Below are 283,918 nucleotides of genomic sequence, written 5' to 3' on the forward strand. Positions count from 1 at the left end.
AAAGATTTTATGGTGGATAACTCTTTCTTGAGGCATAGTTCCTTTGCACCCCGAGTTACATTGTATTTGCTCTGCCTGGGATCGCGTCGTGCGGGCGCGCCTACTGTCAGGTCCAGCAGATCCCAACTCCTTGCCTGCGCCCCGGGGCCAGGGGAACGGAGCTTTAAGGCCGGGCTTCCTCACCCACCGTCACCACCCTCTCTCTTTCCAGAAGCATCGCTGCGTAAACCCGAGACGGGCCGTTTGCACACCCTGACCCGACCCCCCCCCCGGCCCCCCCAGTGCTGAGGAAGTAGCCCGAGTTACCCAGGTCCACAATTTTGTGCACAGGTGGAAATGGCCGCTCTAATTCCAGCAGGGAACCCAGTAAATATTTGCCTCAGTAATGCCTTTTTTTGAAAGGGTGCTTTAAAGCGTCACGTATAGAAACTATGAAAAAGAAAGGGTGAGTAATAACACATTTTAAATACACCACCTCGTGCATTTATCATTAGTCACAGGTACGTTGTATTTCTATGTATAGCAGGCACTTTTAATTTTTAGTTTGCATGGACCAAGCCAGCTTCTCCCCAAGCTCAAAATTCCCGTGGCTGTCAATTCAGTCAACTTGAGAAAGCCAGTCGGGATTAAACCTTGAAGGAATTCCAATGCCTAGCTCCTTAGAGTTCTCATTTCAGCCATTTCACCAAAAAAAAAAAAAAAAAAAAAAAAAAAAAAAAGGGGCTTTTAATTCAGAAGAGACTCTGGAAATCCAACTGTACGCTTTGCCCAAATAGGAAACGCCATTTAAAGTTTACGGTCGGCCGCTGGGAGGAAGGGCAGGCGAGCGCCGGCGCCGGGAGCCGGCCGCCGCCTCACCCCGCACCCGGGAGAGCCGCGCCGGGAGGAAGGCGAGGCGGCGCCGAGAGCGCCCCGAGGGCCCGGCCCGAGCGCCCGCTCGCTCCGGGAATGACAGCCCGGCCCGGTGCGCGCGCAACTGGTCGGCTGGCAGGTCGGCGTGGCCCCCGCCCACTCGCGGCGGCAGGCTGCCCACGGCCGCGCGTGTCCGGGGCGGCCGCGGGCGGGAAGCACATCGTCCGGCGGCTGCCCGGCACAGATGGACGCTCGGGGTCCCGCCGTCGCCGCTGTCCTTCCGAGGAAGTGCCTAGATCAGAGGGCTGGCTCCAGCCCCGTTCTGCCTCCGCCGAGTCCACGGCTGACGGGAGGCGGCTCCGCAGGGCTCGGTGTTTTGTCCGCCCACCACCACCCCACACTGGGCGTGAAAATCAAGTTGCCGGGTCTGCACGGGCTCAGTCCCTCCTCCCACCCGCCGTCCCCCGGCCTTTTGGTGCCCAGCTGTGGAAGCCCTTCCTGGATCCTTTCTTAAATGACGCCGTAATAACGGCACTATCTGTGGAAAGGGATTCTCGCGAAGTTGCGGCGCGCTCCCCCTCCACAGCCGCGCGTTACAGCCGGAGAAGCCCGGCCGGGGCCGGCGGAGCCGGTCTGGCTCGGGGCGCGCGCCCGAGCGGCCGCCTCCTCCCCCCGCGGCCGCCGCGCACACCCGACCCCGATCCCGGACTTTCCCTCCGCAGCTTGGCGCTCGCCGGAGCCGGAGCCGGAGCCGGAGCCCCGGCGTCAGAGGAGGAGGGAGCGGGGGCGGGGGAGGGGCGGTGAGGTCAGCGGCGGCGGCGCGTCCGCGAGCGGCGCATGCGCGGAGCCAGCGCTGTGAGTGGCAGCGGCGACGCGCGGGGGGCGGCGGGGCCGGCGGGTGGGGGAGGGGGAGGGCGAGGGGGCGGGGGCGTCGCGGCGGCCGTGTGTGGGCGAGCCGGCGGCGAGTTTGAGAGGTCTGTGGTGCTGGGCGCCCGGGGGAAGCCCGGCGCGGCCCTCGCGCGGCGACCACGGTCGCGAGTGTGTGTCGGTGTGTGGTACACGCACCACCTCAAAACTTCCTCCTCCCCTGCCCGGGAGGGCGGGCGCCGAAGGGCCGGCGCTCGCGCAGCCCGGAACCCACAACAACAACTGGAGCAGCTGTCAAAACTTCGCCGCCGCCGCCGCCGCCCGGCCTGACGCGGCCCGCGCGGGGGAGGGGCAGCCGGCGGGCGCGACCCCCACCCGTCGCCCCGCGCCCGCCCCGCACGCGCGCCAACCCCCGCCCGGCCCCCGCTCCTCCCCGCGGCGGGCGGCCTGGGGGAGGGGCGCGGGCGGAGACCCCGGGCCGGCGCCCCTCACCCCTCCGCCTCCCCGCCGCGCCCGCACGCGGCCCCCGCCCGCGCCCCGCCCGCCGCCCGCATCTCCCCGCCCGCCCGCCCGCCGGCCCCTCCCTCGCGCCCGCCCGCCCGCCCCGCCCGCCGCCCCCCGCCCGGCCCCTGCGCGCCGAGGTGCGCGCGCCCGCGCCGATGTGTGTGAGTGCGTGTCCTGCTTGCTCCATGTTGCCGCCTCTCCCGGTACCTGCTGCTGCTGCTCCCGGGGTTGCGGGCGATGCTAGAGGCTGAGCCGGGGAGGAGGAACCCGAGCAGCAGCAGCGGCGGCGGCGGCCGCGGCGGCGGCGGCGGCGGGAGGAGCCCCCCAGGAGGAGGACCGGGATCCATGTGTCTTTCCTGGTGACTAGGATGTCGTCGGAGGAGGACAAGAGCGCGGAGCAGCCGCAGCCGCCGCCACCACCCCCCGAGGAGCCCGGAGCCCCGGCCCCGAGCCCCGCAGCCGCAGACAAAAGACCTCGGGGCCGGCCTCGCAAAGATGGCGCTTCCCCTTTCCAGAGAGCCAGAAAGAAGTAAGTTGAGTGTGAGGGAGCCAGGCCGGGAGCCAGCCGCGGCGCCGGGCCGGAGCTGTCACCGCGCGCCCGGCCCGCCGCCCCCGCGCCCGCCGCCCCCGCGGGGTGGGGGTGGGGCCGCCCGCCGCGCGTCCCCGGCCGGCGCCCGCCCGCCGCCCTGCCCCGCGCCCCTCTCCGCGCCCTGGCCTCCCGCGGGCGCCCCGCACCTCCCGCCCCGCCGGGCTCCGCCGTCTCGCGCCGCCGCCGCCGCCACACTTTACTTTTTAGTTGGGCCCTTGCGCCGTGCTTTCTGGGTGCCTCTCCTCGGGGCGACCTGTCTCGCAGCCGGCTCCCGGCCTCGCTGGGTCTTTTAAAAAACAAACACCGCGGCACACCTGGCGGTGCCCGGGCGAGTTTATTGTCAACTACAAAGCGGCGCGCCCCGGGACGCCGGCCGAGCTGTCAAACGCCGCGGCCAGGTGGTCTCCCGGCCGGCCGGGGGGCGGGGGTGGGGCGGCGGGGACGGGCGCGACGGGGGCCGCTTTCCTTTGTCACCCTTTAACTTTTCCGGCTCCCAGCCCGGCGCTTTCCTCCTTCCACGATCTATTAGGAAGTCGTTGGACTTCTCGCTCCCCTCCCCCACCCAGAGCCACACTGCCCGGCACCCAAACGCACGGCTCCGGTGCGGGCGCGCGGCTGGAGGCTGAGCGCGCAGGAAGTTTGGGAAACGCAGGCCGGCTGTGCTGAGCACGTTCGCTCCCGGGACGCGGACGAAGCGCCGCTGAACTTCCCTGGAAGTTACTGGGTCGGGGACAGCCCTCGTCGGCCCCGGAGCACGCACGGGGCCTGGGCGCGGCGGCTGACTCCGGCGCCGGCGCTGGCTTGTCACCGAGCGGCTGGCTCCGCGGCAGCTTTGCCTGGAAATTCAGACGCCCGTGTCGGTGCCAGTGAGGCGCGCGGCCCCCGTGGCTCCGGGGGGTGCCACGGAAGGTCTGTGCCTGTCTTGTGGAGTTGGAGCATGGCGTGTGTCGCTTACTCATCGCATTGTACGGTCGTCTGCCCAGCGGCTGCCGGGAGTGGAAGGCTGCACGGGACGGGGGGAAGCCGCACACTTCTGGATACTCTGTTACTGTTGTTGTTGTTGTTCGGGCGAATTCGTTTAGAAACGTTGTCGCGTTTGCTGATACCCAGTTAAAAGAGTGGTGTTGGTTGAGGCGGAGCACAGCCGGGTTGCCCGAGCCCCAGGAAGCCCTCGCCTGGAGTGCTTTTTCCTCTCTGCTATCCTTGATTATGAAAACGATTCAGGGCCTTCAGCTTGCCTCCATGTTTTATTGCCCGCTCTCACCGAGCTGTGACAAACCGTCGGGGAAGCTGGTACAGGATGCCTGTGTTGCTGCATTAGCTTCTTTGTCATACAAAGTTAGGGTTTGGGATGCCACTTGCATTATAATGTAATGCCTCCTGTGAATTGCCATTATTCGTCCTGTATTAAGTGAAATGGGGAGAAGGGAGGTGGAGTTTTAAGTAACTTTCAACTCCTTTGCCACTTTTTGTAGCCTTTAAAACAAGCATCAAGCTATGTTAGGGTTTTCATTCCATTGCTTCCCATTTTCTCTATTTGGAAAGCACTTTTTTGGTTTCTTTCTGAACACTAATTTAGGGATTCTTATGTTTTAGATCTGATTTTAAGTTCTTGCTCTAGAAAGAGCCCACTTACCTGCCCCCAAGCCCTCACCCACGCGTTTGGCGAGTGTGTGCACGCGCCTCCCGGGACTGAAATGGGCTCGTTTGTATCGGCACAGCCTCTGTGGCACCAGGAAGAAGATTGATTTGGGGTGTTATCACTTTCTTATTTCCATTTCTGCAGAGCACACCAATCTAACACTATAAAAACGGCAGCACTTTGGAAAGTGTCTAGAACAATTCCAGGTCTTACAAGGTTTTTTTTCTCTTTTAGATTTGAGAACTAGTACAGCATTCCTTGTAGGAAATAAAAGTCTAGTGCTAACTTTGACGGTTCCAAACTTTTTAGTGAATTCTTTAAAACTAGGTGTGCTTTTTGAAGGGGGTGGAATCTCCACATGTTTCAGGAACATTTAAATGGAAACCAATGAGTGAAATGGAAGCAAAAGGCAGCGTTTTCGTGGCCAGTTCTACACAGCATTAGGGTGCAAGCAGAACAGGCCCTGTATGCAGTTGGTGGAGGCCCTGGAAGTGGGACTGATAGGTGGCAAATGTGAATTGGGTTTGTAAACACTGAAAGTATTTGCAAGTTAATTATGTAGGAAATGAAAATTAATATTCTCTGAAATGCGGCAGAGATACAGGTTTTTAAATTGTCCATCTTATTTAGATGGTCCCGGAGTGGGTGGTTTTGTTACAGAACATGGATACACCTTGACGCTTTTTCAAAAATGGGATTGTGTATTTGTCTTTAGATTGATAAAAGGTACTCATGTATTGCTAATTACACTGTCTTTGGGTTTGACTTTTTGATAATTAGGTAAAGAAATGTAATATTTTCTTATTTTATAACTGTAGATAACTTTTTGAGAGATCTTTTCTCGGGTTTATAGAATAGTAGATAATTTTTATGTTTTATCAAATTAAAAAAGTACAGGCTATATAGTTACTGGTTTTACATGAACTATTATTACTTTAAAATTATATTTAGTACCCAAAAGAATTTTGATCTGAAGCTATTAATCTTAGAGGCAAAATTTGAAAGGAATATAAAGAAGAATTTTTTATTATTTAGCTCCTCACCTGAGGATTTTTTTTTAAAAAGATGTTATTTATTTACTTTTAGCGAGAGGGGAAGGGAGGGAGAAAGAGAGGGAGAGAAGCAGCCATGTGTGGCTGCCTCTCACACGCCCTCAACTGGGGACCTGGCCCGCAACCCAGGCCGGTGCCCTGACTGGGAATCAAACCAGCAACCTTTCAATTCACAGGCTGGCGCTCAGTCCACTGAGCCACACCAGCCAGGGCAAGGATATTTTTTTAAATATTGATTTGAGAGAGAGAGAGAGATAGAGAGAGAGAGAGGGGAGGAGGTTTCGAGAGAGACAGAAACAGACAGACATTGATGAGCAAGAGAAACACCGATTGGTTGCCTCTCAGGATTGAACCTGAAACGTAGGTATGGGCCCTGACCAGGGGTCAAACCTGACCTTTTGGTGCACAGGATGACACTCCAACCAGTTGAGCCACCTGGCCAGGGCAATTCTTTCTTTCTCTCTCTCTCTCTCTCTCTTTTTTTTTTGTTTGGTAATACAAAAGTCAGGTGGAACAGTGAAATTTACAAAAGTTCTTCTCAACAGTAAGGACTATCGAATTATTTGGTTATTTGGAGTACATCACAGTCTTTATCTGTACAGTCTTTATCAGATGTACAGGTTGTCCTGTTGCTAAAGAAGCTCCTGACACGGAAGGCGGCACATGTAGGGGACTTGATTACTTTTCTGTTAATGTTAGGGAAACTTCCTGAAGCTTTGGGTGTTTTTTTTCTTCCTTAGAGTATATAAGGGGAGCCAAGAAAACATCCTAATGTATTTTTTACCAAGTCAACAAAGTTGGTATTAGGGATGGGGAGGGTCTTGGGGTGGTGCAGAAGCAGCAGGGGGGGGGGGCTGAGGTTTCTGAGGTGCTGTCCTTGGCCCTTTCTGAAAAAACTTCTGCTACCCTGTACCACTTGCTGTTTAGAGGTCAGTTACTGTTGTGAGAAGGCTGCCCTGAGCGTTATAGGTGTAGAAGAATTAGCGACCAGTGATGTCATACAAGGAGCCGGCCAAATAGGGCTGTGCGGCAGCTCGGGTAAAGCCCCTCCCCCAACAGAACTTATCATTTCCATTGCTATGAACTTGAAATAAGTGATTAAAAAGGCCTGTTGCATTGTAATATATGCAGTTTCATAAAACAACGTTTTATAGTTGAAAGGTATCATTAAAGTTATTTATGCTCTTGGAGAGAATGCAAATTTGTAATTTTTATGATAGTAATTCTTTTATTTTAAAAGAAATTAGATAAATGGAAGTTTTCGGTAATTACTGATCTCTGGCAATTAACGGTCACCGAACTGTTTTAATTTATTCAAAAAGCTGGCCCAGGAATGGCGGCCTGCCTTCTCTGTCCAGGGCCACTCTCTAGCTCTCTAGCCTGACCACACGGCCGTCCCGCTGTGCCTGTTTGCCTTGTTTGTGGAGTCTCTCTTCTTTGAGACCATGATATTTTCAGTCGAATATATAACTTTTAATCAGTATATTGGTGGTTGCTAACATTATGTCAAGTTAAGAAACATGGATTCCCCCGTATGTTTAAGTCTCCCAAGTTAATTTTCCCAGTCTGAAAATAGCAATTTAACACATTTTCCCATTATCTCAGTTAATCCTGCCGTGCCAGATGGGCAGTCGGTTGCGGAGAGGCAGAGCATGCCGGCCCGCTGCCTTTGCCCTGCCGTTTGCGGGCCTGCGCGCAGTGCCTGGCCGCAGTCGGGTTCCCCTGGGCAGGCGGTGTGTCCAGCTTTGTGCCCGAAAGGCACCGTCGGCTGTGCCTGGCGGGGCTTCCATGGAACCTCGTCCTTCCAGACCGAAATGGTCAGCTTTCCCCTGCAGGAACCTTGGATGCGCGGTCTGTGCGCTGGCTTGGCAGGGTCACGTGAGGTCCCTCAATAGGCTTTGACAGAGTTTGCAGTCTTGGAGAGAGATGTTTGGACCGAGCGTAAACTGCGCAGAGCTGATAGAGAAGAAACTTGCTGGTCACTGTGTGTGTGTTTTTCTCTTTTTTCCTTTGTTTTGGCCCCTTTCTTCATTTCAGCAAACGCATTAATCCCTTTCTTCTCTCTTTAAAATTTTTCTTTATCGTGTTTGTGCTAAAGTGGCTATTTCCAGAATTTCTTGGCAGTGTAAATTGCAGAAGTTATCGAGTGAAATAGGGATGTCTTTCTTTCTTTTTTTTTCCTGTGGTGGCCTGCACATAAATGTATGCTTGTGGTTAGTGTAGGCCAATCCTGAGTTTGTCATTGGAGGTGTCAGTCTCTCTGTTTGCAGCATTTGAAGGACTTGAGAACACAAGTTAGGGAGAAACAGGAATGACACAGCTCTTTTTGTACTTTCTCAAGAAAGCACCTCCTGTAAAAGATAGCAAAACTGATTCCACTTCTGCTGTTAATTTTGTGACAGCAGGAACTGGGTATGATGCAGAAACGCTGAGGTTGTTTGAGAAGTTTTCTCCTGTGGCTTTTTAGATTTTTCGTCTGGCATATCACTCAGCATGGAAGCTGGGATGGGCAGTCAGCACGCAAGGGGCTCGCTGTGACCAAGAGGGGCCTGCGAAGACCTGGGGGAAGCGGTACTTGAACTGGACCTTGAAGGATCAGTAGGATTTAGCCAAGCAGAGTGAGAAGACAGTGAGAGGGTTGGGGAGTGGGGGGAGGTAGCAATGTGAATAAAAGTATTGAGGACGGGCGGGGCGGGGGAGGGGAGTGTTAGAGGCGATTTCTTGGAGTGTGACTAGAACAAGAGGCTTAATATGGGGGTTGGGGCCAAGTTGCGATGGTCCTTGAATGCCACGTGAATGAGTGTGGGCTTTATAGTCCTGGGGTCATAAACTGTTTACAAGGACCAGGTAGGTAATTTAAATGAGTTGCATGCAGCTTGTAAGATTGTGAATGACAGCTGACACTTAGGTCCTGGGAGGCCAGGGACCTTGCTTAGGTGCAGCTGACAGACAGACCTGCTCATGGTTGCCAAGTGAGACCATGAGGTGTTATATCTAGACACTCGGGTTTTTCAACAAGAGCTGGAAGCTTAGATTTTTCTATGATGTCTTTTGATCTTTAAGTGTTCTCAATTAATTAAGGTCCACAACACTATTTGGGACTATGCCTTGTGGGCTAAATTTAATCTGTGGACGATGAGTGGGCTGCAGATCTTCAACCAGTGCTTTATGCCCAGGTTATTTTATTTTGTAAATAAAAGTTTCAAAAACGGGAGGAATGCTGTGAAACTACTTTGTGTACTCTGTGTAGCATCTCACATGGTTGAATGTAGGCGCTCTAATGCTTGGTGATTTGACCATAGCCTCTTCAGGAGAACCGCCCCAACGCTGCGAGCAGAGGCCTCCCTGGGGGCAGAGAGGGGCACTGCGGCTGAGGCCGGGCTGCGGTGCGAGGTGGGTGGGCAGGCCGAGGGCAGGCCGTTGGTGCCTGGTTGTAGAGAAGGAGGGATTTTGGGCAGTGCCCGGAGGAATTTGGAAGTTCCTGACCTAGATGCCTAGAGGATAGAAATGCCTTGGAGTATTGGGACACACTCTTGGAGTTTAGGAACTAGATTGGGGTAGGTGATTAAAGATATGACTTACCAGAAATCACTGATAATATGGAGAGTGTGTGGAAAATAGTAGAAGGATTAAATCACCCTTAGGAGATGGGGAGAAGAGGCCCAGAAAGTGTAAAAATGAGACAGGGGTTCAGAATATATTCCTGTATAAATGGGCAGGTACGCACATGTGTACAGAGATGCCCATGGCAGCAGAGAAAAGTAGAAACCAATGGAGAAGAGTTGGAGACAACAAAGTACCCATCGGTGGACGACCACCCGGCTTTGTTAGGACAGAGGGGTAAACCCATGGGCACCCAAGTGGGAGGATGTGTATGATACATTTGTTGACTTGAGGAAAAAATTTCCAAGAGTTGCAAAGCAATAGGTTTAGTACTGTTTTTTGTAAAAAGCACACAGACCCAAACTATGTATGTACTTCATGCATAGAAAATGATTTGGAAGGGTAATTAATAGACATGGATACTTATTAGGAGCATATATTTTCATATGTACAACTATGCAATTTACTTTTGTATTTCTTATATTATCATCCTCACCCGAGGGCATGTCCATCGATTTTTAGAGATGGGGAAGGGAATGGAGCGAGAGAGGCAGGGAAACATAGATGTGAGAGAGGAACACTGACCTGCCGCTCCATACCCACAACCCAGGCATGTGCCTTGACCAGGAATCTAACCAGTGAGCTTTTGGTTTGCAGGCTGGCGGTCAGTCCACCAAGTCACACTAGCCAGGGCTGTGTATAACTTTTGACTCCCCCAAAATTTAACTACTAATAGTGTGCTGTTGACTCGAAGCCTTACCGATAATACATATTTTGTATATTACATATATTATACACTGTATTCTCACAATAAAGTAAGCTAGAGAAAATATTACCAAGAAAATCAAGCCCTGGCTGGCGTGGCTGAGTGGATTGAGTGCTGGCCTAAGAACCAAAGTGTCGCCGGTTTGGTTCCTAGTAATGACACATACCAGGGTTGCAGGCCAGGTCCCCAATAGGGGGCACGTGAGTGGAAACCACACGTTAATGTTCCTGGCTGGTGTGGGCCAGTGGATTGGGCACCAGACTGTGAACCAAAGGGTCACTGGTTTGATTCCCAGTGCAGGGCACATGCCTGGGTTGCAGGCCAGGTTCCCAGTGCAGGGAGAGCGGGGGTGTGCATGAGAGACAACCGCACATTGATGTTTCTTTCCTTCTCTTTCTCCCTCCCTTCCCCTCTCTCTAAAAAGAAATAAATAAAATCTTGAAAAAAATCATAAGGAAGAGAAAATACATTTACAGTATTTATTGAAAAAAAATCCACTATTAGTGGACCTGTGCAGTTCAAACCCATGTTGTTCAAGGGTCAACTGTAATTTAAAACCATAGTCTTGTTTTACAAATGAGAGAACCAAGTTCTGGGGGCATCACAGATTCTAGGGCCAAGATTGTGTGACTTCAAATCCCAGTTCTACTTATTAACTGTTTGACCTTGGGAGATTGCTTAACTTTTTTGCACCTTACTTGCCTAATCTACAAATTGGGCATACCAGCATATCTGGATGGTTGTGAATTTGTATGTGTATAATTCAGAACTGTGTCTGGCACAAACTAAGTGCTGTTAAGAGGTGCTGTTCCCCTGTTCGGGTGGCTCTGTTGGTTGGAGTGTCATCCTGTACACCAAAGGCTACGGGTTTGATCCCTGGTCAGGGACGTATGTATGTTTCAGGTTCGATCCCTGGTTGGGGTGCGTATGGGATCCATATTTCTCTTTCTCTTCCCCCACTTTTCTCTCTCCTTTCATCTCTCTAGAATCAATAAAAATATCCTCAGGTGAGGATTAAAAAATAAAAGAGGTGCTGTTAGAAGAATTTGCTTTTATTGTTTTTGCCACGATCATCATTTATCAATCAAATGTTTGCCTCATGTCATAGAACTCGTTAGTGACCGACATGTGATGAAATACCTAACTCTCTAAACATGCCCTGGCATTAAATAACGTAGTTACTGGGGCTGGGAGAGAGACAATAAAGATTTTCTTTCTTAAATACTGTCCTTAATAAAGAGAAGAAGGAGATAGAACAGCAAGGTCAGCAGAAATCTCTATAGAATGTTTCTTCCTATGAGTAACGCATGAAAAACAACCAAAGCAAGTCTAGAAGCTATAGATGTAGTAACGCTATCACAAAATCATTTCAAACATTTTCATTACCTACACTAGTTAATGCAACCATAGTGATATTTGATTAGGTCTCTCTAATGAGACTTATTATTTAGGTGGATTTAGATGATTTTTTATGTCTTTTATGCTTGGGTCACTTTTACTCTTTACACCTCAATGTAATCTATTTACATCAGAAACGCATTGTACTGCACCGTGCGTGATGTGCTCCTGTGCATAATGCGCTCCCCTGTTTAATGTGCACCCAAATTTTCGGCCCAAACTTTCAGGAAAACTGTCTTTTGTTTTAACTTTAAAATTCAGTTATTTATTTATATTTAGTGACCTGTTTTTTGTATTATAAAGGAATTTTAGCATTTACTTTTGAACATATTATGGTGCAAGAAATTTTATGTAACAAATAATTACAAAACACGAGAACAGATACAAGGTATTTCAGGTGCTACCCATGTATCATGTGCACCCTTATTTTCCCTTAAAAATTTGGGCAGAAAGTGAGCTCCATACATGGCAGAATATGGCAGTTGATGGTCATGGTGAAGTCTGTGTGTTTTGTTCTTAATTCCATCTTTTGGTGGAGCCTAGCAAAAAAAGCAAAAAAAAAAAAAAAGTTTCCCAATTTCCTGGCGATCGGGATCCTAATGACATGTACCGTGTGTTTGGAGTAGGTACCCAGTTGTGTGTAAAGTAACACTGTACTTACAGAGTTACAGAATTTTAAAACCAGATGAGGATTCTGAAGACACTTAGCCTCCCCTGTCATTTTACAGATAGCCGAGCCCTAGGGAGGTCATAGCGTGCTAGGAGTTGCGCACTAAGGTGCGAACCTGTCTGTGAATGAAGGGAGGGGAGGTAGACGGCTGCACCGGCGACTCGCGGTGAGCTGTACCAACTGGGTTCATGCTGTCGTGCAGCCATCTCCCCGTGTCTTGGCTGTCGCTGTGACGCACGGCAACCAGCAGAATGCAGCAGGGACCCTGTGCGGGTCTGGCTGGGGCCTGCGTTTTACGAAGGCCTGGAACTTCCATTTCTGCGTGCCTGGAGCCCTGAGTCCTCACCCAGGGAGCAGGGCCTGCCCTGCTGGAGACACGCTGTGGGGGGGGGGGGCGTGCTGAGGCCGCCTGCAGACAGGGGCCAGCGGCGCCAGCCTCCCAGCGGGGCCCCACCTGAGCCGGCCCGTGCCTGGGAGACCCGCTGAGGAACCGGCCAGCGGAGCCCAGCCCCGATTGCAAAATTACGAATAAATAAACTCATCTTGGTTTTGTCTGTTAGTTTTTGTGGTGGCTTGTTACATAGCGATAGAGAATGGAAGCAGGTGTTTTTTGTGAATTACGGAACTTTAAGAACAAAAACATATTTGTTTGAGTGTGAATGATAAAAATCATTGTTTTCCAACTTTTTAAAAGTATGTTGTATTGATTATGCTGTTGTCCCATTTTTTTCTCCCCTTTTTCCCCCTGTACCCTGCACCCACCCTCCCCCCACATCCCTCCCCCCTCCTTCGTTCATGTCCATGGGTTGTACATATAAATTCTTTGGCTTCTTCCATTTCCTATACTATTCTTAATCTCCCCCTGTCTATTTTGTACCTACCATTTATGCTTCTTATTCCCTGTACCTTTTCAACCCCATTCTCCCCCTTCCCCTTTCCTGCTGATAACCCTCCATGTGATCTCCATTTCTGTGATTCTGTTCCTGTAGTAGTTGTTTCCTTAGTTTGTTTTTGTTTTTGTTTCTTAGGTTCAGTTTTGATAATTGTGAGTTGTCACTTTACTGTTCATAGTTTTGATCTTTTTCTTAGATAAGTCTCTTTAACATTTCATGTAAAGACAGCTTGGTGATGATGAACTCCTTTAACTTTTCCGTATCTGGGAAGCACTTTATCTGCCCTTCCATTCTACATGATAGCTTTGCTGGGTAGAGTGATCTTGGATATAGGTCCTTGCCTTTCATGACTTTGAAAACTTCTTACCAGCCCCTTCTTGCCTGCAAGGTTTCTTTTGAGAAATCAGCTGACATCTTATGGGAACTCCTTTGTAGGGAACTGTCTCCTTTTCTCTTGCTGCTTTTAAGATTCTCTCCTTATCTTTAATCTTGGGTAATGTAATTATAATGTGCTTTGGTGTGTTCCTCCTTGGGTCCAATTTCTGTGGGACTCTGAGCTTCCTGGACTTCCTGGAAGTCTATTTCCTTTGCTAGGTTGGGGAAGTTCTCCTTCATTATTTTTTTCAAATACGTTTTCAATTCCTTACTCCTCTTCTCCTTCTGGCATCCCTTTGACTCAAATGTTGGAATGTTTAACATTTAAACCCAGAGGTTCCTAAGCCTCTCCTCATTTTTTTTGAATTCTTGTTTTTTCATTCTGTTCCAGTTGAATGTTTATTTCTTCATTCTGTTCCAAATCGTTGATTTGGGTCCCAGTTTCCTTCCCTTCACTGTTGGTTCTCTGTATATTTTGCTTTAATTTGCTTTGTATAGCCTTCACTTTTTCCTCTATTTTGTGACCACATGCAACTAATTCAGTGAGCATCCAGATCACCAGTGTTTTGAACTGTGCATCTGATAGGTTGGCTATCTCCTCATCACTTAGTTCTTTTCCTGGAGTTTTGATCTGTTCTTCCATTCAGGCCATATTTCTTTCTCTTGGCATCACCTGTTACGATGTCAGGGAAGGAGCCTTAGGTAGTTGCCCGGGCAGGGCAACTGCATGTGGGGGAGGGGCCTGAGAGGGAGCAGTGCTGCTTGCTCAGCTCTCTGCCGGCGCTCGGTCACTTCCCCCACTCCCCACAAGCAAAGTGGGCCCCTCTGGTGCTGATTCAGGGGTGGGTGGGTTTGTGTGCGTTCTGGGACCCTGTGTGTCTCTCCAGTGGACTCGCCTGTGAGGCTGGGAGTCCCTCCCACGGCCGCAGCCCCCACAGGTGTTTACGGCCAGAGGCCGTGAGGCGTGCTTTCCCTGCGCTGGAGCCCCGGGTTGCGCGGTCCGTCTCGCTCCCCAGCTGTTCCTCCGTTTTATCTGCACGCAAATGGGGGACCGCCCGGTCCACCCGCCGCTGCCTGGTTGGCGTCCTTTCCGCCCCTCCTACCCATCTGGGTGACTGTTTCTTTAAGTCCTTGGTTGTCGGACTTCCAGACAGTTCAATTTTCTGGCAGTTCTGGTTGTTTTTGTTTTTGTTGTTTTGTTTTGATTTGTTGTTGCCCTTCTTTTGGCTGTGCAAGGAAGCAAAGCGTATCTACCTATGCTTCCCTCTTGACTGGAAGTCATGTTTTCCAGCTTCTGTGCCTGGGATGTTCAAACACCCTGCTCCCCCGCCCCCGACCACCGTGCCCCTCCTCTCAGTAAGGTAGTTTGAAATAGAGATGGATTTTTATTGGGGAATTTAAATGACATTTTAAAATGTAGTGTAGATTAGACTATGATGAATAAAGGTGTAATGGAAAGACAGAAGAACCATGCATTGTAACCTTCAAAAAAGCATGCTTTTACTTTTGTGACTGACACAGTGAGGTCATACACTATACTTATAGTGTCACAGACTCTGTGTCAATACCTGGGTTCTGTTTCTGGGCCTGGGTGAGATTAGTTTTTATGTGATAGGAAAACCCCAAAATATTGGTGCCCTGAATAGGCGTGTTTCCGTCTCTCGCGTCGGAGTCTGGGGGGCGGGCGCTCCGCTCGCAGGGGCCTGGGTGCTGTGAGGTCGCCAGGGGCTGGGTGCGCTTTACCTCGCTGCCCAGGCGGTCTTGGTGCCTGGGGTGCGGCCTCTGCTGCGTGACCCCGTGCTGTCCCCTAGAGCCAGGTCAGCAGGTCCGCAGCCCCTGCGGACAGAGGCGGGGGCAGGGGCACGCCCCGCTCATCCCTTTAAAGCACCCGTGTGGGAAGCGCCACCTGCTTCAGCTTGTGTGTGATTGGCTGGGACACGGTCCTAGGACTGCATGTAGCTGCGGAGCAGGTCGGGGCCACAGGACCACCCTAGCTGCCTAGAATAGATGGGGAGTGTTGCCGCTGAGGGTGGGAGTGGACATTGAGGAAGTGGCCCGCCGGCCTCGCCGTTTTAAGCAGCCGCTTGTCTGCAGGCCTGGCGATATGGGACCCTTGGCGACAGCAGGTAGATTCCACGTGAGCGCCAGCCCCCGTGCTGTGGTAGGGACCGCCGGCCGTGCTCGTGGAACCCAAGGTCCCTAGGTTGTCTTACCCAGGGTACGAAGTAGTAGAGGTGAATTTCTGGGTAAATATAGGAGCGATAGCATGCTGTCATTTATATACTACTCCATGTACACCTTTGCCTTTTTCTATGTACAGGTAATTCAGTTTTTAAAATCTTTTAACTCAAAATGTTTATTTTGCTAACATCTAGACTCTCTTCTTTTCCTTTTAAAAATATCCTGAAACTCATCCCATATTTGAAAAGTTTGTTCTTAATCCCAGCTTTGTGCAGAACATTCTCAAAACTGGAGGTGATGACGACGTCAGGAGATGCCGAGCCCATTCTTGTGAGTGTCAGGCATCTAGGACGTGCTGGGGCGCCAGCCAGCCTCCGCTCTTGGTGGCTTCAGTCGGCAAGGGCGTCATGCTTCTTGCTCGTGCCCCACGCCTCTCGTGGGCTGGCTTGTGAGCTTCACACATCTGCACCTGGGTGGGGATGGGGGGAGTCTCTCTGTCCTTCCACAGTGGCCCAGGGAGGAAGCGGAGCCTGTGGCCGGCCATGCTCTGGCTGTTAGACCTTCCAGGTGCGGCACATGCCCCTCCTGTTTGCAGTGCATTGGCCTGAGACAGCCTGTGGTGGTGCCTAACTTGAAGGGGGCAGGGGAGTGAAACCTATCATGTTTCTGGAGGGAGAACTGGAAATATTGGTATTTGGTGATGAGCACTAATAAACATCACATAGGGTAACATTTACTTTAGTCCAAATATTTGTGTTTGACTTTGGAATACATTTCGTTACCTGTGATTGAGTGTGACCATCTGGTGGTCTGTTGTACCACCACATATTAATTACAGGGCGTGTTTAATAGTACTATTAAACATTAAAAAAAAACCCACGTTTTCCAGAGATAGAATTAATATAGGAGGTATGGGACTTGGGTCCTTGATTCTTCCTCTACTGTAGTCATGCTTTCTTCCTTTCTCCCACTCACATGAAAGGAGGGAAAGAATCAAATATCAAAATGGTTATGAAATGTTAGTGAGGTTATAGGTGACCTGAGAACTGTGTTTTTTGAAAGTAAGTTCTTAAAGCGTATGTTTTATTTTTCAGTCAGGGCTGCTTTGCCTGTTTTCTGCTGGTCACCCAAGAAGACATTACTGACCATCTATGCATGATATACTGGAGAAATCAAAATTAGACAGAATTCTTATCCTCATCTTTTACTAATGTGCAAACTATAATGCAGAACAACAGATCCTGCAATGGAAGATACTGGCAAAGTACTGAGGAAACTTAGAGAAGGAGGATCTTAAGGCAGGGGGATTGGGGAAAGCCGTCTGAGCTGAGTGTTGAAGAATGGAGTGACCTCGGCTGAGAGGATGGGGAGAGCGAGGCACGCGCACAGGGCCGTCCAGAGTTCACTTCCTGGGCTGCGTGACAGTCCCATGCGGTACAGTCATTAGGCCCCGCTTCGCAGGCGTAGTGACCAGGTCTCAGGAGGGCACTTAGTCGGTAAGTGACTGAGTGAGGGTTGGAGTCCAGGTGTGCTTGACCCTGGCCTTTGCTCTCTAAGGAACTCTGTCCCGTGTCCTGCTGTGGGATGACCGAGGGCTGAGACCTAACGTGCCACGTGGCGATCGCAGTTGGTGACACGGTGGCAAGTGATTGAAATTTGCTAAGACACTGGGGCTCCAATCTTCTCGCCGAAAAAGGAAGACAAATATGTGATATGATGGGCGCATTAGTTAACTAGAAGGGAGGACAGTGTCGCCGTGTGGACATACATCAAATCATCGTGATGCACACCTTATTTTTTTTATAATTTTATTTATTTTTTAAATTGAATTTGTTTCACTTGCATGTGGACTCTAATGAACAAAATAAAGTAACAAAGTGGAGACTGGCTCATGGGTCCAGAGGACAGGCCGACAGCCGTCAGAGGGGAGGGGCTGGGTGCGAAGGGCGGGGCGGGCGGCGGTTAAGTAGAGAGATGGAAAGAAAGACGCGGGACACACGCGGAGAGCAGTGTGGTGACGGCCCGAGGAAGGAGGAGGGCAGGAGAGGGGAAAGGGGGACAAATGGTGACGGAAGGAGACCGGGCTCGGGGTGGGGAACGCAACACAGTATATAGAGGACGGGTCACAGAACTGTGCCCCTGACACCTATATAATTTTATTAACCAGTGTCAACCCCATGAATTCAGTGATGTGCACTTTAAATCTCTTATCATTTTATTTGTCAGTTATACATCAGTAAAGCTGAAAAAATGCACATGCACACACAAGAGAAATGGCAGTCCAGTATATGAGAAAAGGAGGGAGGGGAAGTAAATTGGGAGTTTTGAATTTTTACTGTAGGCAATAGGGAGCTATTGAAAATTTTAAATAGGAGGCCAGCATTGTATCTTGGTTAGAAAAATAACCTTGGCAACAAGTGGGAAGTTGGTATTTAGGAAGTATGTACCCCATTTGTCATGTTACAGGGACCAGAATGAGAACTCAGATTGATTTACCATATTCTTTTTCATCAAGAAATACTTCTCGCTCTGGCTGGTGCGGCCCAGTGGGTTGAGTGCTGGCCTGAGAACCAAAGGATCGCTGGTTCGATTCCCAGTCAGGACACCTGCCTGGGTTGCAGGCCAGGTCCCCAGTAGGAGGCATGTGAGAGGCAGCAACACACGGATGTTTCTCTCCCTCTCTTTGTCCCTCCCTTCCCATTTCTCTAAAAATAAATAAAATCTTCAAAAAAAAAGAAAGAAAGAAAGAAACAATACTTGCATAGCTTTCATTTTCAAGTTATTCAGTCCCAGAACCAGAAAGAACCTCAGAGTCATCTATTCCAATGTCTTTCACGAATGGATTAGGAAGTGAAGCACCAGCAGGCAAGCTCGACATCCGAGATTCCACTTTAAGATCAGGAGATGAAGACTTTTGTTTGTTTGTTTGTTTCTTTGCCAATAGCTGGTACTTTTCCTAGCTTCCATTAACTAATAGCCCAGTGTTAGGCCTATTGGAAAAATGTCTTTGTGGTCCATTCATGTTGTTGCATGTGTCAGTAGTGTGTTTCTTTAGGTTGGTGAGTTCTATTGTATTGTATGGATGTAACATGATAAACCACATTTTGTTTCTCATTTCACCAGTTGATGGACATTGGGATTGTTTCTGGTGTTTTGTCTGCTATGAATAATGCTACTATTTGCTTACAGGTCCTTGGACAAGTGTTTTTATTTCTCTGGGTAGATACTTAGGGATAGAAATTGTTGGTCATGTGGTTAGTGCATGTTTAACTTTTTGAGGACTTCCAAACTTTTCAAAGTGCCTGTATCATTAGCATTGTATGAAGGTTCATGTCCTTGCTGAAGCTTGGAATTGTAAAGTCTTACTAAATTTTTTTTAATTTATTGATTTTTGAGAGAGAGGAAAGTGTCGGGTGGGGGGTGGCGATCTATAGTTCCACTTATTGATGCAGTCATTGGTTGATTCTTGTGTGTGCCCTACCCAGGATTGATTCCACAACCTTGGCAAATCAGGGATGACGCTCTAACAAACTGAGCCACTTGGGCAGGGCCTGGAATTGTAAAGTCTGTTTGATTTTATTTATTTTTACACTTTTTCAAAAGATTTTATTTATTTTTAGAGAGATGGGAATGGAGGAAGAAAGAGAGGAAAAGAAACATTGACTGGTTGCTTCTTACAGGTGCCCCAACCAGGGACTAGGTCCCAACCCAGGCCTGTGCCTGACGGGGAATTGAACTGGGGACCTTCTGCTTTGTGGGATGACACCCAACCAGCTGAGTCACGGTGGTCAGGGCACCTTTTTGATTTTAGTTATTCTCGTGGGGATGTAGTGATATCTCACTGTGGTTTTTATTTGCTGTTCCCTAATGATTTATGTTGGTGAGTATTTTTAAAAATGCTTATTTATCATTTCTGTATTTCACTTGGTTTAAATACTAATTTAAATTTTTCCCATTTTGGAGGGGGGTGTTGTGTCTTATTTTTGAGCCCCAAGAGTTCTCTATAGGTATATATTAGACTTTGTTTTTGTAGAGCAATTTTAGGTTTACAGCAAAACTAGAAAGAAGGTGCCGAGATTCCCCGTGTACTCTCTGTCCCCCCCACGCGCAGCCTGCCCGCTGTCCGCACCCCCACCAGAGCAGTGCCTTTGTTACAACGGATGGACCTACTCGGCACATCTCACTCACCCCAAGTCCATAGTTCAGTGTTAGATTTCACTCTTGGCGGGGTGCGTTCTATGGAGTTTGACAGATGTACAGTGACATGTATCCACCTTTATTGTAGCATATGGAGTAGTTTCACTGCCCTTGAAGCCCTCCGGGCTCCAGCTGTTCGTCCCTCCTTTCTCCCTGATCCCTGGTGACAACTAACTTCCCTCCTTCCCCTCTTCCCCCCTTCCCTTCTCCCTTCCTTTTCTCCTTCCTTCCTTCTCCTCCCCTCCTTCCTTCCCCCCTTCCTTCTTTTCTTCCTTTCTTCCTTTAGTATCTTCATAGTTTGCCTTTATATATTTTTGATACAAGTCTTCTATAAATGACAGGATTTGCAGTTATTTTCTTCCAGTCTGTGGCTTAGTCTTTTCATTTTTAAATGGTGTGTTTGAAATGCTGTTGTTTCTAATTTTGATAAAGTTCACTTTATCCTTCTTAGGCATTGTGCTTTTCCTTCTTAGGCATTGTGCTTTTGGTTTTATATCTAAGCTCTTGGCCTAACCCAAGATCAAAAAGACTTCTCTAAGCTTTTGGAAGTTAGGTTTTACGCAGGGTCAGTGCTGCATACTTGCTGAGCTGACTGGAGTGTGTGGTGTGAGGAAAGGCCTGGGTGTATCCTGCACGCGGGCATGCAGCCGTTGCGGCGCCGTTCATCCTTTCCTCGCCGAGGCGTTGCGGCGCCTTGTTCAAAGTCACTTGCTCATAAACATGTGGGTTCATTTCTGGACTCTTCTGTTCCACTCATCCGGGTGTCTCCTTACGCCGACACTGTGCTCTCAGTGCTGTAGTGTAATGTCAGTTTTTAAATCAGGTAGCATAATTGCCCCAACTTTGTGTTTTTCCCAAAATTGTTTTACCTCTTGCATTTCCTTATATTTTTTAGGGTTAGCTTGTCAATTTCTACCAAAATCTATTGAAACTTTGATAGGGATTACATCTGTAGATCAATTTTTAGGGAATTGCTACCTTACTCTTCCAATACGTGAAATCTGTCTGTTCATTTTGCTCTTTAATTTCTTTAAGCAATATTTTATAATTTTCAGGGTACATGTCATGCTTTTTTTGTTAAATTTATTCCTAAGTATTTAATTCTTTTTGATGCCGTTGTAAATGGAATTTGTTTTAAAAATTCCTTGGTAAATTGCTGCTAGCATGTAGAAACGCGGCTGATTTCCCCTGCAGGGTGTGGCGTGCCTGACAAGGCCACAGCGGGGCCTTGCGGTGCGAGACCCAGCCGGCTCCCGCGGGGTGACTCAGTTTTATGCATTGGTCTTGTATTCTGTTCTTACTGCACCGCCGTATTAGTTTTAGCATTTTTGTAGGTTCTTCAGGATTTTCTACATCCAAACAGATAATTTTTAACTGATCAGGTGCTGATTTTAGGGATCTCAAACCAAGCTTTCCCTTGGGACAGTGTCCCCGACGGCCCCCTTTGAACACTCGGGGCACTTCAGGCCTTTCCTGGGTTGAGGGGTCATCGCTGCGGGTCGGCAGTGCAGCAGAGGCGAGTCTCCAGCAACCAAATCACTTCATTTTCTCTCTGACTCAGGCGAAGGTTAAACAGAAAGACAATTATTGTAGCTAAGAGAAGTAGGAAAAGTGTGCACAATCAAACGGCCATATTTCATTTTGAGAAGTTTTATAATTTTCCAGCAGAATAGCTCTGTGGTTTTGAGCAAATGCCCTCTTGGTGCTTCCATAGCTTTGTCGGCTAAGTGCGCTAATAGCAGCACCTACCCCACAGGGTCGCTGCGAGAATTAAATCCATGTATGTGGCGCGCTCAGAGCGGTGTCTGATACTCAGTAAGCCCTCAGTCCCACTGGGGTCAAACATGCAAGAATGCCGCAGGAGGACGAGGAGAGGGAAACTGTCCAACAGGTTGGAGCCGGCTGATCGGTCATGATTACATACTGGGGGTTCTCAGTCTTTTTTTACAGACCCCTTTGGATATAGCCCCACTTCCCACAGGAGAATGCATACGGGAACGTAGCTACACCAGTTTTATAGAGTTTGTATAGCTACAAATTAAAGAAGAGGGTTCAGTGACCCACTGAAGCTTCTCCCAAAGCTTTGTGTGTGGCAGGGGCGTGGCCTCCAGAGTAAGACTGTTTCTTCTAAAATAAAGCGGTCTCCGGAGGAGCCTGTCCTGGATGCCGAAGAGGACGGAGGCCCCCCCGCCCCCCCCCCAAAAAAGCTGAATCTGCGAGGGGAAAAGTCTAGGAGTAACCAGGGCCTCAGTGCAGGGACTCACTTGACAGGTAATGGGGGGGCGCGGGGCGCGACTCTCTCGGCCTGATCAGACGTCGGTAGCCTGTGGGCAGCGAGCGTTTCAGAGCCTGTGTTCTGACTGCGCCCAAGAAAGCCTGTTGAAGTGCACATGAGGGGGCGGGACATTATTAGAGGGGGAACCTTAAACTGCCCTAATTCACATTAAGTAAATCTGCACCAGCTTTAATGCTTCAGGTGATAGGAAGGCACTGGGACAGACCCGACGTTGCAGTATTGAGGCCGAGAACTGAGGTCCAAGGCTTCTGCAGCTCAGCCAGGACAGAGGGGAGGGACTGCAGACCAGGCAACCAGTGTCTTGAACTAGTGCTGTGGTTTTTCAACTTTGTATCCCCAGTAAGCACAGTGCAAAGTCTTTGATATCCTTATGCTGATGTTGCTGTCGCTGTTGGTTTGTGTGGTTTTTTTTAAAGGGCGATGAGTCGAAGTGTGGGTTTTCTCCGTCGAGGTCATGCATCAGGGATTGTTCTCCCCCCGCGGCTGGCTTCCCTTCTTCCCTGCTTTCATCCCCCTCTCCCAGACAGCCCTCTGATCGGCCTCCTCAGGGGCCCTTTGCTCCTCCAATGAACCCTTCTCTCCGACCCCTTTCTCCTTTGGTCCCTTCTTGGGGGCCTGGCCTGCTCCACCAGCGGCAGTGGGGCTCTGCAGGCCCTGGCGGAGCGTCGGTGGCAAGGGCCCCAAGGTTCTTGACACTTGCCAGTGCTGCCATTGGAAGATGATGCTGGGTAAGGAGCTTAATGATCATTTCACATGTGAAAACCCACTTTAGGCTTTCCTCATTGCCAGAGTTCCATACCTGGTGTTTGTTTATGATATCACCTGATACTTCCCAGTCTGGTATTTTGGAATCCTAATCCAGTTCATGGGAACCATTACCTTCCTGTGTTATACGAGGCTACTGCCAAATGTGGGGACTTTTCTTTCTTGGTTTTTGGATAATAGTGATAGGTTGGCATTCATTTGAGCTTTGGTTAAAGTAGAATTTGTTTAGCTTAAACTTAACATGACTAGGATTATACTGTGAAGTAATTCTTTTCTAAAATTTTTGAAATATAACCAGATTACCCTTCTGCTTATTAAAACATGTCGGAGCATTGTCTTTGTCAGTTGGAGTTTGGATTTCTTCTGTCATAATCATATAACCTGTGGATTTCCAATTGTAGGAATGTTATTTCAAATCACTTAAATGTTATTTTAAAGATTTTATTTATTTGCAGAGAGAGGGGAAGGGAGGGAGAAAGAAAGGAGAGAAACATTGATGTGTGAGAGATACATCAATCAGTTACCTCTTGCACATCCCCAAGTGGGGACCTGGCCTGCAACCCAGTCATGTGCCCTGACCCGGCATCAAATTGACGACCCTTCAGTTCGCAGGCCACACTCAGTCCACTGAGCCATACCAGCCAAGGCTCAAATCACTTAAATTTTATTTAAAATTATATTCTTAGTACAGAAAATGTGGAACATGGAGGAAAAAATAAAAATTCACCCCTTTTCACACCACTTTAACATAGTTACTTTGATCTGCTTTCTTTCCAACCTTTCCATATGCACATTTTTTTCCTTGAATTAACTATAGACTATAGATTTCGTATCAAATTTCCCCTCTTAACATGTAAAAGAAAACCTACTTGTTATTAATCTTCATAGCATTTTGAAGGGTTAGTTTTCCATTGAGTGAACTAATGGAAATGTCTCCTATCTCCTCTGTCTTTCCACTTCCGCTAATAATACGATTTTTTTCCTTAGTATATCATGTACAGTGCTCTGCAGATATTTTTGTAGGTAGTCATATTGATATTTTGGATTACACTTATATGACAGATTTCCACAGGCAGGACAACTAGGTTAAAAGAAAGAAGAGTTTTATGACCTTTGAAACATATTTAGAGGTGAGCAGGCTCTGATGTCTAATGGCCAGGTCTCAGATTTTGGCTCTATCACTTTCTAGTTGTTGGACTTCATATAAACTATGTGATTTCTCTGTTTGCTGACCTATAAAATGAGGTTAATAATAAAATCCCCGCCTTAGGGTCACTGAGAGAATCAAAAAGGGTACATGTTCAGAAAGCTCTTAAAACAGTGCCTACTAAATATGAACTCATTTTTATTAAAATTTAAAAAATGCCTCCCAAAAGGGCTGTGTCAGATTATAATGTCAGTGGGAATGTGTGTTGGGACTAGTTTCACTGAATCTTTGTCATGTATGGTATATTAAAACGCAGACTTTATTTTTTTTAAAGACTTTATTTATTTATTTTTAGAGAGAGAGGGAGGGAAAAAGAGGGAGAAAAATACCGATGTGAGAGAGAAACGATGGCCTGCAGCCCCGGCTGTGCTCCTACCGGGGGTCAGGAATCGAACCTGTGCCCTTTCGGTTTGCTGGCCTGAAGCATCACCCACTGAGCCACACCATTCAGGGACAACATTTATATTCTTAGTGTAATCATCAGAAAACAGTTCTTCATTTTTAAATTTTTACTTACTTGATTAGTAGGATTATTGAAAATTCTTGAATTTTAGTGTATATGTGAATTTCTCATTCATGTTTTGTTAATAGTTTATTGGAAAAAGGATGTTCTTAATTTTTTTGTATTATTTAAGCTCTTATTTAACATAGTAAGACATTTGCTTTAAGTATTTTGTCATCTTTGCCTATATAAAAAGCTACATTTTGTGTAGTTCGGTTCCCTTATTTCTTTCAAGGTTTTATTCAGTTGTAATTTTTTAAAATTTACTGATTTCAGAGAGAGAGGACGGCAGAGAGAGAAACATCGATCTGTTGCTCCACTTACTGATGCATCATTGGGTGATTCTTGTATGTGCTCTGAGCAGGGTCCCACCCGCAACCTTGGCATTTCGGAGACAATGCTTTAAGCAACTGAGCCACCTGGCCAGGGCCTTCAGTTTGTATTAGAAGGAGACAATTAAGAAAAATATTTGTAGATTAGGATAACACATTAGGATTCACTTCTTAGAACCTCAAAAACATTTGATGTTTAATGCCCTTTTTTGTTCAATCCCATTCTCATTAGTAGGGCACAGTACAGGAAGGAGCAATGTATTTAGGTTTTAATCCTGGTATTGTTCCTGTTTTGTTTTTGTTTGTTTTAAATAACTTTAGACTAGTAGTGGATCTTCTCTTTTATCAGTGAAAATATTGAGAAGTTAACTTGTTTCATAGGCTTAATGAAACTGAGAAAACATGCTGAGAGGCTCCGATAAACCTGTGAGACAAACGCAGAGCGGTCCTCGATCTCCCCTTCTGGGCACATCTCCTTGTCTCTTGCCCTCAGTGCCTCTCCTCCCTCCACGTCTGTGCTGGTGGCCGCTGAGGGGCCGCTGTGGGCCCTGTGCTTCCAGGGGTCTGACAGTGCCGTGCCCTGGTGTCTGTCGGTGGCACGTAGGATCTTAGGGGAAGTGGTGGGGGCAGCGAGGGGAGCCCTGGAGTGGGTGAGGGGAAGTGATAAGTGAGCGAAAGCCAATCGTGCTGGATTCGTCTTCCTGCTGCTGACCAGACCCTGCCACGCAGAGCAAGCCGTTGTGCCACGGCGTGGTTTGTCCTTGGGTGCAAGGGCACAGCACCAAACGTGACTGCGTGAAGGCGGTCTGTTAGTTGATACTAGAAATGATTTATCCGAATACAATATTTTTTATTAAATTTTGTTGAGTACTTTTCACCATGGGCAAATCTTCATGCTGCACATACACTTTCCAAAAGACTTTTCTAAGTTTAATTTAATTAGAATAAAAATTTTGGGATTGAAACTTGTGTAGAGTTTCGTTCATATTTGAAACTAATTACATTACAGCGGAAATGAAAACTAGAGACTGTTTTGCATTATGTCTTCTAAAACCATTTAAAGTATTCTTTGGAATGATATTAACTTTGTTAAAATAACAGAATAGACTTATATTTTTCAGTTGTTTTCTTTTAAAAAAAGATTTTATTTATTTATTTTTAGAGAAAGAGGGAAACATAATGCGTGGTTGCCTCACGCGCGCCCCTGGCCCGCAACCCAGGCCTGCGCCCTGACTGGGAATCGAATCTGCGGCCCTTTGGTTCCCAGGCTGGTGCTCAGTCCACTGAGCCCCACCACCAGCCAGGGCTTCATTTGTTTTCTTCTGCCCCTGGAGCCTGGGCTTATTCCTTGTTTGACCATCTGCATAAAGCATCAGTCCTGTGGTCGGCATCTTTGGAGAAGGGCAGCTTTCTTGGTTATGTCTGAAATTCTAACTCCTTTAATTTTATTCTGAATTTTAGGGGTATTACTATAACAGTGTAGGTTTGGAGAATGTTGCCTAGAAGATGATGATCTATAATCAGGATTCTGAGTTGTTAGGATTTTGCAGGACACTAGATCTGAAAAAGGAAATTTCTTGGGCTGGCCTCTGTGGAAACAAAGTCTGAACTTGACCTCCATTTAGGCTGCTCGAAACTTGTGGCCCCTCCCCCCACACTGACCTTCTTTACAATATTTGTTTATTTAAAAATAGGGATTCTTTGGTAACCAAGACCACTGTTAAATAATCATTTAAGCTAGTTTATTAGAACAACAGAAGTAGACTACAGTTACATAATGTTTCTTTTTATTTGTTCAGTGCCAGGAGTAGAAAACACTTGGCCAGCTTCATAGAGTATTAGGAAGTTTGAGGAGGAAAAGTAGAATTGTTTGTTCATTGAGCAGGAGCGTAATTCTCCATAATTACAGATGCTTGTTGTGAGGTTTGGAAAAGGTGGTTAAAAAAACCGGTAATATAAAAAAAAAACAAAACATGATAAGCATCTATAAATAAACAGAGAAAAATTGGAAAAAGTGGTTGCAGCATCATCTTAAATAGACTTTTTCATGGAAAAAACCCCCTGTTAACTGGTAAAAAGGGCTCTGGTTTGGGAAAGGAGAGGACATTTCTGGTAGACACTGAAGACCCTTCTAGGTGGCGGTGTGTGTCGTTTTGAGTTTGAGAGAGAGAAGAAAGGGTAAGCTTTCATTTAAGGTTTTAATGTTGTGATGCAAAATGATGGAAAACGTGTTTGTTTCCTTTTGTTTTGTATTATTCCCTGCTCCCGACAAACTTTCTCTCAGGGCAGCGAACACACGAAGTGGGAGTGCGGGGGACTGCCAGCGAGGCCGTGGGGGGGACGCTCCTGCGCGCGGTCAGCAAGGGGTTAACGCGGGGGCTCTCGGCTGGCGGTGTGCAGCGAGTTCCGGTCTGGGCCTCGGAGAATCCATCCCACCTTTTTGAGGCGCCTGCTACTCGGGGATCTGCTTTCTCCGGCCGAGCCCTTTCCTCCACCTCCTTCCCCCTCCTCGTCGGGGCTCCGGGAGTGTGTGTCGGCGAGTGTTTCTGGCGTCGGCTGTGCGGCGGGCCGTCCTCAGAGCCGGAGGCGGGCTTGCCAGAAGGGCCCTCGGCGCCCGCGGGTCCTGTCCCGCGGAGGGGCTGCTGCGGGGTCGGGCCGGCAGGCCTGCGCGGGCGTGGGGGCTGCCGGAGGCCGCGTGGGGAGGCCGGCGTCCTGGCCCTGGGCGCGGGGCCTGGCCGGGGAGTGGGGCTGGTCCCGCGGTGGTGCAGTTTCTGGGCGGCGCGCTGGGCGCAGGGGCGTAAGATGGCAACGAAGAGCCAGAGCCCGTAGTACCCAAAGGGGAAAGGCTGTTTCTTTTCAGAGGATCGTAGTTTTGCATCTGGTTCCGGAGGGTGACTTGGCTTGGATTGTTACTGTTAAAAATAAACAGACAAAACAGAAGCATTGTATTCCTCTATGTTCTTAACTGTAAGAAAGCTTTAAATATGATGGCACTAGACATTGAGATGTGTACTTCTATTGTGGAATCAATTCTAGGTTTGGAAATATGGAAATAACAAATAATTATAGAAGTTTCACATTGTGGATTTGGGAGTTGATTGTTGAGCGAGGACCTGCGAGTAACTTAGCATCATCCTCCGCCATAATCCCTTGAGTTCTCAAGATTTTTCAGTCTCTTATTAGCTGTTCTAAAATAAGTCAGCTTTTTGATTCTAATTCTGTGTAAATTGAGTATATATAAGAATACATATACTTCTGTAAAATATTTAAATGGTAATATGAATTTAACACACTTTGAAATATTTATGTAATTTGAAAGTTCTGAAAAAACACTTTGGCTCAAGTATTCCATTAGAGGTTTGAGGATTTTCAAAATAGTTCTTCATGTGTGTTTAATTCCCAGTTATAATTAGAAAAGGAAAAAAACCCGAGAAGTACAGCTTTTGGTTTCTTCACTAGTATTTGAGATATCTCTTCTGGCAATCTAGAATTTAATCAGAAGAAATTAAAAAGAGAAACTATTATGTAGCTAAAGTGTTTTAGGGAACTTGTTTCAGCAGAGAGATAAACAGTTTGATGGATTAAATATATTCTCTTTCTGTTAAGTAAAACTGTGATAGTATAGGGTTAACTTCATTATATTCACAGATTCAAGTTTAGACTTTACATAGACACTTGCCCTATTTAATATTTAGATATATTTCTATATTACATATAAAATTTACATATTTAACATCAGGTGGCATGTTAGACTTTTTTCTTAAAAACCTTCTATTATATGTTAAGTATGGTAAACTATTTTTTCTAGAATATTTTTTATTATGTATCAAAGCAGCAGTGTCTAATTTATAAGTAGATTATTTTTTTAACCCAGGGCATAAAATCCTTCTTGATCACTTTTCCAAAAGTATGGTTAAATAATACTGAAATATATGTTTTATTTTCTTTTAGGATTATTGATTGGGAAACAATCTATTCTAACAGGATAAACTTGAATTTTAACTATTTAATAGTATATATTTCAGAATAAATAGTTGCTGCTTCCAATGTAAAATCATATTTGCTACATAATCGTTATTCTAGTTGTACACTTTGTGTGTGCACACATGTCTTTAATGTCTAGACCCACACAAAATGTAACGTGAACTAACATGATCTAGTTATGTCCTGTCTGAACTACCTAATTAATGCCTTATTAATCGCCGGACACTGAGCGGTGTCTTTCCCTTTGCTTCATGTTAACGACAAAAATGCAACTTTCTGAAGTGTCAAATTACACAATAGCTTCTTATATTTTAATTTGAGAGGAGTTTGGTGGATTATTTTTAATGTTTCTCAGCCTTTGTTCTATTTCACAGTCGCGGCGAAGCGGGTGGCGGCTTGTCCGAAAGTGAGGCGCGATGCCCTCCTCCCGTGGCTGCCGGGGGCGCCCCCCGGCTCCCCCAGTGCCCAGCTGCATGGGGGCGAGCTGTTTAACTGGCATGGGTGTCACTGCGCTGTCAAAGAAGAAGGTTGTCATCATATGGAAGCGTCCTCACAATGTAACTTGTATTTTGAAGAAAGAAATCCTGGTTTGTTTTTAGATGTTTTATTTTTAAAAAGGCTTCTGTTTCTTAAGTGCAATATTGTTAAACAAAATGACAAACATCACAAAACATAATGCTGCAGTGCCCCTCAGCTGACTTCAAACAGCAGAAACAAACAAAACCAGCACAAAACCCTTTTTTCCTGGGAAAGCCAATGGCTTATTTAAGATTTCCTATAGCTTTTTTTGCATCTCATTTGACTCTTCCATCATAGTTTAAAGTTGCCCTTATTTTTATATAATTTGGTCTTATGTTTATGTTTGGTCTTGCTACCAACTCTGTATTTTGGCATGAACATATTTTAACTAAAGAGTTTGTTTTGAATAGCAACAAATAGCTTGTTCCTTTTTATATTTTGTGTAAAAATATCTTTCCCTTTTCAGGTTCTGACAGATTAAAAAATGAATGCTAAGCTTTGTATTACTTAAGTATCAGTAAAAAGTTTCTTGTAAAAAGCACAAAGGAGAGAAGGAATAAAAACGGAAGTAAATTTAGGTGTGTTGAATTCGAAATGTTATTGTTCATACCACTAGCACCAGTCTAGGAAAAAAGTGTTACAGATACATTTCCATACTTACAGTAGAACAAGTATATTAAAATTGAGAAGCCATGGGGAAATATGGAAGTTTTGGCTTCATTGTGGTACTGTGAATTAAACTCGTAGTTACGTTTTCTTTGACAGGGAGTGATGGTCCAAAAATTTGGATGAGAGTAATATATACACCCTGTAATTTGATGTATTCCATTATCTCTAAATATCTCTAAAGATGGCTGTAAAGCCTCAGAAAGTATTTAACCTGGCACTTAGGACTATGAGCGAGAAAAAGAGGTTTTGTCCATTATGTTACGGGGAAAATTTAGGTGGGATATGTTTTGCATTGTGTTTTTCATGAGTTCAGTATTCCTTGAGGTTCTCTTGTTAAGTCCATTTTAAACTTTTACAAAGTAAAATATGTGTGTTGTTGAAAGAAGTCAAATAGCCCCAAAATGCTTATAATAAAGGCCAACAACCTTTCCTCACTCCTTATTGCCATTCTCCAAAGCAAACTTTTAAATAGTTGCTTTGTGTGGTATTGTTGTGATGAAATAACAAACTTAGGCTTTATCAATTTTAGATCAATTTCTGTTCTGATAAGTGAGGATTTGGCAACCTTATATCCACTTCTCTAATAAATACATCACATTTATTTATTTATTTATTTATTAGAGAGGGGAAGGGAGGGAGAAAGAGAGGGAAAGAAATGTCAATGTGTGGTTGCCTCTCGTGCACCACCTACTGGGGCCTGCCTGCAACCCAGGCACGTGCTCTGACTGAGACTCGAACCAGGGACCCCTTAGTTCTCAGCCTGGCACGCAATCCATTGAGCCACACCAGCCAGGGCTGAAATCTCTTCCCTTTCAAAGGTGCTTTTAGTTTTGGGAAAAGCTAGGAGTCGCAGGGTGCCAAATCTGGGCTGTAGAGGGGCTGAGTCACCTGGGTGATTGGATATTTCGCCACAAAACTCTGCATGATATGTGGTGCACGAGTGGGCAGGGCACCTTGTCGTGATGAAGCTGTCAATCACCAGCTGCCCATAGCTGCAGCTTCTGAATCATCCAAATAGTTTCCATGGAGGAATGTTCAAGCTTAATGCAAAATTTGCTAATGCAGATTTGTTACTCTACTCACTCAGTTGTTTTGAATGTGACGGCCACACAGCGCACATGCTCAGTCAGTGGTGTCTACCATCCCCACTGACTAGTACAGCGAAGTCGTCATTGTTCACACCTGCGCTTTCCAGTCCCCTCTCCTTGGCTGCCATGTTCCATGGATGTCACACAAACAGTTCTCTTTATATTAACAGTGGCTGGGATTATTCTGGACAGAGCTTGTAATTTGCCTATAACTTGGTTTTAATTGTTGAAAATCAGTGAATAGTTTCTACGTTATTGTGATAATATAAATCAGCAATATTCAACCTTTTTCATCTCATGGCACACACAAACTGTTACCAAAATTCTGCAGTTCATCAGAAAATAGTTTTTTAACTGATCTGACAAAAATAGGTGTAATTTTGATTTACAAAATAATGACAATAATAATAGTAATTACATACCTTTTTTGCTCCAAAGTGACTTTTTAAAAAATCAGGAGTCTATACTTGTGTATAAGGATTTCTGGTACCAAGAATTAACCAGTCAGACACAGACTTAGGCAACGTGACCAATAAGACCTGTATATCTATGGTTCAAGACAGGACGGTCACACGAGACGGCTACTGTTGTGTTGGCTGCTGTCATTTTTAAATTTGACAATTTAAGGGAAAAGAGGTCAGTGCCCCTGACTAAATACTCATGTGTTGCATGATTTAAAAATTCTGTCGCATACCAGTGGAAAATTGCTGATATAAATAATTGTTCACCGCAAAGGCGAGTAGAATACGATGACCTGTCCTGCACTGGTTCCTTGCTTTTGAGTCAGTTAATCAGCTTCCATGCACTGTTTTTAACACCCACATAGGACATGCGTGCGTATTTTCCCGGAGGAAAGGATTCTCCTAGTTCTTCCGCGGTTCGGACCGGTGGTGTCGGGACCTGCTGTGCGCCATGCTCAGCTCAGCTCTGCTCTGCTCTGCTCTGCCTGGCCTTCAGTCTTCCCTGAGTGACTTGTCTTAGTGCAGTGCATCCCTCACTCGCTTTTTCAGCAAAGAACATGTGGGAGATAAAATTTTGAACCCTGACATATCTGGAAGTCTATTGGCCCTTAGCGTTGATGGGCGTAATTTCACTGAAGCCAAACAGAACTGGGCGCTACCTCCCCCGAGCTCTGCAGGGGCTGCTCCAGGGCCTCCTGCACCATCGGGGCGGGGTGGGGAGGGGGGTCCCAAGGCAGAGCAGTCCTCGCTCCTGAGTGGGCGATGTGTTCTGTCTGCTTTAAAATGGGGGCTTCTCCAAGAGGTCTAGATGTGTCCTTTTCCATTATTGAACTAAAGACTGAAAAGTTCTCTTACAATGCTGTAATTAATCTCTTCTATTACTCATTTTAGTTGGTTATTGGACTTCCTGAAGAAATCCCTTCCCCCTCTTGTCTTTTTGTGTTATTCTCCTGGCACTTCCTCTACTTTATTCTCAGGCTCTTTGATTTTACTTTAGTCATGTTTTAAATTTTCAAGAAGTCTTCCCTCTCTTCACCCCGCCCTGTGCCCCCCCATGCGCCTCTTTTCAAGGTTACGGCGTCATGAGGTCCTGGCGTCCCTTTGGAGGGGCTGAGTTTCCTTCACAGCCATCGCACTCTCCTGCGTCTGTGCTCAGCGTTAGCGCCTGGCTTTCCTGGGGTCTCGTCCATGCCGTAGGCTTTTTACCAAACTGCTGCTGCCCTGGGTTGTCATTCGGATTAGAGAGGTAGCAGAGGGCTCCCCAGGGTCCCTCGGTGGGAACCCATGACTGGCGGACTTTAGGGTGGCACCGGTGGCGCCTCTTCTGAATCCTGGCATTTGGGAGCCCCTCGTGTTGCCCCAAAGGGCCAGCCCTGACGCCGGGTTCACTAGCTCCGTCTCCCCAGCCCACGATTTCGTTTCCTTAGAAGGGTTGCTCCATTTTATTTTATACTTTAAGTAGTTTTTCTTTTTCATAAACTTTTTTTCCACTACCATTTAAGCAATCTTTTGTTGAAGGGAGATACACACGTATGTGTGATTGGCTGTTTGAACCAGAGATTCTCCACCAGCTCTTACCCTGGACTAGAGCGAAAGTAGTAACGTTCAGATGCTCATTTCTCCAGGGTCGCGGGCGGGTCAGGTGGCAGAGCTGTGTCGGGAGCCCCCACTGTGTCCGGGTGTTTCGGGTGTTCACAAAACCGAGGACCCACCGTACGTGTTGTCGGGCCTTTCACAACAGGTGGAGGTGAGGGAAAGCCTCACGGAAAAGTTACGGCCGCAACGTGTGCTGGGAAAAGCCCTCAGCGAGCTCAGGGGGCCGAACAGAGCAGGCGGAGGGCCGCCCCCTCCCTCAGCCCCGCAGTGCGGGGGCGTTACTGCTGGGGCGATTTTAAGGTCGTCCGGACTTCCACCGTGTCACACGTCTTCTGTTGTACATGACGTGTTTATAGTCACTGTTACAAAGCTGGGCCATTTTGTATTAGACCCTTGAACAACGCAGAGGTGAAGGGCACTGACCTTCCAGTCAGTCAGAAATCCGAGTATGACCGCGGTCTGTCCACGCCCGCGGATTCCCAACCTCGGGACGACAGTACTGCTGCCCTTGAACAGCATGGGTCGGGGAAGCCCTCGCCTCGGTGGAGCGGCGCAGCCCACGCCCGCACCGCTTCGGGGCCTACTGCCCGGCTTTGCACTTTGCTTTTGCGCAGCCGGCGTCTATACACGCCGACCTCCTCCTCCTCAGTAACCGCGCACTGTCTGTGCGGCCGATGGGAAGCATGTGCTCCGCCAGCGTCCAGGTCCCCGGGCACGACTCGTGAATGGAGGGACCGGGCCCTTGCCGTCACCGGGCCAGCGCGCCCGCGGAGCGGGCTACGCACCCAGCGCGGTCCTCGGAGTCAGCCTCGGCCCGGCAGGTGCCGTCGGGCGGGCAGCGGCCGAGTCTGTCGCGGTTCTGAGGGACAGTGATGCCTGTGCGGGGGCAGCAGGGAGTCCCTCCGAGGCGAAGACAGTGAGGCAGGCCTGAGTGATGAGGCAGTGACGAGGTGGTTCCGGAAGAGCACGGTCCACTCTGAAGGCTCCCAGACTGGAATGAGCATGTCGTACTGAAGGGACCCTTCTGCCTCCTCAAATCCCAGGCTGTGTCACTGGACCCCGAGGCCGTCCGAGGGGCGAGCAGGGCCTGCGTGCCGCGGTGGGGGCGCCGGGGCCAGCGCGGGCCTTAACCCGGGCCCATCAGGCCGGGGGGCCTCTTGGCAGGCGTGGCGGAGCGGGGCTTGTCCCCGGGGTGAGGGGAAGGCTGCAGGTGTCCTGTGGGTTTTGAAAGTCACTGGTAATACCCGCTGAAGGACTCGAGGAGCTGGGCCGGAGGAAAAGGAGAGCCGAAGTTGTTTTCTAGCTCTTTGGCCGCGGCAGCTTGGGGGGACAGCAGCGCCATCCACTCAGGTCGAGGGCCTGGCAGAGAGCTGGGTTCCACACTGGGCGAGGCGCCCTGGCCCGGTAGTCGTCCCCGTCCCGTGTACTGGGAGCTGCAGCCACGCCACAGGAGCTGCCGCCCCGCGCGCCCGGTCCTCTTCTCAAGAGGAGTGCGCGCCTCTGGCGCTCGGAGGGAGCGGCGCAGCTCTGCCTGGCCGCCGCCAGCTGCGGCTGCTGGGGGGCGGGCGGGGATGGAGGGCGCAGGTCTAGGGTGGTTCTAGCAGGATTTTCCCTCTCGCCACTTCGGCCCTCTTCCCAGAACGAGCGTTGGTACTTGTCCCCTGTCTTTTAAGTGTTCATGAGGTCATATCACCTATGTGGTTTCCTTTGGCTCCCGGCCATGCAGTTGTTGGTCAGTTTTGGCCCTGGTGACATTTATGAAGTGCTTCATCATAATTATGAGAATCATGATGAAAATAAAAACTGCTGACCGTTGAGTGCATGGCAGGCCCTGGCCCGAGCGCTTCCCGCGCTGTGTCCACACGTCCAGCCCTCGCGGCCGCCTCGGAGCTACGCTGCCCACCTCGGCCCGGCTGCTGCTCACGCTGTGAACAGCCATCACCTGCGGACCTTTGACTGTCTCTTCGTTCCTATCTTCCTTTTCTGTCAGAGTGTGTCTCTCTGGTAAGTTTGACTCTGTCGCTTGAACGCCTCTTGTCAGTTGTTGGGTTAAAACCGAAACGACCCATGCACGGTAGGAAGACAGGTGCCGGCGGTGTGGGTGAGCGGTCTGGAGACGCTCTGCTTGTTGGCCAGTTGTATTGGTCAGATGTTGGGTCTGGTCCTTAAAACTGCCGAGGTTCACATTTCAGCCTTGTCACTTAGTAGCTCCTGGATTTGGGGCTGATCATTGGTCTTTTTATAGCTCAGTTTTATCACCTTTAAAATGGGTGACTTAAAAACAGCACCTCTGTTGCAGGTTTGCAGTTGGCAGTAAATGAGGCATGTGAATGTGGACGGATAGCACGCGGCTGGCTCACAGTACGACCACGTCAGAGTTAACAGTGGTTTTACATGTTGGGCCACGAGTGGGCGGCTGTCACGGCAAGCACGGTGGGGGGCGGGGAGCCAGGCAGCAGAAGAGCACGCCTAGGAATTATATGTGCTTGTGTGTGAAATTCTAAAAATGCTGAATACCACCGGTGATTTAATGAATGGATATACATGTATTAAGCTTTTATGTTTCTCTTCGTGACCTATTATTTCACGGTTATTTTAATTTGCAAGCTTCGTGATGAGTTAAATTGAGTATACTTGCCACTAGCCTTTCTTTTTCCTCTTTTCTTTTTTGCCAAACCATTTCCCTGTGTTCTGTGTCAGGTACCATTTGGCTTCAAATAACACAGACCTTAATTTACAGTATCTGAAGCGATGGGTAAAACTTTATTTCCCATGGCCAGAAGTCCAGATATGATTCACTATAGCTCAGTGAACTCACCAAGGACCTAGGCGCTCCTCCTTGCCTGTCTTAGTCTTCGCCTCGGTGGTGGCGGCGGTGGCGGCGGTGGCGGCGGCAGTGGCTCAGTGGAGTCACTGAACGGATTGCTCAGCGCCCACGGCACGCCGGGCGGCCGGCTCTGAGTGCGGGGATACCAGCCCTGCGCAGAACAGACGAGGCCAAGTTGCATTATTTGCAGTGGGGGTGATCAGGGAAGGAGGTGACATTTGAGTAGAGAGAGTCTTACAGGGGGTGAGCGGCCGAGAGGGGGTGTGGGGGAGGAGCGCCTCGGGCAGAGGGAAGAGTACAGTGCAGGCCCTGAGGCAGGGCTGCCAGGGGCGAGGGGCGGTGTCTTTGGGGCCTTTGAGCAGAGGACTGGCCTTATCTGATGACGGTGCTCCCACTGGCTGCAGCAAGGAGACTTGAATGAAGGGGGTAAAGGCTGAGGCAGGCAGGGAGGGGGTGTTGCAGGCAGCCAGGATAGGGGGGTGCAGGAAGGAGGAGGCAGGGAAGCAGCTCTGCTGTGTTCTGAAGGTGGAGCGGAAAGGCTCCGTCCGGAGTAAGAGAGGGGACGCCCGGGGTAAGAGAGGGGACAGGAGGGACGGAGCACCCAGAGGGGCGGCAGTGTTTGTGCTTGGTCCTGTCTTTTATTTGGAACCACAGCCTCTCCTGGAAGCCAGAGCAGATTTGCCCTCGGAGCCTATTGGCTATGACTGGTCACGTGGTCATGTCAGGTCATAGGTGCACAGGAGGCCAGGAAGGCAGACACCTGTTTCCTCCAGGCCGCAGAGGGGGAGGTGGCCCCTGACAGCCAGGAGTTGTGAGGGGGTGGCTGTTGATTGGGTGATGTCTGTCATTGCTCACTTTCTGTCGGGTTAGTCATCTTTTTTTTTTTTTTAAATACGTGATTTATAAATACTTTTTTTTATATCATAAGAAAATAAGCTCTAGTTAGAACAGATTCTAAATATTCCCAAGCCATATGTTTTAATTAGGTTTTTAAACTCTGAAATAAATGAATGCTTTCAAACTTACAGGTAGGGGCAGGTGAGTGCAGAGTCTCATGCATAATGTATAGTTTTTCCTACTCTGGGTGCAAGTGTCGCTCCAGCCTGAATGCTGGCTCGTCATCCATTCTTCCTGAAACTGCGTGCGTGCTGTCTTCAAGCGCAGCAGCGGAGCGACCCCCGCGCCCACGCCTCGGGGCCGGGTCTCTGGGCGGTCGCTCACCTCCCGAGTCCTGAGGACGTGCCCTGTCACTCAGCCTCTCCTCACTGCGCTCTCCATAGTCCTCACCTGTTGACCTCGCTTCCTTTCTTCCCTCTGTTTTTTCCTTCATCCATAAACCTGATAACGGGGTTATTGTATAGCAAGAGATCTTTGTTTTATTGTGGGGTTAATTGTGCTTCAATTTCAGGACGGTGGGGTGGGGATGCAGTAGCCTAGCTTTAAGATTACGTGTTCTTCCCCAACAGACATAGCAGTTTCTGAGCTTCAGTTTCATGACTTACCAGCGACGGGACCAGACCAGGTCACTGCACGGCCCCATTCGCGTTGCGCCGGGGACCGCCTTCACGGGGAGTGCACCGCGGGTGCTGCTTCCTGCAGCTGTGGACTGGGTGGTTCTGCTGCAACTTTAGGCAAATTCGTTGAGCTCTGAGCTTTCAAGGAGGCGATGCAGGCTGACCGCTAAGCTCGGGGCCTTTGAGCCCCTCCGGCGGGGAAAGGCGACAGTGCCACGGCTGCAATTGCTGGTGACTGGCTGGGCGAGTCAGAGTGGGCGCAGGGTTGTTGTGAAGCAGCTGGGATGCTATGGAAGGTGTCTTTCAAAAAGCTGCGCCGTGCCCCGCCCCCACCCCCAACACCGCACTTCACTGCGGAAGGAACTGCAAGTGCATCAGCTTGGGGCACAGCCAGGTCCCGCGGGCTCTGAGGCCTCTCCTGTCTCCGTTGTGTTGGAGGTGCAGGCAGGGCAGGAACGCACGTGGACACCTCCTGCCTGGTGGCGTGTCCAGGCTTAGCCGAGCGAGAACTGAGCGGAGGCCAGGAAATACCTATTTAGTTCTCTCCCTTCAAAGCGTTCACTTTAATCTACTTTTGGTAGCATATTAGAATAATTTCTGTGTTCTTCCCAGTACTGTATTTAAAAACAGGAGTTTCTCCGAGCAAGTCACTGGTTTAGTTTCTGTGCCATAAATCGGGTATGGGGCTCCCAAAGACACCCACATTCACTGTGTCCTTTTTGTGAAGAACACTTGTAGGGGGAAGTTTAAGTGTGTATGTGCAAGGCAAATCAGTTCAGTGTGTATCATATACAGGTGTTCCTCCGATCAAAATTCGGCTACATGAGTGTTTTTCCAAGAGGTGCAGAAGGGAGTATAATGATAAATAATATTCTTTTATTCTTTAAGAAGTTGTCTCAGAGCAAGTGAAAGGCACGTACATTTTTTCTTCGATTAGCCCAGGCTGTAATTTGACTGACAGACGCAGGGCTTTAGGTTTATGGAGAGGGCCCTGACCGCTTGCGACGGGGCAGCTCTGCCAAGACTTCGTGTGAGATGAACGGGCGTTTGCTGAGATGGGAAGCAGTGCACGGTAGTGGGTGTCCGGGCAGAAGGGGCAGCGTGCGGGGAGGTGGCACAGCGGGGGAGATCGCCAGGCCTGTTTGTGTAGCGTCCATCGTTAGCAAAAATGCAGCGCGCTGTATGTCACAGTTCCCACATGGAATTGGACTAAAATTAATGATGTGATTGATGCAAAATTAATGATGTAAATGTAATGATGTAATAAGCACTTGTCTTCGAACTTATATTTAAATCATGCCTCCATGAGTAGGAATTTGGATCCATGGCCTCAGCATTTGTGTCCTTTTTATTTTTCTTTTTTGAATAAATTGTATACAAGGGTGGTCAAAAGTAGGTTTATAGTTGTGAGTATGTAAAAGTTTATTCTTGTGTTTTTATTTATTAATTAATTGTTTTCCACATGAACAGCTATAAACCTGCTTTTGTACCACCCTGTATATCAATCCTTACGTTAAGTGTGGATTGCTAAGTTTTAAGAGAGCTAAATTTGGTTCTTTCTTATTATTAATCGTAGGCTGTAGTATCGTCAGGCCTCCGCTGAGGAGAGGCGCCTCCTGCTCAGCCCCTGGAGCCGCCCTCCGAACGGTCAGCTGTGCAGGAGCCTCGGGGTGCGCCGTGTGGGGGGGCGGGGCAGGGAGTGGGGTCGCCGGTCCTGGAGTGACCGTCGGAGAAGTCAGAGCACTGACAAGTTACACACTCCTGGGTCTCGGTGGCAGCTCTCCCTTTCCGGTCTGGCTCGTGGGGCTCTCGCAGTAGTCAGTCTGCAAGCATGTGGGGCGTTGTTCTGTCCAGCTTCGGTGTTTTGTAAATAAAGTGAGTATTGTAAACTGAAAGGTCGCTGGTTCAATTCCCAGTCAGGGCACGAGCCTTGGGTTGCGGGCCAGGTCCCCAGTTGGTGGCGTGCGAGGGGCAGCTGATCAATGTATCTCTCCCTCTCTTTCTTTCTCTCATACCCTCTCTCTAAAATCAATAAAAAGTAAAAAATATACAGACTGCCATAAGGAAGAAAATGAAAATATCCATAATCCAGTGTTCACGTGACCCCTGCTAGCTTGAGAAAACTCCAGGCACACAGTCGTGAGAAGTTTAAATATTAGACTAGAAACCCTTTCATAGACCGCTTGGGAGCCGTGACAGAGCACTGCAGACTGGGCGGCCTAAGCCGCGGAGACCTGTCCCCCGCGGTCCTGGGCCGGGGGTCTGAGACCGAGGCGCCGGCGGGGTTGGCTCCCTCCTCGGCCGCAGACGGCGGCCCTCTCCATGTGGCTGCAGCCAGCTCCCCTCCGTGAGGTCTGTGCTCTACGCTCCTCTGGCGTAGACAGTGGTCACAGTGGGTCAGGTCCACTGTGACCTCCTGGTTTTAACTTAAATTCCCTCTTTGAAGGGCCTTTTTTCACATACAGTCACGTTTTGAGGATCCTGGGGATGGGCGGAGGCTTCCTCATGCATTTTGTGGGGGACACACACACACACAATTCAGCCTGTAACACTGCCCTGACCTTACAACCATTAATAGCTTTTATTTCCAGAGAAATTTCCCATCCTTATTTCTGTGGGCATATATATGAGTTTATGTGGTCGGGGTAATTAAATTAGCTTCTTTGGACTCTACGTCGCAGAACAGAGTGACGGGGGGCTTGGGCTCAGTTGGGGAAATGAACTTGGCCTGTGGAATCAGACACGATGACACAGCAGTGGGTATGTGTGTACAGTATATGTGTGCACGCGCATGTGTATATAAATACCAATCTATCGAAGCCTCTGCAGCATAAAGTTGACCAGCTTCACGTTACCTTAAGTCCTTAACGCGCTAAAGCTTCTTTGGCTTGTGACTTTGAGTTTGACTTACCGACCGGGTACTTCCTGAGCACCCCTCCTCTGTCAGGCACTGGCTAGGCGTCGGGCGGTGCGGGACGGCGCGGCGCGGCGCCTGCCCGTAAACCCACCCGCCGGGGAACGCGCAGGGGTCGGGGGGCGTGTGCGGTCCGAGTGCTGCTGCAGGGGGCCCCGCCCGGGGTCCCTTGGGAAGGGGCCACGTGTGGATGCTTGCGAAGAGTGTGCAGAGGTGTCTGAGGCAGAGGGACCAGCACACGTAAAGGCAAAGAGTCGTGAAGGGCGTGATGAGAGGGTGAATGTGGCAAGCGTGACGTGTGGAGGGGATGGCAGGGGCCGCGGGTGGGGTGCATTGCCCGGGTCCCTGTGCCCTAGAGCAAAGCCTCCGCTTCTGGGCCTGGGGCCTCAGGGTCGGTGGCCGCTGAAGGATGGACCGAGGGGCCTGGCGTCAGATGTGCCTTTTCAAAGTCCCTGCCGGTGATGAGTGGGGGGGAGGCTGGTGGCCCCCGGGGGGGTCAGTAGGCGAGAGGAGTGGGGGCCTGAACTGAGGCAGTTTGGGGGGCGATGAAGAGGCAACAGATTGCAGAGGTTTCAGGGGCAGGACAGTGACAGGGAACACTGAGAAAGAGGAGAAAATGGAAATGATTGAAGTTTTTAGGCAGATGAGCAAACTTGGGCCGAAGCCAGATGGTGACAAATGCAGCGTGGGCTCTGCCGAGCTGCGGGTGCCTGCAGGGTGTGTGGGGGAAGGGTGCCGCCGCGCATTTGGGTGCGTGGGCTGTGGGTGTGAACTCCAGAGTGGAGAGCCCGCGTAAAGGAAGAAGCCGAGGGAAGAGGAACCCGTCTAGTGGAGAGAGGATTTCCACAGGTGGTTCAAGAAACACTGTCAGGCAGGGTGAGCAGGAACAGCCAGAGAAGCCAGGAGATGGAGATTTTTAGTGGGGGCATGTAGCAAGTACAGTGCGGGTTGTCCTAGAGACTGCCGTGGGGGAGGGGGAGACAGCTTCCAGAGCGTCTGACGCCTCACAGCTCCGACAGGCCATCGAGGGCCAGTGCCACGGTGCGTTTGTTAACCAGAGTGCCGAAGGTTCGTCAGTGCCGTGGAGGTAAGACAGGCAGGAACGACTGGAGACTTCTCTCCAAAGGCCTGGCTCTGGAGGTAAAGGCTGTGGTGTCAGAGGGGAAGCAGGGCTCAGGAACTGCGCACGTGTAGGGGTAGGCAAGGGAGGGGGCAGGGGCAGGCACGCCTGGAGGTAAAGATGAGCAAAGGAGGGGGTGCATTTGGAGTGAGGGGTCAACTTGGGACCCAGCGCACAAGTGTGTGAGCACACGTAAGGATGGGCACCCCCATGTCGCAGCCCTTGAGTTTGAAAGTGATGCTACTCTGAGTATTATGGCGAGCTTTTATTCTTTATCTTTTCCTCCCCTGCTAAGTGATTTTTTTGGATAATCTCTTGAGTGTGAGTTGGTGTATCCTCAGCTTGTCCCAGGGAGAAAGCCCTATCCAGGCACCAGGGCCTAGGTTTTCTTCCGTCTCCAGGTGCAGCTGCACAGGAACGGCTGAATCAGTGACTGGTTACCGAGTGACGTGACGCATGTGCGGGTCGGCCCGTCACGCTGGGCTGAATCAGTGACTGGTTACCGAGCGCCGCGACGCATCTCCGGGTCGGCCCGTCACACTGGGGAAGAAGGGCGTTGTACTGGTTTCCTAGAGCGTTGCAGCCGGGCACTAGGAACTGGGTGGCTTCAGACAACAGAAAGGCATTGTCCCCCAGTTCTGGAGGCTGAACCCAGGGACCCAGGCATCAACGGGGCTGGTTTCTCCCGAGGCCCCTGAGGGGACAGTGTCCCGAGCCTGGCCTCTGGTTCCGCTGGTTGCTGGCACCCTTGGTCTTTCTTGACTTACAACCACATCACTCCAACCTCTGTCTCTGTTGTCCCGCGTCCTTGTCCCAGTGTGTCTGTGTCTCTTGTGTCCACATTTCCCTCTTCGCGTAACTACCCAGCCATACTGGACTCGGGGCTCATCCTACTCCAAGCCAAGGGCTTATCTTAGCTTGGTCACATCTGCAAAGACCCTGTTTTCAAAGGTCACAGTTCTCAGATGGACATGAATTTTGGGGACGTGATTCAATTCAGTATGGTCGTTTTTAGAAATGGATTTCTGAAGTGAAATTTCATGCATCCATTAAAATGTGCAAAAGTGTATAAGTTTTTAATAATGTAGTTGTCAAAGCAGCCCATTCAAAATTGTTTTAACCTATTCAGGGCTAGAGTCTCTATGAATACAAATTTTTAGTAATTAAAAAAAATTTTTTTATCCTCACCCTAGGACATTTTTTCATTGCTTTTTACGGGGGGAGAGAAAGAAAGAAACATTGATCAGTTGCCTCTTGCATGCTCTTTACCGGTGATCGAACCTGAAACCCAGGCATGTGCCCTGACTGGGAATCAAACCCGCAACCTTTTGCTTACAGGATGACACTCCAACCAACAGCCACACCGCCCAGGCAGGCTTCAGTAAATTTTAAAATTGTAAACCAATCCAGATGAAATTCTGTCTAGAGTCATACATCTAAATTATGAATTAAAACTTCCCCATGCTATTATTTTTTAAGCCCAAGAACATCATTGTTATCAAGGAGAGATCATTGAGGATAATCTTTTCTGATGAGAAAGGTCGTTGCATGTTTCTCAGATGGTTATAAAATGCTGACTCTCAGGTTCCCCTCAGCACCCCAAACCCTAGATAGGTTTAAATAGTAAACCTTTTTTTTCCTGAATGTAGTAGTAAAAAGAAACTCCCCCTAGTCCAGATAGACATCACCTGAAGATGTAGTGCTTCTTGAGTGTCTTTGCATGTAATTTCTGATTCTGTTGTATTTTGAGTTTCCAAGGGCGGGGAGAGGGTAGGTTTTCTTCACTGTCCTGTCTTCTTCTAAACTTGTTGCCGGGCCCCCGGCCTCCGTGCGGAGTGTCAGGCAGAGCTGCCTGGGCCGGCGAGGCAGGCACAGCAGGTGCCTGGTCCGACGGGTCCGGCGCTTGGGTGGGGGGCCGCCCAGCGGGGGCTGGCGGGACTCAGGGACTGGAGTTTTAATCGTGCTGAATTGTAATGGAATTTATAGAGCCCCGCATAGCTAGACTGCTCCCCCTTTTCTCTCTCCAGTCTTGCTTTCCTCTCTCTCAGGGTGTCATGTTAGTAGTTTGGGGTCTGCCCTACGAGTTTTTTGCCCGCATGTAAGGAATAACACGTGTTTGAACGCACACTGCTTCTAAAACGGAGACTGTGCTCTCACTTGGCACGTGGGAGTTTCCCCCTTGGACGTGTCCCGACCATCTCCGCAGGTGCCCTCGGGTCCCAGGACCCCCATGTCCTTTCTCCTCGGTGCTCCTGCTCTGGTCTGGACCATCAGCCCTTCCAGTCACAACCTAATAGGAGAGTAGAAGTCAGTCATTTTAAGGTGGGAACCTCTTTATCAGGTTTATTTCAGTAGATCAGAGCCCTTCCTGTGTCCTGTGTTTGGGCTTAGTCTTGCCCTCTCATCGTTGCTACTTTCATGAGTTCCCTCCCCTGCCAGATTCCGCTTGCGCTGAGCGCACTGCACTTCTCTTTGGTGAGGCTGCCTGAGTGGCAGTGCCCAGTTCTCACCAGCAGGGCGGCGCGTCCCCCTGCGGCCTTGAAACAGAACCTTCAGGTGCCAAGCTGTCCATCCGAGACTAAGCATGTTTTTGCCGGGGAGAGGACCAGGATGGAGGTAGAAAGGAGACATGTGAAATTTTCTTTCTTTTTCTCTAATAGTTACCACAATCAGAGAGGCTGGGTTAGGTTGAACCATTTGAAATTGCTTTACCAAAAAAAGAAGATAAAATGGTCAAATATTGGCGATTTCATGAGGTTCAAACTGACTGACTGACTTTTTTCAGTTCACACAGGAAGTCCTGATTCGAGAAAGGCCGGGCCAGTGGACTGATTTCCTGCCGGGCGGCGCCCGCCCCCAGGCTGCGGCAGCTCAGCTGCCGGAGCAGGGGCAGGGGAGGGCTGGGGGGCGGGGGTGGGGGGGGGTGGGCGGCTGCCACTTTATACCTGTTGCCGAATCATCCTTATTTTTTTTTTTCATCCTGTGGCTTTATTTTTACACATATTTTGATTTTGAATTTTCAAACTACCAGAAAGTTTCTCATGCTGAATTAAGCAGGTTAAAAAGCATTTCAGCCCTGACCAGTGCGGCTCAGTGGATTGGGCGTCCTCGACGACCTCTCCGGCACACGCCTGGGTTGGGGGTTCCTCACGCTCCGGCGTGTGCCAGAGGCAGCCAGGCGATGCTTCTCTCTCACAGGAATGTTTCTCTCCCTCTCTTCCCCGCCCCTTCCCCTTTCTCTAAAAAGAAATAAATAAAGTCTTTTTAAAAAGCCAAATATTTATTTTGAGTGCTTGCTATTTGGATTATCTTTACCACAGGCTCCCCCTCCCCCCAATTCTATTAATGTGGGCAATAAAACTTTGTTTTCTATTTCACTATCCTATAGTTGTATACAACTCTAGGTTAAGGAGCATTTATATTCATATAGTTTATTTACAATAATAACTACCTCTGGGCACTTGACAAATGCTATTTAGATGAATGTGAGATAATTTTATGTTAATGAATCTAAAATAGTGCTTGGGGCACAGTGAAGTCTTTGACAAATGGCATTTGATTTTGAATTGCTCTTTTCTCCTGAAGGGTCTGAAACTTTTGAAGGAAGCCTAAAGACCAAAACAGTCCCCAAAACATTGTAAAGTTTGAAACCTAAATGAGAACTGTTTTAACATTCTAACACAATGGTTTTTTCTGCTGTAACCCCAGGTGCCCTTCAGGTTAGCTCTCAGTTTCACAAAAAGGGGTGTGCTCGATTAACTGTTACCAAAACCCCCTGATTGGGATACACTTATTTTCGTATGTTTTAAAATAGACTTACAGATACAAAAAACCCATACATGTATGTATGTGAAACTGATCAGGTGATACATGTCTTACAGAGGCTACGATTTGTTTTCCAACCTAAATGCTTCATTGTGTATCATGTTAATGTGGGATTTGGGGAGTGTGATCACTTTACATTCCTGTAAATTACAGATATATCTTTAGAATCAGAAATACTTTACAATAAAGGTGCACATGCTCATCATAAATTCTTACAAAAGATATGAATCTCAGCTGAGCTCTGTTCCCCAGAGGTAGCCACTGGGAGACTCCATGTTTCCTTCCAGATGTTTTCCATTTGTAGATAAGAGATGTGTATGCACAGAAAAACATGTAGACTAGGTAAATATGTGTTTTGAAAACAAATGGGGTTATGCTATAAACAGTGTGCTCTGTAACTTTCTTTTGCTTAACAATATATTTTGTACTTTTTTTCACACACGCATCTTGATTAATAACGTAGGTATAGTTCAGCAATGATCGAAATAGTGATTTTCCCACTAACTGAATTTTATTTTTTAAAATTACTGTATTTTAAAATCGTGCTATATAACTGTCAATAGATAGGGATTGTTCAAGTAAAATCAAACAGGGAAAGTTGGAATAAAACAATTAAAACTTGTTGCCCTAGCTGGGTGGCTCGGATGGAGCGCCATCCCGTATCTGAAAGGCTGTGGATTCGATTCCCAGTCAAGGCACATACCTAGGTTGCAGGTTTGATCCCTGGTCCCGGTGTGTACGGGAGGCAACTAATTGATGCTTCTTTCTCAAATTGATGTTTCTTTCTTTCCCTTTCTCTGTAAAAGCAATAAAAAAAAGTCCTTGGGTGAAGACTGAAAAAAAAATTAAAATTTGCACTCCATGGTTAATTGCAAGGGTGAGGAAGTGTGGTCTTTGTAATGTACATGGTATTTAAAAAGGATATCCTGAAGTGCCTCTCTCTATTGCAAAGCCCCACTTAAACTGTTGGGGACCTGTTTATATCTTTTTGCTTTAAGGTAACATTGTTTTGTAGTTACTCTTTGAGAGATTAAAGTGTTGTTGGTTTAGGAGTACAAAACAATAGTCTGTGTTAAATGTGTCATTAAATGTGTCTGCTGTAGATTAGAAACCGTGGCTCCCCTTGCTGGTCGCAGATCTTAGAAGACACTTGTGAGCCCGAGCTCCATGTTAAGCCTGTCCTGGCTCAAAACCTGGAAGTACCACTTAATAACTGTGTGACCTTGACTCTCCACACATCAGTTTTTCCATCTGCAAAATGAGGAGGAATGATTGTGGCGGAGGGTCCTGCAAAGTACCGTGTTTGTTGAACTCACATCAGCTGCCGTAACAGATAACGCTGAGACTTCAGGGACTTAGGACAAAACCAGTTTCTCCTACTGGGACTCAGCCGATGTCCTCTCTGCTGTCTTTGCATGTGATGTCCAAGGCTGCCTGGGTGCAATGCCCACCTGGCAGGTGGAGAGGAGGGGTGCCCGGCTGCGTGGGCAGTTTGGGGCAGGGCCTGGGAGCTGTGAAGGGGGCATTCGTCGCCTTTGCCCGCGTTTCATTGTGGCGGTCCGCCATGTGAAAGGGAAGCTGGGAAATATGGCCTAGCCACACGTCCAGTGGGTGTGTTCAGTGAAGACCCAGCCGGCCAGTCTTTGCCTGAGCACTCACCCTAGACGATGGTTGTAAAGTTGTTCCACCCCTTGGGGTTTTTCTGGTTCTATCTGTGCAGTGGGGGAGGGTGGGTGGATACAGTTAACATTTATTGAGAACTTCTAGGCAGTGCTGTTTTAGGAGAACTGTCTATTATGCCCACATTAGCTCATTTAGTTTGTACAGAAGTCCTCTGAAGTACGGCTGTTATTATCATTTGTTTCTTTTGTAACATCCGAGGCGACTAAGGCACAGAGCATGTCATGGAACAGGATTCGAACCCAGGCCCTGTGCACTTCTCCCCGCCCCCCGCAGGGCCCGCACTGGTGTGGCTCTGCTGCGAGTCCTGTGCGCAGGGCTCCGGTCCCTGCCGCCGCTGCGCCTGGGCTCTGGCCGCTCGCTGGTAGCAGAGGCCTCCTTCACATCACAGTAATTGTTTTCAGGTTGCCGGCCGCCTCCGTTTGTCATCTTTTCTCCTTCCCTAATCTGTCCTGATAGTCAGTAGACTTACAGTCACTCCTTTTCCCTTCCCACCTGGTTTTCTAACTGTGACATGAAAGGTGCCCAGGGACAAAAGTGCAGAGGAGTCGGGAAACCCCAGCACCCAACCCACCCCGAGCTGAAATAATTCTCCAGCGGCCAGCCGGATGTCATTGATACTGTTGCCCACGTCTGTTCTCATGAGTTATTTTGAAACAAATTTCAGGCCTCGTATAACTTCATTTATAGATATTTGAGAATGCATCTCTAATACTACCATCGTTACCTAAAAATATTTAACATCCACAATATCAAATACTCAGTGTTCAGATTAAGCAGGTAGATCTCAATTTAAAAAAAAAAAAAACAACGGTTTGTTTGAATCCGGTTCTGAGTAGGGCTCACACAGTGTGATTAAGTTTCTCTTAATCTATAGGTTACCACCCTCCTTTTTGACTTGCAATTTGTTGAAGGAACAAGTTTCCCACAGTCTGGATTTTGCTGGTTGGATCCCTGAGGTGTAATGTGTTTCTCTGTTCTCTGCATTTCCAAATAAATAGTGGAATTGGAGTCTTGATAGAATTCAAGTTCAATTTTATTTTTCATGCCTGCTCCGTACACTGTGGTGCATTCTTTCTTTCGGAGGCAAACAGAGTCTGGGTGTCCTTTTTTGTGAAGCTAGGGGCTGTTGGTGACCAGGGCCTAGACCCACGGATCATTATGGGTGGTAAAACACTGTTGTTCTTTCATTTTATTAGCTGGAATACCTCTTTATAAAGAAAACGCGCACCCCCACCCCCCATTCCTTGGTCGCATCAGTTTACATAGGAAGGCCAGGACACACGTTTTGTTCTCTTTTTCCCAGTTTGCAGTGTAATCGACTGGCTCACGAGCCATCTCCAGGTGTGAGGAACCCATTTTCCTTATCCTTCTTTTCTTCTATACCCGTCCCTGTAAGGACAGTATTAGGAAGCGCCCAGATGAAGGCTGGGGCCCCGCTCGGGCAGTGGGGCGGCGGCCTGGTGTGCACGCGGTGGCGAGCGCCCCAGACAAGGTGCTGGGCGGGCGGGGAGCCGAGGGGAGCTGAGCCCTGAGGGCTGCCTGGCAGTTGGCGTCTCCTGGGGGAGGCAGCTGTGCCAAGACTGAGGAGCGAGGAGTTTGTGATGAGGACGTTAGGTGCGGCCGGCGCCCAGGGTGCGAGGCGTGAGGGCTGGTGTGGACTTCAGCTCAGGTGAACTCAGAAGGCAGTAGAGACAGAGGTGTTGTTCACTGGATGACACGGAGCCTGTTTTATGAAGGTCCCTCTGGCGGCACTGTGCACGGTGACGCATGGGGCCCTCATCCTGAGCTGCTTTGACAGAGCTGGTGGTCTCTCGGGGGGTTTCTCCACACTCCAGCGCCTGCCTGCGCCCCGACACTCAGGCCACACTCGCTGCCTCAGGCCCCTTCTAGAGTCCTGGCTCTTGTCCTTTTCAGGCCCTGAGCACCAGGTGAGGATAGAAAGCAGGCTCTCTGAAAAAAAGGGTGGCAGTTGAGAAGGCCCACAGGCCCAGTGCTTCCAGCCAGAGTGGTGGCAGTAATGACCAGACCGGCTGTGGACGAGGACGGACCCTCAGCCACACGCTCTCGCCCCTCTCTTGCCGGTGAGCACAGTGGGAGGTTGACGGCCTGCTCAGGCGACCCCCTGAGGAGAGGCGGAGGTGAGGTGGAGCCCAAGCCCCGCCTCCGGAGCGCGCCCCACGTGTCCCCCGCATCTCTCTGTGCAGGGACCCTTCTTGGCACCGCCCTCGCAGCCCAGCCCCAAGGGAAGCTGCCCGGCGCCCCTGTCCCCAGACTTTGCGGGCCTCCTCTTGGACCCGTAGCCTTATGTCGCGGAGTCTTTGCTGGGGTCTCTCTCGCCTGTCGCCAGCCCGTGCCAGAGGGATAGTGCCTGGTGTAGCCGATGATTCAGTTTGATCCTTGAACTGCGTGTGCGTTGAGGGGGGGTGGGGGTCATATTGTAGCGTTTCTGCTGAAAACATTTCTCCCACAGGTTCATACAAGGTTACTTAGGTTTTCTAAGATTGCCATTCAATTATTAGTAGGCCTTAAAAGTGTTTATATCACAAAAATGAATGCTAAATCATAAACATTCATCTACAAAAGAAAATAAAAATATTTTGTCCCTACATCTCATGGTTTGCAAACACCTAGTGTTATTTTTGTTTACATGTGTACATTGTATATGTGTATTGTACATGTGTGCAAAACATTTAGAAAATAGGGAATATATAATATAAAAACATAAAATAAAGTGGTGTTTCAATGGTTTATATGTCGCACAGAGGGAGGGGCGTTCTGTAAAGACGTCCCCGCTGGCGGCCACGGCCCTGCAGGGCTGGAGGGGCGCGGGCGCTGCGTTGCTCAGATGAGCGGCTCGTCATTGCCGCCTTTTCTTGTTGGACAAGGAGGATTTGTTTTCTAATCTTTCAGGGTTAGACACAGTGTACAGATAAACACCCCGATAGCTAAACCATCGTACACTTCATTATTCACTCACCATAAATTCCTAAGTGGAATTCCTGGGCCAAAGAGTATATTGATGTTAAAGACTTTTAACATTCACAAACATCACTACGGCATAATTCTATCAATTTATGCTCCTACCAATCATATATGAATATGCCTGTTTAGTCTCTTGCCAGTCCTGGGAATTGTGATTAAAAAAAAAAAATCTTTAAAAGAGCGTTGAAGATTGGTTTGGGAATGTAATACCTTCTTGCCTCCATTCAATTTACAGATGAATCACTCATAATTTTAGCTGTTGAGTATAATAGAAAACCAGTAAAAATGAAACAACATGTTCATTGACAAATAAAATGGCCTGAAAGCCACAGATAGGGGGCGGGGTGGGGCAGTGTTGGTAGAAATGACTATGTTATGTGGTCGGTGCCGTGAGAACTGTGTGGAAAGACGGCACAGGGGGAGGATGGGAGGAGCTGGGCGGGCGAGTCGAGGATGCTCCGAACAAGGGCAGCGAGCTGAGGGCTGGGTCAGGACTCGCTGCAAGGGGACCCTGCACGGCCTCTCTGAGCCGAAGCAAAACTTTCATCTGAATGGAGCCTGAGTGGCTTTTGATTTCTCTGCTCTGGAAAGGTGGTCCATGTGCCCCAGAATAAATTGTTTTGCTGAAAAGAGACATTCCTGAGGGGAGCACTGGGAGAAGGAATCAAAGAGGGCGCCTTGGCCGGGGGCAGAGAAGAGACCTGGAGGGCCGGGTCTCAGGCCTGGGCTCCGCCTCCTGTCTTCCATCATCCTCTGCGGCACTCGCTTCCCTTCCCGCGGGATGGAATTGCGAGATGGAATTGCGCGGGTAAAAGCGCGTGTCAGCAGGGTCCTTGCGAGGTAGGTGGCAGCTCCTGGGAGAATAGGCGAAGTCTCTCTGTTGTCGGTGGCCCTGAGAGGGGAGGGGCTACACCGAGGAAGATGGGAGGTGCTCCCTGGAAAGAAGGGGCAGAATGTGGTCACTGGCTGCTACGGGACACACAGAGAAAAGGAACAGTCAGATGTTCTGAACACCTTGAGCCTGATGTTTGGAGAACAGATGTTATGAGAGGCAGACAGTTTTCTTTCTAAAAGTTACTGTAAAATGTAGCTTATAAAAATTTTAAACCAAATCTTAAGATTCATGGCATCATTGAAATGGTGTACATTTCTTAAGGTACTTGAAGGCCTCAGTTGCAGAACAGAAATAAGAGAAAATGGAAGTAACACACATTAAAGGTGGGAAGAGGGATGCTCCTCCTTTGCACTGTTGGCATTTGGGGGCTGGCTGCCCGCGGCATGGGGTCTCGAGGGCTGCTGGGTGGCGTCGCTGCGCTCCGCCCACCAGAGGTCGTCACAGGTTGCCCATTGTGGGGGGCGGAGGGGATGCCCCCCTTCCCCCGTTGAGAACCCTGGCTCTTGTGTACAGAGCCAGGGCTACTAAACCAGGATGGTTGGAATCCCCAGCACACGGCCAGTGCGCCAGTGTTCGCTGCATAAATGAACAGTCACGTGCTGACTTTGAATTAAAAACAGAGCAAAACTTGGGCTGACTGTTCAAGCGGCTTCTGTCACAGAATGAGATGTCCGTGGAGCGTGTCTTTCAGTCCCGTTTTCTGTGGATTCTTACACTGATGGGGATATTTCCTTCAGGGTGTGACTGGTTCTGTTACTTTTATGCTATAAAATGTTCAGGATCTCTCTGCTGCATTTTATTCAGATGTTCTAGGCTGGCCTTCCAGTCCTTCCCATGCCCCCGGCCCATTTTACTTGTCTGCGCTGCTGCGCTCTCTGCTGAATGAGGCTGAATTGTACCCTCGCCCCTGCCCACGCAAGGCATTCTCACTACCTGAGTTACTTTTCTCCCCTCCTTCTCCCCACTTGCACTCTGAAATCCTACCCACTCTTCTTTGTGGCGTCCTCAGCAATCGTAGAGGGATCTGTCTCTCAGCTAATCCGTGGGTTTGTGTTCGGTGTACTTGAGACACTCTGCTGTTTACTTCCCGTGTACACATTTCTTCAGTTTGGCAAGCGTCCCTTATTTAGACTTGTATCTTCACCTGGACGTTCAGGGCTCTTTTGAAACAAGTTCTACATAGCAAATGATGAATACGTATTTCAGTATTTAACTTTTTTTTTTAACATGACTTCTGCTCAATGTTTTGGGAAATCTGGTTCAACTAAGACAATGTGAAGGCGGTGTTTAGAGACCACTCCAGTGGTGGCCTCTCAGGGGGCTCTGCTTGGGCTGTGAGCGGGAGGGGGCAGGCCGGGCGGGGCCACCTTCTCTCCAGCAGCTGGGCTGTGGGAGCGGGAGCTCACGGAGGGCGCTTTGAAGAGGGAGAAACTGGCAGGTTTCCTTTTTAAAAGGAAACTGGCAGGACGATTTTTAAAAAGGTAAGAGTGAGACTTCTGGTCAAGGTGGAGGTGTAGGTAGACATGCTTTGCGCTCTTGCGCAATGGTGTTTAAAAGCCATTTCATTCCCTTTTTCATTGCTGGCTGTGTTCTTTGTTTTTCTATTGAGATTTTTTTCCCTTGTAAAAATACTATTGTATTAGTAATATTTTCATAACAAATGATTTAATGTCACCCAGTAAGTGACATATTTTAGGTGGCTTAAGGGGCAAATTGTACTCTGGCCATAGAACAGTAATACAGTGTCTTGATTTTTATTGAGCATGTATGTAAGTTCATGTGTTCATATACATAGATATACGAGGTCTGTCCAGAAAAAGTCCATACACTGTTCATATAATGAGAACAGTTTGCATGATGTTGATGTAACCTGGCAGCCAAGGACAGTGGACTGGAATGTGCACGTGTGAACAATGGTGACTTCACTGTACTAGTCGGTGGTGGCAGTAGATGCTGCTGAGTGAGCATGTGTACTGTGTGGCCGTCACATTCAAAATGAACAAGTACAGCAATGAATCTGCATGCAGTTTTGCATTAGGCTTGCACCTTCCTCCGCGGAAACCATTGGGACAATTTAGAGGACGGGCAGCTGGTGACTGGCAGCTTCATCACGACAGCACACCTGCTCACACGTCACGTCTGATGCAGAATTTTTTGTTGAGACATCACATCACTCAGGTGACTCAGCTCCACTACAGCTCAGATGTGGCGCCCTGCAACTCCTGGCTTTTCCCTAAACGAAAATCCCCTTTGAAAGGGAGGAGATTTCAGAATTCAGGAAAATACAACAGGGCAGCTGGCGATGATGGGGAGAGCTGTGTGAGGCCCAGGATGCCTGTTTTGGACTGAGATGTTCTTGTCCTGTGCACAGTGTCTTTGTATCTTCTTTAATGAATGCCTCTTTCTCCTATTACATGCCTGGATACCTTGTGGACAGACCTTGTATGTTAAATTTCTGAAAAAAAAATGGTCACAAGGATATTTTTTGTATCTTATCATCTGAATAATTGGCACCGGTTTTCGTTTTCCAGGTGGTTTTGACATTATACAGACTCAGTGACTGTGACTCAGAGGGTGGACGCAAGGCCACAGGCCTCAGTGGCAGGGGCGTGTCTCACCGCCCTTACACACAAACTCCAAGCCCCGCAAGTTAGTCTGTTATTTCTGCACGTGACCCCGAAGATGGTCATTAGCTGCATTAGCTGTCTGATTTTGGGAGGTTTGCCGAATGCAGTGGGATAAGCAGTAACTCCTGAACTGCTAGAGCATAAAGAGATAAAACACTCTCCCAGTGGTTCCCAAGGCAAACCATCTTTTAACCCTTCCCCCATCTATTAATTATAGATGAATATATGCTCTTTATAAAAAACTCATGAGGAGTTGAAAGGCCCTCCCTGGGCCCTCAGCTTTCCTTTATGCCTCCAGAGGAGACCACTGTTATGGCTTGGTGCGCGGTGTTCTAGATATTTGCTGTGTGTGCGTGCATGTGTGTGTGTGTGCGCGCGCGCACACGCACACACACACACACATACACAAATGCACATCCTTATAAAATGTAAGTGCATATTTATACATTTGTGTTCACTTACAGCACATCCATGGAATCGTATATAGTCTGGTGTAATTTTTCTCATTAAATTATGTCTTAGAGATCCTTCTAGATTAGCCCAAGTAGAGCTTCCTTACTGTTTGCATTGAGTAGAGACTGAAGCAGCGAATGGCTGGAGCACACTTTACTTAAATATCCCCTTCGAGCAGCTCTCAGGTCGTTTGTGCTGCAGTGGCCGTCCCCCTATGGATACGCCAACTACACATCTGTGCGCGTGGGGCTGGGCTGCGTCCTTGGTGCGAAACGGATCAAACGATGCACGTATTTTATGTTTTGGGAGATGTCGCTGAACTGCTGTCCCACCCGCGCTGTGTCGCCCACGCCCTTGTGGCCACTGTCTGTGGGTCTTCGTCTCTTCTCTGTCCCGCTGCCACTGGGCGTGACCAGTGGTTTTCATTTTCCATCTCACTGTTTGCTCTCCCTGATGACGTGGTGAGGTCGAACACTCTTGTCAGTTTATATTTTGTCAGTGAATTGCTGCTTTGTATTATTTGTCCCTTTTCTATTAGGTTTGTCTTTCGGTTTACTTTTTTTAATGTTCATAAGTTTTATTATATTTTTCATTGAAGTGATTCGTAGTAATTTGTTTCATTATGTTTGAGTTGATTGTTGCTGCTATTTGTTCAGCATGATGTGTAGGGAAGTTGTGGATGTTTATGTTACTATGTTGATCTGACAGCCTTACAGAACTCTTCTAGCTTTGCAGTAGGTTAACTGGTATTTTCTAAGTAGATGTTGGTGATGTTATCTGCTAATGGTGACAATATTGTCTATTACCTTCTGGTGTTAAAACTTCTTATTTAAATTTAACTTTTATTTTATTAACTTTATTAATTTAATTAATAAATTAAACTTTTTTAAATTTACCTTAGTGACATAATATTCAATATTTTGTTACATGGCTTTCTTTTAAAATTGGACCCCCCGTGAAATTTTATTTTTGTGCTCAGTGGGAAGCATAACTATGATGAGCATCTTTAGAATGGTGAGGCATTCTCTCCATGCTCACGATTGAATCTATACTTTCCCTCTTTGTTCATTGCGCTCCAAGCGCCTGTGTGACATCGGGACTGGGAGGTGTAGGGGTGCGGTAGTGAGATTTCATGCCAGCTTGACAAAGCAGCAGGTGGCTGTGCAAAGGCCCAGAAGTGGAACGTCTGAGGCGTGTTCACGAACGCGCAGCGCAGCAGGGCGGGGGTGTGGAGGCAGGCGTGTGTCCGCACGTGCCGTTAGCGGTAACCAGGATGGCCCCGCCGCGAAGGCCGCGTGCGTGGGGTTCCCTTCCGGGGGTGGAGAGCAGCCGTGGGAGGATTGAGAGGTAGAAAGCGGCCTGATTCGATGTAAGGGTTTAGAAGGCCACTCTGATCGTTTGGAGAGCCGTCCATCGGTGACAGCGGAAACAGGGGCCACACGTGCAGTGCGGCCAGTGGTTAAGAATAGCGGCTGTGGAGCTAGACCTGCTAAATTTGGGCATGTTCGTCGTCTTCTCTAAGCTCCATTTTATTCATCTGTAAATAGAGACAGTAACAAGTAAGAGTGCATCTCGCACACTACATACGCAGTGAAGGTGAGTTGTATAGTTCCCAGTTGTAACAGTAACAAACAAACGATGGTGGCATCAGGCTGTTCACAGTGTGACCGGAGAGAGGCTTTCGTATTGAAAGTACCTCTTGACAGTGGGGTTTGCTGATAGGCCCTGTGGGGCGGGCTGTGAGGGGGGGTCTCGCCCTGTGAGCCGAGCGGCTTGGGCGGTTGGTTGGCGCCACGCCTCCCCAAGGTGCGAAACCCTGGAGGAGGGCAAATTTCAGGGGCTCGGTGCGGAGTCAGACTTGGTTTTTGACCTGTGAACTTTGACAAGCTTGTTTGACTCCAAGTAGAGATGTTGAGTCGACAGCTAGAGGTGAGTTGTATGTGATTCAGTGGGCAGGGGAGGGGAGGGGAGGGGGAATTTGGGCATTAACAGCACGCGCGTCAGGAGACGGGTTGCGGGCGTGAGCCTCCGTGTGTGGAGAAGAGCCTGTCCTTCCACGCAGGCGTCAGTGAAAAGGAAGGAAGGATGTGGAAGGAGTGTCAGGGGAGTGCTATGTCCAAGAAGCCAAGGAGAAAATGGCCACTTGTCCCCTGGGCCTGTGACAGGTGTCTCTGCAGTGCCTCTCTGTGCACAGCACCCAGTGGCCAGCCGGGGACCAGCCAGAGGTCAGTCAGCCTAGGCCTGAAGGTCTCTGTGGTACCAATTTGGGGCGGGCCCACCCGGGCCCACCCACAGGCGAGTTGCAGGCCAGCTGGGCGTGCGCTCTCTTTCTGCACCTTGGCATCCTCACCAGGGTTCCAGGCTGCATTGAGTCCCCTCAGTACTGGGGATGCTAGAGAGGGACAGTAGTCAAGTCAGTGACCTTTTGTCAGTACTTGGCATTTTTGTGTTTGTTTTGGATCATCCTGGTGCTACGTATTTTTAAGGAAACCCAAGCAGTTGTTCCATTCATTATTGCCACGTTTTATAGTTCATTCAGTAGGAGAAAACCTTGAGCGTGTACTTCTCCATCATATCTCAAGCCGGAGCCCCTTGCTTGTGGACTGTGTGTGTGTTTCAAAGTGAGAAACAGGTTGTAATTTGTTTTCTTGCATTTTCCTTGTTTTGATTTGGTATGACAAACTGTAATATCTGGAGAAAGCGGGTGGCAGAGTGTTCCTTTTTTTAATTCTGTGCAACAGGTCTGTGGTTTGTGATAAGATGTTGTTTATGTTTTTTTGATTTTGCTGTCAGTGTAATGCCAGCTTCATAGAAGGAGTTGGGAAGTGTTCCTTCCTCCAGTACATCCAGAGTATAGTGTATAATTAGTATTATCTCCTAAATGTTTGCTAGAATTCAGCAATACAGCCACCTATAGCTGTTTGTCCTTTTTCACTTTGTATTTTAATTTCGGGTACATTTTATTTTTTTGCTATGTCATTAAGGTCAGATATCTTTTCTTTTGCCACTTCTAATTAGATGTTAATCTCTCAAAGTGAAATTTGATGTTAATTCTATGAGCTCCATTTTGTTTATATTTAATATCTTCCATTTCTCTTTGCATATTCATTTTCTGCTACATTCCTGAGTATATGATGCACATTGATAACAGTTAGTTTAATGTCCAGCTGTGTTCTTGCTATCATCCTTGTCATTTTCTGTTTCTATTCCTTGATTTTTCTACTCATTATGACTCACATTTTCCTGCTTCTTTTTATACCTTGTAAATTTTTATTGGATGCCACATATTGTGATTTTTTTGTTGTTGCTGAGAGCTAGGTTTTGTTATAATGCTTTAGTAAGTGTTCAACTTTTTTCCTTGCCTGGCAGCGACGTTGGTTGTGGGTCATTTTGCCTCTGTTGAGACTTATCTGTTAGCTGTTCTAGGTCTAGAATAGCATTTGTCAGCCCTGCTCCTGATGGAGCGGCCCACCGAGGTCCTGCTGAGCGCGTTGTATGTGCTCAGTGAGGCCTCCCAATGCCGGCTCTGCGAGGGCCCTGGGACTTGGTTGTGTGCAGCCCTTCCCTATTGTTCTTTCCTGGACGCCATTCCTGTTCCGCCTTGTAGGGCTTTACACCACGAATTACACAGACTGTTATCCAGGTAAAAACTCTTGGGTGCCCGTATGCAGGCTTCTGCAGCACTTTTCGCTGCACAGCACAGAGATTCTGTCTCAATTTGTAGCCTCCTGGACTGATGGTCTCTGTCTCCCCATTTTGAGCACTGAGCCCATTGCCGGCAGCAGCTTCTGGGAGCCCCACAGGGGCGGCCTCGGCGCTGCAGCGCCCGCCTGCTTCGCCCGCCTGCTTCGCCTGCTTCGCCTGCTCTGGGTGGCGGCCAGGGCTGCCTTGCCTGTGCTCCACGGCCTGGTAATGCCGTTTCTTTTATTTTGTCTGGTTTTCTAGTCTATGTCTGGAGGGCGATTTTCAGTCTTCTTACCCCCATGGGGCTTTACTACTAGTCTTCTATATTATTTTAGGAACTTAGTTTTAGTTTATAAGGTTGACATTAAGTTTTTGTAGTCTCTTACTTAGTTCTGCCTCTCTTCCCCTCCTCACATGAAATTTCAAATGATGTTTCATCTGGCATGTTTTATTGCTGAATTTCTAATATTAAACCTGTATTCTGATTTTATTTAGCTATTTTATTCATATTTTTTGGCTATATTTGTTAGGGTTTTGGTTCAGGTGTTTTTTGTTTTGTTTTTGCGGGTAGAGATGACTTTTTGACAATTTGCAATAATTCATTTATAAACCATTTGGACTTGGATCTTTTTGAAAAAGTCTTATATCTGCTTTATTGGTTTTAAGTGTTGAGAGCCCCTTTTAAAGCAAGATTAAATGGATTCCCTATTTAAAACAAACCTTTTTATTTTTTCATATTAAGCCATTATTTCTTGTTTTCTGTTTCTTCAATGTTTTTCGACTAAATACTGTGTTCGTATGTATCTTTTTAAGTAATGAATAATTTAATGTGCTGAAATCTGAATACTGCTCTGTCAGCCTCTAAGTTTTTTATATGTAATGTCATGATTATTCTTATTTTATGTGTTTTAATTTTTTGACTCATCTCTATTCCTTATTTTCAAGACATGAAAAAGTTTAAAGGCATTAGTTTTTATTTTTAAATGCATTGGGTCCAAGAATCTCTCTTTACCATGAATCTTATATTTAATTCATTGAAGTGTTTATAGAGTAAATTTCATTGTACTTTCACAGTGGATATGACAAGATCATGCTTAATATTTAGAATTTCTTTCCTTTGAGTGGTTCACAGGGGTGTGCATCATTTTCTTAAAAACACATATATCTGGGCGTCACTCCTTAATTTCACTAGATATAGCGGTGTAACCTGGAGTGTGAACTTTGGAAAGAACCCACTAGGTGGTCCAGAACCAGGACCGCAGAGGTTAGCTCATAGAGGGACAGAGCCTGAAACCAGGCCCTGGCTGGTGCTGCTCTGTGGATTGAGCGCCGGCCTGCGAACCGAAGGGTTGTTGGTTGGGTTCCCAGGCAGGGCCCAGGCCTGGGCTGAGCCTTCCAGTAAGGGGTGGGCGAGAGGCAGCTACACATTGACATTTCTCTACCTCTCTTTTTCCCTCCCTCCCTCCCTCTCTCTCTAAAAATAAGTGATAAATAAATAAAAAATCTTTAAAATGTAGAGTCATGAAAGGAGTTATGATGATACATGACACAAATACAGGGTGTGGCACAAATAACGCCCCTTTTTTATTGTGAAATCATTTATCACAAAATCATACGCATGTTATTCTGTACTATAACAGCATCACAGTCAGGCACGGCAGATGGCATTTTAGGTGAAATGTTCACATTGTACTGTGAGTTCCTACACCCGTGTTGCGCCCCGCCCGGCGGAGCGGAGCGGCCAGGGCCTGTCTTCATGGGCGGGGGAAGGCACATCTGCATTCGAGGGCAATGACTGTGAAGTGTTACTGTACTATTTAATCTGGTAAAATGTTAGAAAAGTTACCTACATTATTATATTTTTGTGTACCTTCAACTGGTGCTTTATACTGAGTTTCATTCTAAGCCGTAACATGTAACACTTAACGCTGTGTATTTATTTCTCTGTAGGCCTCGGAGTAGAGGAAAAACTGCAGTGGAAGATGAGGATAGCATGGACGGGCTGGAGACAGCAGAAGCAGAAAGTGTTGTGGAAACAGGTATCAAAACAATAAAATTACAAAAATGTACATAATTTGCACAGTTAGCATTTGTATGCTGAGTTCTAAAATTTCCTATGTGAAATAGTTTGTAAGTTGTGACGGAGTGAAAAAGCTGAGTTTGCCAAAGTGATAAAACTGAGTTCTTTTCCCCCCCACACATCTGAGTTAGTAGAAATTATTTAATACCTGTAGAGAAATGTTTAATTAAAGGAAATTAAAACTGGAATATACAGTAACTCCAGGTCACTAGTGTGACAGCTCACAGTATATTTCTGGCTTATGGACCATGAAGAGTTTGTTTAAAGCTTATTGTGTTATTACATGTGTGAGGGGAAAAAAATATGTTCTGTTAGTGAATAATATTGTGAAGTGGCTGGGTTAAGCCAGACCAGTACCTTGTGGCCTGTTGGATTTCCGGGGCCTTAAATGAGCTCATGCGCGCTGTGTGCCTGCAAAAAGTAGATTGAGTGGGCTGTCCAAAGTAGTTCTCAGAATTTACACAAAGTTAATGATTTGGTTGGTAAGTTGTCAAAGAGGTGAGGTGTCCTGTGGCCTTTCGAGGCTGTGTGCAAGGCGGTCTCTCACAGCCGTGTCTCTAGCACACAGCCTGTCACAGTATGGTGACAGGCTTGTTCTCTGAAGTCACAACCGTCTTCTTGATGCTTACAGGGTGCCGTACAGTTTTTAGAGAAAAGTTAGAAAGCGCTGTTTCTTTTAAAATATAATTTTCCATAAAATGCTTTTGGTGTCATGTGTGTTGCTGTCACATGGTTATGATTTTTGGAAAGCTTTTGAATAGTCTGTAGTTCTCATCTGTCTTTCCGGCAGGGTCTAAGTAGGCAGCGTGATGGGGTGAAGCCCAGAGGTTCAGAATGCTACGGCTCACCCTCCGGTGCACATTTATTACCGTATTACTTTAAACTCAAATTTATATAGGTTCCTCACCAGTTCCTTGTCATCTGATCTTTTTCCCCGTATCTATTTTTTTTCTGTTGCTTCCTAGTGAAAGTCTCTGAAGTTTTAGTGACACTTTTCAACATAATGGTTTCAAGTTTCTCTAGAACAGCGCTTTCAGACAGGCCACAGGCCCCTCGGGCTGCACCGCCTGAGCCCGTGCCGCGCGCTCCGAGGGCGGGGTGCTGCCTCCCTGCTGCCCTCTGCACCTGTCTCCTGTCGCCTCTCCTGTCACCTGCGGAATAACCTGCTCATTCTCCAGGCGTCCTGGCTCCTTGGTTCCCTCAAAACCGTGCTCTCCGACCCGCCTCAGCCGCTTGTCCCCAGGGCCTGTGTTAGCCTTTGTCATTGTGTTGCTTACTAGGACGACTGCTGTTGCACTCCCAGAGCCTCACTTTTGACCGTCTTCCCCTCTGACTGCTCACTGTCTCCAGTACCCACGCCGACCGTGCCGCGTCCTCCAGCCCAGTGCGACCCGGCCGTTGGGGTGCGTCGCCCCCCTTCTCCGGCTCAGATGCTCTGCCCCGTCCCCGGGGTCACTCTCTCATGCCCCCTCCGCCCTTGTGCCACCGCCCGCCATTGTGCCTTCGTAACAGCGCCCGAGCTCTGCAGCTTAGCTGCCGGGAAGACAGAGCCATGCTCTGACGGGTGTCCTCTTAAATGTAGGCCCTTGGGCCTCAGGCGGGCCATGGTCGCTGACCTCCCCTCATCCTGCTTTTACTCAGAAACTCTCTCTCCCCTCAGCAGTGAGGATTCGTTTGCCCCTTTGCTTCTCTTCAGACTTCCAGTACCGCCTCCCACTTTTTTCATTCTTCAGGCCATGATCTTGCTTATTACTTAAATGAGAAAAGACTAGAAGCCCCTGGGAAGGAAGCTCCCCATTCACCCGCACCAAGCCGTCCCTGCTGCGCCGCCGCCCGCGCGGCCCCCCGCCCTGCAGCTGCCGGCTCACCGAGGCCAGCCCTCGCCCTGGAGCCTGTCCCTTCATCTGACATGGACTGCGCACCTTCCGTGTTCCTGGGCGTCACGTGTCGCCCTCTCCGCAAAGCATCGCCAGGAGTGGTTGCATACCTGCAGGGTCCCCTTCTGAAACCCAGACAACTTCCTTTGACCAGACAGCCCTTTTCAGCTGCCGTATGGCTTCTGTGCCCATGTTTATGGCAGAAACCCTTGCAGGCGTCGCCATTCTCGTGGTCGCGTCTTGCTTCTGACGCTGTCATGCTCCGGCTGTCGCCAGGCTGTCTTCTCCGGCCCGGCTGGAACCGTCCTTGTCCGTGTCGCCGCGGCCCCAGGGGCCCATGTCCGCCTGGACGTGCAGGGTCGTTCCAGGCAGCTCGCCTGTGTCAGCAGGGAGCTCTTTATAGAAACCAAAAACAAACCAACGGCTTTCAGGACAGCGCGTTCCTGCGTTTTCTTCCGGCCTCACGGGTCTCTCTCCATTCTCTTTTGCTCGTCCTCTCGTTCTGTAAGCGGTCTCATTCGGTTTAGTTACTTTAAATATTACCTGTGTTCTGGTGACCAAAAAAGTTATACTACCAGCTCTTTTCTTGCTTTGCATACAACCTGTATCTTCAGCCCCCTTTTTAACGTCGCTCGTATGTGCGGAGAGGGTCCCACAGTCAGTGTGGCCTCTGTGGGACTCGTCCCTGTCACCCTGAAACCTCCTCTTTCAGGGTCGCCACCTCAGTAAGTGACGTCTCGTGTGGTTCAGGCTAAAATTACAGTCGCATAACAGTGTGTCAGTCAACAACAGGCGGCACGTGAAACGGTGGTCCCTAGGGTCATACTGGAGCCGAAAAGTCCCCACCGCTCCGTGGCGCCGCAGCCGCCCTAGCGTCATTCCGCAACGCAGGACTCATGCGTGTGGGGCGGCGCTGCCGGGAGCCCGCCACTGCGCCACCGCGCCGCCGCGAGTGTGCAAGCGTGTACGCAATCACGGTAGCAGGCGCGCCGTCCCTCCCCCCTTGCGCTCCCTCCAGAACTGGCCGCCACCACTTGCGGGGACGGCTGCAGGACCTTCTGTTCTCACTGCTTCTCCTGTCACCCCACGTAAGAGCCAGAGTGATCTTTTCAAACCCAGAGGAAGAGTATTCTGCTTCCCTTTTGTCAGCCATCCAAAGCCTCCGGCGACACTGAAAATAAAACCCCAAGTCCACGATCTTCAGGCTGTCCCGCCAACCCGGCCCCAGCCGCCTGGCCGGCCACGTCCTCAGCTCCAGCCCCAGCTCCGGCCCTGGCCCCGGTGCCCGCCGCCGTCCCGGCCTCCTGCTTAGCGCAGAGCGCACCGCTCACACGCCGTTCGCAGGCGGCAGGCTGTGGGTCGTCTTTGCGTGGAACATCACCAAGAAACTGACATTCGGGGACTTGGATGTTTCTTACCTGAGGAGCGGTAAGCCCCATCAAGAAACTCTTTTCTCACACACTCCTGTGAGACATCAAGGCAAACGAAGTTGAGTGAACGGTTTTCACGGAAGCAAGGTGACGTGTTTCTTACCTGGCCTTTGGTATTAAAGTGAAGTAAAGCCAAGTGTGCAAGTCTTTGTCCATGGGAAGACTTTTGTCCGGTTCTTTTAGTGAACACACAGGACAAAGAAAAGGATAAAGAACAATTGCCACAACTACCAACCTGCACGCAAGCCCACGCAAAGAGGAGTTCCGTCCATTTCCAGTCGCCTTAAAAGCACGCTCGCGTCAGCTGCAAGGCTTTATCTTCTCTGTGCCCGGGGTTTATCGGAAGGCCTCTTATCCCTGTGAAACCATGTCTTGACTCATCTCGTAAAGCAATAGAAAGGCGTTTATTCCTGTGAGCAGGACTGAGCGCCGCGCAGGGCGGGCGCCGTGCGAATGGCCCCCCGGGGTGGTCGGAGGCCATGAGACAGACCCCCGGGGCCAGCGCTGCCTCTGACTGCTGGGAACGTCCTGTCTTCGCTTGCCGGGGTGGCAGTTGCGGTCTCTGTGTTTTCCTTTACGAACCAAATGAACTTGACCGAAGTGCTAGTTACGTGAGAGGAGGGACTCCACTTCTCTGTGAGAATCATTGTGTGATCAAGGCTTCCTAAACTTGTTTCAGGTAATTGCAACGGTTAATTATAACTTAGCTAATTGTAATTCATTTTTGCTAGCTGTTTAAGTTGTCACGATGCGGCTAGCGGGAGCCCCTTTGGCTGGCTGCTGGCTGCTGGCTTCGGAGCCCTTTGCGAATGTCATCTCCAGGTGTTTCAAGGCCCGTTGTTTTTTGGAAACCACATTTTTAAGCCCATTTCTTCATTCTTTCTACCCCAAGATGTGAAATCAACTACTCTGTAAGGACACCTAGTTCTTTTTAGTGGAGGGAGTGGTATTAGAGATAAAAATCCAAGCTCTGGGATGAATATCATGTTGTTTTTGTTGAGAATTAGTTATGTTGTTCCATTTTAGTGAAATACTGGGAAATACATAGATGTGAGAGTGTACACATGCTTATAAACACCTGTTCACACTGCTACTTTCAGTTTACCTTTACCTTAATTTTTAAAAAAGATTTTATTTATTTATTTTTAGAGAGAGAGGGGAAGGGAGGGAGAAAGAAAGGGAGAGAAACATCAGTTGGTTGCCCCTCGCATGCCCCCAACTGGGACCTGTCCTGCAACCCAGGCCTGTGCCCTGCCTGGGAATCAAACTGGTGACCTTCTGTTTCTCAGGCTGGCACTCAACCCGCTGAGCCATGCCAGCCGGGGCATAGATTTCTTGATATGGCGCCTGCGCCCGCCCCCGCCACATGCACAGCCTCCCCAGTTACCAGCACCCCCACGAGCATGGTGCAGTTGTTGCAGTCGAACCTACGCTGGCACGTCATTATTGCCCTAGGTCTGTAGTTCATATTAGGGCTGACTCTCAGTGTTGTATATCCCACAGGTTGGGGCAGATGTGTGATGACATGTCACCATTGTCGAGTGTCATACAGAGTGATTTCACTGCCCCCAAAATCCTCTGCTTTGCCTACTCCTTTAAGCCCTGGCAACCCTGATCCTTTTACTGTCCCCATATTGTAGCTTTTTACAGAGTGTCAGGCAGTTGTAATCACATAGTATGTAGCCTCCTCACATTGGCTCCTTTCACTTAGTAATGTGCATTTAAGGTTATTTCCCTGGCTTGTTGCTTATTTCTTCTCACAGATGAACAGTATGCCATTGTATGCATGTGCAACAGTTTGTTTATCCATCACCTGCTGAAGGACGTCTTGGTGGCTTCCAAGTTCTGGCGATTAGGAATTAACGCTGCTGTAGACATCTGTGTGCAGGTTTTCGTGCAGATACAAATTGTCACCTCCTTTGGGCAAATAACAAGGAGCATGATTGCTGGTCATGTGATGAGAGCATGTTTAGTTTTGTAAGAAACTACAGCGCTGTCTCCAAAGTGTCTGTGCCACTTTGCATCCCCCCCCCCCCCCCGCCGCTCCCCGCAAGGAACAAGAGTTCCTGTCGCTCCACATCCTCGCCGGCATTGGAGGTCCCCCTAGTTCCAGGTTCGGCCCTTGAAGTAGGTGTGGAGAGGGATCTTATTTTTTAATTTGCATTTCTCTGTTAACATATGATGTGGAGCATCTTTTCATATGCTTATTTGCCATCTGTATGTCTTCTCTGGTGAGATATCTATTAGAGTCTTTGACCCATTTTTAATGCAGGTTATTTTCTTATTGTTGAGTTTTTTTGTATAGTTTGGATAACGGTCCTTTATCAGATGTCTTTTACAAATATTTGCTCTCATTTTTCTTGACAGTGTTTTTCACAGAGTAGAAATTTTCAATCTTAATGTTCAAATTATCGGTTATTTCTTCTCTGTATCATGCCTTTGGTGTTGTGTCTAAAACTTCATTGCCAAACCCAAGGTCATCTGGGTTTTTTCCTGTAATCTTCTAAGGGATTCATGTGTTTGCCTTTCACATTTAGGTCTGTGATTCATTTAACGATAATTTTTGCGAAGGGTGTTAGGTCTGTTTCTGGATCACTTTCTTGTGTGTGGATGTCCAGTTGTCAGCACCATTTGTTGTAAAGACGACAGTGTCTCCGTTGGAGCGCCGTTGCTCCTCCCTCAGAGGCCGGGGGGCTGTGTTTGCTCGGTCTGCTTGCAGGCTCTCTGGTTTTCCCTTTAACCTGCTTGTCTAAGTTTTCACCAGGACAACTCTCTCTCAGTTACTGTGATCCACTGCATCAATGGGCTGAAAAAGGAAAATCACAAGATCATATCAACAGGTGCAGAAAAAACATTTGATAAAATCCAACACCCATTCGTGATTTAAAAAATTTTTAAAAACCTGTCAGTAAACTAGGAATAAAGGGAAACGTCCTCAATGTTGGGAAGAACTGCTACAAGAAACATTGAGTTCTTGAGTCACTGACGCTTCTCGCCTTGGCCTTCTCCATCCTTGCGTTGGCTGTCCTGGGTTTCCATACAGACTTTAGAATCACTTTGTAGCCACAGAATAACTTACTGGGATTTGGATTAGGATTGCACTGAATCTATGATTCAAATTGGGAAGAACTGACATCGTGACAATACTGTCTTCCAATCCACGAATGTGGAATGGAATTTCATTTTTAGAGGGTGCTGATGTTGATGGTATGTCTTTTTCAGATTTCAGATTCCACTTGTTCATTGCTGGTATATAGGAAAGGGATTGACCCTTGTATACTAACCTTGTGTCCTGAAATCTTTCTGAAAGCATATTAGTTCCAGGAGGTTTTTTTTGTTGTTGGTTCTTTCAGATTTTCTACATTGATGATCATGACATCTGCAAACAAAGACAGTTTTATTTCTTTTATCATGATCAGTATGCCTTTTATTTCCTTTTCTGGTCTTATTCCAATAGCTAGAACTTCCAGTACGATATTGAAAAGGAGCATTGAGTCATCCTTCCTTGTCCCTCATCTTTGTAGGAAAACTTCTAGTTTTTAACAATTAAAGCAGGTTCTATCCCCAGTTGGGGCACATGCAAGTATCAGCCAACGAATGCATAAATAAGTGGCACCACAAATCAGGGGGTGTGCATGTGAGTGTCTCTCCCCCTCCTTCTCTCCCTTCCTCCCTTCTTCTCTCTCTAAAATCAATCAATAAATAAAAAATTAAAAAATGTTAACCTGTAGGGATTTTCTTGTAGCAGTTCTTTATCAAGTTGATGAAGTTTCCCTTTATTCCTAGTTTACTGACAGTTTTTTAAATTTTTAAATCATGAATGAATTTTGGATTTTATGAAATGTTTTTTCTGCGTCTGTTGATATGATCTCGTGATTTTTCTTTTTTAGCCTATTGATGCAGTGGGTTACAGTAATTGATTTTCAGATGTTGATCTAGCCTTGCATGCCTGAGAGAAATCCCACTTGGTTCTTGTGTAGGATTCTTTCTGTGCATTGTTGGATTTGATTTTCTGATATTCTGTTGAGAATTTTTGCATCTCTGTTTATGAGAGATACTGGTCTGTAGTTTTTTTTTGGGGGGGGGCGTTTGTTTTCACTTAAAATTTATCTCTTTTTTTTGTGTTAGGGAAATACTGGCCTCATGGAATAAATTAGGAGGTATTCATCTGCATCTCTCTCCCAGAAGACATTGTAGATAATTGGTATAATATTTTCCTGCAATGTTAGGTAGAATTCACCAGTGAACCCGTCTAGGCTCGGTGCTTTCTGTATTGGAAGGTTATTAATTATTGATACAATTTCTTTAAGAGATGTAATCCAATTCCAGTTGCGTCTTTCTTGTGATGCGTGTTGGCATATTATGTCTTGTAAGGAATTGGTTCTTTCCATCTAGGCTATCAAATTTATGGGCCTAGAATTGTTTACGTTGTTTCTTTATCACTATTTTAATGTCCTTGGGATCTGTAGTGATGCCCCCTCTTCAATTTGTGATGTTAGTAATTTGTGTCCTTTCTTTTTTTTCTTAGTTAACCTGGCTAGAGGCTTATTGATTTTTATTGCTCTTTTCAAAGAACCAGCTTTTGGTTTTATTGACTTCTTTCTATATTTTCTATTTTCAGTGATTTTCGTTATTTATTTTGTTTGCTTACTTTGGATTTAATTTGCTTTTTTTCTAGTTTCCTAGGGGTGGGAGCTTGACTGATTGATTTTAGGTTGTCTTTTTTAATAATACACTCAATGCTATAAATTTCCCTCAAAGCTCTGCTTTCACTGCATCCCATAAATTTTAATAAGTCGTATTTTCATTAATCAAAAAATTTTCAAATTTCTATTGAAATTTCTTCTTTGATCCATGTGTTATTGAGAAGTGTGTTGTTTAACCTCCATATATTGGAATTCTCCAGTTAGCTTTCTGTCACTGGTTTCTAGTTTAATTTCACTATGGTCTGAGAGCAGACATTGTGTGATTTCTATTATTTTAAATTTGTTTTATGGCCCAGGATGTGGTCTCTTGATGAGTGTAGCATGTGAGCGGGAGAAGAATGTGGGTTCTGCTACTGCTGGGCGGCGTAGTCTGCAGGTGCCCATTATGTCCGAGTGACTGACGGTGCTGTTGAGGTCAGCTGTGTCCTTCCGGATTGTCTGCCTGCTGGATCCATCTGCTTCTGACAGATGGGTGTTAATGTCCCCATATATAGTAGTGGACTCACATATCTGCCCTTGTAGTTCTATCACTTTTTGCCTCATGTATTTTGACATTGTTTGGTGCATGTGTGTTAAGGATTATTTTATTTAAATTTTTTTTAAAAATTCAAATACATTTGTCTCCATTTTCCCACCACCACTTCCCCCTGCCCCACCCACCTCCACCTCCCACCCTCAATTCCCCAGTTTGGCTTTGTCCATGTGTCCTTCATACATGTTCCTTGATTTGACCCTTCCCTTCCTTTCCCTATTACCCCCTCCCTCCTTCCCTCTCATTAGTGTTGGTTTCTTTTTTCTTTCAATGTTGCTGGTTATATTTTCCTTGCTTGTTTGTTTTGTTGATTAGATTCCACTTACAGGTGAGATCATACGGTATTTGTCTTTCACCGCCTGTTTTATTTCACTTAGCGTAATGCTCTCCCAATTTCATCTGTGCTGCTGTGAAGGGTAGGAGCTCTTTCTTTCTGCCGCATACTATTCCATGTGTAAATGTGCTACAGTTTTCGTATCCACTCATTTACTGATGGGCACTTAGGTTGCCTCCAGCGCTGGGCTATTGTAAACTGTGCTGCTCTGAACATTGGGGTGCGTAGGTTCCTTTGAATTGGTGTTTTGGGACTCTTAGGGTATAATCCCAGCAGTGGAACCACTGGGTCAAAAGGCATTATTCTACTTTCTTTGAGAATTGACCCCTTATGTAATGCCCCTGGTTCTCCCTGAGAGCTTCACTTGTTACGCCGTCGGCTCTGTCCGACGTGGGCGTAGCTCCCCCTGCTTCCTTTCGCTCTGGAACCCACGGTTGGAACACCTCCCGTGTTCCGTGCGGCTGTGGCTGCGGTCGTCTCGCCCTGTGCGCTGCTCCCTTAGGCCCCCCTGTGTCCCTGCAGCTGTGTGTCCTTGACCAGCGCTTCCCCGCTCCCCCATCCTCCCAGCCCTTGGCCATGACTGCTGTAGTCTCTGCTCAACTTTACATTTTTTATTAGAGTTTTGACTTGGTTTATAAGCTTCTGTAGGCCACAGGCTTTTCCAGGTCCCACCTAGAGAGAGGAGCTCCCATCCCTGGCACCGCAGCTCCGTCCTCAGGAATCTGAAGAGTCAGCGAGGGGCTGCTTGACCCCTTCCTTCCACGCTTTGTTAGCAGAGGGTAAGTGGCACGTTCAGACTGCGTGGCCAGCAGGTTGACCCAGTGCGCTCAGTTCGCACCAGACTGGAGGCTGGCTCAGGGGCCCCCTTCTCTCAGGGGAAGAACATGCTCAGACTGTGCGCTGGGGTGGCTTTCACTCTGTGTAGACCAGTGTCTCAGTTACCCAAGTCTTCTAAGAACCACCTCCTCCCTTCTCCTGTCTGTGATTGCCCACTCCAGACCCTTTCCAGAAATTCTCCTCGGTCATTGGACTTGGTTCACTAAGCTTAGCTTTCCAGAGTGTTTTGCAGCTGGAAGTGTCTGCACGTTACTTCTGGGAGGGACTTTTACTGGGCATTCCATTTTACATGTGAGTCTAGATGCAGTGTTTACTCATTGTTTATCTTGGAAGCAAAGCTGCTCACTAAAAGTCCTAGGAAGTTTTTGTCTGTTTGGCCTTGTTTTGCTTTCTCCATCACCCCAAAACTCCGTTGTGCTGTCCCTGTGAAGTTGTGTCTTTCCCTTCCTGACCCTTGGTATCCGCTGATTTGTTCACTTCCTCACTGTAGTTTTGTTTCTGAGAATTCCGTGTAAATCAAGTACAGTATGTAACCTGTAACCTCTTGAGACTGGCTTCTTTCACTCAGCCTAATACCTGTGGGATTCGTCCGGGTTGTTCTAAGTATCAGCATAGACTGCCCCTTCGTATTGCCGAGCGGCATTGCTTTGTGTAGCTCCGCCGCAGATTGTGTGACCGATCGCCTGTTAGAAGACGTTTGGGTGGTTTCCAGTTTGGGATATCTAAACAAACTATGAGTAGTCATGAGTAAGTTTTTGTGTAGAAGTCAGTTTATTAATTTTTTAAAAATTGTGTTTTATTGATTATGCTATTACAGGTGCCCTGAGTTTCCTCCCTTGCCTCTGCCCCCTTTTGTACCCCCGACTCCTGCAGGCAATTGTTTTTTGAAACTGCCTTAGCTGTTCTTTTTTTCTTTGCCCTTCCATGTATATTTTAGAATCATTTTGTCTTTATTTACAGATAATCCTGCTGGGATTTTTAATTTAAATTGTGTTAAATTTGTAGATCAATTTGGGAAGAATTGACATCTTTACTATGCTGAGTCTTCTATCCCATGAACCTGGCATGCTTCTCCATTTGGGGCTTTTTTGATCTCTTTCATTGGCATTTTGTAATTTTCATTATACAGCTCCTGTTCATGTTTGTTAGTTACACTAATATTTCATTTCTGGGGAAGCTGTTATAAGGGATACATTGTTCCACATACTCCCTCAGCATTTATTAGCAAGCAGGCTCCCTGGAGTCAAGCATCCTGTCCGTGAGCTCCACCAACTGCAAGTCTGCCCGCCACCCTGTCCCTAACGCCTTCTGGATATTTTGTCCACATCGAATAGAAAAGGTTCGTTTTAGTCTTGAGGCAGGACATAGCTGACCTTGTAGATGGCCCATTCAGGCCACCAGAAGACTACAAGCTCACAGCTGGAGCTGGTCAGGGATGATGCTGGCACCTTCACCCCTGATGATCCAGCCTCCAGCTGGGGCTCCAGGCAGGGCTGGAGTGTCTTTCAGACATTTCCGCCGGTCTCCGGAGAGGGACTGCTGCTAATTTCACAGCTCTGGTCCCTTTCTAATACCTAGTGTGCTGCCTAGTGAGTCTCTAACTTCACCAGTGGAACAGTGTCACCCTTCACCATGTTAATTAGCTGCAGCCCTGGCGGGGATGGGAGGTGAAGATAAGCTCCCCCGAGGAGGGGCTGCCGAGGAGTGTGGCTTCCCCAGCAGCGGGGGCGGGCGACGCCCACCCAGCCTGCGAGAGCCAGTGAGAGGTAACCCGCACGCACACACGCATCATGCGGTGTGATTTTAGAGTGAATTACAGGGACCAAGCACTGCCCGTCCTCACAGGGTTGTGTGTGGAACTATTTGCTTTCACCTTCTATAAATTGCTGAAGAAATGATACATTTTAAAAAACAAGATTCCAGTTGTACATTGCTAATATATAAAAATATGATTTATTTTTGCATGTTTTCCTTGTACTCTGCAGTCTTGCTAAACTCACCATTTGTATCATGTGTGAGCTGTAGACATTTTTGTGGATGTCGTTTCCAGGTTATGGAGTGTTTAATTCATTAATTTTCCTTAATTACTAAACCAGTACGTAAAGTGTGTAAGGCTAGTCGGTGTGTGTTTTCTCATAACACAATTTCGTGTGTATTCCCTAGGTTTGGATATTATTTTTATTATTCTTATTTTCTGAATGGTTTTCTTTTTATAAATTACATTTTATTGATTATGCTATTACAATTGTCCTGAGTCCCCCCCTTTGCCCCCCTCTATTCTCCCCCCCGCTCCCTCAGGCAGTCCCCCCACCACTGTTCACGTCCGAGGGTCATGTGTGTAAGTTCTTCGGCTGCCCCCTTTCCTAGGCTGTACTTCATACCCCCATGGCTATTCTGTAACTACCTGTTTGTACTTCCGATCCCCTCGCCTCTTTGCCCCTTCCCCCCCACCCCCTCTCATCTGGCAAACATCAAAACGCTGTCTGTATCCATGATTCTGTCTCTATTCATCTTGTTTGCTTAGTTTGTTTTTTAGATTCAATTGTTGATAGATGTGTATTTATTGCCATTTTATTGTTCATAGTCTTGATTTTCTTTTTCTTAAATAAGTTCCTTTAACATTTCATATAATAATGGTTTGGTGATGATGAACTCCTTTAGTTTTTTCTTGTCTGGGAAGCTCTTTATCTGCCCTTTGATTCTAAATGATAGCTTTGCTGGGTAGCACAATCTTGAATGTATGCCCCTGCTTTTCATAACTTTGAATATTTCTTGCCAATCTGTTCTAGCTGGCAATGTTTCTTTATAGAAATCAGGTGGAAGTCTTATGGGACCTCCCCTGTAGGTAACTAACTGCTTTCTTCTTGCTGCTTTTAAGGTTCTCTCTTTATCTTTAACCTTTGGCCTTTAATTATGACAAGTTTTGGCGTGGGACTCTTTGCATCCATCTTCTTTGGGACTCTGTGCTTCCTGGACTTGCATATCTATTTCCTTCACCAAATTAGGGAAGTTTTCTTTCATTTTTCCAAATAGATTTCCAAGTTCTTGCTCTTTCTCTTCTTCTTCTGGCATCTCTATGATGCAAAGGTAGGAATGCGTGAAGTTATCCTAGAGGCTGCTTTCCACTATCTTCATTTTTTTTCCAGATTCTTTTTTCTTCTTGTTTTGATTGGTGGTTTTTTGCTTCCTTATGTTTCAAATCATTGATGTGATTCTTGGTTTCATCCACTCTACTGTTGTTTTCCTGTAAATTGTTCTTTATTTCAATTAGTGTATCCTACATTTCTGACGATCTTTTTCATGCTGTTGAAGTCCTCACTAAGTTCCTTGAGCATCCTTATAACCAGTGTTTTGAACTCTGCCTTTGTTAGATTGCTTATCTTCATTTTGTTTAGTTCTTTTTCTGGAGTTTTGATCTGTCCCTTTCTTTGGGCCATGTTTCTTGGTCCCCTCATTTTGGTAGCCGCCCTGTGTTTGTTTCTATGTATTAGGTAAAGCTACTTTGACTCTGTGTCTTGGTCATGTGGCCTAATGTAGTAGGTGTCCGTAGGGTTCGGTGACACAGGCTCCCCTATCACCCAAGGTGGGTACTCAAGGTACGCCCTTCCTGTGTGCTAAGTACATCCTCCTTATGTAGTTTAGCCTTGATTGCTGTTGGCAGGTCAATGGGAGGGATTTACCCAGGCCAGTCAGCTACAAGGACTGGCTGTGACCACTGACCACCAACCTCCGCTTCCTAGGAGGATCAGCTGTGCAGGGGCAGCGGGTGGTGCTCGACATGGTCTGTAGCTGTCCACTGGGTGCACTGTGGCCCTGTGGTTTCCTGGGTGGTGCAGGCCAAGGTCAGCCCGACCTGAGTTCTTCCTGGGGCCACTGTGCATGAGCTGTAAAGCCATCTGAGATGCTGGTACTTGTGCTGGGCGTGGAGATTCCCAGGCAAAGAAGCCAAGCTGTGAATCTAGGCTGGCTGCCGCTAGTGCCAGGCCTGGGACCACTTCGCAAGCGGTGGGGGGGCTGGAGACTCCCTGAGGCTGGCTGCTGTTTGTTTGAGAGGATTAAGGAAGTTGTAAAGCAGGAGCCAGACCAGCATTCAGGTGGAAAAGTCTCTGTTAACAGCCAGCTGGGTGGGCCTGTGAGTTGGGTGGGATAGAGCTGCCCGGATCTCCAGGGCGGGGCAGGCAGCGATGGCCAGGCTGGTGGAGACTCAGATAGGGCCCCACCTGCTGGCTCTGCGGCTCTGCGGGAGGGGAGGGCTCAGTACAGGGACCGTGGCCTCTACCCACCTTTCTGTCAGGAAGAAAGCTGTCTCCCAGCTCTCGCCTTGATGCCATACTCTTCAGCTCCTCCCCCTGTGGCCCCGGTGCTAGAGCTCAGAGGGCGTGTGTCTGAGTAGGTGAGTCTGTGTGTGGGTTCTTTAAGGGCAACTGCTTGGGACTCCAGAAATTTCTTCCACCAACTCAGTCTCCTCTGGTATTTCAGCCAGAAGTTATGGGGATTTACCTTCCTGGCGCTGGAGCCCTGGCTGGGAGGCCTTGTGTGCGCCTGGGACTCCTTGCTCCCGAGACGTCCTTCCTGAAGGGCCAGCCCGTTCCTTGTCCCCGCCCCTCCTGCCAGTCTGGATGGATGTGGTTTCTTTAGTTCTGTAGTTGTTAGACTTCCATTCAACATGATTTCTGATGGTTCTGAGTGATGGTTGTTTTGTAGTGTGGTTGTAATTTTGATGTGGTTGTGTGAGGAGGTGAGCCCTGTTTACCTATTTTGCCATTTTTATGAATGGTTTTCAATTGCAGTTTTGATCTCCCCTTTGACTTCTGAGGTGCTTAAGAGAGCTTTAAAATTTCTAAGTACTTGTGTGGATTTTACTTTTGTTTTTGTTATTTCTATTTTTATTATATTGTTGCTTTGGTGTCCTTTTTACATTTTGGAATTTTGGGTTTGGTTTTTTTTTTTTTTTTTAAGATTTTATTGATCAGTTTTTAGACAGAGGGGAAGGGAGAAAGAGAGGGAGAGAAACAGCCATGTGTGGTTGCCTCGCATGCCCCCTACTGGGGGCCTGGCCCTCAAGCCAGGCCTGTACCGCGACTGGGAATCAAACCAGTGACCCCTTGGTTTGCAGGCCGGTGCTCAATCCACTGAGCCACACCAACCAGGGCGGAATTTGAGATTTCTTAAAGTCTGTTTTTTGGAAATTTTCAGCTGTTACATACTCAGATACTGCCTTGCACCATTCTCTGGTCTTTCTAAATGCTCGTTAAACTGTGTGGCTGTGTTCGTTGCCATATCTCATCTATCTCTGTTTTTTAAAAAATTCTTTGTCCTTCTGCCCTGTATTCTGAATAGTTCTTTCCAGGTAGACCTTTCAGCTTATACCTTTCTTGCTTTGTCAAATCTTCCATTAAATATATCTATCAATTGAACCATTTACCACATTTTAAAATTTATTATTCTTTTTCAAATTTGCATGAGTTTTTATAGTTTCTAGTCCCTCTTGAAAGATTTACTGCTTGGGTTTTATTACCTTTAACATGGTAAATACAGTTTAAAGTCTTTGCTGAATTGTCCCACCCCCCAGAGCCCTGTGGCTCGGTCGCAGTTGTTTCTGTCCGTCCTTGCTCCTGTCACCTTAGCTCCTCATACACCTGATCTCCTGTGCCTGTGTGCTGGACAAGGTATGTAACAGTTTCGTTGTAGAAATATATTGATGGGGTTTTCCCCTCCAAAGATGGTCTTTATTCCTGGGGGCCTTGGCGCACCGGTGGTCTAGGCCGCCGACCCCGTTCAGAGTCACAGCTGTAGCCTCCGTTCTGAGGCCTGCGCCCCAAAGCCGTGCAGCAGTCTTTGCAAGAACTGGTGCGTTCCTGGTTCACGCTTACACTTCATTCCCAACCCTCTGGGGTTCCGGCCATGCCTGACCTCCCACCTGTGGAGGGTGTAGACATCTCAGACCCTCTACGAGGTGGAGGCCTGCTCCCCAGCGGCCCACCCGCCCTGGGAAATGCAGCCGTGGGCGCCCCTTTGGTGCCTGGATGGTATATGAAACTTGATACCCCTTTACTGCATTCAGTGAGGTAGGATACTGTTAGTAGGAGTAAAATAACTCAAATTTCAAGAAAGAAGGCAAACTGTGGGTCATGCACTCTTGTGTTCGAAGGTCAGGTGGATCTGAGCTGCTTAATTCAGGCTCACTGTTGTCACCAAGTACCTGGGTCATTGCGTCGCCGCCTTTTTGAGTCACTTCCCTCTGAGGGGAGGTGGCTGCGTGATTTCTTGTCCCTCTCCAAGCAGAGGGGCCCGTCCCTGTGCCAGTCAGGCGTCTAGGGCCAGGTTAGGTCATGTGTCTGTCTCTGACCCAGTCTGTTTCAAAAGTGAACCGACCGCGCCCTGGGCAGAGCAGTCGGAGCGCACCCTGGGGCAGGACGGGGGCAGCTCGGGGACTGCAGGCAGGGGTGCGCCGGTCTCCCTCCGTGTCCTCTGGGAAGGGCTGCGACCGGGAGCAGCCGTCCCGCTGCTGCTTTGGTTGAGCTGCTTTATCTGCAGATTCGATCCTCACTGTGTTTCAAGAATGTTTTCTTCCGTAGATGCTTTGGATATGTTTTCCATTCAGTCTATTTTCCTTGTCAAGTAGGAATAATTATGCACATTTGTCGTATACGATGTGTCTTCCTTAACTAATCTTCATCACCACTTCCGCTGTTGCAGAATCTGAGTTTTCTCTAATCCATCCTCCACATTACTGATGTTGTTTGCAGAGTTACTGTTGCTGCTCCATGGGGTTCCTCTTGTTTTCACTTCTGCAGTTATTTTATTTTCAGCAACAGTGAGTTTAGGCTCTGGAGCCGGGCGCCCGTGTTGGAACCCAGGCTCTTCTGCTGGCTATGTTCTTGAGCAAAGTTCCTTGGCCTCTTAGTTGCTTCCTTGCCTGCGTCACTTCTCAGGAGCCCGTGTGCACCCAGCAGGGAGTAAGGAAGCAGGGGTCCCCTCGGGGGCATAGCGCAGGCTCGTTTGGTCCACAAGGGCGACGGGCTCCTGCGCTCTCTGTGCCTTCCTTGTAGCGCATGTCACGGTGTGCGAGCATTCGTCCAGGCTCCGGGTGTCTCCTGCCCTAGAGTCTGCGGGGCCGGGCCGCGAGGGGCCTGGGACCCTTCTGCTCATGCCGCCGGCTGCCTGGGGAGCGATGGAGCCCAATGTCTCGGATCCAGGAGACTCGTGCCCCCACCGGCGCCTGTGAGCTGCGGGGAGCACACTGGCTCATAGCTCTGGGAGGCGCCGCACCCGGCCGCCGTCCGTGGGAGGCCGCTGCGGCGTTTCCGTGTGCTTGTGTGCACTGGCTGCTTGCGCGGTGCTAGGGGCCCGGTAAGAACGCGCTGGACGTTAGCCAAGGGGATATTCACTTAGATATTCTGTTCTAGTTATTTGCACTGAATTTTGAGGCCCAAGTAATGTATTTCTCAGAAAAATAAGATTACTAATAGCTGGCATTATATGATGAAGATGTATGTTGTAATTTGTTGGTTTTAGTTTTTTAAATTAATTTGCAAAATGCTTATTCACTAAAAACACATTTTAAAAAAGTTATACAGAAAAACTAAAGTAGATTAACAACTTTTTATATTGTTATTCTGTTACAATTGTCCCAGGTAACTTTAATAACAAAATTAAACATTGAGAGAGCAGCTGACTTTTAACAATTACTGCTTTAATTAATGTCAGTGTGTTTTGGCTCTTGATAAGTATTGGACTCTTATACTTAATCCTTTGTTTTAAAAAACATCACATTGAAATTACAACAGCAATGTGTATTTATGAAAATTTATTGAACTATGGATAAGTATAAAGACAGTAAGTTGCTATAAAAGTGTTAAGTCCCAGAGAAAACCAATATTTCACATTTTTGTGTATTTATTTTTAGTTGCTATATTTTAAAGTCTTTTTATGCTCTCTGAAAGTAGTGGCTATTTCATATTAATAATCACTATCAATATGTTAAGCAGTTCAATGACTAAAAGTAGGATAGATAAATGTTTAGTTTCTTGGGGTTTATATTCTGTTTCCAGTGTAGTTCTAATTCTTTAGCTTTACAGCATATTTTGGTAGTAGTGGATACACTAGATTCAGTGAGATTCGAACACACTCAGAAAATACAACTGTTGAAATGCCAACTTCTTTTGACCACAGCTGTTCAAAAGAAGGAGAGGACATGATTACACAATTTCTTAGATACATTTTCTTATGTAATCTTAGCTGAAAAAAGGATGGAAAACGTCATTCGTAGAGGTAAAGGGAGTTAGAAGAGAAAAACAGCTTTTATTCTATTTAATAGTTGTCTAAAGCAGAGAAGCAGGCATATTGTTTGGATAACCAGTAGAAACATGTCATGGTTGACTAACATAATTATCAAACACCAGCCCATTTAAAATATATTGTGTAGTTTTATCTGCTTTCTGCAGCTCTTTATGTATGTGTGTGTGATACGGTTTATTGGCTTGGTTTATGTTACGTAGTGTATAATGAATTCAGTGAGTATTGATCATCCTCCAGGTTCTGCCATAGGCTCTGGTTTGTGAACCGCATGTAGCGCCCACTTGCCTAGAGTGCAGTCTGGTGGGGGGCTGCCTCCTGTGCATGGGGGCTTTTCTCTGCCACCGACCACTTGGATAGACTCTTTTCCAAAGTGTTGTGTTTTGTTTTCTTAAAGATTTATTTATTTATTTTTATTTTTTGAGGGGGGAAGGAAGGGAGAAAGAGATGGAGAGAAACATTGATGTGTGGTTGCCTCTCACACGCCCCCTACTGGGGACCTGGTCTGCAACCCAGGCCTGTGCCCTGACTGGGAATCGAACTGGCGACCATTTGGTTCACAGGCCAGCACTCAGTCCAGGGAGCCATACCAGCCAGAGCCAAACAATGTTTTTAAATGGATGAAATACATAAGATCGCAAAAATAATTATATTGAAACAGTATCAAAATAACAAAAGGTCAAGTTTGTAATTTTGTAATGCGCTTTTAAATTTACTCCTTGCCCTGGTTGGTGTGGCTCAGTGGATTGAGCACTGGCCTGTAAACAGAAGGGTCACCAGTTCAATTCCCAGCCAGGGCAGAGGCCTGGGTTGCAGGCTAGGTCCCCAGTAGGGGACGTGCGAGAGGCAACCACATATGGATGTTTCCCTTTCTGCCTCCCTTTCCCTCTCTCTAAAAATAAGTAAATAGAACCTTTTTTAAAAATTTACCCTTAATTATAAAATCTAATTTAATAATTACTATAATTTGGAAGTGATGATGAGGGTAAAGGCTGTTTCTGAGATATCTTCAAACACCGAATGCAATCAGAAATGGCTTTCTTTTGGCGTCCTAGACACAGGTACACCACTCCTGCTGTTCGTGCATTCCTCATGAAATGGGCGTTAAGAATTCTAAATCTCAAAGGTTGGTAAAAGTGGAGATGTAATCTCTCCCTCCAAGGTCCTAGAACCCTTGATTAAATATAATTTAAAACTTCATTATGAGAGCCCTGGCCCGCGTGGCTCAGTTGGCTGGAGCGCTGTCCCAAGAGCTTGACGGCCACGGGTTCCAGCCCTGGTCAGGACGCGTGCCCGGTTCCATGCGCGTGCCCGGTTCCGTGCGCGATCCTCGGTCGGGACGCGTGCGGGAGGCAACCGGTGTTCCTCTCTTATCAACCTTTCTCTCTCTCTCTCTCTGTTTTCCTTCCTCTTTCTCTAAAAGCAATGAAAAAGTGTCCTTGGGGGAAGATAAAAATATTTATTTAAAGATAATGATGCTTTGAAAGTCTGTACTGTGTATTGATGAGGGAGGCCATAACTGGGTGTTGGATTACTTTTGACACATGATGGTCTATTACGCTGTCGTGTTGGTGAGTTTGCGGAATACACTTGTAGGACACATACAGCTCTTTGAAAGAACTATTAACATTTGAGGGAAATAATTTCATAATTGTCCCAAATCAAACTGTTTTTATCTGTGAATTTGACTGTGAGATGTTTTCTCAATAATCTTACTCAGTAGTGCTTGAAAAGTAAAGAGAAAAACTCTGTACTTTCAGATTTCATCTCAGGATCAACAAGTGTTCCTCAGGCACACGGCCTTACTGAACCTGGCCATTTCTCGTTGCCGTTGATCTGGTCGTGCAGCTTCCGGGCTCCAGCAGCTCTGCGGCCCGCTCTGCTTCCTGTTAGCCAGGGGTCTTGAGACTTTGACTTTGCTTATCTTTTAAATGAGGGTATTATACCAGATACTGTTCCGATTTAAAAGGGAAGGCGAGGGAGAGGCCCACCGGGCACACTTGGGTTTGTGTGGTTTTGCTGCCCTCCCCCCTCCCCGCCACCTCTCATCACACCTGTACCTCCATCGGGACAGTCCCTGCCTCCTTGTGCGGCCATTTGCCTCCTGACAAGATCTTGACTAAGGCTAAGGATCCCGATTCTGTGTTTGTAGGTGGGACTGCCTTGGAATAGAATGTTATTTTTTTGGTAAAAAATCACTCTACAGTAATGATTTGTTAACTCTCTAGCACAAGGCCAGGAGGTGCTGAATAAATAAAGGTTCTCTTTATTCCTCTTGCCTCTCGCAACACAATTTCATCATGCGTGATCGGACATCGAGAGTTCAGTGTCTAGTGGGTGACACTCAGCAGACGGGGGAGTTAATGCGCCATCAGCACGTGGCCGATCAGGGCAATGGCCAGGTGCTCCACGTGTGTTACCTCTTCTGATCCTGAAGACAGTTTTATATTAGGTGGTTTTAGTTAGTACCTTTGACATGATTAGAACACTGAACTTTGCTGGCAGATGACTCAGCCAGGATGTAAATTATGGACCGTTCAATGCAAGCCTTTGATCTTACCCCAGTGAATATAGCCTTTGCTATTAACTTAAACTTTTTGTGTCATGGAACCGACCACGGAGGATTAGCTCACAGTTGCAGGAGGTGGAACTGCATTGTGTAAGGGCAGGCTCCGATCTGGCCTTCTGTCGTGTCCCACTGACACTTGTTTCTGGAAGATGTGCCCAGCACACAGGGGGCTTGCGCTGGCTGCCCAGCTCTCTGAGGACGCCCCTTCCCTGGGGGCTCTCCTGCCCACTCACTGCCGCACGGGCGCCACCTAGTGGTTCCAGGTGAGACCCCCGCCGGGACTGAGGGTAAAGTCGCTTCTTCCTTCACCCCCAGGGGTGCGGCTTTCCTGAGCGGGGCACAAGCCCAGGGTAGTGTGCAGGGGGTGCATTTTTCCTGGCTAGCTGTGGGGAGCCGCGCCGGGGCACAGGAGGTCATCCCTCCCTGCCGCCAGCCGCACAGCGCTGCCACCGCACGCGGCCCGCCTCCCGAAGACCCCTGCCTGGCTTCTGTCGGGCCACGCCATCCAGCTCACGCACCGCGTGAAGAACAGCGGTTCCAACAAGACGGGCTCTGCGACTACATGTAGTTTGCCACCTTTTCGGGCACCTTTTTCTTACCTTTTTTGGTGGGTGGAACTGTTCACTAAGAAGCATATAAATGTTTGTCCTTATTCCTTAAAGATGAAGGACCAAAACAACAAAATCCAAACCAAAAATAAAACCGAACCTGCTGGTTCTTTAGTAGATCCAGGCGAGGATCATGGGCAGAGGAGAAAAGAGACATTGATTTAAAAAACCTTTAGTAAGTCCAGAGGAGACTGGTGAAACCTGGGTGAAAAAAAGATTTATTACCATCCAGGTTTCTTGTCCAAGGAGAACACACGCAGCACACAGGCAGGGCTGCACTCACGTTGCGAGATCTGAGAGACCGGCCACAGGGACGGTGACAGCATTTCGCCGCCGTCGGCAGCCTCACACCATCCGCTGTTGTGTTCTGACCTGCACGCAGGTGGACCGAGGCTGAGGGAGACGACTTGTACCCCAGGTCGTGGGGTTAGGGGCTGGTAGAGCTGCCACTTTGGGACCAGGCCTTTCAGATGCCAGAGCCACAGCGATCGGTTGTGTGTCCCCGCTTACGAAGGAAGAAGAGCATCTTGCTGAGGAGGAGGCGGTTCCCGGTGTCAGAATAGTTTATGGAAGGTGTGGAGGCCACCGGTGGCCCCCTTGCTTGTCCTGTAGCCATGGGTGGCAGTGAAGGGCCAGCCACTGTGGTGGCAGCGTGGAGGCAGCCGTCCCGGACCCACTTTGTGAAGTGGGGGGGGGGGGTAAAAGGGAGGACGGGCGGTGGGGAGGGGTTGGAGGGACTGCCCTGTGCGCACGTGGGGTTGGCCCAGAAAGGTCTGGTACGGGCCGTAGGGAAGGGTGGAGCCTAGCAGTGGAACTGGCCTGCGGCGGGCGCAGGGCGATGCCCCTCCTGCGGGGGTCTGGGGGCAGGACCTCTGTGCATAGAGAAGCGGCGAGAGGGAGGGCCTGTGTGGAGCCCCTCTCAGCGGTGACTGCGCCTCCTCAGGTGGCCCAGGCGCGGGGCCTTGGGCTCCGGGACAGTCCCAAGGGCCAAGGAGCCGAGGCGCGCTCTTCCCAACTGGTGAGCTCGCGGAGTGGCTGATAACTAGAAGGCGTAATGACTGTTTAAATGAACTATAATTGTGATTTATAACTGGCCAAGAACTGTTTCTAAAATGAGTTATGTGGAAATACTTTGCTGTGTCAACGAACTGCTATAACCTGAACATAAGGTTTTTCATAGTCACTAGTAGGAGGGGACTTCTCAGAGTGCATTGTAATTAGGGACAAGAGGAAGTATGCCGTGTTTTACATGTGATCACCGTTTGGCAGTGGAGAATAAAAATAAACCCTCCATTAATGATGTACATAAACTTTTCCTCTGACTGAAGTATTGTCATTTGTGTCGTTCTTTTTCCTTTATGACATGTGCTCTATAGCTAAATTTACCAAAGATTAATATGATGGCAAAGTGACTCTTCTCTCTCGTCTCCCCCGAAGCAGAGATCAAAGAGCAGTCTGCGGAAGAGGATGCGGAAGCCGAGGCGGACGGCAGCAAGCGGCCCGCCCCGGCCCTGCAGCGCTCGGTGTCTGAGGAGTCGGCCAGCTCCCTGGTCTCCATTGGTGTCGAAGCCAAGATCAGGTCAGAGGGTGGGTGTGGCTGCTGGGGGGGGGGTTGGCTGGGTGACTGCAGAGGCCACGCGCGCGTTCAGCCTGGGACCCGAACCTTGATGGAACGTCATGATCGAGTGGCTTCTGGCCGCGGGGGGCTAGCCTCTGTGCGGTTGGGGGAGCGCGGTCTCTGGCCCGGGCGGCCGCAGAGCCAGGCAGGGTCCTCGGGCCAGGGCAGGATGTCACCAGGACGCCATTCCTGCCACAAGAAATCACTGAGCATTTATCATTCAGGGCATGGTGGTGGTCACCTGTACACTTATTTCACTTGCAACGTACTCTGTCTTTATTCTTTAAAAAAAAAAAACAGGCCCTGACCAGGGTGGCTCTGTTGGTTGGGCATCTTCCTGCAAAGCGAAAGGTCGCTGGTTTGACTCCTGGGCAGGGCACATGCCTGGGTGGCAGGTTCGGTTCCTGGTCGAGGTGCATACGAGAGGCAACCAATTGATGTTTCTCTCTCACACCGATGTTTCTCTCCCTCTCTTTCTCCCTCCCATCCCCCCACCCCCCAAAAAAGGAAAGAAACAGGACGTTATAATCTCACTGTAATTCAGCGTTGAAGTCTTTTACTTTTGGCTTTATCTGAAAGCCCCCGGGAGCGCTCTGAAATCGCCCATCAGTGAGCAGTCCTGTCTTCTCGAATGCCTGCTTCCCTCTACTTTGCTGCGCCTCCCTGCTTTTCGCGTCTCTTCTGGCTCCTGCTGGGGCGCCCACCTTCGCAGCCCTGGAGTTCTCTGTGGTCCTGCCATTGCCCCGCCCCCAGGGTTGAAGGTCCCTGGCCCCACTCTGCCGGCTCCGCCTGCAGTTGGCCGTCAGTCTTTCCTGTCCCCCCACCAGCCTAAGGCTTTAGTTCCCCGGGAACGGTGGGGAACAGTCTGGGTGGGTCCTTGTGTGTTCCCGTATTGCTGCCGGCCCCTGCCCAGGCCTGTCCCGCGACCGGCACATCCCTGGGGCCCCTCCCCTGTGCATGGGCCCTGGGAGGGCCCCGAATGGATGCCATGCTGCCTGCGGGCCACCGGGGTTTTCTGCCCTCACACCGGCCTCTGGCAGGCTCTCACGCTTTGGGCGAGTCCTTCCCATCCCACGTGTGGGACAGCAGGTGTCCTCTTCTCCGGCTGAGGCTTGTACTCTTCTCTCTCCGGAGGTGCCTGTCATTCAGGCGCAGGGGAGGGGTAGCCCTGCCACTTCCGTGGCTCGGGCGGTGGGGAAAGGGAAAGGGGAGCTCTCGCTGTCAGGAGCCCTTTGGTAGTGAGGGCGGGAGCAGCACTCGCCGCATCCTAGCTCCAAAGCGGAGATCCACGCTCCCCCCAAAGCTAAGCATGACCCTGCGGCGCTGGGCTGCCTCGTTCACCCCCGCACTCTTCCAGCCTTCCCTTGGGCGTCGCGGTGCGAGCGCCTCGCTGGAGACACGTGCGGGAGGCCCGTCGCAGGGGACGCCTCTGAGGCCCGGTAGGGCTAGGAATGATGTCGGTGTGCCTTCACGTTTGAGGGAGGGCTGTGGGTACAAAATGGCATCTTACGATAGTTTCCATCAATACTTTCAAAGTATTGCTTGGTTTTCTGATCGGTGTCGTTGGCGAGGCAGGCATCAGTCTGATTGTCGCTGATCATAGCTGATGTCTGCAGGGAGAGAGATGAGCCCGAAGCAGGCTGTGCTGAGAGAGATGTAAGCGTGGTAGCCGAGAGAACACTGCAGGCAAGGGCGTTATGAAATTAATACGATACTGGCAAAGGATGCTGGGTGTACCTTTTAGGCAAGAAAAAATATTTTTCCTATTTGACTTTACTTTTCTGAAAGTAGACTGCATTTAAGTGTGTGTGTGTGTGTGTGTGTGTGTGTGTGTTGTATCAATAGGAGACACGTTTATCGTTAAATTGAAATAGGTAATACTGGAAAAATGTACATAGGCAACTTTCATAAACAAAAGGAACTTAGTTGAGAGAGACCCACTATGAGTTAAACGTAAGTTTAAAAAACTGCTGTGAGCCCCCTTCTAGTGGCTTGGTGGGGTGCTGCCCGATACATGAATCACTTACTAAACCCAATGAGATCTTCAAATTAAAAAAAAACTAAAAAGGTTGTAGATTATTTCTATCACCTGTTAATGCAAGACTCTACGGCTGTTCATGGGGAAGGTGTGGAAGAGGTGATGGTGGAGACCTCGGTGCCTGAGAAGAAAGATTTGGGTGCAGCTGCCGTAAATGTATTGTTGTTTAAGTGTATTTTTTCCAAGGTTTCACTAAATGTATATTCCATAAGTCTATATTGTTTTTGTACTTTAAGTTTTTAAGATAGTTTCTTTTAAAAAATTAGGAGCTTTTATTGTTTAGAACAATTTTTGGTTTACAGAAACATTGAGCACATGGTACAGAGAATTCCCATTGCCAGCATTCTCCCCACTCAGTCTCCCTGCTCCTTCACACTGTGCATTGGTGCGCTACATTTGTTACAAATGATATACCATTTTGATACATTATTATTAACTGAAGTCCACAGTTCACACTATGGCTCATTACTTGTCTTACCTAGTTTTGTTAAACACACGAGGTCAGGTGTCTGTGTCCGGTCGCCGCATGTCCTGTGACACAGTTTCTCCGCTCTCTGCCTCCTCGCCCCCTCCCCTTCCTGCTGTGCCCTCCCACTGCGCCCAGCGCTGCAGCCCAGGCCAGCGCTCGCTCACGTGTATGCTTGTGTCTCGCTTGTGTCTCGCTGTGTGCGGGTGTGGGTGTATCTTGCATGAAGAACGTTCCATGGGTGGTTAAATCACCGCTTGTCTTATGGAGTGGGTATGCAATCGTATGGCCATTGAACCCTGCCCTCTTCCCCAGTCTTAGCTGTACTTCCCTTACTGTTTTTTAATTCTTTGAGTTTCTTGAATCAGATATAAAAGAAAATTGTGTTTCTAACTATAGACTATACTTTTTTGATTTTGGTATGTTTACTATTTTTTTAAAAATCATGCTGTGGAGAAGAAGAATTGCAAATATATAATTGTTTTGTTCTGCAGATTAAAAGGCTTAGCTTACACTAAAAACACAATATTTAATTTTAAAGCACACGTGACTGTAGTTGTCACTTGAAAAAGTTAAATGAAACTACTCTCTGCTTCTGTCTCCCTTCAATTTCTACCAGTGAACGGCTCTGCGTGTTTTGTTACTGTGGTGAAAAAAGTTCCCTGGGACAAGGAGACCTGCAGCAGTTTAGGGCAGCGCCCGGGCTGGCCCTGCCGTGGAGGAGCCAGCCTTCCCGCCGGAAGGACGCGGACGACAGCAGCGGCGGGGCCTGTGAGAGGACACCGACCGCAGCGCCGCGGAAGCAGAGGGGCCAGAGAAAGTAAGCGGTGGCGGCTCTGCCTGGGCGGGGCGCCGCAGGCCCGCTCACTCACTCCCACTGTGCTGTCTGTGGCCGTGTAAACGGCGGTGCCGCCGAAAGTGTCTCCTGGTCTCAGTGTCCACAGGACGCTTCATGACTCACCATCAACCCAACAAACGCCCCTTTTCTCAGAATTTCTTCCTTATTTTAAAAAAGTGTGTGATCTTAATTGTATACTAACAAAATCAGTGAGATCACAAAAGTTAATTTTAGAAGAAAACTTTCAAGTACATAACATACATGGAAGTACATAATAAAGACTAATGAAGTCTTCCCTTCCCCTAAGTACGTTTTAGAGGTCTGTACGGACGGAGCCAGAGAAACGCGGAACCGCAGAGCCTCCCGGCTGCGGGCTCCCTCGCATGGCCCGGAGCGCGTGGACCTGCCTCGTAAACTCTCCTCACAGCGCAGTGCTGGCCCACTTTCTTTCTAAGTGATAATCACACGCTGAGTGTGCCCCTTCTAATGTGAAAGAAGATGCTTTTTTCTTTTTTAAATGAAACAGTAATTCACTTAGATACTTGTTTAACTATATATTTGTGTTGATATTCATGGTCAGTGTAGTTACCCCAAACTCTTTTCCAATGTGTTTGTTTCCCAAGTTAAAAATCTTTTCATCTGTTGTAGAGTTTGGTTCAAGGCCATCTTCACCTGTGGACTTGGCTTTGGTAGTCGAGGGAACGGAATTTTCTGAGGTCCACTAGAAAGTGTAAAATTAATTTAGCTTGGAAGGCTCCCCAGTGCTGCCCCTCAAGGGTGATGATGTAACCGTGCAAGAGCTCCCCTGGCACGGAGCCGAGCACCGAGGCATTGTTGTGTTGTGCTTGCTGGATTGGCTCCCTCTTTTGGCCTGCTGCCAGCGCCTTGAAGACCTGAAGTAGGAAATGAAACAATCACAGGAGAGAACCTTCTAACAGACTTTATTTAAGGTGGACCAGTTTAAGGGAGTCCCGCAGCACTGCGTTTGGAGTCTTGCTATTGCAAAGGCCACAACTAGGTCAGGGACACGGGCTTCCCCTGTGGGCGAGCAGATCGAAGGCCGGCAGGCGCCCGGCGCCCATCAAGAGTCCACACGCTCAAGGGCTGGACCAGGCTGCGTCTCCTGTCTTCCTGTTCTGCTTTAAGTGATGGCGATTGTGGAAACACCTGTTCTGGGAAATACAGTTGGGCTTCATTTACTCATTTTATAAGCTAAGTTAATTTTTAGTGAAAATCTTTATGAGCTAAGATGATAATTATGTAAAAACAGCCTTGGTTTAATGAAAGCCTTTATACACACTTCGTGCTTACCATGTTATTAAGTCATGATAACAAGCCAGTTAATGGACCTTAGGAATGAAGTGCATTTATAAAATTTGGAAATCATTTAGGGGTAAACAATTAATTTAGCTTGGTAATGATTTTAAATATTTACAGAATATGTTACTAATGGACTATAAGCCAGATAAACAGCTGGTTTTTTTTTTCCCTTCAATTTGTAAGGGAGGTTTTAAAATAGTTTTCCCTTTTGGTTTGCTAAATATAAGAATCTATAATCAAGGATTCATTTCTCCTTTCCTTCTGTTCTAGACTTAAAATTTGGGGGGGGCATGTATTTCAGCGGGCTTCTCTCGCCGTGCTTCTCTGAGTAGGGCGGCCGCCAGCAGCGCGTTGCTGGTGTGGCGCCCACGCACAGGCGGGGGACCTGATCTGGGCGGGCCCGACCGCGCTGCCTGTCAGGGCCTGGTTTATGGCAGACGGGGTCGCCGGCCCCCTGGGTTTTCCTCCCGCCCGCCCCCCCCACCCCGCCCCCACCAGATGCTGGTGCACAGGCAGTGTGTCCGTGCGCTCTGTTAGTCTTTATGGGCGCGCTTATATCTCCCCCCATAAAATGCCAGTGATTAATACGGAAGAAGGGATTTGTAGGGATGGAGATCACCCTTATAGGAGTTTGTTCTCCTTTTACTGTGGGCATTCAGAAACATGAGAATTTAGAATTAGCATAGCATGCCAAACGTTCTAGAAAAGTTAACCCTGCATTTCTAATGCTGAACATAAAAGTATTGGTTATTTCTCCGTGGTTTGATATTTGCATGTGCTCATTGAAATAGGTTAACCCCCCTTTTCTTTCAGCAATCCCAGGTGTGAAACAGTTTAGTGCCTGGGCTCCTGTGCTGCTTCCCTCTTAGTAGGAATCCGGGCAAACACCCAGCAGGCAGGAGCGCCGCGAGCTGCGACCCATGTCCCGCAGGGGCCCGATCTGGGAGGGTGACGGGGTCGTGCTGCGGTACCAGGGGAAGACTGAGGTTTTACTGCCCGCCATCTGCTTTCCCCATATTTCACGTTTGAATGCAATAGCAGTCACTGTTTACACATTTATCTCCATTAATAGTTGAGGTTTAAGGGCCTCGAAGGTCTGAAACCTATCCAGTGTTCGCTTTACACTGTAGTTTCCGCTGCTGTGCGACCTTCCTCACCCTGGGCCCTTGGTAGCTACCTCGCCTTCCTGCTTTAGTTCTGAGTTGAGGTGTGCGGTCTCGGCGGCGGGCACTTGCACTGTCCTGTCACTGACCGGCTGTCGGTGGGGCCTGGAAGCCCAGCGCCCCGCCCCGCCCCGCCCCCGCGGCCTCCCTCTCGGCCCTCAGCAGCAGCTTCTCCCCTGGGCAGCGCCCTTCCTGACCTCACAGCAGCCGCCGGCTCTGCTGTGGCAGTCCTCACTTAGCAAAAAGCAAATTTAAATTTCTGATGTGATCAGATTGGGTCTTAGAAGCATTTAAGTAAGGCCTAAGAGAATATTCATTTTATGTGATAAAATATGGATTCTGCTTAGAGTATTAGAGTGCCAATTTTTAAAAAAATTATAGAATGGCAAAATTTGCGACTAATTTTCACACTGTTTACAGATTTTGGAGACTTTTTTTAGTTGCTTACACGATACAATGTAGTGATCCAGTTTCACATTTTACTATGACTAATAACAGATGTGTTCTAAAGTTGTTTTATGACAGCTTATGCCTAGTAAATTAAAATATATCTGGCAGTATGTTGTATTCAAGTTGTTACAAAATGAGACATTTTCTGTCCTTCTCACCTCACATCCTTTTTATTTGTTCTCCCCAGAGAGCGGCCGTCTTCACAGAACGCAGTGTCCTACGTCAGCGTCAGCACGCAGACCGCTTCCGAGGACCAGGCCGGGAGGGTCTGGGACGAGCTCGGCCTGGTCGGCCTGCCGGATGCCGTTGACGTCCAAGCCTTATTTGATCCCACAGGTAGGAGCCGCCCTTTGTCCTGGCTGCCTGTTGATTCCGTAGGCATTTTAATATTCGTGAATTAACACCTTCGTAGGAAGTGCCCTTCATCTGGAAATAGTTATGATCGCATTGTAACAAACGGCATCATTTAGGTAAAATAAACAGTCTAATTATTTACCATCAGCCCAGGGCCAACCGGGGCTGGGGGCTTTTCTAAGCCTTTGCACGTACGTTTGTGTTGGCAGCAGCGCCACGGCGGCCTGACGGGTGCAGGGAGATGGAGTTGTAAAGCGTCTGTGGGAACCTGGGGCACGTGGCCGTCTGGGTCTCTAGTGCGGGCTGAGGGGCGGTAGTCCTTGGCGGCGTGGCCCCCCTTTAGGACCGAAGAGCATCGCCCACCCGAGGCGTGCTGCCGGGGCTCTGGGCGGAGGTGCGTCCCCAGCAGACGGCCGCTGGCAGTCGGCGGCGGTCCGGCGCCCTGGCCGGGGGCTCTAACCGCAGAGCGGTCCTGGGTGGCGGGCGCAGCAGCGCAGAGCGGGGCCTGTCGCTCAGTAGCCGTGTGCGCTCTGTCGCTAAGTGCGGAGCAACATCCGCCATTTAGAAAGGCTGCTTTATGTGTAAGGTTCCAAATAAAATATCTTATAGTAATACTTGAATAAAATGACTAAAAACTAATTTTTTTTTTTGTTGGAGAAATAGTTACTAATTCAGTGATTCTCGTTCTTTTGAGCTCGTCGGGATCACCTGCGGGGCTTGCTACACCGATTTCTGGCTCCACTGCAAGGGTTTTGTTCAGCGGGTTTGGGCTGTGACTGACATTATGCCTCTCTGACAGGTTCCCGGATGACGCTGGCCGAGTTTTGAGGGGGGCTGCCGCAGCGCCCCCGTGGGGGCTGCGCCGTGCCTCGGTGGTGGTCTGTGCTCCCTGGTGCTCATTTGCTCCTTTCGCTTTAACCATCCTAGGCACGTGTTGGGCTCATCACCGCTGTGTGGAGTGGTCGCTGGGAGTGGGCCAGATGGAAGAACCGTTGTTAGTGAACGTGGACAAAGCTGTTGTCTCAGGGAGCACAGAAGTAAGTAGAAGAAACAGACATTTAAGCGCAGCTTTATAACAATTACTGTAGTCAGCATAGAGGCTCACTTGTAAGAATTCTTTATTAAATGATTTCTATAATGGAAAACCCCTCAAAATAGGAAATTAATTTGTATCCAAGAGTTGTTTGTTCAAACCACTGGACCATAATATGTTATGTGGTAAATGTAACTTTTTAAAGTAAATATTTTACATTTAAATGAGAAATTTAAATTTTTAGAAATGAGACTAACTGTACTTATACATCCATGTGGCTACTTTGTAAGACAAAACCATTTGATGAAAATTTAACCTGAGAGACAAGATTTGACAGTTGTTTAGACCACAGTGGACTAGTTCTGTTTGATATTTTAAAAACTGATTCAAGTGCTCCTTCTCAGCTAAGTTGGCAGTTCAGCTCACCCTTTTGGCACTGTCCCCAAGTAACATCACGTCCGTACTCCGCCGCCTTCAAGGGCGTTCCCTGAAACAAGCAGGGAAATAAACGCAGTGCTCGCCCCTGCTCTAAAGGCAGCAAGGCCTGGGAGGGAGAGCCGCCCTTCCGAAGGAACGTCAGAAATGGGAATTTTAACCACAGCAATTATATGTATGGTGTGTGAGAGCTTGGAAGTTCTATAGTGAAAACGTTCAAAAGTGTAGCTGAGAGAAGGACTTAGATTCAAGTAGTTATTCAATTATTATATCATTAGTTTAACCCAGATTATCAAAATGATGCCATTTACATGGATAAGTAACTCTCGCCTCAAGCTTAGTTGTGTAAGAGTGCTTGTTTTGGAAATGTGGCATCACATTCAGAGCTTATGTTATCAGAGTTTGAGCAATATACTGCCTAATAGTCAGTTCCACTGTCTGAACGTACTTAGGCGGCCAGATGAAGACCATGATGGATCGGTGAGGGTTATTTTTCCTGCGCAGTAATTCAGGAGGAGTTTGGGGTCACTTCGTGACATTGCGCAGCACAGGCGCATCTCAGACCGTTGCGGGGCTGGCTCTGCGTCCCGGCCCCTGCGTTAAAGCCCGGAGCCCGTTAAAGCCTGGAGCCCAGGGAAGGGAACTGGAATCGTGCTGGTGGAGGGCCTGGCCTTCAGTTTGTAGAAAACTCAGGATCTGTGAAGCCAGTGAAGTAAGGTCTGCCTGTATGATGGGAAAAGCAATGAGCAAGGGCTAAACAGAACTTCTTGATGTTGGATTGGAATCGGAGGAATCGGTGTGAACTCTTTATTAGATATACAAATGCGGAAATAGAGGCCTGTGCATATACCTGAGCTAGTGTGTACACGTATAGCTCCTGGCTCTGTGTGCTAAGAGGGGAGGTAAAGGAGAGCCTGCCTCTCCCTGTCCATTTTGGACAGAAGATACCAGTCTTGTTCTTCAAATGCATACTGAGTAACATTTGAGTGGAACTGAGAGGTCAAGGCTATGCCCTCCCCCTGACAGAGGCCTCAGGCAGGCCGGTGGGGCCTGCATTCCTTCCCCTCCCCATCCCTTCCCTTCCTGGGGCGAGAGTGTGGGGCGGGCCAGCTCTGGGAGTGGGTGGGGGCCGAGAGGAGGGGCGGGCAGCTGGGCGGGGAGAGGGCCCTGCGACCTGGCCCGCCCGGCAGCGGGGCAGTCCCAGCCGGGCAGGGCAGGGGCAGTGTCCTGTGTCTGTTGCTGTTTCTACCGTTCTCTGTCTGTTTTGTTTTTCCCCGTTATCAGATAGGCCCAGGGTGGACCAGTTAGCTAGAACTTTTAAAACTTGTCCTCCTCTAAGAAAAGAAGAGTTTGTCTCATTGACACAAATCTAAACACATAAGTTTGTTGATGAAGCTGTGGGGAATGGTCGTTCTTATGCTTTTGCTGGTGGGAATGCAAATTGGACAGATTTTCTGAGGGGAAGTTTGATGGTACCTAACAAGCTATCTATGCACTTGTCTTGTGACCTTTCTTGGAATCTATACTGAAAAGATGCCTGCAATAATACAGAATAGTCATGCTATTAAAAGTTACAAAATATTGAAAACAACCTAAATGACTATACACAATAGAATGGTCGAATAAACTATGGTACGATTTGCACAGTGGAATGTGGGGCAGCTGAAAAAACAGTGAGGGACAGCAAAGAGCTGTCCCTAAATAAGCTATTACAGCCATCTAGGACAAGGGACAGAAAGGAATAGCAAACTTTACACTTGGAGGGAGGGAAGAAAGAGCCAGGCCTAAGGACATGGAAAACTATTCCTTGACGGGTCACCTGTGAAGCTGTAGACGGAGCGGTGCACACGCGCGCTCATGCAGTGAGCACGAGAGCGCCTCGCAGGGGCGCGGCCACAGTTCTGGAACCACTCCAGGTGTGTGTTGTAAGTGAACAAATTAGTAAGTGGGTGGTAGACAGTGAGAACTCGGTTTCCCACTGCCAGAGAGAGGAGCCACAGGTGAGTGAGGAAAGGCTGACGTGGATTTTGTGCTATTGGAGTGGGATCAGAGGGGTTGATGTAAACTCGGGGTTTTTAACGTCCACACAGACAGGTACTGAACACCGACATGCGTGCACGCAAGTCGGTGCGCGTCCATGCGTTTCTTAGCGGTCGGCGGGGAGGGGCGGGCAGCCCACCCCGTGCCCAGACCGCAGCTGCTTACCCCGCTCTCCCCAAGAAGCGCAGTGGTCCCTGGTGCCGGGAAAATGAGGTCCCTGGAAAGGAGTAGGCGCTCCGGCGATGGGACTCACTGAGCGCGCAGGGCCACCCAGCCGCCTTCCTGAGCGCTCCCTGGAGCAAAGGCAGGAGCTGATCAGGTTCGGCTTCTGCCCTCAGTGACGCGCGGGTCCCCACTGACACAAACAGCTGTTGGGTTGGCCAGAGTCCCTATCTTTTATTCCATAAAATAAAAGACGCCTTTTCCGTTTTCACCAGTCACTTTATTGACTTGAGTCTTTTGAGCCCGTTGGCTTTCCCGCATGGTGGAACGTGCACTGTTCTCAGTGTCTTGAGTCAGTCGCTGTCACCTTCAGCTGGTCCGCCCGACGGTGGAGCACGTTCAATGGAAACCTCCCGCGTGAAACGTTGCAAAACCACTTTAGATGCATTCTGTCAGTCACAGCACCTTCTCCACACGCAGCACAAATCTTTTCTTGCATCTCAGTTGCGTTTTTTTTTTACCTTTCTTTAAATAATAAAGCTTAATAAGCCAAAAATGTTATTTTCTTCTATCTTCAGTATTAAAATGGCTACAGAAAAATCCACCAGTTTTGATATTCTTAAGAGCACGCTGATATGGCAGCTGTCCACAATACAATCTAACAAAATTGTTTTGAGTGAAGTGAAAGACGACGTAGCGCTCCTGGAGCCTGGAACTTTTTGGCCACCCCAACGAATGGCACAGGGCAGTCACACCGCTCCTTCGCCCAGCATTCTTCAGTGACGTCCCACGTCATTCAGAGAGTAGAAGCCAGTCCTAATGAACGGACAGGGCTCTGTGACCCTCACAGACCCCTCCCCCAACAAGGACTGACATCCCAGGCATCACCCGGTGTCCTTCCTCCCCTCGCCCACTTGCTTCAGCCGCGCGGACCCCCGCGGTGGTCCTCAGGCACACCAGATGGCAGCCCGCCTCGGGGCCTGTGTGGTGCCGCCGCCTCTGTGGTGGTCCTCGGTCCACGGGGGGCTTGCTCCCTTGCTTCCGTTAGGGACTTACTCAGACTGCCTCTTAGTGAGGGCTTTGCTGGGCTCCCTCTTGAAAATTTCCAGTGCCGCCTCTCCCACAGCACCCTGGTTTGTTGTTTCTCCTTCGCACGTACCGCCATCTGACGCAGTGTGTGCTTACTTACTAGTCGGGCTTCTGTCTCCACACGGGAAGGATAGTGGCCTTTTGGCGGGGTCTTCTTCTGTTCCCTCATTCCCCAAGAAGCATTTGTGGCCCAAAAGAATAGCACTAAAGATCATTTGTAGAATCATTTGTAGTTACAAGTAAGAAGCCCAGAGTCCAGAGTATTAAGAGAAGGTCAGTCACCTGTGTGGTTCCTTAATGCAGGTTTATAAATTTATAACCGTCCCCCAAAATCACATTAATTAAGACAGTAAATTTCTACAGGTCTGCGTAAGTGATGGGGAGGGAGGGTTGGTGACCATGGAAAATCTTTTAACATCTCAAAGGCTCCCTGGGGCAGAACATGTAAAAGTGCTGTTGAGTTTAGAGTTCATTTTTATCTTCCCAAAAGGCAGATGTTCCAAATGTTGCCTCTCATTATTATGACACGCGACTGAATATATTGTGGTACTTTGTCTGCCTCTTCAAGACAAATATAAGAGCAACAGTGGAACATAGTGACTTTTCAAAGAAGTGTGCTGGGGTTGAGCATTTCAAAAATGGGTATTGGGAACTATTTCTCTTGACATTTTATTGTCATAAACCATGGAAGTTTATAAAAAACAAAAAAACTTCTTGTATTTGTCTTCAAAGTTTTGGACATGGAATTTCCTTATTTGTGTAAAATATTTTTTAAAGTTTTAGTATACTTTAAACCCAGTTGTTAAAAAGGAAAAAGTACTTTCTGACTAAAAACGGTGAAAATTGACTAAATTCTGGTAATTTTGGTTGGGATTGAAAGATGATTGTGGTAACGATGCACTCCTTTTTCCGAGCTCCTTAATTTTGTTTGGACTCCTCCCCCCTTTTTAAAAACACGTGATAGCTGTTGAAATGAAGAGGCCTCTCAGTCTAAGGAGGAGGGGATCGAGGTCCAGAGCTCAGACGCGCTCTCCACTTCCTGACCGTGCAAGTCTTCTCCGAGAAGCTCCTGCGCTCACACCCTTCCCGTGCCTTCTCTTTGCCTCGCGGCTCTCTCCTTTCTGTCCCCTTCTAATGTGTGCAAATTGACACTGTCTGAGTCTGTATTTCTTTGGTCCTCCAGCTGGGGCTGTAAGGGCGCGGATAATTATCTGTTGGGGTTTATCATTTCATCCCGAGCATCTGGCAGAGAGCACCTGGAACAGAGTCACTGGCTGACTCTTCGTTGCACTGGCCTTTGCCAGTGAAGGGCGGTGCTGAGGGCACTCGTGCGCCAGGAGAGGAGGGCGCTGCTGCCACCTCGTGGCTGCTGCCAGGCGTCCTCAGAGCCCCAGCAGCCTCCCGCAGCAAAGAGCTGGCTACCAGCGCAGAACGCGGAGCGCTGAGGCCGAGCAGTCCTGGTGTAACTCATAAGCCTGGTCCTCTTCTCCGGTGACTGTGTTTAATGCAGTTCCCTCAGTTGTTAAGTGGCCTTCTTTATCAGGTAGCACCGTTCTTCTGGAAGTCGCCCCAGACTGCTGCTCAGTTTTTCCAGGGGGACCGTTCATCTTTTGCTCTGTGGAAGAATATGCTAAGCTGTAAGCCTGTGTTTCCGGGAAGGCAACGGTGTTCCCCCTTTTAATTTCCTCTTTGGAGCCTTGGGGCGCTACCAACATCCAGGAACTCTAGGCAGCTTGTGTATGACCAAGGGAAGAGTCTAGCTCTTCATGCTGCAGATGTTCGGTCGTTGGTGGACCTGACGCCCCTCGTTCCTGCCCCTCCCAAAAGAAATAGCTCATCGACCTGCAGCGCAAATTTCTGTACTTCTAACTCGTTCTGAATTGAATGTGGTGTCTTAACTCTATAAACAAGACATTAAGAAGTTACTTATATCGCCTCCCTTAGTACCGCCACCACCAACCCATGCTGGAATTCCGACATAGCATGCTGGTTCTGTCCCGGGTCTCTGTGTGTAAAGCCAACTTAGTTCTGTGAGAAGAGTTGTAAGGTTTTTATATTTTGGTTTCTTTTCATAGACTGCAAAAGGGAACAAAAATAGCTCTTCTATCATAAGATGGCAGCATACATTGAGAATGGAAATAAGCAGTATAATGCAACTGTGATTTTAAACACAACATACAGGACAAGTCCCTCTCTCTACACTTCTCTAACCTCCTGAAAGTAGGTTTAAGTAAGATTTAAAATACTGGCCTTCATCTTTATGGAAGATGATTTACAAGTACCTATTTTATCAGTAATGCTGGCTAATCCTGTTTTATTTAGAATATAATCCTAGTGATTTGTAATGTAAATTTTAAAAATATTGTCAAAGGATATATTCTTCACACTCTGCCATGGTTTTTAGTTGGAAGGGCTCCCGTTCCCAGGGCCTGTCCTGGTGTCCACAGGACAGCCTCTGGGGCGGGGGCGCCCAGGACGGCCCCCGGGACCCTGAGCCCTGGCTGCGGCCGAGACTGCTGCAGTGGCCGGGACAGCACGGGCGAGGGAGGGTCTCGGTGGGCAGGCCGTCGGCAGACCCCGGGGTCTCCCAGGTCAGGCTTCTGGGGGGCCTCCCCGCCTGAGTGCGCACCCGGAGCGCCCCCTCCCCCCGCCCTGGGAGTGCAGCTGCGCATCGAGCTCCTCCAGGTCTTCGTCGGAGCCAGAGGGGAAGCCACAGGGTCAGCACTTGTAGACTGGGCACAGAGGGCTGCGCTCCCGCTCGCTGGGGTGAGGGCCCTCCCGAGACCCCATTCCCAAAGACAAGCTGTGCGGCCCTTCCTGAGGAGGGCCGTCTTTGGCCGATAGCCGTGACCCTTTTGCTCAGCACTGACGTTGGATTGTGTCCCGACGTCAATATGTGAATATTCTCTCTGCAGGACTAGAGTAGGTGCTTTCTAGTGTACGGCATGGACGTACTCTCTGTGGTAGAGAGGCGGTAATAAGTGCGGTAGTGGTTATGTAAAAGGACTTGGATCAGAGGAGACACGTTGACAGAGACACGGGTGACTGTAACAGAAAAATCCTTATTTAACTCTGAGGTCTTCTCTGTCCGATGTTAATACATCCACTCCGGCTTTCTTTTGACCAGTGTGAACATGGGACACATTATTCCATCCCTTTATTCTAACCTATTTGTGTCTTCACATTTAATGTGCATTTCTTGTAGGCACTGGTTTTGCTTTGTAAAATCTAACTGGCAGTCTCTGTTTTTACTTGGAGCACCTAGGGTGTGGGCGTTTGAGGTAGTTAAGTCACCCTGCTGTGTTCTCGCTTCCTTGTTTATCTCTGTCTTTTGTTTCCTTTCACCTGCATTTTTTTGGATTGAGCAGTTTTTTATGTTTTCGTTTGATCTCCTTTGTTGGCTTATTAGGTATAACTCTTTGTATTATTTTGTCCGTTCCTGTAGGCTTTACAGTTTACATCTTTCACTTAACACCATCTACCTTCAAGTGGTATTATATAGTTTCATACTTCTGTTTCCTTGCATTTTCCCCTCCTGGACTCTGTGCTATTGCTTTTGTGCATTTGATTTTTACATATGTTGTACACTCCATATGATTGTTATTGTTGATTAACAATACCTTCCAATGAGATTTGAATAATAATAAAATACATGTATCTGTGTAGTTACCGCTTTGGTGCTCATCATTCTTCTGTGTATCGTTTACCTGGTTCCGTTTTCTTTCTGCCTGAAGGGTACTGCAGGCCTGCAGGTGATGACTGTTTTCAGCATTTCAGAAATGCCTTTATTGCCCCTTCATTTTTGAAAGCTATTTTTGCTAGATACAAAATTCCAGTTGATGTCTCCCCCAGGACTTTAAAGATGTGCTGCAGCCTTCTTGCTTGCATGATTTCAGATATACAATCTGGTGTCAACCTTATCTTTGTTCTTCTGTATGTAACATGTCTTTCTGTGTTTTTTTTTTAAATTTATTTTTTCAGTTACAGTTGACGATAGTTTCAGGTGCACAGCATAGTGATTAGACACCTATATACCTTACAAAGTTAGCCCCCCAACCCCGAGCAGGTCAGTGCCCACCTGCCCCCATGCGTGGCCGTTGCAGCGCTGTCCACTGCATCTCCTGTGCTGCCCTTCGCGTCCCTGTGGCTACTGTGCTGCCCAGCCCGTCAGCCCGCCACCCCCCACCCCCGCCCACCGGCCAGCAGCCGTCCATTTGCTCTCTGTGCCTCTGCGTTTGTTTCTGCGTGGCACGCCTTTTCATCTGGAGAAGCGCAATGTTGGATCGCTGACGTGGGACAGTTTGATTCTTTGGCGTTGATGTCCTCTTCCTGTGTCTTGTGCTTGTGGTTCGGTGCGTTTCCGGGATCTGTGAGTATTTAGTTCTCACCGTTAGGAAGTGGTCGGCAGCTATTCCTTCGAATGTTTTTCTGTCCCTTCTCTCTCCTTTCTTCTGGGTGCTCCAGTTACCTAATGTTAGGCCATTTGAAGTTGTCTCACTTCTCACTAATGCTTTTTCTTTTTCATTTTTTAAGATTCTTTTATTCTCCTTGTGCTTAATTTTAGGTAATTTCTGCCTGTATGTCTTCGAGTTCACTAACCTTTTCTTCTGTAGTTACCTTGGTGTGTTCTGACCAAGGGTCACACCTGCTTGATGCCTCAGGGTGATGCTCTAACCCAAGGAGCCGCCCTGCCAAGGCCCTTTGTGATCCGTCTTCGGAGGTCTGACGCAGTTTGATGTAAAGCAGTGCGCCTCCCTTTGCGATGGGGTGTGTCGTATTGACTGTTGTAAAGAATGCCTGAGCTGTGAGGCCTGGGGAGTGGGGACCGTCCTGAACTCGCATGGGCGTCACATGCCGAGTGAAGGCCACCAGGAAGCTGGGAAAGCCCCTGCTCCAGAGGGTCCGTCCCGCGTCCCAGCAGCGCAGCCGTTCCTTTTTCTCCTGGTACGGACACCTAACACACTACACAGGAGCGGGGGCTTCCTGCGTCACACTGCTGTCGTTGCCGCGTTAGATGGCCAAGCATGAAACTTAGTATGTTGGGGACACCGTAGCTGTGGAGAGTGCAGTGTATGTCAGCACGGCCCGATGGAGCATTTGTCACACTCTTCCAGCTCACGGGAAGTTACTGATCAGAAAGAATAGTAAATTAAAATGGACTCATCACAGCAGACATTCTTCGCAAAGGCCACCGCCAAGCAAGTTTCTCAGGGGCCCACGCACTCACCAAGCAAGGGGGCCGCTTGTCCCCCGCGGGTTAATCAAGTCACGTAGACTAGCAGTCGAAGAAACGTGTGCACAGAAAATAAACTTTTTAATGATTAGCCTTCCAGTAAGAATAGTTGTTGAAAGCTGAGAACAGCCCTGGTCAGTGTGGCTCAGCTGGAGCACTGTCCTGTAAGTCCGAAGGTTGCGCATTCGGTCCCCAGTCAGGGCGCGTGCGAGAGGCGACGAGGATGTCTCTCTCACATCGCCGTTTCTCGCCCTGTCTCTCCCCTTCCCTTCCGCCCCTCTAAAATCAGTGAGCATGTCTTCGGGTGAGGATTAAAAAAAAAAGCTTGAGAATTTTAAAAAAAGTTGAGGAACATTGTGAGCGATATCAATAGTCATTTAAAAAACAAGGCCAGTGATTTCTGTTTGGGTTTTCTAGGCCCTTGATGGTCAGTAGGTGGCACCGAGCTGCCCAGTTACTGTTTATTCTGGGAGGCAGTGCAGAGGTTCACGTGACCGAAGGGCTAGTCTTTATGGTCTGCGTGAAGCAACTACAGAGGAAACATATTTTCAAAGAAGCTGAGAAAACACTAATTCAGTACCACCTGAAATGGAATCTGCTCCTATGTGTTACAGTTTAACAGTGTTAAAAATTGGTGTGGAACCAGGAAAGGGAATGGAGGTTTCTTTCTAACCTAATTTTTTGAGTATTTTGAATCATGACAAGATGTTCTATTTTGTTGATTGAAATGATGATGTTGGCTTCTTTTCCCTTTGTTTCATCAATGACTCAAGTCCATCTCCCTGAATGAATGAATGTTTCTCCGTTTTCTTAGGATAACATCGTGAGGCTTTGAGCGATATCACACACACACATTTTAAATATGTATAATTTTCATCAGTTAAATCGTTGTTTCCTGGTGAAACAGTTTTCCAGCTCCCGCCTGTGTCATCCTGGAAGTCTGCCCCTTAGAGAGTGTTCCTCTGTGTGTTCCTTCGTGTGGACTTTTTAGTGGTTGCTGTAGTGATTCCATTGTGCACGTGTGGGTTGTCATAGCCTGTGTGTGGTTGGTGTCTTCGTTTTATTAGGTCTCGGGATGTTGAGAAACCTTAGCGCCCTTTATATTCCTTGGCGTCCTCTGTTTATAGTTATATATCTTACATGTTTCCCGTATATACATTGAGATCCACATCAGACAATGTAAAAATCTTGCTTCAGTGGCTAAACATAACTTAGGAAATTCAAGAGGAAAGGAGAGTCTGTTGCTGTGACTCACATTTTCCTCACTCTTGTGTTCGTTCTTTATGTTTCAAGCTTCCTTCTTTTTGTCATTTTTCTTTTTGGTTTAGGAACTTTCCTAACTATTCTTTTAGGGGAGTCTTCCTTCATTTGAGTGTTTCTGGTTGCCCTTTTATTCCTATGGGATGTTCCTTTTTGGGTAGAGAATTCTGTGTTGACACTTCATTCTTTCACTGTTGAAAAATGCCGTGTCGCTGCCCTCTGACCTCTGTGGTGTGAGATGAGAGGGCTCCTCTCCTCCGATTGTCCTCCCCCGCGGGGTGAGGCGGCGTTTCTCTTCTGTCAAGACTTCAGCAGTGAGTGTTTAGTTTTCAGAAGTTTGTTGATGTGTCTTAGCATGGAGTTTGGTGGGGGGCATGTCCTCTTTGGATTTGCTCAATTTTTTGAATCTGTAGGTTTTCCAGAGGTGGAGAATGTTCACCATGATTTCTTCAAACGCTCGCCCAGCCGCGCCCTTCCCCCCTCCCCGCCCTTCCCCCGCCCCCGTGGCAGGAGGTCGTTTGCCGCCGTCACGCGGTCCCCTCGCTGTTGGCCGTCGTTTTCCCGGTCCCGGTTCTCACACGTCCAGGGTAGGCAGTCTCTCTGCCCCGCTGCCAAGTCCCAGCCCTGAGTGCTTTATTAGTTTTTTAGAGTATTTTTGAGTAAACTTTCCATTTGTTTCTCTTATGTCTTTGCTAAGACTGTTTTCTTTGCTGAAACTTTTTCTTTATTTGCTTCAAGCGTGTTCATAATTTCTTGTTGAAGTTTTATAATGCGTTTTATGCACTTTATAATCCCATGGAGATTTTTCTGATTCTTGTTGAGTTGTTTTTTCTGTGGAAGCCTGTACATTTTGAGTGTTGTGTTATGAAACTGTTTATTTAAACCCCCTTTTAGCATCTCTTACCTGAAGCTGGGCTTTGGGGCACAAAGAACAAAAGGGGCGGCCCCGTGGTGTGACCCCCAGGTGAGCGTGGGGGCACTCAGCGAATGCCTGGCGGGGCGACACCTCGCCTGCGCTGCCCCCGCCTGGCATGGGAGGTGCCTGCCTTCTGCGTGGCCCTGCACAGTGGTGGAGAGTCCAACTCTCTGTCAGGCATCCCTGCCACCAGCTCGAGGCGGAGGGGACACAGCCCTCTCACTGCCCTCGGTGGGTGTTCAGTTCTGGGCTCCCCGCCTTTTCCCCGCTGACACGGAGGGGCAGGTGTGGTTGGTGAGCGCGGCCTGGCCGCGCACCCTGCCTGGGGCACATCGAGCCTCTCCCCACAGCCTTTGCCTGGGGGTGTGGGGCTTGGGCTCCTCCTGCGGTGTCATCCTTGGCCACTGGCCAGTGTCCCGGTGTCTGTCCTTGGGTCCCTTTGGGCCCTGCGGCTGGGTGCTGTTAGTGAGTCTGGGTTGCCCTCCTCCGGCGCCTCTGCGTACGCAGGAATCGGAAAGCGGGCCGCGGAGTGTGCCCTGTGGGCCCCTCTGTGCCCGAGGTCCTCGCCGGTCTGCCGCCTCCGCTGCCTGTTAGCACCGTCCGTGTTGTCTGTGAGTCACGGCCAACGCTGCTGGCCGTCCGCGGTGTGAAGTACGGGGACAGGGAGGCTCCTCCGTTTGTCTGGAAGTAGGAGTGTGCGTTCAGGAGGAATGCGTTTTCTTCTTTTTCCTACTGTAGAATTGTACACCGGCAGGTTTCTATTCTCTCAGCATTTAACTGATATTCCTGCGTGGTTTCCTGTCTTCCATTGTTTCTGACGAGAAGTCAGGTGTCAGTAGCATTGTTAGTTCTGTGTACACAGTGTTTCGATGTTCTCTGGGTGCCTTCGGGTTCTCTCTCTATCTCCGGTTTTCAGCAGTCTGAGTAGGATGTACCTAAGGCGTGATTTTCTCTGAACACTTCCTGCTTGGGGTTTTCTTGAGCCTCTTGAAACTGTAAGTTGATTTCCCCCCCACCCTCACCAAATTTGTGAAAAGTTGGACCTTTATTTCTTATCTTTTCTGTCCCGTTGCTCCATGTCCTCTGAAATTGCAGCCACATGTACCTTACTGCATTTGGTACTGTCCCACAGGCTACCGGGATTCTGCTAATTTCTTTTTCAATAATTTTACTTTCAGTTCCTTTGAATGGATAAATGATTCACTTATTTTTGAGGTCATTCACCATTTCTTTTATATATATATTTATTTATATGTATATTTATATATTTATTTATATGTGTTTTTATATATGTATTTCAATTTTTCCTTAGTGATTTTTAGAGAGAGAGAGGCGAAGGGACAGAGAGAGAAACACCAGTCTGTTGTTGCACTTATTCACGCATTCATTGGTTGATCCTTGTACGTGCCCTGACTGGGGATCGAACCTGCATCCCTGGCATATCGGGACAATGCTCTTAACCAACTGAGTGACCTGTCCAGGGCTGGCCATTTTGTTTATAGTATCCAATACCTTGTTAAACTCACTGAAATTTTTATTTATTACTATAATTTCTCATTGTAGAATTTTCAGTGGTTTTTGTAATTTTCAGGTTTCTTCTGTTACCCTGCTCCTGGACATTTGATATTACTTTTTTTCTTGTGGGTCCCATTGTTTGGTTCCCCCACCCCCGGCGTCTCAGCACATTTAATTGCCTGCTGAGCATGTAGGTCATTAGGTTATGGTTACAGGATACTACTGTCTCGTTTTGTTCACTATCAAGTTTTTCCCTGGGAGGCTCTGGACTTGCACTCCCAACGACGCCGTCCCCGTCGCCTGCACCATGGGAAGCCTGCTCCGTGTGTTCAGCACTTTAGCTGTCCTTCCTTAGTTTCTCTGTGAGTGTCCATTTCAGGGGTGTATCAAGAGATGTGTGAGTTTATTCACATTGCGGGGCGCTCTCTTCTGAGCTCACTCCTTTCAGGGGTTCCCTGCAGTTTCATCCTTCCTGCCGTTGTTGACCTGATCTTGTAGTTTGAGATCTAGTACCACTCTGCCCTGGAAATGTCCTCAGCTGAAAACCTGGTTAACAGATCTTCGCCAGGGGTGCGGCTTCCTTTCCAGGGTCACACGTCCTTCCACCCCAGCCTGCTTTTGGTTATTCACAGGTGACTTCAAGTAATGAGGTTTTATTTTATTCAGATTTTACAAATTTTATCTTCAAGAGCATTATTCTGATACTAGCCTCTCTTTGTCCAATTAATAAATATTTTCCCCATGTGTTACTGTTTTATCAAGATATACTTTACATAATTCACCCCTCCTAAGGCTACAGTCGAGCACGTTTTGGGAAATGTGCGGTCATGCCCCTGCTGTCACCATCAGGGACAGGCTTCCCTTCACCCCCAGGGGTCCCCTCGGACCCTCGGAGGTCAGCCCTCTGCTCTGCAGCTCCTGGCAGCCACGGACCTGTTCCTCTTCTGTCGCTTGGCATTTTCTACACAGATTCATGGAACTGTGCAGCATGTACTTAGCATAATGGTTATTCACCAGGCGACAGCTTGTTCTTGGCTCCTCTTTATAAAGCCGCTGTGAACATGGACACGACAGGGAGCATCTTCGTGTTTCTCATGTAAATCAGGAGGATGGGCATTGCTTGTTTGTTTGAGAGTGCATGTTTAACTTTGGGAAACAGTTTCACAGTTTCTCCAGAAGCGCCCATGTACTCCTCCATGGAGAGTTTCGCTCGCTCTCCATTGCGCCGGCGCCGGCTGCCGTCTGTGTGTCTAAACGTGGGCCGTCCCGCTTCAGCGATGTCTCCTCGTGGGCTTGACGGTGCTTTCCGGTGGCTGCGACTGCGCGGCTCATGGACTGACTTGCCAGTGCGCGTCTCTAGGGGAGTGTCTGTCCCAGTCTTCGCCCGGTCCCCTCTCCCAGTGACCTGTCTTACTGCGGAGTTGCAAGAGGTCTTTGTATATTCTCCATAGAACTCATTTATTAGAGATGTATTTTGCAACTATTTTTGATTAGACTGTGTTCTTAGACTAATGCCAAAAGATATTATAATACTTTCTCTTCCTCTCCTCGATTTTTAATGATTAAAAAAAGTGGGGAAAATGCTATTTCGGAGTTTTAAATATTGATTCAAATGAGTTGTTTAGTTGATGTACTATTTAAGAGCTGTTTACCTTACCTTCTTTCCTTCTCCAAATGTTAATTAGCTTTTTAATTTTTACCTATTTATGATCTGCTTGATTTCTAATATGTGGTTTATGGGAGTGCTGATGTTAGGGAAGTTTCCTGTGGACATTTATCCTTTGATATTTCCTACAATTTTACAAATACCTTTTATTTGGTTCAAAAAAGATATATTCCAGCCTATATGTAAAGTATACATTTTCTTTCGATGCCAAATGCCTTTCAGTGACTCTGTAATTTTAACAGATGGGTTTGAGGCATTCACTTAAAAGCAGTTTGTATTTTATTTCCTTCCTTTATTCCCTGATATCATTATGTGTTATTATAAATTAGTATGTTGAATACATTCCAGGACTTATAGTAGTTAAGCTAATGTCATATAATATTTTCCATTGCAAATGTGATTTAGAGAACATGTTGATGTTTCTAAAAAGATACAGACACTGGGAAAAGGATCAATTTAAATTATTTTGTTTCCTTATTATGCACTTAAGTAAAAGTCTTTATATTTTACTTGCCAGAATCATTTTTAGTGCAAAATGCTTCTGTACAACTTGGCATATGCTATAAAAGTAACAAAGATTCTAGATTTTAAGAGTTTGGCATAAATTATTATATATTAATGAGTTAATAGAAACACTTTTCAGTGATCAATTGGACTTGGAACTGCACTTTCCTGCCTTAACATTTTCTTGGCCTTTTCATTTTGACTCAAGGACACTCAGACTAATGTTGTTAATTCTGCGTTCTGTTACTATTGCTCAGTTACCTTGGTAGGTTTTAAACTAAATATATATCCAGTTTAGAAAAAGTTGCTTATTACACTTTATCAATAAAGGCAATAACGCTCTTAAGTACAAAAAAAGGACTGAAATGTGTAGCAGTGTGTGGATTCGTGACTTCACATGGGACTCACGCGCTGCAGACAGACCCAGCGCTCACAGGGCCCTTAGGAGCCGTGGCGGTCTGCCGGCCGCTCTCGAAGGCGAGGAGCCCCCCCGTGAGGCCTGGTGCGTTCTTACACTGGCTCACGGCAGGGCGCCTGGGCACACGAGCAAGGGTTTGCTGGCACGTGCCTGCGCCTGTGGCTTTACACATGCACTGGTGAAATGTAGAGCCAGCACTTCGCCTGTGAAGGTGCTCACGGTGACGTTAGCAGCCCCTTCTGTCTGCGAGGCTCGGTTCGACCGCGTGTTGTTGTCGCGGTTGGCTTTTGGTGTCCCAGCGGTGCTGTCTGTGAGCTGCACTCATGCGAGAGTCCCCAGAGCAACACCCACTTGGGGTGCACAAAAGCAGCCTTCCGGTCGGCAGCGTGCCCGGCGCTGCAGAAGCAAGGGTAGGACAGCCCCTTGCCTCTGCTCAGGGATCCTGGAGCGGGATGAGGAAAAATGGAAGTCACCTAACAGGGACGGCCAGGCCCCTCTACACGGAGGCCACCCAGCAAAAGCTCCACGGGGAGAGTGACATCCGGACGGGCGTGGGAGGCTAGCAAGACTTCACCCATGGCTCAGGGGGGTGGTAAGTGGGGGTCGCAGGGCCCGGCAGGTGGTCTGGACTGGCTCCTTCACACCGGTGCCCTCGCCTGACCCCATGGATCAGGTGGTGGGGGGAGGGGTTTGTTTCTTCGCTTTTGTCACTTGGACGAGCTCGAAGCAGATTGAAGTGGATGGTGGGAAAGGAGAGGAGATGCTCATGACCTAATTTTCTTCACATTCCCAGCATTTACGAAGAACCTCAAAACTAATTACAATGACGTGTGTAGGTCTGGTGTCTTTGACGATATAGTTGTCTTTCATTAACTTACTCTATGATTGGCTAGTTTACTTCATATTGATTATTAGGGAAGGTGATATAGTAAGACATTTTATAAATACTATATATTCATTTTATTTGTTTGTTGATGGGATTTAAACACTGTTCAAATAACTGTAAACAGGAAACCCACCTTTTTAACCATATTATTGATTTCCTAAAAAATTTAGTTGTACGTTTTGATGACATTAGTAGAAAAAAGTGAAATGCTAACTTTGTAAACGTGAATGGAAGGATGACACTGTGTTATACGAAGCATGAACCGAGGACCTTAGGTTTTTTTATTTTTAGTGAGTCCTTTATTTGATATCCTGCTGATTCAAATAGTTTTTCTAGTGATGTGTAAAGATTTCTAATACCTCCCTAGCCCTGTACTTGAATACTCCTCTCCCGGTTTTATAAAGAACTGCCTTTCCCTCCTGCCCTGCAGCGATGTGCATTTTGTAAGCACCTTGGAGCCACTGTCAAATGCTGTGAAGAGAAATGCGCCCGGAGGTACCACTACCCTTGTGCCGTGGGGGCCGGCACCTTCCAGGACGCCGGCCGCTTCCTCCTCCTCTGCCCAGAGCACGCCGACCAGGCTCCCGAGAGATGTGAGTTTTCCGCAGACACGCTCTTGCCCGTTATCAGCGCGCTCGCCTGCCAGGGCCAATGTCCTGAGTTCCCAAAGCGTTATTCCACTTGCATTAAAAGGTGATATTATATAATCTTGATATTCTGAGGGATCTTTGCCAGAGGTCCTTGGGGGAAATCTCACCAACAGTGTCATTGAAGTTGAATCCAAAAAGTTATGTCCTCAGAAATACAAATGTAATTTACTTGTTTTTCCTTATTTAGAAACATTTTAAACCCTAGTTGAAAGATAGAAGTACTCAGGATGTATTGTTTTAGTGTGTCCTCTACAGTAGGTCATTTTAAAAGTTACACAGTATCCGGCGTCGTTTACACTGAAGGTGGAGCAGCAGCAGACCGCGGACTCGGGCAGCGATTTCTGCCCGTGCGCCGCAAGCGCGCGTGAGACACGCGGTACCTGACTGTGCAGTTGGGGCGCCACCGTCTTTTCCCTTGGTTGTCAAGCAATAAAATGGCAGCAGCCAACACAATAGCCAGCCCTGGAGGGATGAGTCAAAATTACACCTATCTTTTTGGCAGCTCGGGAACAAATGACTTTCGTGCGCTGCAGCATGTTAGTGATGGGGTTATGTGCCACGAGATGAGCGAGGTTGGACCTGGCCCGCTGAGGCGTCACTTCATGGTGCGCGGTATCGACGGGTCAGCAGAGGCGCCTGAGGTCTGGACACCGGGCCGGTTCCGGGCGGCGGCCGTTGGCGCTGCTGCTCGGTTCCTCGGCCGCGGCCCCTCCCTGGTGCTTTTTCCTTTCTCTTCCCAGTGGGTTACAGTTAAGTGAGAACGTGTGACTGTTTGAATTTTGTGTTACACAGAAAATTATCCTTCTTTCTCCTCTTTACCATTACACAGAGCTCTTCTCTTTTTCTTACTGTGGCTTTCCAATGAGCGTGTGCGCTTTGGGCCCTTTTTCCCTAGTAAACTGAGTTTCCAGTCTCGTTGTGAAATACCTGTGATGCTTTATTCAGTCTTTTTTGATCTAATTGTCAGCTTTTACCTGTTCCTTGGCAACGTCAGTAAAGGCTTCTTTCCTGTCTTTCTCATCTCTGTGAACCATAAATATAGCTACCTCAGGCTTAAACTGAAGTAATTTCAAGCACAGTTAGATTTCACAACCATTTCTTTATTTTTGTTTAGCACCATAACTTTATCTTCGGTTAAAATTATTTTGTGTCTACATGTATAATCATACCGTCCCCAGTCTCCAAAACAGACATAGATTGTAGGCAAGGCGAACTGAAATGTCAGATTGTATTTAGGCTAATAAGGGATTTAAAGGTCTCTGAATGTTTGGATCACACACCATTAAATCTGGGGGAAAGAACATCCACGCCCACCGTGCTCACGAGCGCCCTTCACGTTCAGACCTCGTGCGGGGGCCCCTTCACGAGGCGCCCGGACTGCAGCCTCGGTCGCCGGCGCCGGTGGTGCTTGGGCGGTGCCTTGCACTCTGTCAGTGGAATAAAACAGTCGTGTGTGGATGTGGGAATCTGAGTTTTACTCAGCCTTTTGTACTTTGCTTTGGAGCTGAGTCAACAACATGGGAACTTTCCTAAGGCCCTGTTTCTAACGTAAGATATTTTATCACATGACGGCAGTACTGTGTCCTGCTAGTGCAGACCTCACCTGCGCTTTAGGGGTCGTACGTCGTTTCTCAGAGGAATGAAGTATAAGAACCGAGGCACGATGCCTCGCTGCCGTTGATCACACACATAGTGAGAGGCTCACACAGGTGACATAAAACTTGCAGATGGTCTGAGGTTACTGGTACCATGCCTTGTCCCCACATAGATAAAAATACATGAATGGTAGAATCAAATAAAACTAAAAATAAGCAAGGAAATTTGGCCATGGGAACATAAGGACAGGCTGAACGTGAAGGTAGTGGGGAGGCAGATACCTAGTAAATACGTTCTCCCTAACTGCAAGCCGCAGGTTGGCTCCAGAGCGCCCCAGCAGTCAGCACGAAGAGGTATTTAAGAATTCACTGGATACTGAAACTGTATACGCTGCATGCTGCAGTGAAAAATTGTCTCGAAGGGCCTGCCTTGCAGTAGAAGAAACAAATCCTACAGGGCAGTTTCTTCTGTCAGCCCTCAAAGTAAGCCAGTGGTAAAGATCAGAGCCCCGCTGAGGAAATTCCATTTCTTGGGCGTCTTGAACGGTGCGGTGCAGACACACAGCTCTCTGACTGTCTGCCCTGCCCAAGGGCGCAGAGACTCTGTAGGCAGGACGAGCTGCAGCGATGGACGAGGCTGCGCGGCAGCCCTCCCGCAGTCTCCTCGCTGCCCCGACTGCGGCCCCGACTGTGTGTTGCGGCACAAGCGCACAGCTCTTCGTGTCTTAAATGAGCGTGGGTTAAGAGACACTACTAATCAGTGACTATCGTGTGGCTTTCTACCTTATCAGCGTTCATAGCTTTACACAAAGGTGGTCACTTTAGCTCTCATCTGAGACTCAAGCCAAATGTACGCATCCAGCATGATGGTTTATGCTTCTGCCTAAGTGTAGAGCAGTATGGTAGGGTGATAGCTGAGTTTAGGAGTAAGACACATTTTTATGAAAATTGACAAACACGCAGACCTCATTAGGAAGAAATCCCAAAAAAGAGAGCATTGGTGAACAAGGCTAGGACTCCGAGTAGCAAAGAATTTTAGGGTGCTCTGTGTCACAGGTCAGTGCTGGTCCTGCCTCCAGCATTGTCATGATGATGCAAGTATACGGGTACCTTGTCTGGACCACTGACACCAACGTCTGTCGGGAGAGGCGGTAAGATGCGCCTCCTGAGGAATGACTTCCCTTTCGGGAAGCTGGCCAGCTGGGCACCAGCCATGCAGGATCAGAGGAAGGACATGCCAGGCGGGCGGGGCTACACTGCCCGGGCCTGAGAGAGGAGCTGTGGGACAGTCAGCGAGGCCTTGTGCCTGGACCAGAGTGTCCGCTGGGTAGGCGGCAGATACACCCAGGGGAACACAGACTGGACATCCAGGGACGGGGTCTGGGCGCCCGCTGTCTGCCGGGGTCTGAGCGCAGGGCCCGCTGTACCTCTCAGTACCCTCCCCTGCCCTCCCAGCAGTGCGCTCGCTGTTGTCGCTCAGCTTTCGCTCCTGTGTCTCTGGTTCAGTGTTTAGCTCTGGACTTAGTTTCCTGGTTGTCTTTGCGTCTCTTGACACCCAGTCCTGCTGCTTTGCTGTTACCCTCGGTTCTGCCAGACCCCGCCTTTCACTCTTGCTTCCTGTCTATGCCCTGGGCCAGCCTCTCTGCACAACGTCTGCCATTTGCATCTTTCTAGAGCCGCCACGTGCTTGGGCAGCCACCCAGCATGGCGCTCTGCCAGCCACAGCAGCGTCGCCGGCAGGTCTGGTTGTATCAGCAGGAGTCGCGCAAAGCTGTGCTGAGGGCGGCCTCCTGAACTGCCGCCGCCTGGCGGCGCCTCGGCCTTTCTTGCTTTTCGTGTATGCCAGCGCGGCTGTGCCTGGGCGCCCCTAGGCTTGGGTGAGCAGGAGTCTCACCTTCCAGCGTGGCCAAGTGGGAGGGTCTGTGATACGCTCCCTTCGAATTCAAGCTCATGGTTTTTGTCTTCTCCGTCTCTTCTCACGTCACAGCTGTCACTTAGGAAGCGACCTTGTCCACAGCGTCTCCTCCTGCTCCTCCTGCTCTTTTCTTGCCCCCACCTCTGCATCACTAGCTCTCCGGTCCCAGCCTGGGCCGGCCCTTTCTGCTTTTGTGCACACGCTGATGGTCGCCAGCTGCTTTGCCCTCCCCCTGGGGGTCATTGTGGCGAGGACTCCAGAGCATGACCTTCAGAGCCAAATCGACCTACTCCTGTCCACTCGGGTTGCCTTAACTGTGGTTTCTCACTCCGTCTCCATTACTTTTCCAAGCACTTCAAGGAAAGCCTCCCGTAGCTGTTTGATTATCACTTCAAGCACCACACCCCTGTGGCGCGCATCGACACCTGCGGGAGGCCACCAGCCGGCCCTTGCCGGGCTGGGCGGGGCTGCCCACGCCCTCTCCCTGACCCGGCAGGCAGTGGGCAGGCAGTGGGCGGCACGCCTCCTTTCTTTATGCAGCGCTTTTTTTCTGTTACTATTTTTACATATCATATAGTAAATGTTTTTGGACCCAGTGTGTCATGTGGATGTTTTTCTTTGCTGAGTGTATTACCAATGACGCATACTAATCAAACAAAAGGACAGCATCGTCGTGGAGGAACTGCCGGGAGCAGTAGCAGCATGAAGACATTGTCTGAGCAACCACTGTTGCGGTGTGGGTGGCCTTTGCTCTGGAGGACCGGGCTGCTTCACGGAGAGGCGCCCTGAGCAGTAGGCGTGGCTTCCCTGTACTAGGAGTCACGTGACCAGTACATGCAAAGTCGTGGTATTTCAACCTGTAATCAGTAAAAAGTGTTGAGATATTTGACATATTTTCCCCTGCTAAATCTTCGGAATCTGGGGTGTGTTTTATGTGTACAGCACATCTCAACTTGACTAACCACATTGTATTCGCTTAGTGGCCAAGCTGCCATGGCAAGTTGGAGTGTCAGAGCGGCAACTTGAGCACATTCCACAGAAGTGCTTTAGGCAGTATTGCTGGCAGATGGCAGTAGATAGGCGAGCTGAGTGTGTGATACGCAGAGTCCAGCATTCACCCCATTTTCTGTATGTTCTGAGGGAAGGCGAATATCAAAGATTAGTTGTTAAATGTCCATAGCTTGAGTGAGTAAAGATTGGCACTCTCTCTCTTAGTATTAAGAAAAATTAAGGCACTCTGTTATGCCATTTCTATCAAAAACAAACTTGTGACATTTCCATTTTTAAATTAATACCTGTCAATCAAAGAGCCACTTAAAAGTGATTTTAGAAGCTAGTCATGTATTTGAAACGAATATGTAAGGAGGCTTTGTTTGTGCTCGGCACTGAGGGTGCAAGGTTGGAAAGGCAAGGTCCCCACCCTTTGAGGAAACACAGGATTGGGTTATAATCAATTATATGAAAGGGAACCCCATATAACCCCGACATTTATTGATTTAAAAACTGTGTATTTATTCTTACATGTTTAAACTTCAGTCACCTACAAAGTCTTCTCCATTTCATGCAATGCACCTATCGAGATGTTTTTTCCACTGCTCAAAACAGTTATTGAACTTGTTGATTTTGATGCCTTTTAATGCTTCTGCCATTTTTTTTTGATTCACATTTTCCACATCTGCAGAACATCTTCCTTTGAGGACTTTTTTCATCTGAGAAACAAACAAAGAAACAGAAACTCACTCCTGGCGAGTGAATAGGGAGGGCGGGGCCCAGGGGTTCTGCCCTTTTTTTTTTTTTTCAGTCGAAAACTGCTGAACACTCAGTGCAGTGCGCTGTTGTGCTGTTGAATCCCCCATCATGAAGTGGAAAAATGTGTTGAAAGTCTTCAAAAAAGTTCACTGAAGCTGAACACAGCCTCTCAAACCACACCAGCTCTCAACACCATGGATGCAGATGGGCTCCTAGAACACTCACCCAGCCGGGAAAGCCTGTCCTGAAGCGGCCCGCCCTCCAGAAGATAATTCTGGGTTTTTCGGGGGCTCCTACCCCCCTTCTGTAACATTTTCTTCGAAGTACTTGAAGAAAGAAATAGTCAGCAGCTACCTAGGTATTTAGGTGTTATACTGCTCCCTGTTCGGGGACTGTGTTTGAGCCGAGTTTTGGAATGGACTTGGGGGTATGATACAGCCCCATTCCAAGCAGAGGGGACAGGGTGTCCTGCTCAGAACAGCGGCCTGTGCTCTGTGCGCAGCAGGCCTGACCAGGAAGTGGGGAATGGTTCTGAGAATCATTTGTTTGTTTTTTTTGTTTTGTTTTTTTGTGTTTTTTATTTTTGCATCGTTCTAGAAAGTTTTTATCTTTTTCCTTTTTTCGACCAAAAAGGATGGCGAAGTTTTCATCTAAGGAGGTCACAGCGTTGAAAAGCAGCTCTGGATGTGCAGGAAGTGATTTGGGGAGGTCGTCAGGCTAGGTTCAGGGGCTCCATTCCGAAGACACTGCAGTGACCCAGGCGGGGGGCCAAAAACGAGCTGTGCGTAGGGTGGCGGGGGCGGGGGGACACTACCAAAAGTTGACTCCACTGGAGTGGCTGTGTTGGGTCGGGGAAGGGTTAAAGGGCCAGGAGTGACGCTGACACTGGTTGAGAGGAGAGAGAGCTAGAGAGGCTGAGTGCGAGCTTTTGGAACGTCTGGCTGCTGAGGTCCAGGGAGACCTGACAAGAATGTGTGTGGGTTTAGAAAGAAGTTGGGGCCAGTGCTATGGATTGGGTGGCGTGATCACGGGGGGGGGGGGGGGGCGTGGGGGGTGAGGAAAGACGGAACTGGATGCTGTTCTCAGAGGCACCGGCATTGGGAGGGAGGGAGGCACAAAGCCCGCCCAGGAGGATGCGATGGCGTCGTCCCAGCGGGTGGGGAACTGAGGGAGAAAGCTGGGGACAGGCCAGCGTAGAAGCCAGGGAAGGGAAATCTTGCTGGGTCTGGGTCGGAATGTAAATGCTGCCCCTTGCAAATAAGGGAGGTGTCCGAAGTCCCCTCCTTCCAGGGACTGCAGGTGCGAGGAGGGTGCAGAGCCACAGGGGTCCATCCTGGGCCAGGCACGGAGCAGGCCCACTGTGAACTACCCTCCAGCTACAAATGGCTTTTACCATTTATAAAGGACTCTGAAATAAAAGCAAGTCTGTCCACCAGAGACTTCTGTGGCCCACAAAACCAGTTTGCTGACTGCTGGTGTAAGGAGAAGGAATTTTTTCAAGATGCTTGACAGGGAAAGAAGGCAGAAAGGGCTTACAGCCAGAGAGGACTGACCAAACCTTCAAAATGCAAAAGGGAAGAGAATTTATATACACAGCTGGAAACAGCCCCAGGGTAACCAGCGAATCGCCCGGCTTGCTGAGCCCCTGGGTGGGAGTCAGATGCAGGCACCGTTACACATCTACCCAAGTGCTGTGACCGTAGAAGCGTTATTTTCCGTATTTTGTAATACGCATGAGTTTAACTGTATGCTTGGCAAAGGGCAGTTTATTCTTATAATTATTTTTTGTTTAAGTGGTAAAAAGACTGTTTAAAGTGTGCCATTTCTTTCTATCACATTTAGGGGGTAGATGATGTTTATAATTATGTAAAATGTAATGCTTTTTGACAACTGGCAATTAATAGACATGAATATCAAAACAGTATATGAAGTTTTTGGGTATGAATATGTAGCTTCCATCTGTAATGTTCTACCTCATACGATATTTTCCAGTATTCAAACGCCTTATTTGATTGAAATGAAAATTAGTCTGTTTATACTTAAGAAGCATCTAAAGCTAATTGATATTAACATTTCTTAATTTTGATTCTTACCTGATTTTGTTAATTTCAAAACATTTAACATCCAAATAAACTGTTTCTTTTTGCACTGCAGACACCTCTCAGTTGATATTTTCCTGTTTGCTTCTTTTCAGCAGCGTATACCGAGCACCGACTAGGTGCCCAGCTTACCGTTGGTGTGAGGAATATAGAGTTACCTCAGAATTGCTTATGGTCTCAAGTACCTGTAGGCACAGACAGTCGCAAAACTAGATGATTAAACTTACTGTGATTAAATGTAGAGTAATCATATTACACTGTTTTTATCGCGACCATATCCGGATTGGATATCACTTCAATGTGGATAACTGCAAGTGTCTGAAAGATGTACCATGCCAATTCCCTTCAAGTTATTTTTAAACTGTAAAGTCAGAAAAATACTAAATTCTTATACAACAATCTCATTGTTTTACTGTTAATTGTAGCAAAGGAAGATGCAAACTGTGCAGTGTGCGACAGCCCGGGAGACCTCTTAGATCAGTTCTTTTGTACTACTTGTGGGCAGCACTATCATGGAATGTGCCTGGACATAGCGGTTACTCCATTAAAACGTGCAGGGTGGCAATGTCCCGAGTGCAAGGTGTGCCAGAACTGCAAGTAAGTTCTAATTTCAACTCACAGGTGTGTATCGAGTGTAAGAGAGACCCTGTCGTAGGTGCGCAAGGTTTGTGTCCCGTGCTGCAGGCTGTGCGGCCTGCAGCTGTGTTCCTCCCCTTGGCTTCACCGTGTCTTCATTGACGAAGTAAATGCCAGCTCTGTATTAACGTTTGCACGCCTCTGAAACAAAGTCTACACGAAAACTGATTTCACACTTTAATATCCTCTGGTTGCCTAAAAAGCTAATTTAAATGGTCAACAATTTGTAAATGAATGGTGTTAATGATTTAAATTATGAGTATTAGAAAAATAAAGCAGCTTCTTTTGAGGGAGTCTGGGGAGGGGATTTAGTAGGAAAGATAAGGCAGTCCACATCAGCAGATGCTCGTCACTGTGAAACTGAAAGACACCCCATGGCATTTAAACATTTGTAATGGGGCGATCTTTTCCTAATTGTTCTTTTCCATCCTTCAGTCATTTCTCCAATCTTTTCTGTGATGTTTTTTCTCCTGCTACTAATTAGCATGATAATTTGGGGGTGTTACCTGCATGTACAGCAGCCTTCAAATTATTTTTACCCAGGAGAAATTATGACCACAACTCCCATAATCAGTCTGTTTTATTCACACCTTAATTTGCTAACAATAAGCCTGAGTAATTCAGAATTAGATGAAATAATTCAGACCATGTGCTGTTATGTTTTGGTAAAAATTAAAGAAAATGTCAGTAAACATTGATTTGGTACCTTGAATCTGTGCCTAGGTTCTTGGGAGGGAATAAGAGAACTTGAAGAAAGAGCGCTTTTCCTGCACTCTCTCTCCATGCAGCTAGAGAGATAAAACATGCAGTTTTATATGTAGAATTTGTTAAGCCAAAGAAGGAAGGGGGAGGCTGACCGACCCGCGGCCCGTGTCGCTCTGCCGGCCCCCAGGCCTCACGCAGCCTTGCCTCTCGCAGCTCCTTTTCTTGCAGTGCCCAGTTTTCCTTTTCCCTCCTCTTGAATTAAATCTTTAGTATTTGAGAATTACTAATTAATAGCCAAGAATCAAAGCAGAGATTTTTTTAAAGTACAGTGCTTAATAATTATGATGATTATTCTTATACCTACTTATTTAACACACAAATTCTAAGCCCTTCAACCAGAATTCTACTTAATTCTCACAGTGATCTTTGATAACTGCTTACACCTTCTGCCTGAAACAGAGAGAACTCAAGTCAGAGTTACTCAGGAGGCACCCGGCTAGGAAGCCAGCGGTGTGAGCACAAAGGCAAGGCTGGCACCAGCTCTGAGCCCCCTTGGGCCACCGCTGCCTTCCCAGACCCGGGGCCCGGTGCCAGGCCCGCTTGGCTCCTCCCCAGAAAGGGTGCCGTGCGTGCCTGCCCCGAGGGTCAGAGGCAGCCATCTTGGCGGGCCTGCTCTGCAGGAGGCCCCAGTGGCTGAAGCGGCTGGCCTTAGGTGAGCCTCAGCGAGGAAGCTCCTTCAGGGCGCTCGCGACTCGTCAGTCCGATCCCTGGGGGCTGCCTCTGTCGCTCTCTCCACGGGGACAAAGCAGACACTGAGGACACAGAGCTGGGCAGGCCTCAGGGCTGAGTCTTTAGATGATTGCTTATGGTACAGACGTGAGTGTGAAGATCAGGCACCATTAATGCTATCTTATTTTTTAGACAATCGGGAGAAGATAGCAAGATGCTAGTGTGTGATACGTGTGACAAAGGGTATCATACTTTTTGTCTTCAACCAGTTATGAAATCAGTACCAACCAATGGCTGGAAATGCAAAGTAAGTTGTTTATTTTTTTAAGAAAAAATATCAGCATCTGTATGTTTTTTTAAAATTTTTATATATATATATATATGTAGAGAAGACCAACTGGATACCTATGCAAATTTATACATTGCCATCAACTTTAAAATGAACAGCTTTATTGACGCATAATTGATATACAATAAACTGTACATATTTAAAGTCTGTAATTTAATCTCACACGTGTGTGCCCTCACGCAGCGTCACCGCCTTGGAGATAGGGAGCGGGCGCTCGCCGCCCCCAGCCCCAGGGCGCCCCCCCAGCCCCCACCGGCCACGCCCCTTGTCTTCCAGGCTGCCTGCTCTCTCCCCGAACCTAGTGTGCATTTTCCAGACTTTTGTACAAATGACATTATATAGTATGTATATATTCTGTTTTTCTTTCTTTGTTTTGGCTTTGAAACTCAATATAATTATTTTGAGATTCACCCATACTGTTGCCGAGTAGTGGAGATACCGCAGTTTGCTTATTGGATCATTTGTTGGTGAACATTTGGGTTGTTTACAATTTTAGGCTGTTATAAAAATGCTGCTGAATCTGTTAACTGACATGTATGGTATTTCATGGCTTCGAAACATTTTGAATGATTTATCATTAGTCCTCCCAGAAAGCTCTGACATTGGTGCTCTCCCCATGCACGGGTACTGAAACGGGGGCGTTTTTTAAATCCATTAAGTTAAAATCCAAAAATCAAATACATTACATTTCTATAGATAAAGTTCTGGATGGTTTCACAGTGTTTTTTATAAAGTACACAGTTACATATCGAGGTAACATTTGCTTGGAGTATTTGGAATCACATGATGTGATGCGTGTGTTCTGTGGGGTGTGGCTTCCGGTGACAGTCGCGCTGAGTGATGACTGACCGAGATGCATGTGACTCAGATGCTGTTTGAAGCGTCTCTCAGGTTTGGAGGGTCAGACAAGGCCCTAGACATTTTTCCATCTCTCTTTTATTGCCTACGATGTCGGTATGCCTGCTGCCCCACAGCATGTGTCGTTACTGACCGTGCACACTGCGCGCAGCCTCCTCTCTCCGTCGCCAGGGGCAGGCTTCCCGCGGTTCTTTCTCATTCTTTCTGGGTTTTGGGTCCGTGGCTTTCCGTTCTCCCATCTGTTTTGGCAGTGGCCCTTTTGTGGCCCTGAGGTGTCCGTGCTGATCGCTTGAGCTGTTCTGAGGTGCGGTCTCCTTGTCTTTAAACCTGTTGTGGGCGGACACCTCGGCCTGTGGGGAGGGCTAGTCACAGTCCCCGGTACACGGGTTTTAGAATCGTTTGTCTGTGGGAGCACAAGACATATAAATTCTTAAAGTAGAAGGTAAGGATCACTCATTTACCTTTTTAATTTTCAACTGGCTGAATAAAACATTTCCCCCCCTTGTTTAGGAGATATTTACAAAAAATATTTACTATGGCCTTTCTCTGAATGTTCTCTAGGCTGAATGAACCCTAAAAGTGTAGTTCATGTGCTTCCTTTGAACTCTTTATAGGTTCACTAACAAATTCTAGATTAAGAGCAGGTGAGAGACTGGCGGTTAAGTCGGCTGTCTAAGCTGAGGGACCAAAACTCAGGCTTCCTGTGCTCTGGCCAGCGCCTGTCCCTGCACGGCCCGGCTCCCTGGGCCGCCGTCTGGTGCTGGTGCAGTGGCGGGGCTTTACTCCCGAGTGCGTGGAAAGGGTTTCTCGATCTCGCTTCCCTGAGAACTAGGAGGTCGGTCTAAGAGCCTGAAGACTCTAGAACCAGAAGTCCTCTATGCTCCGCCCCTGGTGAGGGTTTTTAAAATGATACTTTTAACTTTATAAGACAGACATGAAGGTAGGCAGAAGCTTCTTTTATCTAATCACACTGTCTTTAAAAATAAAACTAAATAGAATCTATCAAGTAAATTATTAAATTAATCTAAAAATAGTTTTGCCTGGAAACTCAATTGCCAGGGCTGGATCGAGTAGAAAGATGTTTTCTCAGGCCTAGCCCGGGGCACTAGCTCTCTCCGCACCTTTAGTGGTGCTGGTGCGGAGAGCGCCTTTAGCATAGGCGTTCCTGTGAAAGTAGGGTCCAGGCGCAATGACCCTGTGCCCACCTGCAGAGCCATCAGACCTCCCACGCCAGCAAGCAGCCCGTGGGCATTGGCTGCGATGGAGTGTTGCTGGGTGGCTCTGTGAAGCCTCGTGGCACAACCGAAATCGGTAACACCTGGGGTGCTGAGCCAATCGCTGCCAAAACACGAACAGCGGCTCCTCTTCGAGGCACCGCAGGCGTGTGTGCCCGTGGCCATCGCCAGGTGGTGTGGATGGAGGGCGAGCGCCTCGCCCCGGCGGGCCCTGCCCCGGCCTGGCCTCCCTGCGCCCGCCCTGCCTCTTGCCGCCTCTGCCTGGCCCGGCCTCACAGCGGTGCCTCCAGCGCTAAGTGCGGGCCTCGCGAACTACACTGCGGTGCCTTCGGGCCAGTTACACTTTATATGAACTATTTTAGGCTCGCATTCCCCTGAAATGCTTGAACTTCTCAGAAAACCGAGACCTCCAGTACACCTGTGGGCTCGCCGCACGCGTCGCGTTGGCCCAGAGACGTGCTCCCGGGACCCCTGCCTTGGCCCTTTTCTTGGTCGGTCGTGGGTCGGTTTCACCCCACCAGTGGGGTAGCGGAGGTGGCCCCGGGTCCGAGGCACGGGCAGCTCCCAGGCGGAGGCTCTTCCCGGCGCTGGAAAAGGCGTGGAGGCCCGAGGGAGCAAGCGGGGCGCGCGCCCGCCGGGGGCGGGGTGGGTGGGGCGGCCCTGGCCAGCAGGGCGAGCCCTCCGGGGCGGCGGTCCGGGGACGGGGGCCGGCGAGGGGGTGGGAGGAGGCGCCGGCCTGCCGAGCACCTGCGCCCCGCCCCTGCGCCAGGTGAGGGTCAGCGCCCGGACCTGGCGGCGCCCACCTGGCCTCGGGCGCGGGCGGCGAGAGCCGCGGCCCGGGCGGGGGGTGGGGCTGGAGGGAGGGTCTCCTCCGGGTGACTGCCCTCAGGTGTGGCCGCCCTGGGCGAGGGGTGGGGCGTGCGGAGGGCCGCGCGCCTGCGGACGGCGCGGCGAGGCTGCCTCGCTCCAGGTGGGTTGGCGGGCGCGGAAAAGCTGCAGTCGGAGGAGCGCGTGCGTGGGTGCTGGGTCTCCGCCGCGTGCCGCTGCTTGCCTTCTCCCTTCCCCGAAACAGCAAGTTGACTCGTAATATGTTTTCTTCACTTTTCTAAGGAAAAGGATATTTGAGACTATAAATTTACCTTTCATTATAGTTTTGGCTGTCCCCAAATGTGTTATATTTTTATCTGTTTATGTACATTTGACCGAATAACTTCATACATACTCTTTTAGGTTATGCTTAAGGATGTTACTTCCTGCTTTTATTTATTTACTTGTGGTAATTGTAGTTTAACCGCTGTGTTATTTTGCAAATATTTTTATTCTTGAAATAGTGACTTTTTAAGGTGTAGTATCTGTTTTTAATTTCATTTGGTTGAAGTCCTTAATTTTTGACCAGCTGATTGAACAGCATGTAAGTAGGTAGATAAAATTGACTACTATACTTTTTCATACCCATTTCTCCTTGTGTTTTACTGTCTTTTTTTTATGACACTTATTGTGCAGCTGTTATTGAACAAGTAGGTCAGGCCAGTTATCAACGTAAAAGTGCCTTTATATTTTGCTTTGCTTGACAATATGGCCACAGGGGGTTTATTCCACCAGGTGAATGATCTTTTCATACCTTTTTAAAAATTTTTTGGATCCTTCCGTTGTAATTTTAAATGTGTCTTTTGAAAGGTGTAACTATTTGAGATTAATGTCTGAAGTGGTTGGCTATTTTAAGACAAACTAGTTTTGTTTTCCTTTCTGTTCCTTTTTTTTTCCTTCAGTGATCTGCAATGCAGAAACTTATTTTATAAATGTTGAAAGTATCATTTCTTCTCTCACTTCCCACTGAAAATAAAGAAATGAGACATTTTACTTTTCTCCTCTACTTGTCTTGGTTAAGTTAACCCAGATTTCAAACCTTGTCATTTTTTCTTTGCCCCCCCCCCGCCCCAAAAAAGAGTATATATTTCCTCTGTGAATCCTAATCTCAGAGTCCCAGTCTTTGTTCCCTGGTTATTTTCCTCTAAAAACGAACCCCGTTGCCTTCAGACGAAAACTTGTGGTATAGTTTCGTGTTACACCTTTTTCTTTTTTAGACTCTACGAACAATTGGGCCCATGGAATGGTCTAGAGAAGTGTTGGTTAACTTTGCCTTTAAAAAAAAAAAAAAGTCACACCACCTTCTTTACATTCCTAGTAATACTATTTGGTAACACCTAGAGAGATTTGTTTCCCGCCCTAATTCACTGCTGTCTTTGTCCTCTTTTTCATTGTCTTGGAAAATGTCATCAGAATTCCAGGTTCGCTTCCCAAGGCCGTCCTCGGACTCCCCTTGGCCCTGCCCTCCGCCTCGCTCTGCTGCTCTCCTCCTCGCGGCCCTGGGCCATCCCGCCGAGGATCGGGATCGGGTGGGAGGGTTGCGTGTGTGAGAGAGTTCTGTTCTGTGGATGTAATTCAGTGCGGGTGAGAGGAGGCTGCGGCGTCGGGTCTCAGCGCGCCTGTGTCTAAGTGCAGGGTCCGTGGCGGTCCCTGGACTTTCCTGAGCCGGCGTCCCTTCCGTGGAGAACGGTCACAGCCCTCAGCTCACGGGGCTGTTGGCTTCAGGGAGGTGCTGCGGAAAGCGAGCGCTCGGGCACCCAGGGCCGTTGGCAGGGCCTTTCCCTAGAAGGCTCGCTCTGGGAGCCGGTCCTGGAATGACCCTCCTCCACTACCCTTCTGTTCTTCCGTGCCCCCTGTCGTCTGTTTTCAGGATTCGCTCGTGAACGGACAGTCCGAACGGTCGCAGGCCCAGCCTGGGCTGCGGCCCCTCCCTGAAGGGGAGCACCCTTTCAGGGAGCTGCAGCCGGCAGGCCGCTGTCAGGCCAGTCTCTTGGCTCTGTCTCCCCCTCAGGGGTGCTGCTGTTGGTGCATCGTGCATTTAAAAGACTTTTATTTGAAAGTAAGACAGTCTTTAAAGTTTGGAAAAATGAAACTACCCGTGAGCCACCTCTTTATCTAATTCACCTAATGTTGGGATGCCACTGCCATGCCTACTCCCTCCCTCCCCGCCTCCTGCTGTGTTTTCTTTCAGCCTGAACTATGTGAGGGTGAGCTTCGCACTCCGTGCTCCCTTCAGCCCTAAATACAAGTGTACAGAGCCTAATACGGCTCTTCTTACATAATCGTAGTACTGTTACCTGTTTCATGCCTTTACATCGATACATTGGGTTGGCCAAAAAGTCTGTTACATTTTTTCCGTAAAATAAAAGACACATTTTTCGTTTCCACCAATAGCTGTATTGATTTGAGTGTTTTGAGTGTGTCGCTCTCTCCCGCTGTTGGCTTCTAAGTGGAGAGAGGCCGGGGTGCTGCTCAACAGCTTCCTGTGCAGAGCCAGCCCCGCAGCAAAGTTATTTGGCCAAAATGTCAGTTAGTACAAGAAACTTCGCAAACCACTTTTTAAAAAGTCTTTTTATTTATTTATTTTTTAGAGAGGGTAAAGGAGGGAGAAAGAGAGGGAGAGAAACATCAATGTGTGGTTGCCTCTTGGACGTCCCCAACTGGGGGCCTCGCCCATAACCCAGGCAGGTGCCCTGACTGGGAATCAAACCGGTGACCCTTTGCTTTCAGGCTGCCACTCAATCCACTGAGCCACACCAGTCAGGATGCAAACCACTTTTCACATGTTTGATCAGTCACAGCATCTTCTCCATACACTGCACACATCTTTGTGTGTATTTCAGTTTCATTTTTACCTGTCTTGAAATAATAAAGTATAATACACTGAAAATGTTGGGTATCTTCTTTCATCTTCAATATTAAAATGGCATAAAAATTTATATCATATTTGATTTTTTAATGCATGCTGATGTGACACTGTCACAATACAATCTAACAAAATTGTTTCGAATGAAGTTAAAGACAACTAAGTGCTAGTAGAGAACAAACTTTTTGGCCTACCCAATAGTGTTTCCATCCAATCTTCCATCCATATTCAGTTTTGTCATTTGAACTAAGGTCCCATATAGCATTTTCTCCCTTCCCGTGTAGGGTCCAAAATGTTGTCTACTAAAGTTAGGTGTTCCTTTTGTTGTTATGTCTCTTTTGACTTCTTTAATCTGGAAAATTCCCTAAGCTCATGTCTTTTTTGATACATTTTGAACAGTTTTCCCCCACATACCTGTTCTTGTTCCCCCAAATAGAACTTTGGTCATTTTGTCTTTTTTTGATAATTTCTCATGATTGTGTAGAGTTACGCATTTCTGACTGAAATCCTGCCCCCGTGACAAGCGCCCTTCTAGGGTGGCTCGGCCAGGTGTGCCTGCTGCTGGCCGCCCTCCCAGGAGGTGGCGGTTGGTGGCTTGGTCCGCTGCCCGCAGGCAGGTTCTCCACGGGCTGCCTCTCTCCTATGCTCCCTGGAGAGCAGCTGCTCCTCCGAACTTCTCCCAGGATGTTAGGGCCCTTGCCTGATGCAGGTTTTACTACCTGTTGGTTGTAAAATAATTCACTACTGCAGCTAATTTGTTCTGGGCTCAGACTGTCCTGTATTTCCCTGGGGCAGCCTCTTCAAGCTGGCTCCTGTCTTTGTGACAGGCCCTCGCCCCGTGTTGGGCGCTTCCTCACATGTGGGCTAAGGAGGTGTCCAAGGCGTCCCTGTCTGCTCCCCGGGCCCTCCTCCCCCGCCCCTCCTCCCCTGCCCCTCCTCCCTGGCAGTGGAGTCAGTCTTCTTCTCTAGGCCAGGGGCTCTTCCCGGAGAAGGGGCACTAGGTTTGGGCACTAGGTTTGCTCTTTGCCGGGGGCTGTTTGCTGCTTGGCCCTTTCAGCAGATGGGGCAGGAAACACGGGCACGCATGTGCAGGACACAGTAATCAGGCACTCGCACGTTCCCGTTCCGGGGAGTGATGGCTTTAGGCCGGCCCCGCCCACTAAGGCTCTTCCCACGCGTTGGCCTGTGAATCCTGGGCCCCAGCAGTGCTCCATGCGTTGACTCCATTGCTCAGCGCAATAAACCAGCCTTCAGTTTCCTCCCAGTGATAGATATTACTCCCCTTTTTTTAGCGATTCCGTTTTTTACAAATATCCACGATACTAACATGCTTTCAAAACTCATAGTTATATAAAAAGTTATACTCAGAGTTATTTTCTCCAACTTGAATTCCACCGCGTTTACACTCTAGGTAAACTTGCTTTCTGGTTTGTCCTTGTATTTTTTTGTAACGATAAGCAGATATGTTATTTTCTCTTTACACCGAAGGTAGCATCTTACATACGTTTTTTTGCATGTTGCTTTTTTCACTTAAGTCTGCAGGCCACTTCATAGCAGTTCATAGGGATCCCCCTCCTGCTCCCCTTCCCCTCTCCTAACCCCGCACGGTAGTTGATTCACCCAGCGGCCTGGGGTCAAGGTAGTGGAGGGTAGTTTACATAACAAATGATGCTGGAGTTGGCGACCTACTGCAGGGGGAGTTTGAATTGTGGAGAGGAGCTTGAGACAGATTCCTCCCGGTGGGATTACAGGCTGGGGAAGTGCTCTGGGGCTGGTTAGATAGTGTCACTTCCCCCTCCAGTGGCTCGGTGGCAGTTCACAGGGCCACCAGGCAAGTGAAGGGTGACAGAGCCTCTTTTCCTTTATCCTTGCCAACAGAATGTCGTGTTCCACCTTTGAATTTTTGCCTATTTTTGATGAAAACTGATACCTCAGTGTAGTTTAATTTTCATTTCCTTTTTGAGTGGAGTTGATTTTTTTTATATATGCGTAAGGATAAGTTTGACCTTTTATGAGTTGTCTTCTCATGTGTGTTTGTTCCTGAAGATTTTGATTTTTTTACCTTCCAATTTAAGGATTTTTTATATACAGAGTCTGGCACAAATAACATCCTTTTTTATTACAAAATCTTATTACAAAATCACAAGCATATCATTCTGTAACATAACTATCACATTCAAGCACACTATATGACATTTTAGGTGAAATTAAAACTATAAATTATGTTACACCCATATTATTACCCTACCAACCACATTCAAGCAGGTGTTATTTCTGCCACACCCTGTATATTGGGATATTAGGCCTTTATCTGTGTTATATGGTGCATATATTTTCCTCCAGTTAGATATTCCCCTTTTGACTTTGCTTACGTTATTTTTTGCCACACACAAGTTTATTTTTATGTAGCTAGATTTATCTGTCGTCTATTACTTCTGGATTTTTGAGTTAAAATTATCCTCCCCCCTATACTGAGGTTATAGAAGAGTTATATTTGCTTTCAGTTTTTGCATCATTTTTGTTTAATTTTTAGCTCTAGTCCTTTTGGAGTTGCTGCTTCTGCATAGTGTGAAGTATCTTTTTCCAGTTAGCTCTCCAGCTGTCCAAAACCAGCTGCTCAAAAGACTGTCTTTGCCCCGTGGATGTGAGATTCCAGACTGGAGTTTGAACTTTGGTTGGGGTTATTTCTGGAACTTCTTGTCTATTCCGTTCCTCTGTCTGCCTTCGAGGAACCAAGACCTTGCTGTTGCGGTGGTGGAGGCTTTGTGGTGGGTGGCTGGTGGGCGGCGCAGTGGGGCCCCCCCGCAGAGCTCTCTTGTTGACGATTTTTCCTGGTGTTTCTCTGACTCCATGAAAATGTCATTGGAGTTTTTATTGGGGTCACTTTAAGTTTGTTGGTTGCCATCTTGATGATGCTAAGACATCCTAACCAAGAACAAGATATGTCTTTGCATTTGTTCAGTTCTACCTCAGTGCCTTCTAAGAGTGCATTGTTAATTTTCTTTGTATAGATTTTAGTTTGTTTTTTTAAAGTTCATTCTTAAATATTTTGTGTATTTTGTTGCTGTTGTAAGTGGAATTTTCTAATTTATTATACCTTTTAACTGGTCATTATTTGTGTATGCGAATTCTATTGACTTTTCATTGCTTGTTTTCTATCTTGCCACTCTGTTAAATTCTTTTATTGAATTTATGACCAGTTCTCTAGGATTTTCCAAGTGTGCTGTCTTGACATCTACAGTTTTGTTTCTCCTCTTACTCTTCTGCCTCTGTCCTTGTTCCAGTGTCTACACTGACGTTAGAACTGTGGCCAGTGGTGGGCAGAGCGGACATCTTTGCTTTGTTCCTGGCCTCCCTGGCAGCCTCAGGGTCCCCATGGCAGGAAGTGCTGGCTTTAGAGTTGAGACGTGCATGTATATCACCTTCAGGAAATGCCCATCCATCTTTATTTTCTCAAGAGTTTGTTTTTAAATAAGAATGTTTTAAATAAGTTTGGTTTTAAATAAGAGTTTGTTTTAAATAAGTCAAAACTTTTTTCAGCATCTATTTTAATTATTTACTCTCCTCAGACCTAAGAATATGTTAAATTTTATAATAGATTTTTCTAATATTTAACCATCCTTGCATTTCTTGTGTAAACTCCAGTTGGATGTGGCTTATTATTTTCCTAATTTGCTATTGGAGCCTTTATGTAATAATTATTCAGGATTTTTGCATTACTGTTAGTGCATTCATATTGTATATGTAAGACTTGAGCAGGTTTGTGGCTCATGCTAATTTCTCTTTTTCGTCTTGCAAGTCTTTTTCACACCAGCCCAGTGGCTCACAAAGACACAGGCCCATCGGTTGGCGTTTTAGATGGGAAGGTTGGGGCCGGGACTTGCAGGCGGGCCAACTGCAGGGAGAGGGCTTGGCTGTCTCGGCAGGCCTCGCACTTCGCGCGGAACGCTCTCTTTCAAAAAGAATAAGTGCCACTCTGTTCTGAAAACATGAGAAGCCAGACTTGGGTTTGATCTGCAGGGGTCATTTTCACAACTTCCGGCACACAGTCCTTTGGAGTGGTCGTGTCTCCTCGGTGCAGCCGTCCGGGTGTTGCTTGCGACGCTGCCCGCGTGGCATGTCGTGCCGTGTGGCTCACGGGGCGGCCCCCGCAGCGGGCCCCCACAGCGCCATTTTGCCGCCTGCAGGGGCATGAGGAGCCCGTTCCACACAAGCTGCTTCCTATTTCTGAAATGTTTCCTTTATGCAGTTTGAGTAGTTGCTATGTTCTTCGTGTTTTCCCCTCCCTGTTTATATTTTCTTGGACGTCTCTAACCCCAAATTACATTTTCCTGGAGGTTTTCTTGCAGATTGAGTGATGTCTTATCAAATGTTCAAAACAAATTGCTTTTTCAAAAACATACCCTAAATTACTGTCCTGAAAATTAAAGCTTAATGTTGTATAATCTACAAAGGTTTCATTGATTTCAAAAAGGTTTACATGAGAACTGCAACACAAATGCATAACAAACTGGTTTTTTCTTTTCATTTTTCCTGGTGTTTAGAATTGCAGAATATGTGTCGAGTGCGGCACACGGTCTAGTTCTCAGTGGCACCACAATTGCCTGGTATGTGACAGTTGTTACCAGCAGCAGGATAACTTATGCCCTTTCTGTGGGAAGTGCTACAGCCCAGAATTGCAGACAGACATGCTGCATTGTAATATGTGCAAAAGGTAAGGGGGCCGCCGCCCCGCTGCGGTGCCCCGCCCGCTCCTCGTCTCTGTGCTTGCTCTCTGCCGCGTCCCTCTGCGCTCCGAGCTCCATTGCCCCGTGTCCTTCAGTGCTGAGTGCTGCTCTGGGGGGAATTAAGTTACCTTGGAAGTGAATGGGCAAAAGATAAGGCTGGAAGTGAGCTTTAAGGGGGGAAACTAAAGAGGAAGTAGTTGGCCAGTCCTGAAGTAGAAGCGTGCCAGCAGCTTTAATGACGTCCAGAGATGCCGGTCCTTCCCGAGGACCGCACCCTGGAGGCCCCTCCTGTCTGTCCTCCTCATCCCCTCCTCCATCCAGGGTTTCGGCGTCTTCTCTCTGCCCTGTGTTACGAGCTTGACTTTACACTGGGCAAGTTTATTTAAAAATGTTTATCACTGCAGGTGGGTTCACCTGGAATGTGACAAACCCGCGGATCACGACCTGGACTCCCAGTTCAGAGAAGAGTATGTCTGCACGTGTTGCAAACACTTGGCCGCAGAGATGGGGCTGCAGCCAGGCGAGGGTGAGGAGATGGCCGACGTCCCCGCAGGTACTTTTGCGCCCGCCAGTTGCTAGTATGCTGCTTCCGTGGCAACGCCTGTTCTGAGTTCTCAGCCTTCTAAGACGCACGCAACCCTGGTCACGCGCAACCCTGGTCACCGGCGACTCTGCCGGCTGACGTCTCTGGTTTCCTACCGGCCGTTGCGCTGTGTGAACCTGAGGACCAGTGCGCTCGGAGCCAGCCGTGCGCCTTCCTCCTCATTTGGCAATACGACCCAGTTTGCACTTCCAAATCTGGGTTATTTCACTCTAAACAAGCTTCAGATTTAGAGTGTCATTCTTAAATGTTAATCTTCACCTCTGGACCCCAAAATTTGCTCAGGTATTTTTAGTCGTGTGCTGTTGGTTATAAACATGATAGCAAGATTCTTAGATGGTAAAGAAACTGACCTTCTTTCCAGATTGTTTTTCATTGTTACCTGTATGAGTAGCAGCTTCTTTAAAAGTCCCTATGTTGTTATCTACAAGGGTTTTAAGTAGGTGCAGCTTAATTATTCATGTTTTAATTCTAGGCGCTATCCTCCTTAAATCTTAAAATGTACAGATGTGGAATAATCCTCCTTAAATCTTAAAATGCCAGTTACCTTTTAATTCATTACACTTTCCATGTTTTTTAAAATTAAATACATATTGGGTTCAAAATAAGAAAATGTGATGAAGAATTTATGGCATTGTTGGTGGTAATTTACCCTCAGTAAAGCAGGGTGATATTGTTGACCTAGTTAACCAGACCATGAAAACTCACTCTGAGCTAAAGAATACACACATTTCTGTTAAGATTACACCAGCGAGATGGACGTGGAAGGCCCCGAAGACCCACTGCCGTTTCCGGAGCGAGCCAGCAGCAGAGACGCCTGTGGCCGGGAGCCCGCCCCTGGAATTGCTCCAGACGGTGAGGGCCTTTTCTGTCATCGATACAGTCCGTGTCCTGGAGGGAAAGTGTGCATATACAGTGAATATGTGAATGTCTGTCAAAATGTTTGTATCGTAAATAAAAATCAGCTAAGATATAGGTTAGTACTTCGGAAATGTATAGAGAGGAGCTGTTAGTAAAATAACCTGAGACAGAAATTAATAGGAGAAAGGGCACGTGTATATTTGTAGTTCAGCTGTAATCTAGGCCTAATCACAAATAAACACTTTGTGTACAGATCAAGTGATTTTCATTAAAAAGTAATTTGTTACTTTCTCCTTCTTGGGTTACACTTGTCGTTACTAACTCGAGCCATTGCTGATTGTGAGGTGTTTCATGCTGAGATAATGAAAGGTTTATTTTTGATTGTCTTAATGGTCCTATTAAGGGTTATTTCAGTTATTTCAATTAAGCTTTTTGCAATATTGATAATAAGCTATTACTGTACATGAGGATCTGAAATTAATGAGACCAGATTGGGAAAAAACTCCTTACCAAAATTAATCTTGGGTTCCTCTGACAGTCTGTTGTAGTTTATGTGAAATTGTGTGTTTTACCGATTGAATATATAAAAAAGTCTCCGAGTTTTTGAGATTTTTCATATTTTCTAAACTCATTAGACAGTATGTAAAGTGAATAAAAATAAGACAAAGCTATCTGTAGTAAGTCTTAACATAGTGCGTAATCAGCATCCTAATTCTTTTTCATGCCCACCTTCACATCCGATTTACGGATAAATAGTAGCATTGTGTTTTGTGCTTCTAGGGGAAATTGGCATTTGGCAGTAGGATGAAAGTCGAGCTTAAGAGACTGTTGCGAGAGCAGGGTCAGGGCGCTGGTTGCCGGGGCTCCGCACCCCTGTGTTGCCGGCCCCATTCCCAGCCCGGTGGGAGGGGACTCCGTGCAGCCTCTGCAGGCTCCTCGCCCCGCTCGGCAGTGCCGCCGTTGTCTCACCTGGCCGAGTCACAGCCGTGCCCGCAGTTTCTCCGTGGGTTTGTGTGTAGCCTGTTGACTCTTCAAATTAATTACTGCAAAGCCCCGTTTAACTATTGCTTACTTACACATTATAGTAAGGAAATCTTTTCGTTAAGTCGCCCTTTTCTTGCACAGGATTGGCCGTGGAATTCTGAAGGAGGATATAGTCCCTTTATATAAAGAGTTGCTAAATCGAATGTTCTTACTTAGGCAGAGTAAAATCATTGTATAACAGTAGCAGCGGATTGCTAGTGTTATACTTTGGAGAACGCTGTGTCTGCCCTTTTATCCTAGCGTCCCTGCCTAGCAAGCGTGGCACAGCAGGGGTGTCCTTGGTCTGGGTGTGAGGCAGGCTGCCCTCTGCCAGTGTGACTTGAGGTCCTTGGTCTTCTAGTTGCAGGTGATGGAGGCTTCCTGTTATATTAGGGTTCGTTTTGTTTTTTTTATTTGAGCCACTCAAACAGTGGTACTTCTGGTTTTAAGCCCATAAGTGTTTACTCTTCATGTGTGTTAAATTTTATGTTAGGTAATTGTGAAGGATTTTTGTGTTTAAAAATATTGGGTACCAGCGATCTGTTATTTGATGTTTTTTCTTTATCCTCAGCTATAGTCTTTCAATAAAGTGGGAATGAGAAGTGAGATTTAATTTTCATATGAGACCATAGATAACCTTCAGTCACCATGGTAAATCGTAAATGAGGAAATTAGTATCTCTGTTAATGCAACTTAGAAATTGCCATAATGGTAATTGAAATGCATGCTTTTTATCCTCCGCAGTCTTACGCGATAGGGCACTTAGGGCTTATCGCTTGGACCTCTAAAGTTGCTGCTAAGTAAGCCTGGGTTAACCGTCTGATGCTCTAGTGCCCTGTTTTAAAATTTCAGAGTTGATGACTAGAAATGTTTCCGACACCTAATTGTGATTACTGACTTGCCAGGATTAGTTTCTTCAGTTAACAGATGATGGGGAAGAATAGGGTCCAAAAATTACACAGGGCATGTTGGCTGGTCCAGCTCAGCCAAAGGAGTCTTTTCGCTCCAAGGTACCTATGCACGTGAGCTGCAGTGCTCTGTTTGATCCGGGGTTGCTGCTGCGCAGCAGCTTTGTGTTCTAGACGAGCTCGCACTTTGAGGCTTGGACGCCTCACGTAACATCCCTGAACCTCGTTTTCCCAGCTGTTTAGTGAGTCTTCACCTACAGAACTTTTAATACTTTTGTAAGTGCTCCAATTATAACACATCATATATATGCAATAGAATTATATTAGAAATTTCTATTTTAATATTCTTAACAGAAATACTGTACACTCTGGGGATCCTATTTAGATGATTTTTTTTTTTAGGTTTTGTTGTCTGATCTGTGACTGATTCTGTCTAAGCCTATTATTTTTAAGCCTCAGAGCTATAGACATTTTAATGTTAATGTCTTATACCTACTCATAATTAGAAATTTAAAAATTTGTATGTCTATTAACATAATATTCCAAATTTTATAGAATCATCTCAAGATAAAATGCATCCTGAATTGGAAAATCAGATATCTCATGCAGTTGATAATTACCAAATAGAAATGTCTTCTAAAATGACACTTATTTGTGATGAAGATCAAAATGAAAACAAAATGGAAGTGACAGAAAACATGGAAGTCCTCGCGCACCCGGCCACGGTCCGAGAGGAGCTCCAGCCTCTAGAGGGCCCTAAAACAGCGGCATCCACGGAAGAGCTGAGGCCTCCAAAAGTAGCCGCTGAGCCTGCCGCCGTCTCTCCAGACACCCTCATGTCCCCGTGCGAGGAAAGCTCTCTATGTTCTAAGAAACAGTTGGCTGTAGAAAGGGTACAAGAAGAAACAGAAAAGAAAGAAAATCCCGAATCTTCCACTGCCTTCATGGACTTCGAAACGACTCCTGCAGCCGAGAGCTGTGTGAAGGATGGTTTATGCCAAGACAAATCTGTAAAATTGGCATCGGGGACGGGGTCATCAGTTCCATCGGCAGCGGACAGGAGCAAGGCCCCCGCGTCTTCCCCCCCAGCCCGCCCCACAGAATTGCCTTCCCATGACATGCTGCACGGTTACCCCTCGGCGCTCAGTGCTTCTGTTGGAAACATCATGCCCACCACGTACTTCTCAGTCACTCCAAAAATTGGCATGGGTAAACCAGCTATTACCAAAAGGAAATTTTCTCCGGGTAGACCTCGATCCAAACAGGTAGGGCAATTTTAATGATGGTGACGAACGATGTTGGCGCACCTCCATAAAGCAAGGTGTGTGTGTGGTTTTGGTTTGGGGGCACTGTTTTCTCTCTTCAGGTAGAATGTACATGTAATGCTGACTTAGGTTATTTGGCTTTTTTTTTTAATGCTGTTTAAACTTATTTGGAATTTCAGCCCTGTTGTGACATGCAGTTGCAACCTATTTGATGATAGTTTCTAATAGAAAACAGTGTTGTTTTGTTTTTTTAGTTCTATGCCACACAATAACAATAAGCCTGAAAAACAGTCTTGGGTATAGCATTACATTTCAAGGCAGGATGTACATCAGTGGTTTCAAGAAAAATCTTAGGATTTTGTTGATCTTTCAAAGTGAAGGAAGCTCCTCCTGGGTGGTTGCGAATGAGTGAGTTTCATCCCTGGAGGGTAAGTGGCAGTTGTTTTCAGCTGAGATTTAAATGAAACTGTGTGCAGAGTGAAGACACGCACCTTTGTGTGCTCTGCAGCAGCCCTGCTTCTGGACATTTCTATATGATGGCCGATAGGAAACAGCGCAGAGACTTGTAGTCATAATAATAACATGGAGTTTTATGCCTCGTGATTTAAATTGATTAAAAGTTTGGCTTTTTATAGGAATACTGTCTTGACAGTCCAATTGTGGAATTGTAAGCTCAGTATAAAAATATAATTATATTTTATTTCAATGTGAGAATTAGTCTTCTCCAAGTGAAGTCCAGATGTATTTTCATTCTCTAAAAACAGCAAGTTACACAGTTACACCAAGGGAGGTTTTATTCTCAAACTAGTTTGCCTGCTCCTTAGTCTTTTTTTTTTTTTCCTTTTTTGAATAGTTATATAATAATTATGTAGTTTTGGCTCTGAAAAGATGTTAGCAATTGAAATTTGATTCTCTAATTTTGGTTCAGATACTTTGCATTATTTAAGAGTAATTGCATCATAAATATTCCTGTTAAATTTTACAGTATTTCTCCTTATTTAGAGATTTCTGTTCCCACTGAGAAACTATTACAATTAGTTTTCTGTTGACTTATGTTCCACAATTGTGTGTGTGTGTGTGTGTGAGTGTGTGTGTGTGTGTGAGATGTCTGTTTCCTTTTTGTCCAGATTTATCTCATTTTACATGCACCATGTCCTTATATTTGCTTTTACTGCTGCCGAGTCCTCTGTCGCCCACCAGTCCTGGTGGGGTCCTACTCGCTGTGCAGCTGTCCCTGTCTTGCTGCTCCTTCACTGCGCGCTGTCATACGCGCTCTGTGGGCTGTGTTTTACTGCCCCGGTTTCTTGGTTGTAGTTGTGCAGCCGGCAGCCTCACCCGGTGAGTCCTGGCTTGTGGACGCGCCAGGCCGTGTTTTGCAGAGGGTGCATTGCATAGAACAAGGCAGCACTTGCATTTTTTTTTAATCACTGCTGAGGTACTGGGATCATAGCAGACCTACACAGGAATGTGTACGTCCTTATATTGGGAACCCTGAAGTCCATTTTTCTATTACATGAGTTCATTTAACATTAGGCATTACCGTTTTATATTTTTTGTTTTCTTTAGTATTTTACATATTTCTGGCAGTGTGGACTGGCTATGAAATGAGATGGATTTTCATAGCAGTTATTGTGATATAAGCAAGATCCTTCATTTTGAATTCTTAGTATCACTGGCATTTCCATAGACTGTCATCCGCTCTATGGTCTTTACCAGTATAGCGATTACCATTTTAACCAAAGAACTGTGTGTTTCAGCAATTAAAATTCTGTTTTGTAATGGTCAACCCTTTATCTTCACCACATTTTAATATTACATGAGCTTTTCCAAGAATTTACTTATAAATGAAATGGCTACTTTAATTAGAAACAAAGGAAATCGGGAAGCTTTAGGTTGAGTGACGGCTGTTAATTGCCTCCTGCCTTCCCGAGTGGGGGCTGCCAGTGAGGGGTACGGCTGCCAGTGGTGGGTTAGGCGGGGCCGCCCAAGGCTGCACTCAGATTTCAAGTTCTCCAGCAGCCCCACTGCGAAACAGAAGCAGAGAGGCAAATTTTAATGTTTTGGGTAACCCAGCATCTTTTAGCATTTAAACTACGTAAGAATTTTGAGTGCGACATTTCCCATTTACTTGTGGAACTTGTGAGGCTCGGTTGCCTCACGCAGCCAGCGGCTGCTGTAGCAGCAGCACAAAGCGGGACGCTCCTAAAAATGTGAGGACCTCAGTTCCGGAATATTGGTGGAATTAAACAAAATACTAAACAAATTTAAGATTGACTAAGGATATAAAACCAAAGATGTTGCTATGCTTTCATTATTTTTAAGGACAAATACAAATATTCTGCTTCCTCCAATTGCTCATGGGACACATTTTAAAACATAACAGAACCATTAGCTGTAGCAACAAATCACTGTATTTTCAACATACATTAGATTATCAATATATAGCACTCCATATACCTATATACACTCATATCATATACTCATTGCCATCTATAGTCACATACATGGGCATATTTATAAACATGTGCATATATACACATACAGACAATGAGTATGTGCATAGTGGTATTTCGGTATAGATGCATGAGTGTGTTTATAGAGTCACACACAATTATTCTGAATCAGGCGGGTTCCTTCCCGGGCTCCTATGGAGGGATGAGGAGAGGGGCAGAGTCAGCCAGAGCTTCCAGGGCAGCCACCTGAAGGCCGCTTTCTCTCTGGGCTTGTTATTTGCTAGCTTCTACCCTTGATCAACGTCGTCTTTTTTCTTTCTTTTCCTTCCCTCACTCTTCAGTTCAGCCTGAGCAGGGCTAGTTCGAGAGAAGAAAGGGCTGAGCATGTGCCAAGGTTGGGCCAGCGCCCCTCCCTGTGGCTGAGTGGCCAGGGTAGGCTGTCCTTGTAGAAGTGACTTCTGAGAAGTATTTTGTGTTGTTCACATCAATTTCTACTCTGGCTAATTGGTCCGAGGAAAGACTGATCAATGTAAAAGTCAGCGTGAACATTTCTGTGGTGCAGTTGCTGGGATGCCACGTCCAGTCCTTCCGTTATTGTCGGTGTGCACCCAGCACGGCACCTAGTTAACAGCCTTCTCGCTGCGTCTGTAAAACAACATCCCGTGGCGGTCATCACAACCGAACGGTGACACGCACAAAGCACCCAACACACGGCAAGTGGCAGTGCTACCTGTTTTCTTTCTTGCATCACAGATTAATGCAGATGACATTCTATGAAAATGGAGGCTCGAGAAGGAGGTAGTCGGGTATTGTCGCTGGAGTGGTGGTGCCACAGCCAGTCAGATTGGCTAGTAGTTGGCGCTGAAAAGCCAGTGAAATGAGCCATAGGCCCTCACGGAGTCAGACTCTGCTCTCAGCGAACACAGCATGCAGTGGGTTCAAGTCCAAAGCCACACGGTGGCCACACAGACCTCAGGACTGAACGGCCTATTAATTATCCTGTGTGTGGTGGGGGCTGGAGTAGCGGCAGCCCCAGGGCGCCAGGGACGTGGGGAGGTGCCCGGAGAGTGCACCCCGGGCCCCTGCCCCTTGCTGGGCGTCGGCACCCTCTGGCCCCCTCTCGGCCCAGGCCCTCTTGAACGGGAATGAAAGTGTATATTTTAAAAAGATTCGCAAGAAGCACTACTCTAAACCATTAAAAAGTAAGATGTAGTTTTAAACCTAAGAAATGTCTCGTGCCACGGGACGCCACCAACAAAAACACGTGGATCGGGAGCGTCGGATTTCCCTCTGAGCTTTCTGGGCCCGCTGCGAGGTTGCTGAGGCTGTTACCGGCACCAGTGCTGGCACCAGCCACATGCGCGTTTGGTCTCTGTGCGCTGGTCCTGTCGCATCACATCAGGCCTCACCTCCTTGTTCCAGCCGATGTCGAACTCAGCTTTGCGCGTGAGAGTTGGTCACGCGGCAAGGATTCTGCGCCTCGAGGAGTGCGTTGTTGGCTGCGGTGTGTGTGAGTGAGCGCCTGCGCCCTGACGTCAGACCCTATGCACTCGTTTCTGTTGCCCTCGCGGTGGTCCTCCTGCCTGTGCTTGCTCTCCCCACCAGGCCCGCCTTCCCTGTGCCCCTTGGCTTCGCACAGTGCGCTGGGAGGTCTGCCCGGGAGGTCTGCCCGGGAGGCCCGCCCGGGAGGCCCCCGACGCACACGGGCCCCGCTCAGAGCCGATTCAGTCATGTGGGGCGCTCTTGGCCTCTGGGTGTGACATCGGCCCTCTTCCACAGCCAGCAGCAGGGTTAGACTTCCCCTGGGAGGTGGCCCACAACGGCCGGTCCTCACAGCCCGTGCCGTTCCCACGTCCTGCCCCTCAGTCCTGGCCTTCGCTGCTTCCATGTCCTGTCCCACTGTGCTCGTAGCAGCTGCAGAGTCTACAAGGTTGATGAACTTACCTGAGAAGTAGGCCTCAACGCAGAAAGATGGCGACCGACTTTCAGTAGGTGTGGTGCTCTGTAATTATCATTGGGATCATATCATCCCAGTCTCTGCCAGGTAGTGTTGTGTTGTGTTGTGTTTTGCTTTTTTTAGGTTTTTATAAGGTTTGATGGCAAGTTGGCTCTATTTATTTAGCTTTCTTTACAACTTAAAGGCTCCTGCTGGCTGCAGTGTGAATCCTTGTGCTTTTAATGCATTTTATAGGTGTTTGGTAAAGAGTAGCAGTGTATTGGATAGATTGTTAATTTTTTTAAAGGTGAGGAAATCTAAGAGTCTAGACTATAACTGATGGGTGAATTAGTATGTTTCATATATTACAGGGTTTATTGATACATTTATGCATGCAAAAAAGTAATAAATGCTCAGAAAAAAAGTAGATGTTCAATAAGTGCTGAACAGAATGATTAACATAGCAGTGAACAGAAAGAGCATGGTCTCTTCTTATCAAGCTTATACTCTAGTGGCAACAATTACATGCAAGTGTAGTTAAGTGTAAATTGTGTAAGTTCAGGCGCCACAATGGTGTAAACCATGTTGCAGTCAACAGGGGGCGCTAACTTCCTATGAACAGTCTGTTTTCTTTGATCTAAGCTGAGATCTGAAGGACAATTTATAACTGAAGATAATAATTACAGCTGTATTTTAGTTTTAAGGGCTAAAGAATATATTAGGTAATTTCTCCTTTGTCAAAATATCTAAGTACATCATAATTTTTCTTCTGTTCCTATAAAATTGCACACAATCCATCTTCCAGTGTCGTATGATAATATACTTATTAAAATTCATAATGTAATTGCCCAAGCTTTTATTATATAAGTTCTTCATAGCAGCTGAGTGGTTTTCTAATTATCCCTGAAATGACATCCAAACATTCTTGATCTATAGAATCCTTCATTTTGTCCATCCATATTTTATGAGGTATGAATACTTTTTAAAATGAGATAGAGTTTTGGCACCAAAGCTAACTTTTAAATTATGATGAATAACACAGCATTATCTTTGAACATGACTTTTTATGATCTGTTTTATGGACTGCCTACTGACATAACGTTAAGTGATCTACCAAAAGGAATTTAAGGTGCAGCTTAGCCAGGTATCCTCAGAGGAAGACCAGTGGGAATGTTAAGACTAACCCAGATGTCTCTTGCCCCCGCACTCTACCATTAAGTAATTATAAACAACGAAACACATGAGCCCAAATTGCAATCAATGAGAAGCTGCAAGAGGTGTGATAAGGGAGTGCTGAGGAACGGCCTCTCTCTGGGGGCAGATGGTAAGGCCGCACCCGGGGAGGGGGAAGCACCGGGGGGAGCTGGAGGTGGTCTGTCCATGGGACCTGGGCCAGGGGCCGGGAGGAGCTGGCTCATGGAAGGCTGTGTGGGAGCCAGGGCAGCAGGGGTGCAGGGCTGGCTGCAGCTGGGGGGCGGGGGTGCGCGGGGTGAGCGGCGAGGCTGGGCTTGAAGCGCCCCGAGGACTGCGGAGGGGTCTAAGGCAGCAGGGGCTTGCCGGACCGGATTTGCAGTTTCGGAAAGCCTGGCCACTGTGAGGAGGAAGGCCTGGGCCGCGCAGCGAGGAGGAGGCTGGGAGAGCGAGGCCTGGTGGGGGCAGGCGAGGCGTGGGGCCGGAAGGGGGAAGCAGAGCGACCAGGGACGAGACTGGAGGGTGACATGAACCAAACTGACCAGTGGTGTGGCTTGAAGGAGGGGCGGGGCTGAGGATCCAAGAGGCAGGAGAGGGAGGGGGGAAGGGAGTGCGCCCCATGGCTCCCCGTCCACTCCGACAGGTGAGTCAGATGGTGGGACCGAGGGCGAGGGCGAGGGCGAGGGAGAGATTTTAGACACGGTGTGCCCGAGCGGTGTAGGGGGAGAAAATGGAAACGCTCCAGAGGACCTCGAAAACCGTACCGATTTGGTGCTCTCGGCATGACCGTGGGAGAGGAAGATCCAAGGGGGTGTTCACAGCCCTCGCTGCGCACAGTCCGTGTGGGGGAGGCTGTCTGTGGGAGGGAGGGGCCCAGGCCTCGCGGGGGACCGAGCTGTCTGTGGCTGGGGAGAGCTTGAGTAGAACAAGAACAGAGCGGGGACTAGGAGTGGCAGAGAGGTCACCAAAGACCCTGGGCACAGTGTGGGGACAGGCGCGTGCAGCTCGACCCTTGCAGGAGCAGAGCGCCCTCTCAGCCCCTAGGCTGGGCACGGGGTGTGTAGGGGGGTGTCTGGAGGTGCGGCCAGCCTCTCCCCTGTGTGACTTTTCCTGAATTACTGGTGTTTCCATGAACTCTGCTCCAAAAGGGTAGTAAAGAGCTGCTGCTTGGTTGATTATTTAAAGTCCCAGTGGTATTTTTATACGATTAATAGGCTACTATGTGTTAGTTTGATGATACTCTAGACACCTGGTAAGTACTGTGTTTCTTGTATTATGTTTTGGTCATTTAATTAGTAAAATTTATAGTGTGCATTCTTGAATTACATAATTCCAAATAGGTTCGTTCTTGTTTGGCATTTGTTTTCTGTTTTCCTTTAAAGTGTTATCTTTGTGGAGTGAACATTTTTCTTCATGCCGCTTAGCGTCTTCATCCGATTAGTTCAGGGTATTGTGTGATATGGTTATTTGGAAGTAAAATGTCTTAGTTTTATTTTAACTATTTTAATAAGATACTATTTCTTGTTTAAATAATCGGGTACTTTAGGCATTGTAATTTGCAAATTTAGGACAATTGCTTTGACATTTTTCACTTTTCAAATAAATCCCTTGTATGTGATCTACGAATAGTAGTCCCCTGACTGAAAACCAAAACCCACCACTAATGGTCGCGGACAGAAGAGTAATTAAATGCTCGGATGGCAACGGTATTTGCATCTGAAGGTTACACAGTAACTAATTTCCCCAATTTAAAGTGAATGCGTCTGTCCATGTTTCTGATCGCTGTTGGCCCGCTGATTGGTTGTTCGTAGCAGTCGGTATACATGACATCCTTTAAGGTTATCCATTCTCCGTTCCAGTGGAGTGATCGTTGTTGGAAGAAAGTAATGCCCCAGTTGCTTCTCATAATGTTAGTTTTAGAGTTTGATTGACTTTTATTTATATTTGGTGTTATAATTGTAGTTCATAATTCATTGTTGATGTCATAATAAGCATTAATTTTTAAAGTTTTGATGTATCAACCAGAATAAAGCATTTAATGTAAATTGTAGCTGCAAACATTTAAGTATAACGTCACTGTAAATGCTAACTTTATTTTTCTAACTTGAAGCAATTTGTCCTAAATTTCCACACGTCTGCATTTGTTTTTGCTGTTCTAAACTTCCTTAGTTGCTGGCTTTGACCTTTTGTGTTGCTGCGTTTTACACACCTGTTTTCTCACCTGCCGTACCCTAGGGGGCTTGGAGCGCCCACAACACAGTGAGCCCGCCTTCCTGGGCCCCAGGCATTTCAGAAGGCCGGGACATTTTTAAGCCCAGGCAGCTTCCTGGCAGTGCCGTTTGGAGCATCAAAGTGGTAAATAAAATCGCATTTACATTCCTGTGTCATTTCTTTCTGGGTTTAGCTGAGTAGAAGTTGGAATTGAACCTTTCTTTTCTGAATAGTTCAGCTTCCAGAGCCACATTTTTAATCTAAAGTTTTTAATATAAAGAAGCAATGTGCTTGCACTTCACAATCTGGATTAGGAGGAAATTGCCATTTTTACATGCCTGATTTTAAGTGTAAATTTTTAATACCCTTTTTTACGGTTTCTTCCTTTTTATGTTGTAATTAACAGTATGGGGGAAATCCTTGTCATGCAGGCTACGAGGTAATTAAGGGCTTGGTTATGTATTCATGATACCATAAAACTTTTTTGCTTAGAAAGGAACAAAAGAAAAACTGCACTAAGCTGTTACTGCGCTAACGGGGAAGAAATACCAGAGCGGCCACAGATTCCCTGCAGTCTGTCGGCCTCAGAACGGCAGGCCTCTTGGCCAGGCCTCTGGGGCTCTGTTAGACCTCGAAGGGAACGCAGAGCCTGAGGCTCTGAGGCACTTTGAAGGGTAAAAATGTAATTTCGACCCGTTAACCACCTGAGAAGTTAAAATATTTTACTGACTGGAAAACACTGTTTCTTCATCTCATACATTGAATGTGATTCTGGAAAAAGGGTGTTTAATGTAGACCAGTCAAGGCTGTCAAAGGAGTTGTAGATGCCCCTTTCTTATTTTCTGTCACCGTGGAACTGTGTTTTAAACTCATTCTGATGTCATGTAAGGTGTGGAAAGTATAAATCTTTGTTTTAAGAGTATAAAAGATGTCTTGTTTGATGGCTTCAAAGCAAATACCACCAAAAATTTTCACATTTTTTGTCATTGGATGCTGGAGAAAAATAAACTGTGAGATTATTATAGTCATGATTTAATCACAGACTTTCACGACATCTTCAATACCTATTAGCAAAAGAACAAGCAGGAACTATCCATTCAGCCTTACAGCACCCCTGTCCAAAGAGGCTCCTGAGCGCCGAAGGGCAGTGGAGGGGGGGCGGGGAAGGGGAGGCAGTTCGAAAACCGGAGGGGGCTGTACTCGCTGAAACTGAAGGGGAAACAGACGCTCCTTCCCCGTGTTCATGGGCGTCTGTCTGATGCTCACGATATGATCATTAATTATGGACTCAGAAACCATTCTGCTAAACAGGCGACAAGTTCAGCGTTTGAAATTGTGGTTAGTGACCTTGGCTGAACATAAGACATACTATTAACCTATTAACTCATGAGGGAGTGAGTACCAAAGGATTTTCCTGAGTATTTTAATAATTTTAAATATATAAGAATAGGCAGATGCCGTGGTTTTTTTGAGGCAGTAATAAATAAATCTGAGTAAAACGGGGGGAAAATGCAACAAATAACCCCAGTATCAGGGAATTTAATGTTTTCCTATAGAATTTTTGTGTTAGGTAAAAATTCAGATAAATTGTTTTTGTTTTAAGTAATATTATCTAGATGATTCAAAGCTAGGCTTTTACCGGTTTTCCTATATATAAATAAATTGGCCTATGGTAGAATGAGGCATGTGTTCAGTTAATATTGACAGCTGTTGAATAGTAAGCGAAATCGCCAGTGTTAATGGCAAGGAGAAATACTGTTGTGTAATAGCAGAAATTAGCTTTCATGCAATGTAGCAGTTCAGAAGAGTGGTGAAGAACCAGACTTGCCAGCTCCAGGACTTTGGAGAAGTTACTTAGCCTTTCAGCCCCTCGGAGCACTCGTCTCTCAATAGGGGGTTATAAAACGCAGCTGACCTAGCTAGCAGGGTGGCTGAGGGCCAAGCGTGCTCCGGGGCGGTGCCGGGCTGGCTGTGGACGTTCTCGCCCCCCGGAATGCCAGGTGAAGGGAGGGGACAGTGAGGCCCGGGCTCGCCGGTGCAGGCGGTCACAACTGCAGACGCACAGTTCGATGCTAGGCTGTAGGCATCATGTATGTATAGTAATTTGAAGTCAAGGATACGTGTTGAAAGAAACAAGTAATAACCCTGATTTCTCCATATTTATCTGATCGGATGAAAGCAACAAGCAGCTACTTGTAACATTTAGTAAGATGTTGCCCCTCACGTGTGGGTTTGAATGTGCTCTGGGGCCGTTCAGCTCGCTGACTCTCCCTTCTCTCTCTGCAGGGCCGCGGGTCGGGCTTCCCCGGAAAGCGGCGGCCGCGGGGCGCAGGGCTGTCCGGCCGTGGCGGCAGAGGCCGGTCCAAGCTGAAGAGCGGCATCGGCGCCGTGGTGCTGCCTGGGGTAAGACGCCTCCTTCGCGTTCCCTGTGACCCTTGGCCTGCTGGCCGACGGGGCCTCGGGGGTAGCATTCTTCAGACGCCAAAACTTTTATTTTACTAGATCTCTGCTTTGATTTAAAGAAAACCAAAAACTTCTGGTTAGGTTTTCTACTTTCCTATCCCTTTTCTCTTTTCTTGCTGTCCTCCTCGACTGTTCTTTCGGTACCAACCCTCTCCCAAATCCAAATGTAATACATTTTCTTTTACTTAAAAAATGGCAAGCTCCTGTCCTGTTCTTGTTCATTTGAAAACATTCTCTTGGCGTTTTAAGAGATTGGGTGTAGTGGTTCGCAGGAGAAACTAAAGAGGTTGCAGACTGGTCTGGACTCGAAACTGGAGGCTTTATATCTGACTACCTTTGACATACTCTGCAATTGGTAAATATTTGCTTGTTGACGCATTATGAATAAATACTGTATTTGGCAAGTTCAGGGGACCGGTGGGACTGTTTAATTTTAGCACTAAAGGAAATACAGATCCTGGCCCTTTTCAAAGAAGGCAGATTCCCACCCCAGACTGATGGGCTCGCTGAGGTAGGTTGGCATGAACACCGAGTCTGAGGCGTGCGCTTCTGTAGGCGCTGACAGATGCAGGCACCCTTGAGAGCCACACCGACCCACACGGCGAGCGTAGGCACCCCCCCATCCCGCCCCCGCTCCCTCTGAGGGCCCTGGTCTCCCTCTGCGCATTACTCAGGCTGTTGTCGATCAGCTTTCTAGGTGCTTATTTGCCATCAGTACATCTTTGATAAAGTTGTTCTTCAAACCTTTAGCACATTTTAATAATTGAGTAGCTTTAAAACTTTGAGTTGAGATTTCTCATGTATTCTGGGCTAAGTTCTTTATCATATGCATGATTTCCAGGTATTTTCTTGCATTCTTTTTATTTTACTTTTATTTTTTTGGCTTGTCTTTTCTGTGTTTTTTGAAGACCAGATGCTTTGGTTTTGATGAAGTACAATTTATTTTCTTCTGTGGATTGTGCTTATGGTGTATGAGATATTTGCATAACCTAAAGTTTCAAACGTATCTAGTGTTTTCTTACAGAAGTTTTATGGTGTTAGGCTTTGCATTTAGATTTGTGATCCAATTTCAGTTAATTTTTATGCACGGTATGAATATGGGTCAGAGTTTTATTTTTGGTATACTCACTCCCCAGCTGTTTTTATTACCGTTTTATGATTGCCTTTGTATCACGCTTGAAAATTAGTTATCTGTTGTTTTTTTTTTCCTTATTTTGGAATTGCTACGCTATGCCATTGGTTTATTTTCTTTATCTTTAGGCCAATACTGAACTTTCTTAATTACTTTTACTTTATAACTGCTCCTGAAATCAGACACTACAAGTCTTGTAGTTTTCTACTTTTTCAAAGTTGTTTTGACTATTTTTAAATCCTTTATATTTCTTTTTGAATTATAGGATTAGCTTGTCAGTTACCACAGATAAGTCTGGTAGGATCTTGACTGCGTTTGCATTCAAATTATAGGTCAACTTGGGGGAAATTGACATTCATACCATCTTGAGCCTTTTAACCCAAGAACTTAATGTGCTTCTCCATTTCCAAGTCTTTAATTTCTGTCAGTGATGTTATTTAGTTTTCAACGTTCAGATCTTTCATGCCATTGCTCAGATTGATTTCTAAGTCTTCCATATTTTTTATGCTATTGTAAAGGGTAGTGTTTCCTTAATTTTGGGGTTGTTGGTTGCTAGTATCTAGAAACAGTATTCATTTTTGTGTATTGATTTTTCTATCCTACAACCTTATTAAAATTCCCACATTGCATCTAGTTGCTCATTTGAAGAGGTGGTCGGATTTTGTACCCACACAGTCATGTCTGTGCATGAGAAAGGTTTGGGTCTTTTCCCCCTGGAGGCCCTTCACTTCTGCTCTTCATTGCATTTGTCATCGCCTTTAGCACGGTGTCCAGTAGAGATCGGGTAACCTTGTCTTTGTTTTCATCTTGGGGAGTTAGCATAACCTATGGCGTTAGCTCTAGTTTTGTTTTCCCTAAGAGACATCCTAAGTGAGTTTGAGGAAGCTCCTATCCATAATTTGTTGAGATTTTTTTTTTTTTTTTAACCCGGAGTAGAAGTTGGAGTCTTTAAATGCATTCCCTGCATTTATACAGATAAGGCTATGGCCAGTTGTTGACATGGTGAGTTGCCTCGGTTGGCTTCTTTAACTGCTGAAGCTGTTGTGTGTTCCTGTGATAAACTCTATTTGGTTGTGATTATCTTTTTTGCCTTTTACAGGTGTCTGCTGCCGATATTTCATCAAATAAGGATGAAGAAGAAAACTCCATGCACAATACAGTTGTGCTGTTTTCCAGTAGCGACAAGTTCACTTTGCATCAGGTTCGAACTTGGCTGTTTGTGGTTTTCCACTTTTGACTTCTTCCCGGCCCCTTTCTCTTTTTTCTCACGTGCGCTGAAGCCATCTGATACTTACCTCTGAATCTGTATTAGCTGAGAACGTACTTTTAAAAAACTATAGAATTAGTACAGTAGTGCAGTCTTAGCTCAGTGCCCCATTTAAAATATGTTCACCTGCCCTGGCTGGTGGGGCTCATTGGACTGAGCACCCGCCTGTGGACGAAAGGGTCGCTGGTTCGATTCCCAGTCAGGGCACAGGCCTGGGTTGCGGGCCTGGTCCCTGGTTGGAGGTGGGCAAGAGGCAACCAATCAATGTTTCTCTCTCGCTCTTTCTCCCTTCCCCTCTCTCTCTCTCATAATAAATAAATATTTTAAAAAATAATTTGAAATATGTTCACATGTGCTTAATTTCAGGATATGTGTGTAGTCTGTGGCAGTTTTGGCCAAGGAGCAGAGGGGAGATTACTTGCCTGTTCTCAGTGTGGTCAGTGTTACCATCCGTACTGTGTCAGTATTAAGGTAAATAGTGGACGTTTCAATCACTTAACAGCAGTGCATTTAAATCTGGTTTGATTTGGGTGGTATGCTGCTTCCGAGTCTTATAATTAATCACGTATTGTTAGGATAATTGTACATATGTGGCAGTACTTCCATTATTGCATTTTAAGTGTTCCCTGAAGAAATTAACTCTATGAATCTGTTGTCTTAAATTGTAGTAATTATCTGCTATTGTCTTGAAAAAGTAAAACATGAAAATGCATGCATTTAATTTAAAGATACAGTGCACTATTGCTCTCTAAGGCGCAGGGCTCGTCCACACACCCTGGCCGTGCTGGCAGCTGAGAGCCCCAGAGCACACGGCGTGGATAGCCCGGGCTGCCCGCGTGCACCCCCCGCCCCCGCCCCAGGCTGGTGTGGAGGGCGTTCCGTCCCGCCACTGCCGTCAGCGCGCTGATAGTTTGTAATCAGTGTGGGCCCACCATGGCCCTAGTTCTTCAAAATTTTTTGTTTCCTCCCTCTACCCCACCTTCTGGAACCCCAGTTTGCATGCACGTGCGCGCGTGAGAGAGAGAAAGAGATTGAGATTGATTGATTGTGTAGCATTCCCCCAGGTTCCTGACACTATTCTTCTCTCTGCATTTGTTTGAATGGTTCCTGTAACGTTCCTCAGACTCTGTTGTCACGGGCTGTGTGATCTGTTCTAGGCCCCGCCGGTGGGGTTTTCAGATAACTGCATTCTTCAATCTCAGACCCATTTTATAGTTTATTATCTTGCAGTTTTAAACTTTTTCAAGTTCTTCCCCCCCCCCCCCCCCGGTCAAGTCTTTGTATATATTTATCTGGCACTTCTCCCTGTGTTAACGGATCCTTCTCCTCATTGGGAGAGGTTTCCCTGCTTTTTTAGCATCTGGCGATTTTTGATGGCATGTGGGCGCTGTGCTTGACACAGTGCAGGGTAGGGAGTCCGGCGGTTGCGCCGTCGCACAGCAGGGCGTCCTTGGTGGGACAGCAGCTGTCTGTGGCTGCACCCGTGCCCTCCGGGGCTTCCTCGGAGGCTCCCTTGGGTCACACGAGTGACCCTTCACAATGAGGGGCTGGTCTTACGCGTGTCAGTCTTCGTACCACCCTCAGGGTTCTGTTTATAAGAATAATAAATAGCAACTTTCATTTTATAAGTTAACTGGGAATATTTTAAAACACAAAATCCTACAGGCACAGCCTTGTGTGGTGCCAGTGTGACGGCGTTGTGGGTGTCCCGTAGCCTCTGCGGACACCGCCACGCGTGGACGACCTCTGAGTGCTGCTGTGGAAGCGGTTCCCACCTTGTGGACCCGCTGGGGCGCCGAGGTCACACTCGGGTGCCGCACCGGTGGGGCCTGCCTCTGGCTGCCACGCCTCTGCAGGCCGCCACCCCCAACCCCCGCGCATGCCCCAGTGTCCTTGCTTGCACAGGCTGAGACCCAGGTGTTTCCACCGTCCATGGGCTCTGATAGTTGTGCCAGGCACGTCTGCCCAGAAAGCTGCTCTCTTGGCTGGGGCTCTCCGTCTGGCTCCCTAGATGTGTGGCTTGGCGGTCAGTCAGAGGCTGCAGGGAAACCCTGTGCCTCTTCTTGGGTAGCCTGCCCTGCGTCCTGAACTGCGGGGGCTGAGGAAGGGGCGGTGTGCTCCGCTGGGCTCTCCCGCTCTCGGCAGCATCGGGAAGGTGTGTACAGGCCGAAGGTCACAGGGCCCCCCTTGCTCATCCCACTCCTGCTCCAGACCGCAGTGCGGGGCTGCCTGGTGCCCCGCGTCTGCAGAGGCGGCTTCCCACACCGTGTCCTGGCTTCCGGCATTTCACCATGGGGGGGAGAGGTCTCGTCCCAGTTGGTCCACTGCAACCGAGGCAGGTTTGCCTTACAGACCATAAAACAGACGTATTGCGCTTAGACATGGTGCCCTGGAGGACGTTTTCCTGCGCGAGCTCTTAAAGACCAATCCAGACAATTGGAGGACAAGAGTCGGCAGGAGAGCCCGGCCTCTGTCCTAAGAGGGAATTGGCTGGGGGTGAGGGGCTGTTCAAGCGTTGAAATAGCGCAGAGAGGTCAGGCACACACGCTGATAGGTCAGCTGCATTGGGGAGTCATGAGCACTTTCAGTGGCAATGAGGACTTAGCGACCAGGTTTCGTGTGTCCGAGAGTGAACACAGACTGAGTCACTTGGGAGTCAGGCTGTGAAGGACTGCGGCGCAGGTGTCTGTGAAATAGGAGGGCTTGGCAGGAATGAAGATGAAGACCTTGGGTTTGCCTCCCACTTCGTCTTCGGCACCGGAGGCGGGCACACTGCGGCACAGGCAAGCCGGGCCCGCCGACTGCTTGTGTACACGAAGCTCTGCTGGACCTCAGGCGAGCTCTGTTTGCACCTGCCTGTAGGTGGCTTCACACCGCAGTGGCCGAGCTGTGCAGGTCAGCAGACCCTGTGCCCCACGGAGTCTGGTATATTTGCTGCCTGCCCCTCTGCCGAGGAAGGTGGGCGGCTGTTGCTCTAAGCCTCCCTGTTCCCCTCCCCTGGGCTCTTTCAGAGCCCCTTGCCTCCTCCTGGCCTCCTCCCCATGGGGTTCCGCTGCATCAGTCAATGAACAGTGCTGGTGGCGGCTCGGGGACATTCGCAGCACACCTGATGGCGCACCGTGACTGACTCTCCTTTCCATGGAGTTTCTGGTAGCAAGAAGGGAACAATGATTCATGGTTCTCCACTAGCTTGTGGTGATGTTTGCACCTGCGATAGAGCCACAGCCACAGCCACAGCCGGCGGCCCGGCCGCCCCTCCCTGCACCCCCTCCAGCCTGGCTCCGGGTCTGTGGCTCCGCTGTCACCCTGAAACTCACCTGGCACACGTCCTGCCAGGCTGCTGGCGGGCTGAGTCTCGGTCCTCCCTTTTCTTGGTACATCCTCATTTTGTTCCTCCTGTCTGTAAGGAACTTGATTAGAGGGGTTAATTGGGAGCTGACCTTTGAATCCTTGGATGTCTAAAAGTGAATTAAGCTTTCACTCTGAGTTACTTGCTTACTTGGTTAAGGATTGTCCCTTGAAAAGTATTTTCTTGTAGAACTGGAAACTTCCCAACTCTGGCTGCTGAAGCAAAGTTTGATTCCATTTCAGCAGCTGTTCATTTAATTCTTGTTTTCCTCTTAGGCTGCTTTTAGACTTGACTTGTCACAGTCTGAATTTCCTCGTCTTGGTGCCCCTTCGTTACGACACAGGCCCTTGACGATTGTCTGTCTTTGTGATGCTAGTCTTTTGAGATCTTTAAGTTGGTTTCAAATTCTTAGTATTTCATGATGTGGCTACTTTAAGGAATTTTCCAGAAGTATACGGAGCCTTAGACTTTTCTAGAGATTCTCAAGGTAATTCAGACCCTTGTGGCAGAGAGGATCAACGGAGGAGTGAGTGCGAACTTCCGAAGTCCTAGCTTCAGAGCTGGAATCCTCTGAGATCATAAAATGTTCTTGGGAACTCACGTTTTATTTATTGCATTTGATATCGACTTTAATATACAAATGCCTTTGCAGTATACACAAGTTTCAGAAGCATGGATTCATGAACTGTCATTGAGGGGAAACTACGTGGACACATTTTAAATGTCCTGTTAACAATAATGCGGCAGTTTTCTTGATTTCTATAAAGTCTGTCACCACATCTGTAAAGTGGACATAAAATCCACAGTACAGGATAGCTATGGGGACGAAGGCGGTTAGGAAAATAGGCGCTGCTTTCGGTTATTCTGTCCAGAAGGACCCCTAAAAGAATGTGGATGTGCCCACTCACGGCAGCGGGGGGCCCGGCTGGCGCGCAGTGTTAGTTGTGTGCCTCTGTCCTGCTTTTGGGCCCATCAGCCCCATGTGCCTTTCTTTACGTGGCATATCCGATCGGGCGCATTGTGCAGGTTAATGCCTAGATCGCATGACCGGCTGTCTCTTTCCAGATCACGAAGGTGGTTCTCAGCAAAGGCTGGCGGTGTCTGGAGTGCACGGTGTGCGAGGCCTGTGGGAAGGCCACCGACCCAGGGCGGCTGCTGCTGTGCGATGACTGCGACATCAGCTACCACACCTATTGCCTGGACCCGCCCTTGCAGACCGTCCCCAAAGGGGGCTGGAAGTGCAAATGGTACGCCAGGCTTTCGTTTCTGGGGCTCGTCTTTCAGTTCCGAACTTCCTCACGCTACTACAGCTTGCAGACGTTAGCAGCCACATCGGCTTAGTTGCCTGATGCGTGTTTACCATGGTAGAAAGCACTAATGAATTGCTTCAAATATGCGTCCAGTAATTCCCCCTTCTGTTTATGTGTAGCTGTTTGATTGACAGTGACTGAATAAGTGAACACAATGGAGACTTGTGGGGTGTCGGCTTTCAGGTGCGTGTGGTGCCGGCACTGCGGGGCCACGTCAGCGGGCCTGCGGTGCGAGTGGCAGAACAACTACACGCAGTGCGCCCCGTGCGCCAGCCTGTCGGCCTGCCCCGCCTGCCTCCGCAGCTACCGGGAGGAGGACCTCATCCTGCAGTGCAGGCAGTGCGACAGGTACCGGGCGGGGCTCTCGGCGCGTGGCTTCTGCGCCTTCGTGGACGTGGCAGGGGGCAATCGGAAAACACGTTCCTCTTCAATTTAAGAAGCAGCGCTTTTGTTTTCCAGATTTTTAGTCGGCTAGAAACCTCTGGAACCCCATTGTTCTCTAGTCTTGGTTTCGGACAGAAGATTTTTAACTTGGGGCCTTCTGAGGGTTTATAAATCCCTGAAATGAGAGGCAGCAGAGTTACTGCCTGCATGTATGCGTTTTTCTAGGAGGGATTCAGAGGGCTTTTTTAGATTTTACAAAGAACCTCACACGTTCTCTTTTCCTTAAAGCTCTAGATAGTAAGTACTGAGATGGATGCCCGCTCCCGCTCTCCCTGTGTGGTTAGTGTGCAGCTTCCGCCTCCGGGGTCGGGGGTTCAGGGTCTGCCCTGTGAGCAGCTGGCACTGGCCACCTGATGGCAGTGTCTCGGGGCTCCACCACCGCTGCTTTGTTCTACAGCAGCATGGCGCCTTTCCTGTCCCTGTTCCGCCCAGCTGCACCTGCTCAGGGAGTGGGGGGCACTCTGAGGGCCTCGGGCCTCAGGCCTCGAGCCACGGCCCCATGTGCGTCTCTGAGTCCTCAAGCTCTTGCCCGGGGGGCTTCTGAAGCCCTCGGCGTGTGGCCACTGCAGACCGTCACCCCTCCCGCCCCACATGGGTGTTCTTGCTCTCTTGCTAGGACTCGGTTTCATTCCTTTTTCTTCCAAGCCTTGACCGTTGTTGTGGGTCAGCGGGCAAGGTTAGGAAGAGAGGGTAACTTGGTTCAGGCAGGGCAAGCATTTGAGGGTTAGGGGCTGGACGCTGGGAGACTGCCAGCTCCTATTTTTAAAAGAAAACTACTCTCAGTCTGTTTCTTTTTTTGATTGTATAATTAACGGTCTTTCTAGATGGATGCATGCAGTTTGTCAAAACTTAAACACGGAAGAGGAAGTGGAGAGCGCGGCAGACGTCGGCTTTGACTGCAGCATGTGCGGGCCCTACATGCCCACGCCAAACGGTAGGGGCGACCTGGGCCGTGGGCTGTGCTCTGTCCCACATGTGCCTTGCTGTCCACAGCCAGCGGGGCCTCTGCGCTAGTTCCTTTTTCTCATCCTGAAACTATTGTTTGAGCAAGTATCTTACGGAAATTGAGTTGTTTTTCTTATAAATTAACTTCTGTTGTTCCAACTTAACACAATAAAACAGTTTGCTTGCTTAAAGTAAAATGAGCATGTATTTTAGATATGAGCTGTAACTTGCCTTTTAAGACTCACGACCTCGGGGTTGTTAGCAGGACGTAGAAATCCAGGACCTTCACCAGTTTTTGCTTCTTACTTGTATGTTTCCTTCACCAGCTTGTTTTAAAGACCTCCTTTAAACTCTAGTTAGTGCCCAAGCATTAATGTTGGTACAATGGTTGTAGAAATAGAAATTTCCATCGTTTATACATCTTTAACTATATTTCACCTTTTCCAAAAAAGTGACTCTGTGACTCTTCCCTCACGCCAGTGCCTTCCTCAGACTGCTGCGACTCCTCCCTCGCGGTGCAGACCCTCACGAAGGTGAAAGAGCTGGGTAAGGCCAGCGGCCCGCCCGCCACACGCGGCGCCCCTTCCACACCCCCCGGCGCTGGTCGCCGTCTCTGCGGTCGTTGTGCAGATGCTCATCCTGACCGCTTTCGCGAGGCTGGTCCCCGTGAACCTCTCCCGGCGGGCAGGGAAAAGCGCCTGCCCTGCAATCCTCTCGGCTCCCGGCTTGCCGTGTTTTCACTGACGCATTGCTGTGCGCTCTTACCAGCCCCGTGGATATAGGTTCCTTTAGAGTTAACTCATCGGTTGCTATTTTTTTCCTGAACTACATATGCCTAGAATGGTGGTTAATATAACACTTCTATTAAACTCTCATTCTTTTGTTTACTTCAATTTGGTATCACCTGATAAATATTTAGATAGTTCAGAAATTGTTCTAATGAACAGCAAATTTTGTGGATTTAAAAAGTGACAGGATCTCTCTTTATTTATGCCTCCCCCTATAAGTGATTATATTGATACTTTCCTTTCCAAATGGGCTTCTGGAGTATTGTTTTCGCATATAAACTGACCCTCACCCTTTAGTCGGACAGGAGTCCCCGGGAAAAGGCTCACGGTTAAGAAACCGAAGCATTGCTTTCGGTGTCGTCACTTTCTCTCTGAAGCCTTATATTGAACACGTGAACCAAGAAGGGCCAGGAAGACCACTTTCTAAAAATGTGCATCCTTTTTGCCTGTGCCTTGGGGAAGTTTGGCCAGTGACTCTTAATTTTAATGGACTATTTTTAACTTAATTTTTCGTGCATTTCTTAACTGCTTTAGAAAAGTTACATTCCCTTGATGTGGATATTTTGTATTCATTAATCAACTTATGAATCAGCGTTAAAGTGTGAGTTTTAATTTGTATCCTTGGATGTTGTCCCTGCAGACCCACCCAAGACCTACACCCAGGACGGTGTGTGCCTGACCGAGTCGGGGATGACTCAGCTCCAGAGCCTCATAGCCACAGCCCCAAGGAGAAAGCGGTCTAAACCAAAGCTGAAACTGAAGATCATAAACCAGAACAGCGTGGCCGTCCTGCAGACCCCGCCGGACATCCAGTCTGAGCACTCACGGGACGGCGAAATGGACGATAGTCGAGGTAATTCTGATTGAGCTTCCCTGTAGTATGTTTGCAAGAATTAAAGCATATGCCGTTTTAAACTACGAAGGGTTCTGTAAGGGTAGATTCCACTGACGCAGCCAACTCTCGATATGGCACCTGTGCTTTCTAAGTGGGTGGTCTTCTCGGATGTAGCCTTTGTAGGTTCTCTCCCTTGCCACGTGACCTCGCACTGAGCTACCTTACAGAAACTTCCTGGAGCCCCGTGTGCCTGGGGTCGCAGATGGGGAAGTCAGGGCGGGGCCCTCGCAGGCCGTGCACTCGGGCACTGTGGTCCAGGGAGAGCCGAGCGGGAGCACGCATTCCATGCTAGGAATGGAGCGGTGTCACTGGTCTGCAAGCATAGCTTTCCCCTTCGCGGGTGTTCATCATAAACTATGTTTGTCATAAACTATTCCCCTGATCTAATATCAAGACTCTTCTAGCTGAGTCCTTGAGATGACGAAACCATTTTTAGTAGCGTTGCATTCAGTATGAGTTACATTTTTGCTTATCTTTGAAGCGGATGACCACAGGCTTGTTCATCTTCAGGGCAGTCATTTCTTTGCACTTGATTCAGAAATTGAGTGATGGGTTTTCTTCTGTCACATCTCACTGAACAGCATTTATTGAACGGGCCTGTGAGCCGGCTGTGGGATGTCCCATCAGTGAACAGAACAGTGGGGAGAGGAATCGGGGGTGCGGGCAGTGGGCTGAGGGATCGGGCGAATGGGAACAGCGTTTGAGCACCGACTGCGGAGAGTCGAGGGAGCGAGCCCAGGGCAGGGCGCCAGGACAGCGGGCGTGCCCCGGCGGAGGGCCCGCGCGTGTGCGCCCAGCGTGCGTGAGGCGCGTGGCGGAGCCTGGGGTGTCCAGCAGAGCGAGCCCAGGGGCTGCAAGGAGCTGACGAGGGCAGGGCAGGAGCGGAGAGTGACTCGGTGCATCATGCAAGCCTTGAGGTGGCGCCCAAGGAGTCCGCATTCGCTGTGGGATCAGGTAGGGGCTTCCGGAGAGGACAGTGGCGGGCTCTTGTCTCTGTGGGTTGGCCGAGACATCCGAGCGGTTTTCCCTGTAAAATGAAAGAGACCCGCTTTTTATTTTCACCAATAACTTGATTGAGTTGGGTGTTTTGAGCATGTTGGCTACTCCCCACGTGGTGTATGTTGATTGTTCCCAATGAACGTGTCGATTTGATCACTTTCAACTTCACCTGGTCTACCTGACCGTGGAGCACATCCAGCAAGAAATCTCCAGCACGAAACTTCGCAAACCACCTTTGACGTGTTTGATCCGTCACAGCCCCTTCTTGATACATTGCACAAATCTGTTTTTGTGTTTCAGTTGTGTTTTTACCTCTCTTGAAATAATAAAGCATAATATGCCAAAGATGTTGCTTATTCCATATTAAAGTAGCCACACAAAAATTCTCCAGTTTTTGATGTGATTTTTTTTTTTAACACACGCTGATATAACAGTTGTCACAATACAATCTAACAAAATTGTTTCAAGTGAAGTTAAAGACAACTAAGTGCTCTTAGAACCATCATATGGAAAAAAATTATGTGTTTGATAGGTTTTTCCGATTTTATCTGTTCATTTGCTCTTTTCCAGAAGGTGAACTTATGGATTGTGATGGAAAGTCAGAATCTAGTCCCGAGCGGGAAGCTGCAGATGAGGAAGCCAAGGGCGTAGAAGGAACAGACGGTGTCAAAAAGAGGAAAAGGAAGCCCTACCGGCCAGGTACGGGGCCTGAAGCGGACGTTTCCATCTGATAAAAACTTAGTTAATAGAAGAAAGATGTAATAGGGCTTCAATTATAACTAAACAGGATGAAATATAGCTTCTTGTCCACTCTCTTTATGGAAACTTGTATGTTTAAAGGACTGAACAATTGGAATATGCTTTTTAGGTGACAAATTCCTTAGGCTGAATGTGTGGTACTTCACCTTAAATCGTTATTTAATGCCTCATCACAAATATTACCCACTTTATTAAACCCCTTAGTGGAAAGAAGTCTTTTATGTATACCATTCTACTGTTTCTGTTTTTTAAGCTTGCTTTAGGGTTTACACAGGAGTGCAGTGCCTGTGCCATGTGCAGGCGGCATGTTGGGGTCCTCCTGCCGTCCACAAGCCATGGACCTGCTAGCAGTGTGACGCTCAAACACTTCTACTCTCGCTCTTTCTGCCTTGGGCGGGTAGAGAGAAAGCTGTCTTGCTTGTCAAATTTTATTTGCTCTATTGGAAAAAGTTATTGAAATGGTCACAATACAGAACTTGTAGGCTTTCTTTAGGCAGTTCATTAAATTTTTTTACTAATCAGTGAGCTATTCTCCTGATTGCTTCTGTTATTGGTAAGAGCGATCTAATTCCTTTTGATGCGTAGGGAAGGACTTGCTCACTGTGTGTGTCCTGTGGGACCCGCAGAGCTAACCTCCCTGATAGATAGGCCACGCCTGGCGGGACTTCGACTAGCATCATCCACGTCATTGTACGAAAGCGCCTTCATGTCCTCCTAAGGATGGGCTTATAAAAGCGCACTTACTCTTTTTAGACACTGCAGATCCCTTGTAGGAACTTGCGTTTTCTTCTCCCTGCCTTATCTGGAAGTCCTCCACCCCCCGGCGTGGCCCACTAAGTCTCAGAGCGCTCGGTGAGGCTGTTGGATCACGTGGCACGAGCTGATAGCGTTGCGCGCATGTCAGGCCCCCTTCCAGGCGCCCCGCTTCTGTGAATGTATTGTCTCGTCCTCCTAGGTATGAGGAGGTGACCGCAGTGTCACTGTTTGACCAACGAGGAGCCTCAGGCACTGAAAAGTTAAGTAGCCCGCCCAGAGGCCGGCAGTGACCTGCATTCCGGTGCCTGGCTCCGGGTTGGGCGAACCTCGTGCCGACGGGCCGTAGCGTGTGGTACCCAGACACCGCACCGCTCAAGTTGTTTGGATTTTGTTTGGATTACCTAGTAGCTTAGTTTGTATTTTGTCTCTCTTCTCCCTCAGCTCATATACAAATAATGTTAAGCAATGAGATGTGTTAATAATATTTATTAAATAAAGAATATTTACTCTTGACATTGTTCAGAAGAGGAAAAGCATATGGTCTTGCTGTCCTAATGAATTTTTATTTGTTTTGCTTAATGATGAGGTAACAATAGCTTTAACTTCCTTTATTTGTGCATTTCCAAACTCATATAATTTTGCATCAAAATGAAATTATTTAAATTAGCCCATATTGAATCTGAAATGCTTCTCTATTTAAGACTAAGCAATTCCACCTTACATACTGTAGCAGTATTGAGAGAAATTAGTTATCTTACGAGTGGACCCAACTTTTTTTTTTGGACAGGCATTGGTGGATTTATGGTACGGCAAAGAAGTCGAACCGGGCAAGGAAAAGCCAAAAGATCTGTGATCAGGAAAGACTCCTCGGGCTCGGTTTCTGAGCACTTCCCTGGCAGAGACGACGGTACGGGTTTTGTTTGATTTAACCCCATTGTGTTGCTGTCGCTGCTGGGGAGCGCTGTCCTGAGAGTGCCGCGGCCGCCTCGCCGCCTGTGACCGGAGGACCCGCGTGCTGCGGGTGGTTCCCACCAGGCAGGCGATGAGGAAGCAAGAGGGACCTAGGTGGCTCTGTTCCTTTGCGATTTTTTACACGAGTTCCCTTCTTTCCTGTGTCACGTGCAGGTAGTTGCGGGACTGAGTCACGTAGCCACGCGCCGGACGCCCTGTGGCCAGCTCACAGCAGGCCTGTCTTTGACGGCCTCCGCTGCTCGGCGTAAAGCTGTGGCGTAGACTGGGTAGCTGAAGGGGGCACGGTGCCCCAGCTATTTTTAACAAAGTTGTATAACGTTTTAGAAATATGTCTTCCAAGGAACAGTCTGTCGTCTTCACTTAGCATTGTCAAAGAAGGCCGAGTCACTGCCTGGGCCGCAGCCTGAGGACACGGTGCTGATGAGACCCCGGCAGTCGCCGCGGTCCGGCTCTGTGCGCAGCTGCTGTAAATGCCTCATGGAGGACGTGGGGGGCCTCACTGTTTGCAACGTGCGCTCTGAATAGAGTTGCCTCCATGATTAGGAGATGGGGTTTGGTTCTGTGAATCAGTAACAGAAATTGCTGCACATTGTTAAAAGCAAGCGCAGTGATGGTTTTAAAGAAGTTTCTAACATGGCTGCAATAAGTGCTGATTCAGAAATCTGCTGTGTGCAATGAAACTATGTTTTTGTGTTTTCCATCTCTGTCTCTGTTTTCTCAGTTCTTTTAGTTCAACGTTCTGCTCCTTCATCTGTGCCGTCCATTGAGTTTTCCATTCTTTGGTGTTTCACCCTTTCCGGAACTGCCTTCTTGGTACTTGAGGGGTCTCCCTCCACAGCCCACCCTGAGGCTTCATTTCTCCCTGTGTCGTACTGGCCGGGAGCGCCGGGGCCTGCGCCCAGCTGCTGGCCACGCGCGCATGTTGAGGGCACTGCGCTGAGTGTGTGTGTTCCTTCGGGCGCCGGGCGCACTCTGAGAGCAGAATTGCAGGGGCACTGCTTCAGGGACTGTGTGCATTTGTCAAACGCGGGAACAGGAGGTGATCCTGCCCTGGGACTTTTTGGAGCCAGATGCTTAGACTGAAGTTTTTGGGTCCACCTAGGCTATATAAATTCAGGCTTTTTACCCATTAGCGCTATACTGAGGTTATGAATTCTCATGGCAGACTTTCATTTTTTGCATTTCTGTCCAGTGCCAAATTCTATGGCAGGATGACAGTTTTCTTTGCTGTGGGGGGAGGGGAAACAAGAGGGAGTGTTTTTGTAACACCAGCCTGAGCGTGAAGGAGACGCCCTTCAGGATCCCGCTGCCCTTCAGGATCCCGCTGCCCTGCATGGCTCCTCTGGGTAGTCTGCACCTTGGGGAGGGGCCCTAAACTTTGCCTTCTAGTCCCCATTCATCATTGGGCTGTGAAAACCAGAGTTCAAGGTCACTGGATTTTAGCAAATTTTAAGAGTTTTATTTAATTCTTCCCTAATTTCCGCTGTTCTTGTTTTACCTTAATTTTTGGTCTTTGAGATCTTTGAGAATTCTTCATCTTCTGGCTAGATTACTAGTACATTAAAATAAAAATTGTTTAAAAATGTTTATCCACTATTTTTAGTTCTTTTGAGAGGAGTCAGTCTACCTATGTATTCTGACAACGGAAGTGATTTTTCAGAAGGGAGTCAGAAGTGGCGAGGGCGTCACTAAGTGCTCTGCCTGCTTTACGTGCTGCTCGGGTTCTTGGTGAATTCCATGGTCCAGGGTTCTGTTTTGTTTCCATTTCTCAAATTTAAGAGTGACCATTCATCGCATGTTGATGGGCATGTTCATAGGTGGTCCTATATCACAATGGGTATGTATTACAAAACCCTCATTTGCTGTAAGCTCTAGAAACTGGAATCGCTGGGTTGAAAGACACACGTTTCTGGAAAGCCTTTTGTTGGACATTTGCCGTGAACTCCACAGGAAGCTGTGTCTGCTAAACTAGCCCAGCGCAGGCGGTTGTTTCCCTGGGCTCAGGAGCTCTGGGGGTTGTCACTTTTTAGTTTTAACAAACTGTTGAGGTTAAAAAGAAACAAGCTTCTGCTTCCGGTGCAGGGAAGACTTCATTAAGGTGCAATAAGAAACATGCCCATACTAACTAGTCATGAAATGAAAATTTTTTGATACTATGTAAAGTTATACACTTGCTTGGAGGTATTTTTGTGAAAAGCTTGTTTGCCAAGTCATGCTGTACACCTTAAACTTACACAGTGTTGCCTGTCAGTTGTACCTCAGTGAAATGGAAGAAAACAGGAAAAAGCTTGTTTGTTTGTATGGAGCTGTGTATATTGATTGGTAAGCTATACTGTTACTTTGGGTGAATTTGTCTGAAAACTTTAAATATCGTGTGTTCATAAATGTGACGACTGTTTCAGGCTGGAGTGAACAGTTACCAGATGCTCTGGCTGATGACTCCGCGTCTGTTACTGAAAACACTGAAAAAATAAAGAAGAGATACCGGAAAAGGAAAAACAAGCTTGAAGAAACGTTCCCTGCCTATTTACAAGTAATATTTTGCTTTGTATTACATTATATAGTTTGTTAATGAAAGAAATGTACTGAGTTTTGAAAAACAGGTTTGTTGTTTTTGTTAATTTACTTGTTTTAATCAATTATCATAAATGGTATTTGAACCTTCCAGGGGCTCATAAAAGTTGACATTTACTTTCTTGTGCTTTGATACATTCCACAAAATTCTTTTTTGTCCCAGTTTTTGTCTTCTAAATATTTCGTAAGACAGAGGAGGACACTTGCGGGCTGAGGGACGCATGGCGTCGCCCGGCAGGCGCGGTGGCCTTCCCGGCCCCGCCGCACACGGGCTCTCACTGACCCGACACCAAGAGAGGGCATGATTTTGGCTCGTTGGTGCCAGACAGCTATTGTTTTGTTGACGGTTGTCATTTTTTATCCCAGAAGCTAAGGGAAAGGAGGTCAGCAGGGCTCCTGACTAAATAGCCAGGCGTCCCAGGTTCAGAGCTCTTCACGGCACACAGGCAGCGCCCGCGGGGCCACAGCAGCGTCTCCCTCCGAGTGGGAGAGGCTGCCTGCAGCCGGCGCTGCCCCCTCGCTGACCGCTGGCCGCTTTCGGAGGCCTGCGAGCCCAAGGGCCGAGCAGAAAATGCCCCGCTGCAGGGAGAATGTGTATCGGGTAGGTGCAGACTACAGGCAGGTGGACAGCTTTCTGGGTCGCCTCGTGTCCACGGGGTCACGGAAGGGTTCCAGGCCGCGCGCTGGGCAGGAGAGAGCCCAGGTGGGACGCCTGGCTCGGCCACAGGCTGCTCCCACGTTGCTGGGCATGTTGCTCATTCTTCTCACGCATAAGAAGCGTACAAGTAAAACACTTAAGTAAAAAGTCTTATGTATTTACCAGATAAAACTCTGAAGCATAGGCACCGAGGTGAGTATATAGTAACATTCCTGCGTGTCCTCCTTGGTAAACAGCTGACACCTGAGGCGCAGTGTCCCCTTCGAGGGGCTGAGCCCGGCAGGTCCTGCGGCTGAGCTCCGCTCCGCGGCCAGCGCTGAGTCCCCTCGCTCTACTTACCGTCTGCGCGCCCGGCGCCCTCACCTGTGAGATGGTGGTTGCACCTGCCGCACAAAATGCCGAGAGACTAAACAAGAGTAACTGTGTGAAGTGCTTAACTCTGTTTTACCCACTGTCTCTGATGAATGAAGTTTTATTTCCCCCATTTCCATTAAATATCCATTTATCCAAGTTTTGTCTATTTAACAATTACACAGCAGCAGTTTTACTGGTCAGGAGACAGGCCCGTTAGTGGCTTGGATTGTCTTCAGCTGCGCCCTTTTGCCGCTGTCGCCTGCCCCCTCCACGCCCTCTGAACTGTCCTTCCTGCCCGTGCCGAGTAGACCAGGTGCTGCTCCCCGCCTCCTCCCGCGAAGCGTAATCTCTATTTAGGAAGCTTTCTTTCGCTGTTAACGCAAGTATGGAAACAGGCTTTTTCATACGTTTGCAAAAGGATGTGATGTCCTGTTTCCCGTCCAGCCCTCACCCGCAGAGCTGGGCGGCGTCTGCTGGCGCACCGAGCAGTTGCTCTCCCGGCGGAGTCCGAGCCAGCTGGCTGGGGCTGTTTCTCAGTGAAGGAGCGAAGGAAGCCTTTGTGTGGTGCTGCTCCTCGGACACCTGGTGATGGCGGTTGCACTTTTTCCCCATCGAGGGGGGCGGGGGAGGCAGAATACATGGTGACCAGAACCCACTAGAAACTCAGTAACAGCGTTGCCCAGCTTTTCTTTATTAATCAGCACGGTGTCGGGATAAACTATAAGGAACAGTAGGGTCTGCCCAGTGGAAGTGTCAGGTCGTCTCCCGGGTGCCGTGGGGCCGCGGAGCCCATGATATCAGGGCCTCTGGACGGCTCTGGGGGCCGCTGACATGTGGTCGGGCCAGGAGCCACGTGGGACCCCTGGAAATGAAAACCCGCCAAATTAATAACGATGTTACTGTAAGTTTCCGATAAAGACAGAGGCATCAGGAATCTTTTAGTAAGAAAAAAATCTTGCTAACTGTGGTCTCAGATTTCTCAAATTTACACTGAAGTCTTTAAAGGAGCTCTAAAACTCTTAAGAAACAAACCTGTCTGCTACCCAGTGATCTAGCCCTATGGATTTTCAGTTTTTCTTCATAGTGAAACAACTCGTTTGCTTAAAAAATGTGAAAATTTTAAGTGACATGGCCATGACCTGCGCCAGACGTCACACACCACCTCCCCCATCCCTGTTCCATCCAGAGGGAGCGTTGTTCACGGCCTGGGCCTTACCCATTTGTAACTTTTGTAATAGTTTATTTTTGCACAGTCCAAATAGTCTTGGTTTGTATTTTATGTTTATCTGGGCATGCACTCACTTTTTTTACTACTGTATTTTAGAGCCTTCCTTTGACAACATAGCTCTCTATCCTTTTTAAAAATTGCTGTACTGCACGGGTGTCTCTCACTTACTCAGTTATATCCATTTTGACAGACATCAAGGCAGATTTAACTTTTTGGTATTAAAAATGCTGCAGTGAACTTTTCTTGTGTGTGTCTCTTTGGCAAGAATGCATTACATGTGGACCTGGGCTGCACAGCTGTGCCCCGCAGAGGACCCTTTCTCCCGTGAGACCACATTGCAGAAAACAGGCTACAGTGGGCTGTCGAGTTAAAGGGAAGGGGTGTCCCCAGGGTTTCCTTTTGTCCTTTTTGTTGATCCTTGAGTTGTAAGGAACTACCCCAGTGTGACATGCTGGTCTCCAGGGTAGAGAACGCGTGTTGAAATGGAGAAACGTTCCTAGGAGTAAATGAATAAAAAGCCAAAGGCCCGTAAGGGAAGTAAATCTTGTGCACATACTAAGATTACAATGGCTATAAAAACCCCTTTCAGGTTCATAACGTGCTTATGAGTCCACATGAGGTTTCTGATCTGTCTGAGGCTTGTACGTATTAAAGTCGTAGATCAAACCTTTGTGCTATCATCTGCAAGTAATCTATAAATAATAATAATGTTCATGAAGCCTGAGTTTTTCTTATTACATGAATTAGGTACCACTAGTATTGTAAATGTATCAGTCTTTAATTTTAGTTGTAGCCTAATCTGGAATTACTGAATTATTATACTGCTGTTGTTAGAAACACATTTGACAGAATGTCAAATTGTGTGGTATTGTTTGTACAATGTTATTTGTTTCTAGTAAAACTACAAAAAGTTGTACTTTTAAAATAAGGGAAATCTATATAAAAAAATGACAGGATATTTCTGTGTTGTTAAATACCAAGTTTATTTCTGCCTTGTCAGAAATGGTGACAAGTATCTGTTGTCGTTTTAGAATTTTATAACTAAGTCATTTTTATATGTGCTTCTTTTTTATCTAGGAAGCTTTCTTTGGAAAAGATCTCCTAGATACAAGTAGACAAAACAAACTAAGCTTGGATAATCTGTCAGAAGACACAGCTCCGCTCATGTATAAAGCAAACGTGAACACGCACTTCCTGGACACCTCCTTAGACCCGCTGCTTAGCTCCTCCTCAGCCCCAGCAAAGCCGGGAGCTCATGGTACGTGGCATGTTCTTTGTCATACGACCGTCGTCTTCCTTTTCTTTAAACCTTTGAAAATGCTCCAAGGCTGGCTTCATATGCATTTTTAAATCAGCCTATTGAAATGTAACTTGTAATCAGTAAAGGTAACTTTTAAGTGGACACGTCTGTAGTATTTGGCAAATACATTTATCTGTGTAGCTACCACCAGAGTGCAAAGGAAAATGTGAGGTTTGCACTTGGCTGAAGGTAATAAAAGGGAGTTCAGTTTGGCCATGCGTTGTAAATATAATACTCTTCAAATTAAGTAGGGTAGGTTTTTGTTAATTACACAGCCCCCAAATTCAGAAGAGGACAAACAAGAATGCCATCGTAGGGACCTGGCTGGGCAGTCCCGACACAGTAGGGACCGTGTTGGTAGGTGGGCTCTGCCGCCTTACGTCAGTTTCTCAGCACCGACGGCCTGGGCCTGGGGGATCTGTGTTGGAGGCGGGAGGCGGTCCCGGGCCATGTGGGAGCCTTGCCAGCATCTCTGTCCCCTTCTGATGCTGTCATGATGCTCAGAAGTGTCTCCAAATAGCGCTGCTTGCCCCCTGCAGAAATGCCCCCGATCGACAGCTGTGGCCTTAGATGTAGGAAACGCGAGGACTCTGTTTAGCATTGGAGAGAGGTCTGCGAACTGAACGTGTGCACAAACGCGCGTCACTGCGCCCGTGCCGGGGGCCCCTGGGCACCCAGCCAGTCGCGGGGGTGAGAGCTGCGATCCCAGGGTCTCTCCCCACGCCGGCCTGTGTCTCGCGCTGTGTCTCACTAACCATTACAGACCAATATTCCTCTGACACGCCCCCCCCCCCTTGCCATTGATCGCCTTAGTTGGCTCAGTTAATGTTATAAACTCGATTTAAAAAATACTCTTTAAGAAAATCTCCCACTGAAAGACGACTGGACACACTTAAGTCATTACAGCTTTATTAACTCGGCACCTTCCTGGATGGAGAGGCAGGCTTTCGGTTTTGACTTGAACTTCGTGATGGAACTGGAAGCATCTCAGCACCCGCATGCATGTCCACGCCCGTTTAGCTTTTCCTTTCATTCCGTAGTCTTGAGGGCTGACCTGCTCTTGGCCACGTTGCCGTGTTGTTAACGTGGAGTGAAAGACTCACAGGCCCCTCCGAGGGACGCCCGAACTGTGAAAGATGTGCCTTGCGGTAAAGATCAGGCCTAGCTGTTTAAAGCGGAGCGGCTTGCCCTGCGGCTCTCTGAGGCGGGAACTGCCGTCGGACGGAGGCGGTGCTGGGACGGGGAAGGCGTTACGGGGCGCTGGTTTTCGCAGAACTGCTGACAGGAGATGGTTTAGTGATAGATCCAAGACACGAGGACTAGAGTAAGAGAGACATTTCCAAACTTAAACGTACTGTGCTTTGCGGTTGAATCGTTCTTTTGCCTTTATGATGAGACATTTACAAGTGATGACTCATTCTTTCTTTTTTGTGTTTCATTCCGTGTAGTCCATGACATCAGCTTTAATAATTTGTTGGCAAGGTATAAAGTCTATTCAGTTAGGGACAAACTTTTTAAACACGATCTTTTAAAAAAATATTATAATTTGTGTAGAGAACTCCATTGGTTTAAAACAATCACACTCCCACTAGATTACCCTTGAAGGAATTATCCAGAATTTTTTTCTTTCCAGTGTACTGTTGTCTAGAGAATACATTATTGAAATAATTTCATTTCTCTTAAAACTTTACAAATATTTGGGCCCATAATATTTATATTTCCTTTCAGTTTGAAAAGTTAAATTTTTGTGTTTGACTCCTATTTGGAAATATGCATTTAATGGGACAAGACTGTTTGTCCCATTTGGATTAAAAAATCTTATGCTCCCTAACCTCAATGACTAATGTCATTCCCAAAGCTGGCTAAATGTTTTCCTGCTTGTCCTGTCCTCCCTCCCAGTGGCCGGCAAGGGTCTCAGGCCAGAGTCTGGAGAGAAGGGAGGTGTGGTCAGCCTTGGCCAACCAGAGGGTATCTGGTTCGTGCTCGACGGGGTTTCTAAGTAATGGGTTCCATGTTTTTCTTTTCCAGCTTTCATTTTTAGAGATGTCACTTTCTTAATTTTTCTGCTTTGTTTCTTATAGTACTTTATTTCACTTGTGTCTTTAGGCCTTTAATCTTTAACGCATTGTTATTCAAAACACTGGAGTACCTTTTCTATTAAAACCCTTCAGAAATAATTATCTTAATTTTTTATCGTTCTAGCACTTACCTCAGCATCTGCTGTACTCAGACCTGTGTAGTAAATGGCTGAATGAGCAAGAGCGTTTTAGAATTTAATGTCTAGGAAAATAATCAAGACATTAAACATGTGCTTGCTCTGTTTAGGTACCGCTGACGACCCCTTAGCTGACATATCAGAAGTCTTAAACACAGAGGATGACATTCTGGGAATAATTTCGGATGACCTTGCAAAATCGGTCGACCACTCAGGTATAGTGAGTGCTCTTGGCCCCATGGCCCACGCAGGATGTGAGAGCGAGGTGCGCGTGTACAGAACGAGTTAGGTCTTTGCTCTGAAACTGAAAAAACGTGTCTGTCGTTACCAGAGAACTCGTCTTAGACCTGACCTGCCTCACGTTCCTGCTGGGGGGTGGGGGCGAGTCGGGTCTTCTCTGTTGCCTTTCCTAATGGCGTCCAGGTTAAGGCTTGCGGCCCTAAAGTCCTGCTGTGTCTCGTTTCTTCTTTTGTTTGCGTTGTTCCCCGCCTCCCGCTCCTGTGGTAATCGCCCGTTTTATTTGGTTTGGGTCTTGTAGGTCTTGATTTATGCACTTTCCAGGTTGGCAGCTCACCTTTCCCGTTGGGTAAGACACCGAGCACTGGGTGACGGCTGACTAGCGTAGTCCTTGCATAGCGATCTCAGCTGAACCGGCCTGTAGGTGCATGCGCGTCTGTCCTAGCACTAGCGTGTCACTAATCACACTGGCTTCCCCGCGTGCGTGCTGCTGAAGCATGGGACAGCTGTGCTGGGCTCGGGGGACTTTCCCAGGAGTTTGTTTTGTTTTTTTAATGGTTTTATTTTTATTAATATATAATTTATGGTTTTACCCAAATGTTATAGAGTTAGTTTCTAATGTAAAATTAAATGGAGCGGACTAAACTTCACTTGCTGATGATGGTAGCACTGAGAAGCAGGGGAGAGAAGGTAGACGATAGACGGCTTTTATATGTGGAGTTGCTCCAAAACCAGTTTGTGTGAGGCAGTCTGTTGTGGCATAAATACAACCCATATTTTGTATGTTGACCATAGAATATTTCAAAAATAAGATCTGTAGTTGAAATTATTTACAAGGATAATATGTACTGAACAAAGTTATATTTTAATCAAAATAAGTATATTTTCTGAGGAATAAAAGAACCCTTCTGGTTCTAATGCTGATTTCCACGAAAAAGAAGCACTACATTATTAAGACAGGCCTCTAAGCGAATATTCTGAACACAGTATTCACTACACAAATAAGAGCTTTAGCCTGGAAATGGGGGTCCCGGGTGTGCAGTTCAGCTGTCACGTGCAGCACACGGGACAGCAGGGCACGCTCCCCACACGGTAATGAAACGCTCTAAAAATCTTAGGTAAATAAAGTGGCACCGAGTTTACAAGCAGACTGTGCCTATTCTTAACTAATTTTGACGATCCAGACTCATACAAGACCCCTGACTCATTCAGAATTACAGATTTTCTTTGCTCAATTTTAATCAAGTTGTGCATTCATGCAGGTCAATAGTGTTAACACGTTCTGTGTGCGTGTTCGGCGTTCACTTTGTAACTGCTTCGCCTTGTCCCCCCAGCTGGCATCGATATCGGCCCCGCGGCCGACGGCCCGTCCTCTCTGCCTCAGCCGTCCGTCGGCCCGAGCTCACGGCCGTTAAGCGAGGAGCAGCTGGACGGCATCCTTAGTCCCGAGCTGGACAAGATGGTCACAGATGGTAAAATGTTTGCCCTACATCTAGGCTTTCTAAAAGACATGAGTAAATATGATTTTCAAAGATTTCTGCATGCTTCTTCACAATTAACATTCTATTCTGATGATTTCTAACATGCTCTTTTGTATCAGTATATTGAAGTGGTAATTGTTACTATTTCTGTGTGTTTATTCCATCCTAGGAGCAATTCTTGGGAAGTTATATAAAATTCCAGGTAATTGTGTTGTGATGTTTTCATTTACAAAAGTGGCCTTCCCTGTGTGGCTGGGGGAGACTCCAATCGCACTGTCATTGTGCCCCTAGAGCTCGGCGGGAAGGACGTGGAAGACTTGTTCACGGCAGTGCTCAGCCCTGTGGCCGCTCAGCCTGCCGCGCTGGCACAGCCTCCCCCGCCCCCTGCAGCGCCGCTGATGCCCATGCATGGCCAGGGTACGTCAGCGGGAGACGCCGCCTGCGTGTGGGTCTGCTGAGGGTGCTGAGTGTGTGTGCGCGTGCTCCGTGTTCACGAAAGCAGGCTCGGCCCTGGGCAGGTAGGAGAGGACCCTCTGTTGTGGCGAAGGACAGCCCCGTCTGAGTCCCCAGGCCACACCTCCACTCCCTGATCGCCGCGGGGGTTGGCGCCCCACGCACGGATCGAGGCCCTCTGCTCACTGGGTCGGCTGCGGGGACAGCGCCGCAGTGCCTCCCGGGGCCCTCCGCGCATCTCAGCTCGCTGCACCCGGGCCTCCCTGCACACGTGCTGGGGGAGCTCAGCCCCTCACCTGGCTGCCGCGTGCCCACGGCCGGGCGTCCGTTTCTGACCATGTCCACTCCGCCCCATGCCTCTGTCCCTGTCACATTCCCAGTTGCATGGAGGAGGGCCTGTTTGTTCGGTCAGTTTTCTTCTCCCGTCCTGTGACTAGCCGCAGGGTAAGTCAAGTCTCAGGCCTAATTCTCCGCTTCCCGGCGGCCTAGCCTGGAGGTCTGTGGGGGGGGGGGGGGGGGCAGAGGCGTGTGCGTGCCGCAGAGGCGGGCCCCCCCGGAGCGGGCCGTTTTCTGGTCCCGCTCATCGCCCCGCTTTGTGACCGTGTGCTGAGCCGAATGATTGAGTGACCCTCTCCTCAAGTCTTCCACTGTTTGTCCTAGGTGCTGAAATGTGCAAATGATTTAGTGTTGTTATCTTTACTCTCAAGTTTGTGTGCACATGAGGAATTCCATAGTGTACATAATTAAAATGTTTTAGTTTCCATGAGTTTAGCCTCAAAACATAAATATGCCTTGATTTTTGCTGGACTAAATTTATCCCTTATGCGTTCTTAATGGTTAAGAACTCTTCAGTGTTTCTCTTGACATATAAAAAAGATCCATCACCATGTTTTCTGAAACTGAAAGTATGTATTTTAGAAATCAACTAAAGTTGAAGATGCATTCCTTTATAAAAGGTTTTACAATCATTTTAATCATTTTGCTGTGTGGCCTCGTTAACATGTTTTGAGGAGGTGACATCTTTTGCTAGGGGCCTACCGTGTTTAGCCATGTGTAATGTACACTCTTTTGCCCGAATTTTGGAGGGAAAAATGACGTGCATTATATATGGGTAGTAATAATTCTGTATCTATATAAAGGTTTTTAATTTTTATTTACGCTTATGCATTAAAAGTGTCACTTTAGAAAGCAACAACAGTATATGCAAAATACAATCGGTTTTGTTTCTAAATATAAATAAATAAAAATCTTAATTGAAACAAAATATTTTTCTGAAAGTTTGGGCCAAAAACGTGGGTGCGTGTTACACGCAGGGGCTCATTATGCACAGCAGACCCCGGAGTATGGGACGCAGAGCTGAGTGAGGCCGCCGCCCGCAGGGCTTCACAGTCCTAGTATCCTGGGCTGTCGGCACACAACGGATTTACATGGCAACTGATTTCGGCATTTGTGTTTGAGAAAAGAGGTCCAGGGTAAAGCCTGATCAGGCCCCGTGGCGGGCGACTGACAGGTGTTTAAGGATGGCAGCACCAGGGAGTGAAGCCCGCAGGCAGTGTTCCAGGAGGTGGGGCTGGGGCGGGCGCCCTGTGAGAGCGGGCAGGGCCAGCGGCCGCCCCTCCCTCGCGCCTCTGAGCGCCCTGGGCTGCCTGCGTTGCTTGTTGGGCAGCTCCACTCGGGTGAGAACGTGGGAGGAGACCCGCACTGAGGAGCTTACCGCGGTTGGGACCAGGCGGTGCCTCGGCCCTGGGGGAGCCATCCCTAGTGCCCATGGGAAGGGGGATCCAAAGTCATGGGAGGGCGAGCGAGCGCTGTCAGAGGGCTGGGGACTTTTGAAGAAGTAAACGGGATGAGTTACATGCTTAACTTGTCCGATTATGTCAGACATGCAGGTACGTGTTTCTTTCTGCTCTTCGAGGGTTAGGGGAAAACGAAACAGTGAGAGAGCGAGATGTCGAATGACAGGTGTGGGCTCTCAGAAGCCGCTGTGAAGCGGGGCGTGTGCTGAGAGGCGCTCCGCGGGCGGGGGCGGCAGCGGCGGCAGCTCGCTGGCAGAGTCCGCGTGGGGCGAGGGGTGCCGCGGAGCCGCGGGGCACCGCGTTGGCGGGACGCTGGAGGCCAGGAATCGGGGCCGGGGAGCATCCCGACTGAGATGGCGGGAGTTGAAATCACTTTCGGTTGACGTTACGCAGTCCTCAATTCTCGCCATGTGTGTCTTGAAGAAAGTTTGCTTTCATAAACTAGCAATGCCAGGTGGAGTAGGTATGGTACACTTGGGGAGGGGGTGGGGAGACTACCTCTTAATTAGAATAATTACAACACAATAAATGCTCTGCCTTGACTATGTGTCCTTGAACAAGGTACTGTAACTTTGGAGGGTCTCTCTGTGTAAGTGAGCAAAGTGTAATAATCCATTTCATAGGGCGGTTGTGAGGCTCGAGCAGCGCACGCACACAACACTTTCACAGCGGCGCTTGCCGTGACGCCAAGGACTTAGGAAGCCGTAGAGTTCTCCTCATCGCGAGAGGCTGCGTTGTGCTCGCAGTAGTCAGTGCTGATGGAGAGGTGGCGGGCGGACCGCGTTCTCATTGCCAGCAAGATGCTTTTGCTTGCCCCAAGCACATTAAAGATGTTGGGTGTTTATCAATAAAATCTCATTCCTTAATGGAGCCTGCTTTTCACGGAAGCTGACAATTGAGCCAGCATGGTCTCTCTTAAATTTTGCTTAATCTAACCTTGGAGTGAATTTAAGTGTCTCGAGACGCTTGTGGAGTCCTGATCAGTGGGCCCGGCTCTGTCGTTGGGCAGGATGAGCACTGACCTGGAAGTTTCTGAGACAAAACCCTGGGACCCGCCAGCGGCCGGCGGGGCCTGGAGTCCTGTGCGCCTTAGTTGGGGCTTCGTGAAGGCATGTTATGCAGTGAGAGACGTTCTGTGGGCGAGACGCTGCGCTGGGTGGTTTTTTCTTTTAATGGTATGACCACGTCCTCAGGTTCAGGGTTCACACTCGTTCTACCAAGGGTGCTGAGTGCTAGTCACACGGTAACTGTGCTTCCAGGGGTATAATTGTTGGCGATGAGAACGTGGGTCTTCCGAGGGCTGAGTGTCAGGCCGACAGAGGCCGTGAGATCAGTGCTTGAGAGGCTGACACCAAATTGAGAGGCCTTCTGGAGGGGGCGCGGAGAAAAGGGGTCGTCATTTCTGGTACTGGAAAACTACTTAGCTCAGGACAGCAGACAGTCGCAGGTAGGGCCGGAGTCCCCTGCCCTGCTTGAGGACAGTAACAGGGAAACACCAGGTCTCGTTGGGGTTTGCCTCATGTCTGCTTAGAAGGAAGAGGATAAGATACTGGAAGCTTGTGAATAATCTGGAATGAGAGCGAAAATGTACTTGGGCCGGAACTGCAAGTAATGAAAATTAGGCCAAAACCAGAATCAGTGTATTTTTAGCGGTAATGATCCATTTGATCTTGGAAACTATTTTCGAAAAAGTGCCAATTTAAGAATCACAGGGTTTTTTGTGCTAATAGGAATAAGAGTAAAATAGAAGAATGTCTGTTTGTAAGTTGTGGATGAAGAAGACTAAGAGTATTCGATAAGACTTCCTAGATGTGTTCTCTGTGTAGCGCCAGTACACACTGAGCAGCTCCTGCACAATGGTGCCGTGCCGGGACCCGGCGCCCGCCACCCGCCACATCGCCCGCAGGATGGAGCACCTTCCTTTCACAGAGGACGTGGTTGGCTCTGCCTTTGACTAGTAGCAGTTCACCCGCAAGCCCAGGGCGTCAGACCCCTAACACAAGCTGTTGCCTCTGTACTGTGACAAAGGAGACAGAACCACAGAGGCCAGATTTTAAAAATGTATGCCCACTCACTCTTTAAGCACTGCTTTGCAGAATAATATTGAGGGGAAAAACCCCCGACTTTATTAAATAGCATATTGCCAGTTTTTATTTAGAAGTATTTCTGTTGCTTTTTTAGTATTTACGAACAGTATGCAAACTGAATTACTATTTTCTTCTAAGATGTTTTTTCACGGATGCCTCTCATGAATGGCCTCATTGGACCCGGCCCTCACCTCCCACATAACCCTCTGCCTCCTGGAAGCGGCCTGGGAGCGTTCTCCGCCATGCCTCAGTCCCCTTACCCCGACGCCAGGTACTCCGCGCCTCACCTCTGTGGGAAGGGAAGTGACCTTCGTGACGGAGGTGTTAGTCCGTTTCTGTGCATGATGTTGACTTACGTTACGTTGGTCATGGTCTTTGCTAAAAATCATCAAACATTTTAGCTATTTTGTAATAATAGGTTTTAATGAGATCCTACTTGAAAGCTGCTTTGTGTTTATGAACTAATGTTGTGTGTTGTTTGCCAGAGATAAAAACGGAGCATTTAATCCAATGGTGAGTGACCCCACCAGCTCTTGGGGCTCGGCAGCGCCCCCTGTGGAAGGGGAGAGCGACACCCTGTCCAATGCCCAGAGGAGCACCCTCAAGTGGGAGAAGGAAGAGGCCCTGGGTGCGATGGCCACCGTGGCGCCCGTGCTGTACACCAACGTCAACTTCCCCAGCCTCAAGGACGAGTTCCCCGGTGAGTCCTGGCGGGGCGGGTCTGGGGCCCGCCGCAGAGGGCTGGCCTCGCGGCGTGGGTTTTCGTCTAGGATGACTGTGCGCAACGCAACGTTTCCCCGAATCTCTGGCAACATCTCCATTTCCTTGGTCCTAGGCCCTGGGCCCATTGGCCTGTTCCCCAGAAGCTAATTGCAATGCATGAAATGATCTGCTTTCCAGCTCCTAGAGACTTTATAAATATGTGGAAGTCAGTGCTGTGTTATAGGCGTAACTACAAAAATTTTCCTGGAACAGAGTAAAAAATACTGTTAGATGACATCGGGCTCAGTTCTTAAGTCCCGCCCCCTCAGAACTAACTCAGGTACAGTCTCTTTCCCTGCGTCCAGTCTGAGTGCATGGAGAGAGCAGGCGACACAATGGCAGCCTTTCTGGACATCGTGCCTGACCGGGGCGAGCCCTGGGGTGACGCCACGCTGCGGGGAGGGTGCTGTGTGCGGGTGCCACTTTGCCACGCTGAGGCCAAGCCGCCAGGCACCTGCACTTGGGTGGCCCCGCTCTGTTAGGGGCGTTTTCGGTGCAGCCTCCGCAGGGTTCTGTCCACACAGTGCCCACAGGTGTCCTCTGCCTGCACCACGCCTGGCTGGACCGAGGCACTTGCCATCGGTGCCAGTTGTCCGTAGAGTAGAGGGCAAGTTTGTTTTTCAGGCACCTAATTTTTTCCAACGACTTCCCTGTGAGATTCTAGACCCCCATGAAGTAGCATCTCAACGCTGCTGGCCTGTCAGCTGAGATCTTTTACCACTGGCCTTTCTCCTCTCTTCCTCCTTCCCTCCCTCCTTCCTTTTAAAGTGGACTCAATTTTAATTGTTTGTGCCTTAACTGCTAACTGCTCATCTCACCCAAACTTCGCTTATATTGTCCTGATGCTGAATTGCATAGAAATGGCTTGAAAGTGTCACTTCTCCACGTCTGTGAGATTCTTATCTACAATAACACTGACTTCCTTTTGGTCCAAAGGACAGACTCCTCTTGAGGACGATGTCTTACAAAACTTTTAGCTTTGGTTCTGATAACAGCTTTGGTTGAGGGAACTTCTTGTACAGAGTCCAGCAGAAGGAAGGCCTGCTTGAGTGTGGCTGGTAGGGTAATAATATGGGTGTGATAATTTATAGTTTTAATGCAAATGTTTCGCCTAAAATGTCCTATGGTGCGCTTGAGTGTGATATTGTTACGTTACAGAATGATGTGCTTATGATTTTGTAATAAAAATTTGTCATTAAAAAGGGGCATTATTTGTGCCGGACCCTGTGTTTGGCTTAAATTTATCTTGGCTGCCTAGCCCCTTTGGTTTAAAAACATCCTACTTCTATCACGAGATTGTTACTAAGGCAACACACACTTTACTCAGAAAGTATTTCGTTAACCAGCTGTGTTCATGAACTTTGCACTGCACAGAGATCGTGGCACAGGGCCCCTTGGTTGTGAAAACCCAGCCAAGGGGAGTTCAGGTGTCAGCAGTCCCTCGGCCTTTGCCCTGGGCCACGTCCCCACTGGACTCTGAAACGTGCGCGCCATTTCCTTTCGTTGCAGACTGGACCACCAGAGTGAAACAGATTGCTAAGTTGTGGAGAAAAGCAAGTTCACAGGAAAGAGCGCCATACGTGGTATTTACCTAAAAAGTCCTATGCGTTGTCTCGGAATATAATACCTGTGCTGTACTTTTATTGTCTTAGGTTAATAAAAAGATTTCGCATTGCAGAAGCATATGTTAGTACTTGTACATCTGACAAACAGCTTTGTTTTCATAGTGATTTCCTAAATCTTTATGTCTGAATATGAAGTGTGGCATTTTTATATTAACAGATCCAGGATGTTGAAGATTGAAGTCAGTTATTTTAGGAACATGTTTAATTCATTTCACTTCAAAATTGTTTTCTCTCTTCAGAAGAGCACTTGTGAGATTGCATTCATGTGCCATTGTTTTCTGACACAATAGCTACTTTTGTATAGAGTTCAGTAGAAAATTGTCCTGTAACTTGAAAGAGACATATCTAGACACCTTTATGGAGCATTTGAAATACACACTTCGCGAAGAATCATTCAGGAAGTAATTAGATTCATAGTTCTGATGATGAATTATTTCCCAAAAGGCCAAATTAAGATTGTCAATTGGACCCAAGTCCTTGCTTTCATTTTAAAGCATATTAAATTGATATTATTGTTTTGAAAAAACATACACAGCTATTTTCCAACTTGATCTTCTGCACACATACTGTCAGTAACAGTAACTGTTTGAACGCAGGAGAAATCATTTTGGACATGTCGACAACACTTTTGTTTTACCTTCACCGTGGGAAGTAGTGACAAGCTCGAGATAGTGTTCTTGGTGTTAGGCTTCAAGTTCCAGATTGTAGATTTGGAGGGTCACTGTGGTATTTTTCTTTTCTCTAAATTGAGCGAATTGTAGATTCCTCCCGTTTTGAAGGGTCTGTTGGGAAAATTAGGGTCGCAAACACCAGATGATCCGGGTCTCCAGCCCCATGCAGACAGACGGTGACTCGCGGCAGGAGGGAGCGGGAGGGGCGGTGCCCGCGTCCTTCCGCGCACGGGCTGTGAGGGCCGAAGGGCTCTGCCTTACTCCATGCAGCCTTTTCTTGCTTTTATATGATGAAGCTCAATGTAGTTTTGTTTTATTTTTATTTCTTAAAACTTGTTAGTGTGTACTTGGAGATAATTTTCTTACCCTGTTTTCAAAGCAAAAAGCCAGAGACAACAGAGCTGCCTTGCGCATTAACAAAGTGCAGATGTCAAATGACTCCCTGCGGCGGCAGCAGCACCAGGACAGCGCGGACCCTGGCTCTCGGGCAGACTCGGAGCTCTTCAAGGACCCTCTGAAGCAGCGGGAGTCGGAGCACGAGCAGGAGTGGAAGTTCCGACAGGTGTGTGGGGCTTTGTGGTGTGTGAGAAGCGGCTTTTTTTAAATTGCATTTTTGCTTGAAGAGAGCTGTTTATGTCATCTCAGGATATGGGCTTATTAGAACATAAACATTTATTTAGAAACAGACTTTCCTTTCTCAGTAGAACATCCCTAAGTTGCTGTGAGACGTTGGCAGAGGTGCTGGGCATGAGCCAAGCAGGACGCAGAGATGCCGCCTCCTGCACAGGGGCGTCCGGCTCGGGCATGGGTGTGCCCCGGTAGGGCGGGCAGCCTCAGACGCGTGCGTTCTCAACAGAGCTAAGAATTAACTTCGAGAGAGCCAGCAGCCTGTCCCTGTGACACTTACGTTCTTCCTTAACCACACGATTGCTTCCTCTTCCCAAATTCAACAGCAAATGCGCCAGAAGAGTAAGCAGCAGGCGAAGATCGAAGCCTCCCAGAAGCTCGAGCAGGTGAAGAGCGAGCAGCAGCAGCTGCAGCAGTCGGGGTCGCAGCCTCTGCCGGTGCCGTCCGGCTCAGACACGCCGAGCAGCGGGATGCAGAGCCCCTCCACCCCTCAGCCCGGCAGCGGAAGCTTGTCTCCTGCACAGTCATTCCATAAAGACCTGTTTACAAAACCGCTCCCCGGCACCCCCACGTCTGCGTCGGCCGATGACGTCTTTGTGAAGCCACAGGCCCCGCCTCCTCCCGCCACCCCGTCCCGGGCCCCTCTCCAGGAGAGCCTGCCGCCCGCCCAGCCGCCCTCCCCGCAGGTGTTCCCGCCTGGCCCCCCCAACTCCCGACCGCCGTCTCCAGCGGACCCTTATGCGAAAATGGTTGGTACCCCAAGGCCGCTTCCGGGGGGCCATGGCTTTTCCAGAAGAACTGCTGCGGGCCCGGTGGAAAGCTGTGCATCTCTGTCCTCAGGACCGAGGCCCGCTCAGGTGGGCGAGAACACAGCCAGGCGGCCGTCCCCCATCAGAGAGTGCGGTTCTTCCTCCTCCTCGACAAGTAGCGACCCCTATGCAAAGCCTCCGGACACGCCCCGGCCGGTGGCGGCAGAACCGGGCCCCAAGCCCCTGGGCCTGCCCCACCCTCCAGTCGTCTCAGAGCAAACCGCCAAAGGTCCTCTGGCAGCTGCCCCCAACGACCCCTTCACGAAGCCATCTCCGCGGACAGACGCGTTTCAAAGGCAGCGGATCCCTGACCCGTACGCACGGCCCTTGCTGACGCCCGCACCTCTGGATAGTGGTCCTGGGCCTTTTAAGACTCCGATGCAGCCTCCTCCGCCCTCTCAGGACCCCTACGGGCCTGGCACGCAGGCACCTAGGCGCCTGCCCGTGGACCCTTACGACAGGCCTGCCCTGACGCCCAGGCCCGCGGACAGCTTCTCTCCGAGCCAGTCCAGCGACCCGTACGGCCAGCCGCCCCTCGCCCCGCACCCGGCCATGGCCGAGGCTTTTGCCCACCCCTCCAGGGCCTTTCCCCCGCCCGGAGCCACGTCGAGGCCGACGTCTCAGGACCCGTACTCTCAGCCCTCAGGACCACCTCGCTCCAACCCAGACCCTTATTCTCAGCCCCCTGGCACCCCCCGACCCCCCACGATTGACCCTTACAGTCAGCAGCCGCCGACCCCGAGGCCACCGACCCAGGCAGACTTGTTCGTCGCGCCTGCAACCAGTCAGAGGCACCCTGACCCATACGCTCATCCTCCTGGAACACCAAGACCCGGAGTTTCTGTTTTTTACTCTCAGCCACCAGCAACCCCAAGGCCAAGGGTTTCCGAGGGTTTTACTCGGTCGTCAATGACAAGACCTGTCCTCATGTCAAGTCAGGATGCATTCCTGCAGGCAGCGCAGAGCCGGGGCGTGGCTTTACCTGGCCCAGCGGGGAGGCCACCCGATACCTGTTCCCAAACACCCGGGCCGCCTGGACCGGGCCTGGCGGACGCCTTCAGCCGCGTCTCCCCCTCTGCTGCTCGGGACCCCTATGACCAGCCCCCCATGACTCCAAGGTCTCAGGCTGACGCTTTCGGGACAAGTCCAGTTGCTCCTGATACTGCTGACCAGCCTCGGCCCGGGTCCGAGGGGAACTTCAGTGCCCCTCCCAATGCCCCCATGAACTCTCAAGGCCCACAGTTTCCCAGTGTCTCCCAGCTTCCTGGCCCCACACCAGCCTCAGGGGCCGCCGAGACCCAGGGCACCGTCAACATGTCTCAGGCGGACACAGAGAAGCTGAGACAGGTGAGCACATCGTGTGTTTTCAGATACGCTGCTTGGGTTATTTGAGAAAGTTAATCATTTCATCAAACTGAGTAATTTCTACACAAATGTAAAAGTGTATCTTCTATGTAATTTGTAAGACTACAAACAAGAAAAATGAAAGTTGTAAAATTAACACCAGTTCAGTTGGATTTATTACAAATCTACTTTCAGTATTTATGGATTTTTAGGGGACTTCTTCAGTAGGAGAGCTTTCAATTTTGTGATAGTCGTCGGGCAAGGAAAAGACCCCAAATGATCAATTTATGTGTTATAATCTATTGAATAGTTAAGTGTAACTAGTGCTTCATCAAACTTTAAAACCTAAGACTTTTTAAACGTTACCATAGTCACATATCGGAAGCACGAGGGTTTAGAAAGCCATCAGTTACCAGAAATCCCAGTGACTTTCGCTTCTTTCCTCCAGCGGCAGAAGTTGCGTGAAATGATTCTGCAGCAGCAGCAGCAGAAGAAGATGGCAGGTCGGCAGGAGAAGGGGCCGCCGGGCCCGGCCGCTGCGCCGCCTCCCCTGCAGCGCTGGCAGCCCGAGGGCAACAGCCCCGCTTTCAGCAGGCCCCCGCCCCCCTACCCTGGGGGCCTCCGGTCGGCCGTCATCCCTGCGCTGGGGCCGAGGTACCCTGTCTTCCCAAAAGATCCGCGTGGACCCTACACCCCTGATGTTACTGGTATGGGGATGCGACCTCATGGATTCAGGTAATGCCTTTCCTTCCACGCCGGGCTTAAAGCGCTTAGATTGCGATTCGAAGGAGGGACTAGACAAATGCAGTCGCTCCCGATAGGTTGTCGCTGCTTTTTACTTCATCCCGCAGAGATGTGACCACTGGTATCTCCTCTGATGGATGCGAGGTCATGGGTTTTTAGTTTGTTTGTTTTTTTTAAATCTACTTATTTATTTTTAGAGAGGGGAAGGAGGGAGAAAGAGAGGGAACAAAACATCTGTGGGTTGCATGCCCCCAGCTGGGGACCTGGCTTGCAACCAGGCCTGCGCCCTGACTGGGAATCGAACCAGCGACCTTTCCATTCACAGGCTGGCGCTCAGTCCACTGAGCCACACCAGCCAGGGCACGAGGTCATGGATTTTTTAAAAACACCAAGTTTTTGTTGAGATTGGAAAATACTTAAAGATTGATCATCAGAAAAATAGGTAACAGTCAAGTTTATGGACATGTCGGTTGGCTCAACCACAGACAGCTCAGCAATACCTTTGACTTACAGAAGGGTTCACTTAATAGGAATTTATAGGCACAAAGAAACATCCAAAGTTATTCTTTTAACCATTGGTTATTAAACAGTCAAAAAAAGGTAGAAATTACCTAAATCTCCATCTGCAATAATAGTAAATAATCGTGATGGCTAATATTTATTTAGTGTTTACTTTGTGTAAAGCACTGTTCTATGCACTTGGGGGATTTATCTCATCAAATCTTTGCATTGGTTCAGTTATACTCATCTTAGAGGTAGAGAGGCATAAGACTCAAATAGTTAAATATGTTATGATATATCTATATTGTAGAGTACAGAACCGCTGTGAAAAACGTTGTGCTTTCATGATTGATACAAAAGATCTTTTTGGCTTAGCTGGAAAAATAGATTATAAACAATTTCATATGTGTACAACTACATAAATTCGTAGGTAAATGTCTTGAATGATATCCGACCAGGTTAACAGTGGTTACCAGAAAATTTTAAGGTGATGTTTTATATTGTATATTTTTATGTTGCTTGGTGGTTTGTTTTTTTGTTTTCTTTTTTTAGTTGAATCATATTTTATGGCAGGAAAAAACACACTATTTTCATTTAAACATTTTTTTTCTTTCTGGAAATTACTTCATTTTCTCTTGTTACCCTTAGAAAGAAGAGTTTTGTTTGTTTGAGAATAGTCCAGACTTGTGGAAGCTGAGGTCAGGAAGGACTAGAATGAATTACACAGAAATAAAAGTGAACCATAGATAGGTCTCGGCCAGTGCAGCACGCTGGGCGCCGTCCTTGGAGGGTTTAGCACCCGACCGACCACACGTGGGCCCCGAAGCGGCTTCGCCCTGACTGCCCGCAGGGCCGGGGCCGGTCTCGGCCGTGTCCTGCCCCGGACCTCGCCGGTTCCGCAGCTGGGCTTCTTGCCAGTGATTTTCTCAAGTAATTTAAAATTTTGGATTGTTTTATCTGTAACAACTCTGAAGCCCCTGAACGCCCCTTCGGTTGTTAGGCATTGACTGTGTTAGGGCTGCATCACAGCCGCCCCCGGGCGCTCTGAGAGGAACCACCGCACCCGGTCGCAGCGCCCCGTGCCAGGAGGCATGCGGGTTCTCCTCCAGCTTCCGGTTTCAGTCCGCACTGTGGACACCGCGGAGATTCCCACAGCGAGAGCATGCTCTCCTCCGGGAGCTCTTTGTGAGGAGATAGCGTTGTAAAGTTAACGGGTGTTTTGTTCTGTTTTGAAGTGGCGAGTGGAAAGGTGAAAGCCTGACATGCGCCCAGGTGTGCCGAGGAGCGAGTTAAGATGCTCTTCTAGGTTTGGCGGACACACTTTCAGTCCAGAGCCACCTCTGTGTCAATTGTCTTACCCTTATTTTCCTTTTTCCTCCTCAATTTTAACTTATGGCTGCTCTGTTTTCATGCTTATTTATAAACTGCCTTTACTTCTCTCTAGAATGAGGTACTATATAAATACTAAGGCAGTCTTATACTTTATTCATTTGCTGAATCTTTACAGTTAATACCTATTGGTCTTTGTCTCTTACTACCTCCCGCCTTCCTCCCTTTCAAGCAAACGGGTCAGTCTGTCCAGTCCTCAGGCTCCACTTCGTCTCCTCTGTACAGAGGCCTGTCAGACTCTTTAGAACCATTTGTAAGACCACCTGCCTTCATTCCGGCCTCCTCCATAGACCCTCCCTGACTGTAGAAAAGAGAGACAGACTCACGCCAGCTCCAACAGTGTTATGCCTGTTTCCGGATGGTCGATTCCACCTGCGTGGTCACTGCTCCTGTGCCTTCATTTGTTACCTGGCACACATGTGTCTTGAGAGCTGATACGGGGCCCATTACAAGTGCTCTCTAATCATGATTGTTTTTGTCTTTGCTAAGTCATTGTATTTAGCAACACTTGTATCTGAGTTTAATCTAAAACTTTTCCTTTTCTCAAGTTAATATTAAGTGCAGTCAAACGCGTAATATTAACCACCCGCCTTTTCGCCTCCTAGGTTTGGGTTCCCAGGAGGCGGTCACGCCCCGCTGTCCGGGCAGGAGCGCTTCCTCGTGCCGCCTCAGCAGATGCCAGGCCCTGCAGGCCCCCCGCAGCTGAGAAGGTCGATGTCCGTGGATGTGCCCAGGCCCGTGGCCACCCCGCAGATGGGCAGTCCGGTTGGGCTTGCACAGCACTTCCCTCCGCAGAGCCTGCCTGTCCAGCAGCATAACATCCTGGGCCAGGCGTTCATTGAGCTGAGACACAGGGCCCCCGAGGGGAGGCCTCGGCTGCCCTTCGCTGCTCCTCCTGGCGGCGCACTAGAGGGCCCCCCGCCCCCGAGGCATGGGGCCTTCCTGCCCCGGCCGGACCTGGCAGGCCCCCGGCACGCTGACACCCTGAGACGGCCTCCCCAAGGTCTACCTCATCCGCCACCTGTGCATCCCAGTCTGGACCAGGTGCCGCCGCCTCGCCCGGAGCAGGGGCATCCTGTCCACTCATCTCTGGTCATGAGGTCGCTGGGTCAGCCCTTAGGTGGCGAATTTTCAGAGACTCCTTTGTCAGCGTCGACACCAGCTGAAACACCATCTGATCATTTACAGGCACCTGCCCAGCCTGCGGATGGTCTTGAAGAAAAACTTGATTCTGATGACCCATCTGTAAAAGAACTAGATGTTAAAGACCTTGAGGGGGTTGAAGTCAAAGACTTGGATGATGAAGATCTTGAAAACTTAAATCTAGATGCAGAGGACGGCAAGGGCGATGAATTGGATACTTTAGGGAACTTAGAGACGAACGATCCCAACCTGGATGACCTCTTGCGGTCGGGAGAATTCGATATCATTGCATATACAGACCCAGAGCTGGACCTCGGAGATAAGAAAAGCATGTTCAACGAGGAACTCGACCTGAACGTCCCAGTGGAGGACAAGTTAGACAGTCAGTGTGTATCTACTGAACCAAAAAAAAAGGAGCAGAAAGATGAAACTGGGGGGCCTCCTGATAAACCTTCTCCATGGAGAAAATCCACCGCTGCCAGCGACATCAAGACAGAAGTCCCGTCCCCACCTTCTAAAGGGGAAGCCAAATGTGAAGGTGACAACAGCGAGGAGGGTAAAGGCCACGGTGACACGCCCTGCTCCCAGGCTGCCGCCCCCCCAGAGGGCGGCGACGGGGCGGATGCGGCTCCTCCGCAGCCCCGTGAAGCCGAGCCCCCGGACAGAAGGCCTCAGCGTGAGTCTGCGGCCTGCGTCGCCGGCGGCGCCCAGGGGCCCCCTCCGTTGCCTGCTGAAGACGCAGTCAATTCTTGCGGCGCAACTGGGGCGGCGCCTGTCCTTTCTAGTTTACTTGCTAACGAAAAACCGGATAACTCAGACCTGCGGCCGTTGGGGTCTCCACCACCAACCCTGCCAGCCTCGCCCTCTGGTCATGTGTCCAGTTTGCCGCCGCCTCTCCTGACGCCGCCTGGCCCTGTTCTGGAGAGTGCCATGAACGCCAGCATGACAGCGGGCCCGCGGGCAGGCCATGCCTTCCCCCCGGGCGCGCAGGTAAATCCAGGGTTCCTTCAGGGCCCGTCCGCAGCCACCCACGGTTTCGGGACAGGGACACCTGCAAACCAAACCATGCCTCATCCGAGCCAGCCTGGGCCGCAGCCGCTGATGGCCCCCCCAGCGCTGGCCCAGCAGGGCAGAGAGAGGCCCCTGCTCCTGGAGGAGCAGCCGCTCCTGCTGCAGGACCTGCTGGACCAAGAGAGGCAGGAGCAGCAGCAGCAGAGGCAGATGCAGGCCATGATCCGGCAGCGGTCGGAGCCCTTCTTCCCCAACATCGGTAGGAGCGCCTTGCACTTCGGACGTGGTCGCCGCGGGCCTTGGGGTGGTGGGCGTGTGCCGTGAGGCCTCAGGGTTCGGTTTCAGGGGCCAGAGCAGCAGGGGTCGTGCTCCCGTTCCGCCTGCAAGTTTAGAATGGCAGCGGCTCGGCAGCCCCGAGCTCTTTGGCCCTCGAGGCTGCTTCCCAGGTCTGTCCTGCTGGCCGTTGCTGCCGTGTGTATTCAGAGGCCGTGTGTTTAAAGAAATTACGATGGAATTAAACTTCTTAATTCCATTTGTGTACAAGTGCTCGGCAGGTTTTTGTTATATAAAGCTACTTAACTTACTTCCAGTAGCTTATGAATTTTGGGGGCAAACCCCCCACAAAATGGCAATGCAGCAAAATTGCCTGAGTGCCTCTGATAGTCAGAGTTCGCCGTCCGAGGACACCGGTCTGCGGGCGCTTTCTCCCGACAGCAGCGGCAGCGTTCCGCTCTCCGCACGTCACCCCTGGCGTCACAGGGGCCGTTTCTGTTTCGCTTACACGCCAGAGGTCTTTTCTCACCTACCCTTGCTGCCAGGGTATGTCCTCAAGAAATTTGTATCTTTTTCTCCTAAAGGGTGATAACTAATTTAGTGGAATTCCTTAGTTTTAGAAATAACTGCAAGTTTTCAGCATGTTAACATAACTGAAGAAGCAGTTCTGATTGTTAGCATGTGAAAGTTTGGATGAAAAGGAATTCCACCGCTTTAGACTATTGCTGCATTTCCCTTGTCTTCGACGAGCTTCCTGTTCGCATTCTTGCGGGGCTAAGGCAGGAAAGCCTGCTTCAGTTATGGATCCCTGACGTGCATCGAGGCCAGGCCCACGTTCTTAGGGTCACATCGTTCCTTGCCTGGTCGAGAACTCTGTAATAGCAGTTATTAAATAATAGTGGAGGGTCTAGAAACTGTATAATGTTTGTGATACTTACATTACCTCTAAGTGTAACTTGAACCGAGTACTACGAAACAAATAACTTTAAAATATATTTCTTCTTTAGATTTTGACGCAATTACAGATCCAATAATGAAAGCCAAAATGGTGGCCCTTAAAGGCATCAATAAAGTCATGGCGCAGAACAATATGGGCATGCCACCAATGGCTATGAGCAGGTAGGTGAGGGTGTCCTGTCCTTTGTTCTGCCTTTGTATGAAGTAGTGCGTGAAATTATTACTGGTTCCTACAAAGAACATAGAGTAACTCAAAAACTTATATGAGGGGGACCCAAAAGAAACTGGAATTGTCTTCTGGGGGGCGGGCCCCATGTGGGACAGGCTTCCCCCACGAGGTGGATGCTCCAGGAACCCGTCTGCACCAGTGGGCCACCGGGCGTTGTTGGGAGGGGCTGCGTTCAGCTTCAGTGAAATTTTTTTGAAGACTGTCAGCGCGTTTGGCCATGTCATGATGGGTGGTCTACAGTGCACCTGTCCACACCACGCTCAGTCCTCAGCAGCTTTTGACCAAAAAGGACGGGACCCCTGTGCCCCGCCCTCCCCATGCACCAGATCTCGCCCCAAGCGGCTTTGTTTCCCTGAGTGAAAAAAGTCCTGAAAGGGAAATATTTTGCTGATGTGGAAGAGGCAAAACAAAAAATGGCAGAAGCGGTAAAAGACACCAAAGTCGATAAGTTTCAAAGACTCTTTTGAGCAGTGTAATTAAGTCTCAAGAGGTGTATTGCATCAAATGGGGAGGGTACTTTGAAGGTGACTGAAGCTGAACCATGTAAGAAGCAATGCACAATTTCTATAAATTCCAGGGTGTTTTGGTCCCCCCTCGTGTTGCAGGAATGAACGGCCCTTAACGATGGTTGTGCTGCCAGCTGATGTGACCGCGTGTGAGGATTGGGCTTCCGTTAGTGTCAGGGTGAACGCAATGAATGTCGTAGGGAAGGTGTGGGAGACTGACCTGATTAATCAGGACATCCAGTGTGTTTTTAAAATGTTTTTAACACTCTTCTGTTAAGATGATAGTTTATTTAAACCTGTGATTTTTTTTTTTTTTTTATTTCGTCAAAGGAAAAACGCAGAGAAAAATGTGGAACATTTCAGTAAAGATAGTGAGTAAGGCTCTAAAATAAATGCCCATAAACGAAATTTGAGTAAGAAAAAAATGTGAAGAGGGGAAGAGGGCATTTGAAAGTTAGCAGTTGGAGAATTTGTGCACCTTTTCACTGCGAGCATAAAGAAGGAAATTCCACATTAAAGAAGAGTGTGAGTTGTTTGGCCGTATGAATTCCTAGAGTCCCAGTAGTTATGCCCCCCCGGGGGCAGTATCCTCGGCTTAGATCATAGACCACCATCCGAATTAATGTGGGAGGCTGGGTTTTTTTAAACGCACTTTCATTTACTGCGACACAGACCTGCCGAATCAGACTGTCTGCTGTTGGTGCTGGTCCGTCCGTTTTTAGCAAGCGTGCCAATGGTTCTCACGTAGATTCCTGTTCAACAGCCTCTGCCACTAGGAGGGATAGAGCCTCAGTTGAGCCTCGTTCGCTTGTTGAAAACTTTTTATAGAAGGGATGATTATGGAACGGAACATGAAGGCTGCACGGATGAGGTGCTCGCCCTCCTGGGAGCTCGCCCGCATCTTCCACTCCCCCTCCCCCCACGCCCCCCACAGCCCCGCATCTCCCAAACCCTAGGGGTCCTCCGGAGGCCTGCAGCCAGGGGAGCGGTGGGCAGCGGCAGTGGCTCCCAGGCTCACACCCTCACCCTGTCCCCAAGGCCCTGCTGTTGCTACTTCTACCCCAAGCTCTTCTTGTTTCACTGTCCCCAGCTTTAATAAATGTACTCTTTCAAAATTTAGAAGAAATTAAAAACCCACGTAACTTTAATAACCATGAGACTTCATTTAAATGAGCGGCTCGTAAAGGTTCAGTTCGCCCGCTGAGACAGCGTGGAAGCGGGTCTGACACGTGGCTGGGGGTGCAGCGGCCTGCCCTGCCCCGCCCCACCGCGCTCCTCAGCCCCGCTCTGCCTGCGCAGGGCCGCTTCCTCGTGGGACCCTCCGGGCCTCCAGCGAGGCCTTCGCCTTCAGGACGTTGACTATGCAAAGCCAAAAGCAGTGTTACGAAGGACATAGATTTGAAATGTAGTTATTTGAATCTAAAACTTACAGTATATGTGCTTTTTGATGCATTAACAAATTCAGTAGCAGCTTGAATAATTACTATAACTGCAAAGTAGTAATGAAACTGAATGGGCCCTATTAGGTGTGTGCAACAGCTTTTGTCATGAGAGTGATGACAAAGTCATGGCACCGCTAATACTGTAGTTTGCTGTCTAAAGGCAAAATAGAAGGCAGTTAGGCTAAACTTGGTGTAGCACCTAGTTTAAAAGATGGGCCTTGGAATTAGAGCCCCCGCTGGTTCAGCATCATACCCTGCGAACTGGAGAGGGACCGTGTGTCAGTCACGTGCAGGCCTCGGGTCTGCTGTTCTGCTGGGTGCTCTGAGGCAGTGGCGGCAGCGGCGGCGGCGGGGGCAGCAGCCTTCCCTCAGGGCAGCGGGAGGCTGCGGGGAGGCAGGGCGCGGAGGGGAGCGTGTCCCTGCGCCCTAGGCTGCAGGCAGGGTCCTCGGCACCCACCCGGCGGCCCAATACTTTCACCCACATAGACTTTTTATTTATTGTTCAGAGACTGATTTTTAATTTACTTTAACATTAGATGTACCAAAGTGTACCACAATGTGTGAAACTTCTTGAGAGATACACCTTTATTTAGAATACAAAGTAGCTCACTTTCCAATTATTTTTTATTTTATGGTTTTAGTTCAGAAAAGGCAGTTTTTAAAATAGAGGTTGGAAGAAATAATCTTCTTAGAATGCATGTAATAAAACTCTCTTCACTTGGTTTTTTTCTTTTTATTCAAGAGACCTGAATTCATTGTAGGCTAAGGTGTAGTGGCGCTGGGTCTGATAGAGAAACAACCCTGGCGCGGCCTAGCTGGCTTATCACAGCCCGCGCGTCACTGTGGGGGACGCGATGTGACCTCTCGGACGCTTCCTTCCCTCTGAAGTCGGAAGAGTCTACGCTTTATAGAGGGTGGAGGTGGGGCTAAGTGTGGTCAGCACACACAGACGGTGTCAGCTGACATTCGTGGTGACGAAGATGTTGACATTACTCCTTTTCCCCTGGAAGAGAACAGTGTGAAGCATGTGAAATAACTGTGGGTCTAAAGGCTGGTCACCTGCTGTCTTGTGCTTTGCTCACAGGTTCCCTTTCCCGGGCCAGTCGCTGCCTGGGGCTCAGACAGGCGAAGGCCAGGCTCTCCTGCCGCAGGCCATTCCACAGGTATTGTCCCCGTCCCTCCTAACCTGGCGTTTTCTGCAGAGGGAGTCCACTTCTGGCACCAGTGGGAGCCTTAGGTATTGGCTCAGCAGAAACAAAGCGGTTTTTTAAATTCATTTTTAAGGGAAAGACAAAGTAAGGTGAACCATTCACCATAGTTTCTGAAAAGGATCTGTATGTTTGAGGCTAGAAATCCACATGGAGGGAAACCAAATGCATAGGGTTTTGGGCATTACTTTCGTTTATTTTTAACTCCACAAGGACATTTTCACGTCCTGCATTTTTGGATTTAATTCATTGTTTTTAAAACAATGTTACTTACAGCAAATACTGGTTATAATCACTCTATTCAGATAAAGTCATGTTCTTCTATCTATTCCTTGGAATAACTTAGTTGTTGGACGATTCACCATTCATCATAATCAGCTTTGAGTGTGAACACTTCAGTAGTGTCAGGCAGTGTCAGGGGAGGCAGAGCCGCCCAGCTCATACCTGTCTGCCTGGGACAAAAGAGGAAACTGCCTGCTGAGCCACCTGCTGCATGTCTTTGTGGAATTTTAGTTTCTGGCCAGCCGGTTGTGGTTTAGGTGTGTTACGCTAAGCACTACCCTCTTCACCTTTCAAAGAAGAGAAACCGTCTCAGGCGGTGGAAAAGCATCAGCCTCACAGCCGCATGTTTAATGAGTGTGCATTTGCTGTGTTTGTACATGATAGGGACACCCTTTTTTGCTGTGGATAACTGTGCTGTAGAGTTGAATTTAGTCAATCCAGCGCTCATATTTGTGTCTTAATTGCGAAAGAAACTAGGTAGATTTCATCAGAAAGTGGGGTTTTATGTGATCTCTAGCTACTTGCGAACAATACCTGACTTGCCCTGTACTGTATTTCCGATGGATAACCCTTACCTCAAGTATAATTGTTCTTCAGCTGAAATCTAGAAAATACAACAGTTGAGAGAGAGTTTAATTTAAATTTTCAGAAAATAGGTCATTGCCACTCAATTCATTCTACTTATTAAAATGAGAGTTTTAAAGATGTCTTAGGAAATGAAAGGGGTTTGTTAATCCTTCCATTTCTTTTTTCTTTTTAAAGTTTTTTTCCCCCTTTAACTGAAATGTGGAATAAACCTATTTGTAAATTTTACTTATTTTAGGATGGCAGTATAACACATCAGCTTTCTAGGCCTAATCCTCCAAATTTTGGTCCAGGCTTTGTCAGTAAGTATAAATCTAATAAGTTACCTGTTTTCTGGGGATTACTTGTTTGCACTATATTTGTGTTCTAAAAATTTGAAGTTAGTGTAGGTGTGTTATTTTCAGTCTAAGTGCCCTCATCTTTTATGAGACCTTATTAGGCGTCTTTTCCTTGAGGCATGTATTTTCATTGCTTTTTTTTTTTTTTCTCCCTCTGTGCATGAAGAAGTAGTTAGATAAATATGTTAATACAGAAAATCATCTTCCCCATTCTCTTCAATACTGTTGTTGCTGTTTTTTGTTTTTTTAAAAATATCTATCTATATATATATATATATAGATCGGGCACTTTACAATCTGTAGAATTAAACCTCTTCTTGCTCCAATGACTGTCTGCCTCAGTGACAAGGACACTAAATGGGAAAAACATAGGGAATGTGCTTAGAAATCAGCGGGGTTAGCTGCGCAGATGCCACTGCGTCCCGTCTCATTGTCTCCCGGGGTCCCGCGGTGGTTCAGGATAGTAGTAAAGTTCTCCCCAGACTGAGCCTTTCTGAAATCTTCAGACTGTTTAGCTAACTTTTTTTTCACCGTTATTTTTCGTTTTGCTCACCTCTGCTCTCCTGGTTCCAGAAACCAGAAAGGCTTTCCTTGCGGTAGGTCTCATTCTACCCGAAGCAGAACTTCTGAAACCCTGTGAAAAAGCCTGTTCTTGGGAAACGCCCTGCAAATTTAGACTAGATTTCAAGTTCATACGTGCGCTGGGGCTTCTGGGTTTAGGAACAAACCCAGAGTCTGGCCCTTTCAATTGACCCTGCGTTAATGACTATCGTGATTTGAACACATTCGCATTAAAAACAAGCAAACTGCTGTAACCAACTGGCTTTTTCTGGCTTTCCTATGCCCACTGGCTTTGGTGCATTCTTACTGTATGACAATATTCTGTTATATCATTGATGTAATTTTTCAGCTCATGTCCTTCTTGGAATGGTATTTATTCATTCTTTGTCTTATAGTGAGTCAAAAGGTATGTTCTGAATTTTGCTACATGAGATGACTTTTTTTTATTTTTATTTTTTTGTGTCAGGGGAGTGAAGTGCTGCCCTTATAGAGTAAAGGGCTGTTGGCACAAGATGAAGAGATACAGCCATCATTTTGGGGAGATATTCACGACAGTCATAAAAGTAGAAAAGATTTTACTTGGTTAATTAATCCCGGTCTTTGCATACTTACGGAAGCACAAATTAAAAAATTCAGAAAAATTCCCAATGCTTTTAACTTACAAACTTCCTTTGTAAAAGAACATAGACTTCACATTGGTCCTTTCTGAACCATTTTGTGTCCCCTCCCTCTCAGCTTAGGGCCTATTTTCGTTATTAAGAAATAGGGGGAACCTTGTAACCTTGTTGGCACAGGAAATGGTCCCTAATGTGCGCTCAGGACCTTAATAGGCTGTGTCTGTCTCTGTCTCTTCAAAGTCTCTCAATCTGACTTAAAACACAACAGAGGTTTTGGCAGTTTGATCAGGAGATTGTTTTTATCTGTTACATAAAAGTCATTTGCTTTTCAAAGATTGGATTTATAGTCTTGATAAGTATGAGGTTAACTCATGCCCTAAAAACATGCATTCTTTGCTTCTCTCAAATATTTTTCTGAAACCTCCTACTCCATAGCCATATTATGGTGTAATGTTTATAATTGCGCTCTCAAAATACCTGCCGCAAGGGCCTGGTAAAAGTGCGCTGCCTTACAAATGGGTTTGTGTCACTTCTCTTGGGGGACTCGGTGGAGGCCCAGCGCAGTGAAGGTTTCGTTTTTTTCCTCAGATGACTCGCAGCGCAAGCAGTATGAAGAGTGGCTTCAGGAGACCCAGCAGCTGCTTCAGATGCAGCAGAAGTACCTCGAGGAGCAAATCGGCGCACACAGAAAATCCAAGAAGGCGCTCTCTGCCAAGCAGCGCACCGCCAAGAAGGCCGGGCGCGAGTTCCCGGAGGAGGACGCCGAGCAGCTCAAGCATGTGACAGAGCAGCAGAGCATGGTGCAGAAGCAGCTGGAGCAGGTAGGCCGTCGGCACCGCGGCCGGGCCCTGGCCCTGGGCTGCTGGTCACGTGGCAGGCGCTCCGCAGGCAGCACCGACCGGGGACGTCCTCACGGGCCGCACCCAGAGGAGCCATTTTCACGCCCCGCTGGGAAACTGGGCGCAGCGGGGCACTCGGGTGCTTTCCCTGCCTGGGCCTCGGCCCTCCAGAGCTCAGAGCTCGCGGGGACCCTGGTGCCTGGGGGGACGGCCTGAGCCCGAGAATCGTTTGCTCCCTTGGAGGTGATCTTTTCCTGACCAGCACCCTTACTTCCTGGGTATCTAGTGGGATCTCATATAGCATTTGAAGCATCCTGGTGATGCTTTTTCATGATACATTTTTAATATTTTCTTTGAATATTTTCATTTTTACAAAATATACCAATGTATTTTAAAAATACTCTTTTCTAAAAAAATGAAACCATTCTTCTGTTATCTTCCATTATAAACCAGTTGTTTCTCGAAGTGCTCATATTGAAATTACAATTATACTTGAACTAAAATTTAAATTTTTTATTTAAAATAAAACCATTAGCAGCCCTAGCCAGTGAGGTTCAGTGGGTTGAACATCGCCTGCAAACCGAAAGGTGGCAGGTTCGGTGGCCAGTCAGCACGCAGGCCTGGGTTGCGGGTTCAGTCCCTGTTCCGGGAGCATGTGAGAGGCAGCCGATCGATCGCTGTTTTCCCTCTTGCATGGATGTTTCTCTCCTCTCTGTCATTCCCTTCTCTTCTCTCTACAATCAATAAGAACAATAAAATAAATAACATTGCTCAGAATGGGCTAAGGGCCCACTCCTAGGTATTTAACCACGTGAATTTAAAACTTGGGTTCACACAAAAACCTGTACGTGAATGTTTATATCATCTCTAGTTATAGTCACCAAAAACTGGGGACAGCCCACGTGCCCTTCAGTGGTGAACGGCTGGACAAAGGGCGGTGTGTGCCCACAGTGGAGGACTACGTAGCACTGGAAAAGAACGGCGTGGATGGCTCTTGAGAATGTTATGCTGAGTAAAAGAAGCTAATCCCAAAATGTTATGTGCTGGTTCCATGTGCATGACGTTCTTGAAATGACAAAGTTATAAAGCTGAGCAGTTGTCTAGTGATTCCTGGGGCCAAGGGCTGGAGGAGGAAGGTCTGACCGCAGAGCAGTAGGGTAGTGAGGGCGTTTTCTGCGTCTTGATCATGGCGGCGGCTACACTAACTAATGTCTGTGTGTGTGTGAGCCGTCAGAGAACTGGGCTCCCAAAAAGTCAGCTTGGCTTCTAGCTGTCCATTTTCATTTTTAAAATAAAATTGAAAAGCAATCTAAATGCCAGCAGTGGAAAGGGGGAAGTTCAGAGCACGTTGACAATAGGCTGTGTGCTTCCTGGGTGGTGAACGTTCCAGGACGTCACCCTCTGAAGCCCGCGATCAGCACCGCACCCAGGGAGGGCGTGCGCAGGCCCTCGCCGAGCGCCGGCCCCTTCTGACCGCAGAGTGAGGAGCGCGGACCCGGGGCGCCTGCCCGCACGCTCCAGCCTCGCTGGCACTGTGCTGGGAGCACGGGGCTGTGACGCAGTCTGTTTCGTGAGCTAGGGCTAACCCGGGAGAGGCAGCTTTTCTCTCTGAGTTTGCTGTGCTCACGCCACGTCAGTGCCCTTTGAAGCGTGGATACTTCCTGTGACGTCATGTCAGCCCTCCTGCTGCCTTTGGTGCGCTCTGTGCGTTCTCTGGGACCAGGGCCTCCTGTTTGCCCGCCCCCGGGCTGGCTCCTGTGGAAGCTAGTGCTGTGCTCGCGCGGCAGTCGCCTGCCCCTGGGTAGTTGCCAGCGGTCCAGCATGACCTCGTTAGGATGCTGATTGCTGGCGATGTTTCTTAAAGGATTTTTGAAGGTTGTTAGAAAGATGGGGCCTCTGCCTCCTCGTTCGCAAACACTATTCTGAGTCCTTCGTTTATGTTTCCTGCTGCTTTCCCAGTCCAGTGGCAACTCCATTTCTCAGCAGTGGACTGGTCAGAAAAGAGAAAGTAAGACAGAGGCCACCTGGCTGCTGGAGGACGGGTGAGCGTCATCGTGTGCAGAGAGCCTGCCCGTCAGCCAGGGGCCGAAAGAAGCAGTGGCGTGAGGTCCGGCTGTCCACAGGCGGAGTGACCGGGAAGGGCGCGCCCAGCGCCAGCACCCCGCCCCTCTGCCCCGGCCCGGCTGAATCCTCAGGAGAGCAGCCTGGGGTGCAGAGGGTTGTGGAATGAACTGACACCGGCCCCTTAGGGCCTTCGTCGGGACTATTCAAAATGTGCCTCGGAGCGCGTTCAGATTTCAGAGCTCTTAGCATGGTAACTGTTAGATGCAAGGGGTTTTCCAGTCTAGGCTTTTTAGCCCGGGGAAGGTGGGGGGGCGGGGGGGCTGCCATTTTATACATTGAAGACATGAAATCTTAACACATCTAAATGGTAAAATTTGAGTTAAATCTCACCATTTTTCTAACCTTATGTGTTAATGTAACGTCTAAGGTGTTACAATTAGCTGATTCCTGTGCCGCTTTTGTTTATTGTTTCATCCTTTTGTAGTTTAAAAAGCTTATGACTTTCACAGTAAGACAGACTTACTATTCCTTTCAGAAAACTTTGTCAAATTCGTTTTTGGTATTTCATATGTAAAAAGTTTTACAGATGACTTTGCAAAGATCCTATTGTTAAAAAAGATTGGCAGCCTTTAGTTAGTGCCTCTCAGTCCATCTTTCTGTGATTTGTGCCGTTGCTGAAGCAACACGTTTCTGCCGGCGTAAGCTCGGGCCGCCCTGGGTGTGGCTCGGCCAGGGCCTGCGGTCGGCAGCCGCAGTGCCCGTCTGTGAGCCAGGCCCCTCTCCCTCCAGATCCGCAAGCAGCAGAAGGAGCACGCGGAGCTGATGGAGGACTACCGCCTGAAGCAGCAGCAGTGCGCCCGGGCCCCACCCCCGCCACCTCTGGGTGCGGGGGCCGCCCCGCCCGTCCTCGGCCAGCCCGGCTTCCCCCTGGTGGCCCAGCCGCTGCCGCACACGCACACAACCGTCGCTCCGGGCCATGCCGGCCCCGCGCGGATGCCCAGCCTACCAGGATGGCAGCCTCCCGGCGCCCCTGCTCACCTCTCCCTCAACCCTGCCCGGATTCCACCTACAGTGCCCCAGTTACCAGCAAAAGCTTGCCCGCCAGCCCCGGGGACGGTTCCCACTGCAAACGCACAGAGCGGCCCGCCTCCGCGGGTGGAGTTTGATGACAACAACCCTTTCAGCGAAAGTTTCCAAGAGCGGGAGCGGAAGGAGCGTCTCCGAGAACAGCAGGAGAGGCAGCGGATCCAGCTGCTGCAGGAAGTGGACCGCCAGCGCGCCCTGCAGCAGAGGATGGAGATGAGCGCGAGGCCGGCCGCGCCCCAGACCCCATTCTACAGCCCTGACCTGCCGTGTGACTTCCTGCAGCCCCCGCGGCCCCTGCAGCAGTCTCCTCAGCACCAGCAGCAGGTGGGCCAGGTCCTACAGCAGCAGAGCACACGCGGGTCTGTTAATTCACCCCCCGCTCCGACTTTCATGCCGACCAATGAGCGAAGGCAGCTAGGACCCCCCTCATTTGTCCCGGACTCGCCGTCAATTCCTGGCGGGAGCCCCAACTTCCACGCCAGCCAGCAGGTGCCTGGAGGTCTTCCCGGGGCCGGCTTCCCGCAGCCCCCCGTGAGGCCGCCCTTCACGCCCGCCTCGTCCACAGTTCCGCCGGGGGCCGGCAGCGGTCTCCCCTGTGGCCAGGACCCTGCTTTAGCCCACGGACAAGGCTACCCGGGCTCAGCCCAGTCTCTCATTCAGCTCTACTCCGATATCATCCCAGAGGAAAAGGGAAAAAAGAAAAGAACAAGAAAGAAGAAGAAAGATGACGATACGGAATCCACCAAGGCGCCGTCCACACCGCACTCGGACATAACTGCCCCACCGACCCCGAGTGTCTCTGAAGCTACCTCCACGCCCAGCGTGCACACGCCCAGCGAGCTCCCCCCACAAGGAGAGCCCGAGCCGGGGGAGGCGGGCGGCCCATTGGCTCCTAGTGCGGCAGCAGGCCAGCCGCGCACTGAACTGGGAAGCAGCCTGCCCACCAGTGAGTCCTCCCAGGGAGCTCCGCCTCACCAGACTTTCGCCACCACAGAGGTGGACAGGAGGCCCCCGGACACCCCTGCCACGGCCGAAGTGGACAACCCGGAGGTGGCCGAGCCAGAGCAGGGCCCAGGCCATGAGGGGCCTCCGCCAGAGGGACACACTGGGAGCCAGGCTGCCGAAATGGCTGCAGCCTGTCCCGCCTCCTCGGGGGAGAGCCCTCCCCTCCCTGCCGCGGCCCCTGCTGCCAAAGGAGATGCCGGCAATGAGCTGCTGAAGCACCTGCTGAAAAACAAGAAGGCGGCTGCCCTTGCGAACCAGAAGCCCGAGGGCTCTTTCTGCTCAGAAGACGACTGCGCAAAGGACAGCAAGCCAGTGGAGAGGACGAGCCCAGCAGAAGGGCAGGTACGTGCGGCTCGGCCTTGTTTCCTTTGTTTTAAATCATAGTTACTGTGGGGTTGTGCCTCCAGTGTGCTTATTTGACCACTGTTTTCGTCCCCTATAGGACCATTGTTTATTTTCTCTTTTTTGTTTCCATGGACCCAACGTTTTGACGTGTGCCCACGAGCAAGGCAGAGGGGCTCCCGCACCAGGGCCCTCAGGGCTCTTGGGGACGGCTGGTAGCCCCTGTCGCAGCGCGGTGACACTGCGTGTCACACAGGCGCAGTCCCTCACGTGGGCGCTAGGTTGCCTGTGTCGTTTTTCTTGTATCTGTAGTTTGCTCTTTGAGTTTGCTCTTGTTTTCCATTTGTACTAAGAGCTTCCTTGTAAATACACCTTTATCAGATTCCAGCCCCCATGTTTCTGTGCACTTGAGGCGGTTCTCAGCCTGGGGCTCCGGCGCCCTGGACGGGTCTCCAGCTTCTCTGTCTTCCAGAAGCTGTGTGTTCATAAGCTCCCCGCTGCGCCACTCACGCTGCGTTTCACCATTTCCACGCTTGTAGTTGAATGGCGCTCTGTGGTGCGACGCCACGCTATTAGCGAGTGCTGGCTTCCTCTTCGTTCTCTCAGCTGCCTGTTTGTGGGTTCAGTAGACCAGGAGGGCTGACCCAGCAGATGGGTGGGGTCTTTGTAAGTCTTCTGCAGTGACGTTTGTCAGCAGCGGATGTGCCCCGTCTCTGGGAACTTGCAGGCCAACCCTGTGGGCCCCCCAGGCCGCCTCCCACGCGCTGCTGTCTCCGCAGGACGCCGCCCCTTCTTTTGCACCCCAGCCAGCGCCTTCTCCCCTGGAAAGCTCCGTTCTGGAACTGCCTTCCCCGGGAGCCTGTGTCAAGCACGTGTCGAGGCGCTGTGCTAAGGGCGCTGTGTCTGCAGCGCGCCCTGCCGTGACGGCCCCAGGAGGGCACGCCCGCTTTGGGGCACCTTCTGTGCTCAGTGCCCAACACGTTACTTAGCGCACAGCCAGTCCTTTGGTATTGAAGTCCTAATGCTGGTGGTGACACAAAAAATATCGAGGGGGTGCTGGGGCAGAAAAAGGGGTGCCATGAGCTGTGTGTGTGTGCGTGTGCGCTTGGACTTTGTCTCATGTCCTCGTGTCTCTGTAGAGGATAGCAAGGGCCAGGCACACCCCGCAAGGGGTGACGCCCCCCATCGACTCCTGGCATTCGGCCGAGCTGAGCACTCGCCCTGAGACACCACTTACTGTCCCCGTTTTATAGGTGGTGGAAGTGTTACGGCTGAGGGGATTTTTGCAGCCATTAATGTTTACGCTGTGTGGGGATGTTCAGTGCCATAGGGAACCCTGTGTCAGGTTTAACAAGCAGCCACCCAAACAAAAGAATGCAAACTGCAACTCACTGTGTTTTTAACAAAATGTGTAGGTGCGGATAAAAGCGCGCAGATGGACATATTAAAATACTGGCTGTTTCTGCCTCAGGCAGACTTTCTATCTTTTGTGCTCTTCCGTAGTTAGAAGTATTCTTTGTAACGTGGTAATACCGCCTTTTTAAGGGAGACTGTGAGGGTAAGAGACGAGGTCAGCGCCTGCCCCCTCGTGCCCAGCTAAGCAACTGCCTCTGTAGCCTCTTACGAGCCCCCGGGGAGCCCTAGGCTCTTGCGGGTCTTGGCACCAGCTGTGCGGCCTCACTGGGGGGCCGCGTGGGAAGCGCAGGGCCTAGGGGCCCCGCACAGACCTGCTGCCAGAGGGTCCCTCTCACACGGCCCCGGGGGTCCCACGCAGGCCCCGTGCGGGGGGTACCCAATGGCCCAGCCCGAGTCATCGGGCGACTCCCTCCCGGGTCCAGGCTCGGGGACCTGGGCAGGACGAGGGGGTGCGCACCCTGAGGCCGCGATTGCCCCTGAGGCCGGGATCTGGCTGCGGGCGGCGGTCTGCACCTGCTTCCACCTCCGCTTTGGATGAGCCTGGGACTGGTTTTCTCAGTTTTAAGTGGTTGGGGAAAATCTAAGGAGTCACGTTTTTCAACATGTGAAAATCACAGCACACTTAAGGCTCAGTGTCCATGAGTTGAAGGTCCGTGGGGATGTGGGGACCCCGCCCAGCCCTGCACATCGGGCCGAGCCGGAGCGCAGGGGCAGCACCGTGCGGCCCCCAGAGGCTCCAGGCCCTTCACCCCGGGCCTCGCGAGAGCCTGCTGCCCTTGCTCTGAGCTGCTCACAGCACCCTGGGAAGGCCTGGTCGTCAGGGCCCTCCCGCCCTCGGCAGGGGACGTGGAAGTGTGTGCAGCGCCTGGAGTTGCCTGCATCGCAGAGCACAGCTGTCAGATGTAGAAATCACGGTCCTGAAACAGAGCCGGAATTTTTATGTACTGATAGCACCACCCTTAAAAACCTCTTAAAGGACTGGTGTATTTTCACTAATTACAAAGACAAAAGTAAAGCGAGGTTTATTTGCTGTCCCATAAGTTCTTTTTGTTGACTTTAAGAATATAGCTGTTATTATTCAATCAGATGTGTGATTGTGAGCTCATTTGAACGGCCAGTGTTGGTTGGCCTTATTGACCTCTGAGGCCAGCTCTTCCCCTCGACGCGAGATGCGTAGGATGGGGCTTTCCTGGAGTCTGTCAGCTGCTCTTCAGGCCTGTGTTTCCCCCGCGCCTCAGGGAAGCCCCATGTCACACCGTGAGCGCTCGGGGCAGGGCTGCCCCGTCAGCTGAGAGCGGTTCCCGCCCCCGCAGGGCCGGGAGCTCTGGCCTGCCCGCTGCTGCGCTCGGCCGGGGCGGCGCTTCCTCTGAGGGGAAGCAGCCGGGATGGGGGCTCTGCTCTCCCCTTCAGCTTTGCAGCCCACCAACGATGTCCACACTGGAGAACAATGTTTAGAAAGGGAGGGACAATATTTTTAGAAAACAGCGGTAGCATTTGGTGCTACCGCCTTCCCTCCAGAACTTTATTCTCCCTGTCAGTGTGTTCGGGGTAGAATATGCTTGAACTGAAAATCCACATATAAATAGTTCACTCATTTCTTAACCTTTCCAATCGCATTAGCAAACTCTGGGGGCTCAAGTGCAAGGTGGTTTTGGATGTGGCAACAACCAGCTGCCAAAAGCAGATGGAGGAGGTGACACCAAGAAACAGCGAAGCAAACGGACGCAGAGGACAGGGGAGAAGGCAGCTCCTCGCTCAAAGAAACGGAGAAAGGATGAGGAGGAGAAGCAAGCCGTGTACTCAACCCCGGACACCTTCACCCACCTGAAACAGGTGAGCCTTTGCTGGTAGCCCCTTTAGAAGTTAAAGGGTGTGAGAACATTAGAAAGTTATTCAGCCCTAAAGCGAGAGTTACAGGGATAAGACATATCAACGAGGAACCTGATGGCGTCCCTTTTTGCAAAGCTGCAGCTTGTCCTATTGGCCCTAAGGGACAGTAAAAATGCTTGGGCAGGTGATGGTCAGCATCCAGAGACGCTCTGTCCGCATCGCTGGCGACCGATGCAGAGACGTGCGGCTGCCGGTCCCTCCCCACGGCCAGGCCTGGTCCCGCACCCTTGTCGGTGCTGCCGAGGTGGGAGAGGCCGCTGCACCTGCCCAGGGTGCCTGGCCTCCGGCCGCACCCTGACTCCAGCTGAGCACAGATAAGGAGTGGGCTTGCTTGTTAGATGCCTGGCAGCGTCTCTGTGAGACAGATAAGACCAAAGCTTATTTTAAAGTAGCTCTCAAAGATTCTGTAGCTCTCACTTATTCCAGCATTTGAATTCGTGAAATTTTTAAGCCTTATTTTTCTCAAGCCTGTTTTACCAAGTTGCCTCGGGTCTTAGAAAAGTTGAGAATCGCCCTCTGTTGTTGACCATGTGCGTTACTCTCAAATGTGTTTTTCAATAGCAGCTCTCTCTGCTCCCTCTAATGGAACCAATCATTGGAGTGAACTTTGCGCACTTTCTTCCTTATGGCAGTGGCCAATTTAATAGTGGGAACCGACTTCTAGGAGCTTTTGGCAGTGCTACCCTTGACGGGGTTTCGGATTACTATTCTCAGTTGATCTACAAGGTATGTTCCTTTGCCGCAGCGTCACCTCGCTTCCTCGCTGGATGCGTAGCAGCGTTGGCGGAGCGCGTGGTGGTTTTTTCCGTCTAGTTTCCATCTGACCTTCCGAGTTTCACTGAAACTCCAGTTCAAGTAAAAGATTAACATTTTCCTGGTGAAGCATTTATGACATGAACGTTTAAAATTTTTGTACAGGAAAGAATAGAAATTGTGAAAAAAAAAAATTATTTGCATCTCCATGGCGGAGAAATTGCAGGGCGGGACAAAAGCAGGTTTACAGCTAGAAGTGCGCAAACCAGCTGATTCTGGTGTCCTTACTTACTACTGCCTTGGTTTCCATGGGAACAGCTGCAAACCTCCTTCTGCCCCGCCCTGTATTTATTTCCCTGTAATCTTTACGAACTCTTACAAGAAATCCAAATTCACAGTGAACAGTGAGGATAAAAAAATGTAGTTAGGCATTTACCCTGAAAAATTAAATGAGAAAAAAAATTTTCAAATGTGTTTTATCTAATTAGGTACTAATTACAATTATGCATTAATTCTTGGGCTACTAAAACAATAGCGCACTGAGGCGAGTCTGTCAGCATTATTTTTTAAACCAAGTTTTATGATAGCCTTATTAGACATTCTTCATTTCATATCCAACTTAATGTAAAATGGGTTCTTTGCAACAATATTTGAGAGTATCCCCCATTTTCCTGAGGCCTTCTCTTCTCGCTTCACTGTGAAAGCCACTCCCTCGCGGTGCTGCGCTCGCCACAGGCGCCGGCTCGGCTCTGCGGGCAGAGCCCAGCCGCACGCGCCTTCCGCTCTGGCTCCCGCTCTCTCCTGCGCCAGCTCCTCATCTGCAGGGAGCCCTTGGTCTTTGCCGCATTTGCAGTTCACCTTGCACTTGATTTGCATGTTCTTATTGGTAGATTCCCACAATCGAAGGTCAATGACAAACTGGTGACAAACGTGAAGCAGGGAGAGCCGTTTGGAGGACTGTGAATGACTCAGTCACTTCAGTATTCTTCCTCCTGCTTTGGCTTCTTTTAGAGATTTTGGACATTCCAGATTCCAGTATCTAGGATGTGTGTTGCATCAATGGAAATAGGGCCACAAATTCTCAAGTTTTTTATAGAACTGGGGCATATCTTAATGAGAACTTAATAAAGGAATTTTTGAGAACTTTCTACAATTTATTGGTTGAGTTTGAAAGCTGCCCTTTGCTGGCTCCAACACCCCTTGAAAAGCGCTGTACAGAACCGAATGGGGCAGAGTATAAACTTGCTTCTTTGGAAGCCGAGCCCTGCGCCTGGGCCTAGTGAGCAGGGCCGTGTGCCCCCGGGTCGAGAGCGCCCGCTGCCTCCCCTGAAGCGCCTCTGGCCTTGGACACCTCCTTTCCTTTCTGGTGTGACTGAGAGAGGAAGAGGCATCCTGATTACATGTTGGTAGCCTTGCTCCCATGTGCTAAAAATTCACAGAACTATAGTTTAGCAAGGTCATGGCTTATTTGCTCAGTAGCATGTAATTTAAAATTTTTTGGTCTCCTGCAGCAGAATAATTTAAGTAATCCTCCAACACCCCCTGCCTCTCTTCCTCCTACACCACCTCCTATGGCTTGTCAGAAGATGGCCAATGGCTTTGCGACGACTGAGGAACTTGCTGGAAAAGCCGGAGTGTTAGTGGCCCACGAAGGTATGACGGAGACAGCTCTGACGTGACACCTCGCTGGGCGCGCCCTCGCCTGTGGGTGTGGTGGTCTCTCCCCGCAGCAGCTCCACGTGTCTTCATGGCTGTTTGCATTCACTTTTCCAGTTACCAAAGGTCTAGGACCTAAACAATTTCCGCTGCCCTTCCGGCCCCAGGACGACTTGCTGGCCAGAGCCCTCGCTCAGGGCCCGAAGACGGTCGATGTCCCAGCCTCCCTCCCCACACCCCCTCACAACAACCAGGAGGAGCTGAGGTAGGAGGTCTTTCCTTCACAGATACTTTGTAGTTATTACATATCTTGAAATGGATATAAGTATGTAACTAGCATAATGTCTGTAGGAATAGTCTCTAAAGACATTTAAGGGGTGAAACTGGTGAATAATTTTCTTCAGAATTCAGTTTATGAAACATTCTTGGTACTGAATAAAGCCAGTTTGTGGGTTGTCGAAAGTGTACAGGACGGCGGGAAGTTAAACAATCCCGACATAGACAGGAGGCCGCGGGGGTCTCCCCGTACAGTGTTTCCAGGCCACGGGCCTCCTAAGCTCCCGGCGCGACGGGCATGCTTTAGTGGTGTTTGCACAGTCTGTAGGAAAAGCCCGGCTGCAGGACGCAGGGAACGCTCTCGTGGGAGGGGGTTTGGGGACCGCCCGGCTCAGGGCTCCGTAACTTCCTCGCACCAGTGCCCCCGGGCCCCGGGCCCGACGGGGACAGCCTGGCAGCCACCCCGTGCCCCCGGGTGCCGGAGGGACTGCTGGTGGGCCCTGTCCCGCGGGCGCCCTCCCTCCTGAGAGCGGATGGCACGGCACTCAGTCCAGGTCTGTCCCTTGACTAATGAGACAGCGGGGACCGGGGAGAAGAGGCGTGCCAGGCTGGGAGCCCAGGTCCCTTTCGTCCGCCTCCGCCTCACACCGGGAGTGGCTGAGTCGGGCCCGACGGCCACTCTGGGGGGAGCCGCCCGCGGCCTGCGCGGCTGCCCTCGGGCAGGAGGCCGCCCACGCCAGGGTCCCCTTCGCACGGCACCAGGTCCCAGGGCGCCCCGTACCAGGTAGCCTGAGACCGCACTTGCCCTCCAGCCCCCGTCGCCTTGGTAACCTCCAGCTCCCCGCGTCGCTGCCCTGTCCAGAGAACCTGGCAGTCGCGCTGGTGGAGCGGCCCGTGCGGGAGGCCCGGGGCGGGGTGGCCCGGGCCGACGTGTGGCGTGTGTCCCCCCGGCAGGCTGCAGGACCACGGTGGTGACCGGGACACTCCCGACAGCTTTGTCCCTTCGTCCTCCCCCGAGAGTGTGGTGGGGGCGGAAGTGCGCAGATACCCAGACTTGTCGTCGGTCAAGGAGGAGCCCCCGGAGCCCGTGCCGTCCCCTGTCATCCCCATCCTCCCCAGCACCGCCGGCAGAGGTAGGGGAGCGGCCGGTCCTCCGACAGCGCGCCCACTCGCGGTGTCCCCGCTTGGCGTTTGGAAGGCGGTAACACCGGCCTTCCTGTTTCCCTCCCCTGTCCCCTCCCCCATCAGGGCCGGAGTCCAGGCGGGGCGACATCAAAGCTGAGCCAGGCGCCTCCTTGTTCCCGCCGCCGTTCGGGCCCCCGCCCAACGGCCCCCGGTCGGGTCTCATATCTGTGGCCATCACTCTGCATCCGACAGCTGCTGAGGTAAGGCGTGGCCGGCGGCACCCACGCGGTGTATGCGATGTATGCGGTGTATGCGGCAGGGCCCCGGAGGGTGAGAACTGACAGGCGGGTCAGGAGGAGCCGTCGCTGCAGGCGCCCAGCTGCGCTGAGCGCTGTGAACTCGCGCTGGGCCGCTGCTCCCAGCCGCAGTCCCGCAGAAGGGCAGGGTGGGGTTCGCGCCCCCGTGCTGTGGCAGCAGGCCGCCTGCCTCGGGCTCTGGAGAGAAGCCTTGGTCGCCGTTCACACAGGGGAGCACGCGGTACAAAACCACCATCAATATGAAAGCTTGACGGAAGCAAAGTACAGATACTGTTCAGGTGGCAGCTGCTCGTAGCAAACACCAGCGTGCTGCCGCGGCGTGGTTTGGTGCCTCCTCGCTCTCTGAAGGCAGGCAGTCGGTGGTCAGGACACAGCTTTCCCGCGAGCCTGCGTCCTCGGGGTGTCGCGCCCGCTCCTGGGCCGTGTCCCTGCATGCCTGTCTGACCTGCAGCGGCCTGAGGGCAGTCGGTGCGCTGAGGCGTGCCGGCACCTGGGTCCCCTGAGCAGGGCTTGCGTGTGCGGAGGCTGGCCCGCTGCGGCAGCCTGGGCCCGAGGCTCTGCTCCGAGGAGGCGCTGTGGGGCAGCTCCCCGTGCACGAGCCCTGAGGCCTCCTCTGTCCAGAGCCTGAGCTGCTCTGCAGAGGGTTGCTGGGCAGATGCTACAGCACTCACTGGCCTTTCTCTTCCAGAACATTAGCAGCGTCGTGGCTGCGTTTTCCGACCTGCTTCACGTCCGAATCCCTAACAGCTATGAGGTTAGTAACGCTCCAGACGGTCCGTCCGTGGGTTTGGTCAATAGCCACAGAGTAAACCCGGGTTTGGAGTATCGACAGCATTTATTTCTCCGTGGGCCTCCACCAGGATCTGCGACCCCCCCCAGATTAACAAGCTCATACCGGCTGCAGCCGCCCAATGTGCCACTTCCTCCAGCGAGCAATGGTGAGCTGGTTCACACTCAGCCTCGGGTCTGTCCTGCATCTGCAGGCCGTGCTTTTACTCCTCGTACAATTTCAGTGTGATTGTTAGCACGTCACAGGCCACATCTTGGAGTGTAGCCGTCAGTGCATGAACCTTATGCGGGAGGTCTGTGCCCCGTGGGGTGATTTTGACCTCTGGTGCTTTGGGGTGTGTATGACGTGCGATGTGGCAGGAAGTATTTGAGTGCACCCCTGAGCAGGTTACTGGAAGCATCTCTTGGTCTCTGCATGCCCAGACCCTCACCCCGCGAGCATGGCTCCACATTGAGCCCAGAGGGCCGGGACTTGCCCGTTTCCTTTTCTTCTGCGTCTTCTGTCACCACTCGCCATCCCTCTGCGCCGTCTGCGCTGGGGCCGCCGTCCCCAGGCAGGCTCCCTTCCTGTGCTCTACTCCCGGCCCTGCTTCCACCCTCTCCGGCCAGCCCTGCGGCCTGTTTCTGTCCATCCGCTGCTGTCGGGACCGAGTGGTCCCCACTCCTTACCCCCGAGCCCCGAAGGAGAGTCGCCAGGGTGGGTTTTGAACCCTTCGTCCCTCGCGGTCCTGCTTCCCCGTTTTCCCTGCTTCTGCCACCGTGCCCTGCGTGAGTCCTGACTCTTACCTTGGCTCTGGAATATGGCTTATCCCTCCTTGTCCAAATCAAACTTACTTAAGACTCTGGCGCACATACCTCTCGCCTCTCATAAAATGTTTTTGTATCGTCATCCTAACCCTCAAGCAAAAGCAAGAGCTTGCCCCCGGCCCCCGGCCCCCGGCCCCCAGACGAGGTGGTCGCGCGCCGCGGTGTCCGTCCCGCCCCGTGCGCAGCAGCATCTCCGCAGCTGCTTGGGCAGAGCCGTGCTCCCTCCCCTGTGCCGGGCCATGCACGTTGTCGGCGCCCCGTAGCCTCTGCCCGGAAGAGGAGGTTTTTATGAATTAACGGGGAATAACGGAGGTCAGCTCAGCGAGCCCTTGTGAGGAGGTAACAGAGCACAAACCCACGCCGCCGCGTGGTGTTGGGCGTTTCCGTCCCTGACAGGACTCTCGCCCCCAGGTCTCTCTGGGTACAAGGATGCCAGTCACCGTGTGGCAGAGGGCACGGCCCTCAGGGCCCAGTGGTGCTCTCACTGCAAGGTGGTCGTTCTTGGGAGCGGCGTGCGGAAGTCGTTCAGGGACCTGGCCTTCGGCAGCAAGGTAGGGGGACGCCCCTTCCCCACCCCCGGGCCCCGCCGCAGGAAGCGTCCTGGGCCGCGCTCTGCTGCCCAGTCCGGGAGGGCCCCTCTGGGAACCGCCCGGGACACGTGTTCCGGGCAGTGTGTCGGCACGCATGTGACGGTCTGGACACACACAAACTACAGCAGGCTGAAACTGGGTGTTCTGAAGATGTATTTTTAAGCGCAACGGATATAGATAGTAAAGTTTACTTTGACACATTTATTTTCTCTGTGATTACATTCTATGGTAAGTAGATGCATCATTTTGTTTTTACTCAAGATAGGAAGCTCCTTTCACCTTCAACATGAGATAAAAACCAACACTCTATAGATTCTGTTTTTATTAAATTGGAATTTGTTGAGATCCCCACACGTTTCTCTTTGCTTTCCAGGATTCTCGCGAAAGCTCCAACAGAGTGGAAAAGGACATTGTCTTCTGTAGCAATAACTGCTTTATTCTTTATGCATCAACCGCACAAGCAAAAACCTCGGAGAGCAAGGTACAGTTAGTCCAGTTTCAGCTAATGCGCAGTAGACAGTGGGTGACTTCTGTGTTCTAGGGACACATCAGGGAACCAACAGGGATCCGGGGGTGGGCGCCGTTCCGAGTGAGAGCGTGGCTCCCCCACCCCTCGGTCCAGGCGGCCGCTGCAGGTGAAATGATTTGTTTGTTGGGCGGAGAGACCTGAATTAGATCTTAAAAGTTCAGAATTGAATAAAATATTGACCCTAAAATATTTGGTTTTGTTTAGTTACACATATCTTAATTACAACTGTAGAATATTGTTTTTATTGATCTTATCCCAGCGGGAAAACCTGTTCACAAACAAGTCTGTGCAAGTATTTTGGGGAGAAGTTACTTTGTTCCTATCTTGGCAGAAATGGGCTACTTAATTTTGTGTAATTTAAGTGTATCTAAGTGTGTAGTTGATGGAGATGTTTGGTTTTCTAGCACAACTGTATCTGTTTCTATTACTCTTCTACTTTTTGAAAAATTTATTTTCAAACACACTTGAACTGCAGAGTCACGTGACTTTCAGGTGTGCAGCGTAGTGATTAGCGACTCATAGGCCCCCCGCCCGCCCCCTCCCCCCGAAGCCCACGCCCGTAAGCCCGGTGCCCATCCAGCCGTGTACACAGCCGCTGCTGCGCTGCGCTTACGTCCTCCTGGGTATTTTTGTAACTAGCAGTCTGTACTTCTAAGTTCCTTTTTTTTTTTTTCTTTTTTTTTTTTTTTTTTTGCTCGTGTCCCAAACTCCTCCATTCTGGTGACCCATCAGTTTGGTCTCCCATTTCTGTTTTGTTTTGGGGTATTTTTGTTGTTTTGTTTTTGTTTTGTTTCAATATGTAAGTGAGATCATACAGTATTTATCTCTGTGACTTGTTTCATTTAGCATAATACTCTCCAGGTCCACCCAGGCCTTCGCAAATGGCAAGATTTCATTGTTTTTGTATAGCCAAGTCCCAGCCCATTGTATAGACGCACCACCTCTTCTTTATCCACTTGTCTGTGGCTGGGCACTTGGGCTGCTTCTATACCTTGGTGGTTGTCGATAACGCCGCAGTGAACATAGGGATAGACACATCTTTTCACATCAGTGTTTTGGATTCTTCAGATAAACACCCAGAAGTGGAATTGCTGGGTCAGAAGGCAGTTCCGACTTTCTGGGGAGCCGCCGCAGCGCTTCCCCGGCGGCTGCCCCAGCCTGCGCCCCCCCAGCAGTGCTGGCGACTCCCCTTTCCGCACATCCTCCCTGGCTTGTTCCTGAGGACGCCACTTGGACCGGCGTACGCTGGGTCTCGCTGTGGCCCCAGCTGGCGTCTCTCCGATGGCCCGTGGCGCAGGCGCCTCCCCCTGAGCCTGCTGGCTGTGCGTGTGGGCAGCCGCTCTCAAGCCACTGCGGGGGCGGGGGGACCGCCCGCGCCGCCCGCCGCTCCCCCCCCAGGTTCTCGCTGTCCTGGGGTCCCTGGGGCGCATGTCCTGAGACCCTCATTTTGCCAGCGGGCAGCAGGCCCCAGTGCCGAGGTGTGGAGTCCGAGCTGTATGCCCAAAAGGTTCCAACTTGAAATGAGGGTGTCTTATCTTGTGTGCAGGAAGGAATGTCTTTTCACGAGTGTCTTTAGTCGGTGTGCGATTCCTGGGTTCTCCCCGAGGTGCGCCCTCTTCTCGGGGAGCCGGCAGGATGGGGGAACGTGAGGAAAGGGAACTCGGGGGCCGGACCGTGAACTGAGGGCGTGCTGCCGAAGGAGCGCCTGAGTTTGAGCCTGAACAGCTTCAGAGGATGGTCCATTGGCTTAGGGGCAGGGCCCTCCCCTTCCTTCCCACGTGTGCCAGCAGTGGAGTCGAGAGGAATAGGCAGGGAGGCCGGAGAGTGGGGATAAGCTCATAGGAGAGCTTTTCGAAGTGCTCGCTTGGTTTAAGAAGAGCATTGCTCCATCGTACCAGTTAAACCCACTAACTCCTCTGTGGCCTTGGCCCCTCTGGCTTTGTAATGGGGAGGGACCGCAGTGTCCAGGGGGGGCGAGAGCAGTGCTCCGGCGTCGCGGCTCCGCAGAGTTGGGTCCACCCGCAGCTGCCTCCCTCACCAGCCCTGTCACTCCACAGGTGTGCGACATCGGCTCTGCTGGGCCCGTGTCCTCACCACCTGCTTACAGACTCTGTCCCCTGCCTGCTGGCCACACACCCTGTTAAACCGAGTGGCCTGGCTTTGCATGTCAGCAAGAAAGGCTTTTAGAGCTTGTGAATTACTCTCCCTTTTCTTGCCCAGGAGGCTGTTCCTTCGTTGCCACAGTCGCCTGTAAAAGAGTCGCCTTCCCGAGTGTTCCATCAGTACAGCAACAACATCTCCACGCTGGACGTGCACTGTCTCCCGCAGCTCCAGGAGGCGGCGTCCCCGCCGGCCTCGCCTCCCATCACCTTCCCTCCTGCTTTTGAAGCAGCCAAAGTCGAGGCCAAGCCAGATGAGCTCAAGGTCACAGTCAAGTTGAAGCCTCGGCTACGAACTGTCCACGGTGGGTTTGAGGACTGCAGGCCAATCAACAAGAAGTGGAGAGGAATGAAGTGGAAGAAGTGGAGCATTCACATCGTGATCCCCAAGGGCACGTTCCAGCCGCCTTGTGAGGATGAGATCGACGAATTCCTGAAGAAGCTGGGCACGTCCCTTAAACCCGACCCTGTGCCCAAAGACTACCGGAAGTGCTGTTTTTGTCACGAGGAGGGCGATGGTTTGACTGATGGGCCGGCAAGGCTGCTCAACCTTGACTTGGACCTGTGGGTCCACTTGAACTGCGCTCTGTGGTCCACAGAGGTCTATGAGACCCAGGCTGGTGCCTTAATCAATGTGGAGCTGGCCCTGCGGCGAGGCCTGCACATGAAGTGCGTCTTCTGTCACAAAATGGGCGCCACCAGTGGCTGCCACAGACTGCGGTGCACCAACATTTACCACTTTACCTGCGCCATGAAAGCACAATGCATGTTTTTTAAGGATAAAACTATGCTTTGTCCCATGCACAAACCAAAGGGAATTCATGAGCAGGAGCTGAACTACTTTGCGGTCTTCCGGAGGGTCTACGTGCAGCGGGACGAGGTGCGGCAGATCGCCAGCATCGTGCAGCGAGGCGAGCGCGACCACACCTTCCGCGTCGGGAGCCTCATCTTCCACGCCATCGGCCAGCTGCTCCCGCAGCAGATGCAGGCGTTCCACTCCCCCAAGGCACTCTTCCCCGTGGGCTACGAGGCCAGCCGCCTGTACTGGAGCACACGCTACGCCAACCGGCGCTGCCGCTACCTGTGCTCGATCGAGGAGAAGGACGGGCGCCCTGTGTTTGTCGTCAGGGTCGTGGAGCAGGGCCACGAGGACCTCGTCCTGAGTGACTCCTCCCCCAAAGGTGAGAGCCGCCCGCGGCGCGGTCCCTCCGCTGTCCGGCGCTGGACGTTTCAGGCCGGCGTTTCCCTGTCTTCTCTCGTGTTTGTTTCATACTTGGTAACGACAGATGTGGGTTTTTCATTTACAAATGCAAATCTGAGCTGCTTCATGTGATTGAACCAGCTCTTTGCTGTACAGTTGCATAGACACTTGCTAGACTTACTCTCAATCAGGATATATAATCAAATACAGAGTTGATAGAACAGATAGAAAAATTTGCCGATAAAGGTTGCCTGCCCTTTGCATTGGGGACCTGCTTCTCGCTGCCCTGGAGAAGGCGCACTCCACCTGTCGAGCACGTTCTGGGGATTGTCTTTTCTCAGGGGCATCAGGTGTCACATTTAGAGCTAGAAAGTAGGCCCTTAGTTTTAACATCTAGTGTTGAGCCTACGTATCGCCGTCACTCTGACGTGGGAGGGATGTCACTGGGGTCCTGGCTGGGTGGCTCGGTGGGTTAGAGCATCGCCCCAATAGGCCAGGGTTGTGGTTCAGTCCCTGGTCAGGGCACAGGCAGGATTCAAGCAACGAGTGCCCAAGGAAGTGAGGGGGGTGTCTCTTTCTCTCTCTCTCTCTCTCCCCACCTTCCTCCTTCTCTAAAACCAAGCAATAAAATTTTTAAAATGTACCGGAGAACTGCTTTTTTAAAAAGTTGGTGGTTCTTTAAAAATGTATGAAATGCTCTAAAGATGATTCCAATAAAAATATAAATTTCATAATATAATTTATATCTGAGGCAAAAGTAACTCTTCGAGAGATATCAGTAAATGGACATTTTAAAACCTAGTATGTTACGTAGCCCATATGAAAATGAATTTACTACTGTATAAATTTCAGTTATTTTACATGTTATTTTTCACTTGCCCTGCCTACTGTCCTTAGTACGGCACAGGCTTGTGCTCCAGGTTTCAGGGCCTCCAAGGGGCCCTGCCGGCCGGCGTGCCAGGCCATGGGGCCCGGGCGCGGGCCTGCAAGGATCGGTCCCGCTCTGCTCTACACTGTGCGCTGCGTCCTGTTTCGCTAGTTTGTCAGACAGACTTTTTTCCTTCGTCCACATGTAGGTGTCTGGGATAAAATTCTGGAGCCTGTGGCATGTGTGAGGAAAAAGTCTGACATGCTCCAGCTTTTCCCAGCGTATTTGAAAGGAGAGGACCTGTTCGGCCTGACCGTCTCAGCGGTGGCTCGGATCGCGGAATCAGTGAGTGTGGCATGAGGCGGGGCTGCCGGGTGACCGCTGTGGCACGTGCAGCGGCGGCGTGGCCGGCAGACGCGCACCGGCCTCTCACGAGGCGTCGCGGTGCATCGGGACGGCTCCACAAGGGCTGGCGTCTGCTCGGTCAGGCGGCCCACGCGGCGCAGGCCCCCCTGCCCGTGGCTCCGGCTGCCCTGCGCTGTCGCGGGGCGTTTACAGCTGCTGCTGGGTCTCAGGAGAACACGCGCCTCCTCTTTGTGATCTTTCAGGATCACAAGCGCCTTTGCCAATGAGTCTACACGCAGTTTTGGAAAACTGCGTGATCATAAGGCCTTTTTCCTGAGAGTAGGAGCTCGCTGATGGGTCTTAGGAGAAGCAAAGGACCCAAAGCCCCTGAGCCGTCGGCCCGGTTGCCTCCCTGAGTGGAGAGCCCGGCCTGCGCAGTACGTCTGCTGTGTCTGTCGAGAGACGCGTGCGCAAGAAACGTATTCGAGAAAAGGCCTTTGCCATCTAAATCATTGTACAAGTTCCCCCTAAGGTGCCACCTGTGCTCCTAGGGCACGAGAGTGACAGTGTCCCCGCCATGGTCAGGTGGAGAGAAGGGAGGAGCGATCACGAAAGTAGCCCGTATGAATGGTTTCTAACTAAACTTTTCACATTCCGAGGCCACGAACATTGCCGTTAACTTGGGTGAAAGAGCTGTGCGCGAAGCCGCCCGCCCCTCACCCCCATTTGGGGATGTTGGAGTTGCGGGCCCTGCCACCCCCAGGCCCGCACACCGGTGCCATTGCATTCTGCGTGGGCGCCGGCCTTGGGTGTCCTCCAGCAGCGCAGAGCGCAGGCTGCGCGCATTGAGTGGCATTCTGAATGCGCCCTCCAGCCGGAGCGGGAGGCCCGCTGGCCAGCTCAGGGGGCGCCTGCTGTGCTTCTTTCCAGCTGCCTGGGGCCGAGGCGTGCGAGAACTACACCTTCCGGTACGGCCGGAACCCCCTCATGGAGCTGCCTCTGGCTGTCAACCCCACGGGCTGTGCCCGGTCCGAACCGAAGATGAGTGCCCATGTCAAGAGGTTTGTGTTAAGGTATTTTGTTTTAACTTCACATAGCTCAGCCCAGGGCTTCTAGGCCTAGCAGGGGTCTCTGTGCTCGATCTGCCTGCCGCTTGCACATCCCGCCGCCTCGGGCTGCGCCCGCCCGCCCGCCCGCCCAGCCAGGGAGCGCCCGCGGGGCTCTGCTAGGCAGCTTTCCGTGTGCACGCGCCCCGGCCGCCGCGGCCGCCCGACCGGGCTCAGAGGGGTCTTCACTTCTCCTTCTCTCCCTTCCTGGCGGCACGCCCTTGTCTGCAGGCCGCACACCCTGAACAGCACCAGCACCTCCAAGTCCTTTCAGAGCACCGTCACCGGGGAGCTGAACGCCCCCTACAGCAAGCAGTTCGTCCACTCCAAGTCCTCGCAGTACCGGAAGATGAAGACCGAGTGGAAGTCCAACGTGTACCTCGCCCGGTCGCGGATTCAGGTGGGAAAGGCCTCCGTCTCGGGAAGGGGCCGGGGCGGGGGCTGGTGTGTGCAGCAGGCTGCAGGTGGCGCGGGAGCAGGGCCCCACTTCCGTCAGAGCTCGTCAGTGTATGGAGCGAGTGAGTCCACGCACGAGTGGGGAGCGCGCGCTGCATGGCTTCCCCACCCCCATGCCCAAGGCCACGGCTGGCGCTGGCCTCCACACGCCCCGCTGTGCTCTCGAGCATTTGTGACGAGAACAGTCCAATGAGAGCGTTTCCAAATTTCGGAGGTTAGGTTCTGGAAGCTTCTTCCCAGGAAATCATTACGTACTTCCTGGCAGGTGGCTTGTGGGATCTTGCACAGCGCAGCCGCCTGCAGGCCCAGCGTGGACCATGCTCACGTGTAGTCTGCGCTCTCCAAGCTGCAGACTCGGCCACCAGAGCCTAGCCAGCATCACCCCGGGCGTCCCTGGTTGGAATTGCTCTCCGATCTCCACTCAGGCCCTGCCAGCCTTGTTTAATCTCCTACCTCACTGCCTGCAGCACCGCAGACCTGCCTGACTGGGAATCGAACCCACAACCTTTGGTTCACAGGCCGGCACTCACCCCACTGAGCCACACCAGCCAGGGCCTTCTCTCTATTCTTGGTGTTTGGGCATCTAGCAACAACACACCTGCACTGAGGTCTTACTGATTCATTAATTTCCTCACTTGACGAGCCCTTCCAATGTGGGAGCGTGTGACCTTCAGTCTGAAAAGTGTTGTCGCATTTGTTCTTTTGTGAATTCCTGATTCCTCTTCTTTGCACATAACGGGCGCATGCCAGACCCCTGAGATCCGGGGCCGCAGCGTGGCCGCAGCCAGCGGCGCTGGCTTCCCCCGGGCCTTGCTAAAGACCTGCAGGCGTGGGGCCGCCGAGCCGGGGCCCGGTGCTCCCGCGCAGCCAGAGAACCCCGGACTGGCCTCGACCCTGCTCGCCCGCTTCTCCTCTGGTTTCTTTGGTCTTGTTCTGAGGCTTCTACTCACCTGCTCGTCTTTTTTTTTCTTTTCTTTTTTTTTTTTTTAAGTAGCTAAGCGTGTGCTGGGTCCCTGCTCCTGGTAGTGGTGCTGACGTCTCTGCTAAATCGGTCGCCTTCCCTTCCGCCCGCTTGCAGACCGCTCAGCCCTCTTGCCCATTCCTGCTTCTGTGCGTTGCTGCTGTTGCCTTACCGTGATTTTCAGAGTTTCATAACAACCTGTGTTTAGTCTGTCACCTTAACCTGAAAGCGTTTTTTTTTTCTCTGTCTTCCTCCGTTCTACCTCCCAGGCGATCTCGTGCTACTACCTGCTCTGCTGCCGCCTCTGTGTGCATGTGTGAAAGTGGATTTGTGTTATTTCTATTTTTCTGCACCTTTTTTCACTGATAGTCTCTAGACCAACCGAGGCTGCCCTCTCATCCTCCACGGCTCTGCTGCTCGGCGACGGCGCTGAGCTGAAATTAACCTGTTCCGCTACCAATGCACATTTTTGTGTACAACTTTTCCCGAAGACACCAGCGTTGCCATCCGTAGCGTGTGTAACTCTCCCTGTGTATTGATCACCTCACCCCCGTGGGTGGTTTCCCAAGAGCACGATTCCACGTAAACACCCAGGCACTTGGTGCTGCAGCCGGCACGGCTGCTTTCCTGAGAAGGCTGCGTTGGCGATGGGCCTGTGTTCTGCATGTAGCAGATGTTACGGCCTTTTTATTGTGTCGCCAGCACTAAGTGCAGACTGACCCTGTAACTTTCATTACAAAGGGATTTGCTCTCCCGGGAGGTCACACGCTCGTAGCCTTTGTCCGTTTTTCAGTCAGTGAGGCCTCACTGTGTGGTGTTTTCCGTAGCTACAGAGCAGCCTTTGCCCCCCAGGAGGAGTGGTACAATACCAGTGGCACGCCGGGTCAGTGTGGGCAGAGCAGGCAGAAACCGGGCTTGGGGGAAGAAAGCACAGATCTCTGCGGGAATTGCCCATTTATTCCCAGACTCTGTGGCGCTAAGGACAGCAGATGGTGCAGGCGGTGCATGACATGTCAGGGCTGCCGGTGCCGGAGGCGCAGAGGCCACCGGAGAGCATGCGCTGGTGTTTTCATCGATTTGGGTTCCTCTGCATTTCTGTAGCAGGATTGTACGTTAGGGGTATAAGTTGACTTTCCCAAGAACTTCCTTTCTTTCTAATTTTCCTGGTAATTAAATTCGCTTTTCCTGTTTCTCTTTTTTGCCCCAGCTTCTGGAAACTCACCACCAGATGTGAAATCCGTTTTTCATTCATAACCCCTTACAGTGAGCCCTGGTTCCGTTTTACTGTGTTTACGGCCATGTCAAGCCCCTTTAGAAATCGTGATGGGACAGGGTAAACGCCAGGGGCCATTGGCCTGTTTAGCGGGTGAGATCTCATGTGACAACACGTGGGAGGTGGGAAGGCCTGGTGCAAAGTGGGGCTGACCCGTCAGCAGCGCCTGAATCAGGTGTGGAAAAGGCGCACGGACAAGGCAGAGCTGTGAGAGGTCACGTGTCCGGTCCTCAGGTAGCACGGCCGACACAAGGTCACGGAGTCCGGTGGCATCTTCAGCGCGGCCGTTGATAGGACCTTTGTATGAGAGACAGTGCAGGTTTGTTGGCCGAGAACGGCCGAGCTTTCGAGGTACACACACGCGCGCTCCCTTGCAGGGGCTGGGCCTCTACGCCGCCAGAGACATCGAGAAGCACACCATGGTCATTGAGTACATCGGGACCATCATTCGGAACGAAGTGGCAAACAGAAAAGAGAAACTGTACGAGTCTCAGGTACGGGCCCCAGCCGGCCACCCTCCTTGTGCACGGGCCGCCCGAGAGGCAGGGCCGGAGCCGGCTGTCGCTCCAGTGCGCCTGCGGGCTGGCGTGAGACCCCTGCAGACGCAGTGCAGGTCGGCCCCCGGGGAGCCTCCCCAGCTTGGCCCGGCCACAGGGAGGAGTCTGAATGGCTTCTCTTTCAGAACCGGGGCGTGTACATGTTCCGCATGGACAACGACCACGTGATCGACGCGACGCTCACAGGAGGGCCTGCAAGGTGAGACAGCCGGCGGGCCAGGCGCGCCCCCGCCCGGAGCCCGGAGCTGGCCGCAGCCTGTCGGGTGGGCAGCTCAGGGCAGATGAGTTCCGAAGAGTTTTCTTTAGAACTATGTGTGTCCTTGTTCTATGGGCAAGTAGAAATGTACTGAGGAAGCAGTTCACCCTGTGAGCTGCAGGTTTTTAAAGCTTGCGGTTGATTCATCGTTATCTGAAACGGCGGTTTACAGATACATCAACCATTCGTGCGCACCTAACTGTGTGGCTGAAGTGGTGACGTTTGAGAGAGGACACAAAATCATCATCAGCTCCAGCCGGAGGATCCAGAAGGGAGAGGAGGTAAGGGCGCCGGGCGCGGCTGCGGCTGCGCCCTCGCCCTCGCCGTGCGGGCCATGCAGTTTGTCGGGCGGTTTCCCAGGGCCCTGCTGCTGGAAGCAGCCTCCGCTGGGGAGGCCCCGGGTCGCCGCCCCGTCGCGTCTCACCGCGCGCTGCTCTCCCCGGCAGCGCTGTGTGTGTGCTGCCGCCGCGCTGCCCCCGCGCTCCATTCCCGTGTCGCGCATGGGGCGCCACGCCCTGTGTCTCGGGACCCCCTCCCGCAGCCTGGCCGCAGGCGGGCCGGGTCCCCTCCTGTAGAGACTGAAGAGGCTGAGCCCTGCCTTGAACAGACGGTCTGCGCCGGCCATGCCACTGCTGCCCCCGTGTGCTCGGCCTGTGGCGTGCGGCCCCCACAGGTCACACAGGAGGACACGCCTCCCGGCGGTTCATGTCCACAGATTTGAAGAGTTTGGCTACTTTATTTTTTTCCTTTGCTTCAAAGTGCTAAACGTGGACCTTGACCTCTGTTCTTCGGTCTTGCAGATGACAGTTCAGATTTTACCCTTAGTCCTCCTTGCCGCGCCCGCCGCGCCCCACTTTGCCGCCCCTGATGCGTCCGGCACGCATCCAGAGCTCCCCGGCTCAGGCCTGCGTCTGCCACGGCGCCCCCGCCGAGCAGGGCGCGACTCTGCAGGGGGCCTCGCCCTGGGTGGCGCCCCCAGCCCTTCATGAGCAGAGCTGTGGGATCCTGCCTGTGTCTTTTGGTCCCCTTTTTGGAATTCTCCTTTTTAAATGAAGAATTGCCCCAAGACCCATCTCGCACACCTTGAAGTAACTTGATGGGCACCTAAGAGAAAGTACGTGAGGAGCCCAGCGTGTGCTGGGCCGTCCCGGGCAGGTGCCCGCCACCTTGACAATGGGGTTGGCCTGAGATGGTACCCCCTGGGGGAGCCCGGTAGAAAGATACCTTTGCCGTGTCCTTTTAAGGGAGGACCAGCGGAGGAGAGCGGTGGTAGGTAGCAAGGGGGAGTCCGCCCTGCGCGACGTAGGTGCCCCATTGGCCGGCAGGGAGGGGCCTCGGCGGGGTGCGCCCACGTGGCCTCCCACAGGGGCAGCCTGGGGGACAGCCGGGAACGCCGCTCTGGCCAGCCACCCTTTCTCTCGCCGGGCCAGGGCTGAGAACAGTGGCCCGCCTTCCCCGGTTCCCCCTGTCCCTTTGGGGTCCCAGGTGAACACAGCCAGGCTGTCCCTTCACTTCCTCTCAAGGTTCCCCCTCGTGCCCGGACCTTCCTGTAGCTTCTGTTTTGCTGGCTGGTTGAGATTCCTGGGCAGGGGGAGGGGGAGGCCGGGACCCCGCGCCCCCCGGCGGCCCCTCTCACTCCGTGTCTCTGCCGTGGCAGCTGTGCTATGACTATAAGTTCGACTTTGAAGACGACCAGCACAAGATCCCCTGCCACTGCGGGGCCGTGAACTGCCGCAAGTGGATGAACTGAACGCATTCCTTGCCTTCTCGGCGGGCGGCTCGTCCCTAGGAACACGCGACTCAACGCACCGTTTGGATTTGGCAGCAGAAAGGTTTTTTTTCTGTTTTATGACTTTGAAAACTAGCTTCTGGGAGTTCTGATTTCCTCGGCCCTCCGAGCGCCGCCTCGCGCACCGCGCCTGCTGCGGCCGAGGCCGACCAGAACGACAGAACGGTCCAGCACTTTTTCTTTTCCTTTCCTTCCTTTTTCTTTCTGTGGGTGGGTTTTATTTTGTTTTGTTGTTTTAGTCTCACTAAGGAGAAACTTTTACTGGGGCAAAGAGCCGATGGCTGCCCTGCCCCGGGGCAGGGGCCTTCTATGAATGTAAGACTGAAATCACCAGCGAAAGGGAGACGTCCAAAGTGCTGGCCACCGCCTTATCGGGAACAGGGGCAGGCCCTCTAAGCTAACGTTTTTTAAATACAGTAGACACCACTGAACAAGGAATGTACTGAATGACTTCCTTAGGGATAGAGCTAAGGGATAATAACTTGCACTAAAATACATTTAAATACTTGATTCCATGAGTCAGTTTATTGTAGTTTTTGATTTCTGTAAAATAAGAGAAACTTTTTGTATTTATTATTGAATAAGTGAATGAAGCTATTTTTAAATAAAAGTTAGAAGAAAGCCAAGCTGCTGCTGTTACCTGCAGAACTAACAAACCTGTTACTTTGTACAAATATGTAAATATTTTGAGAAAAAAATACAGTATAAAAATAGTTATTGACCAAATGCTACCAGGCTCTGCAGCAGCTCGGGTGCTTATAAAATGTTCATCGGGATGTTACAATATAATTTTGTGTTATTAAATACGCCATTATAATTATGTAATAACCAAAATTTCAACCTAGAGTGTTTGGGGTTTTTTGGAAACTACGGTCAATTAGTTCTTACTGTTTTATACACCTGACTTCTGATAGAATGGCCACGGCGACGACTTTTCTAGCTGTTTTCGTAATTGGAACTAATTTTTTCCTGTTATATTGTTGCATCCCTGCTCCTTCAGTCAGGTTTTGTGCTTACACTTTGTGATAACTGTGAATAACGGCTTACAAGACATCCAAATGGAGGCTGAGTGTTTTTTCAGCAAGAGTAGTTTTGATTAGAACTTTGTTTCAAGCCACAAAAAAGTCATGTAAACATACTAGGATCATGTAGCAGGAACTCGGAGCTAACTCTCTAGCCTTCTATTTAACACGGAAATTGGGGGGGAGGAGCAAAGAGCGGGCGTGACCGGGCCGGCAGTGGCCCAGCTCTGGCAGAAGGGTTTGGAAGGTGTAATTTTAAAATGTGTTTGTATGAACTGTTTGTTTACATTTCTTTAATAAAAAACACACTGTTTTGTGTTTGCTTGTAGAAACTTAATCAGCATTTTGAACCAGGTTAGCTTTTTATTTTGTACTTAAAATTCTGGTACTGACACTTCGCAGGCTAAGGATAAAATGAAGTTTTGTGTGCACAATTCAAGTGGGCTGTAAGCTGTTGGTATATTCAGTGACGCAGTTCTGAACTTGTAATGTATATGGCATGATGTATTTTTATCTTACAGAATAAATCAATTGTATATATTTTTCTCTTGATAAATAGCTGTATGAAATTTGTTTCTTGAATATTTTTCTTCTCTTGTACAATATTCTGACATCCTACCAGTATTTGTCCTACCGGGTTTTTGTTTTGTTTTCTGTTCTGTATAATAGTATCTAATGTTGGCAAAAATTGAATTTTTTGAAGTATACAGAGTGTTATGGGTTTTGGAATTTGTGGACACAGATTTAGAAAATCACCATTTACAAATAAAATATTTTACATCTACAAAAGCCACCTGTGTCTCTGTTAACCCCTCTCGTGTTCCGGTTTGAGCTCCGGAACTGGCGGCTGCTGGGGATTCACCGCCGGCCCGTCTGCCTTCGAGAATCACTGGCGTGTTGAGATGGTCAACTTTGCCCGCCCCCTGCAAGTCGCCGGTCCCCAGCCCATTGCCCATGGAGACTCTCTCTTCCTGGCAGCCGAACAGAGAACCTCGGTTTCTGATTAAGAAATATGTGTTGTGCTTTATGCCCTTGTTTAAAGTCTGTTTTTGTTAACTGTTCAACTGCTCTCCTAGTTTTTTTGTACATGTTAAAGACTTTATTTGGTCTCTAACACTGACAGTATTGAACATCCTTATTTACGGAGTTAACTGAGAATTGAAGTGGCTCTGAATCCCCCCTCAAGACTTTTTGTTTTTACCGTAGTAAAGACGTGTGTTACAATTTGTGAAGAAACCCGAAGCCTTTTATGTGTTTATTTTTTCTAATTTCAGTAAAATCCTGTGTACAAGGTGAGCTGCCTTTTATTTTCAAATTTTTCTTATTCTCAATTACAGTTGATATGTACAATATTTTACTCGTTTCGGGCGTACTACGCAGTGACGGTGTATCACGCAGTGATCTTGTGCTGCGCCCTGCGTCCCCGCGACTGTTCCTGTAACTGGCAGTTGCTACTTCCTAGTCTCCGTACGTTCTTATCCATCCCCCGCCACGACGCTTGGCGACCACCAGTTCATCCCTTGTATCTGTGAGTTTGTTTATTTTTCTTAGATTTCGCGTATCAGTGTCTTTCGACGGCCCTGGCCTTCCTCCAGCTTCCTGCACTTAGCGTAGCTCCCGGGGCCGTCCACGCTGTCGGAGGTTCCATTCCCTGTTATGGCCGAGTCGCAGTCCACGGTGCGCACACGCCGCCTCTCCTGTCCACCGGTCGGTCGGTGGACGCTTGGGTTGCCCTGTATCTCGGCGACTGTAAAGAACAGTGCACTGAACGTAGCAGGGGGTTCGTATAGCTTTTTGAATGAGTGTTTTGAGTGTCTGCATAAATGCCCAGAAGAGGAAGCACTGGATCGTAAGGCAGTCGTTTTCTGAGGACACTGCACACTTTTCCGCAGCGGGCGCACCGGTTCGCGGTCCCCAGCGGTGCAGCAGGGTCCCGCTGCCCCACATCCCCGCCGGCGCTTCTTGTTTCTGGTGTATTGATGGCGGCCTTTGGGACAGCTGTGAGGGGCGAGCTCATTTGTGGTTTTGGTTTGCATCTCTCTGATGATGAGTGACGTTGGGCATCTTTTCATATGTCTGTTGGCCAGCTGTGTGTCCTCCTGGAAAAGTGTCCGTTCAATTCCGTTGCCCCTTTTTTAAAGCGATCGGGGGTTTTCTTTTGGTGGTGGTGTATGAGTTGAAATAGTTTTATTCTAAAAAAATTTTGGTGGAATCTTTAGGGCTCTCCATCATACGTCATCGGCAAACGTGGACAGTTTTACTTCTGTTTTTAATTTGGGTCCCTTGTCCTCCGGCCTGGGCCAGGACTCCCAGTACTATGTTGAATAAAATGGTGCAAGTGGACGCCCTTATCTTGTTCCTGATTGTAAAGAGAAGGCCTGCTTTCAGCTTTGCACGGCTGGGTGTACTCGCTGTGGGTTTGTCACGCGTGGCCTTCATTGTGTGGCGCTACGTTCCCCCGTCCCCACTGTGCAGAGTTTTCATTGTAAACGCTGGGTTTTGCCCAATGCTTTTTCTGCAGCGATTGATAGGATGATGTGATTTTTATGCTTCATTCTGTTTATGTTGTGAGTCGCATTAATTGTAGATGCTGAACCAGCCTTGCTCCCTGGGAATAAAGCCCACGTGACCTGCACCCGATCGCTGCCGGTGCCAGGCCTGCGGCCACTCAGCCAAAGGGCCGGGGCTCGCCAAGGCCGCCGCTGGCCGCTCGGGTGGGGGAGGTGCTGGAGGAGGTTCTGGCTGAACCGTGAGCAGGGCGGGACAGGGTCTCGAGCCGGCGGGGTGGGCACGGCATTAGCCGGGTCGCTGGAGCCGCAGGCTGGGCGCGTGCATCTTCCTGGGACACAGTCCCTCTGGTCTCCACGACCGAGTATCACTGGGGACTTTTCTTCTGGTGCTGGTGTGGGGCTGGGGCCCCTCGCTCACCCGGGCGGCCTCCGGAGCCGAGCTGTCCCTCCCGGTTTTTACCCGCCACGCGGCCAGCCTGGTCCGCATCCCGGCCCTCCCATCCTGTCCGTGTGGGCTCTGCTCTGGATCCTGAGTCACAGGGCTTCTGTGCGGCAGGACACAGACCGAACGCGGCCGTTTTTAGGACAGAAATCTCATGTGGTGAGCTGGGAGGCAGGAGAGGCCTCCCTGAGGTGGCACCGAAGCGAAGCCAGAGGAACGAAGAGACAGCGGGCAGCGGGGCGGAGGCAAGGCCTCCCCAGCCTGCGCCAGAGGCCTGAGGTCTGCGAGGCGGGGCCCGCGGCAGGAGGTGAGATGGGACCGGAGCGCGAGCCCGCAGGGATCCTGGAGACCTGGGCGCCGCGGGAAGCGCCGAGAGGGGCGCCGTGACCCCGGCTGGCGCGAGGCAGCCGTGCTGCTGAGCAGAGGCCCATCCCTGCGAAGACGGCTGGGCGGCCCCGCTGGTTCAGAGAGGGGCTGGTGGAGCAGGACTGTGGAGCCGGAGCCGCCGGGTGTCTTGGGGAGAGACGCGCGCGATGGGGTCTTCGGAATGACCCCCGCCTCGCCTTTGCCCCGCCCACTGGCCTGACCTGTTTAATTTTAAAAGTGACGTGATTTCGACCTGAAAAACACCTTCCGGAAGGTCACCTCCTCCAGGAAAGCCCAGCTGAGCAGGCGTCCCTGGCTCCTGCGATGCGAGGACATCTGGCCCCAGGTGCCGCCGTGGAAGCCCCTTGGCTGGCGGGCCCCCTGCAGCCGGTTTCTCTGCACCCATGACCACACCTGCAAGAAGCGCTACGTTTGTTTCAATATTTTGTCTACGTAACAGAAGGGAAGCCTCCGTTTGTAAGGACAGTTTTCAGAGGACCGGGGTTTCTTAAAGCCGCCTGCACGGCCCGTCGGCCTGGGACCCCTCGCGGGACGATTCCGGAGCAGCGAGGAGCCCCGCGTCGCTCCTGCTTGCAGATGCCTCCACAGACCCGAACGGGCATGAGGACTTGGTGGGGACCCGCCGCGCCGTGGCCGGCACCCTCCTCAGCCGTGGCTCCAGGAGGGTTCCTACCACTTCTGTAACCACCTGAGCTGGACCCCATGTCCTGTGGGGAGGAAGACAGGGCGGCTCCTCTGATCAGCAGCGACAGCCAGGCCTGGCGCTCTCCCAGCGGCGGCCGAGGTCCCTGGGTCCCCGCCACCTGCCCTGGGGAAGCTGCCCCCTGCCCGCCGCTCTGCCCCAGGGCGGGCGCCCGGGCTGGTCTGAGTTCTCAGGGCTGCGGACGGCCTTCTCCAGCCGCTGGCATGGAGAACGTGCTTCCCCTCTGTGCTGCGCAAACGCAAGTGCACGCCAGCTCGCCCTGAGGCCGTCCCATGCTGTCCCCCGCCTGCCCCCGCCCCAGCCCCCAGCAGCGGCCACGGTAGCTCTCCCCAGGTCTCCATCCTGGGCTCCCGAGCCCGCTGGCCTCACCCCATGGCGTCAACTTACACGGCAACAGCTTCCCAGACGGCTCCCCTCTGCAAACCCAGGTATGGCCAGAGCCGCTCTTTCTCTGCCCTGGCTGCGCCTGGTACCGTCAAAGCTACACTGGAAGACTCAACCTTTATTTTCTTTCCTAAAGTGGCTCCGCTGATACTTCCTGTCGGTGGCAGCTCCACCCGCCCAGGCATCCACCCAGGAGACCCCACCTAAGCACGCCCTCCCACAGGGCCTGCTGCTTCCTGCTGCCTCGCGCGCCTGTCCAGGCTGCGTGTCCGCCTCGCCCCTCGCAGCTCCGAGAGGTGAGTCTGCTGGGCCGCCTCCCCTCATGGGCCCTGAGGGGGGAGGACAGTGGCTGAAATGGATCGATGCATTACTTTCCACAGTGGAAATGAATACCTGTGTAAGACTATGCGATGATCTTTTGTGATTAAAATTCCCGTTTAAAAGCAAACGAAGGCAGGGAAGACAAGAAGAAGAAACCCCGTGAGCTGTCTGGGTAGTTTACAATTATTTTCTCGTATATAATGCTGTGATGAGTTACTGTATTTTGCCATGTGTATTGAGCACTTTTTTGCCCAAATTTTTGAGGGGAAAATAAGGATGCGCGTAATGATACGTAAGCAAAACACTCCCTTGTGTAATAATGCACACAAAGGCCTAGGTGTGCCTTGTACACGGCAAAATGAAGTCTTTTCAGACGTGCAACCTTAAGAGTGTCACAGCGATTTACTAGTCTTTTAAGTACAGTTTATGCCAGGGTAATTTTAAATTTTCCGAAAAGTTGCGAAGAAATACAGGCCCCAAATCCCCTGACTCGGCCTCCTCTCGCGTGGCCGTGGGCGGGGTCAGAACAGGCGTGAACGCAGCCTGCACGCAGCTGTCAGGTGAACTGCACGCACGGCTCCTGTGACCAGTTTTCCCAGTTCCATTCCTTTGCTTTTCCAGGCCCGGATCCAGGACGCCTCAAGGTCCCCACGCCTCCCCATTCACCTCCGATGTGTGACAGTGACTCAGGTTTGTCTCTTTTTTTTCCACAACCTTCCTAGTTGGGACAGGTTCATTCCTCATTATTCAAGTTCTCCTTTAAAATTTGTAGCACGTTCAACAGGTTCATAGTAGCCATTTTACGTATTGTTACCTGCTAGTTCTCTGTCATTTCTGGATCTGTTTAATTCATTGATCGATCTCCTGTAACTGGTCACATTGTCCCGCATTCCTCGTCACCAGCACCCTTTATGGGGCTCTGTCGTTTGTGTGTCCGTGGTTGCGTTCTGGATTGCGGTGTTCTCCTTTAAAGAGTGGCAGACTTGATTCTGGCGGCAGCTAAGTCACCGGAGAGCCGGTTTCCTCCTTTTGAAGCTTGTCCCTTAACGTTTTTAGGATGAGTCCAACTGAGCGCCGCTGCTGAGCTACGGCCCCGCTGAGCTGGACAGGGTGTCCCGCGTGGAGGGGCCAGCGGTCGCGGTGGCGGTTCCAGCTCCGATCGCCCTGCGTACTGTGCCCTGTTCGTTCGTCCCTTACCTCTGGACGCTCCCGGCGTCTTTTGTTATTGTTTGACAAGAATCCTGTACGTGAACTGCCTTCCTGAGTTCAGAAAGCTGCTCTAGCAAATGAATCGAGCCCGAGGGGTGGGTGTGGACGTCCCTGACCTCCAGCCGGTGGGCTGGGGACCCTGGACGCACGGCTGGCATCTGTCGAGGTCGGGGGGCAGCCGGGTGGGGCTGAGCCCTGAGCCTGCGGGGCCGGGCGCTGCCCCCAGGCGCGCGGAGTCAGCGTGGCGTCAGCGTGCCGTTAGCGTGGCGTCAGCCCACAGGACGCCCAGCTGTTGTCGCCGGAGCTGCTCCGTGTGGGGGCCTGTGCACTGGGTGACCGAACTGTCGGAAGTGTTCTGAGTAGGAAAGGAGTGTCACATTCTCTCCCATAGTAACTCCATACGGGATTTGACCGGGACCCTCCTTTGCTGCTCACGTGGCGGAAGCTTGGTCCCCTGAGCTGGGGGCAGAGTGTCCCCGACGCTGTGCTGCCTCCAGAGCCCCTCTGCCCACGAGTGTGCGCTCAGCGCGGTGGCTGCGGCCGGTGCCGCGCAGCCTCCTGCCTCCAAATGCCAAGGCTTATCGTCCCTTTTCCCGACCCTCCCTGTCCTGCTCCGTCTGCATCCCGTCCCCTCAGGCGGGGCCCGGCCGCAGGACGGGGCCCCGGGGTCAGCTCCAGGGCCCGGGAACGCTTCGCCCTTGCACTGCGGTGAGTGGGACATCCTCCCGGGGTGGCTGCTGCTCTTGGTGTCACCCGCCATGTTGCCTGTTAAGCTGCCAATTGTGGGTTCTTTTCCTCTTGGGTCCCCCAGATGCCCTGCTGTCATTTTTTTCTTCTGCCACGCAAGTGTCGATGACACCCAGCCCACGGCTCCTGGTTCCCCCAGCCCACTTGGCTGTGGAGAGGGTGAGGTTACCGCGTCCCCTACCGGCGGTCACTGTGCATGTCCCCTGGGTGTCGGTCTGGCCGTCCCGCCGCTCGGCGTACACGGCCGCCCGTCGGGGAAGACGCGGAATCGACGCTGGAACCGCCCTCGCTGCCGTCCCCTCGGAGCCCAGGTCAGTCTGCGTGTCGCCATTTGAATGGGTGTGCGGGGCGGCTGACCGGGGTTCTCATCTGCGTTTCCCTGCGGACGAGACTGAGCACCTCTTCACAGGAGCGAGGTGTATGTGGGCGGAAGGGGCAGGTACTTGATCCGTTTTACAAATTGGGTTGTCTCTTTTTAATCGAATTTGCTGGGTGACATTGGTAAATGAAACTGTATGGGTTTCAGGGGTACAATTCTGGAATTCCACCCCCCAAGTCAAGTCTCCTTCCATCACCGTTTATCCCCCCGCACCCCCTCCGCCTCCCCCACGCCCTCCCCTCCGGTGTGTCTGTGGGCGAGTTGCCCTTTCACTGAATTCTAACGATTGTTTATAGACTCTGGATACGAGCCTGTGGCTTACCTTTTCATTTTCGCAATGGTTTCATGAGCAGATTTTAATTCTGGTGACACGCAAGTCATCTTTTTTGACTAGTCCTTTCCCTGAGTTAAGAAACCTTTGCCTAATCGCGGATACAGGCTTGTTAAACGACCTCAGAAACGGAGGGCAGCGGGTGCGGACCAGCTCGTAGTCGCGTGCTCAGCACGTGCTGCGCAGTAACCGCCGGTGTGCGTCTCTTCCCGCAGCGCTGTGCGGACACACTGTTCCGTGGAAACGTGCCTCCTTGCTAATGTTTTAAAAGTACGGAGCACACGAACTCTCAGCAGCACCGCGCTCTGTGTACTCCTGCTTTGCGCCTTTTTTAAGTCGAACTTTAAGGGAATGCGATATTTTAATCATAACTCTACCAGTGGTTTTATCTAGAAGCCTGTTGCTATTTTTGTCGCCAAGAAAGGCAGGATTACATTTTTGTCTCCAGACTGGGTTGGTATAGGGTATTCTTGGTTATCAAAATACTCATATAGATTTGAGACTTTGAAATGGTAAATATCCACGAAGTGTGACGTGTGATGCGTAACCACAATCTCAGTGACGTAAAAATGGAAGTTTTGTCGCGTATCTCCACACAGGGGACCTAGAAGGAAACGCGAAACTGTAAACTGCTTGTGATCATGAATGACTGTTCTTTGCTGCTTGTGCTTTTCCGGTGTTCTGTTAGAGGCCTATATGAACTGTAAGGGGGAAAAGCTATTTTTAAAACCTAAAGAAAGAAAGGTTTGCCTACCCTAACGTCAAGAAGGTACTGATTTTCCAGCGTTAGTTTTGACGTCGTTTGTGAGTGTGGTACAGGTTCCCGTGTGTCCGTGGGCCTGGAGCGCCGGCCGCACAGCTCGGACCAGCCCCCGCCCAGAAGCCCTGTGGGCTCCTCCGCTGGGCACCGCGGCCGCGCGGGTGGGGCCGTCTGCTCCGCCAATTCGCTCCTTACCGTCAGCCTTCATCACGGTCAGTCTTGAGTTTGTGCAAGTCCTCTGACTTTCTTACTCTGCAAAATTATTTTTGGCCACTTACTTACATGCATTTTCATGTAAATTTAAAAGCTAGATGGCAACTACAAAAAGCCGACTGGGATTTTGATGGGGCAGCATTAGATCTGTAGGTCAAAGGTGGAAAATTCCCGTCCTTACAACCGAGTATCCTAACCCGTGCGATGCAGCTTTCAGTTTGTTGGGGTCTTATTTCCTCTCAGCGAGGACTTGTACGTTTTGTTGATCCTGTGTCTGATGCTATTGTATATTGCAATGACAACACCATTATTTTCACTTTTGACCTGCTTGTCGCTACCGTATCAAAGTACAGTTCAGCCCTGGCCGGTGGGCTCTGCTGGTTGGAGCATCACCCCCTCAGCAGAAGGTTGTGGGTTCAGTCCCGTTCTGGGCACACATGGGAGGCAGCCAGTCAGTGCTTTCTTGTCAACATCCATGTTTCTCTCTCTACCTTTCTCTGTCCCTAAAGGCAGTGGAGGGGTTGCAGAGGATGTTTTTTAAAAAGTACAATTCAGTTTTATACTGACCTATTATTTTGTGGTCCTGATAAATTCTCTTACTAGATATTTAGTAGTGTCTTTTTAAAACTCCCTAGGATTTTCTACACACTTGACTTCAGTTTTCAAATACAATTTTCCTTCTTCCCCCACGATGTGCACGCGCCGCCCACCTGCAGCCTTGGCGAAGGCCATCGCCCCCGGTGCTGGCGGCAGCGGCGAGCGCAGGCGCGCACCGTGTCCCTGACCCGGCCTCTCCTTGCTTTATGAGACCACTGTCGTCTCAGGCTGAGATGGAAGGGAAGGATCTCTCTTCCATCCTCGTTTGCTAAGTTTTACCATAGGTGGGTATTGGATTTTATCAAAGGTTTTTTCCTGCAAGATCGTAAGCCTCTTCTCCGGTACCGTATCACAGGAGACTGACCACAGGGACTGGTCCTGCGACCGTGAAGCGCCTTCTTGTTCCCGGCGTCAAGCCCTCTTTCGCCTCACTGCACGCCTTTCGCGTGTTGCTGGTATTGGTTTGCTCGCGTTTTATAAGGGAACTTGCTTCTGTGTTCGTGATGGCTATTGGTCGGTAGTTTTCTGGTGTCTTGCTTTTAAAATTGCTCATAATGCCAAAACCTCTCGGTTTTCCAGAAGAAACTTGTGTGTTATGGGTATAGTTTTTTTCCTCCATTGTTCGACAGAATTCACCAGTGAAACCATCTGGGCCGAGTGGCCTATGTGGGAAGGTTTTTAAACTACAAGTTTCAGTTACCTGTTTTTTCAGAGAAGTTGGGGAATTTGTTTCTTTCAAGGAATCTGTCCATTTCATGTATTGGCATAAAGTTGGTCTTCGTGATCCCGTATCCTTTTGTTCCTTTTGTAAAGCAGCTTCGGGCGCACAGCGTCACGGGTGGTACGTACGTACGTACACACACTACCGCCCCGCCCCGCCCGCAGCACCTGCGTCACCGGTGCCTGGTTCCCTCTGATGAACCGACGCTGGCACATCCCTGTCCTCCCAAGCGCAGGTCGCACCAGGCTCTACTCTGGGTCCTGTGCGTCCCGCGGGTTCTGGCCCTCGGCGCACTGGCCGCTCGCCCTCCGCCTCAGCAAACGCCGCTGCTGGCTCCTGGGCTGTGCCTTTTCTGGAATGTCGTCCAGCGGGCCCCACCCAGTAGCAGGCTTCCAGGGTGGCTCCTTTCACTGAGTAACCTGCGTTCAGGGCTCCTCTACGTCTTTGTGTGCCTTGGTACCTGTTCTTTTGAACACTGCATACTGTCCCCCTGTCTGGATGGACCACAGCTTGTCCACTCACTCCCTGAAGGGCGTCTCCTTGGCTGCTCCCAATTTTTGGCAATTATTAATAAAGCTGCTATAAATAAGGTTTTTGTATGGGCATGAAGTTTTCAGCTCCTTTCAGTAAATACCAAGAAGCTTGACTGTTGGATCATACAATAAGGCTGGTTTTGTTAGACTGTACATTTAGTTTTCTAAGGAATTCCACCAGCCCTGGCTGGTATGGTTCGTTGGACTGAGCACCGGCCTGCGAACCGAAGGGTCACTGGTTTGATTCCCAGTCAGGGCACAGGCCTGGGTTGCAGGCCAGGTCCCCCGTAGGGGCCGTGCAGGAGGCAACCACACATTGATGTTTCTCTCGCTTTCTCCCTCCCTTCTCCTCTCTATAAACTTAAAAAACAAAAAATTTGCGCCAACATGGCTGTACCATTTTTGCATCCCAACCAGCGATGAGTGAAAATTCCTATTGCTTCTAATCCTTTTTATCATCTGTAGATTCTCGCAGAAGGCTGCCATTCTCTTTACTGATGTTGAATTTGTGTCTTTTTTTTACTAGAGGTCTTACCGGTTTTGATATTCATCCAGTTTTTGGTTCCATTGATTCCTTTTCATTTGTTTCGGTTCTGATGTTTAATATTTCTTCTGCTTCTTTGCTCTTTTTTTTTCTTCAGGTAAAAAGCCTCACTCACTGATTTTGATACTTTCAATCCTTTCTGATACAGGAGTTTGGTGCTACAAATTTTCTAAGTACTGGGTTAGCTGCGTCCTCCAATCTTTGATGTTACGGTTTCATTTGCAGTCAGTTCAAAGTAGCCTTCTGATTTCTTCTTTGACCCACAAGTGTTAGAAAGGCATTACTGGTAGGTTTTCAGGTGGCTTTATTATTGTTACTGATTTCTAATAGAAGTTTCATGAGCTGAATCTGTACAAACTGAAACTTGTTTAATATCCCAGAACACACTCCCTCCGTGAACGGCTGGCTCCCTGCACTGGGGGAGGAGAGATGTGTTCTAGTCGGGTGGGGTGTTCCATCACGTTAACTGTGTCAAGTTGGTTCGCACTGTTGTTTTGAGTTTTCTTCCCCTAATGACTGTGCTTTCTCTCGCTATTGAGAGGCCGGTGAACTCTCTTACCATCGCAGGTGAGGTCTCTTCCGGAAGCTCCGACAGAGCAGTCCTGGTGGCGGGTAGTTCGTTTCCTCCCAGTGACAACCGCCCGCCCGCCCCGTGGTCCCGAGACCGTCTCCCCAGCAGTGGGATCCCCTTTGGCATCAATGCAGCTGCTCCACGGCTCGCGGTTAGTGCTTAACGCACGCGTATTTTCCCGTCTGCTTCACTTACTTGTGTCCTATTTAAAATGAGTTTCTTGAAGGCAGCGTATAGTTGGGTCTTGCATTTTTACCCAGTCTCACCACCTCTGCCTCCTGACTGGGGCATTCACTCATTTTGTTTAGTTTAAATCTACCAGCTTGCTGCGTTGTGTTTTCTATTAGGTACCATCAGGTCTTTGAAGCTGAATGACTGATATAAATTTTGGGATAGAGAGAGGTTTTTCTCCAACATGTTCCTAATAAGATGCTTCAACTGCTTTGTGGGTAAAAGACACAGGAACTGAGAAATGCCCACAACTGGGCCTCTCAGAGGCCCTATGAGTGAAAATAACTCGTTTTGTGTTTTGGGCATTTTATACACACAGATGACTCCCAAATTTGTATCTCTAACTGAGGTGTTGGGGGGTGGGTGAGTGTGTGTGAGCGTATCTAATTGAGATCTCTGTGTGTACGTGTGTGTTGTATAGAAATTTCGACCTCTATGCCCAATGACCTATGTAACGACCCTGCCTACGTGTCGCGCAGTCAGCTTTAGTATAAAGCACCCAAATTCACGTGCCTTCAGCCTCAAATTCATGATTCGCGCTAAACCACTGCACATGTCCCCGCCGCTAGAGCTGCTCCCGAGCGGCAGTCGGGTCCCCGCGTCACCACACCTCACACCCAGGACGGCTCAGACCTGAGGCACCACCACAAGAGGATAGTAAGTAATTAAAGAGATCCTTTATTTTAAATGTAGATAGTACCATAATTAATCAAAATAATTTATAATAGTCGACTGCCTCTTAAATATGACCCTATAAATGATTCCTTCTGAAGTTAAAAGTAACATGGACTCTGTTTAAAATTAACCGTCTGCTGTGAAGTCTTCTAAGAAGGGAAATTATGACAAGTCCCAATCGAACACCATTCCATCCATTATGAAAGGGAATTAAAAGAAGCATAAATTAATTTGAACAGACCTGGCATTTCCTGGGTTTTGTCTTTCTAATAAACCTGCCTCTTTATGTTAAAACTGTTGGTTTTCTACCATAAGTGAGAAATTCCCTAACAGCCGCCTTGAAAGGACCCCGCCCTAGGCCTCCCCTCCTGCGGTCCCGGCGTCTCACTCCCACGGTGTCGGTGTCGCTGCCGCTGCCTCCCGGTGGCCCCTCTCCCCGGGCAGTCCCCCCGAGGGGCAGTCCCCCCGAGGGGCAGTCCCAGCACGGGGTCCGCCTTAACCTTCCAAGTGCCACTGCTGGGAGGAGGAGCCGTCACAGATCGCCATGGCAACGAAGCCTTTGCGACTCAGGGGGTCAACTGCTTTCAGGCACTGTCCGACCGACACCTGGTACAGCCGATTATTCTTCTGAAAAAATAAAAAAGAGGTAACTTACAACACTGTTGGGAGCAGCAAGGAAGCTACAGTGACCCAGACACCGTGCGACGTTCGAGGTCCCGTCCGGGCTGCCGCCGGCTCAGGACCCCTCCTGCAGGGGGCGGGGGTGAGCGTCCGCCCGCCTCCCCTCCCCAGGCCGCTCCTCACCCCAAAGGTCCACTGCTGGGACCCCCCCGACCCGTGGCACTTCATGAGTCGTGGTGGGTCTGACGACCGCGTTTCTGACATGTCCAGGCAGAGGAGGTTACTTAAGATCAGTTCATGCTCTTCATTATAAATCCAGACCTAAGGAAGAAAGTGGAAGATCGAGACCAAAGTCCTACCCACAGCAGTCAGAAGACAAAGAAATAAAGGGCATCCAAATGGGAAAGGAAGACGTAAAACTCATTATTTGTAGATGGCATGATATTATACATAGAAAACCCTAAAGACTCTATTAAACGACTTAGGTTGCGGGATACAGAATCAATATACAGAAATCTATTGTGCTTCTACATACCAATAATGAATGCTCAGAAGAAAATTAAGAAAATAATCCCACTCATAACTACATTAAAAAAAATAAAATGCCTAGAGATAAAACACCTATAATGTGAAAACTGTAACACGGATGCATCTCCTTGGGCAAGGGAAACAAATGAAGAAATAAACACATGGGACTACAATGGGCTAATAAAGCTTCTGAACCACAAAGGAAACAAAATGAGAAGACAATTTACTGAATGGGAGGAGATATTTGCAAGTGACACATCTGACAGGGTTAATATCCAAAAAATATAAAGAACTCATACAACTTAACATCAAAAAAATCCCCAAAACAACCCAACCTACAAATGGGCACATGCCCTGGCTGGTGGGGCTCCGTGGATTGAGCACCAGCCTTCGAACCAAAACGCCGCCGGTTCGATCCCCAGTCAGGGCGCAGGCCTGGACTGTGGGCCAGGCCCTCAGCTGGGGACACGCAAGAGGCAACCGACTGACGTTTCTTTCCCTCCCTTCCCCGCCTCTCAAAATAAATATATAAAATCTTTTAAATAAATGGGCAGAGGACCTGCGTAGACCTCCCCCGAGAGGACATACACACGGTCACCACCACTAATCCTCAGGGACATGCAGATTAAAACCACAGCAAGGCACCCGCTCACCCATCAGAATGGCCGTCACCAATACACCGACCAGCGCTGGAGCGGGCGCGGAGTGAGGGGACCCTCGCGCACGTCGGTGGGACTGTAAATTGGTGCAGCTGCTGTCGAAGGCAGTACTGCATTTCCTCAGAAAACTGAAACCACGACCCAGCAATCCCACCCCGGGGCACTGAACCAAAGGAAACGAAAACACGGCCTCGCCCGTCACCTGCGGCCTCCGGCAGCCTGGTGCCCCTCGGCAGGCGGGCGGGCGAGGGGTGCGCGCTTACAGAGGACGCGGCTCGGCGCGGGGCGCCACGGCCGAGACGGACCGGAGGCCGCCGTGTTGAGCGCGTGCGCGGGGTGGGGGGCGGGGCAGGGTGCACCTCCGCCTAATGATCCCACTCACGTGTGGGCTCTAAAACAGCAAAATGAGTGAACTGTCGTCGGCACCAGACCCTTCGATCTGGGGAGCAAGCTGACGGCAGCCGGGGCGGGCGCGGGGAGCGCGCTGCCTTCGCCGCGGCTCGCAGGTCCACGCAGCACTCAGCTGCTCCACGCAGCTCTGAACACACACAACGCTGCCAGGACGGGAGTCACCCGAAACCAGGACGCCTGCCCCGCCCTCGCCAGGAACGCCTGCCCCCACCCCCGCCCCCACCCCCCAAGCGGCCGTGAGCGTGGCACAGCTCACCTGGTTGGGGTCGCTGTAGTCGCAGGCCTTCAGCGCCACGAGGCCCCCCTTCTGGCTCGGCCGGCCCTGGGCCACCAGGCACTTGCTGGTCTGCAGGTGATAGAGCTGCGAAGGAAGAGGCCGCTCGTGACACCCGGCCTTGGGGACAGGCCAGCACGAGACAGGCTGGGCTGAAGCAGAATACTTGCTAAAAGTTTCAACTGCGAAGGTCACACAAAGCTTTTTCTCCCTACTTTCTAGCTGCAGGGCACTGCAGCACCGTTCCAGGCTGCAGGCGACTCTGACAAAGGCACAGGCAAGGCCAAGCGGGAATTCCACCTGAAGACACAGGTTACTAATCCCCAGGGGAGGGAAATCAAACCGTCACCGCTGCACTGAGCGGGGCATTGGGGAGGGAAGGACAGAAGGCACAAGGCAACCACGACCTAGTTAAATGCAATATACACGCTAAACTGGGGGTGGACACATTATAAACACCGCGAGAATCCAAAAGCTGAGACGTAAAAGCAGCAGAGCGCCTGGCGTCTGCAGAAGGGCAGCTTTCTGCCCTGGGAGCTGCTGTGCGAGGCAAGAATCGTAACAGTGAGGGCTGACGCTGTGGAGGGCTGACTTCAGTGGGGGTCATCTCCAGACAGCCAGCGGCGGGGGGGCGGGGGGTCCGGGCTCCTGGCCAGCCGCCCCGCGGGGGTGTCGGGCAAGACGCCCGAGGGCGGAGCCCGTGTGCTGCACAGCAGGCTGGGCAGGGTCACGGCGCCTGCACAGCCCCCAGAAAGCAAATGCTAAGACACGGTTCCAGAAAAAGGTATGGATCTTGGGCTAGACCCCAAAGATTTAAGTGTGATTATAAAACTGACAAAATTCTGTAAGAAACAGCAGGGACCATCGGAACAAATGGGGCTGCTCAGTGGGTTTTCTGCTCTGCTCGGACGCCCGCCCAGGGCCCCGGTGGGAGCCTCACCCGGTGCCGACGCCGAAGCTGCGCCTCCGCAGCCCGGGCAGGTCCGAGGCCGGCGCTGTGCGGCCGCCCTGCCCTCCCCTCCCCTCTTGTTTTCCGCATTTGATGCGTTTCTTCTGCCCCATGAATTTACACTCACACTGCCTTTCACATGCATATTTCTGCCTGTCCCCTTGGGAGCAAGAAGTTACTTAGAGAAGTGAGAAGTCCCACTCTCCCAAGAGCGGCAGGCGAAGGGCTTAAGAGCAGAGAAGTTTCAATCTCTGAGGTCTCACACCTGGAGGATGCAATGGAAGGCGAGCTGAAGTCTGCCATTAACCACTTGGTAGGTGTACGGCGTCATTTACTGTTTCGCACCCCTTGTAAAAGGACCGCCGGCAAGATGGCCTCCTTACCCGCCCCCGCTGAAGCACTTTGGGGCGCTTCGGCCCCCGGTTGACGAAGACGGGCTGCTGGGCTTTGGCGTTGGGCCCCGACACCTGCATCTCTGGGTAGATGTTATCCAAGTACCACTTGAATGATTTACAGCCCAGCTTCTTCCTCAATTCAACACGCTCGCTGATGTTCCCGTAGCTTCTTGTCCTCAGATCCGGTCTCAAGGAAAAATACTGCTCCTGAGTTTCAGAAAGAGAATGAGTTTTCTGTTAAAAGATATCACCAATTATATCTGAGGTGTTAAAGAACCAGTGAAAAAACAGATTATGAGCAAAAACATTTTTCACATCAGCGTTTTCTTGATTTTGACAAAAAATGTCCATGGAAAGTTTTTATACAATTCGGCCCCTAATTGACGACGATGGTAAGAGGCCTTAAATGGTAAGACACACCTCAATTCCAGAAATGGCAAAGCGTGTAAAAATAGATTCAGTTACATCTGAGAGCCGCGGCGCACACCACAGACACGCGACGGCGCGGCGTCAGGGCCCCAACCCCCGGGCCTCGCCGAGGGCTCTGAGGCGGCTCTGTCTCCGTGTGGTGCACCTGCTGGCACGTACACGTCAGGAGCGAACCTCCAGAAATTTAAGGCCACTGAAGCCATTAAAAACAAGCCCATGACCTACCAACGAAATATGGGTATGTCTGGGGCGGACACCGAGCGCAAGAGGGCCCGCCGTCCGCGCCTGAACACGAGCCAGCGGCTGGGCGCCCCGGCCTGCAGCCAGCCTGCGACGTCAAGGTGACGAAAACAGGCAGTTTCAAGTGAAAACATTTTGGTGGCTTTCAGGTAATCGTGGCTGGCCTTTTTCGATACTGCATTAAAACTCAGTAACTGTAAAGGTTAGCTGCGATGTGCGTTATGAAGTCATCACTTTGAGCTTTTTGCATTCGTGTTAAAATCCACCGGTCCGGCCGGTCTTGCTCTTTCACCCCCACAAGACTTTTCCATCTTCGTGTGCTGGTCACTTGGAAAATACTGGTCTGTGAAGTCCTTCCCAATAAATCAACTTCACTTTACGGTATCCAGAAAGTTATGCTCCTGAATGTCACTACCGAGCTCAGCAGAAAAGTTCTGAAGTGCTGGGAAGCTACCAAACTCATGGCGCAGAACACAAATAACCGAAAACCCTCATTTCCACCTGAAAGCCTTACTTTTACCACTTGCAGTAAGTACGGGCAGTTGTATTCCTTGAAGTGAGAGGCTCTGTGGTTTGTGAGGAAATATCTGCCGAATTCCCAGACGTGACTCCCACATGCCACGGCTGCAATTCACTCTCACGTGAGACGTGTCCCACGGGAAGGGGCCGGTCCGGTCACGACTCAGACACGCGTGTGCACGCCCTTCCCGGGAACAGCCGCTGTCCCTGGCCCACAGCCCTGGCCCCCCTGCTGGGCACACTGACAGAGGACACTCGGACATGCCGAGGCCTAACAGAGGCGGTTACTTTTTTTACTACTGCCCCGTGACGTTCTTCTCTTCCAACTTCTGAATGAGCTGGCAGCCGGGGCGCGGCTTGCTGCCAGCGGCTCCGCCCGTGCAGTGTCCCCATGGTGGGATTTCACACCTGCTGCGGACCTGGCCGCGAGGACAGCCGGGCTGGCCGATGGCCTGGGAGGGCGGCCAGGGCCTCCCTGGTCTGCGGGCACCAAGGGCGGCTGCTGCGGGGGACGCGGCGGCTCCCGGACGAGCAGCACAAGGCCAGGCCTCGGGGAGCTCCGTGCCACGGCGGGAGGAGGGCGGGTCCGTGTCCGCTCCCCGGGACACCGCGTGTGCCCCTCCACCCACATCTACCTCAGAGTCAGAAGCGACAGTGCGCTCCCCTCGTCCTCTCTGCAGCCCCCAAAGCTGGCATCAGCCCCACAGACGCTGCTTTAAGAAAAGTAAGGGTGACAGCAGCGCTCTTCCCAGCAGAGGCGGAGACGAGGCGCACGTCCACCGGCTCCCGAGAGGACGGACGGTGCGACGCTGCCACACAACGGACTGTCGTCTTGGCCATAACGGGAACGGGCACGCGGTGTGATACGGGTGAGCCTGACCGCCTCGTTCTGAACGGAGAAAGGTGGGAGCGGCCTCGGGGCTGGGGCCTCGGGGCGCGGGAGGCGGGGCTGAAGGCAGCGGAGCTGCTTCAGAGGGTGACGAATCCAATCGCTCTGAAGAATGACTAGTGGCTCAAACCTCAATAAAGCTGCGGCCAAGAAAACGTCCCTGCAGGCTGCATCTAACCAGGAGAGGCGGGAGGGGACACGCCGGCGCCGGCCAGCAGCAGCTCGGGGGACGGGGGACACAGGGAAGCCCCGCAAGTTCCGGAAGGAGCCCAGTCCTGTGGGGGCCGCAGGAGGGGCTGAGGGACCGCGGAAACAGACTCTGGTGTTGGCTCTCACCTTTTACTGTTGGTCACTTGGCAAATTAAAGAAGAGTCAAAACAAAAGAGTGAAAACTGCGTGAGGAGAGAGAGAACCCTAGAGGCACACCGTCCCCCACCGGGACCCTGCGAGGGGGTGCAGCCGCCTCGCCCCGCGGCCCACCTTGTACTCGTCCAGCCAGACGTGCGCCAGCCGCAGGGAGTTGTGGGTCATGGTGTCCTGGCCTTCCGGGGAGCCGTACGGCCGCCTTTTTCGGAAAATGTGCCCGACTCTGGAGCAGGGGATGATGAAGAGCTGGCCCCCGCACATCCAGATCTGGTCGGAGGGAAAACACGTGTCACACGGCGCCCCGCGGCGCAGAGGCCGGGCTGTGAGTCAGCACGGGGCCGCTTCACGCAACAGGCATTTGTGGGGCTCTGCGAGACGTTCCATCTTACCAGATGGGACTATTCAGAAAGAAGAGAGTCAAAGTGTGTTTTTTTTTATAATTATCTCTCAAAGTCTGGAGTAACACAATATTCTGTTACTGCCCTGCGTCTAAAATCAGGCTTACCGGGCACTGTTTCAACAGATCAAGACGCTTGATCTTTAGGACTCAGGGACGAGGAACGCTTACCAACAGGCCCTGTAATTTCAGTTTTACACGTTCTTTTTTATTGTGTGTGTAAATGCATATATATGTATGTGTGTAAAGAAAGTTTTTATAAAATATGCAGAAAAACTCTAGGTTAAGATTCAAAAGATCTCAGTTCTGTTCTAAGTTTTACTTTTGACTATGAGTTACGTTATAGAGTTACTTCAATTTTTGTGGGTTTCAATGACCTCATTTACAAACTAAGACTGAGCTAATAATGTTATTCCTTTCAACTTAAGATTCTAAAGATTATGTCAGAAAAAGACTCCCTTTTAAAAGTACTGTGGTCAATACAGTTACAAAAAGCACTGAGCGAACAGCCACAGGACAGGCCGCTGTCGGAATGTGCGTCCTGCCGTCCAGACCGGGAGGTGGGGGGCGGGGAACGGGCGCTGACCTATCATCATACGAGAGTGCAATGGGGCGCCGCCAGTGATCTCCGGGGAGACAGCGTGGCGCAGGCAGCCTGGGGCCGCCAGGGAACTCGGATCCCAACCGTGCACAGCAGGAGCAACGCTACGTTAAATGCACATTAAGTCTGAATTTATACCAAACGGTTCACTACAGCCATCCCTTCTGAACTCTCATAAAATAAATATAAGGCTTCTTACACGCTTCTGACAGTTTGAATGGGTATTATCCATAACACAGATTATGGCAAAGCAGTGTGGATTAACGACCATTTCTTAATAAAGACAAAGAGAATTTACAGGAAATACAGGATCATGGATGTACACACCAACAACTAAGCAAAAAAAAAAAACCACACCACTCACCCGAAACGATATCTCCAGGTTCTCGCCGCCCCAGATGTCCATGCCGCGGTCGTACTGGCCCAGCTGGTCGAAGTAGCCCCTGTCCATGGCGAACAGCCCGCCGGCCATGGTGGGGGACCTAGGAGGGCGGGCGGCTGTCAGCACCGCAGGCGGCTCTGCTGCTCTCGCTCTGGGCGATCGGGGCAGCTCGGGGCAGCTCGGGGCAGCACCAGCCAGAGCCAGGCGGACTGCCACAGAACAGCTCCCCTCAGACCGGGGCGGGCCGGACCACGCACCCCGTTTTCTAGATCCTCAGTGACCAGCCAGAGAATGGGCAGATGCCGGCTGTTTTTCTAAGTACCAAAAGCACTTTATTTTTTATTATTACAACCACTGTTGACAGACAACACCTGACATTTCTGGTGGTATCAGAGCCACCGGGATAGAAACCGGACCCCAGGACCCGCCATGGTGAGACCAGGCAGACAGGCCCCTGGGAACTCGGCTCAGACAGGGGCGAGGACAGTGGCCCTCAGGCAGGGCGACTGTGTCCCCAGGCGCGCGTTTCTTTCACTCCTGGAGGCGCCTTTAGCTGCCTCGGCGGGGGGTGCTCCTGGCCCTGGACCGGCGGACGCGCGACGCTGCCAAGGGCAGAGCTTGTCGCGCCCCGTGCCCGCGCTGTCAGGCCTGAGAGATCCTGCTGGTGAGAGAGAGAGGCGGGCAGCCGACCAAGGGCTGCGCCGCGCCCCCAGGCGCTGCGCTAGGCGGTGCCGCAGTGAGCGCCCAAGCTGCCCGCCCCGGCGAGGCAGGATGCTCTGCGCGAGAACCACCGCCGCGGCCTCGAACCCGCAGGAGGAATCCACCCTAAGACCCCGGCGGCTCACGCCTGCCACGCCCGGGGACAGCGACCACCACGGACACGGCGCTCCCGAGGAGCCCTGCGCCGCCCCCCTCAGCGGGCTGCCCGTCTGCCTTTTGGAAGCGCCAAGCTGTAAACCCGTGAGAGCACGGGCGGTTTCTTACTCACCAATCTTTCCTTAGGGCGGGCAGAGTGCGTAAGGTTCGGCAAGCCCTCAGAATTTTAATGGACAAATAAATTAAACCAACACTTCTGCTTCTTGCAAAGGAGGAATTATCTTTAATTTTCCCCTTTGAAGTAGGACTGGTGAGAGTTTTTCCCACACACAGGAGAAATCTTACTTTATCGGCGCGGTAGCTCCTTCCGGCCCTCCGAGCTCGGAGAGGGGAACAAGGTCCCACTTGAAGTGCAGCCCCCAGTTGAAGCCCCCGCGCACCACGGGGGACGAGCTGTAGGCCAGCGTGTCCGCGCTGATGATGTCGATCACCGGGCACACGACCGTCCGCCGGTCCTCGCGGATGGCCGCCAGCAAGGGCTGCAGCCACATCACGTTCACCTCGCAGTGGCTGTCCAGGAACACCAGCACTTCTCCTGAGGGGACAAGCGGCAGGGCCGGACGGTCACTGGGGCTCAGGGCGCCAGCCCGCACCCCCTGCACGGCCACGGCCCTGTGTGCCGGGTGCAGTTGGGACTTCGCTTTTAGGTTCTTCTTCCCTCCTTTCTCTTAAGCCTACAAGGAACGGAAGCAATTAGCAAAAATACGAGAAGTAACTCTTCTCCGTCTGCAGGCTAAATTCAAGGCTTACGACTGTTATTCTTAATTCTGCCCCAGGCTGACGGAGCCGCGCTGACTACTGAGAGCACCTGTGGGTAGCTGTGGGGTGGGCAAGATCATGCCACCTGACACTGTCCCATGACAGCGCGGTATTACTGCCAGTTTGTGTTTTTCAGATACCGGTAATCACTTAGGATTTGTTCTTTTATGATCGGCTGGTGTTTGTTCAAAACTGTACCTTGGGATCTGTCAGAAACAAGCCAGTTTTGGGGAAGCCAGTCTCGGGTTCAATGTGACCGTGTGTAATCTCACTTCATTTCGTTAACTTGAAAAAAAGTAACACTTGTAGAATTAAGAAAATCTACAAACCCATCCTTTCAAAGGAACCTGGATTTAACCGACGTCACACACGTGACTGGCGTGCGGGTTGAACGTCCTGCCTTCTGTACTCGGTGACATCGGAGCCGCCCCTGCGCGCTCTCCCCTCCCGCGACAGGACTCGCTCACTGTCCTCGCGGAGGACGTTCTTGCCGCGCTGTCCCTGCTCTCGTTGATCAAAATGGGATGACAGTGTTGCCGTCAGTCACGCGTGTGAAGCCTGCAGGGGCCATTTCACAGATAAACCTCAGAACAATAATGCCGTCTGATGGCGTCACCGCTTCTAACTGCTCGGAACGACCAAGACGCCATCGAAGCAGCCTTCACTCCCACTCCGTCGGGAGGGGTCAGAACGTCTGGTCTGCGACGGCCCCTCGACCCTAACAGCCCGCGCCGGGCAGGACGCGTCGCTGAAGGGCCCCCGTGTCTGACGGGGGGACGAGCAGTGTGACTCGGCCACGAGGGCCACACTGACCTTCTCTGCCACGCACATTGCGTCATGCGGCGAACTGGCAGCCGCACCTGAACACACCGCGTTCCTGTGGGGGCGCTGTATTCATGCGGTACGCGCAGCACGGTATACCATTTTTGCTGTGTACAGTGCGTACTTTTTGCTTAAATTGAGGGAAAAATAAGGATGCACGTTATACAGGGGTATAATGATTACATGCCATGAGTATAGTAACGGGCATAATCTGTGTACAACATGCACAAAAACGGCCCGCATTGTACACGGGGGCCCAGTATACACGGCACCATACGGTACCTAACACCTGTAAACAAATTTATTGAACTTAAATTTATTGTAAAAGGAAATTTTTTTTTACCAAGATGATAAATGACAATCAGGATCGCCGGTCTTACACAGAATTCACTGTAAGAAGAAATACAGTGGAATCAACTGAAGACTAACCAGGCACTTTCAGCAAAAGGTTCTGAATTTGACACCCGTTCCATCTGTTTGAAAGGGCCGGGGTACGTGGGGGCTGGAAAGGTTTTACAGAGGCGGCGCCAGCGAGGGCTTTCTCAGTGCGATCAGGAGGAGGAAGAGGATTCTAAAGAAAATACCTTTATAGTTATGTACGTCAATTTTTTTTAAAGATTTTATTTATTTTTGAGAGAGGGGAAAGGAGGGAGAAAGAGAAGGAGAGAAACAACAGTCGGCTGCCTCTCGCACGCACCCCGACGGGACACCGGGCCGCAACCCAGACGCGCGCCCTGACCGCGACTCAAGCCGGCGACCTTTCCGTCTGTGGGACGACCCCCGGCCCACTGAGCCACCCAGTCAGGGCTTAAGTCAACCTTTAGTGTTGTTTACCCAACGAAAGCAGCGCACGTCACCAGGTATGCCTTGTGCTTTAAGAATTATTGGCATAATTCAAATCTAACAGTTCGGATGTATTTTAAACTTTGTATTTAAAAAACTACAAAACTCCAGTTGCATCTTGGTTTGGACCCTCCTCCTAATCTACGTGAAAAAGACGGACACGTGTCTCGGGGCGGCGGTCCGCAGTAAGCAGGCGGCCCCAGCGGGCCCGGGTGCCCCGCCACGCGCAGCCTGGGTGTTGCGGCGGCGGGGCCGGGAGCCGGCAGAGGCCTTCCCCAGGCTGAGCGAGCCCCCGCCGCCCCGCGGCAGCGCCCCTTAGGAGCCCCCCCCCCCAGGCCTCCGCAGAACCGCCCCCACTCCCCGGGGCAGCACCTTCACTCAGCACCACGACCCACCGGCGGGAAACCTTACCTGTTGCGTGGGCAGCTCCGATCATTCTTCCTCGAATCAATCCCTCCCGCTTTGGGTTTCTTATTACTTTAATTTTTCCAGGGAGCTGTTTTTGGACAAATTCATCTAGCTGTCCTTTCAAATCATCTGAAAATAAAAACTCTGGTAATTATCCAAACCATGAGACACACGAATTTTATAGCTGCTCTAAAGTTGTATCTGGTACTTGCAATAATCTCACAAATAATTATTATAGAATCCACTGTTATAGTTTAAAAGAAGATCGTGGGTTATCCTATAAGGGGGAAAAGAAAAACGGAAGGAAATGAAAGGAGTTGGAATACTGGCCAAGAAGACATTTATTTATATTTTGACAGCAACTAGCATAATGCTTTGCATAAAGAATATCCCACTGGCTGCATTAAATCAGTTTGAACACAAAGGAAATGAGGGGTAAATGTTTTTTGTTTCAAAATAATCGATCAAGTCTTACTCTGTTTCAGAATAACCGAGGAACAATTGCTGCTGCCCCTGCAGAAAACTATGTAATTGCAGCAGAGACCTCCCAAGGGCAAATGACTGTTCCCACTTCGAGGCTGTCCTTTCATTTTGAGGATGGTTTCCTTTGCTGTCCAAAAACTTTTTAGTTCAATGCAGTCCCATGTGTTTACTTTTTCTTCTGCTGCCCTTGCCCGAAGAGATATAATATTACTAATATCAATGTCCGAGTTTTACTGCCTGTTTTCTTCTAGTTTTCACAGTTCCAGGTTTTACACCTACGTATTTAATCTATTTTGTTTATTCTTCTATATAGTGTAAAAAGGTGTCTAATTTTTTTTTGCATGTCTGTCCAATTTTATTAACAACACTTGTTGAATAAACTATCTTTAGCCCATTGTATATTCTTGCCTCCAGTCGTAAATTGACCGTATAGATATGGGTTTATTTCTGTGCTCTCTACTCTGTTCCATTGATCTATGTATCTGTTTTTATGTCAGTACCATACTGTTTTGATTGCTATGGCCTTGTAGTACAGTTTGTATCAGGCAGCATGAGCCCCCCAACTTTGTTCTTCTTTCTCAAGATTGCTGAGGCTATTCAGGGTCTTTTGTGGTTCCATATACAGTTTAGGATTATTGGTACTAGTCCTGGGAACAATGTCTTTGGTATTCAATGTATTTGGTAATTTTGGGGATTGCACTGAATCTACCTACAGATTTCTTTGGGTAGTATGAAGTTTTAACAATGTTAATTCTTCCTATCCGTGCACACCGTATATGCTCCCATTTATTTGTATCTTCCTCAGTATCTTGTAATTTTTTAAGTTAAGGTCTTTTACCTCCTTGGCTAAGTTTATTCATGAGTGGTGTTTTTTTTGTTTTTGTTTTTGAAACAATTGTAAATGGGACTTCTTTAAAACCAGCACACGAATAAAATGTAGGTAAAAGACTAATGGGAAATTTTACAGTGTAGGTGAATCAAAGTAAGAATACTGCAACCAACTGGTTATCTTTACGTCACCAAAAACGCAGCAACAGATACCATGTGCTTTTTTTTTTTTTTTTAAGTTCACATTCAGTATTTTTATGGATTAGTGTCAAGCGTATAGCGCAGTGGTTAGATAACCCGATACTTTGGAAAGTGGTCCCCGATACTTCAAGTGCTCACCTGCCGCCGTGCACGGTCATCAGAATATTACTGACTACATTCCCCACGTTGCGCTTTACACCCCGTGACTATTCTGTTACTACTAACGTGCACTTCTTAACCTCTTCCCTTTTCGCGTCTCTGCCGTTTCTATCAATCTTGACATGGCTGCTGCTTTAAGTCCTCATTTGTAAGACCTCGGCTCAGCCGGTCTTCAGCAGGTCACTCAGGCTGACTATGCGACAGTTTCGCTCTATTTCCACTCTGGCCCTGGCAGGAGGTGACTGTAACCTTCACCTACTCCACAGCCGTCTTGGAACAAACCCCAGTGGGAGTGTTTTCCTGACTTCTCTTTCTAATAGTTTATTATTGTATAAAAATGCAAATTCTGAATACTCATTTTGTAACCTGCTACTTCATGAATTTATTTATCAGGTCTAGTGGTTTTTGGTGGAATCTTTAGGGTTCTGCAAATAATGAGTTTTACTACTTCTCTTCCAATTTGGGTACCTTTTATTTCTTTTTCTTGCCTGACTGCTGTGGCTAGGACTTCTAATACTATGCTGAACAAAAGTGGTAAAAGTGGACAACCTTGTCCTGTTTCTGATCTTAAGGAATGCACTTTCAGCTTTTCCCCATTAAGTAAGATGTTAGCTACGAGTTTGTCAGATATGGCTCAAAATAAAGACTTTTAAAAAACATAAGGCAAGGGAAACATTTCAAGGGCCAAATTTGGGTACAAAGGCAATGCCGTTTCTTCACGATCGCCCCGTGCTCATCGACAGGCATCTGTCCGCGGCCGCCCCACTGCAGCGGCGGGCCCGGGGCTCCCTGTCCGCTGTGCGGCCCGTGGCCTGCGCTGCTGCGGCCGGCGCTGCTGAGGCCGGACGGCCTTACCAATGTCGCTGTCGTCGTCCACGAGGATGACCTCGTGGAGCAGCTGGGCGGGCGTGCGGTCCAGCACGCTGTGCACGGTCCGGAGCAGCGCAGACAAGGCTTCGTTGTAGAAACAAATCACAACACTGGCTGCCGGCAGGTCCGCCGGGTACGTCTTGGCTTTGCATCTGCAAAGGTAGAGGAGAAGGGTTCTGGGAAAGGCGCAATGTTTCAGGTCATCGTCATTCACCAGACGTCACCCACTGCCTTGTTCAGCCTCTTCCTTCTAACCGTTTAAGCGTTCAGGACAACAATGTGGTTTTTTTACATGTTTTCCATTTGGTAGTAATTTCTCCCTCTCATGTCAACATTTTAAATTTTTGATTTTTTTTTCTTTTTTGGTACTTAGGTTACATAGAGTGATTCACAGTTTTTAATGCAGCCCTTGTAAGCTGATGTTCAGCTTCTCCTCTCTGAGGTTTCCAAAGGAAGTAACAAAAATACAAAGCTTAGTGTTTGACCATTTTATTTTTTGCCCAACAGACACGCGCACACTACGATAATGGAGGCCTTCCATGTAAGCAGCTCATCGTCAGGGGGCTTCATGCGACAACAACAAAAAACCACTAACATACAGAACCGAACAGGCACGCAGCAGAGCCCCCAGGGCCAGGCCCTGCCCGCCCCAGCCTCCTGCCCCGCGCCCGGTGCGGCCCCAGCGAGCCGGGCCTCCCTCCGCTCCCGCCCTCCCCGTGCTGCCCGGCCCTCCCCCCTGCGCTGCTCGGCCCTCCCCCCTGCGCTGCCCAGCCCTCCCTCCGCCCGCCCCGCGGGCCCCCTGCGCCAGTTCCCCAGACAGGCCTCACCCTCCTGCTGCTGCGTTGCTTGTTTCTCACCTACCTCCCCTGTTCCATCTGAAGGCCTGTGAGCCCAGAGACATTTTATTCCGTGTATTTTGAGGCCTAGCACGGTGTCTAGCAAACAGAAGATGCTCAAACTAGTCTGTCCGTGGAAGGAATGACTAACCACATGAATGAAAAGTAAATTGAGGTTAAAGCCAAATTTTTATCAGTCCCAACTCAAAAAGCAACCATATGAATAAAAAGCCTTTGACAAAAACAAAAATAATGAAAATGTAAAAGGAAGACGATGAGTAAAATTCTTCACTGATTTCAATCCTTTTTGCCATGAATCCAAATACATTAACATCTTTAAAAACTTATGCTTACAAAGTTAAATAATTATAGGCAGTCAGGACCTCTCTCCTTTCCCCACGTGATTTTAACTCTTAAGAGACACGGCCAACCCCAGAACTTGGCGAGCGCCCCCCAGACCCTGCGAGGCGGGCACAGTCTCGGCAGAGCCTGACTGCAGGCCACCACCGTCGCCCCCGTGACTCCCGGCCAGGCGGGCACGTACGCTGCGTTCCTTGTGTCTGGCACGTCCCGGTGGTAGCCCAAGCGGTTGCTGATGAGCATGTTGAAGGCGTGCTTCTGGTACCCTAGGTCTCTCAGCTCCTGGTCGCGCTCGTTGAAAATCATGCCTGCAAAGGGCGAAGTCACAGTCAGCGCCGAGTCGGCGGAAGCCACTACGTCCACTGTCACGTGAGGGCATCAGGAAAACCTTGACTCTGAATTCTCACAGCCAGCTAAGAGCCATGTTTCTCAACCCATTTTTATCAGTCCAACTCAAAAAGCAAGTGTACCTCAAACATAAATGACACCTTCTCACTAACCATAACCTTAAGAATACTTTCAAGACAAAAACCTACCTCTGACCAAGAGAAAAGAAACTTGATTATTTTCTGTAAAAGTAGTAATTTTAGAACTCATATAGACCTCAACAGGTCCCAGTTACAGGCAAGTTTTTATATGAACCACTCCCATAAAAAAGACTGGGAAACTCTTCTATAAAGTCCTTGGTTCCAGGTTTAAACAGCATCAGTCAATCAAGTCCTCCACAAATCCAATCAAAATCACTTCAGTCTAATGTCCCTGCTGTCGTGCCTGAACTCTTGCCCTGCCCTAGACCGAGGCTCCTCCAGCTCCCCCTCCCCCGTGGCAGCCCCTGATGCCTGGCCATGGAACCAGCGCGCCTGGACAGCATTAACAGACGTGAGAGAGAAGGGCCCTGGCCGCAGGCAAGGCAGGGAGGCGCGGGGTCTCCCAAGTGGAACGTTTCTGTGGCAGGACAGCTGGGAGCCTTTAATACGGCGGCTCTATGCATGGCTATGTGTACATGGATGTATGTGTGTGGAGAACGGTAAGGGAGGCAGCGTGCCCCCAACTCCTTTGACTGCATGACCAGAGTACCCAGGTCCTCTGGGAAACACTAAGTCCCCCCAGCACCATTCACTGAGTACACTCTCTCGGGCCCGCCGTGCGTGCCGCCTCCCCGCAGGCCGAGTGACGCCGCCAGCGTGGGCTTCTCTCCGGGCTCTCTGGCCCACTGCGCTCTGCGTCGGTTTTAACTGCTGAGGCCTTACAGTGCAGTTCAATACTAGGTTGTGGGACTCCTCCAAGTTTGCTGTTCTTTTTCAAGACCACCTGTTGTTATTCGGGGTCTTCTGTGGTTCCATATAAATTTTTGAAATATTTGTTCTAGCTCTGTGAAATGTGTCATTGGTTTCTCGTTGGAACCGCGCCGAATCTTTAGACGGCTTCGGGTGGCACGGACATTCCAAGGCTGTTACTTCTTCCTACCCAGGAGCGCGGTGCGTGCCTCCGCTTACCTGTGTCACTTTCAATCCCCTTTGATGTCAGAATTTCCCCTATTGATAGAGCCCTCTTCAGAAATCAGTACATTGTAATTATTACTACACTGATTCATATCAATTCCGTTTAAATGAACGTTTCTTTGTAAGACATTCAGTGGCTTTTTCTCACTGTTTGGATTACGGCGGCATGGATGGACGGGACGTGCACCACTCAGGACTCTGAGGGCCGTGCACCTTGCAGAGCCATCCCCACTGTCCCGTTGCAGAGGGCTCCCCGCCCCAGAAGGGAGCCCTGAACCCAGACGCAGTCGCTCCCCTCACCTCCCTCGGCCCCTGGTAAATCACTAACCTGCTCTCTGTCTTCTTGAATTCGCCTGTTCTAGACATTTTGTATAAAAGCAAGCACACGGTCGTCGACCTTTTGTGTCCTGACCCCTCGGCTCACAGTGTTTTTAAGACTCGCCCACGTCACAGCGCACAGGGTGACCGCAGCCCCTTGCACACCTGGGCAGGGCCCCGCTGCGCCTATGCCACATGCTGTGTGTCCTTCCGGAGCGGCCCGTGGGCAAAGGGGCTGTCTCCTCCTTTCGTCCACTGAGAAAATGTGCCACGGCGACCGCTTGACCACAAATCTTCGTTTGCACACCCGTCTGCAGTTCTGGGTACGCGCTCGGGCGTGGAGCAGATGTCTAGGTCACGCGGTAGTTCCCTGCGTGTTCGCTGCCGAAGCCTCTCCACAGCGGCTGCGCCATTTACACACACGCCAGCAACACGCAAGGGCCCCGCTTCTCCGCGCCCTCACCAACACCTACTACTTTCCTTTCTTAAAAAACTATAACCATCCTAGAGAATGCAAAATGGTATCTCACTGCGGTTTGGTTTTGCATTTCTGCAATATCTACTTATTTTGAGCATCTTTTCGTACGCTGGCTGGCTTATCTTCTTTGGAGAAATATCAAATTCTTTGCCCAACTTTAAACTGAGTAATTTACTTGTCTTTTTACCGTTGAGTTGTTAAGAGTCCTTCAGACGCCCCAGATAACGGCCGTTGGAGGGGGCGCGCACAGGCCCACCCCGCCGCAGGCTGCCGGCCCCCTCCCTGGGCAGCGCTCTCCGACGTCCAGAAGGCTTTCGCTCTGACGCAGCCCCACCCATTTCTTCTTTTCTTGCTTGTGCTTTTGGGGTCACAGCTAAGAAACCACTGCCAAATCCAAGGCCATGAAGAGTTACCCCTCTGGGGTCCCCCAAGGGGTTTAGCAGTTCTGCGCTCACACTCACGTCTGATCCACTTTGAGTTCGTGTCACTTTTATACACGCCATCAGGTGAGGGCCCAAGGTCGTTCCTCTTCATGTGCATAACTCGTCCCACCGCCATCTGTCGAAAAGGCCATTCTCGCCTCGTTGGGTGGCCCGGGCGCCCTTTTTGAAAATGAACTGACCATGGATGTCATAGGGTTTATTAATACTTACCAGGCTATCCACTGATCTGTGCCTGTCCCGTGCCAGCACCACACTGTTTTGATTACCGTAGCTTTAGAGGAAGTTTTGAAATCAGGACATGTGAGCCCTCCAACTCTGTTCTTTCAAGACTGCTCTGGCTATTCAGAGCCGCCTGCAATTTGTGAACAAAAAACAGGGTCTCTGGAAAGCACGCTCTCAGAGCGACCGGATCACCAGGTCCTCACTGGGCAGGCCTCCCTTTGCCTTAAGCGGGCCCTGCCGCCACTCCCGCGCACCCAGGCTAACGCGCCTCCGAGGTGCCCCCTCCCAGGCCCCCCGGGAGAGCACGCGGTCCTGACCGCAGGCGCCCGCACCCCTGAGCCGCTGCCTCCCCGCTCCAGGTACTCTTGCTTATCTACGCTCCCCCTCACTTTCTGATGCGTAAGGGGAACTGCCAGCAGTTCCTCCCAGAAGCGCCACCTCAGGCAGCTGACAACTTGCTTCCAGGGGAATCCTCTTTTTGGCGCAGTAAATTTTAATAAAAACTCTGCAGGCCTGGATGTCTCTTGGCCGACAAATTCCACATTAATTTTAGCTCTGGCTCTTCGTCCCCTCAGCAGAGGCCGCGGGACCCTGGCGGCCTGCGTGGGCGGTGCCCAGGGCGTCCCTCCCCCTATTCGGAGCCGCCGTCCTTCTGCGCAGTGGCGTTTGTAGCTTTCGATGTGTGTCTCTTGCGCCTCCTTGGTTCAGTTTATTCCTAAATATTTTACTCTTCGTAAATGGAACTGCTCTCCATTTTACTTTCATCCCATTCGTTATTAGTGTATGAAAATACGACTTTTTTTTTTTTTTTTGGTGTGTTGATCTTACACCCTGCAATCGTGCTGAATTCATGTATTAGCTGTAATAGCGTTTCTGTGTATCCTTTAGGGTCTCTTATAAAGAACTCAGTTGTGCAGCCCAGCAGCTTGGGTTTGGCACTTCACACAGCTCCTGTTCTCTCACCGCTTCTTCCAAAGGCAAATACAATGTCCATTCACAATGGTAAACCAACTTATAAAAGCTTTACCAAAATAACTGTGGAAAAAAACCTAGAACTTTTCCCCTTACTAGTCTGAAAATGTCTAAGTAAGTGGCTTTCTGAAAAAGATTAGAAGTTGTTTTTCATGAAAACTGAAGATTGTTTCCTCATATAATTTTAAATACTTTTGACTTCATGTATAAGAATGTCTTTAAGTCCTAGAAACTGATTTTATTTCTCTGAAACCACGATCAAACCCAGAAAAGGTTTAAACGTTTCCTTTATATTCGGTGAATCTTTCAATCTTTCAAAATCTTTGATGCTTCCATGATGAGATCAAATTTTAAGTTTTAAAGAAACCGAAACGGCTCATTTACCCCGTATAAAGTTTGCTAAAAGCAGCGCTCTAGAATGATAATATTCAAAAACACACACAGTAGATTCCTGCTGCCAAACTGAACAGAATATAATTTTTGCAGGAAAAAAGTTTCTATTTTATGTAAGTCAGATTTTATAAAGTCCTATGTTTTAGCATTTTATATTCCAACACCTTAATAATTCTAATAAGCAGAAATTAGATATAATAGTCTCAGTTTACTCCTAAATCAGGTGGCTTATGGTATTTTAATTACAGTAACTCTGCGCCCTTCAAAATATGTTAAATGGGGGCATGTTTCCATCATTTCTTTCCCTTATTAAATAGTGATAGCAATTAGAATCTTCCCCCAAAAGTCCCACCGTCTTCCCAGCCACTTAATTTTTCACTTTCTGTTCTGAATCTTCCTAGTTTCTCCCAAGTCTTCATAAAACACTGAAGTCCGGGTTGGACATATTAGAATGTAAGGCCCCGCTAAGTCCGCAAAAATCATAAAGACCCCAGCTAGTTCATGAACAGAACCAATTGGTGGGGGAAATGCCATTTCTAACCCCCTGTACACCACATGGTTAGAAGAATAGTTAAAACTTAAACTTCCGAGGATTCAATAGTTTGACCTGCTGGTAGCAAAGCTCAAACTCACCCAATTCAGAAGAGAACTGCACGTCGCCTTTCTCTGCATCCTCAATATGACTGTCGACCACATCGTCAATTCTGTTCCCCTTGGACCGTAATTCTAGCGCCCGACCCGGACCCCGAGCGAGGCGGGGATAGGACTTTTCGGGGGGCGGCCCGCGGGGCCCAGACCCCTTGACGGGCACATTCTTTAGCGGCTGAGTCACTTCGCTGAAGTTGAAGTAAACGAAGAGCAAGACCGTCCAGGTCGCAGACGTAAAAAGGCACCCGTAACAGAAGTACCGCACTGTGGCGCTTCCCATTATAGACCTAGCATCGCCGGAGGGCCATTGTCAACGTCCTGGAAGAAAAGCGCAGACATGTCAGACACGGGCACCCCGGTCAGTCACCCACCGAGCTCCTGGTCACCGCTTCCCCAACCACCGCGGCACGTCCTCGGCTGTTCACGTACTGGGACCCCCACCGTGTGCGGTGAAGATTCAAAGGGAAGGACATACGTGGAGAGCAGAACTGAAACCAGAGGCCAGTGTGTCAGTGCTCAGAGCGCCAACGGCAGCGGAAGAGCGGACCTGTCCGTCTGCCCGCCAACGGGAGCCGCGCCCCCTCTGCCCTGGGCTGCTTTCAGCCTGGTGACTTTTTTCAGATTCCAAGTTTTAATGAGGATAATTCCAGTACGATGTGTCATCACAGTCCATCTAGGATCCCTTCCAAGTGTAAAGTCGCAAGATTCCTTTAACCCAAGGCTCTTACAATCTGTCATTAAAAAAAAAAACAGTCCTACTTTCCGATCAAAGGTTAAACCTACCCTAATGCTACTCCAGATTAAACAGTTACATTTTAAATGTACAGTGGAAAGAATTCGAATTCTCTTTTCCTTCTTATGATGTCCCATAAACCACCGAGCACTGCCACTTTTCCCTGAGCTCCCGACGACATCTGGCCTCCACGGGGCGGCACTCAGCTTCCCGAGGAATTCGCTGTAAGGAGACCAGCTTACACACACAGCCGTCTCCGAGAGCATTACGGCGGCGAAGCCCTGTATGAGCGATGTGCACACAGAAGAAACCTACAAAGCAATACTGACACAGTGCTGCTTTCTACAGTATGAAATCATTTTAAAAATATTACTACCATCTCTCCCACCCCCCAATCAGGACAAAGCAAATCAGTGTCAGTTAGGTCTCACTTGCAAAATTAAGCTGTTCTGGACATCATAAGCCTAGAAGGAGGAGTGGTGGGTAAACAGCTCCATGTCGTGACTACCTACCAACCAAGCTGTTATGTTACTGCACGTCCACTCCAAAGCTTAAAAAGCGAACGAAACCAACAACAGTGGCGCCCAAACAGAACCCCACTGCAGTCACACCAGGGCAGTGGCTGGAGGTGACCCGGCGCAAAAGGAGAGTCAGGCACCGTGACAGCGCTGTCACGTCAGCTGTTCACACTTTCAAATGACAAAGACGTGCTGTAAAAACCACCACTCTCTTCAGAAGCGGAAGAAAATGTTCTCTAGGCAAGAGGAATGCGGCTGTCAAGGCCAAGACAGAAAGCTGCAAATTCGCCACTTTGCAACAAAAGTGTAAATAAGGCACCGAGCCGTTCAGGAGAAACATTAGATTTCACTAAAACAGACATTGTAACTTCCTAAAATACTCACTGGAGGGTAGGCATGTAGACACAAGCTGCCGCCGCGAGAACCACACCGGCTTCCCGCAGCGGCCCCGGGGACCCCGCAGAGCCCGGCCTCTGGGCGCAGCCCCCTCCCCGGCTGCAGGGCGAGGCTGCGCTGGGGCGGCTGTCCCCAGGCCGGCCGGGCCTGCCGCTCCCACCCCAGCCCCCCTTGCCCTGCTTGCACAGGCGGGAGCCGCGCAAAGGGACACAGGGACGGCCCGCCGCCCTCTCCTGTCGCCACGGACGGAAGCCAGCGGAGGGACGGCCTGCCGGGGCGGTCCCGCCACACAGCTCCGGTTGCCAGAGGGACACCGACGTTCACGTCTCATCTTTTTCTTTCCCTGAATCCCCGCCCCCCCCCCCCCACGTTACCCTTCACATTTGAATCAAAGCCCTAGCTTTAACTCTCCTCCTCCACGGTCCTCCCATGGCCCTCACCCATACCCCGGGTGAGTAACCCTGCCCCTGCCTCGATTTCACGTCATTCGGCACTCATCTACGCCTGTGAAATGTGGAATCGCAACCACGCTCGACGGTGTGCCCCGCGCCCCCGCACGCCGCCCCCGCCGCCCCCCTCCTCGGCCTGCGTCTCCCCCGACCGTCTCCAGGCGCACGGCCTCAGGGCTCGGCCTGCCGCCCTGCTGTCCGGAGCAGCGTGGTGCCGGGCCATTCCGGGAAGGGGGGGGCGCCCAGGGGCCAAAACACGGTGGAGAAGAGCAACGCGAAGTGCAGGCGGGGGGTCACGAAGGCCTTGCTGAGGCGGCGACGCCCAAATCGAGAGCTGGTCCCGAGGACGCAGAGCCGATGCCCGGGTCACAGCCAACGCCACGGGGTGAAAACCAATCGATGACAAAAAAAGAACTGGAAAAATGGGATGTCTGAATGGGAGTCAGGAGTTATTTAGAACCAAATAGGGAGAATACTACTTTTCAAAACTGGTAAGAGAAAGCAAACACCAAATTTATAGCCTTGGGATGCTAGTATTAGAAAATACCATCTATGAATTTGGAAAAATATAACTGAATCAACCCAAAAAAACAAACAGTAAGAGGAAACAAGATAACAAAAGCCAAAAGTTGGTTCTTGAAAAGATCCATAAAATGAACACAGCACTGGCAAGACTAATCAAGAAAAAAAGAAAGTGGAAATAATACCAAAGACAAAAAAAGAAGGCATAAAAGAGTAGCTTAAAAATAAAAGTATTGTTCACAAACAGGTGAAATGGACAAATTCCTGGAAAAATATAAATGCCCAGCACTGATTGGAAAAGCAGCAAACCTGGACAGCCTTATAGCCCATACGAATATCAAACCATTTCAAAAACATCTCTAGGCGACTCTACAAGTGAACTCCATCACACACGTGAGGAACATAAGGTGACTGGTCTCACGTGGCTGCCGCCAAAGAACAGGAAGAGGGACCCTTCTCTCACTTCCTGAGACTGTTACCACCCCGACATCAGAACAGGGACGGTTAGGAATAAGGAAGACAAGCTCAAAGAGGCTACAAAAATCTTAAAACATTAAAACAGACACCGCTGTTTTACAAAAAGAAGTACATTGTGAACAAATTGTATTTACTTGAGGACTACAAAGGTGGTTCAGTATCTAAAAACCTATTACTCTTACCCACTACCTTAAAACGCTCCAGGAAAGAATGTAACTCACAGCCCCGCGGGTTAGAGCGCCCCCGCCGCGCCAAGGCTGCGGGTCCGACCCCCAGTCAGGGCACACACAGGAGCCTACGAATGTCTACATCAGTCGAACAACAAATCAATCTTTTTCTCTAAAAGCAACCAATAATTTTTTTTTTTTAATTTCAACACTCAATTCTTAGCAAGCCAGGAACAGAGAAATCCTTAACCTGACAAAGACATCTCCAAAAGTCTCAGAGGACAAATGATACTAACGGGTACAGCGATAAAAATCATTTTCTCCAAACACAGGAGCAAGGTCAGGTGGCCACACCGGCGCGCGCGCCGGGCCATCGTACACGCAGTAACGGAGGGCACCGTCCCCACCACGGGGCCCTCGGGGGCCTATTGCAGACGCAGACCCCTGGGGCGCCGCGCCCGGCGGGCCGCACCAGAGTGGGCGGGGTGAGACTGGGAGCCCAGAGCGTCCACAAACTCCCCGGCTGGCGCTGGTGCACAGCCCGACTCGGGAGCGACTGATCACAAAAAGACAAGATTAAGTTCTAACTTCCTCCTACAAAGGCCACGAGAAGGCAGTGGCTCCCACTGCCCAGCCTCACAAACGAAGGCCTCTGTGGTAAAGCAGGAGGTGACGGCCCTGTGCCCACTGCGTGAGCGTCGGCCCGCGTGGCCGCCAGCTGCTGCGGGCAAACCCGAAGGCGTTTCACAGCCACACCCACAGGCCGGGGCCAGGCCCCCGCGGCCCCCGAGGCCCGTCCCCTCCACAGCGGCTCGCTGTCGGGGCCTCGTTTCCTGACCTGGCAAATGTACTAAACTGCTAACCCTCGATAACCCTGTCCGGTAAATACTATTTTCCTCGAGCCATATTATGAAATTTTTTTTTAAACGTTCACTGATTTGAGAGAGAGAGAGAGATGGAGGGAGCCGGGGGAGAGAGCGCTGTGAGCGCAGCACTGACGGACCGCCCCCCAGACGCGGGCACGGCGGCAGGAGGCCAACCCGCACCCCGCCCGTGCCGCCCCGCCCTGCCCCGCCCGCCACCCCCCCCCACCCCTGTGCTTGCCCCCCCCACCCCCGTGCCTGCGCGCAGTGCCTGCCCGGGAACCACAGCCCCAGGGCGACGCTCAGGCAACGGGCCGGGCTGGTTAGGAAATTCTTTAGAGGACATTTTTTAATGTTGTGAATCATTATACTAAATTAAGGAACCTCTTGAAAACAAGAGAAATTCATAAAATCTTGTCATTTCTTTTATGTTATTAACTCCAACAGTCATCAGATGCAACGAAGATGCTTCGTTTTCAGACAGGCCAACAAGTTAACACCCAGAAGACAGGGCAGTGCAATCAGATGCCTGTTATTTCACGACAGGTGCTTAACCACCTCAGAAATTCAAGCCTCTAAACCAGACTCCAAAGCTGAACACGTAGCCTAATCCACGCTAACAAACGATGAGCCCGGCACCTGCACCGCGCGCGGTCTTCCTGCTCCGTACTGTCCGCGGTGCCCCCTACGGGCCGCCGCCGGGGCTGACCGCCTTCCGCAGGGAGGGTCACAGCAAACGCCTAAAGGGCAGTTAATACCAAACGACTAGTCAGCAAATCCTTTCAACCATAAACTTTAAATAGTTAATTAAGCCAGAATGTCCGCAGTTGGACGGCACCGGGGAGTATTTTTCAAAACGTAAATGAATAAAAGGCTCACCAGCTGCACACTCCACTTCCAGCGGAACAAGGCGGCGTGGTTTTGTTTTTCGTCAGTCACGGTCTGGTGGCGCTGGGGACAGGGGCCAGGGAAGCGCAGAAGAGCGAGGCGAGGTGCACGCCGCGGGCTGACCCGAAGGGCAGATGAAAGACGCGGAAGAGCGGCCGCGGGGAGAGGTCCCGGTGGCTGCTGGAGCTGTGTCCCCCGAGGGGGCGGCCTGGAGGGCTGAGAGCTGTGACTGGCGATGGGCTGCCAACGCTCGGACCGCGGAGCAGGGCAGGGGTGACAGAAGGGCCCTCTCCAGACAGGCGGCCCCGGGGCAGCCCGGCGAACGCGGCGCCCGCAGCGCAGGCCGCTGGGAGCACCTGTCGCTGTCGCACACAGCTCGGGCCACCGAGGCCTCGGGCCACGCAGATCCCAGCGCCGGCGTCAGGTGCGGGGGGACTCAGCAGCACACTGGCTGGAGGGGCCGGGCCGGCCTGCTCTGCGGCACTGGCCCCGTCCGCGCGTGTTAACACGGGCCGCGGCGCGCACGGGCGACTGACACGCCATCTGGCAGCTACACTATGAGACTTCCCCGAGACAGCTCTGTTGTGCAGTGTCACGGTGCTGTGACTCAGGCCGCTCATCTTCCAGCGGCAGCCTGTAAATGCACAATACAACCCGACACTCTTCTTCTGAAAACCACTACACACCCCCAGAGGAAAGGCTCACGCTTAAACCGCGGCGGGAGCGCTGTGTGCCAGACGGCGCGCACGGCCCTCGGGGTGTATACTCTGAGCTCCGCTCTCATGCTGAAAACTCCCAACGGCAGATGATCAAAAAAGTTAAAAATTAAAAACCACCTGCAATCTCACCATGTTTTTAAGTTTAAAATTTTTTTCATTCCCGTTTATCCCCCCTAAAATCTTACCACTATCAATGTTTTGCTGTAAATTCTAATTCTTAATCTCTACACTAGCTATGAAACATTTTACTGCTATTAGCACTTATGAACAAATGTGGAGAGGATTAAATATGTTAAGGCTTTGAATCTCAGAAGCAAATGAAGATTTTAGCACACTAAAAGGAAGGGATATTTAAATTCTATTAATTTGTCAAAAATTTAAGAATAAAATCTGAACAATGAACAGATATTCTAAAAGCATGATTTAAAAAATGTCTTTCTTCCAGGAACCAAGATCTAGTTTGAAATCCGAATGCCTCTTTCACTGTCTTTTTTCACAAGACTAGTGAGACATTTTTATTTAACTAAACAGGACAGCTTCCGTTTTCCTTTGGTATGTCTACCTTTAAATGTTAAGTATGTACTTTTCCAGCTATTTTCTAGTAGTTTCCAGCTATTTTCTCAACAGTATACTCTGTTCTAAACTGCTGAAGAGCAAACATTTGTCCGTTTCTTCCATATACGAGACACATGAGATTTTACCTCAGCCACAGCCACGCAGGCACGAATACCGATCCCCAGCAGGGCCCTTCCCGAATGTCTCCGGAATTACCAGGCGATGACAGCCCAAAAATGCACATATTCCTTCTCATTCCTTATCTACCCTGTGAGGCTGGAAGAAAACATCGCCCGCAATGTAGCGCATAACTGCAAGTAAGAGATTATTGAAGGAGGAAAGGTTCAGAGCAAATTCCAGATGTCAAGCACTCCCTGGAAATGATCCTTTGACATCCCTGACATTTTTTAATCTCCTCTAAGAAAATCTAAGGAGAACATAAACACAGATACGGTCTCTATTTTTATCTCAAATGCATGGAAAACCTCATGGTGATGTTGATGGGAGAAAAGCAGCAACATTAATTAATCACAGAAAAGGAAACTAAAAGGGCGGGCAACATGGCAAAGCACCTATGACCCCACATGTCCACTCAAGGAAGCGCCCGCATGGCATCTGTCCGTCAGGGCCTCATGAAACAGCCGTTAACGGCAGCACCGGGGGCGATAAAATCCAACGAGGGCCGAGGCCAAGCAGATAAACGAGGGAAGCAGGCGGGGACCCAGGGCGCGTCCCCACGGGAGGAAATTTAAGTCCCAGAACTGGACAAGCTCTGCCGATCGGCCAGCCTCCACACGCAGCTCCCGGTACAGGCACATAAAATGAACAGTGTGCAACCACTTATGACCCCAGAATTATGGAAACACTTTCCTCTCGTTCTCCTTCTCCTCACAAAAAGGGGATTAAACCCAAAGGACATCTAACGGGTGATGGCCCTCCGGAGCACAGCCTCAGCCTCCTGCAGGCTGGGCCCCACCCTGCCTCCTCCCACCTCCCCGGCATCTTCCCGCGACCCCTCCTTAATTCCCTTAATGCAGGAAAGAAGCTGCAAACTCATTTATTTATTTTTTTATTGTATTTATTTTTAGAGACAGGGAGGGAGGGAGAAAGAATGAGGAACATCAATGTGAGAAAGAAACATCGATGGCTGCCTCCTGCACGCGCCCAGACAAGGGACCGAACCCACAACCCGGGCCTGGGCCCTGACCAGGACTCGAACCTGCGACCTTTCTCTTTGTGGAACGACACCTCAGCCACTGAGCCACACCGGTCAGGGCTACAGAGAATCTTTATGAGAAGGCATCTGAGCCAGGCTGACAGCTTATGCTGCGGCGCAAGACCTCACATGCTCCCAAGAATAACCAGGGTGCGGTTCCTTCTATGTGTCTGAAACTGTGGGGAGCAACGTTACTGAGGCGGGGAAAGCGAGCGAGCAGGGGCTGGACTGCAGGGGCAGCACGGTCATTTGTTCCCGGGAGGGCGGTGAAGTCTTAGTCGAAAGGGTTGTTTCTGCATTAGAAGGAGGGGCATGTTAACCTGGACACACACAAACAAGGGACAGGGCTGGCGTAAGGCAAAGACCCGCCCTTTGCTGAAGGTACAAGCCTGGGGCGCGCCTGCCCACCTTGCCCTGCCGGGGGAGGAATTTATGACCAGATTGGGCTGGAAGGGCACCTTCCGTTGAACCCATTTTTTCTTCCACACTTTGTAAGGTGTATAAATGCCTAATCGCTATGTTTTATATCTGAAAGTAATCTAATAACATGTCAACTATAATTGAAAAATAAATTTTTAAATTAAAATAAAAAATGGGGGTGACCTCTGCTTAGTAGCCTATTCCCAACCTTAGAACAGGGAAAGCTGGACAAACCGCAAACCGACGGCGCCCCCGGACCCAGTGGAGAGCTGAAGCCCCAGGCAGACCCTGCCGCCCCAGACCTGGGGACACGCACACAGCTGAGCCCTGCTCACCTGGGGCAGGGCCGCTGGGGCGAGGGGCTGGAGCGAGGGGCTGGGGCAAGGGGCTGGCTATGACCCGGCAGGAGAGACCACCGCCCCAGGCCTGGAGGCGCAGCTGAGCCCTGCTTACCTGGGGCAGGGCCGCTGGGGCGCGGGGCTGGCTGTGACCTGGCAGGGGAGGCAGGCGCCCCAGTGGGTGCGGGGGTGCTTCTGTGCGCTTCACCTCCAGGAACCCCACCAGGTGCTCGAGGTGGAAGCGAAGGCGAAGATCCCAGAAAAGCCCTGGGGTGGGCCTGGCGGGGAGTGGAGGAGGAATCGGTGTAAACACGCCTGGCTCTCCCCGGGCCAACGGCTGGGAACAGGCGCTCCTCCCACTCCGGCCCCTTCCGGCCTCACAGTCCAACCCCAGGGTGAGAAAGAGGACCCAGGGGCCGAGGCTCCTGGGAGACCGGGCCTGGGCGCTGGAGCAGGGTGAGCAGGGCGCAGGCCACGAGGGGGGAGAGGCTGCCCGGCTCGTGGGGACGCGCTGGGACGGCCACAGGACTCTCGCCCGCCCTCGCTCTGCCACCGGAACGGCCGCTGAAGGCGCCTTCTCCAGCCCACTGTCCCCAGTGCAGACCATGTTGAGCCACCAAACACGCTTCACCATAGGCCAAAGACTAGGCACAATGAAACCGAACTGGAAATCAATAAAAGAAAACTAAAAAAAAAAAGAAATACAAAAAAACCCTCAGGTAGCTGGAAAATAAACAGTATCAAGAGAAGTTTAAAATTATTTTGAGCAGAAATGTAACATCAAAATTTGCTGGATGCAGTGAAAGCAGTACTTAGAAATTTAGCATTAAATGCATGTATTAGAAAAGGAAGATCTGAAAGCAATAACCTAAGCTTCCATCTCAGGACCAGAGAAAGAAGAGCAACTTAAGCCTAAGGCCACCAAAGGAAAATAAATAATAAAAATCAGAACAGAAACCAACTCAACTGAAAACAGAACAAAGAGAGAAACCAATGAAACTAAAAGCTGGTTCTTTAGAAAGAGCAATAAAATCGATGAACCTCTAGGCAGGGTACCCACTCATCATTCCCCCCAAAAAAGCCGGGGACAAAATCACCAGTATCGGAAATGCAGGATGAGGCATCACTACTGCGCACATGGGCGTTAAAAGGACGAGAGAAATACTGCAGACAACCCTCTGCCTACAAAGACAGCCCGAGATGAAAGGGACCAATTCCTTGAAACTACCAAAATTCACATGCAAACACCTGCACACAAACGTTTACAGCAACTGCACTCCCTGTCGCCATGACTGGGAAGCAATGAGGACGTCCCTCAAAAGGCGAATGGATGAACAAAATGTGATACAACCACACACTCAAGTATTATTTTGCAAAATGAAAACGAAATGGAGAAAGGGGAGAGGGAGGAAGGAAGGACGGACTACAGACAGGAGAGGGAGGGAGGGAGAAGGGGGGAGGGGAAGGAGGAGCCAAGCCACACGAGGTGTGGAAGACTCTGAAGTCACTGAGTCAGCTTGAAACGGCCACCTACTGTGGGATCCCAATGGTATGACATTCTGTATCCTGGAAAAGTGAACGTACAAAGATATCAACAGGTCAGCGGTTGTCAGGGGTTCCAAGGGCGGGGGGGGGGGGCTGAAGAGGTAAAGCACAGCTTCTGGGAGGGGCAGTAAAACTAGTCTGTATGATATTAAAGAGGCAGCCACGCAACACTGCTTGTGCGAAACCCATAAAACTTAACCTAACAAAGAGTGACAGCTGTGTGTGTGTGTGTGTGTGTCCCAACAAATGCCCGACCATGACCCTCACATTAAGGTGCTGGGTTCTCTATGTACAGGGCAAGGCCAAAGTAGGTTTACAGTTGTTCCTATGGAAAATAATACATGATTAATAAATAATAATACAAGAATAAACTGTTTCCTGCATTAACAACTGTAAACCTATTCTTGCCCCATCCTGTATGTTGATTTCTTGGGGTTAAAATGTGCTTACAGGATTTATGCCTCAACTGTGTTTTTAATCCTTACCCAAGCATATGTTGGGTTCTTTTAACATTGATCTTAGAGAAATAGGAGGGGGAGAGAGGAAAAGGAAGAGAGAAAGATAGAGAAAAACATCCACGTGAGAAACACTGATCAGCTGCCTCCTGTACAGGCCCCACCTGGGGACCGAACCCACAACCCAGGTATGTGCCCCGGCCAGGGACCGACCCTGCAGCCTCCTGGTGTACGGGACAACGCCCCAACCGACCGAGACCGAGCCGCCTGGCCAGGGCCGTCCTCTACTAATCCCGGTGCGAGGGAAGGAAGGGCACAGATTCTGTGGGTTCAGTGTTACTTGTGTATGTTTTCTCACTTCTGCTTCTTTGATGAATAATACAAGTTGCGTCGAACATTAACTTTTCAATTTTGTCTTTAGCCGACGGGATCCACGTGGACACACAGGCCAAAGGGCGTGTGTGGATGCGAGGCGTGCGGTCGGGGGCGGACTGTGCCAGCCAGTGGGGCCCGTCTCCTAGTGCCAAGCCCGCTCTCCGTACTCGACTCCGCGGTTCCCGGCCAGGTTCGGGGCGCCTGGCGACCCCCGCTGTCTTTTGGCGCTGTCCGGAAATGTTTTCAGGTGTCACAACCGGGGGGCTTCCACTAGCACCTGGTGGGTAGAGGCCAGCGGTGCTGCCACACACCCTCCAATGCAAGGCGAGTCCCCCAACAACAGAGCCACCTGGCCCAACACGTCAGCAGCGCCCAGTCTGAGAAACCCTGCTCTGTTCTGTGATGCTGGGGTTGGGAATCTACATACAGCATTTTCCAAACTACCTGGATAAATCTGGGAAAAACATATGGAAAAAAGTCTTCAGTCTTGATGAGCAAAGACATGCATATGAAAATAAGATACTACGTCCTAACTTGAGATTTTGCAATGTTTTAAATTCTCGTTTAAGTACAAGTATTGATACTTAAATGAGGCATTTATCCGAGGTGAAGTCAAACTGCAGGACATTGTTACAAAAGCATTTGTCAACAGCACAGAAGCCCTAGAAACCTCTGTCCCCCTGGTCGCCTTCTGTAAGTCAGAGAACAAAAACCCTACAAAAATAATAAATCAGGTGTAACACCTAGGCATATCCTAAAGCAAACTCCAAAACGTACTGCAACAAAGATAGGAACAAACTTTATAGAAACAAGTATGGAGGAGAAGTTAATTTTGTATAAAACACTTGAAGAAAATTTCTTACAGAAATTGAGATGTAAGTTTGACTTTAAACACTGAAACTTCAGCGGCCAAGTACTGAAGTATTTTCAGCAGAAAGCTCAGGTCTTGGGAAGCTGCAACATGTGTTTGTTTCCTAAACCGAACAGCAAGTAGGGTGGGCTGCCTACTGAACACACGCTGGCTGGAGGCGGCCAGGGACAGAGCCCAATTCAACGAGTACGGGCTAGGCTCTGACCCGAGGAGGGGAGTGATCTATTCCGCATGCAACAGGGAGGTCTGTGACCAAGTGTGTTTCAGGAAGAAAATTCTAGGGGCAGTGGGCGCAATGGTTTGGAATGGGGCGGGGGAGAGCGCCGGGGGCACTAGAACCAGGGAGTCCAGTAACCAAAATTCCAGTAATGGCTTGGCCTAGAGGTGTTAATGGAAAGGAGACCGAGAGGCAGAACCGTGGCCATGTGTCCCCTTGACCGGACACGCGGCCCTGAAGGAGAAAGAATAAAATCAGCATCAGCTTTCAGGTCCTGGTGACGGGGAGCCTGGGGAGAACCGGTCTGGGAGGGCGAACGGGGACTCTGTCTCGGACACACTGCGCTCAAGAGCACACGGACATGGAGGTGCCCGCAGCCGGAAATTCCAACCGAAGCCTCAGGGAGAAGTTTAAAGGAAACAGCAAAGTTATGGCTTAAGCTACGTGGATGCAGCAGCAGATGAGGGTGTCAGTGAAGAGCATCAGGTGGGTTAGGGAGTGCGCGCTGCACCTCCCGTGTGGCCCTGGTGGAGCCCTGAAGGGTGTGAGAAAGCCCCGCCCCCACCCCCCAAGGAACCTGGAGGGGCTGCCACCCACCACAGCAGGGGCACTCCAGGGGGGCCGGGTGGGGGGTCATCGGATTGAGAAATTAGCAGGGCCGGAGGGTCTGTAAGAAAGCGGTCTTAAAACGTGAAGGGCCTGGCAGTGCCTCAAGTTAAACATGAATTTGCCACATGACCCAGCAAAGAACAGAGACCAAAACACGTGCAAACCACCTCAGGGCAGCATTATTCACAGTAGCCAAGAGGTGGGAACAACCCGCGTCCGCCAGTGGATAAAGGGGTAACTAAACCAGGCGCTGCTGTGCCACCAACCATCACACAGCCTGACAAGGAATGAAGTCTCACGTGTGCCGTAACAGGGGTGGACCTTGGACGTTAAGTAAACGAGCCAGATATGCACCGGCAAACATTGGGGGGTCTCCAGACAGGCCAGCGCACAGGCGGAAGAGGGGCGGGGAGTGGGCAGGGGCCACCCACCAAAACGGTCTGTGCAGGGCGATGGGAAGCTCGGAGGCAGAGAGTGGCGCCGGGCGCATGGTGCTGTGAAGGTGCCTAGCGCGTCTGAACTGCACACTTCAAGGGGCTCAAATGGTAAACCTCACGTCCTGGACGGCGGCTCCGCTGGTTGGAGCGACACCCCGTACACGGAAAGGTCGCAGGTTTGTTCCTGGGTCAGGGTGTCCTATGGGAGATAACGATTGATGTTTCCTTCCCCCTCCCCCGCCCCTGTCTCTGAAATCAGTAAGCATGTCGTCTGGCGGGGATTAAAGAAAAACCCTGTTACGCCGTCATCCCGCAGTACTTCGCCCCAGAACACGTGTCCAACTCTGCACGCGTCGCATCAGGACGGCAAAACAAATGTCTCGGGACTCGTCGCACCTGCTAGAACTTACACGAGTCATGACACCGCGGTGCAAGAGCAAATGCTTCCAACCCTCCTCGCTTGTTGGTTACTGTTCACAAGCTCTGGAACAAATTAACGAGTACCGAGGTGCCTGTTTTTACCACAATTGTTTTGAAATTAAAAAAAAAAAAAAAAAAGAACCCAGGTTGCAAGGAACACGACAGAAACTGTCAGCAGAAGACGGACCAGCGCGGACCCTCCTTCCGGACGCAACTTGCGCAGCTCAGTTTGTGCCGTTGAGCGCAGGTTGTCTGCTCTGGACTTTTCTGAAGGCTGCCGAGCAGGTCTCAGCACACGGCATTTCTAGATGAAAGGGAAGAACGGAGTGGGGAGGGGAAAGTCTGGCCTAAAGCTGTGATTTGGGGAGGAGGGCAGCACCCCAGCCCGCTGTGGGTGCGCAGGAGCATAAAGGCCTGTGCAGCGCTGTAACTTCATTTTATTCGGAAAGCCAACCAAAGGGAACGCGGGGCCAGGCCGTCGAGGACAAAAACAAAGCCGGCCCATCAGGAGCGCATTCCTGTCCTCAAAGGGTGAGGTCTACCGCAATTTGTATGTTTTGATACTTTCATATTCATCCGAATGGCGCCAATTCCAAGAATGCGGGAAATTGTGCAAGCCCGATGACCCAATTTCTCCAACTTGGATTTTGCAAACACAGCGAAAAGGAAAGGGCTCATCGCCGCAACGCCACCTGTGGACCGGGTTAAAATTCTAACTGGCACAAAACAGCTGTAAATACACACACACACACACACACACACACACACGTATTTTTTGGTGAGACTCGGAGAGCAGTGTAAAGATTGTGGACACCGGGGACTGGGTCCGGGACGGGGCGCGTTATTCGGTCCTTGCTGGGTTTTGTTCGGAACTTCCCGCAACCCCTCCCGGGCGCTGGACCGTGGAGCCGCAGCGGGGGCCCCGGCCCGCACCCCCCGCAGCCGAGCGCGAGCCCCACCGGAAGTTGCTCGGGGCGGGCGCCGCGGTCCCCGGCGTCTCCTCGGTGCACACCGCCGCCTGAAGAACCGTGTTCGGGTTTCCGAACGCCGCACGCGCGACGGACGCCGCGCCCGACCGCCGGACGCCGCAGGGGGCGCAGGAGCAGCCTGCAGCCCTCGGGGGCCCGGGGCTCGAGACGCGCGCCCGGGCCGCTGACGGGGGACGGTGGCCGCGCGGGGTCAGACGCCGCCGCCCGGCCGCGCTCTACTCACCCCCACGCCGGCAGCACAGGATCCCGGCCTTCTGGGACTCGGGCTGTGGCATCTTCTCCCGCGCCACAGCCCAGGTCCGCGCCGCACTGGCCGCAGCGGGCGGAGCTGGCCGGGAGCAGACGCAGCGCCGGGGGCGGGGGCGGGGGCGGGGGCGGGGGCGGACGGGGGTCGCGGGCTCGCCCAGGCCCGGGGGGCGCTCGCCCACTGCCCGCGCCGCAGCCTCGGCTGCAGCGACAGCGCCCGCCGAGGCCACGTGACGGAGGCCCCGCCCCCGCGCGCCGCCGGTGACGTCACCACCCGCAGGTGCGCGCCGCGCGCCGCGGCCCTGACGTGGCTTCGGACCCGCGGTCTGTCCCGGGCCCTGTTTGGGTATCTTTTTTGTGTTATAAGAGGCCTTGTCAGACACAAACGCTCTTAAAGACATGAGAAGGTGCTCGACGCCACTTAGGATAAGCGAAATGCGGTTGAAGTGTAAAGGTGTGGGCAATATACTCCAGGAAGCTGTGCAAAAACCTCCAGCGCCGGTGGAAAGAGCGCAAAATCTGCCTTTTGCCGAGATCGCAAACGACACTAAAATGCCCCTTGCAGAGTGGCATTGAGGTTAAACCTAGGGCCTTGGAGGCCAGGCTGATTAGCTAGTGCGTGGGTGACGCTCGGTTGGCCCTAGATACGGTCGCCAAATGGAATACGGGCTTGAAATGCGAATTTCAGAGAAGAATAATTCTGTAGTATAAGTTCCATGGAGCGCACTTACACTGCAATACTATTGTTTATCCAAAATTCAACTGTAACTGGGCAACCTGCATTTTTATTTGCAAAATCTTGCAACCTTAACCTCGGACAAATTCTAACCTTAGTGTTCCCACCTGTGCAATGGGGCCGAAATGAGATAATCCACGCAGAGAGTACGTACCAGGGGGGTGAAAGACAAGGAGAGCTCAGTTAAGCGTTAACTCTAGTTGTTTCATACCGGCGTGTCTTAGGGTAAATTCCTGGAAGTTTGCTGTAGCTATAGAAATCCCGAGCTTAATTTAAGGCGTGTCTGGACATTCACGCATACCAAAAACAGTGTTTTGTGAAAAGCCTTGGGCAGTTTAGCAGATATTTCTAGCTCCAGAATACAAATTAGATTTTTAAGCTTCCACACGAAAACAAAAATTTACCACCTGTGGGCATGGACGGATTTCCTTCCAATCACACCAAAGTGTTGGACGTTGATTCTGATGTGTCCTCTGTGGCAGAGTCAGGTGAAACAGTGTTCAAGCCGAGGCTGTGTGAGGAACGCGCTACGTCATTGCGAAGACTGACCCATGTTATTTAGTGACTGAACTAGAAATTAGCGCAAAACTAAGACTTACCATGAGGCCCAGGGCGCTCAGAACATTTCTGTCTTTTTCTTTCCACAAAGCTGGTACTTACATCATCCTCCTTTATGCTTAATTTAAAATTATTTTCAAATTTTAAAACCAGAAAAAAAGACGTTACTACAGGACAACACTTTGTATTTATACTGCTATAATTCCCTTTTTTCCTTCTGCTACAGAATTTCTGTTGGGTATTTTACTCTAAAAGCTTTGTGGGGTCACTAGAATCAATCCGTTATTACTTTCTAGAAGCATATAAGGCATAACTATGGGCCAAGAATATAATGATAATGTTGCGCTTATTTTTGTGTGGCTAGATGGACCCTTTAAAGGCTCAGCCCAGCTCCCCTGGCCACCTGTAACGTGGGCACAGGTGTTTCTCATGTCTTCCTGGCAACAGATTTTTAGCATTTTGCTAAATACATAGGTATAAAGAGATTGTAAGCTGGTTCTTTTTTCTTTACGTTGCCTCGAAGAACACGAGCTTCAGGAAGGGAGGGGTGTTTGCCTGCTCCATTGCCTGCCGCACCCGGGTCCCTAGGACGACACCTGGCCGGGGGGACGATCACTCAGTTGTTGATTGCACGAGCGTAACGGACGATTCCAGCTGTTTCTCGCTGTGAAAACCAACGTTTGTCTTCTCCAGCGTGGGCTGTACTTAGCAATCCTACCCTAAGTCGCCCCGACTCCATTTCCCTCCTTTGTCAAGTGTCCCTTCACTAACTTTCACACTCTCTTTGTCTTTGTAAGTTAAATGTAGTTCACCTTCCTAGCCACCTGCACCGGGGTCCATGCAGCAGCCATCCCTCGAAATGGGAGGAAGTGCGTTAGACACCTGGGAGCCTTCCACACAGGACAGATTTGAGACCTCTCTGCCCTCCTCCGATCCCAGCCAAACAGCTCTCAGGTCAGAACACAGCTTGTCAGCCGGGCACGCGATCCAGGGAGTGTCAGGCGAGCTGCCGGCCACAGCCCCAGGAGGGGACAGGCATAAAAAAGGCGAAATCAGAAGTGGGGAAGAAGGAGAGTCTCCTAGTGACAGAAGGGCAGACAGGAACAAACGGGAGCTGGACCGGGCCCCCCAGCAGGTGACTCGATGGCGGAAGCTCAGGAACACAGCTAAGCAAGGTGTGGATGCCAGATCCACGGGGGCAGCAAGAAAGGAGTTTGGTGAGATAGACCCGAAGCGGGCATGACCCGCCGAGGCTCTCTGTGAGCGTCTTTCGGAGAAACCTCTCGGCCAGGTCCTCTGTCTGGGGTAGGACTCGAAGTGGCAAAGGCTCTAAGAGCGGGCAGTCCCGACGGCCCACCAGGACCAAATGAGCCTAGCAAACAAGTGGCGATAACTGTGCGACAGCATCTTCGCTGGGTGACAGCGTGCGCTTCTACAGTTCAAGGCCTTGCCACCCCAGAAGTTTAGTGGCAGATGAGTAACAAAGCATTAAGGGCCACCGTGAAAGGAGGGAAGGCAAGGCAGCCCTGTCGTGGGCAACGCTGGTCATTCCTGCTGCATTTCACACAACGTCATGATGTTCCAGACTCCGACCTTCTCCGTGTTGGGGGACTAGGGGCTTTTTCACCCTTTATTAATTAAAACCCTTTGTTTTCATTGGCTGTCCCTCGAGGCCTCCAGTTCTGGGAAGACAGTATCCAAATACCACTGAAACGGCTTGCAGCCCAGACGTTTCCTTAGCTCCACGCGCTCGCTGATGTTTCCATAGGGAATGCGCTTCAGGCCAGGCCTTCGCAAAAAAAACTGTTCCTAAATAGAAACAAAGAGTCCCATTAAACCAAACAAACAACCCTTTAGTCATCGAGTCATGACATCTAACACAGCAGTGTATAATTTCATCCTCTGAACTTAAAACTAAAACCTCCTGACTTCCTCTGTCCGGGGACACACGCAGAGGCTGGGGCTCACCCCGCACGGGCGCACGGCGCGTGCTGTGATGGATGGCCCCCGACAGAGGCAGGGCAGGTTCCCTTCCTCCTCCTCTCCCAGCGAAGCTCAGGAACAAAGCCCCTCCCTCCCCCATTCCGACCAACACCTCCACGGTTTCTGGAATGGGGGGTGATGTGGGGCTCAAGGGCAAATCAACCCTGGAAAAAGCCAGCCTGGGTCTCAGGGCTGGCTCTGCTCATTGTATGAGCTCGGTGACCTCGGCCCCTCCCCGTGTGAGGCTGCTGTGAGGGCCGAACACCTTCATGCCTGCGGAGCCTTGGAGAGATGCGGGCCAGCACCTGGTGTCACGTCAGTGCCGGTGTTAATGGCCCCACACCTGGTTGGTCCCCTGTCGCACTCTCCTGGAAGGGAACAGCAAGCATGACTGTCTAGCGCACTCGCTCTGCCCCATGGTCAAAGCACTGTTCTACGTCGACTGGAGCCCCCTGCATGTTCCTCTGAGCACTCCCAGTGCCCGGCGTGTTGGAGAGGACTATTGTTGAGGGAGAGGAGCTTGCTCATCTAAACCGGCATGTTGCGGGCATGCCACGCTGGCTCCTCCCGAGGACGCCTCGGCCGCTGGAGGTCTTCGCCATCTTCTCTCCTAGTCACTCCTAGTTGCCCGGGGTGGTTGGTGCAGGGGGTGGGCCTGAGGGTGGGGGAGGGGTGTGGCATGAAAGCAGCGAAGTCCTCAGGCAACCTGGCCCTGTTTGAAGCCTCCTCTGGTCCAGCGTCACTCGCTGACTTTGCCCCAGTGTGGTGCCATACAACCCACTGATCCTGCCAAACGTGCTATTCCTTCTAAGTCAGGTGGAACGTTTTGTCACTGGATCTTCTGGGAGATTTAGTAACCTCCATCCTATCGTCTTCGAGTCAGCTCTTTAAATCGTGGCCGGAGCGCTCCAGGGCGTGAACAGGAACCGAGAGCACGATTTAGCGATGAGCCCAGGGCTGAGAAGGTTCACATCTTATCCCTGCTCATCACTGCTCTCCGGCTTCTAAAAATGGGTATGTTTTACCTTTGTAAAACTAATTGTTTAAAAATCACAAAATAGAATAAACACGCAGAAGGCACACAAAATAGAAGTGTGCAGCTTCACGGGTTCCTGGAACCTCCGCCCTGCTAACGCTGACGAGGCTGAGAAACAACGTCACCCGGGCCAAGGAGCCTCCACCTTCTGCTCCCTGGTCAGCGTTCTCTCTCTGTGTTTTAAATGCCCCTGATTGCGGTTCATTGCTTTGCTTTGCTTCCTCGCTTTGGTATCTAAATGCGCGTACAAAGATTATATAGTTTAATTTTACCCATTTGTAACTTAGAGAAAAATACAGCAGTTTCCGTCGTCGTAGCAACTAAATATGTCACATTTGCCCATTCTCCTTCTGATGAGTATTTGGGTTGTATTCCTCTGGGATTGACGGCGCTGTGCATAAGCACACTTGTTACGTGTTCTGGGGCACAGAAGCATGCATTTCTTTAGAATGGAGCTGTTGGGTCATGGGACAGTCGTATCGTTTACTCAGTGTCGCCCAACTGTCTTCCGAAGTGACTTTGTAATGATTAGCATTCCCACGGTCCGTGTCTGAGAATTCCTGTTGCGTGCCGCCACCTCGTCTTACCAGGTTTATTTTGTGTGCATCTAGGGGGCTATCTATCTAGAAATACCTCCCTGAGGTTTTAATTCACATTGCTCTGATTGCAAAAAAAAAAAAAAAAAAAATTGCATTATTACTTTTATAACTTAAAATAATAAAGAAATACTCGATCAAGGCCAGGACGTACACTATGATGGAGAGATCCTTATACGCTTCTGCCCATGTATCTGAAAGGGGGCCCTGTTGGGGTTACTGTCCGTATGAGCCGCGCATGGATTCTGGACGGACGGCTACCAAGTTGGAAGAGCCGCACCCCACGCTCTCTGCACGTGCACCCTACTTTTGGGGCCTGGCAGGGGCTTGCGCCCTGGGGAGATGACTCCCAGGTCAGCAGCAGCCACATCGCTGGGAGCTTAGTGGTGGAGGAAGAGGATCTAAAAGCTGCCGGTGGGGATGGGACTGGGGGCAGGTGTTCGCTTCAGAGGGACCAAGCGTAGGGTGGGAGCGGTAGGCCTAAGCAAAACAATAAAAACCCTCTTGTGTTGATTGATTGATTTCTAAGCATCTTGAGTTTTTCCTAGACATTAAAATAAAAAGTAAGGTTGCCCTGGCTGGTGGGGCTCAGTGGATTGAGCGCCAGCCTGCGAACCAAAGGGTTGCTGGTTCGATTCCCAGGCAGGGCACAGGCCTGGGTTGCGGGCCGGGTCTCCAGTAGGGGGCGCGCGGGAGGCAACCACACATGGATGTTTCTCTCTCCCTCTCTGCCTCCCTTCCCCTCTAAAAATAAATAAATTAAATCTTAAAAAGAATAAATAAAGGAAGGGGCAAGTGTAGCCGTTTAGCGTGAACCAAATGAGACGAAGGTCTGGAGTTGAGCAGACGGATGGCTGAAGGGGTGCCTCCGATTGAAGGAAATCAGGGACAAGAACCAAGCCTGGGCCCCGGAGAGGCGGGAGATGGCTTACTCAGGGCACGCCCCTCAGTGTCCCTTACTCCTCGTTCGCAGCGGACACGCATCCTTTACCTTGTACTCATCCAGCCAAACATGCACCAGCCTGAGATTGTTGTGCATCATGGCTTTGAAAACTTCGGTGCGGTTTTGGGTGGTCTGCTTCACGATGTGTCCTACCCGGGAGCAGGGCAGTATAAACAGCTGGCCTCCACACATCCAGATCTGGACACGAGAAAAACAGAACACGTCTTCACGTGCGTTTCCTAGTAATAGGCACCCGCTGAATTTTTTTTAAATCCTCACCTGAGGATGTGTTTATTGATTTTCGAGAGAAAGAAACGTCAGTGTGAGGGAGAAACATTGATCAGTTGCACCCCACATGCGCCCTGACTGGGAAGTGAACCCACAATCCTTCGGTGTATGGGACGATGCTCCAACTGACCGAGCCACCGGCCAGGGCCAACTGCCGCATCGGTTTACAGACCTAGCAATAGCTCACACTTACGAAGTCCCTTATTTCATTCAGTCCCCACAGCCGCCCTGTAACGGAGGTGCTGTGGTTATTCCCGTCTGGGGGATGGAGAAACCAATGCCTGGGTCAGCGGAGCAGCTTGCCTGGTGGCAGGGAGCTGCAGGCAGCCGAGCGCAGGACTCAAACTCAGGGAATCTGCCCCACAGGCTCGAACATGAAGCGGTTCTGCCCCTCTCATGCATGACCCGGTCCGATGCTCATTACGTGTGAAGGGCGGCATGAAAAATCCGTCTTAAGATATTCTCAAACAATATAAGGAATTATTAGACCATGTGAACCCCCGGTGCGGCTTCATTGATACAGAGTAGCCGATGTCAGGCCTGAGCCCCAAATAGCACGCGGGTGAGACGACAGAATTGACAAGAGCTGTCTCGGAAACACCCATGTTTAAGAGACACACAGAAGAAAGTCCCGTGAAGGAAACAGCACCAGCAAGCAGCGGAAGGGGATCCAGAAATGTCCTAAAATCCCAGAGAAGTTCTGGAAAAGATGGCTCTACAGCGTCAAATTCTGCAGTAACCTCAAGTATGTTGAAGACCAAAAGCCATCCATTAGAGATATCATTATTAAACTGGTGACAGCACCCAGCCCTGGCTGGTGTGGCTCGGCGGATGGAGCGCCAGCCTGTGAACCAAAGGGTCGCCAGTTCAATTCCTAGTCAGGGCACATGCCTGGGTTGTGGGCGAAGGTCCCAGTAGGGGGCGCTCAAGAGGCAGCCGCACATTGATGTTCCTGTCCCTCTCTTTCTCCCTCCCTCCCCCCCTCCAAAAGTAAATAAATAGCCTCCCAGAATGACGTCACAGGATGCCGAGGGCCCTCGGAATGTTGGTTTACTGGAATGAAGAGGAAGCGAGACGTGAAGTATAGACAGGCATGGATGGTCTTTTCTTGGGGAAGACAAGGTTCCATCTCTTGGTTAAAGACCACGGCCAGGGTCAGGAGAGCACTTTAGTTATTTATTAATTGATGTTTGTTTGCAAAAAGAGAGACCCAAAGGTACTTAAAAGATAGGCAGGGGCCGTGAGGAATGGAGTGGGTGAAACTATTGAAGCAAAGATAATTGATACATTTGAATAATACGTTAGCTGTTATAATCTAGCGAGAGGAGCTATAGAACCAGAAAAAAAAAAAGCCCCAACCACTTTTCAAATATGAATGTATCGTTCACAAGATTGATTTTAGTCTGAGGCAGAAGAATGTGCCTGTGAAGTGATTAGGTCCTGAAAGGGGGAAACTCCAGGTACCACATTCTCAGAGGGAAGTAATGAGGTAAGGACGAAACGACCGAAGAAAAGGGGCAAAGACACGGGCCTTATCAAATAATGGCGGTCAGGGGGGAGGACGTGAATGGAGACAAAGCAGCGGTGAAAATAACGCAGCGACGGTGCCACCACACAGGGGCTTGATGGGAAAAGACACCGGCCGACACATTCCCATATTAGCAATACAGTGTCTGAAGGTTTATGAAACAAGCCGGAACTTAAAAGCACCTATAAACGAGTGAACAAAGCAACCAGCCAAAACAAGAGGGAGGCCAAATCCAAAACAGGAAAAAGACAAAAGGCGGAAAATGACAACACTGAAGAGAACTATAGTGAACAACGTAACACATGCTAAGACGACTTGAACTTCAAAGTAGGACCTCGGCAGATGCCTTCGCAGAGTAAAAGGGACAGGCGGCCACATTTCAACTCCAATAGTAGCGGCTGCCTCTTAATCAGCTCCTATAAACTCATCAATTAAGCTGTTCTCTCCACACCAACATTCTTGACTGGGCAAAGAGACAAGCAAGACAGGGAAAAGTGAGAAAAAATCATGTTAAGAGTAAAAACAGTGAGCTCACAACCTAGATTTTTATGCACGGTTCATTACAAAAATCTATTACAGTTTAGTCAAAAACAAATACCTATGATAAAAGTGCAATAAACGTTTGGATAGTACCTTATACTTCCTTTGGGGTCTCTCTCTCTCTCTCTCTCTCTCTCTCTCTCTCTCAGAATATCTACTTTATACTTTATTCTCTGCCTGAATTATCTCATGAAGTCCTCATAAAATTCCAAGAATGGCATTTATAGTTATTCCTACTTAAGAGGGGAGGCTAGAAAAATTAACGGCTTGCAAGGATCATACAGCGGTAGAGCTGGGACCTGGTCTAAGGTCTGATATCACAGGATTTTTTAAAAGTCGAATCTACTTTTAATAACTGAGATGCAATTCACACACCATAAGAAATCACCCTTTTAAAGCATAGAATGTAGGGATTTTTGGTGCTTCCTCAAGATTGTGCCATTAATCCCGGAACATTTTTCACCCCCCAAAAGAGAAGGCTGGCAGCCGTCAGCTGTGACTCTCCCTCCTCCAGCCCCCGGCGACCTCAGATCTACTTTCCGTGTGTACGTGTTTGCTTAGTCTGGACATTTCACACGAAAGGACTCCAGTAAGTAGGTGGCATTTGTGCCTGGCTCCTCCCACTGACCGTCACATTTTCTGGGTTTTGTTGTAGCAAGTTTCCCAGGATTTAAGGGTCAGGAGCCCACTCTATGCCCTCTCTCGAGCTGTCTCGTCTCACAGACAGAGCCGCGAAGACCTGAGGTGGCTCAGGTGCTCAGCGGCCTCTCGGACCCACCTCCTAACACTCTGCTCTGTCCACCACGCCGCCACCCCCGAGACAATCAGGAGCATCAAAAAGAGGTTCCACAGCCAGTTTAAGTTGTCTCTTAATGTGACGGGCCATGCATTGAAAATAACATAATGGCAGGACACGCTGACATTCTATGAAATGCTTTCCATTTTCACAAGGAGCCCCGCACGGCGTATGTTTCACGTGACACCCGAACGGTGCCAGGCACTCATGGGGACAAATGATATCATTGCCAAAGCAGATTACATGGCTTAAGGTTTGATTTCGCTCTGTATGTACAAAGGTGACTATGAAAAGCGATAAAATCTGAATTACCCTCAGTGAAAGTTCCAAATTTTCTCCGCCCCAGAGTTTCATGTCCTTGTCATACTGTCCAATCTCGTTAAAATAATGCCGATTTATAGCAAAAATCCCTCCCGCCATGGCAGGGGACCTAAGAAAGACACATACATATTAAATTGATTCTACAGACTCAGTCATTATGGATGTTTGCCAAAATTATATTGACTATTAATGATAACATAGTTAAAAGCTAGAAAACAAGCACCTTAACGAATTCCAAAGTGATCTTAATACAAATTTAAGTACAAAAAATGACTAAGTTGAAACCACAAATACCTAGATGTAGGCAGTGACATTATTTAGCCCTCACCACATTATATGAGCAATATACCAATTCTAAATGTCGTCTTGGTCAGAGGAAAAATTACCTTTAGACTCCGAGTTTCCCATGGGGGTGGCAATGGAATTGGGCAGTGGAGTTTAGAGTTCTAGGGGCATTCATTAAGTAACATTGTAATAGTTACATCTGGGAAAACTAACACGTTAACAAAGCATCTGTTTTTGTCCACCAACAGTGGGACTCATAAATGCCAAACTGAATAGTTTCAAAGGAGTTACACGTCTATTCGTACATTCATTTGTTCCAAAAAAAAATACCTATGAGACACCTGTAATACGTGCAAGATAAATTTGTGAGTCCGCAGGCAGAGGCGGGAGTAGGGACACCAGGCAGAGGCGGCTGCCGTGGTCCCAGAGAAAGACCATGGAATCTTGGGTAAGGGTACAGCAAAGATAGCAGTGAGATGCCGTCGAATTCTTGATATACAGGGGCTGGCAGGAATAACGCCCCTTTTTAGGTTACAAAATCATGAGCACGTAATTTTGTAACCTAATTACAAACGTTCCACAGACGGGCCTCCGAGGTCAGAGGGCAGCAGCCACACAGGCGCTGCGGGCTGGAGGGACATGCTCACGTTCCGTGGGAAAACTCAACACCTACTCTATTCTGTTATTAGGGACTGTTAGAAACAAGCTAACTTTCAGAAACAAGATAAATAGCACAATGTCATTAAACGCAAGATATTGAAGACATAACCTCTGCAAGCTTCCTTTTTATTTGTCCAGGTGCCCAATACGCACATTCTCCCGCATTTCCCCATAACCCACACAAAGCTCACCGGATGGGTCTAGTGGGTCCTTCTGGTCCACCCATCTCATACGAGAGAACATTATCCCACTTAAACTGTAGATTCCAGTTGAAAGCTCCTCTTACAACAGGGGAGGGCTTGTATTCCAAGGTCACGTGGTCAATGACATCGGTGATAGGACACACCACCGTCCTGCGGTCCTTGGCGATAGCATCCAGCAGGGGCTGCAGCCACATGTTGTTCACCTCGCAGTGGCTGTCCAGGAACACCAGCACGTCCCCTGGGGAGGCAAGGGCCAGCCAGCGTCAGTGCTTATGCATGAAACGCCTGGCAACCCCAATCACAGCCGCACACAACGGGTTAGTCAGGCATTTGCTACACGTTTGGCACTCGAGGTGCTTTCAATTCCATTGCGGGGAAAGGCAAGAAACACAGACCTTATTTTGTACCAAAAATGTAGGACATCATGTGCAGCCGATGCCCAGAAAAACATCTGCAGTTACAGAGTAGCTTTGGGGGAAGATTCTAAAGAAGCAGGTAGAACTGAGCTAGGCTTCAGTGAAAAAACAGTTTCGCTTGGCTTTGACCGATCTATTCAACTTAGCAAGTGTTGACGGGGAGGACACCTTCTCCCGTACTGACTGTGGGATGTAAAGATGCAGAACTAGTTTTGCTCTTGAGTTGAAGCTTTAATAAGGAAGGGTCTGTTCCGCTTAGAGAAGATGGGAAAGACTGGCCCGGCCACTGAAGAAGGCGGGTGTGGACACGCCCGGGCCGGCGAGGCTCCAGGGAGCGGCCCCCTGTGGCGGGGCTGTCCCCTGGTGCGGTCTTTTTGAGGACCATTCGTCAGTAGCCATCATCATGGAACATAAGAATTCCCCTTTGGCTAGGCTTTCTCCTCTTAGCAATTTATCCCATAAGCACAAGTACACGTTTGCGCAAAGACACAGGTACAAGAATGGCTGGGAAAGCACTGTGCGTGTGTGCGTGTGTGTGTGCGTGCGTGCGTGTGTGTTGGGGGGGCAGTAAAAATTAAAATCACCAATTGAAAAATAGCTGGCCCTGGCCGATGAGGCTCAGTTGGTTGGAACATTGCCTGGTAACCGAAAGGTCACTGGCTCAATTCTGGTCAGGGTACATGCCTGGGTTGTGGGTTTGATTCCCCAGTCGGGGAGCATGTGGGCGGCAACCTGTTGCTATTTCTCTCTCACATCGATGTTTCCCCCTCTCTCTCTGAGTCAGAATGAATTAAACCTTTTAAAACAGTTAAAAAAAAAATAGCTGAGCAAATTACAGCTACCCATTCACAGAATCCATAAGGAAGACCGTAGTGTGATTAAAAACTGATGCAAGTCTTCCATACTGTCATGAATAAAGTTCCAAAACATTAAAATTAGATTGAAAGAGTAAGTCTTAGGACAATAAAGACAGTATGATTCCATATACGGAGTGGGGAAAGGTAGGCTTACAGTTGTGAGTACGTGAAACACAGAATTTATTCTTGTATTATTATCTATTAATTGTTGTATTATTTTTCATACAAACAACTCTAAACCTACTTTTGCCCTACTCTGTACGTTTAAAAATCCGTAAAGTTACGTGTGTGGGTGCATATGCGCGCCCATTGATGGATAACATTTGCACAACATGGTGCACAGCGTTGATGCTTAACACACATACACATACGCGCACCCACGGATGCGTAAAACCGAAGGTCTGGAAACACACACGCTGTGCTGTGGCTCGCACTGCGTTTTGGACAATGACTGTGTATTGTCTGTGTTATTAAACAAGAGGATGTCTCCGTCGATGAGGCCAACATAGAAAAAGAGAATTCGATTTTGCTTTCATTTGGCCTGCTGCTCAGTAAGGAGCCCCGATTGCACTCTGGCCTGAGGAAATGCCCTGGATGTTGCCCAGGCCCTTTGCTTCTAGTTGGCTATGCTGCCCCAAACCTCTGACCCTCCCGGATTCCTGGAAGCTGGGGAGCTGGAGTGCGCGGCCCCCGGGACTCATCCCCCGCAGGCCTGCGTCCCTCTCCAGGAACCGGCCTTGATGGAGGATGGGGCCACCTTGGCCGAGGTGACGCCCCCCCCAGGGGCAGGGCTGTGCCCACCCACGCCCGGTCCCCTCACTCTGATGTGGCTCCTGGGGGCAGCCCCAGGAGGGGGCAGCTCTGGTCTCCGTTCGTTTGGGAGAGCCTGCCCTGAGGAGCCCACCTGGCAGCTTCCATGTCTTTGGATCCAGAACCGTACTCACGCCAAGGCCTTGTTCTCTCTGGGGCTCCCACAGTGACTAAGTGCGCTGCGGGGGAGGGGGGCAGGGAAGGCGAGGGGAGAGCTGGAGCTGGGCCCCTCAGGCCGAGGCCGAGGCGGGGCTCCTCTGCTGGGTCCCCTCCAGCCCGGCTGAGCCTCTCTGATGCTCTTTCCACCCAAACCTCCTTCCTTCCCTCTCTCCCTCCCCAGGCGTCGGACCAGAAGCTTCGGGTCCGCACGTCTCCCGCTCCCCTCAACCCTTCACAGACACGTCTCCCCATTTCCCCTTGGCCTCGTTCAGGACCCCTCCCACCCTGGCCTCAGAGTCTCCTGTGCCGCAGGCAGCTGCCCCCCGCCCCCGGCCCCCAGAAGTCTTGCTTCCCTCACTGCTTGGGAGGCCTGGGTGCCAAGAACACCCCAGCGCGTCCCCTGTGTCTGCGGCTGCGTCTCAAACTTTGTAGCTCAAACGAGGGGACCTCGTTCGGTGTCCTGTTCCAGGGGCTGACCCGACGACCTTTCCGAAGTTGACCTTTTCTTTGAGTCAAGAGATGGACATTTTGAAGCAGAACACGTTCAGGGTCAAGAGCAGCTTCAAGGCCCGTATGGCTGACACACATTTCCAGCCTGTGTTCCGCTGGGGGAGACACGCGGGGGGCGCACGGTGGGGGGGGGCGCTCCACGAGATCAGAAAGGCCCCGGAGGCGCGGACAGCGGCCGGGGCGCAGAGGAGGCGTCCCTACCTGCCGCCCGCACGGCGCCTGTCAGCCGCGCCTGAACCAGCCCCAGCCTCTTTGCGTTCCTTATTAGCTTAACTTTGCCCCGAAACAGTTCCAGGTAATGGTCTAGTTTTTCTTTCAAATCATCTGGGGGAGAAAAAAAAAAAAAAATCCAAGACTTGGCAACGTGTTACCAGTAACGGCAGACGTGAAAGCAGCTGGGCGCCATTCGGACTGATTCCTGAAAGCCGTGCTAACCCGCAGAGGGAGTTGCTTTAAGAGAAAACCTTATCCTGTGTAAGGAAGAGGACGAAGAGTGTTTCAGCACTGAAGTCAGCTATCCATATCCTTCCACTTCTAGTGAAAGACCTCGATTTTAATCCGTTACTCTTAAAATGTCAATAGAAAAGGCTTGGGTCACGGCATTTTGGCAGAAGGACAGTTGGTGCCCCTTCGTTTACCTCATGGAAGCACTAACCGCCCCGTGTGCCCGACACCGTAAGGACAGCAACCAGATCTTACGCGCCGCCGCCCCCGCCCCGACCCGTGTGGCCATAGCATCTAGCCCAGCGCCTGCCTCAACACCACCCAGAACAGTTCTCTGTGTTTTGAAACAACTCACAGCCCATCAGACACAGCATTGCCTTCCAAGTAGGTTAGGGAGATTAGTAGCGTTCTGTCTTACCAAATTCGCTCATGTCATCTACCAAAATAATTTCTTCAAGGAGTTGGGGTGGAGTGAGGTTCATGACACTGGACAGTGTCCGCAACAAGGCGTTAAATTCCTCATTGTGGAAACAAATGACAATGCTGGCAGTAGGTAGGTTGGTCAGGTAATGTTTTTTAAGGCACCTGCAGGCACAAATAAGAGGAAGAAAATGATTCATGTTTTGGGACCTCAGTTCCCTGGTTTCAAACGATATTACAAAGCTATAGTAACCAACACAGTATGGCATTGGCATAAAAACAGACATTTGGCTCAATGAAACAGACCAGGGAGCCCTGAAATAAACCGAAGAATATATGATCAATTAATTTATGACAAAGGAGGCAAGAGCATACAATGAGGTAAAGATAGTCTACTCAATAAATGATCTTGGGAAAACTGAGCAGCCACATGCAAAAGAATGAAACTGGACCACTAACTTATACCATACACAAAAATGAACCCAAAATAGATTAAAGACTTGAATGTAAGACCTGAAACCATAAAACTCCCAGAAGAAAACATCGGCGGGAAGCTCATCGACAATGGTTTTTTTGGCTCTGACACCCCAAAAAGGGCAACAAAAGCAAAAAGAAATAAAGTGCATTAAACTAAAAAGCTTCTGCACAGAAGTGAGAGCCGTGAACAAAATGACAAGGCAACCCAGTGGATGAGAGGAAATATTTGCAAATCACATACCTGATAAGGGATTAATATCTAAAAAATATGAAGAACTCATACAACTCGCCCTGGCAGCGTGGGCCAGTTGGGCGGAGCCTTGTCCCGCACACCAAAGGTTGCGGGCCCAGTCCCCAGTCAGGGTGCGTATGGGAGGAAACCAATCGGTGTTTCTTTCTCACATCAATATTCTCGCTCCCTCTCTTCCTGTCTCTCTAAAATCAATAAAACATATCCTCCATTGAGGATTTCTTTTAAAAGAAGAACTCATACAACTCAATAGCAAAGACACAGACCAAACAATACAATACAATTTAAAAACTGGGCAGAAGATCTGCATAGACATTTTTTCCAGAGAAAACACACAGATGGCCAACACATACATGAAAAGAAAAGATGCCCAATGTCACAAATCATCAGGGAAAAGCAAATTAAAACCACAATGAGACACCACTTCACGCCTTGTAGAGTGGCTGCTGCCAACAAGACAAGGAATAGCACGTGTTGGCAAGGGCGTGGGGAAGAGAGAACCCCGGAGCTCTGTTGGCCAGAATGACTATAACTTGGGGCGGCCATGGTGGAAAATAGCGGGAAGGCTCCTCAGAAAATTAAGAATAGAACTGCCTTACGATCCAGCAATTCCACTTCTAGGTATTTATCGGAAGAAAACTATATGACTCCCTCGAAAAGATGTCTGCACGGCCATGTTCCCTGCAGCGTTATTTGCAGCGGCCCAGACAGGGAAGCAACCTTAGATTCCGCGAGAGGATGAATGGGCAAAACAGCGGCGGGGTATGTGTAATATTCCATTAAAAAAATAGAACCATAAAAACAAAGGAAATCTTGCCATTTTCCATAGCACGAACGGACATTGAGGGCATTTTCCTAAGTAAAATATGTTAGACCGAAAAAGACAAATCCAGATGATCCTCACATGTAGAACCAAAAAGACAAAAACAGAAACAGCAATAACCCCCTCCTTCTCCCCTACTCCCGGCACAAAAACCAAGCTCATAGAAGCAGAGGACAGGTGGGTGGTTGCCAGAGGCTGGGGGTGGATGAAGTGACTAAGCGGGGAGATCAAAAGGCGCAGGCGTCCAGTTATAAAATCAGTCAGTCCTGGGATGTGATGCGCGGCGTCACGGCCGTAGTTAATGCCACTGTATTGCGTATCTGAAAGTTGCCAGGAGAGTAGATCTTAAAAGTTCTCATCACAGGGAAAAACTATTTTTCGTAACTATGTAGGGTGACCGATGTTAACTAGATTTATTGTGGTGATTATTTTACAATATATACTAACAGCAATTCATTATGTCGTACACCTGAAACTAATAGAATGTGCTATGCCAATTACATCTCAACGCAAAAAAGAAAAAATTAGCAGAAACATACATTTTATTCCTGGTATCTGGCACACGCCTCTCTTGGCCCAAGCTTTTACTGACAATGGTATTAAATCCATAGTTTATAAAGCCATGAAGAAGTTCTGGATCCATAATGTTAATATTCTTATCTACAAGAAAAGGTAAGTAGAGTCACAAAAGTATTGGCATACTACCATCACTTTGATAAAGGGGTGATGTTTTTAACTGTACCTATTAAAACTTATTTCTGTGAAAAACAGAAAGCTGTCTGAAACAAGTAGAACAAACTGTTTTAAAACTGTTAAATGTAGGTGGTCAACACACACACACCTGTTTTATTGTTTTTCATATATCGTACATAAAATATTTCATAATTTAAAAATTGAATTGGTCTGGAAAAACACTCTTTTACTCTTCCAAATATTATATTTATGGCATCTTTTCCCCCTTAAAATTCTAGCAGAGCCCTGACCGGTGTGGCTCGGCTGGTTGGGCATCGTTCGGCAAAGCGCAAGGTCACCCGTTCGATTCCTGGTCATGTCACACGCCTGGGCTGTGGGTTTGGCCCCGGTCAGGATGCAAACAAGAGGCAGCCAATTGCTGTTTCTCTTTCACATCAATGTTTCTCTTCCTCTTTCTCCCTCCCTTCTCCTCTATTTAAAAATGAATTAAAAATACAATCTTTAAAAAAATGGCTAACAGAGAAAACCAAAATACTCACCTGCTTTTAAAAGGGGCTTCTGCTCTTTAGCTTCCTCTTCGCTGGGTCTCTCCTCTCCTACAGGTTGCCCTGGTATTTGCCCAGAGCCGTAGATAGTTTGCCATGGCGATTTTTTATCAAGGGACCAAATCGACGTGGGACCCTGGGTTTCCTTCTGCTCATTGCGCTCATGATCGCGGTAAAAATACATACATAACAGAGTTGTCCAGATCCCAAATATCAAGGACCCACAGAGTAAATATTGAATTATGACATTTCCCATTGTAAACCTAGCATCTTTGAGGATCCATTTTTCAATGTCCTAAATTGGAAGGATTTGAGAGAAGCTATATTAGCTATTTCAATGGTGTGCAGGATCATTTCCTTGGCTTACATTCAATTTTCAGTGTTTTAAAAATCATTTTTCTATTGGTGCTTATCATATTTTTTGATAAGATAAAGTGTACTTCTTTCTGTTCTCCAGCAACCTGTAACACTGATATTCATAAAATTACATAACATCAAAATATACGACATGCTCATAAAACATATGCTTTCATCTAAAGTCACAGGTCCGTTCTGAGCACAGAGCTAAAGGAAATAATGTGAAAGAAGGTTCACTGGTCCCTTATACACGCTCAGTCTGTCTGGGGGTGATAGTGCAGGCCTCTATTTTTAAAATCTGATCTAACACCCGTCAGCCTGTTAAAAACATGAAATGTACAATATCGCCGGCTGGAAGGAATGGGGGCAACGGGAACCGATGGGACAGCAGGCAGTTAAGTTGAACTTGCACACACGGTGTAGATCCCCAGGAACAGGGCCTGAGGAGACTCTCACGGGCTGTGGTCAAGCATGTTCATAGAGGTCCTGCTCGCGGCAGAAACCGGACACAGCTTCAGGCTCCCCGTGATGGGGCCCTGAGAAAGGGGGGCTGTGCGTCAGCGCTGGAAACGCGCCCACCGCGGCTCCCTGTGTTAACATTGTAAAACCTCGGAAAGTGATGTTGCCCCAAAGCCAATCGGTTACGATGCTGCTTATATACATTTGGAAAACGTGACAAGCGGTGTGATTGTTAAAGGCGACACCGTATGCGGCCAAGGATGGGGGACAAACGGTGCCTGCAAACAGATACAAGTTTAGGGGGGCAATGGCTTCCGCCGGGAAGGGTACAGGGCAGGAACATAAGCGCTCTTGATGTTTTAAAAAAATTTTTTTAATCCTTACCCAAGCCTATGTTTATTGATGAGAGAGAGAGAGAGAGAGAGGCATCGATGTGAGAGAGATTGGTTGCCTCTTGCACACACCCCAACCAGGGATCAAACCCAAAACCTAGGGATGTGCCCTCACTGGGAATGGAACCTGCAGCCTTTTGGTGTCTGGGACGACGCTCCAACCCACAGAGCCACCCGGCCCGGGTGAGCTCGTAATGCTTTTTCTTTTAAAGCTCTGAAGCAGATGTGGCCACACTAGGAGGTCCGACAACACCTGATGATGTGTATACAATGTTCATGGTATTTTCCTATTTCCCTTACATTGGAAATATTTCACAATTTAGCAAAAGAAGGAAAAGGTCTTGAGAGGCTTCCTTTCTACGTGGCTGACATCTGTCTTCTCTCTCTCCTCACGCAACTGGGGGTAAAGGTAAAGCCGAAGACCCTCCTTGGGGAAGAGTGGAAGATGGTGACACGGGTGATAATGACGTGGACAGGCAGGGGGCGTCACGCTCCGAACACGCGGTGACCAGGCACCGAGACGGACCGAGCCCAGCCGGCCCGAGGAGGTACAGGCCTGTCCGCGGGTGCTGGGGAGGCTGCGGGAGGCCCCTGCAGAGGGCGGCTTCAGGCGGAAGCCCAGGGTCCCTCGGGTGGGGGACGTCTGGGGGACACAGTCCTGCTCCCGCCTCGCACACTGGGCCCCGGCAGGCAGGCTCCCTGTTGGAGAGCAGCTCTCCTCTCGGCCTCTGTCTGAGGACCACGGAGAGGCCTCAGCTTTGCAAGGCAACACCCGCCCTTCTCCCTCGGGCTCACCACCTGGAGGCCTGCGCCTCCAGGCTGCCAGATGCGATAACTAGGGTTTGGTTACCACAGGGCCCGGCCGGATCGGCTCGGCCTGCTCAGGGCGCAGGAGTGTTCCCCGAGGCACGAGGCAGCGTCCGGGCCGGCCTGGGCCTAGCCCCGCTGCCCCTGGGCCAAGGGGGAGTTTGTCAACAGAGGAGAATTCTCCCGGGAGCCAGCGCTAACACCTGGGCCCAGGTCCTGGGTGCACAGCAAAGGCTCGCTGGTGGGCCCCAGCTGGTGTGGCTCAGTGGACTGGGTACCGGCCCGCGAGCCAAAGGGTCGCCGGTTCGATTCCCGGTCAGGGCACAGGTCTGGGTTGCAGGCCAGGTCCCCAGCCGGGGGCACACGAGAGGCAACCACATTTTCATGTTTCTCTCCCTCTCTTTCTCCCTCTCTTCCCCTCTCTCTAAAAATAAATAAATAACCTTTAAAAAAGAAAGGCCTACTGATGGGATGAATAACGCTTTAAAAATGAGATGTGTGATTATGCAAAGAAAGAATATCCAATGCAAAGAAAGAATATCCAATGTATAAGAGAAGACAAGAACTTCTACTTGGGGGAGGAATGGGCGGATTAAAACTGAAAACAGAATGAGCGGTTTCCACTTAAATTGCTACCATAACTTCCTGCGAAATGTCTTAAACTGTGAGAGACTTCGCTTTGACTTCCTCCCAAACCCAAAAACGATCGAAAATTAGTTAAAAGAGAACATGGGTGAGAGGCGCCAACTACATTGATTATAGGCAGTGGACACCGGAATCCATAGGCTGGGATTATTACTGAAAAAGGACAGAAATCTCTGTTCTCTAGAGGGGCCCTACTATAGTAAGAAAATCTGGGGGAAATTCTCTTTAGATGTGAACACCTATAAAAATATACCTCTCCAGTGTTCTTGTTTTACTACCATATGCTTTTGTGTTTTGAAAGCAGAGCTCCTGCCGTTGTCTGAAAATGTCGTTGGCTCCCCCACCCCCTTACCCCCTGCCCCCCGCCCCCAAAACTCACAGGCAGCCTCTCCTTCTGAACGGCAGACCCAGCAGGTCTGTGACTGGCTCTTCAGCTCTGTCTGCTCAGAAGGAAATCATGTTCAGTTATTGTCTTCTCTAAAATATGTTGACTCCACGTGCTAGAAAAATACAGAATCTTTAAAGCACATTTCAGTGAGGATTTGTATAGAGCAAACAAAACTTTAAATGCATTCAAAAAACTCTGAGTCTTCATTAACACGCATGTACATACGCGCTTGCCCACGCACCCACGGAGAAACCCAAACCCTAAGCTAAGCCTGGATGGCATCTTTGATTAGGGTTTAAAATGTGAGTCTCCAGGGTCAGGGAAACATGACCATCAGTTCTGTAGCCCTCACTTGCCTAGGACAATCCTGACACCTGTCTCCATACGAGCCCTGTGACTTTCTGGTACCACAGAGGGCCTCTTTTTCTAGTTTACTTTTATACCTTTACTTGGTATAAATCTTAAGAAGCACAAAGGGGTGTATAATGAAAACTGGCCCCGATTTTCGAGAACGGAAGTCATCGCGATGTGCGGTCCGCCTCCGGGGTGGCGATAACACCTTTGAAAGCAGTTAGGCCTTCTTAGCCCTCCCCCCCCCCAGAGCCAGCCTCTGCCAAGGAGTCCGCGGTGTGCTGTGCCGCTCCCCAGGGCCCCCGCGGAGGACCCACCGCCATCTCTGTTCCCAGCCCCCGCACTCTGAGCGCACCCACCTGCCCCTGACACCGGCGCGCCGGCTGCTTCGTAATCGATGTCTTTTCTAAGTCGAGTCACGGGCGGAGGAGCTAGGCAGGGAAGAACGCCGAAAGATTTCTGAACGGCTCACTTTATGGTGCCCGGGTTCTGAGCAAACGGCAGGCTGGGCTGGGCTCCCCTGCCCCGACGGCAGAGCTCAAAGCACAGCCGCCTCACAAAGCCCCATGATGTCACACCGGGTGTCCCAGCACCCGCCCCCCAGGCCCCCGCCTGGAAGCCTCAGCAGCAGGTGGAATCCGGGGTGGCCCGAGTTCAAAGGGTCCTTCCGGAAAGCCTTACCCTCACAACTGCCGCTGAGGAAGTGGGAAAAGCTTCATCTTGGGCGAACTGAAATTCTAGCCTTCTCTAGGCTAGGCTCTTTGGAAATAAACTTAAGAAAAAGAAAACTCCCTGGCTGCGTGGCTCCGTTGGTTGGAGAGTCATCCCAGAGGGCGCGGGTTCGAGTCCCAGTCAGGGCACGTGCCGGAGCTGCAGGTTTGGTCCCCAGTCGGGCCTCATACTAGGGGCGGCCAGTTGATGCTTCTCCCTCATATTGATATTTCTTTCTGTGTTTTTCTCTCTGTCCCCATGTCCCCACGCCCCCCGCCCAATCTCCCACTCTCTCACTCCCTCTCTCCCTAAAATCAATAAACACATCTTCAGGTGAGGATTTAAAAAATAAAAAAGCAAGCTCTCACCACACTGCACTCCACCTAATGATGAGCCAAAGGGCTATTTAGCTGCCTTTTAATTTTCCCTCTACGTTACTCAAGTTTTAGATGTTGACCCAATGCTTGTGAAATTTCTTCTTGCTTAACATGCCTGAGCAGATCCCGCCCTTCCGCCGCTGAGGAGGTGACTCAGTGTTTTGCCCGCGACCCGACATCTGTTTCCAAGTAGGTGAGAGGCAGCGGGCAGGTCGGGGCCTCTCAGCATGTCCCCGCCCAGAGGTGATCGGCGGTAATGACCTCCAAGCACAGCTCTGCGTCTGCTTTGAAAGGCTTGAAGGGACTGTCCTTCCTGGTCCCTTTATAGTGAGTTTAATACTGAAAAGAAACCTTTTATGCATAATAGCTCTCAGCTGGAAACAGCCCCGATGTCGTCAATAGTAGAATGGATAAACTATCGTGGAGTGCAAAACAGCAACACGCGGCTGAGCCACAGCCACACGCCACAACGTGCAGAATCTCACAGGCGTGATATGGAGCGATAGATGCCAGACACGGGAGTTTAGAGTTCTATTTTTTTTTTTAAGATTTTATTTATTTACTTCTAGAGAAGGGGGAAGGGAGGGAGAA

The 283,918-nt window shown here is 49.7% G+C and overlaps 3 protein-coding genes across 4 annotated transcripts; 1 reads left to right on the plus strand and 2 right to left on the minus strand.

The window, feature by feature from the left end:
• The first annotated feature begins 2,356 nt into the window (after window positions 1–2,356).
• Window positions 2,357–215,933, plus strand: KMT2C (lysine methyltransferase 2C). Its single transcript, XM_054593417.1, has 60 exons — window positions 2,357–2,752; window positions 59,483–59,571; window positions 82,241–82,382; window positions 85,545–85,745; window positions 88,884–89,032; window positions 89,978–90,087; window positions 106,638–106,800; window positions 114,641–114,812; window positions 116,478–116,592; window positions 127,005–127,174; window positions 127,592–127,740; window positions 128,530–128,643; window positions 131,136–131,845; window positions 139,661–139,780; window positions 141,923–142,039; window positions 144,331–144,432; window positions 144,865–144,969; window positions 148,913–149,094; window positions 149,341–149,505; window positions 150,426–150,535; window positions 151,027–151,092; window positions 151,975–152,187; window positions 153,799–153,927; window positions 155,531–155,650; window positions 158,118–158,248; window positions 161,607–161,787; window positions 164,155–164,259; window positions 164,583–164,630; window positions 165,616–165,753; window positions 165,932–165,964; window positions 166,054–166,179; window positions 170,237–170,369; window positions 170,584–170,798; window positions 172,370–172,443; window positions 173,536–173,718; window positions 174,110–175,939; window positions 176,385–176,671; window positions 179,176–180,983; window positions 182,005–182,116; window positions 185,216–185,294; window positions 186,445–186,508; window positions 188,311–188,543; window positions 191,415–193,058; window positions 196,095–196,307; window positions 196,926–197,090; window positions 198,629–198,770; window positions 198,891–199,038; window positions 200,004–200,182; window positions 200,298–200,434; window positions 201,180–201,429; window positions 202,499–202,638; window positions 203,051–203,158; window positions 205,427–206,546; window positions 207,643–207,779; window positions 208,710–208,852; window positions 209,117–209,285; window positions 211,953–212,069; window positions 212,258–212,331; window positions 212,561–212,669; window positions 214,046–215,933. The coding sequence occupies exons 1-60, from the start codon at window positions 2,592–2,594 to the stop codon at window positions 214,136–214,138; spliced, it is 14,742 nt and encodes a 4,913-aa protein (XP_054449392.1). The 5' UTR covers window positions 2,357–2,591; the 3' UTR covers window positions 214,139–215,933.
• An 11,499-nt stretch (window positions 215,934–227,432) lies between these two features.
• GALNT11 (polypeptide N-acetylgalactosaminyltransferase 11) lies at window positions 227,433–262,078 on the minus strand. 2 transcript variants are annotated; one of them, XM_054593470.1, is made up of 12 exons: window positions 261,941–262,078; window positions 247,524–247,856; window positions 242,747–242,870; window positions 241,352–241,518; window positions 238,829–238,954; window positions 236,279–236,528; window positions 235,100–235,217; window positions 233,852–234,004; window positions 231,283–231,501; window positions 229,933–230,037; window positions 228,262–228,399; window positions 227,433–228,084 (listed from the first exon to the last, which is right to left on the minus strand). In XM_054593470.1, the coding sequence occupies exons 2-12, from the start codon at window positions 247,816–247,818 to the stop codon at window positions 227,953–227,955; spliced, it is 1,827 nt and encodes a 608-aa protein (XP_054449445.1). In that variant the 5' UTR covers window positions 247,819–247,856; window positions 261,941–262,078; the 3' UTR covers window positions 227,433–227,952. The 2 variants fall into 2 exon arrangements, with proteins under 2 accessions (XP_054449445.1, XP_054449444.1); XM_054593469.1 differs by lacking the exon at window positions 261,941–262,078 and adding an exon at window positions 252,543–252,921.
• Window positions 262,079–264,910: 2,832 nt separating this feature from the next.
• On the minus strand, window positions 264,911–279,096 carry GALNTL5 (polypeptide N-acetylgalactosaminyltransferase like 5). Its single transcript, XM_054593415.1, has 8 exons — window positions 278,835–279,096; window positions 278,142–278,262; window positions 276,051–276,217; window positions 275,390–275,512; window positions 272,425–272,674; window positions 271,280–271,397; window positions 267,864–268,013; window positions 264,911–265,066 (listed from the first exon to the last, which is right to left on the minus strand). Exons 1-8 carry the CDS (start codon window positions 279,094–279,096, stop codon window positions 264,911–264,913), a joined length of 1,347 nt encoding a protein of 448 aa, XP_054449390.1.
• Window positions 279,097–283,918: the final 4,822 nt, after the last annotated feature.

Source organism: Pteronotus mesoamericanus, unplaced genomic scaffold (assembly GCF_021234165.1).
Source record: "Pteronotus mesoamericanus isolate MK-2021 breed Mesoamerican mustached bat unplaced genomic scaffold, CSHL_Meso_final scaffold_409, whole genome shotgun sequence".
Lineage (NCBI taxonomy): Eukaryota > Metazoa > Chordata > Mammalia > Chiroptera > Mormoopidae > Pteronotus > Pteronotus mesoamericanus.

Excerpts from the sequence above, each read along its gene's own strand:
- GALNT11 (XM_054593470.1), bottom strand. The coding sequence starts at position 247,818 with ATGGGAAGCGCCACAGTGCGGTACTTCTGTTACGGGTGCCTTTTTACG. Across the intron at positions 242,871-247,523 it reads GCAGTTCTCTTCTGAATTGG|GCATGATTTTCAACGAGCGC; the intron begins GTGAGTTTGAGC and ends CGCCCTTTGCAG. Across the intron at positions 228,085-228,261 it reads CCCAGCAGTGGACCTTTGGG|AAGAATAATCGGCTGTACCA; the intron begins GTGAGGAGCGGC and ends TTATTTTTTCAG.
- GALNTL5 (XM_054593415.1), bottom strand. The coding sequence starts at position 279,096 with ATGGGAAATGTCATAATTCAATATTTACTCTGTGGGTCCTTGATATTT. Across the intron at positions 278,263-278,834 it reads GAAGCCCCTTTTAAAAGCAG|ATAAGAATATTAACATTATG; the intron begins GTGAGTATTTTG and ends CTTTTCTTGTAG. Across the intron at positions 265,067-267,863 it reads TTTGGCTGGATGAGTACAAG|GAACAGTTTTTTTTGCGAAG; the intron begins GTAAAGGATGCG and ends GTTTCTATTTAG.
- KMT2C (XM_054593417.1), top strand. The coding sequence starts at position 2,592 with ATGTCGTCGGAGGAGGACAAGAGCGCGGAGCAGCCGCAGCCGCCGCCA. Across the intron at positions 182,117-185,215 it reads CCACCAATGGCTATGAGCAG|GTTCCCTTTCCCGGGCCAGT; the intron begins GTAGGTGAGGGT and ends CTTTGCTCACAG. Across the intron at positions 207,780-208,709 it reads TGGCTCGGATCGCGGAATCA|CTGCCTGGGGCCGAGGCGTG; the intron begins GTGAGTGTGGCA and ends GCTTCTTTCCAG.